At 36.0% G+C, this 240,000-nt stretch overlaps 33 protein-coding genes and 3 long non-coding RNA genes across 64 annotated transcripts; 24 read left to right on the top strand and 12 right to left on the bottom strand.

Annotated features, from left to right (window-relative positions):
- Positions 1-639: 639 nt before the first annotated feature.
- Positions 640-3,014, bottom strand: LOC109191624. The gene is made up of 6 exons (XR_002055961.1): positions 2,758-3,014; positions 2,175-2,289; positions 1,871-2,073; positions 1,106-1,243; positions 836-997; positions 640-664 (listed from the first exon to the last, which is right to left on the bottom strand). It is a non-coding gene; the product is annotated as an uncharacterized LOC109191624 (long non-coding RNA).
- A 10,451-nt stretch (positions 3,015-13,465) lies between these two features.
- On the top strand, positions 13,466-19,766 carry LOC109191668 (protein DGS1, mitochondrial). Of its 2 annotated transcripts, none has more exons than XM_019342301.1 (14): positions 13,466-13,800; positions 14,273-14,387; positions 14,489-14,692; positions 15,321-15,458; positions 15,563-15,730; positions 16,387-16,581; positions 16,862-16,962; positions 17,527-17,616; positions 18,087-18,159; positions 18,273-18,301; positions 18,399-18,522; positions 18,731-18,841; positions 19,162-19,262; positions 19,360-19,766. In XM_019342301.1, exons 1-14 carry the CDS (start codon positions 13,550-13,552, stop codon positions 19,478-19,480), a joined length of 1,821 nt encoding a protein of 606 aa, XP_019197846.1. In that variant the 5' UTR covers positions 13,466-13,549; the 3' UTR covers positions 19,481-19,766. The 2 variants fall into 2 exon arrangements, with proteins under 2 accessions (XP_019197846.1, XP_019197847.1); XM_019342302.1 differs by having other exon boundaries at positions 15,569-15,730.
- Positions 19,767-20,545: 779 nt separating this feature from the next.
- Positions 20,546-22,871, top strand: LOC109191613 (G2/mitotic-specific cyclin S13-7-like). 3 transcript variants are annotated; one of them, XM_019342220.1, is made up of 5 exons: positions 20,546-21,041; positions 21,231-21,376; positions 21,479-21,787; positions 21,893-22,706; positions 22,742-22,871. In XM_019342220.1, exons 1-4 carry the CDS (start codon positions 21,002-21,004, stop codon positions 22,661-22,663), a joined length of 1,266 nt encoding a protein of 421 aa, XP_019197765.1. In that variant the 5' UTR covers positions 20,546-21,001; the 3' UTR covers positions 22,664-22,706; positions 22,742-22,871. The 3 variants fall into 3 exon arrangements, with proteins under 3 accessions (XP_019197765.1, XP_019197764.1, XP_019197766.1); XM_019342219.1 differs by having other exon boundaries at positions 21,893-22,871; XM_019342221.1 differs by having other exon boundaries at positions 21,234-21,376; positions 21,893-22,871.
- Positions 22,872-24,816: 1,945 nt separating this feature from the next.
- Positions 24,817-31,094, bottom strand: LOC109191667 (transcription factor GAMYB-like). 3 transcript variants are annotated; one of them, XM_019342300.1, is made up of 5 exons: positions 30,569-31,094; positions 28,449-28,502; positions 27,650-28,009; positions 25,487-26,477; positions 24,817-25,391 (listed from the first exon to the last, which is right to left on the bottom strand). In XM_019342300.1, the coding sequence occupies exons 3-5, from the start codon at positions 28,004-28,006 to the stop codon at positions 25,252-25,254; spliced, it is 1,488 nt and encodes a 495-aa protein (XP_019197845.1). In that variant the 5' UTR covers positions 28,007-28,009; positions 28,449-28,502; positions 30,569-31,094; the 3' UTR covers positions 24,817-25,251. The 3 variants fall into 3 exon arrangements, with proteins under 3 accessions (XP_019197845.1, XP_019197844.1, XP_019197843.1); XM_019342299.1 differs by lacking the exon at positions 30,569-31,094 and adding an exon at positions 28,604-29,180; XM_019342298.1 differs by lacking the exon at positions 28,449-28,502 and having other exon boundaries at positions 30,569-31,093.
- A 2,821-nt stretch (positions 31,095-33,915) lies between these two features.
- On the top strand, positions 33,916-36,165 carry LOC109191652. 2 transcript variants are annotated; one of them, XM_019342274.1, is made up of 5 exons: positions 33,916-34,271; positions 35,151-35,215; positions 35,297-35,357; positions 35,553-35,699; positions 35,880-36,165. In XM_019342274.1, exons 1-5 carry the CDS (start codon positions 34,037-34,039, stop codon positions 35,984-35,986), a joined length of 615 nt encoding a protein of 204 aa, XP_019197819.1. In that variant the 5' UTR covers positions 33,916-34,036; the 3' UTR covers positions 35,987-36,165. The 2 variants fall into 2 exon arrangements, with proteins under 2 accessions (XP_019197819.1, XP_019197820.1); XM_019342275.1 differs by lacking the exon at positions 35,553-35,699.
- Positions 36,166-37,237: 1,072 nt separating this feature from the next.
- LOC109191650 (F-box/WD-40 repeat-containing protein At5g21040) lies at positions 37,238-39,611 on the top strand. Of its 2 annotated transcripts, none has more exons than XM_019342271.1 (2): positions 37,238-37,362; positions 37,708-39,611. In XM_019342271.1, exon 2 carries the CDS (start codon positions 37,726-37,728, stop codon positions 39,400-39,402), a length of 1,677 nt encoding a protein of 558 aa, XP_019197816.1. In that variant the 5' UTR covers positions 37,238-37,362; positions 37,708-37,725; the 3' UTR covers positions 39,403-39,611. The 2 variants fall into 2 exon arrangements, with proteins under 2 accessions (XP_019197816.1, XP_019197815.1); XM_019342270.1 differs by having other exon boundaries at positions 37,713-39,611.
- A 92-nt stretch (positions 39,612-39,703) lies between these two features.
- Positions 39,704-42,018, bottom strand: LOC109191651 (short-chain dehydrogenase/reductase 2b-like). Of its 2 annotated transcripts, none has more exons than XM_019342273.1 (6): positions 41,870-42,018; positions 41,142-41,213; positions 40,823-41,066; positions 40,669-40,746; positions 40,220-40,405; positions 39,704-40,143 (listed from the first exon to the last, which is right to left on the bottom strand). In XM_019342273.1, exons 1-6 carry the CDS (start codon positions 41,989-41,991, stop codon positions 39,766-39,768), a joined length of 1,080 nt encoding a protein of 359 aa, XP_019197818.1. In that variant the 5' UTR covers positions 41,992-42,018; the 3' UTR covers positions 39,704-39,765. The 2 variants fall into 2 exon arrangements, with proteins under 2 accessions (XP_019197818.1, XP_019197817.1); XM_019342272.1 differs by having other exon boundaries at positions 41,142-41,222; positions 41,870-42,017.
- A 1,646-nt stretch (positions 42,019-43,664) lies between these two features.
- LOC109191633 (protein FAR1-RELATED SEQUENCE 3) lies at positions 43,665-49,422 on the top strand. 3 transcript variants are annotated; one of them, XM_019342246.1, is made up of 6 exons: positions 43,665-43,962; positions 44,936-47,261; positions 47,377-47,466; positions 47,810-47,956; positions 48,793-48,903; positions 49,072-49,422. In XM_019342246.1, the coding sequence occupies exons 2-6, from the start codon at positions 45,048-45,050 to the stop codon at positions 49,114-49,116; spliced, it is 2,607 nt and encodes an 868-aa protein (XP_019197791.1). In that variant the 5' UTR covers positions 43,665-43,962; positions 44,936-45,047; the 3' UTR covers positions 49,117-49,422. The 3 variants fall into 3 exon arrangements, with proteins under 3 accessions (XP_019197791.1, XP_019197789.1, XP_019197790.1); XM_019342244.1 differs by having other exon boundaries at positions 43,671-43,962; positions 48,787-48,903; XM_019342245.1 differs by having other exon boundaries at positions 43,671-43,962; positions 44,928-47,261; positions 48,787-48,903; positions 49,072-49,364.
- Positions 49,423-50,751: 1,329 nt separating this feature from the next.
- LOC109191636 (60S ribosomal protein L30-like) lies at positions 50,752-52,749 on the top strand. Its single transcript, XM_019342249.1, has 5 exons — positions 50,752-50,869; positions 50,963-51,068; positions 52,112-52,213; positions 52,330-52,398; positions 52,493-52,749. The coding sequence occupies exons 1-5, from the start codon at positions 50,849-50,851 to the stop codon at positions 52,531-52,533; spliced, it is 339 nt and encodes a 112-aa protein (XP_019197794.1). The 5' UTR covers positions 50,752-50,848; the 3' UTR covers positions 52,534-52,749.
- Positions 52,750-53,587: 838 nt separating this feature from the next.
- Positions 53,588-56,211, top strand: LOC109191635. The gene is made up of 3 exons (XM_019342248.1): positions 53,588-53,927; positions 55,109-55,436; positions 55,788-56,211. Exons 1-3 carry the CDS (start codon positions 53,771-53,773, stop codon positions 55,996-55,998), a joined length of 696 nt encoding a protein of 231 aa, XP_019197793.1. The 5' UTR covers positions 53,588-53,770; the 3' UTR covers positions 55,999-56,211.
- A 1,511-nt stretch (positions 56,212-57,722) lies between these two features.
- On the top strand, positions 57,723-62,627 carry LOC109191634. The gene is made up of 6 exons (XM_019342247.1): positions 57,723-58,148; positions 59,325-60,401; positions 60,498-60,569; positions 60,679-60,893; positions 61,328-61,551; positions 61,642-62,627. The coding sequence occupies exons 2-6, from the start codon at positions 59,402-59,404 to the stop codon at positions 62,309-62,311; spliced, it is 2,181 nt and encodes a 726-aa protein (XP_019197792.1). The 5' UTR covers positions 57,723-58,148; positions 59,325-59,401; the 3' UTR covers positions 62,312-62,627.
- A 4,617-nt stretch (positions 62,628-67,244) lies between these two features.
- Positions 67,245-70,248, bottom strand: LOC109191629 (ETHYLENE INSENSITIVE 3-like 1 protein). Of its 2 annotated transcripts, none has more exons than XM_019342239.1 (2): positions 70,096-70,248; positions 67,245-69,533 (listed from the first exon to the last, which is right to left on the bottom strand). In XM_019342239.1, exon 2 carries the CDS (start codon positions 69,452-69,454, stop codon positions 67,625-67,627), a length of 1,830 nt encoding a protein of 609 aa, XP_019197784.1. In that variant the 5' UTR covers positions 69,455-69,533; positions 70,096-70,248; the 3' UTR covers positions 67,245-67,624. The 2 variants fall into 2 exon arrangements, with proteins under 2 accessions (XP_019197784.1, XP_019197785.1); XM_019342240.1 differs by lacking the exon at positions 70,096-70,248 and adding an exon at positions 69,621-69,890 and having other exon boundaries at positions 67,306-69,533.
- Positions 70,249-81,834: 11,586 nt separating this feature from the next.
- LOC109191628 (5-methyltetrahydropteroyltriglutamate--homocysteine methyltransferase) lies at positions 81,835-87,525 on the top strand. 3 transcript variants are annotated; one of them, XR_002055963.1, is made up of 13 exons: positions 81,835-81,987; positions 82,536-82,889; positions 83,048-83,135; positions 83,383-83,510; positions 83,600-83,991; positions 84,385-84,548; positions 85,014-85,094; positions 85,180-85,346; positions 85,459-85,564; positions 85,660-85,910; positions 85,998-86,199; positions 86,768-87,202; positions 87,404-87,525. XR_002055963.1 is itself a non-coding variant. In XM_019342238.1 (12 exons), exons 1-12 carry the CDS (start codon positions 81,860-81,862, stop codon positions 87,134-87,136), a joined length of 2,430 nt encoding a protein of 809 aa, XP_019197783.1. In that variant the 5' UTR covers positions 81,835-81,859; the 3' UTR covers positions 87,137-87,386. The 3 variants fall into 3 exon arrangements, 1 of the variants encoding a protein (XP_019197783.1); XR_002055962.1 differs by lacking the exon at positions 87,404-87,525 and adding an exon at positions 87,301-87,386; XM_019342238.1 differs by lacking the exon at positions 87,404-87,525 and having other exon boundaries at positions 86,768-87,386.
- A 1,411-nt stretch (positions 87,526-88,936) lies between these two features.
- Positions 88,937-90,793, bottom strand: LOC109191630 (inactive protein RESTRICTED TEV MOVEMENT 2). The gene is made up of 2 exons (XM_019342241.1): positions 90,487-90,793; positions 88,937-89,702 (listed from the first exon to the last, which is right to left on the bottom strand). The coding sequence occupies exons 1-2, from the start codon at positions 90,599-90,601 to the stop codon at positions 89,065-89,067; spliced, it is 753 nt and encodes a 250-aa protein (XP_019197786.1). The 5' UTR covers positions 90,602-90,793; the 3' UTR covers positions 88,937-89,064.
- A 3,028-nt stretch (positions 90,794-93,821) lies between these two features.
- Positions 93,822-100,293, top strand: LOC109191627 (abscisic-aldehyde oxidase-like). Its single transcript, XM_019342237.1, has 9 exons — positions 93,822-94,056; positions 95,594-97,222; positions 97,300-97,559; positions 97,736-97,945; positions 98,038-98,256; positions 98,352-99,416; positions 99,497-99,595; positions 99,681-99,870; positions 100,080-100,293. Exons 1-9 carry the CDS (start codon positions 93,867-93,869, stop codon positions 100,286-100,288), a joined length of 4,071 nt encoding a protein of 1,356 aa, XP_019197782.1. The 5' UTR covers positions 93,822-93,866; the 3' UTR covers positions 100,289-100,293.
- Positions 100,294-103,431: 3,138 nt separating this feature from the next.
- On the top strand, positions 103,432-118,531 carry LOC109191632. Its single transcript, XR_002055964.1, has 3 exons — positions 103,432-103,523; positions 105,473-105,478; positions 118,522-118,531. It is a non-coding gene; the product is annotated as an uncharacterized LOC109191632 (long non-coding RNA).
- Positions 106,365-113,368, top strand: LOC109191626 (abscisic-aldehyde oxidase-like). The gene is made up of 10 exons (XM_019342236.1): positions 106,365-106,632; positions 107,403-109,067; positions 109,487-109,746; positions 110,239-110,448; positions 110,560-110,778; positions 110,859-111,824; positions 111,908-112,003; positions 112,270-112,368; positions 112,475-112,664; positions 112,940-113,368. The coding sequence occupies exons 1-10, from the start codon at positions 106,461-106,463 to the stop codon at positions 113,152-113,154; spliced, it is 4,092 nt and encodes a 1,363-aa protein (XP_019197781.1). The 5' UTR covers positions 106,365-106,460; the 3' UTR covers positions 113,155-113,368.
- LOC109191631 (reticulon-like protein B11) lies at positions 113,751-116,200 on the bottom strand. Of its 2 annotated transcripts, none has more exons than XM_019342243.1 (6): positions 116,010-116,200; positions 115,566-115,746; positions 115,235-115,376; positions 115,085-115,154; positions 114,814-115,003; positions 113,751-114,129 (listed from the first exon to the last, which is right to left on the bottom strand). In XM_019342243.1, the coding sequence occupies exons 1-5, from the start codon at positions 116,059-116,061 to the stop codon at positions 114,834-114,836; spliced, it is 615 nt and encodes a 204-aa protein (XP_019197788.1). In that variant the 5' UTR covers positions 116,062-116,200; the 3' UTR covers positions 113,751-114,129; positions 114,814-114,833. The 2 variants fall into 2 exon arrangements, with proteins under 2 accessions (XP_019197788.1, XP_019197787.1); XM_019342242.1 differs by having other exon boundaries at positions 113,751-114,118; positions 114,827-115,003; positions 116,010-116,198.
- A 47-nt stretch (positions 118,532-118,578) lies between the features above and the next one.
- LOC109191665 (protein unc-50 homolog) lies at positions 118,579-123,765 on the top strand. 8 transcript variants are annotated; one of them, XM_019342295.1, is made up of 12 exons: positions 118,579-118,809; positions 118,846-118,950; positions 120,315-120,382; positions 120,748-120,773; positions 121,489-121,579; positions 121,926-122,021; positions 122,481-122,549; positions 122,791-122,849; positions 122,938-123,060; positions 123,150-123,221; positions 123,298-123,384; positions 123,481-123,765. In XM_019342295.1, exons 2-11 carry the CDS (start codon positions 118,861-118,863, stop codon positions 123,360-123,362), a joined length of 759 nt encoding a protein of 252 aa, XP_019197840.1. In that variant the 5' UTR covers positions 118,579-118,809; positions 118,846-118,860; the 3' UTR covers positions 123,363-123,384; positions 123,481-123,765. The 8 variants fall into 8 exon arrangements, 7 of the variants coding, with proteins under 7 accessions (XP_019197840.1, XP_019197833.1, XP_019197839.1 ...); XR_002055968.1 differs by having other exon boundaries at positions 118,580-118,809; positions 123,298-123,473; positions 123,540-123,765; XM_019342288.1 differs by having other exon boundaries at positions 118,580-118,809; positions 118,843-118,950; positions 123,298-123,676.
- Positions 123,766-124,659: 894 nt separating this feature from the next.
- On the top strand, positions 124,660-128,730 carry LOC109191669 (beta-glucosidase BoGH3B-like). 2 transcript variants are annotated; one of them, XM_019342303.1, is made up of 10 exons: positions 124,660-124,899; positions 124,999-125,270; positions 125,850-126,054; positions 126,168-126,258; positions 126,329-126,474; positions 126,796-127,039; positions 127,146-127,250; positions 127,334-127,516; positions 127,602-127,806; positions 128,063-128,730. In XM_019342303.1, exons 2-10 carry the CDS (start codon positions 125,042-125,044, stop codon positions 128,539-128,541), a joined length of 1,887 nt encoding a protein of 628 aa, XP_019197848.1. In that variant the 5' UTR covers positions 124,660-124,899; positions 124,999-125,041; the 3' UTR covers positions 128,542-128,730. The 2 variants fall into 2 exon arrangements, with proteins under 2 accessions (XP_019197848.1, XP_019197849.1); XM_019342304.1 differs by having other exon boundaries at positions 125,004-125,270.
- Positions 128,731-131,484: 2,754 nt separating this feature from the next.
- LOC109191663 (beta-glucosidase BoGH3B-like) lies at positions 131,485-136,007 on the top strand. Of its 2 annotated transcripts, none has more exons than XM_019342287.1 (10): positions 131,485-131,591; positions 131,744-132,011; positions 132,657-132,861; positions 132,974-133,064; positions 133,143-133,285; positions 133,677-133,920; positions 134,018-134,122; positions 134,202-134,384; positions 134,636-134,840; positions 135,357-136,007. In XM_019342287.1, the coding sequence occupies exons 2-10, from the start codon at positions 131,771-131,773 to the stop codon at positions 135,833-135,835; spliced, it is 1,896 nt and encodes a 631-aa protein (XP_019197832.1). In that variant the 5' UTR covers positions 131,485-131,591; positions 131,744-131,770; the 3' UTR covers positions 135,836-136,007. The 2 variants fall into 2 exon arrangements, with proteins under 2 accessions (XP_019197832.1, XP_019197831.1); XM_019342286.1 differs by having other exon boundaries at positions 134,636-134,837; positions 135,354-136,007.
- An 877-nt stretch (positions 136,008-136,884) lies between these two features.
- On the top strand, positions 136,885-140,408 carry LOC109191619 (beta-glucosidase BoGH3B-like). The gene is made up of 7 exons (XM_019342230.1): positions 136,885-137,416; positions 138,061-138,151; positions 138,277-138,422; positions 138,525-138,768; positions 139,074-139,361; positions 139,441-139,642; positions 139,875-140,408. Exons 1-7 carry the CDS (start codon positions 136,974-136,976, stop codon positions 140,360-140,362), a joined length of 1,902 nt encoding a protein of 633 aa, XP_019197775.1. The 5' UTR covers positions 136,885-136,973; the 3' UTR covers positions 140,363-140,408.
- A 1,487-nt stretch (positions 140,409-141,895) lies between these two features.
- Positions 141,896-145,394, top strand: LOC109191641 (lysosomal beta glucosidase-like). The gene is made up of 8 exons (XM_019342256.1): positions 141,896-142,383; positions 142,777-142,867; positions 142,971-143,116; positions 143,386-143,629; positions 143,782-143,886; positions 144,053-144,235; positions 144,530-144,734; positions 144,902-145,394. The coding sequence occupies exons 1-8, from the start codon at positions 141,950-141,952 to the stop codon at positions 145,378-145,380; spliced, it is 1,887 nt and encodes a 628-aa protein (XP_019197801.1). The 5' UTR covers positions 141,896-141,949; the 3' UTR covers positions 145,381-145,394.
- Positions 145,395-146,998: 1,604 nt separating this feature from the next.
- Positions 146,999-151,296, top strand: LOC109191638 (beta-glucosidase BoGH3B-like). Its single transcript, XM_019342252.1, has 7 exons — positions 146,999-147,472; positions 148,213-148,303; positions 148,520-148,668; positions 149,072-149,315; positions 149,416-149,520; positions 150,192-150,374; positions 150,470-151,296. The coding sequence occupies exons 1-7, from the start codon at positions 147,012-147,014 to the stop codon at positions 151,148-151,150; spliced, it is 1,914 nt and encodes a 637-aa protein (XP_019197797.1). The 5' UTR covers positions 146,999-147,011; the 3' UTR covers positions 151,151-151,296.
- Positions 151,297-151,345: 49 nt separating this feature from the next.
- On the bottom strand, positions 151,346-165,128 carry LOC109191637 (structural maintenance of chromosomes protein 3). Of its 2 annotated transcripts, none has more exons than XM_019342250.1 (30): positions 164,735-165,128; positions 164,583-164,637; positions 164,338-164,413; positions 163,685-163,723; positions 163,499-163,566; positions 163,327-163,398; positions 162,551-162,630; positions 162,357-162,435; positions 162,165-162,282; positions 161,923-162,098; positions 161,159-161,404; positions 160,964-161,085; positions 159,971-160,115; positions 158,697-158,869; positions 158,508-158,607; positions 157,735-157,871; positions 157,353-157,554; positions 156,275-156,362; positions 156,041-156,190; positions 154,911-155,062; positions 154,598-154,789; positions 154,338-154,521; positions 154,191-154,261; positions 153,955-154,106; positions 153,585-153,753; positions 153,334-153,480; positions 152,607-152,699; positions 152,107-152,281; positions 151,772-151,963; positions 151,346-151,638 (listed from the first exon to the last, which is right to left on the bottom strand). In XM_019342250.1, exons 2-29 carry the CDS (start codon positions 164,595-164,597, stop codon positions 151,773-151,775), a joined length of 3,612 nt encoding a protein of 1,203 aa, XP_019197795.1. In that variant the 5' UTR covers positions 164,598-164,637; positions 164,735-165,128; the 3' UTR covers positions 151,346-151,638; position 151,772. The 2 variants fall into 2 exon arrangements, with proteins under 2 accessions (XP_019197795.1, XP_019197796.1); XM_019342251.1 differs by having other exon boundaries at positions 164,583-164,661.
- A 2,798-nt stretch (positions 165,129-167,926) lies between these two features.
- Positions 167,927-170,724, top strand: LOC109191639 (50S ribosomal protein L15). Its single transcript, XM_019342254.1, has 4 exons — positions 167,927-168,457; positions 169,812-169,895; positions 169,982-170,071; positions 170,289-170,724. The coding sequence occupies exons 1-4, from the start codon at positions 168,023-168,025 to the stop codon at positions 170,550-170,552; spliced, it is 873 nt and encodes a 290-aa protein (XP_019197799.1). The 5' UTR covers positions 167,927-168,022; the 3' UTR covers positions 170,553-170,724.
- A 100-nt stretch (positions 170,725-170,824) lies between these two features.
- Positions 170,825-171,571, top strand: LOC109191640 (inactive protein RESTRICTED TEV MOVEMENT 2-like). Its single transcript, XM_019342255.1, has 2 exons — positions 170,825-171,051; positions 171,154-171,571. The coding sequence occupies exons 1-2, from the start codon at positions 170,874-170,876 to the stop codon at positions 171,507-171,509; spliced, it is 534 nt and encodes a 177-aa protein (XP_019197800.1). The 5' UTR covers positions 170,825-170,873; the 3' UTR covers positions 171,510-171,571.
- A 5,110-nt stretch (positions 171,572-176,681) lies between these two features.
- LOC109191658 lies at positions 176,682-179,654 on the top strand. The gene is made up of 4 exons (XM_019342284.1): positions 176,682-177,041; positions 177,475-177,611; positions 178,616-178,720; positions 178,919-179,654. Exons 1-4 carry the CDS (start codon positions 176,970-176,972, stop codon positions 179,346-179,348), a joined length of 744 nt encoding a protein of 247 aa, XP_019197829.1. The 5' UTR covers positions 176,682-176,969; the 3' UTR covers positions 179,349-179,654.
- Positions 179,655-181,615: 1,961 nt separating this feature from the next.
- Positions 181,616-182,719, bottom strand: LOC109191617 (putative calcium-binding protein CML19). The gene has a single exon (XM_019342224.1). It carries the CDS (start codon positions 182,428-182,430, stop codon positions 181,777-181,779), a length of 654 nt encoding a protein of 217 aa, XP_019197769.1. The 5' UTR covers positions 182,431-182,719; the 3' UTR covers positions 181,616-181,776.
- A 9,083-nt stretch (positions 182,720-191,802) lies between these two features.
- Positions 191,803-192,306, top strand: LOC109191620. The gene has a single exon (XM_019342231.1). The coding sequence runs from the start codon at positions 191,803-191,805 to the stop codon at positions 192,304-192,306; it is 504 nt and encodes a 167-aa protein (XP_019197776.1).
- Positions 192,307-194,860: 2,554 nt separating this feature from the next.
- Positions 194,861-198,849, top strand: LOC109191662. Its single transcript, XR_002055967.1, has 3 exons — positions 194,861-194,871; positions 198,605-198,610; positions 198,768-198,849. It is a non-coding gene; the product is annotated as an uncharacterized LOC109191662 (long non-coding RNA).
- Positions 195,230-199,107, top strand: LOC109191661 (E3 ubiquitin-protein ligase RHF2A-like). The gene is made up of 9 exons (XM_019342285.1): positions 195,230-195,400; positions 196,161-196,292; positions 196,379-196,425; positions 196,602-196,664; positions 196,750-196,858; positions 196,950-197,329; positions 197,468-197,572; positions 197,659-198,016; positions 198,861-199,107. The coding sequence occupies exons 2-8, from the start codon at positions 196,161-196,163 to the stop codon at positions 197,969-197,971; spliced, it is 1,149 nt and encodes a 382-aa protein (XP_019197830.1). The 5' UTR covers positions 195,230-195,400; the 3' UTR covers positions 197,972-198,016; positions 198,861-199,107.
- A 384-nt stretch (positions 199,108-199,491) lies between these two features.
- LOC109191611 (succinate dehydrogenase subunit 6, mitochondrial) lies at positions 199,492-202,380 on the bottom strand. Its single transcript, XM_019342218.1, has 3 exons — positions 202,082-202,380; positions 201,178-201,280; positions 199,492-199,870 (listed from the first exon to the last, which is right to left on the bottom strand). Exons 1-3 carry the CDS (start codon positions 202,205-202,207, stop codon positions 199,728-199,730), a joined length of 372 nt encoding a protein of 123 aa, XP_019197763.1. The 5' UTR covers positions 202,208-202,380; the 3' UTR covers positions 199,492-199,727.
- A 1,439-nt stretch (positions 202,381-203,819) lies between these two features.
- LOC109191653 (replication factor C subunit 1) lies at positions 203,820-212,497 on the bottom strand. 2 transcript variants are annotated; one of them, XM_019342276.1, is made up of 23 exons: positions 212,278-212,497; positions 212,103-212,155; positions 211,763-211,879; positions 210,835-211,437; positions 210,696-210,763; positions 210,497-210,572; positions 210,340-210,401; positions 210,117-210,259; positions 209,576-209,715; positions 209,185-209,376; positions 208,982-209,103; positions 208,693-208,900; positions 208,371-208,424; positions 207,259-207,428; positions 206,914-207,004; positions 206,209-206,387; positions 206,059-206,098; positions 205,540-205,664; positions 205,261-205,333; positions 205,057-205,149; positions 204,735-204,978; positions 204,289-204,348; positions 203,820-204,111 (listed from the first exon to the last, which is right to left on the bottom strand). In XM_019342276.1, exons 2-23 carry the CDS (start codon positions 212,103-212,105, stop codon positions 203,990-203,992), a joined length of 2,985 nt encoding a protein of 994 aa, XP_019197821.1. In that variant the 5' UTR covers positions 212,106-212,155; positions 212,278-212,497; the 3' UTR covers positions 203,820-203,989. The 2 variants fall into 2 exon arrangements, with proteins under 2 accessions (XP_019197821.1, XP_019197822.1); XM_019342277.1 differs by having other exon boundaries at positions 204,289-204,350; positions 204,740-204,978; positions 212,278-212,496.
- A 1,039-nt stretch (positions 212,498-213,536) lies between these two features.
- LOC109191616 (protein STRICTOSIDINE SYNTHASE-LIKE 3-like) lies at positions 213,537-216,160 on the bottom strand. The gene is made up of 4 exons (XM_019342223.1): positions 215,704-216,160; positions 214,940-215,221; positions 214,378-214,545; positions 213,537-214,149 (listed from the first exon to the last, which is right to left on the bottom strand). Exons 1-4 carry the CDS (start codon positions 216,030-216,032, stop codon positions 213,747-213,749), a joined length of 1,182 nt encoding a protein of 393 aa, XP_019197768.1. The 5' UTR covers positions 216,033-216,160; the 3' UTR covers positions 213,537-213,746.
- Positions 216,161-217,018: 858 nt separating this feature from the next.
- Positions 217,019-220,913, bottom strand: LOC109191647 (protein starmaker-like). Of its 4 annotated transcripts, none has more exons than XM_019342266.1 (4): positions 220,458-220,913; positions 218,574-219,998; positions 217,544-218,525; positions 217,019-217,345 (listed from the first exon to the last, which is right to left on the bottom strand). In XM_019342266.1, exons 1-3 carry the CDS (start codon positions 220,817-220,819, stop codon positions 217,589-217,591), a joined length of 2,724 nt encoding a protein of 907 aa, XP_019197811.1. In that variant the 5' UTR covers positions 220,820-220,913; the 3' UTR covers positions 217,019-217,345; positions 217,544-217,588. The 4 variants fall into 4 exon arrangements, with proteins under 4 accessions (XP_019197811.1, XP_019197812.1, XP_019197810.1 ...); XM_019342267.1 differs by having other exon boundaries at positions 217,544-218,484; positions 218,539-219,998; XM_019342265.1 differs by having other exon boundaries at positions 217,019-217,353; positions 217,554-219,998.
- Between the last annotated feature and the right edge of the window lie 19,087 nt (positions 220,914-240,000).

Here is a 240,000-nt window from a genome sequence, read left to right on the forward strand (position 1 = left end):
AATGTCAAGAACTCCCCAATTAACAAAAGCGCTACTGCCGCGGAGAACCCATATGAAGAACAGATAGATGATTGTCCAATCCGATCCAAGTAGTCCACGCACTCCAGTGACAGAGTACCTTGTCCTTGTGCTCTTGTGCTGTCCAATAACCTAGGATACGAACACATTACAAGCCAATAGACAAAACATCAATCCATAAAAAGTTGAAGGAGAATACAAAATTAACCAGCGAGACTAAGAGACTAAAAAGCATTAGATAATTATCATATGAAATCCAAGGACCGAGTACGTGTTCTTCCTGTTAATCTTGGAATTATAAACGCTCTTGTGTGAACATTAGTAGTTCAAGATGCTATAACACAAGTAAACCAAGAAATACAGAATGAGAACACATAAACTCAATAACCAGTTGTTTGCGAGAATGGCCCATACCTACTGGGTAGAACACCACTTAACCCTTGCATAAATTTATTAAGATGCATTAATAGTTTGCAGAAAAGAATATATGGCCACAAAAGTATCCTTCTCTTTACAAAAAATACAAAAAGTAATCTAGATTGAAGATGAATTCCCTATTATAGAGGATAAAGAAGGGATAGAGCTAATCATTGGTGTTTTATTTTTCCATAGAAGGCAAAGAGTTTTCTTTTCTTACAATTTGCTGCTGTACAAACAGATATATCAAAACCTCTTTCAATCATAGGATCCAACTACTATTGCAGCAAGCAAGAATTAAATCAATGGTTTCTTAAATTTCAAAAGACAATCATGGGAAAAAAAATACAAATAAACACATTATAAATCAGCAAGAACGATTCTAGATCAGAACTCTTACTATTGTAGATAAGTATGACTCCAATTTTTGTAGATTTTGGTTAATAAAGTTGATAGCATCTTGAACCTCACTATCTGTCCACCGAGAACCATCCTCATTTACTTCTGGAAGTTTCTCAAACATTAGAGGACCTGAATAGCTTCCCTCTACAGAAGAGTCTTTCTGCAACAGAGTTGTCAAAATAAAAGCAGTAGTGTAATCAGCAAATAAAAATATAACTTTGTAATAATTATATTGAACAATTAAATGCAGAAAAAAAAAACCCCTCACCTGACATGTAGCATGGAAATTTCCAATAGAAGCCTCCAATTGCAGAAACAGATCATTGATCTTCACCAATAATAATGACACTGACTTCTCAGGGTCATTGACTAAATCATATCCAGCTGTGTCCACCACCATGTAGATCTATTGCATTCAACAGAAGTCAGTGATTCATATGCTAACAATATTTGCAGGTTTACAAGTTTAAGTCATCAAAATTCATGGACGGATGGTACCAAGGTGTCTCTTTTCAGCTTTTTATTTATTTATTTTTGGTACAATTGATGGCAATGGAGATTGGACTTGCAAACTCCTACCTAAAGTCTTAGGCTTAATTAGTGAATTAGTCAACATTCAACAGATGAAGAAATATAACATAACAATACTAAATGGCAACCACATCAACACGGATGAGAAGCTGAAGTTATACTGCATGATTAAGAGACCTGCAATCTCCAATTTATTGATTGAGATGTCTTAGTACTTACGATGTGAAGTACTATATCATTAAAATATATGGTGTACCATTAATTGGAGCTTCACAATGATATACTAATCTTGTAATTTTCTTTTGCATTTGGAAATATAGGTCATTTTTTTACCCACCAAACTAAATGACATAACTGATACCTCTAACAAACACCTAAGTCAATAGCAGGAGTCTTAGTAAAGCTAAAAGAGCATATTAATTAAATGTTTGAATTTTAACAAACGGAAACTATGACACTGATACATGTATACATTAAATTATATTCTTAGTAGGAGAAAAACCTGAGCCAGAAATGTAGCCAAACAGTATCTTAAACTGCTCAACACATTTATTCTCTCAGATATATAGAGGATGCCAGACCATACGTGTGCTGTTTCCCAGAACCATCACTAACATAATCACGAATCAGTTGAACTGTGCCATTAAAAAATGCACATGGACCTCTCCCACATATCATGAAGTATGCTTTTCGAGCATTTGATTCCTGAGAGTAGATAGGTAAACAAAAAAATTTCAATGATCAAAATTGCTAGAGAAAATTAAGGCCAAATGGAAGTCTACCATAATGAAATACTGGTCACTAACCTCGGCTTTAGATTGCCAAAATTCTAGGTTCTTCTGGATGTAATGCAAGTTTAAGAAAGTGTGTTCAATAATGTTCTCCAAAACGATAAAAATTCTGGAATTTTCAGATGCAGTCCTGCACATATGAAACCAATAGAACCTTCTTAAAAAAATCACACCAGTCTATATTTCTAACTAAACCCCACAATGCCAAACTTGAAAACACATGAAACAAACTAGTGACGAGAAGAAAGTAGAGTCTGAACTCTCAAGAACCAGATCAGGGGCTAAAGATGCTAGCCATGGGTTAACAATTTATAGTTTTTTTTTTTTTTTTTTTTTTTACTTATCATTAACAATTTATTTCCTTCTTTTAACAATGGAAATTTCCAACGATCATAGCATAACAATACCAGCTTCAATCACAACAAAAAATGAAGCAACAAAATCCCAGCATTTAATTGAAATTAAGCCCTGAAAACAGTCATGATCATCACAAATGAAAGATTTCAAAATTTCTTGGCAATTTCATCAATCAACTGGAGAAGCATTATTATTGGCATACACTAGAACTCGGATATAACAAGAGAGGTAAAAAATTTACATGGAGGAAGAGGAGACCGAGGCTGAGGTAGGCAGAGGGAGGGGGAGGCAGGTCTTTCTGCGTCGGCGCTTAGTGGCGCCGCCTCCTCCGGCGCGCCGCCATAGAGATTTGAGATTCCAGCGAGCAGGCTAGAGCTGTAGGTAGATGAAGTAGCCGGCAAGAAGCTACGAAGTCGGGTCCAGATATAGTTGGAGTATAATGAGACTATCGCTTTTACGTCCTTCGCCGCCGCCGGCGCGACGGAGAATCCATTGCTAACTGAGTGATAGCCTGGTAGGTGATCGCTCGCAAATGATATCGTGCACCCGGTCAATTGGTCAACGTTTCGTTCTCTGCTCATTTGGGTAATTAGATGATAAATAAGAATAATAACTTTTTGATCAAGTAACATAAACAGGTATCACAATTTCTCATCAGATTCCGATTTCCGCTTCCCGCTCCTTGCTTCGGGTGCTTTCTCCAAGGAGAAAAATATTTGGAATCTGGCCCAAATGTCCAATTCCACTGAAATGTAACCTGAAAATGTAATTAGGCAACTGAATGTAACCTAAAAATGCAATTAGGTCACTGAATGAAAAAATGCACAATTAAGTCACTAAACACTCTAAATGTATGCAATTATACAATCCATTTCAAATGTATTATGTATGCAAATGTTTTCATCCATTTCATCATGTTGTCTGCTTACCTCATTGTCTCAATATGACATGTTAAAAAGTGTAATTACACTTTTTTAAAATTTAGGAGCTTAATTGACTTTTCAGGTAATGTTTAGTGACTTATTTGACTATTTTTCTTAATATATATTGTTAATTGAAATTGTAGTAGAATTAAAATAATACGCTGTTATTGCTATAATGAAGCTAGTGTGTGTGAAAAATGAAATTGAAAAAACAATGCAATATTGTCAAATGAAACTAAAGTATAATTAAAATGGTACTCACTTCATGGATCATACTACTACATGCATCATGTTCCACGATAAAATTTGCCATAATAATTACAATGTGCCTAATTGCCTAAATGAACAATCGTTGTATCGTGGACCCTGATCCAATACACAAAATTCATGTTCATAATATGCATACACATAAACACAATATAATGAAAATGACCCGCATGGGCAGTTCAACTGGTCATAGAGGTGAAACTTTAGAAGAATGACCAGGGAGCAACCTCTCAAAGTGAGTGGGGTTCCTTGTGCGGGGTTCAACCTTTTGGATTCTGTGTATTACACAGCTGGGGACACATAAACACTTAACATAATGCACAGAATTCATACTCATAATGTACATAATTCATGATTATTATATTGTGTTTATGTGTATATATGTGCATTATATGAAGTCAAATTCTGTGTATTAGATTAAAATCCTTAGTGTATTGTGGACCCTGGTCCACGATATAATTTACGGCAAATTATGTCCTGGACCCGTGTCCACACTGAATTGTGGACACGGGCCCAAAACGACGTCGTTTTTTAAAAAAAACGCGTCATTTAGTTTAAAAAAAAATCGCGCGTGTTTTGCCGTTAACGGCGTTATTATTATTATTTTTTTGGATTATGAATGTACAGTTATGCCGTTATGAATGTACAGTTATGCCGTTATGAATGTATAATTATACAATTATGAAATTATGAACACAGAGCTCTAACATTATGAACTTACAATTATGAACATATATAGTGATAAAATTATGACCATGGAGCTTTAAAATTGTGAATATAGAGCTTCGAAGATTATGAATGTACAGTTATGGAGTTATGAATGTACATAGAGTTATGAATCTACAGTTATGGAGTTATGAATCTACAGTTATGAGATTATGAATCTACAGTTATGGAATTATGAATGTACAATTATTGATCGAATTCTGAACTTACAATTATGAACATATAGTGATAAAATTATAAATATAGAGCTTTAAAATTGTGAACATAGAGCTTCGAAAATTATGAATGTACAATTATGGAGTTATGAATGTACAATTATGGAGTTATGAATGTACAGTTATGGAGTTATGAATGTACAGTTATAGTGTTATGAACGTACAATTATGGAGTTATGAATGTACAGTTATTAACATATAGTAATAAAATTATGAACATATACTCTTATAACGAAGCGGTCTGAAATATTAAAAAAAAAAAAAAAGAAGATAACAGTGCTTGCTGGACACGGGTCCAACGCATAACGATTGATAATTTACCGTAAATGAACTAGGCTAAGGTATTGGGCCAAGAACACTAGAGCCAAGCTTTGGGCCCTCATTTGCCTTCTCGATTGGGCTCAAGTCCATTGTTGGATGTTTGGACAGATTAGCCAATTATCTCATTAATTTCATATCATTTTTGTTAGGATCTATTTCAAAAAATTTTATATAATCGATGCAAGCAGACTACTTTCACATTTATGACTCAGAAACATCAAGAAGATTGAACAATCCTAGATGGACGGATGTGGTAGCTTCGTGAGAAAGTGCAGACTAATCTCATTTGTCTACCTAAGATGATTATGGATTGAAAATTAAACAAAAATTGTGTTAACATTTTTGTAATTACGAATGTGCATTTGAAAACACTTGATAGTGTATATGCGGATCGAATAACTGCCAGTGCACTTACATGTGTGTAGCATTAATTATCCGTGAATGCATTATCATATATTTTATTTTCAAATGCCGTCGTAATTATAGAAATGTCACCCTCATTTTTTCCAATTTCCCATTATTCATTGGACTATTACATGTTTGCAAGTTAGTCAGATAGTGATTGGAATTAAAATTTATATATAGTCACAATAATAGTATAATACTACTTGTTAATAATTGGGTTTAAAAAACAATTTCATTCACAATAATTTCAATTCATTGCACATTATATGGCAATCTTTGTTAGTATTCTTCTCTCAAAATTAAATGTTGAATCTCCATCTTTAAGCGCCCTCACACCCGGGCTCGATAGAGAATTTTGGAGGATGTAAATCACAATAACTCATCAAAAGCTCAGCAGATAAGGCCAAATACCGGTACACACAAGGGTTCTGTCCATTTTAGACATAATAATTCCCATGCTGTCTCTACCAAGGTTCGAATCTTGATCTCTTCTCCCAAATATTGCCTATTGAACCAGTGAATTAAGTCCGTGCGAGTTCTATGTATTCTTGATTTGGTAGTACGGAGTATTTGGTATGCATGTGAAGTTGTTTAATTTGTACAAGATCCTAAGTCAAGAATGAGTTAGAATATAACAACTAATAATGTACTAAGACTATGTGGTCTAATGGAACCCGGTTAGACTTTCATTTGGAATGTTATACGTTTGAGTCTTAGTGGAGGTATTATTTGTTTTTTGTGTTTCAGTAGATTGAGAAAGTACATTATTATTGGTTCTTTGTGTTTTAGTAGGTTGAGAAAGTATATGAACAAATACTACATTGTAATAGAGCCAGTAAGTGGTAATGTAGCTAGTAGCGAATTGAATATGCAACTTTATTTCTTTATATTTATAATATTCAACATCATGTTTTAATGTGGACATATTAAACTTGACTCTCTCTACGACTCTGCCCAACAATAATTGAGGAATGTGAATACTAAAATGATGAAAAATAGATGAGGACTAGCATATATTATGTACAAGTTGTTTATGTCATGAATTTTTAAATAATATTTTTTACTCTAATTTTGATCTCAAGTTATATATATTTAAACAATAATTTTGATACTTTTATTAAAACTCATTTTGATTACTAAATAATTGAATTGAATCCATTCCCACTCTTTATAACTCTAACAGTACTAAAAGGAAAAAAAAAAAATATTTAGACAGATTTTTTTTACCAATATTTATCTCATGAATGATATGACATGTATTAATTATTGCATTGTTTTATATTTATTAATTGGCATATCTGAAAAATAACTGGTAATTGGCATATCTGAAAAATAACTGGTCTCATTACAATGTAATTGTGAATCAAGATCAGATGACATAAAACTTCAGGTGAGAAGCGTGAGCTAATCTGATCCATCTATTTGGAATCATACTTTATTTACTCAACCATTGTAACCCTTTCGAAATAACTATTTAATATTAAGTTTGGTGCAACATTTTTTTCATAAGTTATTTAGATAGTGATGGGATCAAGATTTATATAGTCATGATAGTACTACTTGTTAATTTTTGTGTTTAAAAAATGAATTCAATCAAGCTCTTAAACTCTGAAATTAAATGGGTTATGGAACTATCAACCTGCAGATTGACTGTTTTAGCATGCTTCATGCAATTTCATAGCGTATATAACAAGTCTTTCCAATGAATTGGGCAATTTATATCCTACACCAGGACGCGCATTGCATTGTGCCTCTGATGCAAAATGACGTCGTTTTAGATTTTTTTTTTTTTTTTTTTTTGAAATTTCACTACCTGTGCTCGCGGTTAATTTTCTGTAAAAAAAAAATCTCATGTTATACTAGAATACACATAATTGTATACATGAATGTACATAATTGTATAACAAAATGCACATACTTTTTTTTTTTTTTTTTTTTTTAAAGATAATACATATAGTCTAACATAATACATAATATACATAAACTTTTAACATAATAAACATCAACTCTTAACATAATACACATAAATTTTCTGTTTCGGATGTACATAATGTATAAAGAGATGTACATGATGTATAAAAATGTACATATTGTAAAACAAATACACATAATTGTATAAATAAATACACATAATTTATAAATAAATACACATAATCGCGTCAACTCGCCACATAATTTACCAAAACGATGTCATTTTGGGAGACACGAAATGCACAATGCTACGCTCGTCGTGTGCAGGGGTATAACGATTGAATTAAGTGTACCCAGGCCAAATGTGAGTGAAAGTAAATATACTATATTTAGATTGGTTGATATATCACGAATTCGTAGATTTTGGATGGATTTTTGTAACTTTAACGACCAATGTTTAGCAATAAATTAAAACAATTGGCAAAATGGATTTCTTTCTCGGGTTGATCAAACATGTGTCTAGCGGATATTTGAAGATGTGTTTGAGCGAAATTCACATGACTCAAGCAAGTAAATGACTGTAAGGAAGTAAATTAATCTAAGTTGTCATAATTTCCACGAAGAGTCAAAATAATTAGAACATTGTGACTACCAAATCAACTGCCTGACTAACTTGTTATTGCCTCCATTATATACCAAATTGTTCGACCAACTTGCTTGCCCCCTTTATATATAAATAATATATATATATATATATATATATATATATATATATATATATATATATATATATATAGAGGCCTGAAGGACCGTCCAGGAGAGAACTGAGAACCATCCAGCGCGCGCCACGTGTCATTTGGTGCATGTAAAATATGTTATATGTGCAAGTAGTTGGTGCACCTTTGCAAGTAAAAAGTACAGGCAATGCACCTACGTACTTTCACCTACAAGTGCATGAATTTTGTTTTTAACATTCATTGGTCTGAGTTCATTCTGTTTGACATCGCTTTTGTTCTTACAGAGGAGTTCAACGGTTAGTTAATACCGGTGAAAACCACCCGCAAACATTCATGCATCTACTTATAACTATAGGTGCACGCACCTAGTTATAAACTATAGGTTCTGGACACGTGGCACGCGCTGGATGGTTCTCAGTTCTCTCCTGGACGGTCCTTCAGGCCTCTATATATATATATATATATATATATATATATATATATATATATATTATATATATATATATATTATTTATATATAAAGGGGCAAGCAAGTTGGTCGAACAATTTGGTATATAATGGAGGCAATAACAAGTTAGTCAGGCAGTTGATTTGGTAGTCACAATGTTCTAATTATTTTGACTCTTCGTGGAAATTATGACAACTTAGATTAATTTACTTCCTTACAGTCATTTACTTGCTTGAGTCATGTGAATTTCGCTCAAAACACATCTTCAAATATCGCTAGACACATGTTTGATCAACCCGAGAAAGAAATCCATTTTGCCAATTGTTTTAATTTATTGCTAAACATTGGTCGTTAAAGTTACAAAAATCCATCCAAATCTACGAATTCGTGATATATCAACCAATCTAAATATAGTATATTTACTTTCACTCACATTTGGCCTGGGTACACTTAATTCAATCGTTATACCCTGCCCACGACGAGCGTAGCATTGTGCATTTCGTGTCTCCCAAAATGACATCTTTTGGTAAATTATGTGGCGAGTTGACGCGATTTATGTGTATTTATTTATAAATTATGTGTATTTATTTATACAATTATGTGTATTGTTTATACAATTATGTACATTTTTTATACAATCATGTACATCTCTTTTATACATTATGTACATCCGAAACAGAAAATTTATGTGTATTATGTTAAGAGTTGATGTTATTATGTTAAAAGTTTATGTATATTATGTATTATGTTAGACTATATGTATTATCTTTAAAAAAAAAAAAAAAAAAAAAAGTATGTGCATTTTGTTATACAATTATGTACATTCATGTATACAATTATGTGTATTCTAGTATAAACATGAGATTTTTTTTTTACAGAAAATTAACCGCGAGCACAGGGTAGTGAAATTTCAAAAAAAAAAAAAAAAAAAAAATCTAAAACGACGTCATTTTTGCATCAGAGGCACAATGCAATGCGCGTCCTGGTGTAGGATATAAATTGCCCAATTCATTGGAAAGACTTGTTATATACGCTATGAAATTGCATGAAGCATGCTAAAACAGTCAATCTGCAGGTTGATAGTTCCATAACCCATTTAATTTCAGAGTTTAAGAGCTTGATTGAATTCATTTTTTAAACACAAAAATTAAACAAGTAGTACTATCATGACTATATAAATCTTGATCCCATCACTATCTAAATAACTTATGAAAAAATGTTGCACCAAACTTAATATTAAATAGTTATTTCGAAAGGGTTACAATGGTTGAGTAAATAAAGTATGATTCCAAATAGATGGATCAGATTAGCTCACGCTTCTCACCTGAAGTTTTATGTCATCTGATCTGATTCACAATTACATTGTAATGAGACCAGTTATTTTTCAGATATGCCAATTACCAGTTATTTTTCAGATATGCCAATTAATAAATATAAAACAATGCAATAATTAATACATGTCATATCATTCATGAGATAAATATTGGTAAAAAAAATCTGTCTAAATATTTTTTTTTTTCCTTTTAGTACTGTTAGAGTTATAAAGAGTGGGAATGGATTCAATTCAATTATTTAGTAATCAAAATGAGTTTTAATAAAAGTATCAAAATTATTGTTTAAATATATATACTTGAGATCAAAATTAGAGTAAAAATATTATTTTAAAAATTCATGACATAAACAACTTGTACATAATATATGCTAGTCCTCATCTATTTTCATCATTTTAGTATTCACATTCCTCAATTATTGTTGGGCAGAGTCGTAGAGAGAGTCAAGTTTAATATGTCACATTAAAACATGATGTTGAATATTATGTAAATATAAAGAAATAAAGTTGCATATTCAATTCGCTACTAGCTACATTACCACTTACTGGCTCTATTACAATGTAGTATTTGTTCATATACTTTCTCAACCTACTAAAACACAAAGAACCAATAATAATGTACTTTCTCAATCTACTGAAACACAAAAAACAAATAATACCTCCACTAAGACTCAAACGTATAACATTCCAAATGAAAGTCTAACCCGGGTTCCATTAGACCACATAGTCTTAGTACATTATTAGTTGTTATATTCTAACTCATTCTTGACTTAGGATCTTGTACAAATTAAACAACTTCACATGCATACCAAATACTCCGTACTACCAAATCAAGAATACATAGAACTCGCACGGACTTAATTCACTGGTTCAATAGGCAATATTTGGGAGAAGAGATCAAGATTCGAACCTTGGTAGAGACAGCATGGGAATTATTATGTCTAAAATGGACAGAACCCTTGTGTGTACCGGTATTTGGCCTTATCTGCTGAGCTTTTGATGAGTTATTGTGATTTACATCCTCCAAAATTCTCTATCGAGCCCGGGTGTGAGGGCGCTTAAAGATGGAGATTCAACATTTAATTTTGAGAGAAGAATACTAACAAAGATTGCCCATATAATGTGCAATGAATTGAAATATTGTGAATGAAATTGTTTTTTAAAACCCAATTATTAACAAGTAGTATTATACTATTATTGTGACTATATATAAATTTTAATTCCAATCACTATCTGACTAACTTGCAAACATGTAATAGTCCAATGAATAATGGGGAAATTGGAAAAAATGAGGGTGACATTTCTATAATTACGACGGCATTTGAAAATAAAATATATGATAATGCATTCAGGATAATTAATGCTACACACATGTAAGTGCACTGGCAGTTATTCGATCCGCATATACACTATCAAGTGTTTTCAAATGCACATTCGTAATTACAAAAATGTTAACACAATTTTTGTTTAATTTTCAATCCATAATCATCTTAGGTAGACAAATGAGATTAGTCTGCACTTTCTCACGAAGCTACCACATCCGTCCATCTAGGATTGTTCAATCTTCTTGATGTTTCTGAGTCATAAATGTGAAAGTAGTCTGCTTGCATCGATTATATAAAATTTTTTTGAAATAGATCCTAACAAAAATGATATGAAATTAATGAGATAATTGGCTAATCTGTCCAAACATCCAACAATGGACTTGAGCCCAATCGAGAAGGCAAATGAGGGCCCAAAGCTTGGCTCTAGTGTTCTTGGCCCAATACCTTAGCCTAGTTCATTTACGGTAAATTATCAATCGTTATGCGTTGGACCCGTGTCCAGCAAGCACTGTTATCTTCTTTTTTTTTTTTTTAATATTTCAGACCGCTTCGTTATAAGAGTATATGTTCATAATTTTATTACTATATGTTAATAACTGTACATTCATAACTCCATAATTGTACGTTCATAACACTATAACTGTACATTCATAACTCCATAACTGTACATTCATAACTCCATAATTGTACATTCATAACTCCATAATTGTACATTCATAATTTTCGAAGCTCTATGTTCACAATTTTAAAGCTCTATATTTATAATTTTATCACTATATGTTCATAATTGTAAGTTCAGAATTCGATCAATAATTGTACATTCATAATTCCATAACTGTAGATTCATAATCTCATAACTGTAGATTCATAACTCCATAACTGTAGATTCATAACTCTATAACTGTACATTCATAACTCCATAACTGTACATTCATAATCTTCGAAGCTCTATATTCACAATTTTAAAGCTCCATGGTCATAATTTTATCACTATATATGTTCATAATTGTAAGTTCATAATGTTAGAGCTCTGTGTTCATAATTTCATAAATTGTATAATTATACATTCATAACGGCATAACTGTACATTCATAACGGCATAACTGTACATTCATAATCCAAAAAAATAATAATAATAACGCCGTTAACGGCAAAACACGCGCGATTTTTTTTTAACTAAATGACGCGTTTTTTTTAAAAAACGACGTCGTTTTGGGCCCGTGTCCACAATTCAGTGTGGACACGGGTCCAGGACATAATTTGCCGTAAATTATATCGTGGACCAGGGTCCACAATACACTAAGGATTTTAATCTAATACACAGAATTTGACTTCATATAATGCACATATATACACATAAACACAATATAATAATCATGAATTATGTACATTATGAGTATGAATTCTGTGCATTATGTTAAGTGTTTATGTGTCCCCAGCTGTGTAATACACAGAATCCAAAAGGTTGAACCCCGCACAAGGAACCCACTCACTTTGAGAGGTTGCTCCCTGGTCATTCTTCTAAAGTTTCACCTCTATGACCAGTTGAACTGCCCATGCGGGTCATTTTCATTATATTGTGTTTATGTGTATGCATATTATGAACATGAATTTTGTGTATTGGATCAGGGTCCACGATACAACGATTGTTCATTTAGGCAATTAGGCACATTGTAATTATTATGGCAAATTTTATCGTGGAACATGATGCATGTAGTAGTATGATCCATGAAGTGAGTACCATTTTAATTATACTTTAGTTTCATTTGACAATATTGCATTGTTTTTCAATTTCATTTTTCACACACACTAGCTTCATTATAGCAATAACAGCGTATTATTTTAATTCTACTACAATTTCAATTAACAATATATATTAAGAAAAATAGTCAAATAAGTCACTAAACATTACCTGAAAAGTCAATTAAGCTCCTAAATTTTAAAAAAGTGTAATTACACTTTTTAACATGTCATATTGAGACAATGAGGTAAGCAGACAACATGATGAAATGGATGAAAACATTTGCATACATAATACATTTGAAATGGATTGTATAATTGCATACATTTAGAGTGTTTAGTGACTTAATTGTGCATTTTTTCATTCAGTGACCTAATTGCATTTTTAGGTTACATTCAGTTGCCTAATTACATTTTCAGGTTACATTTCAGTGGAATTGGACATTTGGGCCAGATTCCAAATATTTTTCTCCTTGGAGAAAGCACCCGAAGCAAGGAGCGGGAAGCGGAAATCGGAATCTGATGAGAAATTGTGATACCTGTTTATGTTACTTGATCAAAAAGTTATTATTCTTATTTATCATCTAATTACCCCAAATGAGCAGAGAACGAAACGTTGACCAATTGACCGGGTGCACGATATCATTTGCGAGCGATCACCTACCAGGCTATCACTCAGTTAGCAATGGATTCTCCGTCGCCGGCGGCGGCGAAGGACGTAAAAGCGATAGTCTCATTATACTCCAACTATATCTGGACCCGACTTCGTAGCTTCTTGCCGGCTACTTCATCTACCTACAGCTCTAGCCTGCTCGCTGGAATCTCAAATCTCTATGGCGGCGGCGCCGGAGGAGGCGGCGCCACTAAGCGCCGACGCAGAAAGACCTGCCTCCCCCTCCCTCTGCCTACCTCAGCCTCGGTCTCCTCTTCCTCCATGTAAATTTTTTACCTCTCTTGTTATATCCGAGTTCTAGTGTATGCCAATAATAATGCTTCTCCAGTTGATTGATGAAATTGCCAAGAAATTTTGAAATCTTTCATTTGTGATGATCATGACTGTTTTCAGGGCTTAATTTCAATTAAATGCTGGGATTTTGTTGCTTCATTTTTTGTTGTGATTGAAGCTGGTATTGTTATGCTATGATCGTTGGAAATTTCCATTGTTAAAAGAAGGAAATAAATTGTTAATGATAAGTAAAAAAAAAAAAAAAAAAAAAAAACACTATAAATTGTTAACCCATGGCTAGCATCTTTAGCCCCTGATCTGGTTCTTGAGAGTTCAGACTCTACTTTCTTTCTCGGTCACTAGTTTGTTTCATGTGTTTCAAGTTTGGCATTGTGGGGTTTAGTTAGAAATATAGACTGGTGTGATTTTTTTAAGAAGGTTCTATTGGTTTCATATGTGCAGGACTGCATCTGAAAATTCCAGAATTTTTATCGTTTTGGAGAACATTATTGAACACACTTTCTTAAACTTGCATTACATCCAGAAGAACCTAGAATTTTGGCAATCTAAAGCCGAGGTTAGTGACCAGTATTTCATTATGGTAGACTTCCATTTGGCCTTAATTTTCTCTAGCAATTTTGATCATTGAAATTTTTTTGTTTACCTATCTACTCTCAGGAATCAAATGCTCGAAAAGCATACTTCATGATATGTGGGAGAGGTCCATGTGCATTTTTTAATGGCACAGTTCAACTGATTCGTGATTATGTTAGTGATGGTTCTGGGAAACAGCACACGTATGGTCTGGCATCCTCTTATATATCTGAGAGAATAAATGTGTTGAGCAGTTTAAGATACTGTTTGGCTACATTTCTGGCTCAGGTTTTTCTCCTACTAAGAATATAATTTAATGTATACATGTATCAGTGTCATAGTTTCCGTTTGTTAAAATTCAAACATTTAATTAATATGCTCTTTTAGCTTTACTAAGACTCCTGCTATTGACTTAGGTGTTTGTTAGAGGTATCAGTTATGTCATTTAGTTTGGTGGGTAAAAAATGACCTATATTTCCAAATGCAAAAGAAAATTACAAGATTAGTATATCATTGTGAAGCTCCAATTAATGGTACACCATATATTTAATGATATAGTACTTCACATCGTAAGTACTAAGACATCTCAATCAATAAATTGGAGATTGCAGGTCTCTTAATCATGCAGTATAACTTCAGCTTCTCATCCCCGTGTTGATGTGGTTGCCATTTAGTATTGTTATGTTATATTTCTTCATCTGTTGAATGTTGACTAATTCACTAATTAAGCCTAAGACTTTAGGTAGGAGTTTGCAAGTCCAATCTCCATTGCCATCAATTGTACCCAAAAATAAATAAATAAAAAGCTGAAAAGAGACACCTTGGTACCATCCGTCCATGAATTTTGATGACTTAAACTTGTAAACCTGCAAATATTGTTAGCATATGAATCACTGACTTCTGTTGAATGCAATAGATCTACATGGTGGTGGACACAGCTGGATATGATTTAGTCAATGACCCTGAGAAGTCAGTGTCATTATTATTGGTGAAGATCAATGATCTGTTTCTGCAATTGGAGGCTTCTATTGGAAATTTCCATGCTACATGTCAGGTGAGGGGTTTTTTTTTCTTGCATTTAATTGTTCAAATATAATTATTACAAAGTTATATTTTTATTTGCTGATTACACCTACTGCTTTTATTTTGACAACTCTGTTGCAGAAAGACTCTTCTGTAGAGGGAAGCTATTCAGGTCCTCTAATGTTTGAGAAACTTCCAGAAGTAAATGAGGATGGTTCTCGGTGGACAGATAGTGAGGTTCAAGATGCTATCAACTTTATTAACCAAAATCTACAAAAATTGGAGTCATACTTATCTACAATAGTAAGAGTTCTGATCTAGAATCGTTCTTGCTGATTTATAATGTGTTTATTTGTATTTTTTTTCCCATGATTGTCTTTTGAAATTTAAGAAACCATTGATTTAATTCTTGCTTGCTGCAATAGTAGTTGGATCCTATGATTGAAAGAGGTTTTGATATATCTGTTTGTACAGCAGCAAATTGTAAGAAAAGAAAACTCTTTGCCTTCTATGGAAAAATAAAACACCAATGATTAGCTCTATCCCTTCTTTATCCTCTATAACGAATTCATCTTCATCTAGAATTACTTTTTTGTTATTTTTTGTAAAGAGAAGGATACTTTGTGGCTCATATATTCTTTCTGCAAACTATTAAGCAATCTTAATAAATTTATGCAAGGGTTAAGTGGTGTTCTTAACCCAGTAGGTATGCCATTCTTCCAAACCAACTGGTTATGAGTTTATGTGTTCCTCATTCTGTATTTCTGTTTACTTTGTTATACTATCTCTGAACTACTAATTTTCACACAAGAGCTTTATAATTTCCAAGATTAACAGAGAAGAAAGTATCTCTTGGATTTCATATATAATTATCTATCACTTTTACTTAGTCTCCTGGTTAATTTTGTTTCTCCTTCAATTTTTAGGATTTTATGTCTTTGCTTGTAATTTTTTCCTAGGTTATGAAGCACAAGAGGCCAAGGAAAGTAACTCTTCACTGGATGCGCTATACGTGTGGGATCGTTGGCATCTCTATCTGTTCTTTATGGGTTCTCCGCCATAGCCGTTTAATGGGGAGTTCTGACATTGACAATTGGATTTGTGAAGCAAAAGAATCAACAATTAGTTTTTGGAATGATCATGTAGAGCAACCGGTGAGCAGCATATCATGACTAATATTGAATCTCAATACTCATTTTTTTTTTTCATGAAATTCCATATCTCAGCGATAAATCTCTTTGACCAAATAATCTCCTCAAACACTCAGAATTTCTTTTAATAATGTTAGTAATGAAATACTGAGAGATTTGTTTCAACTGAGTTCCTATTGTATTTGGCATCTGTGATTGTCTGATTGATGCCTATGCCATTCAGCTTACTGAATTTTTTTCTCATCTATGCTGAATTTGATTTGTCTTTTTATTTTTCCATCAGCTTCTCTCGATAAGAGATGATCTTTTCCATACATTCAGGAAGAGGCAGAAAGGCGCAATGGAACCTGAAGAAGTACAGATAACTGCTAACTCTCTACACAGGTTTGTTAACTACTGCGAATTGAGAGCATTTTTCGAGCTCTGAATTGCTGATTGAATGTTGTTGAAAACATTATATCCAAGTCATGTAATCTAGTTTTGCATATGAGCAAACTGGCTCACAAGTAGCTTGAGCCTTGAATGTCCGACTTGTTGACCGCCAAGCTTGTCTTTTTTTTTTTAATCGTTGAATAGTATATTGCTTTTGGTATGATAATAATGTGACAAAATTAATCTTGTACCATTGTTTCCTATATAAAGTGCTATCAGATCTTCACCCTTTCACACCAAAATGTCCAACCTTAGCCTCACAACTCTCTTTCACCAGTTTCCATCCTTTTCTCACCAGCAGCAGTTATACATTTCTAGTCCTCCCATTTTTCTTTTAGAATCATCCATTGCATGTTTTGCTGTTTCTCTCTTCAACTGATCCGCTACACTGATTGCTGTGCTGTGCGTTCCCTAACCGTAAATAGAATTTTGATGTACGCAAGGAGTTTAATATTGCTGAAGTATTGCTTTCCTTACCTCAACATTATCTATAAAAGATTATGAAATGATTTGCAGAATGTTGCGAGCTTTCACCGAGCAAACAAAAGGCACGATGCTTCCAGAGAATGCCACAGACAATGAAATGCTAGAAGTAGTAATGGAAAGGTGCGAACAACCCCCCCCCCCCCCCCCCCCCCCCCCCCCCCCCCTTCCTTTTTGCCAATGCTTGCAAAAAAAGAAAAATTGAATTAATGTTTCCTTACAGCTTGGCCTCTCTAAAAAATGGCTGCTTTTGTTTGAAAAAGCAACTTCTACCTAAGTTTTCATAAATACCTATATTTTGGTCTGGTATTTTAGTTATTAAAAACCTTAGATATATTAGATCATTATTACTTGAATCCCAAAAGTGAATCTCGTGTGGCATGTAAGACCAAAGTCCTTACACAATGCATCGCAATTTGATAGCTAATTAGCTACCCATGGACTTGTACTGCATCTGTAATCTTGAACTTTTATCTGAAAATATATAGTGCCAAACTTTGGTCAGTTATTTGATCTGTATTTGTGCAAGATGTAAGCATGCATTATTATTGAGGTTCTGCAAATACGCTCTGAAGCGATACTTGTTAGTGTAGATATGAAAAAGAAGTGATGCATCCACTCCAAAATCTTCTCTCCGGGGAGCTTGCCCGTGCTTTACTTATCCAGGTATAACATACCGTACTATCTCACATGCTAGTGTCACAACAGGCATTTTAGTTTTTTAGAGAATGATAATAGTGTCTGGTTTTGGCATATGACATTTTGTTTTATGATTTCAGGTCCAGAAGCTAAAACTCGACATTGAGGAGTGAGTTAAATAGGCTAATGCTGTTATCCCGTTATCATTTCTTCTTAGATGTCAATTTCTATTCATTCTTTTCCCTGATAGAAGCTTTTCAAATCAGGGCAATGCTTGAGCTGGATCAAATTCTTCGAGCAAATGAAATTAACTTTGCTATCCTAGCCGCTTTACCAGCCTTTTTCCTCTCCCTTGTCGTAATCATGTTGGTGCGTGCATGGTTTAAACAGGTACGATTGGCTTTTTATTTCTCTGTAGTCTACTTTAGTTTGGGATAAATATACAAACACTTGTGCACTTGAGCAGATAATGCGGTTTAGTGCTTTCCTTAAACCAAAAGAGAAGAAAATGCAAATTACAAACTGAAAATTGTATGGATGTATGTATCTGACCTGCATCTCTCGCACATTGAAAATAATTTTTTTAATTTTGAATCAGGATACTAGAGCGGAAGGCAGGGGAAGAGTTGCTCGAATTCAAAGAAGACTCCTTATTGTACAAGTTGAGAGAAGGATTATGCAATTAGAAAGCTGCAAGGATCAAGGACTAGTAAGAACACTTACCTTGAACTATACGCTTGATGACTTTATCTATTATTTTTTATTTTTTAAAGATGTTTTGGACAGATGGAAATGTCATAAGCTCGAAAAACTACACTTCCTGTTTTAGTGCGTTAACCTTTCACCTATAATAGCTTTGCAATGAAATGCATGGCGATTGGCGAGCCTTCAAATGCAAAATGCAGTAATAGCTGCAATAGCTATGAAAGCAAAACCTCCAAAATGGATATGACTTGAATGGTGTCAAACTATTATATTCATATTGTTCCCGGGGAATTTCTTCCAAAGTACTTTATGTATGACTTTCAGGAAAAGGATGCTCAATTCATTTTCGGCTTGGTGCTTTATTATCTGGACCGCCTGCACTCTGCAGCAGAGTTGCACGCGAGGGCAACTGGTGAATGGATAAGGTATGTTCGCCTTTTCATTGTTTTCGTTTAAAGCCATTTGAACATATACATACAGAAGTGTATTTATATAACATTCTGGCTGCTCGTATCGTATCAGTTTGAGACAGGATATCATCGATCTAGCAAAACCAGACATCCAGACTGCACATAAACTGAAGATTACTTCACGAATGGAGCGCGTCTATGACTGCTTGCTTCCTCTACCGAAACGCCAGTAGTTCTGCCATATCAGCAGCGCTCTCGAGCCCCCCAGCCTTGGAGTAGATCAAGCAATGCTCTACGAGTCTTGGACTCGCGATTATGTTGCAGCACTTTCTCCATCTCATTTTTGTCATACTTATTCTGGAGCATTTGCTCTTCCAGTTTTCTCTTCTTTCTCTTTTCAGTTTCTGTTATTCTCCTCTGAAACTACCCTTATAATACAATTCACCAAGTAACCTTAGTTACTACGGAGTATTAATGAATTTTCATTGACATGATAAATACAATATAATTTTATATACACATTAATTCATTTTGTGTTGTGTATAGTAGTTACTAATGATCTTTGATTCTAGTACAAGTATCTTAATTCTCAAGTAAGGCCTTGACTCTCAATTGTCAGAAGCTCCAAAAGTAAAATATCAAGTTTGGTCTCAGATACACTGTTGCAAAAAATTGGCCTAAGTGACTGCCTAGGCGCTAGGCTGAGGCCAATTATCCCTAAGCGATCGGCCACCTAGGGGTAAAATCTCGAGTTTGGTCTTTGGTACATTGTTGCAAAAATTGACCTAAGCGGCTCCCTAGGCATTAGGTGCCCTTAGGATAAAACGAATAACCCTCTAGGCGTCCAACTCGGCTGACTAATGCCTAGCGTCTACTACAACTATGCTCTCAGGTAAATAGAATAACATGTGTTGAGAGATTGAATGTTCCATATTTAATAACAACAATACAAATGGCTTGTAATTAAAGTGAAGAAACTTAATTTTTTTTTAATAATATATGTCTAGGCCAATTAATAAGACTGAAATTATTTACTAAATAAATAAAATAGAAAAAAATTAATTTGATTAACGAATAATAGGTAAAATGAAACTGATAAAATAATAATAAATTTATTCCCATAACTTTTAGAATTAGTAAATAGTAAATTTATCCCCGTAGCTTTTTTAGTTTTTAACTATTCATGATTAACCAGACTCAAATTTAAATACTCCGTATTAAAGACAAATTTAGAAAGTGAATTAAACATTGGTAAAAAAAAAAAAAAAATGTTACCGGAGCGTCACCGTATGTAAAAATTTTGACATCAAATGCGCTGAGAATCTTACGGAGTACTACATCAACGGTAACATTCACATTTGGGAGCCTCTAACGGCTAGTAGTTAAAAAGGAAAGTATTCCAATTCCATCACAGCCGTCCGATCAAACCCAATCCAACGACGACCCTTACAGAGAGTGAAAAATATGACCGTTGAAGAAGAGCCGCTTCGCAGCAATTTAAATCCCAAACAGCGAACTCCTCAAACCCTCGCCTCCATAACCAGATTTCACTCCAATCCAATCTGCTCTGCAAATATAAGATTCTAGAGAAGAAAGCGAAGGGGAAGAAGAAGAAGGAATCTTTAGAGAGGATATAAATTGTGGCGACTGAAAACCACGCAGAAGGAGCGACGCACAACAGTCGTCTCCATTCTTTCATTTCGTGGATTTTTGGTCGGAATAGCGCAGAGGAAGAAGAAGAAGAAGCTCCATCCATGGCGTCTAGAGCTGTTCTGCGTGACCAACCACCCAGAGGTAACCCTATATAGATTCAACTTTTTCTCTATGGTGTTTAATTTCTTGAGGAATTTCTGGTTTCTGGGTTCTTCAATAAGATCTGGTGGTGTTTATCTTATCTTCTTGAATACATATGAAATGTTAGGCCAAGAAAAAGTAAAAATTTGTGTGATTGTGTGATATGGGGACTAAATTTTGAGTCTTTAGGGGGGGAAGGATTGAAGCAGAAGAATGTTGCAGCAGATGGGAGAAACAGAAAGGTTCTCAGAGACATTGGGAATCTGAGAAATGCTCCACTTGATCAGATTGGCCGCCCCACCACTAGAGGATTTTGTGCTCAAGACAAAATCAAGGCAAGTTCATTTCTGATCAATTTTCGGTCCAAATTCGTGTCCATAGAGTTTGGCTCTTACTCGGGGGCTCGTGATAATGGAAGTTTAATGTTTGATTTGCAGAAGCCAGTGGTGGCAGCACAGAAGAAAGCAGCTGCTGTGAAACCTTCCCCTGCAAGATCAATCATTGTCATAAGCTCTGATGAAGAAGATGAAGAAGAAGTAGAAATCTTGAGTGGAAATAAGAAGGAGAAGAAGAAAACTGGAAAGACTTTCTCCTCTACTCTCACTGCAAGAAGCAAGGCTGCCTGTGGAATCACCAAGAAGCAACAGAATGAACAAATCCTGGAGATTGATGCAGCAGATTCTGGCAATGAATTGGCTGTGCTTGACTATGTTGAAGATATCTACAAATTCTACAAGCTCTCAGAGGTCCAACAATGGCTTCCAATCTATATAAAATAGTGTATATTTGACGGGCTTTTTATCGAACAGCTTGCGTGCTTACATGGTTTCTGATTTTTCTGTGTGATTTAGGATGAAGGTCGAGTGGGAGATTACATGGCGGCGCAACCGGAGATCAATGCGAAGATGAGAGCTATTCTTGTGGATTGGATGGTGGAAGTTCACCGGAAGTTTGAGCTCATGCCGGAAACTTTCTACCTTACGGTTAACCTAATTGATCGATTTCTTTCGATGAAGACGGTTTCCAGGAAGGAGCTTCAGCTGGTAGGGATAAGCGCGATGCTGATCGCCTGCAAGTATGAGGAAATCTGGGCGCCGGAGGTGAACGATTTCATCATGATTTCCGACAACGCGTATGTTAGGGCTCAGGTTTTGGCCATGGAGAAGACGATTCTCGGGAAGCTGGAATGGTACTTGACGGTTCCGACGCCGTACGTTTTTCTCGTGCGGTACATCAAGGCGGCGGCCGGCGGCGGCGCGGATGATGGAAAGGAGGTGGAGAACATGAGCTTTTTCCTGGCGGAGCTCGGCGTGATGAGCTACTCAGCCGTCAAATACGGGCCGTCGATGCTGGCGGCATCCGCCGTGTACGTTGCGCGGTGCACGCTCAACGCCGCCGCGGCTCCGCGGTGGACTGAGACGCTCCGGCACCACACGGGGTTTTCGGAGGAGGAGATCGCGGATTGCGCGAAGATGCTGGTTGGCTTCCATGCCGGCGCGGCGGAGAATAAGCTGAAGGCCGTTTACAGGAAATTCTCCAGCCCGGATAGAGGCGCCGTCGCCCTCTTCCCCCCGGCGGCAGCGCTTCTACCACCGCCTACCGCCGCCGCCATAACTTGTTGAATTCCTGGTTCAAATACTACGCCCATGGGATCAATGCTTGAATGATCGATCTATGTCATGTTTTTTTTTGAAGCCATCGATCTATGTTATGTTAGAATATTAATTTGAAGGATTTAGTAGTAAAGACATTAGTTATGTTTTTTGTTTGTTAATATGTTTGGTTTGGTTTTCACTTTGCCCATGCTATGTAAGCATATGGATATCTTCATACTTTTAGTAATGCAATATTTCTTTCGACTTAAAAAACAAGTTATATTATAGAAGTTTATAATTCCAATATTAAAAATCATTTAGGATTGGAAAAAGGGTCAAATAGGCCATCGAACTTTAACTTAAAAGTTAATTAGACCCTTAAACTTTTTAAAGGTGCAATTACACCCATCAACAATTCATTTAGGTGCAATGAAGCCCTAAAATAAGTTAATGACCTGCTATCACAGGTCATTAGGGTTCAGGCCACTTTCCGGCGAATTTTTCGGCAAAAAAAGTGACCAGTAACCGACCCAGATTTGCCAAAAATTTCGTCGGTCTCTTTTTTGTCAGAAATTTCGCCAGTCACCTTTTTTTTTTTTTTTGCCGAAAATTTGCCGAAAGGTGGCCTGAACCTAATGACCTGTGATAGCAGGTCATTAATTTATTTTTGGACTTCATTGCACTTAAATGAATTGTTGAGGGGTGTAATTGTACCTTTAAAAAGTTTAGGAGCCTAATTAACTTTTAAGCTAAAGTTTGAGGGCTTATTTGACCCTTTTCCCTTTAGGATTATGTATCACCTTGTAAGGTGGACCCTAATACATGGTATAACCTTTTAGGAGAAGGGCAAATTATTGTGTGGACCATAGTCTGCAGTGCTATGTGGACCATAACAAAATGTACATTTTAAGATACTAAATGTACATTATCTGTGTACTGAATTTACATTATATAATATAATATAATATAATGTACACTCAGTATATAAATAATGTACATTCCCTTAATACAATATACATTTTTAATATACTAAAAGTACATTATTTTTACACTATACAAAATATGAACCATACAACTTTGATTTAAAATATGCTCTAAACTTTAAAATAAGTTAGACCAAATATACTCATTAAATTAATAAACGAATAGCCAGAAATCAACAAATAACTAGAAAGCAACAAGGTTATTATCTATAACGAAAAAATCATATATTATAATCAGTAAATTGTCACTTTTTCTTATTGTAGTTTTGATCACCATGTTTTAGAGTTACTTGATAAGATGTTGACTCTTGACCTATTTCGAGTAATTTTAAATTGAAAAATCATTAAAGATAAATTTATAAAAAGGGATCCTTACTGCATATGTTACCCAATAAGGCCTCCAAAATCATGTTAAGTTAATGGTTGACGATTATTTGACATGCAGATTCCCTCCCGGGGGATATGGCCACAACCACAACCCCCGGCCACCAAAACCAAGGGCACGGTGGGGGTTATGGCAGCGGTCCATATCCACCTCAAGGACGCGGTCATCAGCATGGGCCATCTAGAATGTCTGGCGCTAGCCCCCGAGCAGGCGGGAGGCAGTGGCCATGGGGCTTTGGGGTCTGCACATGGCTGAACCAGCAACAACATAAAGACACAACATGCTTTTGTCTGGTTAGTCCTTGCAAGATAAAAACAGCAATATACTAATGTCCCAAACTCCTTACCTCAAATAGAAGAGAAAAAAGCACATGCAATGTGGAGTACTCTGCTGCTTTCTTTTTTCCACTTTTTACAAAGACCTCTAAATATATAACACTTCCCTACTATTATGCATGAGAATGCTACATGTAGAAGGTTGTTATGGCAACATGTATGTATGTACCCCAATGACCCAATCTGTATATGACCTTTTCTATGAACAAGAATGAAAAAAATCCAAAACGCTAGCGCAGTTGGTTCGACCAATCATTTTAAAGTCTGCTCCAGTGGCAGACGAGCAGTGTAGGAGTTCAAATCTCACTAGAAACCTGTGAGGTCATTGGGAGACCTTGACCAATCAGAGGTGATAAAAGCCCCTTGTGCAGTGTACACCTCACGATTTCCTCATTTCCCTCCTCCAACGACTCTTGAACAGAGGTTTCTGGGAGCTTAAGATTAGTCTGCCGTAAGCTGGAAAACCTAATGTATCAAAACAAACAAAAAAAGAATGAAAAAGAACTTCTGCAAGCTGTCTCTCTGACCTTTATGATCATCATAAATCTTCAGGCACAAGTACTGTTACAGACAAGAATTTATATTGTTTTTCTGGCCCTTTTTTAAGTTTCAGGAGAAGATTTTAAAAGACACAAGTTGCCAGCTAACCTGTTGAATGCAAATACTACATTATCATTGTAGAGTTCAAACACAAGAGGATCTTATTATAGTAACAAAAATAAGGTGTCCCTGAAGGCTTTGAAACTAAAATTTTCTTGGAATTTCAAGAAAATCATCGTGCATGGGCAATCATAGTGCACAACCCATGCACGATGTTTGCACAGTGGCACATGACAAGGAGGGCTCCCTCGCGTGCAGTTCCTGCTAAAGCAAACAGAATGGTCCAAATGCATATTTGGTACAGAACTGCACTTAGTTGAGGTCAGTCTTGAGACCGAAACAGTTTGAGTCGAGCAAGAAGTCTGGTCTGGAGAAAATCTGGTTCAATGCATCGTCCTTGTCATCGCATTGCATTGGGGCCAAGGGAGCATCCTCTTGTGTAAATTTGCATCCTTCAAATTGGCATGGGAATGGAATCACATAATAGTTGGGGTTTAAATGAGAATAATAAACGTTAAAGAGAGGTGAAGAAAGAATATATCCTCACCTGCTAGCATCTCAACTGACTGGTGCTCTTCTAATGAACTTGCACTGATGGGGGTGTACTCGTTGAAAACTGATGCAGCAGAATGACCTAATGGAGAGATTGGGTCACTATATCCTTCCCATTCTGTCTCGTGGAAATCTGGAAATGTATTATCCACGATGTCACTGGGTATGATGGAAGCACCGGAATTCTGCTGAGGTAAAGTGTTCTTGGAATGCTTCAAAGTTTGTGACTCGTAAAGCACTGCTTCCAGAAGGCCACTGTTTCTTGGAGAAACATTACCTGATTCAGAACGCTCAGTGGGAGGCGACTGAATCAAAGTCTCTACAGACTCTAGTGAAGGAAGGGGGGAGGAAGGTGAATCCCAACTAACTATCTGACTTTGGAGTGAAGGGAGCTCCGGCTTCTTTGCCCATGCGGGCTCTAAAGAAGAGGAGTTGCTATTTAAAGAGGCATGGCTGCCAGGAATTACACACGATAACGATGGGTGATCAGGATCCAGATTTTGATAGTATCCAGAAGAAAACCCAGAGGATTGAGAAACCTGCATACAAGTGTCATTCTGATATGGACCAAAGGCTGTGAAAATATCACTGTCGTTGGAACTTAAACCCGTGAACAAGGAATCTGGTCCTCGGAGACGTTTGGAAGGGTTCATAGTTGAGAAGAAAGGTCTTGGACCGTATGAAGAATTTAGACCTTGTGCCAACAAGCTACTTGCGGGGATATCAAGTGGTGATTGCGGATGCAACTGCTGATTTAGTTCCAAATTTTTGAATTCCACAGCGGGGATCTCAAAATAGTTCACTTGCAGAAGATTGGAATGCTGTGTATCCCCAGTCGAGAATGTGCTCATATCCTCATTTTGATTGCTCTCGTGTATGGCTTGCAAATGGACATCCGGAGGGTAGATTGGCAAGCCTGCTCGTTGCCTTCTCTTGATTCTAGTATTCCAATAGTTTTTAATCTCGTTATCAGTACGACCAGGCAACTGAAAGAAAAGAGATGATGCCAAACATAGTGAGTGATAGCAAACCACATGAAAGAAATTATACTTTTTTTTTTAATGTAAACAATTTTGCATGATCTAAGAGCGCGATAACATATTCAAACCAATGAACACATGCAAACAAAGGGCAAATAGAGAATAAATTCATTAAGATTGTTTACAAGCACAAGTACACAACATAGACCCATGGATGCATCATTTATGAGTGATAACAAGCTAGTAGTAGGAGACGAAGTGGCAGATCAAGGGTTCACTGCAGAGTTAAAATTCATAAGACCAAATAGGAAATAAATCTTTAGTTGAATCAAGAAGAGGAAACCATGATCCCAGCCTCTAATGTTTCCTTTGCTGGCATTCATCTGTTGCGGCCCATTTTCTAATTCAGTACATTTAATGCTTTACCACCAAAATCACATTTTGAACCATCGTTGCTCATCAAATTCTCAGAATAATTGCACCTTTAGTTTGAAGAAAAAGGTAGTTTTTCTAAGTAGTTTTATCACTTAAAGATTGACAAAGCTTCAACCATGGGTCACAAATGGATGGAAGCACTATTAGTGGTGTATATATATATATATATATATATATATATATATATATATATATATATAATTAAGTTCAAATGGTTGTGCGGTTAAATCTGAGGCATTGATCTTGCTTAAAACGTGGTGGCAATTTGGAAATTTTTGCATCTAGGTCAAATTTAAGGTGCGTGTGTTGTATGCTTAATGTGAGTAGTTGTTGAAACTTAAGGTGTGTTGGTTTCCTTCTTAAGGTGCGTGGGTTTTGTGTTTAATATGAGTAGTTGTTGAAACTTAAGGTGCTAGGTTTTCCTTCTTAAGGTGCGTGATTTGTATGCTTAAGGTGATTTTAAAACCTTAGGTGCATGGTTTGTGTTCTTAAGGTGCTTTGTTGTATGCTTAAGGTGCATGGTTTGTGTTCTTAAGGTGCTTTGTTTGTGTGCTTAAGGTGCGTGGTTTGTGTTCGTAAGGTGCTTTGTTTGTGTGCTTAAGGTGCGTGGTTTGTGTACTTAAGGTGCGCCATGTTAATGCTTAAGGTGCTTCAACCGCACGGGAAGCCTTCCCCGCACCTGAACCCTTCCCTATATATATATATATATATATATATAAAATAAAAAGATGAGTTATACACACCTCGGCAGCCATTCGTGCCCATTTGTTTCCCATTTTAGCATGGAGCTCAATAATACGGTGTTCTTCTTCTGGAGTGAATGCACCTTTCTTTAAATCCGGTTTTAAGTGATTTGCCCACCTTAAACGACAGCTTTTACCACAACGAGCTAGCCCCGTATGTTTCTGCACAGCATTCCAGTTTCCCTCTCCGTGTCTTGTTACATATTCCATTAAAATTGCATCTTCTGCAGAAGTCCAGGGACCTTTCTTTAGTGGTACACCTCCAGCATTAGCTCCACCAGTAGCTTCTTCAACGGATGGCGAATTTACATTCCCTTTCAAAGTCATACTGTCCTCACTTTCACTCGTAATACTCATATCCTGAAATGTAACATTATAAAGAACGGTCCGCAAAAAAGAAAAATATGTCAGGGGAAGGAAGACAACATCATAGAAAAAGACTGATCTCGTTTCAGATGATCAGCTGGCTTCCAATCAAGATACAGGAAGAAAAGCCAATAACAAGAAACTAGGAATTTTCTGAAGAAACATTCAGATTGATGTTCAGAATACAACAGAAAAGATCTAATGATAGTGAAAAAAAAAAGTTACACGATCAACAATGTCATAATCCTAGAACCAGACGTGGTCCAAGGCCAAACTATTTAGCAATAAATGCACACAGAGTTGAATAAAAGCAATAAACATGGAAATGGCATTACCAGTGTAAGAAATATATTGTGACTAACACCAAACGGGAAACAAGAAAATATAGTTATGTATATTTAATTCAAAGAATACATGTTTCTCTGAGAATTACCGAGTAGTATTTAGGGACAACAGCAACAAAAAGATTGACCAAAAGAAGAGTCGTCTGCAAATATTAGTCTATATTAGTCATCACCCATTGAGCTTAATCACCATACAAAAGCACTTTGATTTGACGGATACAAAAAATGTGCATGAAAAATAAACCTGATATGCCACCTGTCTGCATTACAGATACTCCGTAGTTTATTTGCTCTAGGAAACGTATACTCCACTATTACAGTCATTATAAAAGGAAGAAACTACACTTTTCCACCTTTTCAGCCGAATAAAAGGAAACGTTTAACTGAAAATTTACCAACCAGGATGCTTGAAATTTCCTAGTTTATACCCTCATCAAGCCATGCTGCAACCTCTATTGGTAAATTTAAAAGCATATAATAGACACAAAACACCCCTCCATAGTTTATTTGCTCTAGGAAACGTATACTCTACGGTTACATGCATTATACAAGAACAAAACTACACTTCTCCACCTTGTCAGCCGATAAAAGGAAACGTTTAACTGAAAAATTACCAACCAGGATGCTTGAAATTACCTAGTTTATACCCTCATGGAGCAATGCTTCAACCTCTATTGGGTAAATTTAAAAGCATATAAGAGACACAAAACACCCCTCCGAAGTTGATTTGCCCTAAGAAATGCATACTCCACACTTACATTCATTATAAAAGGACAAAACTACACTTCTCCACCTTTTCAGTCAAAAAAAAAAAAAAAAAAAAAAAAAAAAAAAAGGAAACGTTTAACTGAAAATTTACCAACAAGGATGCTTGAAATTACCCAATTTATACCCTCATGGAACCATGCTTCAACCTCTATTGGTAAATTTAAAAGCATACAATAAACACAAAATACCCCTCCGTAGTTCATTTGCTCTAGGTAACGCATTTGAAAAGCTTTTCCTACACTTCTCCTCAGTTTCAGCCAAAAAAAAAAAAAAAAAAAAAAAAAAGGAAACATTTAACTGAAAAAATACCAACCATGATGCTTGAAATTAACTAAATTATACTCTCATGGAGCCATGCTTCAACCTGTATTGGAATATTTAAAAGCATATAATAAACACAAAACACCCCTCCGTAGTTTATTTGCTCTAGGCAACGCATCTGAAAAGCTACATTGTCATGTTCATTAAAAACGGACAAAACTATAGTTCTCCTTTTTGGCTGAATAAAAGGAAACGTTTAACTGAAAAACTACCAACTAGGATGCTTGAAATTAACCAGTTTATACCCTCATGGAGCCATGCTTCAATCTCTATTGGTAAATTTAAAAGCATATAGTTTACAAAAAAAAACACCCCTTCATAGTTTATTAGCTCTAAGTAAAGCATCTCAATAGTTTGTCCTACACTTCTCCTTTTCGGACAAATAAAAGTAAACATTTAACTGATAAAAATGCCAACTAGGATGCTTGAAAATAACCAGTTTATACCCTCATGGAGCCATGCTTTAACCTCTATTGGTAAATTTAAAAGCATATATAGACATAAAACACCCATCCATAGTTTGGAAAAGCTCCATTGTTATGTTCATTAAAACAGGACAAAACTACAGTTCTCCTTTTCGGCTGAATAAAAGGAAACGTATAACTGAAAAGAATACCAACCAGGATGCTTGAAATTAACCAGTTTATACCATCATGTAGCCATGCTTCAACCTCTATTGGTAAGAAATTCCAGTTTAAAAGCATATAATAGACACAAAACACCCATAAATCTGAGTAAAATTTATCATGAGGACAGCATTCTAATGTAGTAAGCAATTTCAATCAAACCAAATACTAAAATTTAAAAAAAAAAAAAAAAAAAAAAATCAATTGCATATCATAAATTACTCAATTTATGGCATGTAAATAAGTACTCCATAAAAACAAAAAAGTCAAATACATGCCAAAGATTTCATAATTCTAAGGCATTTGCCAAATTGAGTAAAATAAAGCAGACCCAGAATAGTAAAATGATCAACTATTTTAGGGTGATAATATATCAGAAAAATTAGCACAAGATGTGCAATTAATGAACCATAAAATTCCAATCTTTAAAGAAACATAGTTCATTTATGGAATATAACAATTATTTATTATAGCAATCAGATTATGGTTTTTACCGAAGTGAAGAAAGCTGGTGAAGCTGCTCGCAGAAAATGACCACCGAGATCTAAGCCCTCAAATTGCACACCACAAATCCCAAATCAAATTAATTTTTCAAAAGTTTAAAGTTTAAACCCCATAAACAATCATCAAAAATGACGATAATGACGGCCGGGAGGAGATAAACAACTCAAACCCTAAATTCAATTTATGGATTTATATGCAACAAAAGAGCTGCAATCTTGTAAATCCATTGACAATTCACAAAACATCAGCTGAAATCATGGAGAAAACGGAGAAGATGAGTGAAATGTGAAGATTAAAACAAAAATTCTTTAAAAACAATCTAATTTCAGAGAAGAAACTGGAAAACAACAAATTAAAAATAAAAAAAGAAAATGAGAAAAATCTCGCAGTGACTGAAGAAAGGAAAAGTGTTGTTGAGAGATAGAAGTAAAGGTGTCAGCTGAGTGTTTATATATATATATATATATATATTATAAAATAAATTCCTGAAAAAATAAGAAAAAAATACAAAAAAAGAGGACGAAGGTGGGGTGGGTAGGGTGGGGGGGGGGGGGAGAGGGTTACATGGCAGGAGAGAAAAGAGAAAATGGAAAGGAGAGAGATGATACTCATTGATGTTTTGTAGTGTTTTAAACCTTAAAACTTACTAATTAGGCTTTGTTTGGTTCGTCAAAAAGAGATAGGAAGGTTTGAATTTAAATTCCATAAAAAAAAATATTATTTTAAATATTAATTTTATTATTTGGTCAGTAAATATAACTAGTATTAAGATTCAAATATTTTAATGTAATAAAGATATGTGAGAATAATACAAACTTTATATGTTATAACTTTTTTTTTAAATACGAGAAGATAATGATAAATTAATTCTACAAATTTGATGAATTTATTATCTATTTAATAAATTCTCCCTCAACAAAATTAGATAAAATATTTTCTTCTCAAATTTGATAAAAATATTTTCTTATAAAAACAGTTTAATGTGAACCAAACATGACATTAGTGTGGAAATAAATATTCCAAGAGGTGTTATAGTGAATATTATTTCTACAACATTATAATATAATATTTTTATATGACATGGATTGATAATACATATGATTTTTATAATATGGTTGAATAAAAATATGAATTTTAATATTGTTGTATTGTATTACGCATAGGAATTTTAACCTAGAATTGTAGAATTGTAGTACGAATAGGAAAGTATGAAACAATATATTCTATTAGAAATTATATCAATATATTATATTATGAATTATATTACACTATTTTAGAATATTACGTAAATCTTAATAGTATAGGACTGTTTTCGGTGAAAATTTTAAATGGACGATTTTGTTTTTATATAGGACTGTTTTGGGTGAGAAATTAAAATGAAGGCTTTTGTTTTTATATAGGACTGTTTTGGGCGATAAATTAAAATAGAGGATTTTGTATATATATATATATATATATATATATATATATATATATATATATATATTAAATCGGCTGGAATCATAAAATTAACAAAAAAACAATATAAAGATACAAAAATTCCGTTACTAAAAATATAAATGTTATGTCTCAACCCAGCTAAGGCTAGGTTACTAAAAATATAAAGGTTATGCCTCAACCCAGCTAAGACGGGGTTTTGTGTGCTTTTTCACTTATTGGCTTTTGCGTGTGTTTCTTTTTGCTGCTTGCTTGCTTTTTTGTTTTTTTAATGTTTTGCTTATTTGGATCTCTTTTGGAGCCGCCTCAAGAGATGGGATCCGGTATGACAAGCTTGATGCTTTAGTCCAAAATAATTGTATGGGGTCCTTGCAGTTCGTGGTGACTGAGTTTATTATGTTCTCCGAGGTTCCACCCTTCCCTTATCTCTCATAAACAGAAAAAGGCATGAGAATGATTACAAAATTCAAAAAATAATAATTTGAGATGTTAAATGATAAAAACGATAGTCTGTGACTACATTTGAAATTGCCATAAAAAACAATAAACATCCGGTAGAATTAACTCCATAATGATATGTATTGTATTAATGACCATACTAGTTCAAAAATGTATATCATAAGAATATGTATTCCCTTGCGTATCATAAAAAATGCGTATTCCATTAGGTAGATACTAGCTCAAAGATGCGTAATTCAAACTTATACAAACTTTATTGTCACTCATTCTCAGGCTCTCAGCACACATATTTATCTCATGATAAACATGCCCAATACACACCTAATCTTAATTTGAAATTATAACATTGATTAAAAAGGAGATGTAAATCATTACACTTTATTGCTTGGGTTTCCCCCAACTACTCTAATAAATTATTGGCCTACAAATTTATTTGATATATTTATATAAACTTATTATAACTTAATATCTACCACCTACATGTAATTATCACTATTTAATTTGTTATTTTGTGTAATAATTATTTACGACTAATTGAATTGACTTATAGTTGATAATAAAATTAATATTTATTTCCAAATATGTCATACAATGTTGTATACTTATATGTAATATTATCTCCAATGTGTCATGTTAAATAATTTTGAACCATACTTTCTCCAAATAAAAGTTAGACTTTGCTGATATAAAGTGAGCTAAGTTAAAATTAATCTTGCAATGGTCGAGATATCATATTTCGTATTGAAAAAAAAAAGAAGTTTAAAATAGAAAAGTTTACATACTAAATACAAATAGAAACGAATTTAATTCATACATGCATTAAGGTCAGTGAATCAACGTATCATATATATATATATATATATATATATATATATATGCATCGTGTTAAACAACTTTATATCAATTATTCTATCAAGTAAGATTAAACTTTACCAGGGTTAGACTAGCTATTACCAAAACCTCACAATGTAAGTGGTGTAAATGAGCCGAACAGCTCCAACTCAAGCTTGAGCCGGCTCGTTTCGAAATCTAATCGAACTCGAGCTCAAATGTTTTAGACACGTGACTCGTTGAGCTACTCGCGAGCCATATATATATATATATATATATATATATATATATATATATATATATATATATATATATATATATATATAATTATAACCCAATCACTTGATCAACTTCAAACTCGAGCTTCAGTTTTCGAACTAAATCCAGCTCGAGCTCGAACCTACCTATTGTTTCTCAAACTTAAGCCTACTTATTGTTTATCGAGCTCGGCTGGACAATGTTACACAATGTTATTCATACCGGATGTAAAAAAAAAAAAGGGATCGGAAAAAAAAAAAAAACTAATTTCCTTTTGTTCATGAAAGCCCAAGAAGAGAAAGAAATAATAATGATGATAAATTCAAAAGACATATCATATGCTTGTGAAGATATTTGTTATCCAAAGTCTGGGCTCATCATTAAATGTCTGCCACGTCTTCCACCACATTTTTGGTTTCTCTTCTTCATACCACTGACCAAAAAACATCAAGAAATCTCATCAGCCCAGAAACATGGAACTCACCACCACTACCCAGTCTCTTTCCCATTCCAAAATCCCCAAACTTTTCTCCAATGGAGGAGCCACTGTTTTTGCCCAGAACTCTGTCAATTTCTTGGGCTACAATTGCCTGCCAAGAAACCTGCAATGCACTGCCAAACATCTCAGCAGTCTTGGAGCCATTCATGCTTCTGAGGGACAGATTACCTCCACTGCTGTTTCCATTAAATGGCTTCTTGAACCTGTTGGTCAGTCATCTTTTTTTTTTTTTTTTTTTGAAGTTATTATCAGTTTTCTGGGTTGGTTTGGGCATTTTGATTTATTGTTATTGGTTCGATCAAAATGGGTTCTTGTTGATGGGCATTTTAATAATGTTTTTGATTCAATCAAATGGCTTCTTGAAGATGTTTGTCACTTGTCCTTTATCATATTGTTTGTTTGGTTGAGCTGTTTAGGCCCTTTTTGGTAAATGGCAGCTGTTTAGCTGATTGTGTTAGAGGGTTTAACTAGTCGATAATATTAGTTGATTGTAGAAAAGACATTTGGTAAATTAGTTGTTAGCTGATAGCTGTTTGTTATAATTTTTGATCTCAAAAAGTTAATTGAAAAAGTTGCTTTTTACAGGTTTTTTGAATCTTAGCATTTTGGAGTTACAAAAAAAGTGATTAACCAAACACTATATTGATTTTTTAATCAAGTCAAACAAGTTAAAATTAGCTGATAAATTAACTATTTTATCAAACAGGGCCTTAGTGTCACTACTTCATAGGGATGGGGTCGGAGATCCATCCAATAAATTGGTCACACAATTGGCTTAGTAATCACAAATTTCAAGTTTGATTTCTAATGGGAGTTGTATGTTTATTGACATTATTAGCTTGAGCCAGTCCGCTATGGGCAACCTAGGCTGATTTACCCCTATTGTGGTACATTGTAGATTTGTAATACTTTGTCAGTTAGGATCACAAGACAGGTTTCGACCAGAGCACACATTCGGGTAGCGCCCCGTAAATCAAAGGGGTGGGGTAGGGGGAGTTAATTAAACACCCAATTAATCTTAAATACCCTCACCCTCAAACTAGTGAATAACAAACAGTGTTCTTGAATGCTGCATTGATGTTGGGCAGGTGATGGAGATACAAAGCACATAGGTTATCCCACTGCAATGCCAGGTGCATTTGAGATCAGCTCTGTAAGTATTATTCTGATATGATTTTCTGCAATGGTTTGTGCATATTAACTGCAGAATCATATATATATGGTCATCCTATAGGGTGCAATAACAGTCGGGCGCGTTTCTGAGAAGGCAGATATGGTGATTCCAGTTCCCACAGGTAACTATATATCCAGTGCCCAACTTGATTAGAAATGAAATTGAGATATTAGGATTCTAATGACAAAACTGTTGAGACTTTGTCTGTTGGTAGTTTGTATTGGCCTAGTCTTGTGACTTTGCTGTAACTGGTTTCCTCTTAATATGCTCTGTACTCAAACGAGATCTGGTCTTGTTTTGTGCATGGACAAACAAGTATCTGGTGCGCATGCCCGGCTCAGGCACACCGAGGACTGTCTTGTGGTAACGGATTTAGACAGCACGAATGGCACTTTCATTGATGAGAAGCGCCTCAGGCCCGGTGTTGCTGCTGCTGCATTGCCTGGAACTCGTATCACGTTTGGTATGGTTTACTGAACCTTCCTCGTTTGAGTCGTTTCCCTTCTGATTAACTGTTCCCGAAATGATTCGAATGATCTCGTGGGAAAAAAACACGAAAATTACTTGTGAAAACTAGCATATATTCCATTTGATCTGTTCCATTGCTTCTTAATTAGCAAGTTTTTGTTTTTCTGGTTGCCAGGGGATACCCATCTAGCAATATTTCGAGTCTCGAAGCTCGAGAAGGTTGATGATGCTCCTGAAGAACAAGAAGATGATGGTGCAAAGGGGGGTCCAAGCAGCAGCTAGAATGAAGAAGCCTGGAATCCATAACTGCTGCTGTGTGTATTACGTTGCAGACCACAATGAATAATTGCAGATGTAGTGATGTACAATTTTTTGTGTTCCTCATCATCTTCCATGTGCCTTGTGCTCTTCAACTATGCACATTATATATTAGCAGTGCTGAGAGGTTTTTTTTTTTTTTTTTTTTTTTTCATTAACAAGAAATCAGTGTGTGTGTCCATTTCTTTTTTAAAAAGACAGTATAAAAGTACATTATTTGTATGCATAAAGTGTTATGTAAAAATTGTAACTGATCTCCTAAAAAAGTTGAATTTATAATCCTAATTGAGAATGATGGATATATTATGAGCGGAGCAAACCAACCCGGGAAGCGGAGCAAGCCCACGGGGCCTTGGCCAGTTTAGGTCGGGGTCGGGCCAAATGGGCTTGGCCGAATAGTGGTCGGCCGATCAAACGGAAGACCCGGGACTTGGGCCTCGGACGCGGTCAACTCGGATCTAATCGACCCCGTCATTTTAGGGGCGGTTAAGGGGCGTAGCTTATATAAATACCCCTCGTGTTGTCCCAACAAAACACGTTCACTATTTTCTACCTACTATTGTTCTAATCAAGCATTGTAATAGCTTATTAGCAATATTTAATACAACATTTGGTCCTCGCTGTTAGTCAGATTATATTTTTGTCACTTATTATATGTTGGTTTAATAATCTTTAGACTAGACTTAGTCTTATGTGGCTCTCCTATTAGATAGGATTATTTGCGTAGACTTTATTTGACCTTACAACGACATCGTTTGTCTATTTACCTATCTATTTCTTATACACATTCTCTATCGGATTTAGTGATTCGGGTCCACTCCGAATGATTATATCCATTCGAGATGATATAAATTACAGTGACCCAATGGCTTAACAGATAATGCCAAATACCGATGCACATAAGGGGTCTACCTAATTTGAGCATAATCTTTACACTGCCGTCACCGAAGTTCGAATCTTAGTCTCTTCTTTCAAATAATACCTACTAAACTATTAAACTAAATCCGTGCAAACAAAATTGTCAATTAACTCGATATAATCTAGATTGGTCCGGGAAATGGCCACCTTAATGTATAAATATACACCACCACATGCCATGTCAAAGAAAAAAAATAAAAATTTAAAAAGATTTAAAAATCAATTAACGATCAAGATAAGCCGATGATTCATTGTTACATCAGAACCGTTGGTCGCCTATCTACCTCGCCAACACGCTAAACTTACGCCTACAGAGATCTCCAGTCTTTCTCTCTCTACAGAAATACATCCAAATTTGTGTCTCTCTGTCTAAAACTCAAATCCCTAATTCCAAAACCAATTCACCGTTCTTCGTTTTAAAGGTATTTTTCATCGTTTTTTTATTCCTTCTGCAATTTCCTGTTTCGATCTCAACACACGCATACAACTCTGCTTTCGCTGTCTTTCCCCGAAATGTTTTCATGATTTCATCATTCTAGGGTTTGACTTTTAGGTCCTTTAATTTTTGCCTTTTTACTGCGTCATTACTTTGGGATTTCTGTTTCATTTCTGATTATTCCTTCAAGTTTTTAACTCCCAAACAAATTATTTTCACCCCAGTTGATTTTTTTAGGAATTGAATTTCTTGATTAATTTTTTTTTTTAAATAGTCAATTCTGAGAAATTTGTTAGTTTGTTACTGTTTTAAGGATTCATATTTTTTCAAGTTCAGGGAACAAATTTTTATGGCATTTGAATGCCAAAAATCTACTGAGACTGGTTTGTTGAGAAGTGTGGTCAATTGTTTAGAGGACTCTGTTATAGGGAAAGGTGAATCTAATTTAACAGGATCTTTGAGCAATCAGGGTTGCATTATTGACTCTGATATAAGAAACCCCAAAACAAAATTGAATGGTGAACATTGTGTTTTGATTCCAAATGGCAATGAGAAACACCCTGCAGAAGAAATTTTACCTAATTGTAGGTCAATAAATGATCTTCCTCCAGCTTTGATATCTGAGATCCTTAACTGCTTAGACCCGAAGGAGCTCGGTATTGTTTCTTGTGTGAACTCGTCTTTGTATCAGCTTGCATCTGAGCACCAAGTGTGGAAGGATTTTTACTGTGAGAGGTGGGGGAATCCTGCTATTCCGGCACCATTGGGGCCGGGGAATTCGGATGTGAAGACTTGGAAAGATCTTTTTGTGGAGAGGGAGTTCCGTAGCAAGACGTTCCTGGGGCGATACAGTGTTGACACCTTGTATGGTCATACGGAGGCAGTTAGGACGGTGTTTGTTTTAGCTTCAAAGAAGCTTGTGTTTACTTCGGGGTATGATCAGATAGTGCGAATGTGGGACATGGAAGAAGGGTTGTCTATTGCTTCTTCCCGTCCTCTTGGATGCACTGTCCGTGCTGTTGCTGCTGATTCAAAATTCTTGTTAGCTGGCGGTACTGATGGGTTCATACATGGTTGGAGGGCGGAGGATGGAAATCCTCATTTGTTTGACCTTAGAGCTCCTCAGAACCCGAGCAAAGAATTCCGACTTTGGGAACATCAAGGCCCCATAACTTGCCTTGCAGTGGGCTTTAATAAGATTTATAGTGGATCATGGGACATGACTGTACGTGTTTGGGATTGTTCTTCGCTGAAATGTTTGAATGTTTTGATGCACAATGACTGGGTATGGAGCCTAGTTCCTCACGATACTACAGTGGCGAGTACCTCAGGATCAGACGTCTATCTTTGGGACACCAATAGCGGGATGAAACTTGCTGTCGTTAACAATGCTCATGTCGGTAATGCTTACTCTTTGGCAAGAAGCCACACCGGGAAGCTTCTATTCACCGGAGGAGAAGACGGAGCCATACACATGTTTGAGGTTGTAAAAAACGCAAGGTTTCATGTAAAGAAGGTTGCAACATGGATTCCTCACTCGGGCCCTGTTTATTCTCTTGCATTTGAATTCCCCTGGCTTGTTTCCGCTTCAAGCGATGGAAAACTGGCACTTATCGATGTGAGGAAGTTATTGAAGACAAGTAGGTATTCAGCAACAGGAAGCCGTCCTTGTAAGGTTGACAATCTGGACCATACAAGTGTTGAGCCTCCGCAACGAATGCTTCATGGATTTGGGTCCAATTTATTTGCAGTGGATGTTGGTCTGGATCGTATTGTGTGTGGAGGTGAAGAAGGCGCTGTTAGGATCTGGAACTTCTCACAAGCGTTGGAGATAGAGCAGAGGGTCCGTGCTTTACGAGGTTTAAGGTTAGAAAACAGGATGAGGAGGCGTAAGCTTCAGTCCAACATGAATAGCAAAGGCACCCGGAGTGATCAGTGCTCGGTTGCAGCAAAGAAGAACCAAATCAATGGCGATAGGAATAGCTGGCAGAACAAGCGTAGGGTAAGCGGGAAGCTCAAGGCTTAGGATCGGGCGATTCCTGACTATTTCTAAGCAGTAAATTTCATTTGCTCATAGCTAATCATGTAGGTACTACATTCATCACATTGTTAAGATTCTGTCATTGTTTCCCTTTCCCACATTCTGGTTATATGCATGAATGCCTTTTCCCTTATATTCTTCATTTGTCTGTTAATACTGGATTAATATGATTCTAACTGTAATATTTCTGTAAATCTTGCTCTTTGGTCATCAGCTTATAGAATGCAGAGAATGATAGATAAACATAGATCACACAACATTTTATTCAGAACCAGAAGAGACTAAATCATTAAAAGTTGTATCAAATGGCTGATTGTATGCAATGATGAGCTAGAGAATGGAAAGAACTTAAAATTCAGCCATTACAGTTTGGTCAAAATAGTGGCCAGAAGGTCCTCCCTGAGGCAGGAGAGCCAGCATAACAGGACCCTGAGCTCCTTCCTCTGTAGTCAAAGGTCCTGTATGCCAGTTCAGGTCTGTGTTCACGTACCCGGGGTGCACACAGTTGATGCACATACTCAGGTGCTTCTTCGCGAGAAGCCTAGTATAGGCATTCAGCGTCGCCTTTGATATGCTATACGCAGGTAGCATCAGTTGCCAGCCGTTGGCTTCAAGCGCGTTCTCTTTCAGGTCACGCAAAAATTTCTGCAGAGTTTCGTCAATTCTCTCTTCTGTCAGATTCTCAATGTCCCCGAGCAGCTCCCTCGTCTGCTCATTGGGGATTCGCTGCATAGCGCGATAGAAAATAAATTAGTAAAATCGCGTAAAACGTTATGGAAAGCGTCGTATGTATTCTGCTTACCCTTAATTCACTCCTGAGAGAAGAGACATTTACTATCCTGGCCCCTGAAGTGGACAGTTGCAGCAAGGGAATAAGTGCTTCAGTTAGGTTCTTTACACCATAGTAGTTAGTATCCAGGCATTCTTTTGCCTTCTCATAGGTTGTCTTAATTGAACTCTGAATCAAATTGGTAACTTTCCCCGCAAGCTGTGTCGGAAAATACAGAAGAGAGTTAATTCTACTTTTAGTCCTGGAGTATTGTGGCCAACTATTCGAGTGATGAACTTCTATTTGCACATCAAAGAAGATGGAGTCTTATGGTGAATTCACAGGGCGAGGATGACTAAAAATGGAAAACATTGACACAGTAGTCGATGGCTAGAAATGAAATTAACTCGAAGAAGTCCATCAGGCTTTACGGGACCCACAAATAACATAGTATGAAATGTGAATCTGCAATGTTTTCTTACCCAGTCTGCAGGGTCTAAATTCAAGGCCCTTAAGGCATCTTCATCAACAACTACTCCAGAAGCTCCAGCATTGTTTACCTGCAGAAATTTAACCATTGCAGGCCAATCAAATCCAACAAAAAACAACCCAATTCATGTTATAATTTGTTTTTACCAAGATATCAAGCCTTCCATATTGTGTTTTGAGATGCTCAGCCAAGCATTCTATGCTGTGCTTGTCTACAACATCGAGCCGATGAAAAACAACATTCGACAGCCCCTCGTTATGCAGCAACGACACAGCTTCCGTTCCCCTCTTCTCGTTCCTAGCTGTTAACACAACCGTAACGCCTGAGGCTGCCAGCTGCCGGACAGTCTCCAGGCCAATTCCCTTGTTTGCTCCTGTAACTACTGCACACCTGTAAACTCTCCAACAACTTACAAATCCTTTCCCTAACCGAGGACTAGTTTTGTGTATCGAAAGACAAGTTTACCTCTCAGACGCCTGTTTCCCGTTAACCTCCATTGATACAATTCTCTGATGATGAACAAGCTTCTGGTTAAGTGTGTATGATCTGTACATACAAATATAGGCATAAATTCAGCATCCTAGGACAAACAGAAAGTATCCAGGTGAAACTTCACTATCTAATGGCTTAAATTACAAAGCTGTTTTACATTGATAAACAAGAAGCCTCAACCTTGAACTTCACATTCAACTACCTCAATCTATAATATAAGACTTAACGAAAGAAATATGGAGTAATTGATACGAACGAGTTGACATCCAAATGACACAATCTCAAAAATCTTATGATCAAGTTGACACCCAACTTAAGAAATCTTATGATCCAGTTGAGTAGTTGACATTTGATGAAATCTTATGATCCAGTTGAGTAGTTGACATTTGATATCAGAAATCTCAAATTCGAGTCACATCTCATGTTCTATCACGGAATGCAAAACGCTAAAGAAAAAACACATTTGAATTCATTCAAGCATTTGCTTAGTAGGCATCAAACTACACAAATCTTATGTTCGAGCTGAGTATTTAACACTGTACTTAAAAAAATCTTATGATTGAGAAGAAATAAATGGTTTGATCAAGTATAACAGATAAACTGAGATAAAATATATAGAACTATGGAAGTATGAACACCTGAAAACAGAATATAACAGATAAAATGGGACAAAATATACAAGACTATGGAAATAGGAGCACCTGAAAACAGAGATACAAGCTCGATTTGATGGCGGCGGAGCAGTAGATAGGTGGAAGCGGTTTTTGGCGGCGAATTTGATTTGTGAAGGCGAATAGATCGACGGAAGAGTGATTGATGGCATCTTGTCTTCTCCCAGCGCTGTCTCTTTCAACTACAGTAGTGGGTCCGTGTAGCCTCCGTCGCCTAAATATCTCTCCTTTTTTTTTTTTTTTTTTTTTTAATTACTAATCTCAAACATCTATAATCTCTACTTAAGACTCTAAAAAGCATCTTCAATCCACTCAACACCAAAACACCAAATATTTTACACTAAAATAATTTAATTTTTTAATTATTAATTAATTCAAATTTAATTAGTTTAATATAATTTAATTCGAACTTAATTAGTTTAATATAAAATATAACTTGTGATGTAAATAATAATTTGCTTGATCTCGCGAGATGTGCATGTGAAAACTTGCATGATCCCCCGGACTTCCGGTGGTGACTCCACAAATAATATGAGGCCCCTATTGTGTATCAACGCCAACGAGGCCAACTTATCTGTTGCACGATTCTGCTCCTTGTACACATGCTTAATGGTGGGATGGTGTTCAATTTGCCGTTTTGCAGTCTCCTGGGAGATGCTCTAAGAGCAGTTGGACGAGATAAATTAAGAATCTGTCTGCATGAGCATCTCAGTTGCATGACTCCTCCCATATGTTTCACCGAGTCTGATTGAATATTCAATCTTTTGGGAAAATAGTATGTACAATTAATCTTCATTACTTCTTGTCCATAAATGTCTCTCAATATCTTTAATGGTCAGAAATGGTATCTTCACCCCAAAAGAAGCCAAAGCTATTGCTCTCAGGGAGGCACTCACATGGACGAAAAGGCATGGTGTAAGCAGAATCCAAGTGGGATCAGATGCACTTCAGATTATTCAAAGTTTAAAGCATTGTGTTGATGATTCATCCTTTGGTCATGTAGTATTGGATATTAAAGATGTGCTACGTTCACTATCTCACGTAGATATCTTCCATGTTAGCTGTAATGCGAATAGAGTTGCTCATAGCCTTGCTAGGGAAGTCTGTTCTATGTTTGTATGCCAAGAGTGGAATTCTACCCCTACTTTATTTATTATCAACGATCTATATTTTGATTCGAATTGATGAAGTTTGTTTTTCTAAAAAAAAATGCAAAAATTGCAATTCTCATTTGTCAGTCTTGCAACACGTAGGATTTTAAAAAAGAAAAAAAGAAAAAGACATGTTGAATTTGCAAGTGGTGTAAATACATGTATGAAGATAGCCTAATATAATTTCACTTTTATATAATAATTTTATAATAATTTACAAATTACGTAAAGATAAACAAATCACATTAGGAATATTATATGACTCTATAAATGTGTGACGGATTGAGTACGAATTGGGAGTGCTTTAGACAATTTTTAATTTTTATCTAAGCCACCTTATCATGTGGACGAGTACTCGAGTGATATGAGTGATTTTTCAAAATGGTAACGGTAGATCATGATTCATGAGTTCAAGTTCAAATGGGAGATGTATTGACTCTTTGTACTTTAATAGGTTGAAAGCATATTTGATCAGATATTACAATATAACAGAGTCAATAGTACTAAAAAAAAATTAAATAATTAAAAAGAAAGAGACAATTTATTTCAAAATTATATTTAGTTTCCTTTTTAAAAGAAAAAAACGTAAGAAATATTAAAAGGCGTTTGGATATCCATGGAAAGAGCAAGTGAGACGCAACAAAGATGCATTGAAATGGGACCCACACACATAAAGTACAAGTTTTTTGGTTTCCCTCTCGACTCACATGCGCCGTCCGTTCGCGATCCGACGGCCAGGAATCTGCGTCCACTTGGGGTTATTGGGCATCTACGCGACACCCACTCACTTCTCTCTCCCTTTCTCTCTCTTCCCGCTTTCCTTCTCCTTCTCCGCCACACTGCAAAACTTCTCCGGTGCCCTAACACCGCAACCGCCGGGACGACGTCGTCTCGCTGGTTGAAAGCCGAAAGCTTCGAGCTCCAGTCTCCAATACACAATTCTGCTCTCCTCCAATCCATGGCCGATTCCAGGTCTCTCTCTATCTCTCTCTCTCGAATACGTAAACGTACATATACGTATTACTTTTTTGGTGTATATACGTGTACATATATGCGCATGTTTGCGTGTGGCATAGAGCTAAGTGCTTCCGAATTTCCGTTATTGAATTTTGGAAGTAGAAGAGCTTTTGAACTGGGAAACTAGGCTCTGGTATTCCTGAACTTGTTATTTTGTGAATTACGATATTAAAATTCGGTAATCATGATGTTTTTATTTAGATTAACTTTTTGAATTAGAAGAATTAGTGAACCTATGCTGTTTATGTATCTCAGTAAGACACTTGAAAGTGATACATAGCGTAAAATTGGCCAGTTGTGGAGAGAGCATCAATCAATAATGTAGTAGAACTTTGTTCATACTGTTTATTTCATTGCTCTTTGGTCTATATGGAGCATGCATAAAAAAGTCAAATGATTGAGGAAAACAGCAGGTTATATCATATGATGGGCCAAAACTCGGATTGCTGGGCGAGCCCTTCACTCCTAATTGTTTAATGGAAGTGAGGCACATGATGGTTCATGAGTATAACTTTTATTTGAGCTTGCTGCACTAGGGCCGCATGTTGCTATGTGAGCATGGCTTTCCGTATTATTATCGGAGGAATGCACACATACTAGAAATTAAAGGAATGTACTTGATAAAGACTTAAAGAGTGTACCCTTTGTTCAGTTTGTTTGACCAATTTATTTTTTGGCGTGGCTTGAAAAAACTGACCCTTTCCATATATACTTAAAATCTTTAATTTTCTATATTTAGTGTAAATTTAAAAAAAGGCATGACGATTCATTACATATTAATTTATCTCATTAATTTCGAGTTTCAACCAACCAGAAATGCAGAAATGTAAAATTCTCCATCTTTATGCATAATCTGACTAGGTTGCATAAGATGTGATATAGAAGAATGTTAAAGAAACTATTAACTGAAAACTTGATAGTTATGCAGGGTTTGCTTTGGGTATGGATGATCTCCTCTAGGAGGTGCAGCAGAGTCCTACACTCCTACATAGTGTCTATTTCTATGTAATGTTTTCCTAAGGTGGTTATCTTATCCCAATATGGACGTTGAAGTGATTGATGTGGAAGAAGGAAACATGGGCCAGCATGGTGGTGTAACAGATGACGGAGATGATGAACTCAGTGAGAGCTCCACTCAGGATGTGAATAGGGCAGTCGAACCACATCTGGGAATGGAATTCCATTCTGAAGATGCAGCTAAGACTTTCTATGATGAGTACGGTAAGCGAATGGGCTTTAGAACTCGTGTTAGCCATTTTGGTCGATTAAAGGCAGATGTGAGTTCTACTTTCCGGGATTTCTTATGTGCCAGGGATGGTTTGAAAAAAAGAACCGGGGAAACCTGTGGTGCTATGCTTAGAATAGAGCTAAAGGGTAAAAACAAATGGGTTGTGACAAAATTTCTGAGGGATCACAGCCATTCCATTGAGAGTCCCAATAATGTGCATTACCTGAGAGCACACAGGCATACGGCTATGACAACAAAGGTTGCCACTGAAAACAGCCTGGCAGCAGGTCTCGTTCCTAGTGGTGTAATGTATGTTTCAGTGGATGGGAGTCATGCTCCCATAGAGATGAATCATGGAGTGAAGAATTGTCGCACTGCAGATTCAGATAGATTAACTAAAAACAGTACAACTCTAATGTATGCTCCCAAACAGTACAATCAGAGAAGAACACTGGGGAGAGATGCTCATGGCCTTCTTGATTATTTCAAGAAAATGCAGGCTGAGAATCCTGGATTTTACTATGCAATACAACTTGATGAGGATAATCGCATGGCTAATGTATTTTGGGCTGATTCAAGGTCCAGAAATGCATATAGTCATTTTGGTGATGCTGTCACATTGGATACAACATACCGAGTGAAGCATTGTAAAGTGCCATTTGCTCCATTCACAGGAGTGAACCATCATGGTCAATTGATTTTGTTTGGCTGTGCTTTACTTCTAGATGAATCTGAGGCCACATTTGTTTGGCTATTTAAGACATTTCTTGCTGCCATGAACAACCATGCCCCCATCTCATTAACTACCGACCAGGACAGAGCCATACAATCTGCAGTAGCTCAAGTATTTCCTGAAACATGCCATTGTATAAACAAATGGGATGTATTAAGACAAGGACAAGAGAGAATGGCTCCTGTATGCATTATGCACCCTAATTTCCAGGTCGAACTATATAATTGTATAAATATGACTGAGACTGTTGAGGAATTTGAATTATGCTGGGATTCAATCCTTCGAAAATATGACCTTCAGAAGAACGATTGGCTACATTCAATATATAATGTACGCCAACGGTGGGCTCCTGTTTATTTTCGTGCTTCTTTCTTTGCAGCCATTGCTTCCAATCAGGGATCAGAGAGCTCATTCTTTGACGGCTATGTGAACCAACAAACCACCTTGCCTATATTCATTCGGCAGTATGAAGCAGCTTTAGAAAATTCATTTGAAAAGGAAATAGAGTCAGATTTTGAAACAATATGTACCACTCCAGTGCTGAGGACACCATCGCCGATGGAGAAACAGGCAGCTAATTTATATACAAGATGGATTTTCTCAAAATTTCAAGTGGAATTAGTGGAAACATTTGTCTACACTGCAAATATGATTGATGGAGATGGGACTGTTAGCATGTACAGAGTTGCAAAATTTGAAGATGACAGCAAAGCCTACATTGTCTCATTGAATTGCTCTGAAATGAAAGCAAAATGTAGTTGCCAGATGTTTGAATATTCTGGTATCCTTTGTAGGCACATACTGACAGTTTTTACCGTGACAAACGTACTAACATTGCCATCTCATTACATCTTGAAGCGGTGGACAAGAAATGCAAAAAGTGTTGTTGGATCAGATGAATGTGGAGAACGACATAGTAATGAATCAATGTTAGCTCGATACAATAGCCTATGCAGGGAAGCCATAAGGTATGCAGAAGAAGGGGCTTTAGCTCCAGAAACATACAATGTGGCTTTGAGTGCTCTTAAAGAAGCAAAGAAGAAGGTTTCTGCTGCAAAGAAAAATGTTGCTAGAGTCATACCTCCCAACTCACAGGTCAGTGGTGTTTATGATGATCGGAGGTCATCCGGTTCTGCTCCGGATATGAACCCTATACTGTGGCCTTGCCAGGATGAAATGATGAAACACTTTAATCTCAATGTTTGCGTTCCTACTAAACCTGTCACTGATCTCAACATTCCTCGCATGGCCCCTGTTTCCGTTCACCGTGATGATGGTCACACGGATAACATGGTAATCACATTTCTTCTATTGTTTCTGCCTTCTTCTTTTTAACTTTGTTTCATAATAAATACAGTGAAGGAAATTTAAATTCCTCTGTTGGATTCTTTGGTTTTTTTTTTTAAAGGTGAGCCTTCCTTGTCTTAAGTCAATGACTTGGGTGATGGAGAACAAAAGTTCAACACCTGCGAATAGAGTAGCTGTTATCAATCTCAAGGTGTGTGTAATCCATATCTCTGCATAATTTGGCTGTTAGTGATTATTTATGATTGAGCTTGCTTTTAGTTTTTAGTAACCCTCTTATTTTGTGCTGTCCTTAGTATTTTTTTGATATGTGCTGAAATGTTGAAGGGGAATCTATTAGATTTTCACTATTGCTTAAAGCCTTCATAATTATATTCTTTTGACCCTCTTTATGTCCAAGGAGCTTTTGGTGACTGTTTTATTTCAGCTTCAATAACTATCTTGTAATCCTTTGCTGCTATTTTCGTAGTGTACTTTTGGACCTTTTGGTTGCATCCAAAAAGCCTATTGCTGATGTTTATAATTTCTGCTTATAGTTGCAAGATTATAGCAGGTCTACTCCACAAGAATCAGAGGTTAAGTTTCAACTGTCCAAGATCACTCTGGAGCCCATGTTGAAATCTATGGCTTATATCAGTGAGCAGCTCTCTACTGCCAATAGGGTTGCTGTTATCAATTTGAAGGTATACTGAAGAAAAACATGCATTTCCTTTTCAAACTCTCAAATCTGCTACAACATGATGGTGAATTATCGTGAATTTCTTCTTTATATTATATTATGTGCCCATATGCTGAAGTGTTTGGGTACAAGTAGCATTAAAAGTTATAATTCTTGCTAAGTGAACATCGTGGAATTATACTATAGTTGACTATGGAAAACATCTACTGAAGACTTGAAATACAAATGTGGATTGAAAAGTTGTAATATAAACTATAAAGTGTTTATTCATGAAGCTATTGCACCCTTTGATCTTAGAAGGAAACCATTGTTATGCCATGATAACCTTGGTAGTAATGTTATCATATAATATTAACATTCAGTAGTTATATTATATTAAATATTTTTTTATCTGCCTTTTCTTTAGCAGTTTAGGTGCATTATCCAATAAAAGAACTTTAGTACAATGCACCTTAAATTTCATAAGTCCATTTCAAAAATAAATAAATGTTCTCTTTACAGATGCGATCCCTAATTTTTTGTACTTTCCTTTTCTTAGATTTCCCCTTATAAATTTCAAAGTGGAATTATTTGTTTTGGCTCTCAAAAACAGTTAGCCTTCTAAAGATCAACCCTCCAATAATTTGCTGACTTGGTGCTTTCTTTTGAACATGTTGCGACTGTAATTGGAAATGAGAACAAATGCTTGTCTTGCTGAAACAGCTGATACTTTGATGCACTTAATTGCATGTTAATTACTCTGTCCTTAAAAAATTAAAATACACTGGTTATGATGTTTTGGTCATTCATAGACCAAAAAAACTTGTTTTTTTGGCCATAAATTTCTATTTTCAGCTTCAGGATACAGAAACAACTTCAGGAGAATCAGAGGTGAAATTTCAGGTGTCTAGAGATACTTTAGGTGCAATGTTGAGGTCCATGGCTTATATCCGTGAGCAGCTCTCGAATACAGTATGTTTCCTCAACTACGAAAAATGTTTATCTGTGCTGTTCTGTGAAACATGATGGCCTGTTATTTGAAGGCATTTGTTTGCTTTCCTGAATATGGAATCATTCTTTCTTCCCCACTCCATTAGTATTATTGACAACTTGACGAGCCTAATCCACATACTTTTGCAGGTTGAACCCCAAGTCGAGACTCCAAGTAAGAAACAAAGGAAGTAGAGATTGCATCTTCTTATCCACATTCAGGCTCGTGACAACAACCACATCTCGAAGTGGAACAGATGGGTGTTGTCTTCTTGTTAAATACTTGCTCCATATACAGTGAGGTTGAGTAGTGTAAGCTTTCTGTGTAGCTACTGGTAGGTTAGTTCCTCTTTGCTTTTTGTCTCCATTTATATGCTCTCCTCTTCACATTTTTGTACATGTAATTTTTGAAAGCTAGGAATGGAAGATCAGGTCTTTTCTTATGTATGTGGCTGATCATTCTAACACTAAATTACTTAGTGAAATGTGTATCTTTTAGGGTTATTCTTTGTCATATTTCAATTCCATAGAAAAATGTTACTTGTGCCAAATGTTTGTATTAAAACATTGGAAATTCCAATTGCCAATTTGCCATGCGCATCGCTGACATGGACATCAATGGCTTTTTCCCCAAAAAAAATTACGGAGTAGATACAAGTCCCCTTTGAGTTTACCATGCAAGGTGGATTTGAGTTCAAATATTTACAATTTACATACAAATATTCACAATTTATCTTTTAAAAATTCACAATTTGTGTACTACGAACACGCAATGTTAACATATATGTAATTGATTATCTTGTTTTGTATTCACAAGTTCTTTTAAATACTGCAGTCACACAATATTAACATTATATTCACAAATTTTCTTTTAGAGCCGCTATGTGTTTTGATTTAAAAACATAATTTATATTCTATAAATTCACAATCTCAATACTAAAAATACACAATTTAAACGTCATTTAGGACCAAGGTGACCACCTTGCCAATCATTATCCCATGGACCATTGTCTACACATTTATGTGAATCATAAATAAAAAATACATTATTTGTATACATAAAATATATAATCTTTTTTTATATATTATCAAATAATGTACATTTAATACATAAATAATATATGCTTAGTATATTAAAAATGTATTTTGCATTCATAGTTTACATAGCTATATAAATCATGATCCATATAATAATTTGCTACACCTTACAAGGTGAACCCGATTCATGGTATAACAACTCAAAAAAGAATGCACTTGCGGGAGAATGTCCTTTAAACGAGTATTTTGCACTTTTGGTCCCACGACTATAGTGGCACTATCAGAATTGATCCACGACTTTCCGACCTTGCAATTTTAGTTCACGACTATTGTTTTTTTTGGCAAAAATAGTCCTTCCGACCACTTTTCCGTCAAAATTTCACCGGAGTAAAATTTATTCATTTTTAAGAAGGCTAAAGTTGACATGTTTAAGAGGCTTGTATTACTGATTGTTTGCGGTCATATTTTGCAAATAAAGAATTGTTTTTTATCTAGGAAGAATTGTTAAGGGAAATGTCAAATTTAGCCCTCTTAAAAATGAAGAAATTTTACTCCGGTGGAATTTTGACGAAAAAGTGATCGAAAGGACCATTTTTGCCAAAAAAACAATAATTGTGAACTAAAATTACAAGGTCTGAAAGTCGTGGATCAATTCTGATAGTGCCACTATAGTCGTGGGATCAAAAGTGCAAAAAACTATCCTTTAAACGATAAGCCCAACAAGAAACTACAGGCCCACAAGCCACATGCCGTCTTCCTTCACAAAACCCTATAATGGCTTGCTATATAGCCGAAGCCACTCCTCCATTTCAAGGTTCCCTCGCCGCTGCCTTAGACGCTTCCGCTTCGAATCGCATCTGACTCCGGCCCTCCGAGCTAAAGCACAGCCATGGTTGCCGCCAAGAAGACCGTAAGTTTTTCACACTTCAGTGTGTGCTAGCATGTGTATATCAGATTTAAGAAATCGATGATATGATTTCTGGTTTCGTGTGATGATTTGCAGAAGAAGACTCATGAGAGCATTAACAATAGGCTGGCTCTGGTCATGAAGAGTGGGAAGTACACTTTGGGATACAAGACCGTCCTCAAGTCCCTCAGAAGCTCGAAAGGTTTTCATTTTTCTTTTAACATGAATTTAATTTTATTTGGTATTGCTTCGATTTTGGACTTAGTGTTATGTTTTTAAAAAATTAGTCACTTGTACGTACTTGTTGATTGTATGGTTACTCTGGAGCATTGATTATTTTCACTTTCTAAAATGTCAGATTGTTCTAGCATTAGATATTTGGGTTTTGCTGTTTAATTAGTAGTCTGTGGAATTGATTGCTAAAGCTTTGAATTGGAGCACTGAAGTATGTTGAGATCACTAGTTAAGTCTAATTAGTGATGTTAGAGCAAAATTTTCTCCCCTGGGTCAGGTTAAATATATAAAGCCGTAAAATAACTGTGTAGATTGGATGGTGTATGAAAATGTTACGAGTAGATGACACTAAAGATTTTTAATGTGGAAATCCTTAACTATAAGGTGAAAACTTAAGGTGATTTTGGATTAAGCCTAGCCAAACAAGCTTTCCCACGAAGAGCTATGTAGATGTATGTGGTGGTGGATCCTTGTTGTAGGAGTGTATTGATGAGAATGGAAAGAGAGTTTTATGTCATTCTCCTTTGCTATTGAAGTATGGGGTATTAGAGTGGGCAAAATATTGGAATTTGTCTTAGCTTAACCGAAAAATGCCTTTAGGTTTTACCTCTTAGTTCCCACATTAAAAGCCTATGGTATTGTTTGCTTCACACTATCTTGCACTATTTGGTTTACGCACACGGTCAACTTATGACCCTGTAATTTCTATTGTGGCAAAAATAATTTGCTGCAACAATGAAATATGTTGTCACGATAGGTCAATTGATATCTTTTTTTTTTCTTCTTCATTCCATTGCATTGCACTTGAAAAGTTTTCCTATGTTTCTTCTGTATACAAACACGAATGTGTATATATTTCTTCATTATTATTTTGTAGTAGTAAAATCAATGTTTTTGATACGGTGGGGATCCATAGTCATGGCAATTAGTGCAAGTAAACTAGTGAAGTTTCTGAAACATAACTATTAATTAACTCTTCTGTTTTCTGTATCTTATTGTTTTTTTCCTCAGGGAAATTAATTATAATTTCCAACAACTGCCCTCCTCTTAGGAAGTCTGAGATAGAGTACTATGCCATGTTGGCGAAGGTTGGCGTTCACCACTACAACGGAAGTAAGTCTACATTTAGCTTCAAGATCTAATGTATATTGCATATGATGATTAAATATTTTTTTCAATTTGAAAATGGATTATTAACTGTATGCTTGATCAATTTATTGTTGGTTCAGACAATGTTGATTTGGGAACTGCATGCGGTAAATACTTCAGAGTCTGTTGCCTCAGCATTATTGACCCTGGTAGGCCTATGTTTACTAAAATCTGGAATTTGAAACGAGCTGATTACTTAATGTGTATTGCTAACGTATTTGTTTCTATATATGTGCCTTGCAGGGGACTCTGACATTATCAAGAGCTTGCCGAGCGAGCAGTAAGATAGCAGTCAATGGGCGGTTGCCGTTCTCTTAATGTGATATTTCTTAATTTCGCCAGAAACTGAGATTGTCATTCTAATTTTTGTTCTACAATGTTAGTGTGTACTGTGTAGTTTATACAAACCATTTTATGCGAATGCCTAGTAGGTTTTGGATTTGTCTCATCTATGAATTTTGTTTTTGTCTATGATGTAATGAAGTTGGTTTTTCTTGTTTTCACAAGTTTTGCATACTACTCTTGCTATGTTTGAAATCCCTTCTACTGATTTGAAGTTATCCTCGCATCTTTTCATTTTAATTAATTCGAAATCATGTTAATAATGTTATTAATTAATGTGTTTAATAGGGGTGGTTGAGTTGGTGGAGTAGAATGATTTGTGAGGTTATGAGTTTGAGTGGGGGTGGTATTGATTTTTTGTGATTCGACTGAGAAAATAGTTATTCTTATTACATCGTGACAGAGTAGTAGTACTAAAAAAAAAGATTTGTAACTAATGATTTATAATTCGTTAAAAAAAAATTTTATATGTAATTATAATTATCTGATTATCCAATTTGAATATCAATTACGGAGTATAATTTTTTGTACAATTATAATTTAAGTTGATTGTTAAGTACCTTGTGCTCAAATAACAATCGTGGCGATGTTGACTCTTTGTATTTCAATAGGTTGAGAAAATAATAGATGAATAGATACTAGAATGTAATAGAGTCAGTAGCGGGGGAGAATTTCGAGATAACCCGAGTTTGATCGTCACTTAGAATGTAATAGAGTCAGTAGCGGGGGAGAATTTCGAGATAACTCGAGTTTGATCCCCACAAGTGACGATCCCCTTTGGGCCAGCTTCTGTGTCTCTAGAAGCGAACCGGGTGGACCTGGACCGTTAAACGGACAGAGAAAGACTCGACCACCATGTGTGGTTGAAACCAAAAAAAAAAAAAAAAAAAAAAAAAAATAGTCAGTAGTACTAAAAAGAAAACAAAAAAAAAAGGTTGATTCACACATTACATAGTTTATTTTGAACCTTTAGTTAAATCAAAGCAGCCAATATGATACATTTATACTGTGAGGATTAAATACGAGATTTTGGCATGAGAAATGATGTCTTTAATTTCTCACGAATTTAAATTTGCAAATTGGTAATCGAAGGATTTGCCTTCCCAAATTGGTGCAATTTCAATTCCACTTCCTCAATCCTCTTTCCCAGCTCTCAATTTAAGGTATATAGGGACAGAAATGGAGAGCGGAGGGGGTTTCACCGCCGGAGATCTGTCCACCATCGGCGGCATCGCCACCGTGTCGTTGCTGCATTCCTTCATTCCTACCCACTGGCTGCCTTTCTCCATCGTCGGCCGCGCTCAGAAATGGACTCTCTCCCGTACCCTCGTCGTCAGTCAGTATCCACCCCCATACACGTTTTTTTTTTTTTTTTTTCTAATTTTTTATGCATTTTTTGTTTTCATGTAAGTTTACGGTTCAGATCTGCGTGGCTGCGTCAATTTGCTTGCTGAAATGTTTAGTGGAAATTTGTCATATGCGTTTTTATTTTTAATTTTTCCAAAATTTATATTTATATGGTAAATAAATACAGATGAGATTAGATTGCGTAATTTGGAATACAGATCAAATCTAGAGCAAACTAGGCCATTGTTTTTTTGTTATGTTGAAGAACTTCGATTTGGTTTGTGAGCCCTGTTACATGCTCAGGTTTCTGGAAATGCATTTTAGCCTATGTGTGTTGTTAGTCATGAGCAGATTTGAGGTTTTTACTAGAAAAATTTCAAATGCTGAGGGACTATGATTATTTTCGTGTGTGATTTCAGAGGAATTGCTTTAATATTAACATGGTATCCATATTCTGCCTTCTCTTTACATGTAACTTAAAGTTTTAATGTTTCTTTTGCCTGTTGTTATACTATGCAAAAGTTATCCATCAGGGAAGAATTTCATCCTAACATCTTTACGTCAATCTTATTTTATGAGCGTATTTAGGTGTTTGGTGGACCTCAGCAGTGCATAATTGGTTAACTTTCTAGCTTTTAATGGTGGAAGTTTTTGCTATCTTATAGTTACTATCCTTCGTAACCTTAGACTATCTTGATCAGTTGTAGACAACACCAGAGCTAATCTTGCTCTAGCTGATATCTATTTGGTTTTCATCAAAAGGGATGAGTTGTGTATTTCATATTAATAGTCAAATGCCACATTCTGTGTTTAAATCTTTGACAACACAATCCATCATATATGTGCAATCTGTATTTAAATGTTCAGCAACATAATCCACCAATCATCTGCAAATCAAATTTCTTATTTGCTTTGATGGCGACTGAATTTTCAATGTCTTTGAGGAACACGATGCTATGGAGTATGGAATATTCATTCTAGATTTTGAGTTTGTTTTTGTTCTAATGTTCTCTTTATTCATGCCTGATTCTTTGAGCCAAAGACTGGTAGCCTCCAACACATAGAGATCTTAAACCTCAAAAGAGTTTTATAAATGAAGTTCAGTTTCGTTGAATATTTCTTTCTACTTATTAGTTGTAATGATAATGGTGACTCCATCTTTTATTACAGCTGCACTTGGGGCAGTTTTGCACGTATTGTCAACTTCACTTCTTGGCATAACTGCAATCACCATATCAAACACTATTGCTGGGGAGGAAACTGTGCACAAACTTGCTTCTTTGTTGCTCATATTTCTTGGTGGCAGTTATGTCATCTTGTTTCTCACTGGAAAGGGTGGTCATAGCCATTCACACAACCAACCCATGGAAAAAATGGCTGTGGCTGGGCTTGTTCTTGTGCCTGCTTTGTCTCCTTGCGCAACCACTCTGCCTGTATTTCTCGCTGTTGGAAATTCATCTACCATGATGGTGCTTGCCATAATAGTTCTTCTATTCAGGTAGTTCTTCTCGCTGTTGAACCACAAATATCTATTTCTGACAGTCTTTTAGAGTAGTTTTTGACACTGCAAAATGTATCTTATCGTTGAATGACAATCAGGCTCAAGAGACTGTCAGAAATAGATATTTGTGGTTCAAACTCTAATGCAATATTTCAAATATTTTTTATGACTTCACAAATACATGCGCCTTGCAAATTGCGAGAGTATATGTATTCTGAGAACACTATGACTAGATTAGGATTTAGTCTGTTTTTCTTGGCTTCATCATGAAATTTCCTATAGTCCCTCTGTGCACTTGTTTGAGATCTGAAAACTTCTGAAGCTCATGAATGCTATTTGAATGTTCAGCACCATAACGGTAATGACCTCGCTGGTGGCACTCTCATTTTACGGTGCAAGTCAGCTCAAGTTCCATTGGGTGGAGCGCTATGACAAGCTCCTCGTAGGTTCGGTTCTATGCTTGGTTGGAATCTTAACGCTCATATTCCACGATCACCATCATGATGGAGAAGCGGGTTCTGCTGGAGACCATCTACACAGAAAAATAATTGCACTGTGAGGTTTAAGTGTTATCCTCTTCTTGCTGAGTGTTAAAAATTAGTGTACATTTGAACCTTAACTCCTTAAGTAATGGAAAGTTCAATGTAAAATTTTTGTTCATTGTACTATTAATGAACATCCATATCTATTCAACTATGTTGGGTTAGCAGCATGCTACTTGTGTACAATATCAATCTAACACAACCAATCAATTCAGCTATTCAATATTCATGAAGTAATTATCTCGAAAGGAGTGACTGAGTGTGTGAAATATAATTCTCGTACTGAAATATTCACGAGTTTGATTATTGTCAACACCCTCTCGTCGAGTCTGTAACACGAGATCTTTTAGTGCGGTTTGCCTTTTATGTTTTTCTGTAGGTTGTTACACAAGCAAGGTTTACTTGTACATACCTTCGAGTAGTAGTGGTAAGTTTTCATCGTCAATTGTGTTAAAAACTTAAAATGTGTTTAGTAGACTGGATGACAAGAAGAACAATGTAGTTTGATTCTATTCTGATCGAGTGACATAAATTATACATATATCAAGTTAATATGTTTGATTCTGAACTCAGTAAATGAATTTAAAAAAGTATATTTTGGTGATATATTGAAGTTGAAATTGTGATTACAATATATTTTTACATGATTTTATTATGTCAAATGTAACAAATTAAGTTAAATATTTAATAAAATGTAACAAATTAAGTTAAATATTTTTACATAGTCTGATAATGGATTTAGCCAATGAAAAAAGTGAAGATTCCTGAACTAATAATGCTAATACATCCCTGCTTTCAGAAAGCAGAATCATTATCAGCATTTTGTCCATTGTCCAAAAAAGAAAATGCTACCACTCTTTTAGATGGGATAAATTTTGTTTAAATTAGTCTTTTAATCAATAATTATCTAAGTTGGTTAGTCAATTTATTAAACACGTCACCTCAAATGAAATTCATTTTGTTTAGAGAATATAGTAGTATTCTTCTTTTAAAAAATTGCTTTAAAGATGAAAAGAAAATTTCTATTTGGGAGGATTGGGGCGGTGTAAAAAGTCAAATTATACCCTCTATCATGGTTCAACTTGTAAGACGAATTATTGATAAATATTTATTTTTAGTATACTAAACACTTATTTTTAATGTACTAAATATTTATTTTTGACAATAAACCTACCGACTATAATATACTAAAATTAATTTTTTTAACATATAATATACTAAAAAAATAAAATTTCAATATATTACAAGTGTGGTTGTCGGTTTAATGATTGGTGTAATAGTTGAGACAAATATGACATGAGTATTTGTCCGTATTTTCTTTGTTGTATCACATCACATGAAATTGATAATCATGGTACAACACCATGTGCAATTCACCAATTTATTTATTTATTTTTAAACAAGAAAGAGTAAATTATTTTTTACTTTTTTTTGGGAGAATTTTAAAAGTCCTTTAACAATTTTATTTATGAAAATTAAAAAAATTATTTATTTGTACTAAGTAAACGTCACGCATATAATAATTCGTAAACTATACTGATAAAAAAGATAAAATATATCAAAAAACCGTGTGCAACTGAACTAATTGAGAGAGTATTAGTAAGTTATATATTAATTATATAATATTTTAACCTTTTTCTTGGATCTTAAATTAGAGATGTGGTATATGGTATAAAAGCTAACTTTTTGGTGGATTTATGATTCCTAATGCAAAATCTTGAAGAACACAACACCAATTAAATGAAAGTGGAATTGATAGTGAAAGTGAAAAGATGATGGAGATCCATCCATCCAAAGAAGTGAAAGAACGGTTACATTAGAGATGGTTGATTTGGTAAAGTGGAACTTTAGGTGGCTGGAGTGGGGCCCGGGCAGTCCAACACCGACCTTCTTTGTCTTCCTCCTCAGCACAGTATGCTCTGCAACGCCTTTTGCTATATTCTCTTCTGCATGGATGGATGGATTTGGTTCTCCTCTATCTCTCTCTCTTTCTTCACATGTAATGGGGCACACCCAAATCTGTAAAGACTAAAGAATCTCTCTAGAAAGATAAATATTCTTGGCTAGCTAGCTGGGTCTCACTATCTGGGAGGGGGGTGGGGGGGGGGGCTATTCCTCTCTGAATTCCAAGATTTTGCTCCATTTCCACTTTTCTTCAATCCATCAGGTACTGCTTCCACTTGGGTAATCTTTTAATTGGTGCTGATTTGCTTAAAGTTTGTAGCTTTGTGTTGGATTTGAGCTGATCTTGATTTCCTGTTCAAGAATTGCATCTTTTTTAACCTTAAAAAAGTCTGGGTATTGCCCTTCTGTTCTCTGGGTAGTTCCCTCACTTTTGTGATAGGTTTGGAATGAAGCTCAGTTCTTGGTTCTTGGTTAACTGTACTCACATTTTGTATGGTGAAAATGTGATGGGTTTTACTGGGCATTGTGTTTTTTGTGTGGTTGTTTAGGAATTAAGAGCCAGAATTGGATGTGAATCTTCATAGGATTTGAGTTTCTAGGTTTAGTTGTTGTGAAGGATTGCTTGTTTCCCTGCCTTGATGCACTTTGTCTGCTCTGTTGAGCAACCTTTGTTGTCATTTTCTGAGGATTTGTGTTCTGATGAACATCCTATGGACAATACACTTGGAAATTGAATTTCTGGCTTAGGTTGTCTTTGCTGCAGATGAATCAGGTTCAAAGAAAATTGCAAAGCTATTCTAATTACTTTCCATGTTTAGGATGTCCATTTGAGATTCTTCAGGAATCCTCATTAAGTTGTGCACTTTTGTTTTTTTGGGTGACAATGGAAACCCGCAGCCACTGCTCGAGGTGTTGTGCACTGGGTAAACCTCGCTTTGTGACCCTAGCCCGATAGCTGACTGGCTCAAACCAAGAAGGCCAATAGGCCATTCCCGTTGGGTGTTGAACTTGTAACCTCTGGGTAAACCTCGCTTTGTGATCCTAGCCTTATAGGCTTATAGCTGACTGGATCAAACCAAGAAGGCCAATAGGCCATTCCCGTTTGGGAGTTGAACTTGTAACACTGTGGTTACCAAGTTAATAGTCTGACCGATTTGGTTGGGTTACCCTAGTTGTGCAATTTTTTCCTTCACCATATGGAGGCCGGGAATGGAAATTAGCATTGAACAAAGAATCAAACTTCTATTTTCTTATATGATCAAGCTAACTTTAATTGAATAATATGTCCTTTTTCCATTTTATTCTGGCTCTCGTTCCATTTCAGCATATTTCGATTCTAACATGCCAAATGGAGCCTTGTCTTTTCATTATGTGATTTTGCCTGAGATTGTTACTAAATCTTGCTTCCGTTATGTTTATTGCATTGGTTTTTGTTCAGGATCGAATTGGTAATATATTGATGATCTTTGGGTGTTTGAATTGCAACGCGGGAGTGGTTTATTTCGGGGTTGTTTAATGGGGGGTGTGAGTTCTAAAATCGAAGAAGATAAGGCGTTACAGCTCTGTCGTGAGCGGAAAAAGTATGTTCGACAAGCACTCGATGGCAGGTGTTTTTTAGCAGCTACCCATATTGCTTACATAGAGGCGTTGAAAATCGCGGGAACTGATTTAAGAAAGTTCGTTGAACCCGAAGCTTCGATCTATACTTCAACCGATGTTATACCTCAGCCACTTGCATTGCCCGGGGGAAAGTCTCCTTCCCAGTTCTCGTCCCCGTCTATCTCACGAGGCGTGGATGGATCTCGGAATATATTCCCGTCCCCTTCGCCTCCCACCTCTGCAAGATACCACGCAAATCACATGAAGTTTAGAGGTTCGTTTTCGAGGAAAGTCGAAGAAATACCCGTTGTCCCGGTTACTATATCCGTTACTTCCAACGCCCCTCAGAGCCCCGGGAAGCCCGAAACGTCACTATCAGAAGCCCCTCCCGTCTCGTTAGAAGCTCCAGAATGGGACTTTTTCGGTCTCGATCATGGTCATGCATCTAGCAATCGTTTTTCCCCGAAAGAAGCAACGGGAGAGAATGCAACCGAGACTGGATATGACGGGGCTTCTCTATTGGAAGATGAAGAACCGAATTTTTCCTCCCCTAGAAGGGTCGAGTCACACGAGTCGGATGATGAATTTGATGACCCTCCTACAGAAACATTGGTTCGAAGCTTCGAAAATGTTAATAGGACGATGGATAATGCTGCAAATTCTTTGAACGGGGAGAGCAATTCACCTAATCCGTCCCCGTTAAGACGTCCATCTCGAGGACTAGTCGGGAACGGTGTGACAACGACCCCGGGAAGAGAAAACAATCCCGAGAATAAGGTTGCTTCAAAGGACTTCCTTTCCAGCATGAAAGATATCGAGCTCCTCTTCGTTAAAGCGTCGGATTCAGGACGAGAAGTACCCCGGATGCTCGAAGCAAATAAATTCCATTTTCGTCCAATTTTTCCCGGGAGAGAAAGTACTCCATCCCCTCCTTTATCTCTCACATTAATGCACATAAGGAATTAAATTTACCTTTTTCCTAATCTTTTCTTGGCAATTTATTACTTTGCAGGTGGTTTAATATCGAAAACATTGTTAAAATCTTGTTTCTCTTGCAGTGAAGATCCTAGCCAAGTTCCCGAAGGTGGGCCTCCTCGTAATTTACTATTACTTGTAGCATTTCTTCGTGCCTCGAGCTATGAAGTATGTTAACTTTTGATATACTTCACCGAATTCTTTTATTCTCGTTTCAGAACCTCCTCATGCCTCTATTAAGTATCTGACTTGGCACCGGACCGCATCATCACGTTCTTCGTCTTCCAGAAATCCACTCGGTGTGAACTCAGCAGACGATGTTGAAGATGTCTCGAATAACCTTTTCGATAACTTCTGTATGAATTCGGGGAGTCATGCTTCGACCTTAGATCGGCTGTTTGCTTGGGAGAAGAAGCTTTATGACGAAGTTAAGGTATTATGTTGGTTATATATATATATATATATATATATATATATATATATATATATATATATATATATATATATATATATATATATATATATATATATATATATATATATATATATGCTCGAGAATCGAGATGCACTTGTTTACTAGTATATCTACATAAGAGCTTCATTTGTTGTTTCTTGTTGAATTTGGAAGATGGAATGGCCTAGCCGGTAGAGAATAACAACCACCCGCCAGTTAGGCGGAAACAAGAATGAAGAATAGAAAATGTATATAAGACTGAAAGATATAGAAAATATATGATTCTATATTATCTCTGTGCTTCTAATAAAGAAACATAATACATATATATTTACCTATTCAGACACAACCCTATGGATAAACCTAACTCTTTATTTTTCAACATTTCTAAATATAAATTTCTTTGATTTCAGGCTTGTGAGATGGTCAGAAGTATATATGATTCGAGGCGCAAGGTGCTTAGACAGCTAGAATCGAAGGGAGAAAGTTCACGAAAGATTGATAAAGTACGCGCTGTGGTGAAGGATCTGCACTCGAGAATTGGCGTTGCCATCCACCGAATCAACTCCATCTCGAGGAAAATCGAGGAATTGAGAGACAAAGAACTTCAACCTCAGCTCGAGGAGTTGATTGAAGGGTATGCCTCCTCGTAACTCGAGGTTTTCTTGTAAGGTTTTGAAGTCTGATTTAGTTTTTGAACTGTACTTGCCTCCTCGGTTTTATCCAGATTAAGGAGAATGTGGGAAACGATGCTCGATTGCCACAAACTTCAGCTCCACATTGTATCGATAGCCCATTCCCCCGGGAACATCAAGGTCTCTATGAATTCAGATTCACACCGGGAGACTATTATCGACCTTGAAAACGAGCTGATTTCGCTATCCTCGAGCTTTATGAAGTGGATAGGTGCTCAGAAAACGTACGTGGAAGCGATTCATATGTGGCTCTTGAAGTGTGTATTTTTTGAAGACAAATCTTCCAAGAAGAAAAGGAAACAGCTACTACCTGCCCGAAAGGTCGGTCCACCGATATATGCCATATGTAGTGTCTGGATGGACATGTTCGAGTCTTTGCCCACGAAAGACGTGGTCGATGCCACGAAGAGCTTAGCAGCTGAAGTCACTCGTTTCTTGCCCCGCCACGAGAAAAATCAAGCCAAGGGTGCTAATCCTCCCCCACGAGACGATGCCTCGGGGGACTTCATTGCAGGGTATGATCGTTTCCAAACGAGCTTCGCTACTTTCCTTGCTCAGCTAACCAAATTCGCAGAGTCTTCTGTTAAAATGTTCACTCATCTCCAGAAGGCCACTCAAGACGCTAAAAGTGTCTATGCTCGAGTGAAAATCATGAGCCACGAGAACAGCATTCCTTCTCACGAGAAGGATCCGGAACCATGAAATGGCATCGAATGCTTAATAAAACCAGACTGCACAGATACAGGAAACAACGAATCGAACCATCATTATTATGTCGTATGTATAGATCGAGGCGGGAATAAAAAGAGGTAAACTTATTTTGAGCTTTTACATCACTGCTTGACTGAAGATATGAAATAATGGAGCTCAGTATAGTCATTCATATATATTATGTTTTAGGCATAGTTAAACTTGTAAAAGGAGATATAGATAGTGATGAAGAGATTATGGTCTATTGTGGGGAACTGTATTTGTTGTATATATTCATCTTAAATAATCAATCTTTTGGTTCCTTTAACAACTTACCAAATGTTTGGTACATGTTTAGAGTATCTCTAACCCATTTAACACCAAAACACCAAAAATCTCTAACAAATATCACATCAAAGAGAATATTCTCTACACCAAATTGTATTCATCTCCAACTCATTACACCAAAACACCAAATTTTTACATCAAATGTTATTCTACACTAAAATAATATGGTTTCTCTAATTTCAAAATTTTATTAATTCGAATTTAATTAGTGTAATATAAAATATAATAATTTGTGATGTAAAAAAAATAAAAAAAATTAGTAACATTATTTTTATGATGTTATTATGTTTGATTTATTTTAATTTTTAATTAATATATATTCAATATTAGTCTCGTTTTAATCGTCTTGATGATATCTTTCAAATGATATAATTTATTTATAATAATATAATATTTATATTTAAGTATTTAACGAAATATATAAATAGATAAAAACAAAATAAAGAATACAAAAGGAATTAACAAATAAAAGTAAGGGCAAAACAGGAATTAATTTTTTTTTAGGAAAATGCCGTGGATGAACATTGTTGCGCCAAATATGGCGTAGCACTGTTCATCATTTGGCGATTTGCCGTGGGTTGGAGTTCCAAAAAATGAGGGGATGGTGCAATGGCGTTGATATTTTGCGAAATGGGGTCTCCTTAGAGTTGCTCTTAGCAAGTTCAAATGGCCGCATTGGTAGCCATGACCAAGGTTCCAATTCTGGTTCGGTTTGAACCGAACCGAACCGTGGTCATATCTATGCCCTGGTGCCTTTTGCATGTATTGGGTTCACCCATGTATATTATATTAGATATCGTGTAGATAAGTATTGATAAATACCGGTAGTTGTATCTGATACAAAAAACATCCGTGTTTGTAAAAATTGTCACTATATACGAGTATGGTGGTTAACATGTCAAAGGGAGTTTACCCTTCTTTTTTGCCTTAATCTAAATTCAGCCAGGGTCAAACTTTATAACTTATAAAGTTTGACTTTTACTCATGAGAATATTTTGCCTAGTGCTCTTTTTCACAATAGTTGTAACTTCAATTCAAAGTGCACAATTGTTTCTTCTGCTCCAAACAACACGTAATCCATAATTTCTTTTTATCGAATGAATATCAAATTGAAAGATATATTCTATCTCAAGTAAAAGTCTGAATCGATAGTTAAACTGCACATTTATTTTTATATATTATATATGTTCAGTAATATATTTGATTAAACTAACACACCCACTTTCATTGAATTAAACCTCTAATAGTTTCAATAAAAGTAAATAACAATGAAGATCCCCTGTGCATGTGTTTCTCGACATTAATTCCTACTACCAACAACTTACGTATAAAAAGAGGAGAGGTTGATCCGGTGTGTGCCATGTGTGGAGTTGCAAATGAGGATATTATGCATGCATTGGTTTTGTGTGATTATACAAATATCATTTGGGCACTATCTAACCTTCCATCTCCAAATATTGTGACAAATATTTTTTATGAATGATTTAGTGCAATGTTAAATATTCATTCTGATGGTATTGCCTACGCAGCTGCAATTATTTACCATTTATGAAGAGCTCGGAATGGTGCGGTTTGGGAAGCATGTTTGCCCCGACCAAGACGGTTGGTAGCCACGGCCCAGGCCGATTTCGCTGCATGGCGTCATGTACACGGAGAAGTGCCAAGGGCGGAGACAAATCCCGCGCCAACCAGCGCCACTGCAGCGCTGACTGCTGCCCAGGGAGCCGAAGGAGAAAATCACGGTTTGGCCGTGAGCCATGCTGTCCACCATACTATGCTACACCACGCTCCAACACAATTAACGCCCAAATGCTATGTCGATGCCGGATATCATCATGCGGACAATACAGCAACGGTAGGAGCGGTATTAATAGGACCAGGTGGTCAGTTTATCTCGGCGTACAGTGCACCCTTGCCACATTGTTTTTCCCCACTAATGGCCGAGGCGTATGCATTTAAGGAGGCCCTATCTTGGTTACGCGAACGTGGAGAGCAAAATATAGAGCTATTTACTGATTGCCAGACACTTCAAAGTTACTTAACCACACCACAACTGCTGTCACGATCATATATTGGCTATGCTATTGATGGATGCAGGAACTATTTATCTACTTTTAATTATAGTCATGTTAATTTCATTCCTAGATCGCAGAATTATTTAGCACATAGTTTAGCTTCTACAGCTTTTCAGTATGATACAGCTATGTATTGGGATACTATCTCACCTGATGCTATTTCAGCTTATCTATGAATACAACCCATTGGTTGACCTTCAACAAAAAAAAAAAAAAAAAAAAAAAAAATAGAGAATCATTCTTAAATTCAACACATTACAAACTTCTCTTCCAACATAATTAATTAAAGTTCTTGTTCAATATGCATGCGCAATAGATATAGAAATGAATAATTAATTAAGTAAAATACAGAAATGAATAATTAAGTAAAATATATATTCCACTTGGAATAGCTGTATTGGATCTGGTGTACATGTGAAAATTGTCCAGGTGCATGCTATCTCTTAACAGGTGCCACCAACAAAACCCTTCTCACGTGACGACAAAAGTTTTGTCAAGTCGGTAAATCTTAATTTTCAGTACGAGGTTAAAAAAAATTGATTGATTATATTTTTACTGTAGACAATTTCAAATAAGATACAATCTTAATTAATATGTGCCAAAGATATTTATCATCTAACACTCTTTAAGTTGAGTCAATCCTACATAATTTTTATAATGCAGTTATCTCTCATGTGTAATTTACAGGTCATTACACAGAAGCGAAGTTTATCATGTGTATAACATCGAACAGTGACCACAGATTTTTCTAATTATTAAGAAAGTGATATTTTATCATTTGTTATTAATTTTGTAAATACTTTGTAATATCTATAATAATTATTAGTGATTGTTTTATACTAATTAAAATCATTCAAGGTCCTCCTGTTGCATTGAATGTTAGTTTTAGCCAAACTCTAACCAAATATTTAAGATGTTGGTCAGCATTCAACACTCATCACTAATACCTTTTATACTAAATACAATAATGTATGTTATGTCTGGTTACATCGAGTATTATAAAAATAAGTATTTATAATATCTAAAATAAAAAAAGAACCAATACTAAATCACAGTAATTTAATTAGATCGAAACTCCTTAATTATTATTATGAGTGTAATTATGGTTGGTAATAATAAGTTGGGGATGGTATGTAGCATGGCAACATGTAAGGGAGGGGGGGGAGGGGGGTCTAAAAAGATGGCCATTAATGGAGCCCACCAAGAGTCTTCTCCACTATTGACTTGAGAATTAAACAATGAGAAGCACATGGTTGAGGATGTTATAATGATTAAGGATGAGAACAAATGGATAAGTCTTAGTCATCTCTTCAAAGTCACCAATAATTTCTCTCTTTTTCTAAGCTATCCAACTAATGTGTATTGTTCAAGTCAAATAATTTCCTATTCACTTGTCATTTCTGATTGATGGATAGGTGGGGTAATATACCTTAAAAAAACCAAAATTATTTTTCTTTGGTAAAAGGGAGAATTATTAGTGTTGAATTCCTTGGCAAAAATTGTGTATTTTTCAAAGCTTATAACATGTTTATCTCGCAAAAGAAATATACGACGAATGAAATTTAAAATCAGTGAGAAAGGAATAATAACAGATGATTTCATATCCCATTATTTAGTCGGTAAAATTTCACACTGAATTTGTAAAACCTAAGATACTCAAACATGAGAATTTACAGTTATAAAAGATTATGGAGGAAACAATTTTCTTTTTCTACGAACCAAACGACTGTCAAAGAAAAAACTTTTTGATTGATTCAAGAAAACGAAAATAGTGCAAAATACATTTGTTATAGCTGAGTTCAAAACATGCAAATTGTTAAGTAAAAGTAAGATTATAAAGCGTACTTAAAGTTTAAACCTAACACAATATATCTGATCTATTCAATCACATCAAGAACATATAACTTATCATCGTAAGAAATAAATAATTTTTTTTTAAAAAATATCACACCCCCTTTTCTCTTGGCACAAAAAGAGGGTCTTAGGGGTGGGGGGTGGGAGGGGGGAGGTGTTGTGGGGGAAAGAATTTGGACATATAATTGTTAGATGGGGAACACAACAAGAAGAAGTGTGACAATGCAATGTACCATCCTAAAAGAGTGGGACATAGCAAATATAGTACCAAGATTTCTTTCCTTCATAAAGAGACAATCAACTGCCATCCTTTGAGGATGGCTATGTAGTTATCATCAAACTAATGAAAGGGGCATTATCTAATTCAACTTACCTAATTAAGAATATTCCTAGTATGTAAACCATATTATCATTGTAATTAATTTTGAATGACTTCCTTTTTATGTTCTTGTCATGTTTCTCGATCAGTGGTTCGAATTTAATGTCTCTATCATATATACATACACATATGAAACATAGATAGCGTTATTGTAAAAGTTGTAGGTAAATTTAATCCTGATCAAACTCGATTAACCCGCAGTTAATTTCAGATTTTTACCATGAGACAACACTGGGGGGTACCAAGATTTCATGCATGAAAATGAAAAACATAAAACTGAAAGGAAAGATTCAGAAGAACAGATTTTTAACATTCAAACATAACCAACCAACTTATAAAAAGATACAATAGATATAACAAAGGCATATTTTGCACTGCCCTTTGCTTGCTTGACAGATTACACATAACAATAATTATAATAATAAAAGTTCCTATATGGAAGATCAAAAATAGAACTTATTAAAGACCTATAATAAGTTTAGCAAATCTAAGAGAGAATTATATTCTCCATGCAATATAACCCTTTGACTTTCTATAACTATATGGGAAATGGAAATGGAAATGGAAATGGCATAGCTGTAAGGTGTTTTTGGACCTGAAAATGGCAGACCAAATCGAGTTGCGTTCTTGGTCCATAGAGCGGTGAGGCGAGGCGAGGCTGCAGACAACCTAGTACCAGCTGAGGATGTCTTTCTTTGGCAGGGGTGGAACGCCAAGTAAGCCTTCAGAGTAATCGGAGGGTGGGAGGTTGAAGGGAGGGCCAAACATGAAGGGGAGTGTCTCGATGGAGCTGACGTTGAAAGGGGAGTTCAGAGCCTTGGGCTGCTCGAACTGGTCTCCCGATGTGAACATGGGACGAGTCGAGGAAATGTTGCTCTCCTGGAAGATATTCCCCGGGATGATCCCTTGGTTTTGAAGGAAACCGCCCTGATGACACTGAATGTTGGTTTGTTGAAGAGGTTGTTCTTTAGCAGGTCCAGAGTTCCTAGGATTCGAGATTTTGTTCCCCTGGATGTTTGTGTCGTAGAACGACATGAGATCGTTGATCATCCTTTGCCCGTCTTCTGGAACACCGAGTCCCGAGAGATTGAAGGAAGGCGGGCTTGGATTGACGGGTGGAGCAGCAGTAGCAGTAGCAGTAGCAGCAGCAGCAGCTGAAGGCTGCACAAATTGTTGAGTAAACACCACGGGCTTGACTTCATTCATGTGGAAGTTCGAAACCCCGAATTGAGCAGAGTTTCTGTAAGGGCAAGTTAATTGATGATTGTCTCTAGCCAATCTGTCCTCGAACCCGAGCCCGAGCTCTCGGTGAGGGCATTGAGGAAACTCGCAAGTATAGATCCTATGATCCAACAAAATGGGCAGCTCATTCCCGGGCTTCCTCTTGTTGTTGAACATCTCAACACCCATACTCAGCAAATTGATGTTGTTTGGTTTTTGCTCTTGAACATCGAAGTCGGGGTCGTTATCGACCCCTTCAACGTCATACTCACCGCTATCGTTCACAGAAAACATCCCACTCCCACCGGTCGAGGATAGGGGCGGGCACCTCTCGGGGTAAAGCTCCCGAGCCAAGGCTTCCTCTTGGTTAACGATGGCAAGCCAAGTAGCACTCTCCTTGGCGGTCATCTTGTCTTGCAAGCACTTGGACTGCCTTACGAGCTTGCGAATCTTGGAGATATCGGGGGACATATGCTTGATGACAGCGGTGAGAACACCGACCTTCCACGCCTTTTTGAGGTCGTGTGGCTTCTTGTAAGGCGGGGGAAAGGCTTGGTCCTTGTGCAAACCCAATTGAGGCCACCACGCCTCGCTCCCGGTAGGCCACCAGGGCGGTGGAACGCCTTTCTCCAAAGGGAACCGTCTCTGAGGGGGGTCACAATGCTGCATCAAAGCCGAGAGCAACGAGCCAAGCGTGGTGTCCTGAAGCTCCTGCAAGGTGTGGGGAATAGGCCCAACCGGGCTCGAGTTCTCGTTCCTCCCCGGGATAGCATTATCCACTTGGTACTTGGCTATTGCAGCCGGGCCATTCCGATCAAACCTCACCTTATCCTTCCACCACTCCCTCAAATTATCAGACGCCCCGCTCACCGGCTTCCCTTTCTCCGGGATGATCCCGTAAACGAACCCCTGAGCCTTGCACACCTCCATCATCTTCAACATGTACTTCAAGATCCCGTCCTGAGCCCTCGACATCTTCTTCCTCCTCGCCTGCTCCTGAGACTTGTTCGTCTCCCGTTTAGCCCCATCCTCGCCCTCGCCCTCCTTACTCTTGCTCATCTCCTTCAAACGTTTCAGCTTCATCTTGTCCCTCCACATCCTCCTCTCCAGCTCCTCCATATCCATTTCATCGTCGCTATAGTCATCCTCCACCTCCACCACCACCGCCGCCTCGGGCTCAGCCCCGGGCGGTGGAGCAACCATATCAGCTGGCTCTTTCAGAGGAGCCAGGAAGGAATCAAGATCATTACAGAACCCCATATCATCAAACATCATCATCTTCAATCCCAGCAGCCTCTAAATCCAAGAACACAATTGGGAATTTGGGATTCAACAACCAAACCTGCAAATTCAGTGCCTAAAAAAAAAACAAAATTCAGTTTATCAAACAGAAAAGGATACATAAACCATAGTTGAATTGAAAAGAAAACAATGAAGATCACACCAGATACTATAATTCAACCAAAATCAGACAGAGAAAAAGGTAGCTTTACTGCTTTATACAATCATAAAATCTGTGATTGAACCCCACCCATCAAAAGAACTCCAAACTTCCCAGAATTCATAGAAAAAAGAGAAAAAAACTTGAACCCAGAAGCAGCCATTAAAAACATATAGATGAATCAGAACAGAACAAAACCACAAGTTTCTTCTGGTGTTTGAATTAAACAAAGCCAAAACAATAAATTCAATGAAGCAAAAAGGTGAAATCTTGACATTAAAAACAACACAGATATGCCCGCCCCACAAATCTTAAAGATTAATAATTCAAACACTCTGGGTTTGATGAGAAACTCCCCCCACCCCCCTCCCACCCCAACCCGCCAAGAACAAACTGAAAGACATAAACAATAACACAAAAAGATCCCAGCTTTGATCATGGAAAAAGGAAAAGACAAATACAAGAAAATCTTATGTACCTCAGAGGTTTCTGGGTTTTTTCTCTCTTCCAACAGTCTGTTCAACTCTTCTCTCCTTGAGAATAATTGACTCTCTAGACTTCAGAGGATAGAGAGAGAAAAGTACACACACGAAAGAAGGTTCAGAGAAATGGAAGTTACACTCGCACTGATGATGATGCTTTGTTTATTATCTCAGACTCTCATAAATAGCAAAACAAAATGTAAGAAAATGGTAATAAACTAAGTGTGCAAAAATTTATGGTCTGTATCCTCGAAATATCTAATCCTAATTATTACTACCGTTTAAAATTTTTGGAATAATATTATCAACGGTCAAAATTTGTTAAATAAGTAATATTATATTTTTAATAGAGTCAGTAGTACTAAAAATGAAAAAGTAATATTATATCTGTCACAATCATATATAGTTAATATTTTATTAATAAAATTACCGTTGAACAAAGTGAAATTTAAAATATTTTTTTTTTTTTTGGTTAAATGCAATTACATATAATATTTCATGTGTATTTGAGTAATTACAAATCAAGTTGGAAGAAGATGGAGAAAAGGGATGTGTAATGTGACATCCTAATTGAAAATGTAATTAAAAAAAATTATAGCATAATTTACATTATATATTATAATATGTCTTCTAAAAAATATATATATTATAATATGTATGTAAGTGATTATAATGTTTGATGACATTATGATTTCTTTGAAATTCATAAAGATTTTGTATTACTTGTTAGCGTAAGTTTTAACAATTACAAACGCTCGAATACATATTTTTAATTAGTACATACAATTACAAAATGCTTTTGTGAATAGTGGCACATCATATATATATATATATATATATATATATATATATATATATATATATATATATATATATATTTGTGTAATTATTATTATTAGAGAAAATTATAATTTATGCTACTCACAAATATTTCAATTATTAATGTCACTTTAAAATTATTATTGGTGTAAATTTTATCCCTCAATTTTCAAAACGTGACATATATTGCCCTTTCCCTAAATTATTTGTGGTGTAAATGTGATTATCCGTTGTTTTTCTTGTTCAAAGACAACATTTTTTTTTTTTTTTCATTTTTCTTTCTTCGTTTGTTCTCCTTCCGCTGACAATAATGTTTCTCCTTCTTCTTATTAGGGGAGGGGTGATATATGTCACGTTTTGAAAATTGAGGGACAACATTTACACCACTAATAATTCAGGGATGACATTGATAATTGACATATTTGTGAGGGACATAAACTACAATTTTCCATTATTATTATTATTATTATTATTATTATTATTATTATTATCGGTGAAGCACTTAGTTTTAATTTTATGAAGTGTGCGATAATAGTATGCATGATATTATATGAATGTTCTATAATTATGATATAAGACGTTACGGCTTAATGAACGACAATTGCTGAAGAAAAATAAACCTAGTAAAAAAATAATAGAAAAAGAAAAAGGAAGAAAGAATATGGAAAATTATTTTAATTTTCATACCAAACACATATATATTCTTACTTAATAAGTGATTTTAAAAGGGTGCTGTTATTTGCACCACTCTTTGACCAAAAGTGGGTATAAAGTATTTTGAAATTATAAAAAGTGAAAACTTTTAATAATTAGTAGGTAGTGTAAATAGCCAAATGGGGTACATTTTGCTATTTGCATCACCTGGTCAAACTTGCAATTAATAATTTGTTAATTCAAAATTTAATTAATTAAAACATTAAAAAAAAAAAAACGAAACATCACCTTCTCCGGTGAGAAGGCAGCCCAGTGGGTCGCTTTCTCATCGGAGAAGGTGACGTTTCGTTTTTTTTTTTTTTTTTTTTAAATTAATATTTTGATTGTTAAAATAAATGGATAATAAATATTACTCTTTGACCACATTTAATGATGGTGGTGCAAATAGTACTTTTCTATTTGCACAACCAATAAAGTTATTATACCTATTAAATAAGGGGTGTAAATAGCAAAATAGGTGGTGTGAATAGAATTTCTCATTTTAAAATCTATTATTTTCTTTAATTGCTCAAAATATCTTTTCTATTTTCCCAAAAAGATAAATCTATTTTGCTCAAAATATCTTTTCCAAATTGGGAAATTTGTCCAAATAATAATTTTATAATCTAATGTTTGGCTTCTAATCTGTCCAATTGGATTCTTATTAAAAAGACTTAATTGTTTTCTAATAATATCTTCTAAAATAGTCATTAATATACTCATCTTAGTTACAGCTTAACAAATGAGTAATATATATCGCGATTAGGGAAAATTATATACGTGATCTTAAGTTGGATAGTCATTTTTGGATGAATTAATTTCATTTTTGGTCCTACAATTTTTTAGGTTCTATCACTTTTGGTGTACAATTTTAAAATTTTTTTAATTTTGGTGTTTAACTTTGTTATTTTATAAGTTTTGGTCATTTTGATCAAATTGACAACGAAATGCTGCCAGATTTTATATTTTTAAGGGTAAGATCGTCATCCCATGAAAACATCTTCAATATCTGCACAAAATCACTGTAAAATAATATCTATAGGTGTTTAATCGATGAGAATAATAGGGAAGACGTGCAGAAACTAGACACAGGTCTATGAGATTTATAACGTCGACGATTGGCAAATCCTTTTTTTTTTTCTCTTATAATACTCCGTATGATTTTTCTTTTGTTTAATTTAGATATTGAAGATCTTTCATTGGGATGACGATTTTGCCCCTAAAAATAAAAAATCCAGCAACATTTCACCGTCAATTTGGCCGGAATGACCAAAACTGATAAATATAACAAAAAAGGCACCAAAATTGAAAAAATTTAATATTGTGCATCAAAAGAGATAAGATCTAAAAAGTTGTGGGACCAAAAGTGAAATTAATTTTTGTTCGTTTCTATACATATAGTTCTCGTGACAAACCATTACAATTTTTTTTTTTTTTTTTTTTTTTTTTTTTGTGATAAGAGAAATCTATAATTACTGTCAAATATTATACACGAGATAAACATCACTTGTGTAATAACTCGTAAACTACAGGCTAAATTATCTTTGAATATTGTTTTGATCAATTGGAAGGGTTCAACACAAGCCTCTGCCTAACCGCAACCAAAATATCTTTAAATTTAAATTTAAACACTTGATAACCAAGTTTGGCTAAGGGTCACGACAAAATCACCTTAATTATTTGTTATAAAATGCCAATCTTATATGGATCGTCAAATTAATGTACCTATAATACGACATCATTAAAAGCTGGTAAATATATTCAATGTTAGACAACATTTTACTTATTAAGGTAATCCTACCAAAAAAGTACGCATGTACTTATGGGGCTAAACGATAATGATGGAATATGAGCAAAATTATATTTTCTAAAGAAAGAAAGTTTGGTAGGGATAATTAAGCAATGAATTAGAGGTGGTCACGAGGCGGGAAATATGTGGCGGTACATTTTTTGTCGCCAACCTTGATTCCAATCTCATTGATAACATTTTACAAATTAAGATAATCCTATCAAAAAGTACGCATGTAACTAGGCGGCTAAATAATAATGACGGAATATGGGGATAATTAAACATAGCTAAGTTGGTTAGACTGTTTAATTATTAACCACAAAGTTACAAATCCGACTCCTAACGAAAACATTTTATTGATCTTGATGGATATATTACGAATAGACTCGGTGCGGATCAACTCGGGAGGAAATTGAAATCAAGTAACGAAGAGCCCCAGAACTGGACCCTGATGATTTGGGCATGGCTAAGCCTGGTTGGCCCAGGCGTGGCCAAGCCCAGCCAGCTCTGCAATTGCTAACCAGGTTGGGCACATCGCTCGACCACCATGTTGGGCCCAAGGATGGTCACAAGTCGGAAAACCATTCATATTATGTATCGCAAACTTGATTAGAATTATCGCAACGAAAATCACAATAGAACTTTACAAAAAAAAAAAAAAAGTGAAAATTTGAATATGTTCATTAGAGCAAACCGTACAAAAGTAGAATCGATCTATCTATCTATCATATTAACAAACTCAATTTTTTTTGTGGAACATATCTCAAATACACAATATTTTTAATGGATATATGTAATATTTTTATATGAGTTATCAAGCATTACATTTTACTGAAAAAGTATTACTTGTTTCTTGAGAAGCGTTAGTGACAATGCAATGTATACTTTTAGTATAAATTTAATGTATGTTAACCTATAGAAAAATGTTACATTTTTATTATAAAAAAATATATCAAATAAGATAATACGAGCTCACGCAATATCTAACCGTTAAATGAATACAAACTAATTGTATTGTCATAGAAAGTGACTAGAATATCACTTCATTAAAATTGTTTTCAATGATGTGTTGGATTCTTGAAATTTTGATGAAAGAAGGATTTTTTTTTTTTTAACTTTAATTTTACTTTATGCCCTAATATTGAGACTGGTTGATGGTGCAACTTGGTGATTGTGACTAGAAATGAACTTGGAGGGCACAGCGTGGCAATGAATATGAAATTAATTAATTAATAATGTCTTATTGTTTAGGAGGGTGTGGGATTGGGGGATGGGGTGAGTTGTTCAAATACATTTTGTGCTATTGTCCTATTATATGATAATGATAGTTTTATTTATTTATTTATTTATTTTTAATTTTTAGAGGAATTGCTTTTAGAGTTATAATATAATTAAAATATTTTAAACGTATTAGTTTGAGTTGCGCGATTGATAAATGAAGTGTTAATCCATTTGTTCGCAGTTAGGGTTTTCTGACTGGGTCCGAGTCGAAGCTTTAGGTTTTAGTGGGGGTATCTGGGTCTTTTGAAAAGACCCGGTACAAATTAACGTGTTTTTTACTCATCCGCAATTCTCTTGCAGGTTACTAAAGGGGGGCTTCCACCGTGGTTTTTTGCTCCGGTTTATGGGAGTCCGGCCCACCATCTCCGACGTCGTCTTTGGCGCGACCTCAGACAATCAAATAGGTCTATTGCGGGACCTTGGCTGGTGGCGGGGGACTTTAATGCCGTTACACAACGGGAGGATACTATGAATTATGCCTCATTTTCTTCCCAGCGCAGCTCAGATTTCGTTTGCTGGATTCAGGAGGAGGGACTTATAGATTTGGGTTTCTCTGGACCGAAGCTGACTTGGGTCAAAGATGGGACAAGTGACCGTATCAAGGGCGCCCGCCTGGACAGGGCCATGTGTAACACGGATTGGAGGATTACCTTCCCAGAAGCATATGTCACTCACCTTCCTCGTGTTGCGTCGGACCATGCCCCAATTTTGATTAAAATTGAAGGGGATAGGCAAAGAACCACGCCGCCTCGGTTCATGTTCCAAGCAGCCTGGCTCACACACCCAGATATGCGAAAGGTAGTGGACCAGACTTGGAATAACGCCAGTGAATTTCCAAGCAATACTTTGTCCCTAGCGAATAAGCTAGCGGAATGGAACAAATCCGATTTTGGGAATATTTTCAAATGGAAAAGGATTCTTCTTGCCAGGCTGGGGGGTATTCAGAGCAAGCTAGAGGGGGGCTATCACAAAGGTCTGATTAAGCTGGAAGTGAAGCTCCGGGAAGAACTAGAAGACACCTTGTACCAGGAGGAATTGCTTTGGTTTCAGAGGTCTCGCGAGGATTGGATAGTGTCGGGAGACAGAAACACCGCTTTCTACCATGCGGCCGCAACTATTCGTAAGTCCAAGAACAAAATTTTGGGGCTTTTAGATGACTAAGGGACATGGATTACGGAGGAACATGAGATCAAAAATCTCGTTCAGAAATTTTATGCCAATCTTTTCGCCAGAGATGATGACGATCTTTTGAGGGGCGACCTTGGGGCGGCGTTCCCCCAGCTACCTGATATTGACTGGCGCATGTTCAATAGACAAGTCACGAAAGAAGAGGTCCACAAAGCTCTCTCAGACATGAAGCCTTACAAGGCCCCGGGGCCTGATGGTTTCCCGGCAGCTTTCTATCAACAAATGTGGGAGGCCACGGGCGATGCAATTTTTGAGATGGTCCACAAGGCTATTTCTACAGGATATATTCCGGAAGGCACGAATGATACTCTCATTGTCCTGATTCCAAAAGTGACAGCCCCTGAAAAAATCAGGCAATTCAGGCCAATCAGTCTCTGTAATGTGAGCTACAAAATTATAACTAAGACTATTACTAACAGGCTTAAGGCGGTCCTGCCAAAGCTTGTGGGGCCTTACCAAAGCTCTTTCGTACCAGACAGGGAAATCACAGACAATATTATTATATATCAGGAGGAAATGCACACCATGCGTATCAAAAAAGGAAATACTGGACTCATGGCCATAAAGCTGGACCTGGAAAAGGCTTATGATCGTCTTTCTTGGGATTTCATCCAAGAAACCCTCGAGAAAGCGGGTTTTAGGGAAGATTGGACTAGGGCTATCATGACTTGTATCCGCACGGCCAAGCTATCCATTGCTTGGAACGGTGAGCGGCTTAATCCTTTCAGTCCTGGACGGGGTATTCGCCAGGGAGACGCAATGTCCCCCGCCATTTTCGTCCTCTGCATGGAGCGTCTCAGTCAACTCATTGCCTCGGAAGTCGGTAAGGAAAATTGGAAAGGTGTTAAGTTTAATACTAACGGTCCTATCCTGTCTCACCTTTGTTTTGCAGACGACATGGTCCTTTTTGCGGAGGCCACTTTTGCGCAGGTGGAGGTCATTCAAGCGTGCCTGGAGCAATTCTGCAAGGCTTCGGGGCAGAAAATCAGCCTGAGTAAATCTCATGTTTTCTTCTCGCGCAATACTGATCCGGCCCGAGCAGAAGCCTTAGCTAGCAAACTTGGCATCGACGCGACTGAAGACTTAGGGAGATATCTCGGTGTCCCGTCTCTTCATGGCCGCGCCACGTGCAGCACATTCTCCGGACTTCTGGAGAGAATTTCAGCGCGTCTAGAAGGCTGGAAGGCGAAGACGCTTACCACAGCGGGAAGGCTTGTGCTCGCTAAATCAGTTTTGAATGCAATACCTGCCTATACTATGCAAACGACATACCTCCCTAAAAGCGTATGCATGGAATTGGAGAAAAGAACCCGGAAGTTCATCTGGGGGTCCAATAGTGAGGGAAACAATAAAATGAGCCTCATTAACTGGGACATGGTGACCTCCGAGAAAAAAGTCGTGGGACTAGGACTTAGGCGCCTGCATGATCTTAATAAGGCCTATATGATTAAACTAGGATGGAGACTCAGATCTGAGCCATCCAGCTTATGGGCTAGATTTTTTGAAGCAAAGTACGCAAGGAACGGGGACTTTAGCACAACGGACGTGGAAAGGAAGAAGACTTCTAATGTTTGGAAAGGGGTAACTGCTACATGGGGACTTATGGAAAATGGACTGATCCGTTTGGTACGCAACGGGAAATCCACCAGGTTCTGGATGGACAGCTGGCTAACTCCGGCACCATTATATGATCAGATGCTTCGTCCTATCGGCCTTCCGGACCTGTACGCTTATGTGGCGGACTATTGGGATAGCAGTCATGGGTGGAAGTGGGACAAACTGGAACATGTTCTACCACGAGAGACTATGGAACGGTTGGCGAGCGTCCTGTTGGCGGGGGACAGCGTGCCTGACAGGCCAGGCTGGGGTTTGACGGAAAGTGGCAAGTTTTCGATCAAATCGGCATACGAACTGGTTAAGCAAAACAGGACGACACCTTCTGACCCGGACTGGAAAATCATTTGGAAGCTCCGTACGCCGGGGAAAATTAACTTTTTCTTGTGGCTGGTTAAACATGGGCGAATCCTAACTAACACTGAACGAGTCAGAAGATATATAGCAACTGATATAAATTGTTTCCGTTGTGCAGGTATGCCGGAGGATCTGCACCATCTCTTCCACCGATGCCCGATAGCGAGGGCGACCTGGGAATCCGCACTCCCAAGGCGTACAGTGGAGCGGCTCAGTGGACTAAGCTGGCACGATTGGTTTGCTGCGAACCTGAGGGCTGAGGCTAGCATGGGGTTTGATGAGGGATGGCCTGAACGTTTTGCCATCCGACTTTGGTGGCTGTGGAGGTGGCGCAACGATGAAGTCTTCCGGCAAGTTACGACTACTCCAACACAACGGAGAGCCTGGATTACGAACTACGATACGGAGGTCAGTGCGGCTTTTGCGAAAGGCAGGCCATCGGGTAGGCACTCTAACCACCTTCATGAGTCCGCCGTGGCTTGGGAGCCTCCTTCGCAGGGCTGGTGGAAGATAAACGTCGACGGATGCAGGAAGAACAGTGGAGAAGCCGGGTGTGGAGGTATCTTGCGCGATCATACAGGGGTCTGGCGCGGAGGCTTTATGTGCAACATCGGGAGGGGGAAGATTGAAGAGGCAGAATCTTGGGCTATCCTACAAGGCATCAGGCTTGCAAAGAGTCTGGGGGTGGATAAGCTCATCGTCGAAGGTGATGCAATCGCCATAGTGAAGAGCATAAAAATGGGTGACGTGACTCGAAATAACATTATTGGACATTGCTTGAGTGAAGCTGTGGACCTGGCGCAGGTGGAATATAAGCATGCGTACAGAGAGCAAAACAAGGTGGCGGATGCCCTTGCCACGATGGCCATTTCCAACCAGATTGGCCTATGTGTTTTGAGAGACGAGCCTATGGATCTTCGGGATGCCATTCAAAAGGATCGTGTCGGCGCTAAGTACCCTCGCAAGGCTCATCGAGGGAGAGATAATATGAACGTCGCTTCTTAGGCTTCGTTGGGTTACACCCTCTTCTTGATAAAAAAAATAAAAAAATAAATGAAGTGTTAATATAACAACAAATAAGAGTAGGTCATCTTAAAGAGTTTTGGTCAGATCTTTCTCGAAATTTAATAAAAGATAAAAATAAAAAAATAAATACAAAGTAACATTTAATATTTTTTAAAAATACAAAAACGATGAGAATTACATTTTTACAATTTTTTTAAAGGCCATTGTGAACATATTTTAATTAAATAACAACTCGACAACAATCAACATATTTTGACTTCATAATTAAAAATGAGATATTTATAAAAAAAATGTTTTAGTTACTGTTTAATTAAAGGTTGACTTAAGAGTTTCTGGCTCCACTTGGTTCCACCAAGTCCCACTTAGACCTGAGTTCCTAAGTTTACTGGGTTCCACCTCATTCCACCTAGACCTTGGTTCTTGGCTCCAACTTTAGTCCTTGTTTCGGGCTCCACTTGGTTCTCCCAAGTCCCATCCTCCACTTGGTTCCACCTCCTCTGCCTAGGCCATGGTTCCTGGCTCCACCTGGTCTCTGGTCCTAGCTCCAGTTGGTTCCACTTTGTTCTACACTTCTATCTAGACCCTGATTTCTGGTAGTAGTATCTTAAAATTAAAATTAATAAAATAAAGTAAATTACACTTTTTTTTTAATACTATGGACTCTATTACAAGGTAGTATCTGTTCTATACTTTCTCTAACAACTAGAACTCAAAGAGTCAATACCCCACCACCCGTGTAAAATAAAGTAAATTACACTTAACTAGCATGTTTGTGAACATTCGTAAACGAACATGTTCCTGAACATTATTAAATGAATACTAAACCAGATTGTTCATGGGCATTATTAAACAAACACTAACGAATATGTTCACGGACTCTTTAACAAACGTGTATGCATCAATGCATGCAAATGTTCATACTTTGTTCGTTTATTAAACGAACTCTAAAATTTGTTCAGTTATGTTCGTTTACCTTAATAAATGAATATAATAGAACACTTACCAAACACGAATATAAGTAATTTATCAAAAATTATGTTTACTAACACCCCTAATTGTACTTGATTGTATTGGATATTACTAGTATCGGTACTAATTAATACTCCATTAAAATTTTAAATCTTAAACATTTACAAGTTAAATATTATTCTCTGTGTCTATAATTGGTCGTTGGCTTTAATATAAATACAAATTTTAAGATAAAAACAAAAATTAGATGGAGTATACATTTACTATTTTATCTATGAAAAAGTTCATATTTTCAATAATATGTGTTAAAAGGGAATAATAATAATAATAATAATAATAATAATAATAATAATAATAATAATAATAATAATAATAATAATAATAATAATAATTTGTAGTATTTATTTTTCGAATGTTGACACAAGAATGACAAGATATGCAAAATTAATATGGTCAACCTTTTCTAAAATAGACATATTTATTTCAAGAATTATTATTCAACATTTATTTAAAAAGTATATTTTTTAAATACTAGTCAAAATTATATTTTATTAGTTATCGTAAAACCAAACTGGATAATCTAAAATACTACTATCGTCCCGTAGAATGGGACCACAAATGGTCAAATACAAAAAAAAAAAAAAAAAATAAAAAAAAAAAATAATAATAATAATAATTAAAACAATTAAAACGTGTGGGGAAATTCCAAAATGGGTCAAACACCCAACTTTTTTGGGCCAAAGTAGGCCTATGGGCTTATTTATTATTTTTTTTTTTTGGGAAATATATGAATTTGGGCAATCGTTATATCCTACACCACGGCGCACATAGCACTGTGCGCCACGCGCCTCTCAAAACGACGTCGTTTTGGGGTAGTGTTGGGAGGCGCGGTAAGAAGTTGCTGAGATTATGTGTATTTGTTCACAACGTTATGTGTATTTGTTCACAATGTTATGTGTATTGGTTCATACAGTTATGTGTATTTTTTTATACAATTATGTACATTCTTTTTATATAATTATGTACATCCGAATCAGAAAATTTGTGTGTATTATGTTAAGAGTTGATGTGTATTATGTTAAAAGTTTATGTTTATTATGTATTATGTTAGATTATGTGTATTATCTTTTAAAAAGAGTATGTATATTTTGTTATATAATTATGTACATTCATGTATAACATTATGTACATTCTTGAACAGCGTTTTTTTTTTTTAAAGAAAAAACTACTTCCATTCACTGGGGCGGGAAATTTCAAAAAAAAAAAAAAATTAAAACGATGTCGTTTTGCATCTGGACGCATAGTGCAACGCGCGCCGTGGTGTAGGATATAAATTGCCGAATTTGGGACATTTTGGACCTTATCTTCCCATGGTTGATAGATAAGAGCCCAAAAGGAAATAAATACGAGGGCATTTTGGATAACTGAAAGAAATTTGGATGGATTGATGATTAAAAGAGTAAGAATTTGTTTGGTAACATAGTTAATGAAAAATTATTTTGTAGATTTGAGTCTATCTTATAAGGTGAATTCAGGTTTAAAAATATATAATTTACATATTGAATATTCACAATTTAAATTATGAACATTTAATATGTAAATTGTGTATTTTAAACTCGGATTCATGGTATAATTATTGATAGTTAATCTATTAGTCAATTTTGACTTATTTGATTACTATTAACTGTTTGATTTGATTTTCAAAAAATTAACTGTTTGACTTGGTTAAACATCAATATGAGTGTTTGATTAATTAATTTTTTTGTAATAACTTATTGCTCTAAAGTGCTAAAATTAAAAAAGATGCTCAAAACAGTTTTTTTTCAATCAACTTTTTGAGGAAGTCATTTTGCATGTAATAAGTTATCCGCTAACCGCTAATTTAGCAAAAATGAAAAGGTGAGGGGTTAGTGTTGAATGTTCAAAATTGAAGGGGGCAAAATGCTGTTTTCGTACAAAATAAATAAATAAATAAGAGAACAGAGCACAATGCCGCCATGGCAGTGACTGAAGATTCCACGTGAATGAGAAAATTCGCAGTTATGTTCTCTGCACTCTCCTCTCTTTCTCTTTCTATCTATTCTCCTCTATCGTTTCGCCACTCATCTAACGCGCGCCCCGCCACCTTCTTGCGCTTCAACTTCTGCTTCAGGTTAACTTCATTTTCAGTTGATTTTTGGAATTGTTGTTTGTTAATGAAATTTTGTTTAGGTTTCCATTGATTCTTTGATTGTCCATTTCCACCAACCTGTTTAACAATGTTTAAGTTTTATTCGTAGATAGGAACATCCGAACATGAGTACATGACATAGTTGGAATATATCCTTTGAAATGATAGAAGGGTAAGTAATGATTAGGAACATGGTTTTAGGCTTTTAATGACACAAGTGGCTAATGACAAGAAAATGATTGTTTGGTAGTTTATGCTTTCATCAAAAGCTGTTATTGAATAGGTATGCTTCTCTTAACTTTGTATACCCAACAGGGAGGTAAAGACTAATGTGATGGAAGATGTTTGAGAAATGAGTGCTCATTGCTTAATGGTAAATAGGATTCATGTAAATTGAGTGTTCATTTGTCCATTTGTAAAACCGGTAGGACAAGCAATTTTTTGGTAGGCTAATAATCATTTTTTCAAGAAGGGCTACATGCTTGTGTGAATTGATGTTAAAATTTGAAATTTCCTTTCCGGTTAATCAGGGCAATGGCGTCTCATGTGGTTGGATATCCTCGTATGGGGCCAAAAAGAGAGCTTAAGTTTGCTTTGGAATCTTTTTGGGATGGGAAGAGTGGTTCTGAGGACTTGGAGAAGGTTGCAGCTGATCTCAGGGCATCCATTTGGAAGCAGATGGTTGATGCTGGTATAAAATACATTCCAAGCAATACATTCTCATACTATGACCAAGTGTTGGATGCAACAACTATGTTAGGTGCAGTTCCCCCAAGATATGGTTGGAAAGGCGGTGAGATTGGGTTTGATGTCTACTTTTCAATGGCCAGGGGTAATTCTGCTGTGCCTGCCATGGAAATGACCAAGTGGTTTGACACCAATTAGTGAGTAATAGCACTTTATCTATGATTTTATTAGTTGGTAAATCATGATATCTGCTAGTGTGGATGTTGAATGGACTATTCATTTATGTAGACCTGATAAATCGTGCTTGTTGGTGTTTGGTGGATTATTGAAATAATTTTTGCTTTGGAGTGTGTAGCCACTACATTGTTCCTGAGTTGGGACCAGATGTTAAGTTCTCTTATGCATCTCACAAGGCTGTAAATGAATACAAGGAGGCTAAATCTGTAAGTCTATTTTTCACAATTTGATATGAGTTTAAAATGATTTTTTTTTTTTTTTTCCTGTTTGAAGTTAATTTATGCTGAAGGTTGGAGATTTTAAACAATGCTCTCTAACAGTTGAAGATGCTCTAATTGTGTTATCCCTAGCATTATCTGCATTCTGCAACCTCTGGACAAGATTCAGATTTTTTAAAATTTTATTTTAATGCGCAATGAATCTTAGAAAGGTTTTGTTACTTTATTGATGCAGCTTGGAGTTGATACAATCCCAGTCCTCATAGGTCCAGTTTCCTACCTGTTGTTGTCTAAACCAGCAAAGGGTGTTGAAAAGACGTTTTCTCTTCTAAACCTGATTGACAGTGTACTTCCTGTCTACAAGTAAGAGCATCCGATATTTTCCATTGTATTATAAATATTCACCATATCAAGTAGAATGTGCTAAATTGTGGTTTAATGTACTCATGCAGGGAAGTTGTTGCTGAATTGAAGGCGGCTGGTGCCTCTTGGATTCAGTTTGATGAGCCTAGCCTTGTCCTGGATCTTAGTTCTGACCAATTACAAGCGTTTTCTCATGCCTACTCACAACTAGAGTCATCTGTAACTGGTTTAAATGTTCTCATTGAGACATACTTTGCTGATGTTCCTGCCGAAGCTTTCAAAATGATGACTACTCTGAAGGGTGTTACTGCATTTGGGTTTGATCTAGTGCGTGGATCAAAAACCGTTGATTTAATCAAGGACAGGTTTCCTTCGGGAAAATATCTTTTTGCTGGGGTTGTTGATGGAAGGAATATTTGGGCTAATGACCTTGCTACATCTCTCAGTATCTTGCAAGGTCTTGAAAACATAGTGGGAAAAGGTAGTTTCTTCTAACTTTAGTTTTAAGTATTTATATTCAATAGATAACAAGACAACATTTCCTTAAAGGATGAGAGAAACACACATGTAAATACATAGAAAGTCCTGAATGTTGTGCTCTGCTACTTGTCTTCTGGTTAATACTCGAATCCTGGGCAGTAGGATCAGTTATCAACAAAAAGGAATAATTAAGAAGAGAAAAGAAAAGAGGACACTGGAATGCCGGATCAAGTAACTACATGCTTGCATGTTTCCAAAAATGGAAAAGGAACGAGTCAAGTAAAACTTTTTCACTATAATGACCCCATCACCCGCTGAGCCTGCAGATAGTATATCATTTTTTATCTTTTACTTTGTAATAGTAGTTGACTGGCACAATTTTGTTTGGTGCTAGACAAGCTCGTTGTCTCTACCTCCTGCTCGCTGCTCCACACTGCAGTTGATTTAGTGAACGAAACTAGTATGGATGAAGAAATTAAGTCATGGCTTGCATTTGCTGCCCAGAAATTGATTGAAGTCAATGCCTTGGCAAAGGCTTTGAAAGGCCAGAAAGACGAGGTACTTCATTGTAACATTATGCATTCGATTCAAATGAGAAACTGTTTTTTGAACTCTTCAACAGGGCTGTTAATGAGGTGTTTAGGTTCAATTTTAGATATCTATTTGTATATTATTTTATTTTATTTTATTTTATTTTTAACAATCACCTGAGAGGAAGTCATTCACAGGGAGGATTTATTCAGAGACTTTTCAAAGCCACACAAATAGACCCAACATTTTTGTCCTCCCCCTACCCCTCCACCCTTTTTTTTTTCTTTTCTCTTTTGCAATCACTTCAAAGGTTTTTGCTGCTGGGAGATGTACTGCTCCATTGCTAAAGTTCACCTTGGTGTTTAAAACTGTAAAGATAAATTTGAGCAACCCCTACCAGGTGTTTATTGATACATGAGGGAGTTTATTGTGCATTCTATATGCTATGGCCAGATGATTATTGCCTCTAACTTCTGCGTACTCAATCTTCAGGCATTCTTCTCTGCTAATGCTGCAGCCCATGCTTCAAGAAAATCCTCTCCCAGAGTGATTAATGAGGATGTCCAGAAGGCCGTATGTGCATTTTATATCTGTCCTTCCTACTATCGTGTCTGTGCCAATTACTGAATCATAAAATTAACTAGTCTCCTCATCCTAGGCCGCTGCTTTGAGGGGCACTGACCACCGAAGAGCTACAGGTGCGAGCGCAAGGTTGGAATCTCAAAAAAGAAAGCTGAATCTTCCTCTTCTTCCAACCACTACCCTTGGATCTTTCCCCCAAACATTGGAGATCAGAAAAATCCGCAGAGAATACAAGGCTAACAAGTTAGTTGTCTTATGAAAATTTTATTCCCTTCGGATCTGTAATGATTTAAATGAGTGGAAGTTTTTTTTGAAAGGAGTGGAAGTTGAAATGTCTCAAATGTCATAATTACAGAATCTCTGAGGAAGAATATGTCAAGGCCATTACAGAGGAAATCAACAAAGTAGTGAAACTTCAGGAAGAGCTAGACATTGATGTTTTGGTGCATGGAGAGCCAGAGGTGATGAATTTCTTTGATTGTGTAATTTTATTTCTGTCAAAGGGCACACCAGAGATGCAGAACGCTTGACGCTTGGAAATTTTCTTGTAATGCAGCGAAACGATATGGTTGAATACTTTGGTGAGCAGTTGTCCGGCTTTGCTTTTACTGCAAATGGATGGGTTCAATCTTATGGATCCCGCTGTGTTAAGCCACCTATCATCTATGGTGATGTCAGTCGCCCTAAACCCATGACTGTCTTCTGGTCATCAGTGGCTCAGAGCATGACTAAGCGCCCAATGAAGGGAATGCTTACTGGCCCTGTTACCATTTTGAATTGGTCCTTCGTCAGAGATGACCAACCTAGGTGTGACCTTTATGATGTGTCCTTTGCTCATTCCTCTACGCATTTGACAACACATTTTAACGAGGTTTTCTGGTTCTCTTTGTTTAGGTTTGAAACTTGTTATCAGATTGCATTGGCTATCAAGGATGAGGTTGAAGATCTGGAGAAGGCTGGCATTGGTGCTATCCAAATCGATGAGGCTGCTTTGAGAGAGGGTTTGCCGCTCAGAAAGTCTGAGCAAGCTTTCTACTTGGACTGGGCTGTGCATTCGTTCAGGATAACCAACTGTGGCGTCCAAGACACTACCCAGGTCAGTCGTTACTCTAATCCTCTTTGAAGTAGTTTGCATTGGACAATAACTTTTCACATTCTTATTTACTCATATATAAAAGGTATAATATTAATATATAGAAAACTTATCATCGAAGTAAACGAAGAACAAACATGGTTCTTCCAAATTAAGTTAGAGATTTTGACAACAAAATGTCATCGGATAACATACATGCAACCCCCGAGAAATCTAGCAACGAATTTGGGTGCATCTAAAGCCTAACAATAGCGTCACGGTCTTATGAATATGCAACCCTTATGGTCTTTCCTCCAACAATTCAAGAACGCTCTCTGGATGGTTCTCTAGGAGTGTTAGGGAGAATCCCGACTATTTTTTGCCAAAAGACTATTGTATCTTTAATCTTTTTCCCTCGTGATAGGTATGCTGTAACTCCATTTCCCAGCCTTTTTTCGTAATAATCGCTTACAATCCAGGAAGAGAATTCTTCGGTCCATATCCTTTTGAAAAGACAAAAGGCATATTGCATAAAGGTGATAACAGTCTGTTGGTTTACATTCTAAGTGCTATAATTGCTTTATTGTCGCAGATTCACACACACATGTGCTACTCAAACTTCAATGACATCATCCATTCAATCATAGATATGGATGCTGATGTGATCAGCATCGAGAACTCCAGGTCCGATCAGAAGCTTCTTTCAGTTTTCCAAGAGGGCGTGAGATACGGTGCATGTATCGGCCCCGGTGTGTATGACATCCATTCACCCAGAATCCCATCAACAGATGAAATTGCTGAGAAGATCAATAAGATGCTCACGGTCTTTGCTACCAATATCCTTTGGGTCAACCCCGACTGTGGCCTCAAGACACGCAAGTACACCGAAGTCAAACCTGCACTTAGCAATATGGTTGCAGCGGCTAAGCTCCTTCGCGCACAGCTCACGAGCTACAAGTGAGTGAACAAGTCAGTCACGTTAGAAGCTTAATACATGAAACTGATCAAGCTAGGCTGCGCCCTCCAAGTGAGTTCATTTTTCTTATACGTGAGAATAGCTTAGAAGTTAGAATGCTTTCTCGATAACGAATTATACTTAATATACCTCTGAAAATTTTTGTTCAGTTCAATTGTGATCCTGTTATGATGGCACTGATGGGCTGTTGTAATCTTCCTTTTCATAATAAATGCCTTGTAATTTTACTATGCTCTGATTTTGATTTTTCAGACTACATATCATTTAGAACATGATGTGCTGCAAATGATTTGGCATGGCTAGAAAACTCGAGATTTCCAATTACCGAAAGTGGTTGGAAATTTAGGATTTCTGAATGGATATGGCCTTTTCTATTACATTGGAGATTCCAAAATTTTTTTTGTAGTTGTTACCCATCGCTTGTCGAAAGTGGTCAGTAACACCGAACACCAATATGTAATATTTTCTCTCTTAACTCCATTGATTCATTGTACTTGAATTCTGTATAGAATGAGAATGAAAATGCATGAAAACTGAGAATCATTTAGGGCATTGACAATGAAGTAATGTATTTAATTCTATTCTTTATGCCCAGGTTTACAGTAGTTGGGATTTTAAGTTTATTGTTGTTCTTTTAAATTTTGATTTGGGAAAAAAGGAATATCTTTTTCGTAAAATTTAATGTAGTGTTTCTAAATTGGGAATAAAAGATAATTTGGTAATCAAGAAACAAATGTTCAAGGTATATTCCTTTCATGCTGTAGACTAGGTTTGAATGCTCTCTCCTTTTGAAATTTTGTTTTGTTTTTAACATAACTTCTCATGGAGTAACGCTCTCAACCTATTCTCAAGCATTAAAAAGTAGGACGGCGCAATTGCTTTGTTGAGATGTGTCACAAAATTAACAGTTCCAAGTACGTCATTTTTGATATGTAAATCTTGACAGTGCGGGATGAAATAGCATCTTATGAAAAAGTTGTCTCTAAATAGGCTGAATTAGTTTATCTCACGATATATGAGTATTACTTCGTATTTTATTCCCAAATCTCAAATTTAATGCATTGCTTAAATAAAACCAAGTTCGGTTTAACTGAATTTAGAAAAATGACACTTTTAGTCCCTTAATTATATAAAGAAATAGCTTAATCAATCCTCCAATTATGGGGCCTTCACATTTAGTCTTTCAATTATCATCTCAATGGCACTTATAAAATCGGGTTGCTCTTCAAAATCCTAAATTTATAGGGTTACTTATGTAAATGATTTTATCATCGAGACTATATCTATTACCAGACTGATAATTAAATGAATAAATGTGGATATCTAATAATTGGGCCATCCTATAACTGGGAACTAAGTCATTACTAATCAATCATTATTGTGTGGACCATGGTCCACACAAGTTGTATGAACCATATTTTGTCTACTGTAAAATAATGTACATTCAGTACAAAAATAATGTATATTCAGTACAAAAATAATGTACATTGTATTCAGGGGATGTACATTATTTTTGTTCTGAGTATACATTATATTATATGATGTACATTCAGTACAAAAATAATGTACATTTAATATATTAAAATGTACTTTTTGTTATGGTCCACGTAACATTGTGTGGACCATGGTCCACATAATAATTTGCCATTACCTAATGCGGTGGGCTCTTTGGGCAACTGAGTTACTGTAATTTACCCTTCTATTATCTTGTAGGAGCCTTGAAGGGCGAGAAAATTTCGCTTTTGTAGACAAGAAACACATGTAAAAAACATTTGAACTGTCTAATGTTGTTCTTGAATGATGTGAACCCAAATTTTCTTTTATTCCATTTCAGAAACATAAAATGAATCACACTGGTAAGCCGTGTTATTCACAATCAACCACTTCATGAGATAATAACAGTGGTTTCATGATCACTCTTCAGCTCCACTGAAAGATCTAATCATGTTGTTAACATACAGGCAGATGCTAATCACCACCAGAATCACCAGAGCCACATTCAAGATTCTCCTAGGTTGTCTCAGCATTGTTGCCAGGTTATTTCCAGAACTCCCAATCATGGCTGCATTTCTGGCATCAGATAACCCCTTCTTGCTGCTGCTTTTCGTCTCGTCTTCTTCAACGAAGCCCTCGCTTTTCTTCGCCTCTGAATCGCGTTTTCTCTGCTCTTCTGCTTTCTTGCTTGGCTCTTCCCCGGTTTTCTGTTCACCGGGAGCTGGTGTTCGGGGCTGAGTTGAAGGTTCAGTTACCCCGGCTTTCGCCTGTTCTTCGGCTTTCTTGGCTGGCTCTTCCCCCGCCTTTCGCTGTTCATCTGCAGATGGTTTTGGAGGCTCTGCAGGGAATTGTTTCTCTGCAATGATCATTTTTGGCTGCCTCACAAACAGGATCCCACGTTCAAACTTTGCAGTGATCTTGTTTTGGGTGCAGTTTGGTGAAATGGGGAATTCTTTGTGGAATCTGAGCCATTTATCACCCCATGTAGGCCTTTGTCCACTGATCTTCAGGATTCCTGATCTGGTTACTTGAACCCTCAGCTGTTCCTTCTTGAAATCTGCAGATCATTCAATCTATTATCAACATTGGTTGATTTTCACCGGTGCTATACCATGTTTTGTTATACCAGTATTACCAGCACCAGTCTTTGCACTTGTTAAAAATACTGGTACAACTAGAGCTGTCAATACAGGCGGGGTGGGTCAAAAAATTCTTTCATTGGCGGCCCCCCGCCCATGGCTTGCAGGCGAGGCGGGCCCCGCCACACCACCCCTCCTTTTTTTTTGGTTACGCCACAGCAATAATACTAATTGAAATATGTGCTCCATCTCAACTAAAAGCCTAAGCTGATAGTTGGATTGCACATTAATGGCTATATGCTCAACATGCCCCCACACGTGTGCGGTGGGTTCCAAGCAACACGTGGACCGTAGTCGCTTATGGGTGGCGCTGACCTTTGGTTTGACTCTGATACCAAATTGAAGCATGTGCTTCATCTCAACTAAAAGCTTAAGCTGATAGTTGAATTGCACATTAATGGGTATACGCTCAACAATACTAATAGTACAATATGGTGTTACTGACGCCGGTGTTGAAAGTACTGGGTACAACCATATGTACTAATATTTTTAAAAAATGATATCAGGTATGATCAGCACCAGGTATAATCATATTTTAAGTTTTGTCGTACCGGATATTATCAATACTGGTCTCTGCACCTGTACTAAAAAGTACTAGGTATAATTTTATATATACCGTTTTTCGTTACCCAAATATTATTGTAGAGTATTATCAACACCGGTATTGATCGACATCGATTGGTAATAGAAACAGGACATTACCTGGCAAATGAACCTGAAGGATGTCAGCATCTGCTTCAGTCACAAACTCAGATCTTGGCACAAAATCCTCAAAAACCTGATTTGGTGCAGGAGCAGCTCCCATTCTTGTATCCATTTCAACTCTCTTTTTTTTTTTCTTGTTAATTCTGTTCTAAAGATTTTCTTGAAAAATGTTTTATGATATGAAATGAATGTGGGCATTGCAGGGTTTATATACAGAAAGGGGAGAAGAAGAACACAACAATAATCTGCAGATGAGATGAGAGAGTTTCTTGGGAAACAGATATTCTTTGATTAATGTCCATGCTATCTAGCTAATTCCTTCTGGGCATGGGGGCTTTTTGTGGTGCTTAATTGACTTGAAAGTTTCTTCTTCAATTCCAAGAAAAAAGTTATGGTTATATTCCTCAGAATTTTGCAGGAATCTATTCTGTCATACCAAGGGAAGAAAGAATAACTGCAAAGATAGATTCTGTCTCCTTTCACTTTGCTTTTTTGATGAGTTTAATGTAGTGCTGCAAATCTTAATTATTATATGCATCCGGCATCGTTACCACCATGAGAATAATCTGAATTCAGCTTAGGTTGTATTTATAAAGTTTGACTCTTACTTGAAAAAATTTTTTTAGGCCAAAACTCTTTAACATAACATATTATTATTATTATTATTAGGTAAATATTTTTTTTCTCATGAATTTTCCCTCCCGACTTTCTATTCATTGGGTGTCTATGAATTAGTTGAACTACCACTAATTAACTCAAAAAAAAAAAAAAAAAAAAGAAATTAGTTGTCCATGGCATGTTAGGAGGAAAAGGTTAGAGAAATATAGAAAGGTGTGTAGCGTTACTCTATTTATTATTATCTCTATCCCATTTTATCTATCATACTTACTATTCATTCAGTCAAACTAACTTTTTTTTTGTTTGCTTGTTTATTTTCTTTAGTTTTTTTTTTTTACCTATTTTTAAATTTTAGTGTAGTTTCTAAATATATAAATTTTGTATACAAATACTAAACTTAATATTATGAAAAATTAGATTAAAAATAACTTCAGTCAAACCACGTTAACCGAACCAAGACACATAAAATGAGCCGGAGGTAGTATGAATTTCATAATGCTCACGATGTCTGCAAATAATAATGAATTTACCCCCTAATTAAATTTATTTCCTATTTCACCACCACCGCTACCACTGCCACAACCACCATTGCCGCCACCATCGCCACCACCACCCCAGCACCACCACGCCACCACCGCTACCACCACCATCGCCACCACTGCCACTGCCGCCGCCACCACCACAACCACGTACCACCACCATCACATATTTTTATAAGGGTATTTATGTCTTTTAAAATATATTTCATTTCTATTCATTAAATCAACCAAATACTATAATATAATTCCTAAAGTCTATTCATTTCGCGAACCAAACAATAGAATACAATTCATATTTTGTTCTTTAATTTGCCTATTCCATTCATTATGGAATAACATTACTATTACCTTAAAATTCATTCCGTAAACCAAACGCGTTGTTAGTTTAGCCCGTCCTGCCTTTTTAAAAAGGCGAGACGAACTTTGAATTTTATGACCCATATTTTAGCAAATTATTTTGCCCTCTCCTGCCGAATAGCAGGCTTTGGTGGGATGAGCTTGGCGGGGCTATTATAGTTGTCAAGAATATAATTAAAATAGACCTATTCAATAATAAAAAATTTAAAATTACCAGAATAAAGATTATAAATTATTGAAAATTTCAAATTTAAAGATTTAGTCAAGAAGCCATGCAATCGACAACATCATGTTACAATCACCGCCTACGCGTGCCAAAGTTTTTGATTTTTTTTTTTTTAATTTTTAAATTTAATTACTAATTAAATTCCTTATATCTTGTGATGAATCCGAATAGTCAATAAAATTTAGGTTAGATAATATTAATATTTAAAATATTTTAGATATATTTATTTGAGTGAAATTAATATATACGGAGTATAATTTTTATGTTGAAATCTAATATATGTAAAAAATCAATCCAATGATACTACAATGTAATAGAGTAAGTAGTTTTCAAAAAAAAAAAATTAATGTGAGTAAAAAAGATTAAAAAAAATGGTGATTAATAAAACGAAGATGATAATGAAGATAATCATAGTAATGAATAAATATGTAAGTAAATAATGATAAAAATGTGATTGTAGTGATATATAACCAAGTAGATATGATGATAGATATTTTACTTTTTCATTTTGAAAACAGTTTTTAAAAAGTTCTCTAATTTTTATAAAATTTAAAAACAATTCTAAACATATTTTTTGTTTTCTATACTCCAATTCTCTAGTTTTAATTTCTAAAAAACCGAATAAATTTTTGAGTTAATGAACAGACACCCAACTTTTTAAATAGGATATCTCACATTCTCACCTCTATCATCTCGGAAATTATCATAAGTATTATTATATTGACCCTGTTTGGTATAGGTCCGTTAGCTGATAGCTGATTGAGTTAATTAGAGTGTATAACGAGTTGATAACATTAGTTGATAGCTGCTTGGTATAATTTCTTTTCTCAAAAAGCTAATTGAAAAAGTTGTTTTGAGCAGCTTTTTGAGTTTTAGCATTTTAGAGTTACAAAAAATTAATTAACCAAGTCAAATAATTAATAATAATCAGTCAAATTAAAATTAACGGATAGACTAACTATTTTACCAAACATGATCAATATATATGTAATTAAAAGCATACGAAAAGATCATATCACAGCACGTTTTCAAACCAATAACCTTACTAGAATTGAAGTTAAGAAAACGAAGCATGCTAACAATGTCAGAGATCCCAACTACTACTTGAAATTATCAATGATCTTTAGGATGTTTGGTAAATAACGATTAATTGATTGGATTAATGATTTAGCTAGTTGATAACATTAACTGATTGTAGAAAAATGTTTGGTAAATTAACTGTTAACTTATAAATGATTACATACAAAATAACTTTTCTAAAAAACTGATGGAAAAAATTACTTTAAACAGTTTTTTGAATTAACTGATAAGTTAACTATTTTACCAAACAGGCCGGACTCTTGTGATGAGATGAAACTGGATTAAACTCACCCACGTAGAATCAAACACACCCGCACAGATGAGTGACAGAAACCATTAAAATATTTCCATAAGTCATAAAACAGTCCCTTTCGAGTTTGAAATTAAAGCATGCTACTTACCTTTTTGCATGCTTTTTCAATGGAGAAGATTCATATACATTCTAGTGCTTGTTGAACATGTCTTTTCCCTAGCTTATAGTGCTTATATAAATCTCCTCTCACACCACCCAGGCCAGATGTAAGCTTGTGGATCAGAGCAAAAAGAATTGAAAATTAATGGAGGAGCAGAAAGATGGAGGTTTTGCAGGTGTTATTAGTAGTGAAAATGGGAAGAAGAAGAAGAAGTTGGTGTTTGCTGTGAATGGAGAGAGGTTTGAGCTCCCAAATGCTCATCCTTCCACCACTTTGCTCAGCTTCTTGCGCTCTCACACCCTTTACAAGAGCCCCAAACTTGGCTGTGGTGAAGGTATATATAGTATATATATACTATATATTTATCATTTTCTCCGGTGTTGATAGTACTAGGTATAACTAAATACGATTTTTTCTTTTATATATACATATACTTTATATATGATAGGGTTATAGGATAACCCACTTGTCCTCCGGAGCTTACTAGTATATTTACTTTAAAATGAGAGAGAGAGTATGCATACTCTCCGGTCTCATTATTAGTAGATTTTTCCGGCCTCATTATCATTAAACCTTTATGGTCTCCAAGCGTCCATCCACCTGTCAAACTTCTAAAGACACTTGACAAGCATATATAGCTTCAGCCTTGGACCTCTTTAGGACACGTGAAGGACATGTCGAACACCGGACATGTGTCCCTCTCCCATCCCTATATAAAAGACATTTATTTCACATTGAGGGGGACTTTTTGAGTTCCCAACCTACATCACTCCACTCCTACTAACGACCTAGTATGGTCGGATTCCGGCTTATAGCTTAGAGGCTTTCTTTCCAAACCCCATCAACCAAATTGCTTGACATACATATATGCATATATAGCCTGATGTGCTTTTCCGGCCATCAATATCAATCAACTTCATCTGCATAATCATCTAATTTTGTCAAGCATCTTGTGCTCATGACACCTATGTGGCTCTCCTTGAGAGAAGGTCATAGGATCGAACCCTGAAGGTGGGGTATTGACTCTTTGAACTGCTATACTTAAAAAAGAAAGTATAGAACAAATACTATATTATAATTAGAGTCAATAGTACTAAAAAAAAAACAAAATATAGTTTTCTGGCCATATTATTTCACCTATAATAGAGTTTTCAGTCACATTTACCCGACCCGATTGAATTTACTCTATGTATGTATGTATGTATGTATGCATGCATGTATATATAGTTTTATCTTGTATTGTATTTTTAGTTCCTCAATTATTCTTTGGTAGTTGTTTTAATTCATAACTTTTTAATGTTGCAATATACAATCCCAACTCTTTACAAAAAGCTATACTTTTAGCCCATGCAACAACAAAACTATTAAACTCTATTAGTAAATGGATATTTTAAAATTTTATTATCTTTATTCATTGTAACTTTTTAGAGAATTGACAACCTTCTTCCTTAAATTTTTTTTCCTCTTCAATTGTGGTACATCATCCATATTTTTCCTACACGAACCTATTAAAATCACGTTTCTTCTAAAATAAATTACAAATGAAATATCAAATATGGAGACTAAAGATATTATAATTAAAGAAGAAATATTAAAAAGTTTTAAAATATCTATGTATGTACTGAGTAAAATTTAATAGTTTTATGGTCCGGGAGTTAAAACTGTAACTTTAGAGTGTGTATATTGCAATAGTATAAAATTTAAGAATTAAAACAACTAGCCAGGAACAATTGAGTCTGTATCTAATTACACTGGATAGTATCAACACCATACAAAATCCTATAATATTTATATTCTGAAAACTATTGCAGTCCAAAATAACACTCATTCTTGAATCATTAATAAACAAATTAAAGTTATAACCATTGCAGGTGGGTGTGGAGCATGTGTAGTCCTTCTATCAAAGTATGATCCTGTGAGTGAACAGGTTGAAGATTATACAGTGAGTGCTTGTCTCACACTTCTCTGCAGTGTAAATGGCTGTTCAGTCACAACCAGTGAAGGGTTAGGAAACAGCAGAGATGGTTTCCACCCAATTCATCAAAGGTTTGCAGGTTTCCATGCTTCTCAGTGTGGCTTCTGCACTCCTGGGATGTGTGTTTCTTTGTTTTCTGCTCTTATCAATGCTGACAAGAATCTTCATAGCCCAGAACCCCCTCAGGGATTCTCCAAGCTCACTGTCTCTGAAGCCGAAAGGGCCGTGGCGGGGAACCTCTGTCGTTGCACTGGATATCGGCCTATAGCTGATGCCTGCAAAAGTTTTGCAGGTGATGTTGATATCGAGGATCTGGGGCTTAATTCTTTCTGGAAAAATGAGGATAGCAGGGAGGTGAAAGTTGGTAAATTGCCATTTTATGATCCAAGGAACAGGATTTGTACCTATCCCGAGTTCTTGAAAAGTGGACAGAAACAGAAACAAAAACAAAAACAGAAATCTGGCATAGTTTTGGACTCTGAAAGATATCAATGGTACTGTCCTGTTAGCCTGGAGGAGCTTGGCTGTGATTTGGGTGAAAATGGCGAGCGGGTTAAGCTTGTTGTGGGGAATACAGGGATGGGGTATTATAAGGATTTTGAAGAATATGATAGATACATTGATCTTAGGTATATCTCTGAACTTTCAGTGATTAAAAGGGACTCCACAGGGATTGAAGTTGGAGCCACAGTTACTATCTCTAAACTTATTTTGAACTTAAGGGAGGAAAGTGAAGTTGATTTGGGCTCATCTGGGAATCTTATCTTGGGGAAAATTGCAGACCATATGGAGAAAATTGGGGCAGGGTTCATTAGGAACACAGCTAGTGTTGGGGGGAACTTGGTTATGGCACAGAAGAGTCGGTTTCCTTCGGATATAGCTACTTTGCTTCTTGCTTTGGGCTCGAGTGTCGTGATAATGGCAGGTCACAATCGGGAGAAAATCGGGTTGGAGGAGTTCTTCGAAAGGCCAGGATTAGACTCGAGAGCTGTGGTGCTGAGTGTTTGGATCCCATTTCAGGCAACAATGGAAACCGGTGGCTCGAGGTTGCTGTTCGAGGCTTATCGAGCTGCACCGAGGCCTCTTGGCAATGCGTTACCATATGTGAATGCTGCGTTCTTGGCTGATGTTTGTGGCACCAGAAACGGGTATCTGATCAATCGTGTCAGGTTGGCTTTCGGGGCTTTTGGAACCAAACATGCAATTCGGGCAACAAAGGTTGAGGATTATCTAACTGGGAAAACATTAAGTGTCAATGTTTTGTATGAAGCACTTAAGCTAGTAAAGGCAACTGTGGTGCCTGAACCTGGCACATCTCATCCCGAGTATCGGTCTAGTGTGATTGCCAGTTTCCTTTTCAAGTTCCTTCAAGGCTTCATCGCTTTTGATCCCACTGGCAATTTACCCAAATCAAGCGAAAAACGGGGATTGCTATCTTCTGGAAAGCAGTGTGTGGATTCGAGTAAAGAGTACTATCCGGTGGGCAAACCGATAGCAAAATCTGGAGCTGCCATCCAAGCTTCTGGTTTGTTTCTGCAGATGAATTTGGTTCAGAAACATCATATGTGACAGTAAATTAAACATTTTGTGTCTGTTTTGTAGGTGAAGCTGTTTATGTAGATGACATTCCCTCACCATCCAACTGTCTATACGGGGCGTTTATTTATAGTACACAGCCTTTAGCCTGGGTGAAGGGGATTAAATTTAAATCCGATTCAGTACCCGATGGAGTGGCTGCTGTCATCACTTTCAAAGATATCCCATCTGGAGGGGAGAACATAGGGTCTATAACCATGTGTGGGTCTGAACCTCTATTTGCTGATCATCTTACCAGATGTGCAGGCGACCGTATTGCTCTCGTGGTATGTAATCCATATTTTAGTTCTGTTATAAACTAAGATTGAGCTAGGGTCACTCAATTGGGCTATAATGCACACTAAAATATTGAATCCAACCAATTAGCTGGTCTAACTCATGGCCTTATAAACCATATGTTCTCTCTTATTTTATCAATTCTTTCTGCATGGTTCATGTTCAGGTTGCAGACAGCCAGAGACAGGCAGATGCAGCAGCAAGAATGGCCATAGTGGAATATGATACAGAAAATTTGGATCCACCCATCTTAACTGTTGAGGATGCTGTCAAGAAATCGAGTTTTTTTGAAGTCCCTCCTATGTTAATCCCAGAAAAAGTTGGAGATTTCTCCAAAGGAATGGCTGAAGCAGACCACAAGATTCTCTCTACAAAGGTAGAATCATGATTCTTTGTAGCTTTTAAGGTTACCATACATAGTATTGACACATTACAGATTCATTTTTTTTTTCTGATTGCTGTCTCCAGATTAGCCTTGGGTCACAGTATTTCTTCTATATGGAGACACAAACTTCTCTAGCGATTCCCGATGAAGACAACTGCATGCTCGTATATAGCTCGAGCCAGTGCCCCGAGTCTGCACATAGCGTAATTGCCAGATGTTTGGGCGTCCCGGAGCATAATATTCGCGTGGTTACAAGACGGGTTGGAGGAGGTTTCGGTGGCAAGGCAGTGAGAGCAATGCCTGTCAGTAGGAACATCCTTAACTGCTGCATTCTGTGTGTGTTTGAGGTTGCTCTTTAGTCTTTGATTTGTGTGTTTTTTTATGTCTGGTGTCATAGATTTCTACAGCGTGTGCGTTGGCTGCTTACAAGCTGAACCGCCCCGTGAGGATTTACCTGGACAGAAAGACTGATATGATCATGGCGGGTGGAAGGCATCCGATGGAAGTAACTTACAGTGTTGGATTCAAGTCGAGTGGGAAGATCACGGCTTTGCACCTCGAGATACTGATAAATGCAGGTGCAGAAGTAGACTTAAGCCCGGTTTTACCAATGAATATAATCGGGGGAGTTAGTAAGTATGATTGGGGCGCCTTGTCGTTTGAGGTAAAGGTCTGCAAGACGAACGAGTTTGCCAAGTCGTTTATGCGGGCTCCTGGTGAGCTACAAGGATCCTTCATTGCTGAAGCTGTGATGGAACATGTGGCGTCTGTTGTGTCGGTGGATGTGGATTGTGTCAGAGGCGAAAACCTCCACACGTTCGAGAGCCTTAAAGCGTTCTACAGAGACAACGCGGGGGAGCTAGTGGATTACACTTTGCCTGCTGTTATGGAGAGCCTGGGTAGATCTTCCGGGTTCTTGGAAAGAACTGAGATGGTTTGGAAGTTTAATCAGCAAAACCGGTGGAAGAAAAGGGGGATTTCGAGAGTCCCCGTTGTGGCTGAGGTTTTGGTTAGCCCAACTCCAGCAAAAGTTAGCATTTTATCAGATGGCTCCATAGTTGTAGAGCTTGGAGGGGTTGAATTGGGGCAAGGGCTCTGGACAAAGGTGAAACAGATGGCTGCATTTGCTCTCAGTTTAGCCCTCGGGTGTGATCAGCTCGAAGAGCTCGTGGGGAGAGTTCGGGTCGTGCAATCTGACACGTTAAGCATAGTGCAAGGCGGGTACACTTCTGGAAGCACAACTTCTGAATCGAGCTGTGAGGCTGTCAGGCTTTGCTGCAATGTTCTCGTCGAGAGATTGTCCCCCGTGAAGACGAAATTGCAGGATCAAACAGGTTCTGTGGATTGGAACACACTCGTTCTGCAGGCATATAATGCACAAGTGAACTTAGCCGCGAATTCCTACTACGTTCCCGACACCAGTTCCATAAGATATCTGAACTACGGGGCGGCTGTTAGCGAGGTAACTAGCTGTCTTGCTCGTTGAAGCGCCAAGGAAACGAAAACCGAGCTAACAGGCTGTTTGGTTGCTCATTTCTGCAGGTGGAAGTGGATGTTCTGACAGGGGAATCGAGGATTTTGCGGGCCGATATTACATATGATTGTGGACAGAGCTTGAACCCTGCTGTTGATATGGGGCAGGTAGTTACAGACACTTGAATCTTTGCATTTTAATGTTAGTTCAGATTCATATGATTATGTCTGGTTGTTTGAATGTTTGTTGCAGATTGAAGGGGCTTTTGTTCAGGGAGTTGGGTTCTTTATGCTTGAAGAGTACCTTACAAATGCAGATGGATTGGTGGTTTCTGACAGCACTTGGACATATAAGATCCCGACAATTGATACGATCCCACAACGGCTCAATATTGATGTACTCAACACTGGACATCACAAAAACCGCATTCTCTCGTCTAAAGGTATGTTCCTTGTTGAACATATAATCATTAATGTGCAATGAGCACATGCTTCAATTTGGTATCAAAGCCATGCTAAAGGTCATGGATTCGAATCTCTTAAAAAACGACTACGGTCCACGTGTTGCTTCAGCCATTAAGTAATCGGCATGGGTCAATCTTAGTCCAAAAATATATATTCCTTGACAGATTTGTTGATCTTGATTGTGCAGCTTCCGGTGAGCCACCACTTCTTCTGGCAGCTTCAGTCCACTGTGCAACAAGGGCAGCCATCAAAGAAGCCAGAAAACAGCGACTCGGCCGCCATTTTTCCAACTTCTTTCTAGAAGTTCCGGCCACAATGCCTGTTGTGAAGAAGCATTGTGGGCTGGATTATGCTGAAGAATTCCTGGAATTTTTGCTTAGCCATCAACATAACTAAGCTACCTCTAGCTAGCTTCATCATGCACAAATTAAAGATGCTGTAAAATATAATGAAGATTTATATATGTTGTTAGTATATATGCGTGATTAATATAATGATTGTCCGTCATTCAATCTATACATTAATTTACTTCTCTATGGTATTGAGTTAGCAGAACTGATCATTTATTAATGAAAACCAACTTGCTTTAAATAAAGTACAATAGAGAGAAGATAGAAGGGAGTTGTGACTAAGCTAAACTATAGGAGATCAACTAGAACAAATAAATATGAAAAGAATATGTCAACCGCTGCACATGCACTCTTAACACGCCATCTTGAAGATTCATCGGAAACTCCAATCTTGGACCAGAAAAGGAGAAATAAAGAACGTCCCAACGGCTTCGTAAGGAAATTAGCTAGTTAGGCCGCAGACGGAATGTGGCGCACTTAGCTTCCAGTAATCCATTAGAAATCAAATCACGAACAAAGAAATAGTCGATCAAGGGCCAGATGCTTCATACGTGAATGGAAGACCTCATTCTTACACACATAGGTAGTGCTACAGTTGTTACAAAGCACAACCGGAGGTTTTACCAACTGTAACCAGAGCTCGTGCAACAACTAGAACAAATGGGTATGAAAAAGAATATGTCAACCACATACATTCTTAATATATGGTTAAGACTATATATGGATATGAGGGGACTTCAAATTTTCTATGCTAATTTGATTTGAGAAATTATATAGTGAAAATTTGTTGTTTTGGCATAATTTGTGTATATATAGTTCTTGGAATTTTTGTAATATTGAAAATAATTTTATTATTTAATATTTAAATCAATTTTTTTATTAAGTTTTAACATATAATAAGCAATTGTAATTAATATAAATTTACAATATGATCGTTAATTCATTATATAATTTTGTAATTAAGCATTTGCTATGCTAATCTGATTTGACCTAACCCTGTTGTGGCTAAATATAAATTTACTAAGTATATGATCGTTAATTCGTTTTATATGTATATTTATTATTTATTTATTTATTTATTTATTTAGATCTTCTTAAAAAAAAAAATCTTTCACTATTACGTGTAAGCATGTCAAAACCTAACAATATATCAACTGATACAATAATAGTATGAAACGTGTTGAATTATCTTGAGCAAATGATGTTTTACACCGACAATAATAATTGAATACAACTCTTTTTAGAGCCACACAAAAAATAAACATATAAATAGAAAGAAGAAAATTAAAAAGTAAAAACTAAGTGGAAAGAGATAAGGATGACAATTAATTACCTTCATGGTCCCTTTAATTTGTAATTAATTTATGAAAATCGAGAATTTGAATCTCTAATATTGACAAAATATTTAGGAGGATGTAAATTTTACATGACTAAATATTAGTGTATATAAAGAGTATGTTTATTTTAGACATAATTTTTATATCATTGTTGTTAATACTCGAACGTTGATTTTTTTTTTTAAATATTATCTACTGAATTAATAAGTTAAGTCATAGGAATTGAGGTAAAACTTTTTATGTTATGGTGAGTGGTAGATTGAATACCAAAGACAAAGTGATAGATGTAAGGACCATCTATCCAAAGACAAAGTCAAATTCTATTTCCAATCAATAGAATCCAAAGTCGAACCCTAAATACAAATCTTCCACATTTCCCATCAATTCCAACTTCCAAGGGGGCCAATTGATAAGACACAAAATCATTAATTTTTTTTTTTTTAGGGGACACAAAATCATTAATTAATTAATATAATAAATATATAATGTAGATTGGTATCCCCATTGATGTTTCTTGTATTAAGTATAATTCAAAATTCATTCACTTTTGAATTGTATCGAATGCAGATAATATCATTATCGATTAACAACTTAGAATTTTTAATAAACTTGATATTTTATCTTAATTTGATTAGGGTAGATAATAAAAAATAAAAAAGTGTATCTCATTTATTTAATTAATCAAAGTATACCATTGTACGTTAATATTAAAAAATATGAAATAAGAAGTGAAATTTGGTGTAATAATATTACATGTACGATCTCCCTCCCCTGTTGTTGTACACTTTTGCACACAAAAAGTCTTTACCACCACTAATTAGTCAAAAGTTTTCGATGGGATTTGAAGTTTGAACTTTTAAATAGAAATAAGATACGGAGTACAAGTATTGTGGATATAGCTTTCAATTATTTATTACTAGACAATGTCATGATCATACACTTCTAGACTTCAGACTATATCTTTCACTGAAGGAGGTAAATTTTGAGTTGTCCAAATAATTTTAGGTTTCCTGCTGTTAGTACATTATTTCTGTGCGCACAAGAGGTTTTCACCACTACAACCCAGGGCCGGCCCTGGGGCATGGGCAGGCTGGGCCCCTGCCCAGGGCCCATCCCTAGAGGGGGCCCATAGATTAAGATATAATAATACATTGTATATTATATATACTTAGTATATACTAGAAAAAATTATTTAATTATTTTTGACTTAATGACTTCTTATGGAAGTTAAATAGACGGAAGATTCAGGAAGAACCGGAGAAAAGAGGCATTGGCGCATCGCAAGTCGCAACCATTCAATACTTCTTCGCCACAGCAATCGTTCAATTCCTCTCAAGGAGTTATTAAAAGTCCAGAAGCTAAATAAGAATGGGCAATCGAGTGAATCGAAAATCTACTTTCATAATCCACAAATAACAAATCTTTTCTGCGGTCAGCCGATCCTGACTCTGTTCGTCGCGCCTTCACCACTCTGGTCTACAATTGTAATTTGCAAAGGTATTTTAATTTTTATGATTTGAGATTTTTTTTTTTGAAAGATATGATTTGGGAACTAGACGATATTATTAACTGTATTGTTGAAAAGTCTATGATTTGGCCATTTGAGAATTAGGATTTGCATAATTGTAGAATGCACTACATTTGGAATTTGTAGAATTCTGATTTCTGAAAGCTCTATAATTTATTTAAGAATGATCATTTTTAATTGGGATTCGCAGAATTGAAAACTACAAGTCATGGCTTAGTTTGTTGCTTAAATAATTATCCATTTATCCAGAATTCTTAATTCCTAATTGTTAATTGAAATATTGAATAAGCTCTATTGTTAATTGAATAAGTTGTATTGTTGTATCTATTCCTTCTCAAAGTAAAATGGCATCTGTCAAATGGCAAAGTAATTTTTTGGTTTAATTTACTAATTACTTTGATGTAGTGATTCATATTGTCTCTTTTTAATCTTTGTGAATTGCTCATGTTGAATGTTGATGTCCAAATATTAATGGGGATTTATTCGGAATTAATTGGCCTATATGTTATAATTTCATTTATTTATGCAGAATATTAATCTTTATTTTTGCAAGGATTGAATGACATGAATATTTAATTTGTATTTAAAAAAATTGTTAAAAATTTTCTAATCTTATTTCATGTTATTTGACATCATGATTTTATTAGTATTATTTAATTTTAATTTTAATCTTTTATATAGGGGCCCTTTTTTAAATTTCGCCCCGGGCCTATAAAATGTTTGAACCGGCCCTGTACAACCCTACCACTTGAAACAAAACTAAACACTGATTAATTGACAACGTAACTAAGCTACCTCGGTAAGACATTTGTTGTGAAGAATATATAGGGTATTAAATACCTATAACTTTCTGATCGTGCCGCCCACTACACATTGTTGTTATGGACGCTATTTATGTGTCAGGTTGTGAGGTTGGTGAGATACTCTGTCTTATTTTTTTATTGGCTGTTTTTTCTCTAATATAATGCATTAAATTTTCACCTTTTTCAAATACATATAACTTTTGTTAATTAACTTGTAAATACAAATAAATATAAAATGTAATAATTTATTTAAAAACATTAACAAGTGACCTAATAAGTACTTTAAAAATAGGATAATACTATATAAACTAAATTTGTTGTCACCCTTTTTGTACCATCTGACTTTGACATTATTTAATTAACTTATAACATTGATTTTTTTCCATAAAAATAATAGAGTAGAAGACAAGCATTATGAATCTAGATTTCAATTATTTATCACCAGACAGTGTCATGATCATACATTTCTAAGAGGAAAAAAAATAATCTTAGGAAACACTTCATAGTTTTCCCCTAAACATTCCCAAGTTCACCAAAAGATTTTGACAAAGAATTAACAATATTAAATTCTTTTTTTAATAAAAAAAAATGAGTGAGAATTAGGGATGGTAATGGAGTGAGCGCTTATTTAATTATTAAGTTTCAAATTTTAATTTGATTATTTATATTATTACTCTTATCTATCTGAATTTGATTAAACTTAATTGCCCATATTCGTATATTTAAGAGAGAAAAAAATAAGATTATCACTTGAAAAAAGTTTAAATATACAATTGAGTTTAGGTTTTTGGTCTTAAAAAAAATATTATTTAAAATTAATATTATACTTCTGCCTCATATTTGTAAGACACGATATCATATACACTTGAAAATTCAATCTTGCAAATGATACTACATGTATCCGTTTTTCAAACTTTGTTTTCTTGAATTAATGACAATATTAGGTATTTGGAGCTATCGTTGAATTAAGACAACTACACAACTTTCATAAATCATTCATTTAGGACTTATTCTTCTCAACTTGAATATTTATCACATTCCTATGAAAGATACCTTAGATTGTCAATTTTATCTCTATACATCTAATAAAATTATATCATATTAAATAGTATAAAAATAAAAGTATTACAATTTAATCTGATATAAAAATATTTATGAAAAAGTATTATATTTATGGTATAATAATTTTTTTTCCTAATTATCCTTTAAACTTCATAAGTTTGTCTAGTGTCACTAATTAATCCATCAAAAAGGTATCTCAATATAGCCTAAATACCTAATAATATAATGCTCTTGGATAGCCAATAACAATGTATAAATGTATTAGATCATTGTCAAATGTATTCGGAGTCTCCCTCGGGTTTCCCCCGTCCTTTTTGATCAAAAAAAAAAAAACTAATAGAAAATTATTATTTTTATTGAACCAATTATATAATTAGATAAAATTAACTAAGAAATTTGTGAGGTGGGGGTAGGTTTAATTTGTGAAAAGAAAATGCTTATTCCCTATCTCTTTATTCCTCTTTGGACATATGCATTTAGCCCTCAATGTGTGGCTTTAGTGTTTTGTCTCTTTTAATTGATCTCTTTAATTGCACTTGGGATTTTTGGTTGAAAACAATTAATTAAGATTGTAAGAAATAGATTTATTTCTTCCACTCTTCAATTAGATGTCACCAATTTCTCTTTGCTTCTTTCTTTCTATATGCTTCTTTAATTTGGGTGACTGTAAAAAAAATGTCTCTGTGGCACATTTCTAAGTGCTCAGAAACATAAATTTGCCAGATGTTGCAAGCTCCAAGTTCATGGTCCAAATCCTTGGACCACATGATGATAAGTCCATTAAATGTTTACTGGCAAATTATTCTGTGGACTCGGGTCCACTTTGTAAGTAGACCCGTTGACCTGAATTTAAATGTTTACAATTTATCTATTAAATATTCACAATTTAAATTTTAAAAAATTTATAATTTGTATACTACAAACACACCATATTTTTTTTGAAAGACAAACACACAATGTTATGCCTTCTAATATTGTAATCACTAACATATTAAGATTTAATACGTGAATTGTGAATATTTAGATTCGAGTCGACGAGTTATGCCTTTTTATACCAAAATGTTAATTTTTTCCAATAAAATAATAAAAATATAATTTTGCGTGGTTAACTCAGTTAATTAGATGATCACTCTAAAGTTTTGTTTTTAAATTTCGATAGAACGACTCTAAAGTCTTGTTTTTAAATTTCGATAGAACGACTCACACTAGCAATTTATCTCTTAAGTAGAGATTTTAGAGATTTAAGATCAATATGGCGAATACATATTGTATAAAATATAATAAAAGAAAATATATGAGAATCTTGAAGAGTGGCAACTGGCAAGCTGACTGTCACGGTCACTCTTACGCCGAAAAGTAAGAGGGAATTGAAGGGTATTATTACACTGTTACATATCAAAAGTTATCAAAGTTTTGTTTTTGCTATAAACACTTGATCCGGTTCACCACCCAGACCCAGAAGTGAGCTTTGTGGAGGAAAAAGAGCAAATGGATAAGCTGAAAGATGCAGAAACTACTGTTAGTAAAGTAAGTGGGAATTTGGTGTTTGCAGTGAATGGTGAGAGGTTTGAGCTCCCAAATGCTGACCCTTCCACCACTTTGCTCCACTTCTTGCGCTCCCACACCCGTTTCAAGAGTCCCAAACTTGGCTGTGGTGAAGGTACATATATATATATATATATATATATATATATATATATATATATATATATATATATATATATATATATATATATATATATATATATATATATATATATATATATATATATATATATATATATATATATATAAATAATTTATGTATATATGTAACTCATAATCTATTAGTTCCTGCATTTATGAATCAAGAATGATATGATTCATGGTTTTCTTGATATGGGTATGCGTTTTATTTGTTAATGGATGATGGGTCTGTGGCTTTTCCTGTTTTGGTTGCCTTTTTTTGGTTTGTCTTTCCTAATTTATCTGTTGTATTAAAGAAAGGAAGAAACTTTTTTTTTGTTGTTTATTTACTTAGCTTGGAATATCATCTTCTGATACTGGTTGGTTTTGAATATCTATTTCTGGGTTTAATTTGTTTTGTTCTTGAACTGTTTGCTGCCATGGAATTTTGCCATTCTCATTAATTGGGTTTTGTTGGAATAGTTTGCAGTGATTACTAATGTCTGGTTGGGAATATAATCCAATTCATAGTTAAGGTTTATGGTAAAAACAAGATTGCCCTTTATGTGGTTCAATCTGAGCTAAACTAGATCTTTTCCCTACTCTAGGGGAGTGTAAAAAAGAGAAATTTTAAAATAGATAGTTATTTTCTTCGATTTTGACAGCAAAAGGCTTCAGAGGGCTCTTGAATTTGAGGTTTTCTTGATTTAATTCTATGCTTTAGTCAATGAATGTTATTTGAGAGTGAAAATTTGATTATTGCAGGTGGTTGTGGTGCGTGTGTTGTCCTTCTGTCAAAGTATGATCCTCCGAGTGAACGAGTCGAAAGTTATACGGTTAGTTCTTGTCTTACACTTCTTTGCAGTATAAATGGCTGTTCGGTTATAACAAGCGAGGGCTTTGGAAACAACAAGGATGGTTTCCACCCGATTCATCAAAGGTTTGCGGGTTTCCATGCTTCTCAATGTGGCTACTGCACTCCCGGGATGTGTGTTTCTTTGTTCTCGGCTCTTGTCAATGCTGACAACCTTAATCGCCCAGAACCCCCACCGGGATTCTCCAAGCTGACTGCCTCGGAAGCTGAAAGGGCAATAGCGGGGAATCTCTGTCGTTGTACTGGATATCGACCTATAGCTGATGCCTGCAAAAGTTTTGCAGCTGATATTGATATCGAGGATTTGGGGTTTAATTCCTTTTGGAGAAAGGGGGATAACCGGGAGGTGAAAGTAAGAAAATTGCCTTTTTATGATCCAAGTAGCGATATTTGTACCTATCCCGAGTTTTTAAAAACGGAACGCAAGTCTAGAGTTCATCTGGATTCCGAAAGATACCCTTGGAACACTCCCGTTAGTTTGGAGGAGCTTCGAGGCTTGTTGGGCTCTTATATGGCGGAAAATGGTACAAGTGTTAAGATCGTTGTAGGTAATACGGGGATGGGTTATTATAAAGAACTCGAAGGATATGACAAATACATTGACCTTAGGTATATCCCCGAACTATCGTTAACTAAAAGAGACCACGCGGGAATTGAAGTTGGAGCTGCAGTTACTATCTCGAAACTTATCTCGAACCTGAAGGAGGGAAATAAAATCGATTCGGGCTCGTCTGGTGAGCTTGTCTTCGAAAAAATTGCGGACCATTTGGAGAAAATTGCCTCGGGGTTCGTTAGGAACTCGGCTAGCGTCGGGGGAAACTTGGTCATGGCACAGAAGAATCGGTTTCCTTCGGATATAGCTACTTTGCTTCTTGCCGTGGGCTCGAGTGTTACTATAATGACGGGTCAGAGATGCGAGAAACTCACATTGGAGGAGTTCCTCGAAAGGCCAGCGTTAGACTCGAGAAGTGTGCTACTGAGCGTGTGGGTCCCGTTTTGGACAGCGAAATCCAAGTTGCTGTTTGAAACTTATCGAGCTGCACCCAGACCCCTCGGGAATGCATTGCCATATGTGAATGCTGCCTTCTTGGCCGATGTTTCTCCCACCAAAAATGGATATCTGGTCAATTATGTCAAGTTGGCTTTCGGGGCTTTTGGAACCAAACACGCAATACGGGCAACAAAGGTCGAGGATTATCTAACCGGGAATATATTAAGTGGCAATGTTTTGTATGAAGCACTTAAACTAGTAAAGGCAACTGTGGTGCCTGAAAATGGCACATCTCATCCCGAGTACCGGTCAAGCTTAGCTGCCAGTTTCGTTTTCAAATTCTTTCATGGCTATATTGGCGTTGATCCTACAATTTCTCGTGGTTTACTTGGTAATATCACTACTTTTATAGAGGAGAACTCCAAAGTAAGTAACGATAATTACTTTTGCCCGAGTGAAAAGCGGGGATTGCTATCCTCTGCAAAGCAGGTTGTGGAGTTCAATAAAGAGTACTATCCCGTGGGTGAACCAATAATAAAAGCTGGATCTGCCATACAAGCTTCTGGTTTGTACTTTGTAACGCCCTTATTGTTCAGTTTGTTGAGCATATAATATATAAACATAAATGTGCAGTCCAATTATCATGTTAGGTTTTTAGTTGAGATGGAGCACATGCTTCAAATTGGTATCAGAGCCAACCCCAGTCCAACTATGGTCCACGTGTTGCTTGGAGCCCGTCAAAAAGTAACAGACTCACACACGTGAGGGGGCGTAGTTTTCTTAATGCTGATAAACGTGACATTTATTGCGTCTTTTGGATCTTGAGAGTTTAAAGACCGACATAATTTAAGAAATAAGATTGTAACATATCTATATAGTATGCTGTATTTTTTTTTCTTCTTCTACAGATGTATTCGGTTCAGCAACATTAAGACAATAACGTTTGTTCTTTGGTTCTCTTTTCTTTCCTTTTCTTCTTTTCAGGTGAAGCTGTTTATGTAGACGACCTTCCATCTCCACCAAACTGCTTATATGGGGCGTTTATTTATAGTACACAACCTTTAGCACGGGTAAAGGGAATTAAATTTGAGTCTAATTCACTGCCAAATGGAGTCGTTGATCTTATCACTTTCAAAGATATTCCAACTGGAGGGAAAAATGTTGGGTCTAAAACCATGTTTGGCACCGAACCTCTATTTGCTGATGATCTTACCAGATGTGCGGGTGACCGAATTGCTTTTGTGGTGAGCCAAATTTTCTTTTTTTAAAATTTATCAGCAAAGCTTGGATTTATGCAATATTTACTTCTCAAACACTCCGTGAACTATATATATATATATAGAAGTGTATTCAAATGATGACAGATGTAGTCGTGTGCCATTAGTCTGTATGTCATGTGCATTGCCGGATGTAGTCGTGTGCCATAATTTGTATGTCGTAGGCATAGATTTGTTAATTAATAGAGCCTGGGTTCGAAACCTAATGTTTACATGTATGCTAGTGTGTCATTGTGTGCATGATACTAATTTGTCGTGTGCCCATTATATGTCTGCAGTCCTATATATAGTTGTCCTCATGTGAACGCAACCCTATATATATATATATATATATATATATATATATATATATATATATATATATATATATATAGGCCACTGTTCAAGTGAGTCCGCCCCTTCCTATGAGTTCGTGTGGACAGATCTGATCCATTATCAACTGAACTTACGTGTGTCCAGGTTGCAGACAGCCAGAGACACGCAAATGCAGCAGCAAGCATTGCTATAGTTGAATATGATACAGAAAATTTAGATCCTCCCATCTTAACCGTTGAGGATGCGGTTAAGAAATCGAGTTTTTTTGAAGTCCCGCCATTTCTATCCCCAAAAAATGTTGGTGATTTCTCGAAAGGAATGGCTGAAGCAGACCACAAGATTCTCTCAGCAAAGGTAGTATTGATAAAGTTCCCTCACTACACTGATTCGTTCTCAAAGTAAACGATTTATCTGAAATGGAACGAATTCTTATAATATATTTGCGTTCTTGATTGTCATTTCCAGATTAGTCTTGGGTCACAGTACTACTTCTATATGGAGACACAGACTTCTCTATCGGTTCCCGATGAAGACAACTGCATGCTTGTATATAGTTCGAGTCAGTGCCCCGAGTCTGCTCAGAGCGTGATTGCCAGTTGTCTCGGTGTTCCCGAGCATAATATTCGGGTGATTACAAGAAGGGTTGGAGGAGGGTTCGGTGGCAAGGCAATCCGAGCAATGCCTGTAAGCAATTCCTTTCGAATTTGGAATTTGAAAACGGAAATATATAGTTGCGTTTAAGACTGATTGATTTGTGCATTTAGGTCTCGACAGCGTGTGCTCTTGCTGCTCACAAATTGCAGCGCCCTGTGAGGATATACCTCGACCGAAAGACCGACATGATAATGGCGGGTGGGAGGCATCCTATAAACGTAACTTATAGTGTAGGGTTCATGTCGAGTGGAAAGATAACAGCTTTACACCTCGATATACTTATAAATGCCGGGATAGTTGTAGATATAAGCCCGATTATACCAAGTAACTTGATTGGGGCGCTTAAAAAATACGATTTTGGCGCCTTATCTTTCGATGTGAAGGTGTGCAAGACGAACCATTTTAGCAAGTCAGCAATGCGGGGACCGGGTGAGGTACAAGGATCGTTTATTGCCGAAGCGGTAATGGAACACGTGGCGTCTGTTCTCTCGATGGAAGTGGATTTTGTCCGAAGCAAAAACCAACACACTTTCGAGAGTCTTGGTGTATTCTATGGAGATAGTGCGGGTGAATTGGTAGATTATACTTTGCCCGCTATTATGGACAAGCTCGTTGTATCTTCAAACTTCTTGGAAAGAACTAAGATGATCGAGGAGTTCAACCGGAAAAACGTGTGGAAGAAACGGGGTATTTCTAGGGTTCCGGTTGTGGTTCACCTTATACATAGACCAACTCCCGCAAAAGTAAGCATTTTGTGGGATGGGTCCGTCGTGGTAGAGGTCGGGGGGATTGAAATGGGACAAGGGCTCTACACGAAGGTGAAACAGATGGCTGCCTATGGTCTCGGTTTGGTTCAATGTGATCGAACTCGAGACCTCGTGGACAAAGTGCGGGTCATACAATCGGACACCTTGGGCTTAGTTCAAGGCGGGTATACCGCTGGAAGTACTACTTCAGAATCGAGCTGTGAAGCCGTAAGGCTTTGCTGCAATGTCCTGGTCGAAAGACTGACCCCACTGAAGACGAAGTTGCAGGAACAAACGGGTTCGGTCGATTGGAATACACTGATTCTCCAGGTTGCTTTTCTCACTAGCATTTCATATTACGTTTAACCTTTGGGAAACTATTGAGACTTGTCGATGTTTTCTGCCCGTTACAGGCACATGATACAGCTGTAAACTTAGCCGTAAATTCCTACTACGTTCCGGGGCTCAGTTCCATGAGTTATTTGAATTACGGGGCTGCTGTTAGCGAGGTAACCTTACTAGTCTTTACCTGTATTGAGGTGTAGAGTAATGTTAATTATCATTCTCGTTATCAATTTAAACTTTTAGTTAAGACAGAACATATGATATTAGAGCTAAACAAAAGAGAAACTTTTAGTTAAAACAGAACACAAGATATTAGAGTTAAACGAAAGATATAAACTTTTAGTTAAGACAGAACACGTGATATAAGAGCTAAACGAAAGATATAAAGAGACTATGTTAATGCTAACTAAACAATCTGTTGGCGTTGCAGGTGGAAATAGATATTCTGACTGGAGAATCGAGAATTTTGCAAACGGATATTATATATGATTGTGGACAGAGCTTGAACCCCGCTGTTGATATGGGACAGGTCACGCTCCACATATTGGATCTGTGCATTTCGATGTTAATTTGTATGGATTTGTTGTTATGCCTAGCTTCTAATTTGTACGGTAGTAAAACGTTGTGTGTTGCAGATTGAAGGGGCTTTTGTTCAGGGAATCGGGTTTTTTATGCTCGAAGAGTATCTTACGAATGAGGATGGACTGGTGGTTTCTGATGGCACTTGGACATATAAGATCCCGACAATTGACACTATCCCGGAACAGTTCAATGTCGATGTACTCAACAGTGGGCATCACCAAAATCGCATTCTCTCCTCTAAAGGTGTGTTCCCATCTAATATTGGTAAATGGCTGTTAACTGTTAACTGTTAGTTGATTGGGTTAGTGGGTTTGACTAGTTGATAGCATTAACTGATTGTAGAAAAATGTTTGGTAAATTAGTTATTAGTTGTTAACTGATTACATACAAAATGACTTTCTCAAAAAGTTAATCGTATACGCTCTCTCTTGTGATAAAGTATCTGCATTTACACTCACCATATATGCCCACACCTGTTCAACGAGCATTTGGTTGACAGATTCCCTGATCTTTTGCAGCTTCTGGGGAGCCACCGCTTCTTCTGGCAGCTTCAGTCCATTGTGCAACGAGGGCAGCCATCAAGGAAGCTCGAAAACAGCTCAAAGGTTGGGGCAAGCTAGACGGGCTCGATTCAGACTTTCATCTGGAGGTCCCTGCCGTGTTGCCTGTTGTGAAGACACATTGTGGCTTGGATTATGCTGAGAAATTCCTGGAATTTTTGCTAGGCCATTAATCTATACCTCAAAACTTTACCTATCATAGATCATATAGATATAGATAGATGCCTGGAAGATTTAATAAAGTGTAAGCTGTAATATACTGATTACAACAACAATAATATCAATAATTTCATTAATTTGTAATATAGTTACAATAGTGGCTTTGATTGTTTGTAAATGGACAGATAGGAATAAATTTGTGCAGATAAATTTATGAAATTTTCAATATGTCCATACTCCTTAATTGGATTAGTTACTTTTTTTTATAGATTCATTACTTTTGTCCTCATTTATTAGATATAACTTTGATGTAAAAAGTGAGGATTGATCTGATTCATCAATTTCATCAATTTTGGTAGATTAACAGTTGAAGATTGCTGAAAAATAAGAAGAAAAAATACATGTTCTATTTTATAAATATTGTAAACTTAAGTTCTCACATTTTATAAGATTATGTTCTCATTTGAACACTCTTATATATATATATATATATATATATATATATATATATATATATAGACACACAAACAAACAATATGGGTACCCCAAAAATATGGGTGCAAATTGCACTCTTAGTCTTAGACTCCCAAAATTTACAAAGGCATGAAACTGAAGAAGAGTCTTCTGAGGTCTGCCACCCACAAAGGGTAGAGCTTAAAGAGTTGCAGTGGAAAACATTACTTAGAACAGAAATCTGAAAATAACCTTTGTGAACAAACAACCTTTCCAGCATGGTTGTAAACATGCCTTGTTCAAATACCAAACTCAAGTTGCCACAAAGAGGTACTTAGTACCAGATGAAGAAGTAATGCATTATCCACAATTAGTTACATCAACTGTCAAGGGCCGTGAAAACACCAATTACAAAAACAGGGCATTTGCATGTATCAGCACTTCCTAAACTATTCAGGTGAATGGGCAGTCGATTGCACTCAACTTCTTGTTCACGACACCCGCGGTATGTAGAAGCTAAATTCCCTGAACCAAAAAAGGCGTGAAACAATACAATATGTAAGTTTAAAAGCATTAACAGGAGTGACAGGACCCCCAGTCCCTACAAAAAAAACTAATCCCAAAAGCTTGTTAACACAACCACCTGGGGATCACCACAAAAAAAAAAAAAAAAAAAAAAAAAAGTGAGCAGAAAACACCCTCTACAGAATAATATATATTTCCTGGATTACAATACAATTATCTTTCACTGTTTCAGCATGTGAAATCTCCATGTGAGACTCCATTCAGATTTTAGGATTTTATAGTTGCATTACAAACTTTTTAAAGCCTTTAACACTTATAGTGATGCTTATACTGTAACTGAATGTGATGTTTCAACTTAGCTGACCTAAAAGACATCTCACACACTTTTAAATATTTTTGTGAGCACAAACAATTTAAATATTTGGTTTCAAGTTAACATCGTGAAGAATTACATCTCAACAAGAAGAAGAGAATAGTATTCACATCTATGCAATACCAATATAGTGCAGCTTTTGCCAATGACCTTGTGGTTGAGTGGCATGGGTCTATGACTTTAAGGTAGAAGGTTACAATTTTAATCTCTTTCCCCCTCATACATAAAAATAAGAATAAATAATAAATAATAATAGTGCAGCTTTTATCAACTTCCGTCAAGAAATGTGTGGTACCTAAGACCATAGGCTTACATGAGAAAGGGAGAAGGAGTACCTTACAACTACTGAATCTTCTTTTCTTTGTTTAGATTCCCAGGGATCTTTTTCAAAATTGCATCATCAATTTTCTTATACTGTGATAGGATGATGTTATGTGCCAAAATCAGCTTATCATCAATTTGGTCTTGGTATTTCTCATATAATGGAGGTATTGCTAGACTGAAAAGAACCCCTGAAACAGAACAATTTTCTTATAAATGCAGGGGAAAGCCTTCAACAGAATGTCGGAAAACAAAGCAACTGAGTAGCTCACCCAAGTAGACCAGAGTCAGAAAGTTGAAGAAGCTTCCAACATACGATATCACCCACAAACCAAAAGCAACCTGCCAAACCAGTACTAAATTAAACAAGCAGATTCTTGAATGGGGAACTTGGCAAACAAAACTATGAGATCTAAAAGCACCTGAACAAAGAGCCTAATGTTCCCTCCAATAGCAATGTCATGTGCAATCGTGAGTACATGGTTAACCCAAACACGCATCACTTCGCCAGCATTTGCAATGAATTCCTCCGAAACCTCCATATCAGGAAGGGGAGGTAGAGGTCTAAAATTAAAATTAGGAAGTATGCATCAATCACATGATTAAGAACTCCAAATAACTAAGACCCCATAATGAATGCAGACTCTACTTCCTGACTATCAGTAGATTAAATTCAATCATCAAACAGCACATATTGAAATCCACACTAATTCTAATACAGTACACATCAGAGAAAATAAGATTGACTGTCACCTGTTGAGAAGTGATGCAGATTTAGCCCAGAAAAAGAGAATTAAAACTAGAAGCAATAGCACATTGGCGATGAACGACAGTAGATTATAGCCGGCTCGTTCAAATAGGAACCAAAGGAAAGTGGAACCTACAAGCACGGTGACGCTCCCATACCATCTTTTCCACAGCAACACATCCGCAACTGCCACAGAAACGGATCGCACAATATCCACTTAGTATACTCTACCAAACACACAGATTCACAGAATATTCATTTCGTTCAACACGACAGTAAATACACGAATTTGCTATTTTCTCTGAAACATATACATATCTAATTGATTAAAAAGAATCAGTGATGTGATGAACTTGGCATTTCAAACCGAATTCAAGCTATAGTACTGCGCTTATCGTATATAACTATATATATGCGAAGTTAGAAACGGAAGTAGTGGAGATGAGGACCTGCGCCACCGCCGAGAGCGTGATGGACGAATGACTGACGAGATTCTACCATGGCGATTAGGGTTTCTGATCGGATGAATCGAAGATGCAGAGAGAGAGAGAGAGAGAGAGAGAGAGAATCGGTTGGAGAATCTTCAAGGAACGAGAATGGTTGAAGTGGCAGTTGGTAAATAAGTTTCAAAGGTGGCTGAGAATTCAGAGCAGACTTTTTGTTTTATTATTTTTTTTTTTTTTTTACAACAATTTAACAATTTGGAACGGTTGGTATAATTGAACAAATGGATTAATTGTATATTTTTTGACTTCAATATTTAGAGTTAATTAACGAAATGGTTCATTCACTATAACGAAATTATTGATTTGATTCTTGATTATTTTTTTGATCAATTAAGTCACTTAATTTTAAAAATCTTAATAAATTTAATCCTCCGTTTGTTTTTCTGTTAGACATTCGTTAATTCGGGACCAAATTAGTAATTTTGTTATAGTCAGTGGATCAAAATTACCAATTCAGTCCCGAGTTAACGGATGTTTAACCACAAAATAAACGGAGAACCAGATTGGTTAAGATTTTTAAAGTTGAGGGACTTAATTGGTCAAAATAATCATGTATCAAATTGATAATTTTGTTATAGTCAATTGACCATTTTGATAATTAACTCTATTATTTATAATAGTCCGCATGTACAGCTTAACTAGTCACAGGGGTGAAGTTTGGAAAGAATGACAAGGGATTGAGTCTCACCCGTGGCAGTGAGGGAGGCTCGGGCTCCTTTCCTCTATGGGTTTGGTTGCATTAATTGTTTAGACATATTTATAGAAAAAGCTAATACATGTGCCGATTGGATGACTATTTTATATTTGGTTTATGAGTTTACAACCACCTTCTAAAGGGTTTGAACTCGATGTTTTTGTTGATATTATCGGTGTCGTTCAGCCAAAATTTATGTAACTCTTAATTTTATTTTAGGATCAGATTGGAAAGTAGGAAAATTACTTTTGAAAAATAAGTCATTTTTCAAAAATTTTTCTTTATAGTGTTTGATTGTATTCTGAAAAACTATCTTGGCCTGTTTAGTTAGTTTTTTTTCTTTTTTTTTAATGATAAATGAGTAGAATTGTATAATTAAATATTTTAATTATTTTATTATAATATAAAAATATAAAAATATCTATAATAATATTAAATATAGTTTATTTATTAATATATATATATATATATATATATATATATATATATACACACACACACACACACACTAGTAATTCACCCGCGCGATGCACGGGAAAAAAATATGTTATTATAAATATAAATAAAAAATATAAAAACTAAAATATTTTAAATTATTTAATATAATAATATTTTTGAGCTTCCATTGGTCAAGTATTTATTATTTTTATAGAATACAAAATTACAATTAAAATTAAAATTAAAATTATAATTTTGTATGGTTAATATAATCTCTAATTATGTGCATATTCAAATAAACTTATAGAGAGAATTTATATAATTACATTGATTTATTCTTAATTGTATTTCATCTATATTATAATTTTCACAATACGAATAATAACTAAGATAATTACATTTGGAAAGCAAATTTAAATTTCTGTATGTGTAAATTTAAACTCTAATTGAACACATTATATATAATATATAGATATTTTATTTTTCAAAAGTATATTTTTTATATGATTATAAAATATATAGCTATTTTATTTTTTAAATGTTGTATTTTTTTTTTTCACAATACGAATAATAACTAAGATAATTACATTTGGAAAGCAAATTTCAAATTTTGTATGTGTAAATTTAAACTCTAATTGAACACATTTTTTATATGATTATATAATATATAGCTATTTTATTTTTCAAAAGTATATTTTTTATATGATCATATAATATATAGCTATTTTATTTTTTAAATGTTGTGTTTTTTTTTTTTTTTATATTTTTATAATAAAGAATGTTGTGGCATTTATTGTAACATTAATTATTTCCCAAACCATATAGCTTTATTATATAAAAGAAGATATATAAAGGTCATTGATTTTGGCGGAGGATGGCATAAATCAATCTTCCAAAAGGAAGAACCCCCAATCTTAAAGGCCCTTCACACCCCGGCCTGACAGAGCACATCTGAACACGAACCATAGAGGCTAGACCTATCTTTGCTCACTGCGCACAAGGTACCGACCCGACAGAGCACATCTGAACATGAACCAACATGAACCGCCTATCTTTGCTCACTGCGCACAAGGTACCCTCCTCACTTTGAGAAGTTGTTTTCAGACTGCCGGTGGTGAGACTTGATCCCTGGTCATTCTTCCAAAGTTTCACCTCTATGACCAATTGAGCTATCCATGCGAGCAGATGACATAAATCATGTTTTGATTGTTGGACTTCCATCAAATTTTGACGGAAATTATTTTTTGTCAAAATTTCTGTATTTTTTGTTGACTGAATTTTTCTATTGTTCCAACCACTGAAAACTCAAAAAATATTTTTTAGAAGTTATTTTTCGGTTTCCAAACGGATTAATTTTATTACTACTTCTCTAGCATATTCACCAAGGCTTTGAGTAGAATTCACTAAAGCGCTGCGCCATATTCATCGACGACGCTTTAGCATCCCTTGGGCCGTAAGCATTTTCACATTGGGCTGGGCCCACATTTGCTAGCCTATCAAACAAACAGTCCATCGCAGACTCTCACCGGTCGAGAGAGAGAGAGAAACAGAATAGAGGTTGCAGAAACTGATTAGTTCTCCGATCAACGACCGCCGGAGAAGAAGAAGAAGGAGAAGAAGAAGAAGGAGAAGAAGAAGGAGAAGGAGAAGGAGAAGGAGAAGATGCTTCCCACCAATTCATCGAAAGGGCGAACGAGCTCTTATGCTCGACAGAATCCCGTTTTCCCTCAATACATCCGCAGAATAGTCAAGGTTCAATTCTCAATCGCTCTCGTCTTCCCGTTTCTGTTAATGTTACATGTTTGTGAGCACTGTATCTGTGTCTGCGGATGTGTACGTACATGTATGTATGCTGCTTTACTTTGCGCGTCGATCAGATCTCCGATCCTAGCTCCCCTGTGCATCGGCAATTCGCATTTGTGCTTCCTGCCGCTACTATCTCGAAGTTCTCCTTACATTGCTTTTGCGGAATCTAATATAAATGTACAGATATATTAAGATTATGAAATCTATACTAGACTGTAATTCTGATTCTGAATTTCAGTTACTGCTTTATTAGGCCATCTTGTTTGGTAAAGGATTATGATTATCTAATCTATAATATCGAAAATATAATTAAATAAGCTTTACCATAGTAGTTCGCATGCAAGGAGGATTTAATTAAAGTGATTGAAGTTTGGATGGTCAATTTTGTTTTCTTCTGCAATTATAATGTTTTGCCAAAGAAATGAAGGTCATGGATTGTGCTCTAACTGAATTATAACAGCAGGTTAAGGCTTCAGTGGGATGTTCAGTGTAGTGAGAATGAGTGGTTGAACAGTAGTTTTGTTCAGCTCTTTCCTTCTTGACAAAAGAAGTTTGTTTTTTTTAAAAAAAAGTTATTTAAAGCATAAAACTGGAGCTTATTAAAAAGGAGGTTTCTTTCTCTTCAGTTCCCTTCAAAGCTTTCTCACATTTTTAACATTTGGCACAACTTCTATATTTAGAGTAGATGAAGTCCAAAATAAGCTAGTTTGAACAAGTCATTAGGTTGTTAGAGCTGAAAACTAAAGTTACTTACTTCACAAGCGGTTTATTTTGACGCACATCAAAAGAAAAATATTACACTATTTTTTGTGAGTTGATATGGTGCTGCACAATGAGTATGAATCTCCCATGCATCCATCATCTACATTGTACTACCTTCATGCTAAGGGCATTTGGCTGGAATTCTCCTTGCAAATAAGGAAATGAGATAAAGTTGAACAGAGTGAAGAGATATCATTATTTCTTTTTCCATTTATCATGAAATCGGTGTGCATTATGTGTTTAAGTGTTTATGGGCTTGCTTTATGCTTTCAACTTAGTTTTGGTTTCCTAAACAATTTCATTTCTTGTTGACTGCAATCCACTCAGACCATCTAACATAGCTTTGAAATTTTCGACTTCTGATAATTAAACTATATTTTAGAAGCATATTATTCAAGTGCTCGACATGTAAAAGTTAGAAACCCACCTAGAGCTCTCAATATTGCTAATTTATGCATTCAAACCAACCATCAGCCTTCAGAAAATGGTGTAATTTGTAATTCTTACTATTCTTTTCTCTCAATTTAACATTTATGTTACTCTCTCAGTGGCAACAAATGGACATTGAATATACTTTCTGGCAAATGCTTAACCTATGCACCTCTCCAAAAGTGGTGTAAGTATTTATCTGTTTCCTATATTTTTGTTTTTGTTGCTTGTCTTCTGGATCTATATGCTGCACTTTCATTCTTAATCTTTTTGCATGTGTACTTAAACTATTAATTAAGCAGGTAACATCACTTCTTTCACAGTATATGATTAATGTTCACTACATAAGTAGGCATATGGGTACATGGAAACTTTTGATTAAATTGTGCTTTTTGGAATATATGCTGTTTGATCATGGAGAAATGAGAATAGGGGTTTCCAAGAATTGACAGCATTTTGAATATCTAATTCATATCATATCTTTATTGTCTTAAAAAAACTTATTTACTCTGGTTTTGGTTCTGCATTTTGCATGTGCAACTACTGATGCAGATATCAGCACACTAAATACCACAAACGTAAGTCTTATTGATTTATATTCTATTATGGGCATTCATGCACTTGCTTTTTTGGTTCTTTTTTATTTATTTTTATTTTTTATTTATTCTATTTCCCTGCATTAATGCACTTGCTTTTCTGATACTTTTGAACTGGAAAATAATCTACTGTGATATTTCCCTTATTCCTGACCGTTTAGCTGCGTGCTTTAGAGGAGTATTATTTGAAGCACATATTACTGGTTGAACTAGCTAGAATTGGTAGCTTTTTTGCTGGGTGGAGCTGATAAGCTCAAGCATTTTTTTTTTCTTGAAAGCTCATCCTGCCGTGTGCATTTGCCTGCTTGCCAGACTAAGCTCAAGAACATAAATGTGCTATTCTTAAAGTAACAATTGTTAAAATTCATACCAGGATATATCAAACTTTGATCAGTCTTTTTCTTTGATAATAAGCAAGCTGAGTTTGAACTCAATGACTGCTGCTGAGCTTTGAAATGAATTGTCTGATCCATTACTTTTTTCTATTACACACAGCTTCCTTGATAGTTTGTCACAATTCATTTACTTAGGAATGAGTTTCCTATAGCAAATTAGGAATGTGGTAATTTTGGTGGCTACCAAATTTACTAGTGAAATGTTGTCAATTATCTGTAATAACAAGCAACAATTATCAAATTGCATGGATTTGACTGGTTTCCTAACTTATATGTGGTTAAACATTATATTTTGACTGCAGAAACAAAGAACCAATGGGCACGTGATGATCCTGCATTTATTGTAATATGCAGTCTTCTTTTGATAGTTGCTACTTTAGCTTACTGTGCTGCGTAAGTATCCATTACTAAAGACAAGAACACTGAACACCTTTTAACTTCACTAAGTTTTGTCACTTATGGAACTCTAAATTTGTACTTTTGAAATTGTATCAACAGAAATAACAGAACTTCATTGGTGTTAAAGGATGGGGGACAAAAGGCAAATTAGCACTTTAGTGAAATTAACCCTTAATTTTATCATAGCATTCCAAAATTTAATTCCATGCTAATATCTTCCATTTACTGCCATTTCATGGGTTGTGCTTTCTTATATAAAAAAAAACTCAAAATTTTCCTTCATATATGCTCCATAGAGCTGATGCTTACTGCATTTGCTTGTCTTTCATTTTTGTTTCAGGTATGACCATAGTGCAGGGCATGCTGTTTTTGTAATTATCTCAGTGTTGCTTTTTCATTTTTTAGTAACCGGAGCTGTATTGGCTACATGTTGTTGGTAAGAGCCAATAGTTAATCTAGTCATATGCAATCATTCTCTAATCTCTTTTTTTACATTTTTGTGAAAATGAATCTCCTTTTTTTTGTTCTGACATCAACAGCTGCAGAGAATTCTTCCTCACTTTTTCATTCTGACTCTTGGTCTTTGGTTGGACCATGTATTATTGTCTCTTCTACTTTCTTTCCCATCTGTGTTCCCTAAGAAGCTTGCCGGGCCAAACTAAATGCTGTCTGTATTATGTTGTTAGAGAGAAGTTCTCTAAATGTTTTCGTTCCATTCTAATGATATATGTGTATATTCAGTACGCTCTGTATTTGGACTTCTTTATTTTTTTCACAAAAAAAGACCAGCATTATACTATGGAGTAGTTATTTAAAACCTCAATGATGTAATTTCCAGAGTGAATAAGGTGGTTCATGGTAAATCTAATATTCTAATGTGACAATGTCCATACAGGTTCTTGACAAACAATTATCTACGAGAGGAAGCTCCAAGCAGTCACGTGGTGGAACAACGGGTCGAATGGCAAGTTTAGATCTCTCCATGTCCCGAGTTTGTCTATTCCTTTCTTTCTCTGTATTGCTTTGACATCATTTGTTCAAATCACTGTTACTACAGTTGATGCGGATAATTTAATGGTTGATTTTCAAATGAAGAATGGAAAGTTTATGGCACTATTCTTCCTATCTTTTCAATGCACTTGAGTAAATTAATTTGAATTTGGATTTATTCATTAATTTTTCTTCACCCTTTTTTCCTTGTGAAGGTTGTATGCATTTGATGTCCACTGCAACTCTTTCTTCCCAATGTTCATCATGCTTTATGGTAAAAGCAAATTTGGAATATTTATGGTTTAACTCAACATGTTGAAAGTTGAAACGCTACTAATCTTTTTATTTGTTTTTTGTAACAGTCGTACATTATTTTCTTTCCCCTATCTTGGTTACTCATGGTTTCATTCCCCTTCTACTATCAAATTTGCTCTTCATGATTGCTGCATCCTACTATCATTACCTCAATTTTTTAGGTTACGATGGTAAGATAATTCTACTTTGATGATTTTACTCTAAAGAACTTGTTGACTCCCAAATATGTCTAATAATCATAAATTTACCTACCCTGCAGTATTGCCCTTTTTGGAAAGGACCACGTTCTTCCTTTACCCAATCGGCATTGTCATCGTCCTTTCACCTATTTGTAAGTAAATAAGCCTCTTCCTTTTCTCGCTTAACTTGCATTCATTTACCACTCTGATAACTTATCTTCCTTGTAGTTATTTTGACGGGCTTCAATCCATCAAGGTATTTCATGAACATTTACTTCAGCAGAGCGTTGTGATCGCAGCTTAGACTTGTTATAGGTACATATTACTACCTTAGATACCCCTTCAGATGCCACGAGCTGTAGGACAACCGAGATGCAATCAATCATTTACCGGTTTCATTATATGTTATAGGTACATATATTACTACATTAGATACCCCTTCAGATGCCATGAGCTGTAGGACAACCGAGATGCAATCAATCGTTTACCGGTTTCATTATATCTTCAATGGAACAACGGCCGTGTTTATGGCATAGTTCTCTGGTATGGCCTTTTACAGTTAGGAATGATAATTGTAATTGAGGGGAGGTGTTAGTGTATTTGTATGGTGAAGCTATTGAGTGTAAAGATTTTGTTTTCTTGATTGTGCACTAATTGTCAATGATGAAACCACAGCTTCTTGCTTGCACTTTGCCTGAGAACAGTGTTGTCTTGGCTTAACATTCTTATTGTCGAGCAGTGTAGAATTTACCCTAATTTATACAACCAAGTCAAATGTTAAAAATGCTTTGCTTATTAAGTTATTTCAATATTTGGCTCCCAAGTAATATTTTTGACATATTAGGTGTATGGCTTTTAATTTTTTACTATAATTAGTCATTCTGACCAAATCTTTAATAAGAAAACAGTTGGAATGTTCAATTCAAAATCATACTTGTTTTGACACCTTGTTACTTTTTAAAGTGAAAATATACAGTTAAAATAGAAAATAGTTTTGAGAGAACAACAATATGTATATGTGAATAAGACAAAAGGTAATGACTCATTTAGTAACAATCTTTACTAACAGGATGTTTTTCAAGCGAAATAGGTTTCGCTTTTCCGATCTCACGTGCCAACTCGACCCACCTATGTTGACCAATAGTTATTGCATGAATCATGGTCCACACGGCTGTGTGGACCCAACCGTATGGACTACGGTCTAAAAAAAAAGTTAGAATGTGTTATGTTTTCAATTTAAAATCATACTTGTTTTGACACCTCGTTACTTATGAAAACATATCGTTGTTTTGACACTTTATTACTTGTAAAAACATACTGTTCAAATAAAGAATAGTTTTGAGAGAACAACTGTGTAAATGTGAATCAGACAAAAAGGTAATGACTCATTTAATAACACTCACACTCTTTACTAACGCGATATTTTTTAAGCGAAGTGGCTCCACTTTTTCGATCTGAAGTCGGCATTCTCAGCATAACTTTCGAATTTCATGGGCCTAAAATCTTTACACCGAATCTAACAGGGAAAATTACATAATAATTGCGATTCTAAAAGTGGGAATATATCCTTCCTATACTCACTAAGTGGAAAACAGGAAAAGTGGTCATCCTTAAAAATCTGGAAATAGCATCTGAAATTTAGATGCTCAAAAATAAAAATTCAGGCATCCATCGCTGCACCGCCAAGCACAGCTTTTCAAGTACCAGTATTCTCTCAAAGAAAAATAAAGAAGAAAATCTATAGTACTTATCTGCTATCTTAGATTCTCACTAGTGTGGTGATTAAGCTGCATAACTTAGCTTATTAATTCTTAATCAATCTGCTATCTGGTTAGTACTGTGGTCATTCATTATTGTACTATTTCCTTGGCCCTCTGTCCCTACATTGTCACCCCAGTTCATCCCTCTTTCATTTCCACTTGTTTTTAGCCCAGATTTTCTTGGCAGAAGGGCAAATAGGGGCGGTGGCAAAATGAGGAGATTTGCAGAACCAGCTGTGGGCATCCTGCTGTTCTGGCTATGCTTCTTCGGCGGTGTCACGGCAGCGGCGGAGTACGTGAAATACAAGGACCCAAAACAGCCGGTTGGGGTTAGAATCAGGGACTTGATGAAAAGAATGAGCCTTGCTGAGAAGATAGGGCAGATGACCCAGATTGAGAGGCATGTTGCTTCCCCTGATGTGATCAACAAGTATTTCATTGGTATGTATGTAGATTTAAACAAAAATCAAATCTTTACTTAAACCCACTATTCAGAACTGTTAAAGTGAGTGTCTTTGTAATCTATTGCATAGTTGGTGTTAGAAGAATGAATCTTTTTTAGATGACGAGGGAAATCCATAGCCACTATTCGAGAGTGTGTATTGCGTAAACTATGTGGACGGGCCTCCATTACTTGAAGATGTGCACTGGGTAAATCTCGTCTTGTGACGGTTAAACCAGTCTAGGTTGTTGATAGCTTAAATCTCGTGTCTTGTGACGGTTAAACCAGTCTAGGTTGTTGATAACTTAAATCTCGTCTTGCGATGGTTAAACCAGTCTAGGTTGTCTATAGTTTAAATCTCGTCTTGTGACAGTTAAACCAGTCTAGGTTGTCCATAGCTGACCTTCTCAAAGCAAGAAGGCCTATAGGCTGCTCCCGAAGGAAGTTGAACTTGTAATTTTGTTGTTACCAATCAACAACTTGACCAATTTGGTTGGGTTCTCCCAAGGATGAATCTTTTTTGTATTATTATGCTATGCCGCTATGGGTTGTTTTTGAAAGGATTTGGTTTGTGGCAGGGAGTGTGTTGAGTGGTGGAGGGAGTACACCTGTGCCTAAGGCCCCTGTTGAGGCTTGGGTCAATATGGTAAATGAGATGCAGAAAGGTGCTCTTTCTACCCGCCTCGGGATTCCTATGCTTTATGGAATCGATGCTGTTCATGGCCACAACAATGTCTATGGGGCTACGGTTTTCCCCCATAATGTCGGGCTTGGAGTCACAAGGTGAGTATATGAGTTACGAGTATGACTCCAAGAAAGCGTTTTTACTTATATTTTGGGTTTACATGATAGTGACTAGGCCTTTGCTTCAACTATTTGTGTTAAACTTATGATAGAGATCCCGAACTTGTAAAGCGGATTGGAGCTGCGACTGCACTCGAAGTCAGAGCCACGGGACTCCCTTACGTTTTTGCTCCCTGCATAGCAGTAAGTAACAACGAGAGAGCGTTTTGTCTCTTCCGATTATTTGTATCTGTCTGATTTTATGATTTCGTAGGTCTGTAGAGATCCTAGATGGGGACGATGTTATGAAAGCTATAGTGAAGATCACAAGATTGTACAAATGATGACCGAGATCATACCTGGCTTACAAGGAGACCTCCCAGCAAACTCCCGTAAGGGCATTCCCTTTGTTTCTGGAAGGTAAAAAACCCCGAGTTCTTATCTTTCCATCTTGGCTATCTAGTTCGGGTTTGTTTCTTGTTTAAACATTATTCATTTGGCTATGGAACCGATCTCTTTTGTGTGTGCATGTTGTTGTGGAATATATATTTGATATATGGAATCTCTATAGATTAAGCAGTCTTAGAGATTTAGGTAGGTAAGACATATGGAAACTTGTTTCATATTCGTAGTCTTCTAGCACTTATTTATAGGGATTTGTATTCTCTTTTCTATATGACAGTTTGAGACAATATACGACATCACATTAAGAAATATTCTCTCTTTACTTTCATAACACAGGACAAAAGTTGCGGCCTGTGCTAAGCACTTTGTGGGAGACGGTGGCACGTTCAAGGGCATTGACGAGAATAATACCGTTATTAGCCTAAATGGGCTGTTCGATATCCACATGCCTGCATATATTGATTCGATCAGAAAGGGCGTTTCAACCGTAATGGTATCTTACTCTAGCTGGAATGGCATGAAGATGCATGCTAACCGTGCCCTAATCACGGGTTTCCTCAAAAACAAACTCAAGTTCCGAGTAAGGGAGAACTATCTTCAAAAAAAACAAAAAAAAGAATTTAACGAGCTGAGCTATTGTTTTTGTAATTGTAAAGTATAAGCTTTTCTGTTTGCCCGTATTTCAGGGATTTGTCATTTCGGATTGGGAGGGAGTTGACAAGATCACCGATCCACCCCGGGCTAATTACACTTATTCAGTTCAATCTGCAGTTCTTGCGGGAATCGATATGGTCTGTCTAAGTTTTATTAGTTCTAAGGTCTTCTCGTTTTGGTCATTTTGCTAAATTGGTCTTCGACTCTTCGTATAACTCAGGTTATGGGTCAGGAGAGGCTGGCGGAGTTTTTAGATATCCTCACTTCCCTAGTGAGGAAAAATGTAATCCCGATGAGCAGAATAGATGATGCCGTGAAGAGGATATTGCGGGTTAAGTTTGTGATGGGTCTGTTCGATAACCCGATTGCTGATCTCAGCTTGAAGAACCATCTCGGGAGCCGGGTTCGTAACACTTTTTGAATTCCCAACATTTTTTTTTTGTTATTCTTTCGAATTCCCCGCTTTAATCCATTACATTTGTTAATAGGAGCACAGAGAACTGGCAAGGGAAGCTGTTAGAAAGTCACTTGTGCTCTTGAAGAATGGAAAAACCGCAAATCGTCCTTTACTTCCCCTTCCAAAGAAAGCAACAAAGATTCTCGTGGCTGGAATCCACGCGGATAACATAGGATACCAATGCGGGGGCTGGACTATAACCTGGCAGGGTCTCGGAGGCAACGACGTTACAATTGGTACGCATTTTCTACATTTTGAATGCGAAGTCATAGTGGTTATATTTTGTTAAGAGTCTCACATTGATAAAATAAGAGAGAATATATGGGTTTATAAGGTCATTAGTCAGACCAGCTAATTTGTTAGATTCAATCTTTTAGTGTGATTTGGCCTGCATGATGATAGCCCAATTGAGTGACTCTAGCCCAATCTTAGTTTATAACATATTTCAAAGTTGACTGCTGATAAACTATCAATGTGCTGATATGTACTTAGGGACTACGATATTATCTGCTGTGAAAAGAACGGTTGATCGTTCTACACAAGTCGTCTACCAAGAAAATCCCGACGCAAAGTTTGTGAGTGGCAACCACTTCGATTACGCCATTGTTGTTGTCGGGGAGCTTCCCTATGCGGAGATGTTCGGTGACAGCTCGAATCTTACGATAGCTGAACCCGGTACCAACATTATCAACAATGTGTGTGGTGCTGTCCGGTGCGTGGTGGTCGTCATCTCGGGCCGCCCGGTTGTGATGGAGCCCTATGTTAACAAGGTAGATGCAATTGTCGCGGCTTGGCTTCCGGGAACCGAAGGCCAGGGCGTTGCTGATGTCTTGTTTGGTGACTACGGGTTCACGGGTAAGCTTGCTCGCACTTGGTTCAAGTCGGTCGACCAGCTCCCGATGAACGTTGGCGATCCCCACTACGATCCCTTGTTCCCTTTCGGGTTTGGTCTCACGACAAAACCTGTATAAGCCGAGGCGAAAACCGTGGTTTTTAAGGATAGTTTTATGCTATCTACTTGCCATTTCAATCTTCAAGCAGACATCTATCATGTTATCTTAGCTTCATTTGGATAGTCCAGCTGATGTTGAAAGAACATTATCAGTGTAACATGGAACGGTTTCAGATAATCTTAATGAAGCTCATGCATTTTATATATACATGAATTGATATCTCCATGAATGCCCACCTACTTATGGTTGATATGTGTCACTAGCTAATTAACACATGAATTGATATCTCTATGAATATGACAAATCAAATGGGTTGGCCTGTTTAGCCTGTCAGCCCGTCCAACACAGGATGGGTTGGGAAAATTCCAACTCGTATAAAAATGGCCCAACATAGCTTGTTTCTAGATGAATTTAAGACGGGCCAGTCTATATGGGTCGAGCTGACCCGTTATGATAGCTCTAAGCTCCAATTCCTATGGCAATTTATATCGTGGATCCTGGTTCAATACAAATAATTTGACTTCATAATGTATAGAGTTCATGTTTATAATGTACAAAATTTATGTTCATAATATAATAATACATATACACATAAACATCAATAGAGTCAATAGTACTTAAAAAAAAAAAACTACTATACTATATTTCTCATTAATCATTCATTTAATCATAAATGCGTGACATTTTATTAGTTAGTCAATAAATAACATAAAAAGTGAATAAGAAACATCACGGGGTGTATTTTACATGACTAAATTTTCAATCTCCGCGTAAGGCTTGACATGATTTAGGAATATTTTTTTGACAACTTTTTGTGGGCATGCATTTTACTTTTAGAATTTGCAATGAGAACGTGTTGTCATTTATTGTTTGTAGCTTTCTAGAAAGTTATTCCACATATCATGTTATAAGAAACGAGTTTAGCTCATTGGTTCAGTAGATAATATTTGAAAAAAGAGATTAATGTTCGAATATCAACAACAGTAAAATAGGGATTATGCTCAAAGTTTGAGCAAAGAGATCAATGTTCGAATATCAACACCAACAATATAGAGATTATCTTCAAAGTGGACATATCCCTTGTACGGACCGAAATTTACATCCTAATAATCTACATACACACATTTTTACTCTGTGTTTATGGGTATCTTTTGATTCATCTCAAAAAAAGTGTCTATTCTTTTTATTACTCTATTTCTCATTTATCAATAGAATCAAGATATGTGACGAGAGTTCACTAGAAACATGATTTTTGTATTAGAACATTATTTTTGTTCTCAATTGAACTCGTCACATAAAATTGCACATGATCGTTATTATTTAATTATTATTTGTGAGACACTTCACGTTCAAATTGTCATCTTCCAAAACATTGATCGTAGAGTGCTGGCCTGGAGTTGGACATGCTTTGGGGAAGCATGGAGAAGTGACTATGATAGTTCATACATAGCACATTGGGTTAATGATGTTTCATTGGATATTTGGATGGAATATAATATATGTTATACATTAAATATTTAGTCCTTGATATTTGGATTGAGGATAATATATGTGATGAATATATTAAATACAATCTAAATTTTTAAGTCTAAAAAAAGTGGCATAAACTCAAGCATATAGATTCAGGCTAACCTTGGGGTCGGTTGCATTGGAAGGTCGCAAACTAAACATGAGCTTGGAAGATGTACTTGAGAGATTAAGGATATGATCAACCGATGACGGATTAACCTCTTAAGGAAGTGGAGGTTGCTCGTATGGATTCTTGTTCGTAGGATCAACATGCATGGAACAAGGTGGCCATGGGATCACGAGGTTGACTTCCACGGTCGGTTTCTGAAGTCAGCCGGCATGATTGTTGGACAAAGACCAAATCTCGCAAAGGCACCCTATTTATGTGGAAGTTGTTGGAAAACTAGAATAAATAGTCGCATAATCTATTGGATAGATGCATGCAATTGATGCAATTATCTTGGAAATAGATGACCTTCCTTGAAACAGTGCATACTAATCCTCAAAATAATCTTTCTTATAAAGGTATTATTATTGATGATTGTAAACATTTTATTAGCTCCTTTGGGATTTGTTTTCATTAGTTACATTCGTAGATCAACGAATCAGGTTGCTCATGCTTTAGCTTGAGCGGTCCGAAGAGTTCGTGATGAAGCTGTAATTGATTAAAAACTTCTTGCATTAATCAAATTTTGATAAACAATCTATCATTGACCAAAAAAAAAATAAAAAAATTCATAGATTTTTTTCAATGTTCAAAAATAGCTATAGTGACCCCCCCCCCCCCCTCCCCCTAATGTTTCAAACATATCAAAAATGGTGGGGAAGGAATATGATGGAATGAGCAGAAGGTTGAATCCAGCGCAACTATTGGAATTGACATCTTCATAAGATTTGAACCCCACCCTTCTCTACACGCCACATCTAGATGAAAAAAAAATTTGGTCCGATTTATAAGTCAAAAAAAAAAAAAAAGTCATTGTCACTTTTTATTTCTTTATATATTAATTGACCTGAAAAGGATTCCATATAGTTTCGAACATATTCTTGAGAATAATGTTCTCCGCGTCCACACTAAAAAAAATACCCATTATGAGAACTTAATTTGTTGGGTATTCTCTCCGATCAGTCCAAAAAATATTTATCTTTTGATTTACATAAAAAATTGTAACGGTTATTAAAAGATTCCGTCTAATAACTTTAGCTGACAAAGAATCATAAGAAAATAAATCTAACATAAATTACTCATATCTAATTGCCTAAAAATTTATTAAATTGATTTTCTACCCACCATCTCTAATGTCAGAAAATTCATTGGGAAACGTTCCCAACGGATGGATGGGTGGAAATAATGCATACTAACGGACAGATTCCTCTCATTCAAATTATATTTCTTTAATCTCATTTGTTTAAGTAGCAAACGGTACTAACCCCACTCAATATCCAATATAAATATGTATGTATAGGCAGAGTAAACATCACTCAATTTGTTTGGTGTATCATTGCCATTGACAGATATCCCCTCCAAGATTTGAGCTTCCTCTATAGTCTACAGGCAGGTAAAAAAACAGTTCAAGAATTCATCTTTCCCTTCATTTCTGGGTTCAACCAAGATTACATTTTTATTCTTTGCTATATATGTATGTATGTATATGAGTATATGAGTATATGTATGCATAATGACAACTGGTTCATCTGTAATGGTGTGTAGTTGGGGGAGAAGGAGAGCAGAAGTTGAATGGGGGTGGCTAAAATGGGGAGATCTGCAAGACCCTTGGTGGGTTTTGGGCTGCTGGTTTTGTGCTTAATGGCAGCCATGGCAGAAGGTGAGTACTTGAAGTACAAGGATCCCAAGCAGCCACTGGGAGCTAGAATCAAGGATTTAATGAAGAGGATGAGTCTTGAGGAGAAGATTGGGCAGATGACTCAGATTGAGAGGAAAGTTGCCAGTGCTGATGTTATGAAGCAGTACTTCATAGGTATGCATTTTCACCAATGTGATGTTGTGTTGATGTTTAGATTTACATGTTTATTACTTGCAAATGTTTTGGTTTTGAATGTCAAGAACATAGGGTTTGTGTTCTTGTAGTGTTTCCTAGGTAAACATGGAACCTTGCTAGAAATCTAGGTATGAACATGGAAAATAAGAAAGTGAAAGAGAAGGGCAAACCTAGGCACCTAGCCAAGTTGGTAGGACTCCCAAGCCGTCTATTGACCTTCTTGGTTTGAGTTGGTCAGGTAAACCAGAAATCAGGTCTGGTTTACCCACATTGTGGTCTTTTACCAGCTAGGGTCACAAGGCGAGTTTACCCCGTGCCTGCCCTCGTGTATTGGTTGCGGGTTTCCTCATCATCCAAAACGAAGAAAATGAAAGAGAAGAATGTACTATTGTTGTTGCTTTACTTGATGATATGAACCCAAACTTAGTTCCACCGCCAAAGCTAGCTCGTAAGTGTAGGTTTGCCTCATCAGTCATCCCCAACCCACGAGGCCCTAACTACTTTACAAAGCTAGTTTACAAGTGTAGGATTGACCCGAGCCTTATATATTGACCCCGAATGCCCTTGGATGCCTCAATTGTTGTTGAGTTGGTAGTGAGTTGAATTGTGCTTTGATTGTGACAGGGAGTGTATTGAGTGGTGGAGGAAGTGTGCCTGCACCTAAGGCCTCTGTTCAAGATTGGGTTAATATGGTGAACGAGATTCAGAAGGGGGCACTTTCAACCCGCCTAGGGATTCCTATGATCTATGGCATTGATGCAGTTCATGGCCACAACAACGTCTACAAGGCCACCATTTTTCCTCACAATATCGGGCTAGGCGTCACCAGGCAAGTACATTACAAGCGTGTTTACTTTCTTTCTCGTTCTTGTTTGTATTAGATCAACATAGTTCTGCTTCATTGGTGGCTTGTTCTTAGCGGTTTTTTGACATTATGCCAGGGATCCAGAACTTGTGAAGAGGATTGGAGCTGCAACTGCACTTGAAATCAGAGCCACTGGCATCCCTTACGCTTTTGCTCCTTGCATTGCAGTAAGTCGATGAAACATCATGTTCCCCACACATTCCCGCTTTAAGGTTGTTTGGTATCTGATTATTGTTTCGATCTAGGTTTGTCGAGACCCGAGATGGGGGCGTTGCTACGAAAGCTACAGCGAAGACCACAAGATTGTGCAGATGATGACAGAAATCATTCCTGGTTTACAAGGCGACCTCCCACCCAAATCCCGCTCTGTTCCCTTCGTTGCTGGAAAGTATGCTCCTCTAATCTTCTCTCCCATTTACGCCTATTAAACGTTTCGTTTGTTGTGTATCCACACACTTCATTCTCGCAAGAAATGCATATAATTGTCAATAGTTCACTACATATACTTGACATTTTTTTTTGAATACTACTGACTCTGTTACAATGTAATATCTGTTCATAACTACTTTCTCAACCTACTGAAGCACAAAGAGTCAATATCGTCTCCACTGAGGCTCAAACCCACAACCTCCCATATGGGAGAGCGTGCCACTCGACCACAAGATCATTGGCACATATACTTGACATTTGCTTCTTCCAAGTTTGTGTGATTTGGCCTTAAATTTGGGAACCACCACCCGGGTTGATCTTGTTTCTTGTATATATCTTTGTATGTAAAGGACGAAAGTTGCTGCCTGCGCGAAGCATTTCGTGGGGGATGGTGGGACGGTTAAGGGCGTTGATGAGAGCAACACGGTGATCGACATAAAGGACCTGTTCAGCATTCATATGCCTGCATACTATGATTCAATCAAGAAGGGCGTCGCCACTGTTATGGTATCTTACTCAAGTGTGAATGGCGAAAAGATGCATGCTAATGGCAACCTCGTAACTGGCTTCCTCAAGAACAAGCTCAAGTTCAGGGTAAGGGCGATAATTCGATAAACGACTCCATTACCTAAAAACTATATCCGTTATATCAGAAAGTCTGAAACTGCTGCAATTCTTGTGGATTTTGCAGGGGTTTGTCATCTCGGATTGGCAGGGGATTGACAGGATTACTAACCCGCCTCACGCTAACTACACTTATTCAGTCCAGGCAGGAATTCTCGCGGGGATTGATATGGTAAGCCAAGGAGGGGTTAACATAACTTATATAAGACGTTTTGCATAACAACATTCTGAAAAATGTGTTCTTTTGACAGATCATGGTCCCAGAGAACTATGCAGAATATCTTAGCAGTTTGACAGAGCTAGTGAAGAAGAACGTTATCCCTATGAGCAGGATCAACGACGCTGTGAAGAGGATACTGAGGGTTAAATTCGTGATGGGACTTTTCGAGAACCCATTGGCAGATCTCAGCTTGGCAAATCAACTGGGAAGCCAGGTAAATAATGCCAATTGGCCTATTGGCATTCAAACAATGAGTTTTGTGGCCTATTGGCCTTAGTTTGAGCAAGTCAGTTATGAGAAACTTAAGTTGGTTTACCTTCTTTTCTGATCCTTTACCGGTTAGGGTCACATGGCGGGGTTTACCCAGTGCACACACTCGAGCAGTGGTTTTGCGGGTTTCCTTTGTGATTCAAGAAACAATGAGTTGTGTATTTAAGTGTTTATTGGGTGCATTGTTTCTTGCAGGAACATAGAGAGTTGGCTAGAGAAGCTGTGAGGAAATCTCTTGTGCTTCTGAAGAATGGGAAGAATGCCCATTATCCATTGCTGCCACTCCCTAAAAAAACAGCAAAGATTCTTGTGGCTGGAACTCATGCAGACAACTTGGGGTTCCAATGTGGTGGCTGGACTATTGAATGGCAAGGTGTTGCAGGCAATGATCTCACTGTGGGTATGTTCCAACTGAATTCCTTCCACCTAATTTTCGATTCCTGGTATCTTATCTTAAAGGGTAAAATTGTCATTTTTATTACTTCTATTCTCCTCCTAGCAGCACTGTTGCAAAAATCGGCCTAACCGCCCCTAGGCCGTGGTGATTTTCCCCTAGGCAGCCTAGGTGCCTAACTCAACCGAATTGCCTAGGTGCCTAACTCGACCGAATTCAAGCCGAGTTAAATCGTCCAATTCGATCGAGTTAGCAGAGTTAACTTAGCCGACTCGTATATAAATATAATATGACATATAGTTAGCCGTCTAAGTGTTAGGTTATTCTACCGCCAAATTAGGACCTAGCCCCTACTGCAACCCTACTTTGAAGTAATCAAAAATGTTAATTTTGTTTTTCAACATAAATTACTTGTCTGAAATTTGGTCCCAAGAGCATCTATGCACTTTTTGATCCCAATTTTGAATATTTTTGTTTATTTTCATTAAAATGTGTTTTGAAACTAAAGATGAATATTGACAGGAACCACCATTTTAACTGCTGTGAAGAAAACCGTTGATCCTTCAACACAAGTGGTGTTCCAGGAGAATCCCGACGCGGAATTCGTGAAATCCGGCGGTTTCTCCTACGCCATAGTTGTCGTCGGCGAGGTGACGTACGCGGAGATGTTCGGCGACAGCGGCAACCTCACCATAGCCGGAACCGGCGGCAGCGCGATAAACAGCGTCTGCGGGGCGGTGAAATGCGTGGTGGTGGTGGTTTCCGGCCGCCCAGTCGTGATAGAGCCCTACGTGGCCAAAATGGACGCCCTTGTGGCCGCTTGGCTGCCGGGAACGGAAGGGCAGGGCGTCGCCGACGTGCTGTTCGGCGACTACGGCTTCACCGGCAAGCTGGCTCGCACTTGGTTCCGGTCGGTGGATCAGCTCCCCATGAACGTCGGAGATAGCCATTACGATCCCTTGTTCCCCTTCGGATTTGGACTCACAACTAAGCCTCTGTGAATTGAAGCCATGAAAATTTAAGGTTGTTATCAGGATTCACTGATATGATGCCATTGTTGAACAGAACAGACAAGACAATTTGAATGTTCCAGACAAGATCCCACGATTTATGCATGTTGTCTGAAAGTTCAATCAATTTTACTCCGTATTAAATTTGTTTTGTTTGTGTTTTTTGACTTTTTAATTATGTTATCTAATTATTCCAGATGTTTATAATTACTAATAATATAATTCAATCCACCGGAGTATAATCGTATAAAAATGTGATCTTTGGATACTTCAATAATCCTTGTCTTTGTGTTGTATGACATAAAATCCATATTTAATGTCAATCTTTTGTGTTTCATATGTAATTTGGTAATTGATAATTTCGTTATTTAGTTACATCCAATAAAAAGGACTAACATACATAATTTGATATTGTACGATACAATTTGTTTATAAGTAGTTCACGTTATTTAATTTTTTGTATCAAGATTCTTGTTGCATTATTTGATGGTAAAGATGTGACCATTAATATTCATTGCATTTTTTAAACAACTACAAACAAGCTGGTAATATGTTTCAAATTCAGCTCATTGTGTATATTGACTTTCTTAATTTCAGCTGATCAGTTATATATGGACAATCTAAGATAGTTTACCTTGATCTTGTAGTCCTCTACTAGATAGGATCAGAAGTCGAATTCCATCCAAAACACACTTTTAATAATTGTAGATTTAATTTTTTTCGTAAATCAAAGAATCAGTAACTATTATATTATTAATTATTTAGTATAAATACAAGCTAGAATGAAATTTTGTATTTTTCTTTCAATAAATAAATATAAAAATGTCAAGATCTCAAGATCAACAACCTTGCCAAATAGACAAAGCTAAGGTTTTGTCCGATTAGTGATCCTAAACTTAGGGAAGAGAAGTTAGTTTGAGCAAAGAATTTGTCTTTGTCCTTAACCTATAAAAGGGTATTGTCGATCTCTCTAAACACTTACCCTTCATTCTTAATTTGCTTCTTCAATTCGAATAATTAAAAAGAACTTATTGTTTATTCTCCAAAAAAAAAAAAAAAAAAAAAGAACTTGTTGTACCCTTATGCAGTGTGTGTAGTACCTGAGGGAAGTGAATTTACCATCTTACCCATGAAGGTTTCAAGAACCACTACTGCAGTCCCCTTGGTGGGACTGTTATTGGTGGTGTTTGCGTGCATGGCGGCGAGGGCAGAATCGGAATACATGGTTTACAAGGATCCAAACCGGAGCATGACAAGTCGGATCAGGGACCTGATGGGGCGGATGACGTTGGCGGAGAAGATCGGACAGATGACGCAGATTGACCAGGAGAATCTGACGGCGGTGATCGTCCTAGATTACGGTCTCGGCAGCGTATTGAGCGGCGGCGGCGGGTGGCCTCGGCCGGAAGCGACGCCGTACGACTGGGTGAACATGGTAAACCGGTTTCAAAGTGGGGCTGTTAATAGTAGGCTTGGGATTCCCATCATTTATGGCATTGATGCAGTTCATGGCAATAACAATGTCTTCAAGGCCACCATTTTTCCTCACAACATTGGCCTTGGAGCTACAAGGTATGCTAATTAAGCCAACCCACATTTCCCACAATTGTTACACCATAAATCGGGTTCATATTGCTTTGTGAATTTGATACAAAATTTTTACACTTTCAGTAAACACATTTTGTATCTACAGTTAATATATATGTAAATAAATAACTTGATAATTGCTAACACATAATATGATAGCTACAAGTACAAAAACTATCAACTGCAGATACAGAATGTGTATATAGAATTTAAAAGTTACATAATATGATAGCTATAGGTATAGAAACTATCAACGACATGCACAAAATGTGTCACTGTAAATACAGAATCTGAATGTTATTTTTTAATTAGGGTCTACAATGTAAGGTAGATCCTGGTCCATGGTATAATTTGCTCATTTCCACAAATTATTCTGTGGACTTGAGTTCACCTTGCAAGGTGGACCTGAATCCAAAAAATACACAATTTACTTTTTAAAAATTTACAATTTGCGATGATCCTGTATTATATTTACAAATCCTCAAAACTTAAAAACACAATTTATATACTAAATATGTTCACAATATATTTGAAAGAGGTGGGCCCGTGGGTGTAATATATGATTTTTGTGCATTATCTTCAACAATCCGAAAGTTTTAAAGCTAACCATATATCTTAACACATTGCAGAGATCCAAAGCTAGTGAAGAGGATTGGTGCAGCAACTGCTCTTGAAACTAGAGCTACAGGCGTCAATTACGCTTTTGCTCCATGTCTTGCGGTATACTATATATATTATATTATGTTGTCTACTTGTCTTTTTCGATTTTTCCTATGTTTCATGGGACAACTTAATTGATGAAATTACATGTTTGAGGAACAACAAAAATATATACATATATGCAGGTTTGCAGAGATCCAAGATGGGGAAGGTGCTACGAGAGCTACAGTGAAGATGTAGAAATTGTGAAATCCATGACAGAGATTATACCTGGTTTACAAGGCGACGTCCCCAACAATTTTTCTAGGGGTGTTCCTTATGTCGGTGGCAAGTAAGTCCAAAAATATTTTATGAACCTTAAGTTGAAATCTCAAATTTCAATTCATCCACATTTTGTTTAAGGATTAATTATTTGCAATAATATAATACCTAGGACAAAGGTTGCAGCTTGTGCAAAGCACTACGTAGCAGACGGCGGAACAACAAAGGGTATGGACGAAAACAACACCGTGACGGATTGGCATGGGCTGATGAGCATTCACATGCCACCATACCCACCTTCCATCATCAAGGGCGTCTCCACCGTCATGGCTTCTTACTCCAGCGTTAACGGCGTCAAGATGCACGCCAACCGCCATCTCCTCACCGACTTCCTCAAAGGCCATCTCCGTTTCCGGGTAAACCCCAAACATACTTCAATTTGGTATCAGAATCTGACCCTAATCTTACCTTAGATTCTCCATTTTCCTTGGTTTCTATATGTAAATCTTGTTTCTGTGTAATATATAAGCGGTATTTGGTAAATGACTGTTAGCTGATTGAGTTAGTGAGTTTGACTAGTTAATAGCATTAGCTGATTGTAGAAAAGTGTTTGATAAATTAGCTGTTATTGTTAGCTGATTACAACTAATAGTGGTCAAATAAGTTGATAGATTAACTATTTTAAGGAACAGGTGATAATTGTTTTGGTGTTTTTGTGTAGGGGTTTGTGATTTCGGATTGGTTGGGTATAGATAGAATCACGGTGAAAGAAGATTCCAACTACACTTACTCGGTGTTAGAAAGCATTAACGCTGGGATTGACATGGTTATGGTGCCTAACAACTACAGTAGGTTTATTAGCACTGCATTGTCATTGGTGAAGAACAGGTTCATCCCAATGAGCCGGATTGATGACGCTGTCACTAGAATCTTGAGAGTCAAGTTCACTATGGGCCTCTTCGAGAACCCTTTCGCTGATTATTCTCTAGCCCACTATCTTGGATGCCAGGTATATATATTGATATTCTCTGTGTTATAAACAAAGATTAGGCTAGGGTCGCTCAATTGGGCTTATCAATCTTGCATAGGCTCATAGAGATTTGGCAAGGGAAGCAGTGAGGAAATCACTTGTTTTGTTGAAAAATGGGAAAGATGAAAAGCAACCTTTGCTCCCTCTCCCCAAGAATGCATCAAGAATCTTGGTCGCTGGAACCCATGCCAACAACCTTGGTTATCAGTGTGGTGGTTGGACAATAACTTGGAAAGGTCTCAGTGGCTACATAACTGCTGGTAAACATCAAAACCTTAACATTTTTTGAATTGAAGCATGTGCTCCATCTCAACTAAAAGACTAAGTTGATAGTCGGATTGCACATTAATAGCTCACGCACCCTCACGTGGTGGGTTCCAAGCAAATTGAAGCATGTGCTCCATCTCAACTAAAAGCCTAAGCTGATAGTTGGATTGCACATTAATTATTATGAATTGTTGATTTAGTTTTTGTTTCTTTTTGTTCTTGAAGGAACTACGATCTTGAGTGGAATTGCGAACGCGGTTGATCCAGCAACACAAATAGTGTACAACGAGAGCGCCAACAAGGAGTTCATGAAATCCAACGACTTCGCCTACGCCATTGTCGTTGTCGGAGAGAAGCCCTACAGCGAATACTTCGGCGACGACCTGAACTTGACCATCCCGGCGGCCGGCCTCGACACAATCAAGAACGTCTGCGCCGCCGGCGTCAAGTGCGTCGTCGTGCTCGTCTCCGGCCGACCACTCGTCTTGGAACCCCATCTCCCGTCCATGGACGCCCTGGTGGCGGCGTGGCTCCCCGGCAGCGAAGGCCAAGGCGTGGCGGATGTCCTGTTCGGCGACTACCCGTTCACCGGAAAGTTGTCGCGGACGTGGTTCAAGACCGTCGATCAGCTTCCGATGAACGTCGGAGATCGTCACTATGACCCACTCTTCCCCTTTGGGTTTGGGCTCACCACCAAGGGTAGTAGACATTAGGGGAATTGAAATTGCATTTTCCTTTTATTTAATTGTTACAATTTACCTAAGGGTAATATCGTAATTTCCAAGTTTATGGATTTTTTTGTCCTTATTGAAATATATTTTTCCCATAATCTTCTATCAAGTAGAAACTATGAACTAGCTTTATATATATATATATATATATATGTATTTTTTTAATCCGGTGAAAACTAACATTAATTTGCAAATTGCGAACTAAAAAAAAAAATAACTTACAAAGAAGAAATATTATAACAAGGTTCCAACATATGACCAAGGTTCTAGTGTTTTTGTAAATTATGCAATATTTAAAGAGTAATAATGCTACATTCTCTTAATATTTATCTCATTATGTTTCAATGTTTGATTGATTCTATTTGTATTATGAATAATAAAAAGATTCATTTTTAACGTATGACTGGTGGGGTCAGTTCATTCTTAAGAACTAATGAATAAGAAAAGTTGCTAATTCACACTAACCAATGAATTCTTCGTTTGGATTGATGATTGCTTGAGAATATTAAAACTTTAGTTGTTACGTTGTTGATTTTGTCAATACGAATTTTGCTTTTGTTAAGCGATCTACGAATCATGTCTTCCCCTAGAGAAGCAATTTTAATTTAATATGTAATTATAGGGAGTGGCATGACACTCTTTTGGCTTTCTTTATGTTGTCTTATGATGTTTCTCAATAATAATATTGCTTTAAAAAGAAAAAGAATTTATTATTGTCACGGCAGTAAGTCAACACTACTAGGTAAAATCAAAGACAAGAAAAACACCCCTCAAAACAAAACAAGAAAAACAATATTATTCATAATTAAATATACAAAAAATAATTAACTTAAAAAAAAATACAAAACAATATGCATGATAGTATGATACTCCGTACAATAATAACTCGTAGGAAAGGGACATTATTACGGAGTATATTTATGACTCCTATAAATATGGAAATTCTTTCTAATTTGGCGAAATTTTATACTCTTTAATTATTGTGTCCTTATCCAACTACCATGTAGTTCATTTGTTTGAGCCCGAAACTCAATAATCAGGGTCAAATGTTGGTGCGAACAAGGGATCTATTCACTTTGGATAAAATCTTACACTATCACGCGCTGTCAAAATTATTCAAATCTCCATCTCTCCTTTTAAATACGGATAAGGGATCTATCCATTTTGGATATAATCTTACCCTATCACGCACTGCCAAAATTCAAACATTCGTCGTCTTTTCTTTCAAATACTGCCAAATAAATTAGTCAGCTAAACTCGTGCAAGTAAGATTAGGTTAGTTTGGTAATATGATTGGACATGCGTTGGCATGGCATGAAAAGATAATAATCCAGCTGTTTCAGGTAACGGATCAAATTAATTAAAGTAGATTATGATCGCCTAAAATAGTAATTATTTATAATTACTAAATTTATACTTTTTCCAACGTACCAAATATTACAATATATATATCACAATATTATTTCCTAGGTTCTCTTGTGCAGCCTTCCTTTTCTTCTTCTCCCTCTCTTCTTTTCTGCAAATTTTCTAACTCAAAACTCCACTGGACCGAAACTACCCTCGAGAACCATGAAAATTCCAAGGCTTTCAGTCCCATTACTGGGGCTATTAATGTTGTGTGCATGCATGGCCGTGGGGGCAGAATCGGAATACATGACTTACAAGGACCCCTCGAGGAAGATAAGTAGTCGGATTAGGGACCTGATGGGGCGAATGACTCTGGAGGAAAAGATCGGGCAGATGGCGCAGCTGGAGCGCCAGAATTTGACGGCGGCGGTTCTCAGAGATTACTCCATCGGCAGCGTGTTGAGCGGCGGCGGAAGCGTGCCGCGGCCGAACGCCACGGCGGCGGACTGGGTGGAGATGGTGAATGGGTTTCAGAATGCGTCGTTGTCTAGTAGGCTTGGGATTCCGATGATCTATGGGATTGATGCAGTTCATGGCCACAACACTGTCTACAAGGCCACCATTTTTCCCCATAATGTTGGACTTGGAGCTACAAGGTATAAATTTTCATAATATTTATATTGTAGTTATCGGGTTATTGGCTTGGTAATCATACTTTAATTTTTTCAGTGACATATTCATCTTTTTGGACAACATAGGATAGTTTATTTCCTTGTGTTCCTTTGCAAACTGGGATTTACCAGTACATAATTGTGTGGTTTTCCCTGGTCATCACAAAAAAAAAAATATGTATCATCCTTATAAATAGTGAAATAAGCTAGGTAGATATTTATGGCATAAATGTTTTAAATTAATAAATATTTAAGATCGAGCACCAATGATGTTGTGGTCTAGTGATATGAAGTGATTTTGTAATACTAAAAAAATAAAAATAAAAAAAATTAGGGCTAGGAATGATAGCACTAACCCCATACCCTAATATATTGCAGAGATGCAGATCTAGTGAAGAGAATTGGGGCAGCTACAGCTCTTGAGGCTAGAGCTACAGGCATTCCTTATGTTTTTGCTCCCTGCATTGCTGTAAGAATATAATTCCTTCTTTTTTCTATGATTTATTCTGCCAATTAAAATGGTTGAAAAAAATATGAATAATATTAATGTTAAATGTATGTTAATATATCAGGTTTGCAGAGATCCAAGGTGGGGAAGGTGTTATGAAAGTTATAGTGAAGATGTAGAGATTGTGAAGAGTATGACTGAGATCATACCTGGTTTGCAGGGAGACATCCCTGCTAATCACCCCAAAGGCATTCCTTATGTTGGTGGCAAGTAAGTTCTTCAAAACCACTCAATTTTACCTCTCATATATCAATGGTGAAATATTTAGAATATAGGAAAAAAATGGTCTGAAACTAGAACAGACCACAATAAAATTCAAAAAGCTGCTCAAAACAGTTTTTTCGATTAGTAATCATCTATTAGCTAATTTATTAAATATCTTTCTACAATCAGCTAATGCTGTCAACTTGTCAATCCTACTAACACAGTTAGCTAACAGCTATTTAGTATTTACCAAACATCCAATAATGTTTTTGTAGGACAAAAGTAGCAGCTTGTGCAAAGCACTTTGTAGGAGATGGGGGAACAACAAAAGGAATCGACCAAAACAACACCGTTATCAACTGGCCTGACCTCACGCATATTCACATGCCCGGATACCTCCCATCCATCGTCAAGGGTGTCTCCACCGTCATGGTCTCATACTCCAGCTTTAACGGCGTCAAGATGCATGCCAATCGTTATCTCATCACTGAATTCCTCAAAGGCCTTCTTAAGTTTAGGGTATGCCCATTCTCATTATTTTATTTTTATTTACTTGCACACTTTCACAAAAGAAATGAGGGCTTCCATTCCGAAAACACCTTCAAATAACAACTGTGAATTTTTTTCGCAAATTAAATAAATGAATACTTATGTTATAATTTTTTTTTCAGGGTTTTGTAATTTCAGATTATATGGGTATAGATAAAATCACGTACCCAGAACACTCAAACTACACCTACTCGGTTTTGAAAAGCATAGAAGCTGGCATTGACATGGTTTGTAGCTACCTTGCTTTATATTCTTTGTGTGTATATTCAATTTTTGGTTTTACGACTAACAAGTATGTAGTTGACGGTATAATTATGATGCAACTAATACAGTTGAGTCATGATGAAATTAAAAATGTTTTTTTTTTAGAATAACTTTTGTTCATATATGCAGGTGATGGTGCCATATAACCACACTGAATTCATAAGCACTTTAACCTACTTGGTGAAAAACAACTTCATTCCCACAAGTCGGATAGACGACGCCGTTAAGAGAATATTGAGAGTCAAATTTACTATGGGTCTCTTTGAAAATCCTTTGGCTGATAATACCCTTGCACATCATCTAGGAAGCCAGGTCAGCAATTCACATATACCATATATATATAAATATAATCATAATCAGGTGAAAATCAACCTTAATCTGGAAACCTACCTAAAAGATTGCACCACAACTACTATATGATTGTACTGCTACAACTCCCAGACATACCTTATGCATCCGGGTGCGATCCTTTATAAGTTTACAAGCTTGCATATTAAGGTTAGTTCGCACCTGATTATGGACTTATTATATTCCATAGATTTTGATAATGTTAGTTATCGAGCTGAGTTTAATGTTATGTGATGGTAATCTGATTGTGATTATTAGGCCCATAAAGAGTTGGCAAGAGAAGCAGTGAGGAAATCACTTGTTTTGTTGAAAAATGGCCAAAACTCCAATGACCCTTTACTTCCTCTACCCAAAAAGGCAGCAAAAATATTGGTTGCCGGAACTCATGCTCACAATAGTGGCAATCAATGTGGTGGCTGGACAATCACTTGGCAAGGCTATCCTGGCAACAACATTACTACCGGTATGTCTGTGCTGTTTGGTAAATAGTTGTTAGCTGATTGGGTTAGTAAGTTTGACTGGTTGATAGATTGTAAAAGAATGTTTGGTAAATTAACTATTAGTTGATAGCTGATTACATACAAAATGAATTTATCAAAAAGCTGATTGATAATGTTATCGAGTTTACAGGGACCACCATTCTAACGGGCATAAGTCAAGCAGTTGATCCGAAGACAACGGAAGTGGTGTACGAGGAAAACCCCGACGTGGAGTTCGTGAAATCCAACAATTTTTCCTACGCCGTCGTGGTGGTCGGAGAGAGTCCCTACGCCGAGTTCTTCGGCGACAACCTCAACCTCACCATACCCGACCCGGGCCTCAACATCATCTCTAACGTTTGCCAAACCGTCAAGTGTGTCGTCGTGCTCATCTCCGGCCGGCCGCTGGTGATCGAGCCGTATCTGGCGTCGATTGATGCTCTGGTGGCCGCGTGGCTCCCCGGCTCCGAAGGACAGGGCGTCGCCGATGTCCTGTTCGGGGATTTTCCGTTCACCGGAAAGCTGCCGAGAACTTGGTTCAAGAACGTCGACCAGCTGCCGATGAACGTCGGCGATCCCAACTATGATCCTCTCTTTCCGTTTGGGTTTGGACTCACCACTAAAGTATAGGCTATACTAAGGGTTTAGAGTTTTATCATGTTTTATGCAATTATATTACATGCATTGACCCAAATTATGCTATTTTTAATTGGGTTCTAAACAATACCCTAAACGAGATACATACAAATTTTCATTATTGTTGGATCGGTGTCCTTTAGATCCTTATTAATTGAGATTGAAGATGTTTGTATAATCATATCCATAAGAAAGTCAAGACATGTGTGATACGCTTAAAAGGAAAGAATTAATATAATGAGAGCTAATTAAGGAGACGTTACAGTTATTATTAGCCTTTTGGCAAATAGTGACGGAGAGAGCTAATCAGGGAGACGTTATCAGTTATTATTAGCCTTTTGGCAAATAGTGACGGAGAGAGCTAATCAGGGAGACGTTACCGTTATTATTAGCCTTTTGGCAAATAGTGACGGAGAGAGCTAATTAAAAAGACGTTACAAAAATCAACATCTATCTTAATCGTAATTTATGTGACTACAATGATTTTAGATAATTCAATTCCTTTAGGTTTTTACCATGGGGAAACAATGTGGGATGTATTATATATGACGTTCAAATCTATTGTTGCCACTAAATGTGGGATCCAAGGGGCTTTCATATATACATCCCAAAATTTCAACTTTCATACTGTTACTTCATAGTGCTAATTACTTTTTCTGTCAAAAGTGGTCTTCTATCAAATCAAACCATTAATTCTTCCCACCACTTCATGCATTTTTGTTCTTGTGGTATACATAACTCCATAGTACATATGTCCAATCCAGGCACACTACCAAAAAAGAAAAAAAAATCTACATATTTAAGTGTGAATTAAATAATTACAACTTAAATACGTAAGAATTTTAATATTTACCTACGAAAATTCCTTGATAAATTAAATAAATATAAATTTTAGTAATTTACCTATGAATTTTTTTGTGAGTAGTAAATTTGAATTTTCAAATAGTAGCAGCTTCCATGGCACAAAAATAGAGTTAATTTCATTTTTGTTCTAGATTTATAATTGACAATCCACTTTTAGTCCTTTTTCTTCAAAATATTTACTTTTAATCATAATATTATTGTGGCATGATCATTTTTTGTCTTCTATCAACAAACCAGTTTAAATTTCATCAAATACAAGAGCATTTCAGTTTTCAATTTTGATTTTTTAAAAAAAAAATAAAATAAACATAAAAAATATAGCCGGTCAATCTACTAATGTGTATTAAAAAATTAAAATATCTTTGTATTTAACAGTATTTCAATGATTTTCTTGATGAATAACCAAAAATGATCATACAACAATAATATTAAGATTAAAAAAATTAAAATGTCTTTGTATTTAACGGTATTTCCCAAATGCTCTGTCGGGCCGGGGTGTGGGAGACCCTTAAGGTTGGGGTTCAACCTTTGGAAAAAGATTTTAAAAAAAAAAACTAAAAGTGGACTTGTCACCTATAAATCTATGACAATGGAAATTAAGTCTACCAAAATATCAATGTCAACCCATGCTTACAGTGAAGCCAACTTTTCCCTTAGTCAACAAAGCCTTCAAACCAATTCAAGCCATTAATGTTCCCCACAATTATATTATAGTATATATATAACATATATGCCCCAATTAACAACTAACATTGTAAAAAATGAAAATTGCAAGAAACGTAGTTCCATTATTGGGAGTTTTAGTTTTAGTGATGATATGCAGTGCATGCATGGCGGCCGCCATGGACGCCGAAGAAGAAGAAGAAGAATACAAGGTTTACAAGGACCCAAGCAGGAAGATGGGAGCAAGGATTAGAGACCTGTTGGGGCGAATGACGTTGGAGGAAAAGATCGGGCAAATGACGCAGGTTGATCGGGAGAATTTGACGGCGGCGGTGGTGAGAGATCGGTGCTTGGGCAGCGTGCTGAGCGGCGCCGGCAGCGCACCGCGGCGGAACGCGACGGCGGAGGAGTGGATTGAGATGATAAATGGGTTTCAGAAGGGGGCAGTGTCTTCTAGGCTTGGGATTCCCATGATTTATGGGAGTGATGCTGTTCATGGGAATAATAATGTGTATAAGGCCACCATTTTTCCTCACAATATTGGACTTGGAGCAACAAGGTAATAATTTTAGACATGCGTTTTACAACTTCTCTAATTTTTCTATAGGGACTATTTGGTAAATGGCGGTTAGCTGTTAGCTGATCGTGTTAATTAGAGGGTATAACTAGTTAATAACATTAGTAGAAAAGTGTTTGGTAAATTAGCTGTTAGCTGATAGTTGTTTGGTATAAATTTCTTTTCTGAAAAAACTAATTGAAAAAGTTGGTTAGAGTGGCATTTTGAATTTTAGCATTTTCGAGTTGCAAAAAGCTTATTAACCAAACATTTATATTGATATTTTAAGTAAATCAAACAATTAATAGTGGTCAAATAAGTCAAAATTGACCTATAGGCCAATTTTTTACCAAACAGTGCCATAGTCTAAAATGTTGTCCTACCTAAGTGGCCGCCTACACCCCAACCTAACAGAATAATTGGGCACAAGAGATCTGTTTACTTTGAGCATAATTTTCACACTGAGCTAAACTCGTGCGGGCAAGAGATTTGCTCATTTTGGATTCAATTGAATATTTTTATAAATTTACGAGATTTGAATGAAGCTTAGAGCTAGATCCAATTGCACTATCCAGTTATCTGGAGCGAATTTGACCTTTTTTTCATTTTATAATTATACATCAATAGTGGATGACACCAAACCTATAGGACCAAAAGGGACAATAATTTTTGTACAATATAAAATGGGAATTCAAAATATTGACCATTATATATATTATTCCTTTTAAATTTTTGTTTTGCAGAGATGCAGAGCTAGTAAGGAGGATAGGTGCAGCAACTGCACTTGAGGCTAGAGCTACCGGCATTCCATATGTTTTTGGTCCCTGCGTCTCGGTATATGTCTTGTGTGAAATTGTCTCTCATCTGACATATATTTTAATAAATTCATAAAAAATCATATATTTTAACTAAAAAGTATTACATAATTCGCTTAAGACGATTTTGCATAGAACTTATTCTATACGTACATGTTTGCTTTTGTATGTAAACCTTAATTATATATTCATGAATTCTTATAAATTATTATATTTACATTTTGGTGGAAGGTAGGTATGCAGAGATCCAAGATGGGGAAGGTGTTATGAGACGTTTAGTGAAGAAGTGGAAATTGTGAGGGAAATGACAAGTGAGATTGTTGGTGGGTTACAAGGTGATATTCCTCCCTTTTACCGCAAGGGTGTACCCTTTGTTGCTGGCAAGTAAGTTGTATTCTAATAATCATGATAGAAAAAATTTAATACGAGAAGTGGTTAAAATTTAGAATTTATGATTGAAGACTGCTTAAAAAAGTCAAAAAAATTAGACGTATAAGTTAACTTTGACAACGAGTAGCTGTTATAGTTTTCAACAATCGGATGTAAATTAGGTTTTATAACAACGTAATGAAGTTGTTCAACTACTCATACCAACCACCTTTGATGGATGGTCAGAAAAGTTTTTAAAAAATCAGAAATTGCCATTATATTTACTTTTTGGGTGGTCAAAAGTATAGATTTTTTCTCTTTGATTTGATTTACGGACTAGTACATATAAGCAAATTTGTCTCACACATACCATCAGGTAATGACGGTAGATTTCCCTTACTATAATCTTATTTGTCAGGACCAAAGTAGCAGCATGTGCAAGGAACTTTGTTGGAGATGGTGGCACAACAAAGGGAAAAGATGAAAACGACACCGTTATAGGTTGGCATGAACTCCTAAGCATCCACATGCCTGGATTCTACAACTCCATCATCAATGGCATTTCCACCATTGCTCTCTCCTACAATAGCTTCAACGGTCAAAAGCTGCACGCCGACCGTTATCTCATCACCGACTTTCTTAAAGGCACTCTTAAATTCAGGGTACACTAAATTTACAATTAAGTATCAGTTTAATCTAATTCAAATGCAAGTACTTAAGAGTGAAGTATTAAATTTTCTTCTTTTTTTTTTTTTTTTATAGGGATTTGTCATCTCAAATTGGTTGGGTATAGACAAAATCACAGATCCAGAACATGCAAACTACACTTACTCAGTTTTAAAAGGCATCCAAGCTGGCATTGACATGGTTTGCATCTCAGAATTACATTCTTTCTAACTTCATATATTTATGTACAAAGATTTCTATCATATCCATCAGTATCACTACTTTTCATGTTGGGTACGACCATGTATGCTTTTTGAGTTGTACTATGTACGGTGTACTATAAACACTTGTCCGTCTTCATTCAGTACAACTAAGCATCTACCAGAGTTACTTGTACCTAATATAAAAGTACTCTAAAAGCATCCAGGTTTTTTTTTTTTTTTTTTTTTTTTTTTGTGTTTTTGGAAAGTTTTTGCAAGTGTGATTAGGAAAGCGAATATGGAAGGGAAGAGAAAAAAAGAAAATAAATAAAACAAAGCTGATTTCAACCAAAAAAAAAAAAAAAAATAATCTAAACAACGCCAGTAACGTGCCCGCCCGCTGGGCATAGTTGTGACAGCCACGCGTAAGCTGCGCGGATGGCACATTTCTGTAGTGGGTCCCACATTTTTGCGAAAAACCGCCTCCTTGCAGGAGGAACTTCTTCCCTCTCTATCCATGTTGGCCATTTTACTCTCAAAAATCATAAAAGATCTACTGATATAGTTGCTCTAAGGTCAAATCTCCAATCCCGTATAACCAAGCTTAATATTGTTATTATTTATAATCGATACAAAAGACACCAAGGTTAATTATATTCTCGTTACATGCAGGTGATGGTGCCATATAACTACACAGAGTTCATGGATACCTTAGGTTATTTGGTGAAGAACAACTTCATTCCAATGAGTCGAATTGATGACGCCGTGAAGAGGATCTTGAGAGTCAAGTTTACAATGGGGCTCTTTGAAGACCCTTTGGCCGATCACAGTTTAGTTCATCACGTTGGCAGCCAAGTGAGTTCAACACTGACTTACCATACGTTTATGTACAAGTAAACGCATTCTTTTTTTTTCTTCTCCGATTAGTAAATGAGCCTTGTGTTGATTAGGCTCATAGAGAGTTAGGAAGAGAAGCAGTGAGGAAATCACTTGTTTTGTTGAAGAATGGGCAGAATGGCGATGACCCTTTACTTCCTCTCCCCAAAAAGGCAGCAAAAGTATTGGTTGCCGGAACTCATGCTCATAATATTGGAAATCAATGTGGTGGCTGGACAATCACTTGGGAAGGCTATAGTGGCAACAATATGACTACCGGTACAACTATTTTAACTGGCATAACGCGGGTGGTTGATCCAGAGACTAAAGTAGTGTACAACGAGAACCCTGAGATCGAATTCATGAAATCCAACAACTTTTCCTACGCGGTAGTTGTTGTGGGGGAGTTTCCCTACGTCGAATACTATGGGGACAGCCTCAACTTGACCATCCCTGAACCAGGCCTCACCATAGTCTCCAACGTTTGTCAAATCATGAAGTGTGTTGTCGTACTGGTCTCTGGTAGGCCACTGGTGATCGAACCATATCTGCCGTTCATTGATGCTTTGGTGGCTGCATGGCTCCCGGGCACTGAAGGCGGCGGCGTTGCTGATGTCTTGTTTGGAGACTACCCTTTCACCGGAAAGTTACCTCGGACTTGGTTCAAGAATGTAGAGCAACTGCCCATGAACGTTGGTGACCCACATTATGATCCCCTCTTCCCCTTTGGCTTTGGGCTCACAACCAAAGTTTAGCTTTGCTGGTTATAATCTTAGCAAAAACTACCAGCAAAGAACATTGTGAAATGTTTGGAATAAGATCCAACGGGTCTGATTGTCTGAACTCCGAATCACTCAAAAGGTGTTCAAGAACCATCGCTAATAAATGTTCATTTTTAGTGCTATGAAAAATCATTTTCAAAATACTATCTAAAAGTAAACCATCATACATTAAAAATGAAGCAATCTATACTATAATGTAAACCATGATCCACAGTATAATTTGCTTGACTCGATATACTACCACTTATTAGATTAGACTTGTCTTGAAGCATATGTAATGAATAGGGGCAACTACATCAAATGTCACCTACATGTTAACAGAGTATTATACCATTATACCATACATCTACACATTAATAGTATTATTACGCTACTATACCAAGGCCTTAACACAAGAAACACAGGAGGATGGAAACCTATTCGAACCGCAATAAAAACCTTAGCCTAGCATCATGAACTCCCTGCATATGCATTTTATAGAGATCACGTATAAGCTCAACTTGACCTTGAGAACGAGTATAATGTTGTACTGTTTCAGGCAACTATGCTGAGAAAATTAACATAATTCAAAAGTATTCATAAAAGCCAGCTAACCTCATTCAGCATTGTGGGATTGGTCGTGCTCAATGAAAGCTAAAGCTTCTTCTTTTGTGACAATGTTAACTCGGCTGACTCTGTTTTTGTGTGTCACTCCGTATATCTTGTCAGCAACTTTAACAAGCTCTTGCCGAAATGTGGTCGTTATAAATTGTGTGCTTGTCATATCTGCCAAACGACGGACCATACCTAGAGATCCATGGTTAAGGAAAAAAAAAAACTACTCCAGAAAATGTTTCAGAACTGAGAAGCAAAAAATAATATACAGTAAGTGGAGAACTTTCTTTATTGGTATATCTGAAAGGGGGTAGAATGAATATAAAGAAGGATACTTCCAACAGCAGTTCTGTATTGAGGATCCAGTGCCGCGTCAATTTCATCGAAAAGATAGAACGGGGCAGGATCACAACGCTGGATGGCAAAGATCAGAGCTAGTGCTACAACTGTTTTTTGACCTCCAGATAACTGCTTCATTGACTGTGTTTCTCCTTGTCCAGTAAATGAAACCTGTTACCGAAAATGACTAAATGAGTCAGGAAAACATTTGACCCAGAGCAAGCATAAAACTAGACAGCATAGATCATTGTATTATCAGTAGTATGCTAGTAACGTTTTATCTTTGATTATATTGAACTGTATAACAGTATAAGGCTACCACCATTGCTTGAAACTATCAACAAAAGACAAAAGAAGATAAAACAAAAAGACAAAGCTAACGAACTTTTCCAGAGATAGCAAGCTCACGGGAATAAAACCACAAAATACAAAAAACGTAAATAAAACTAAAAACTTTCTTAATGTGGAAAAGAAACTTCAGAGGAAAAATGCATGCCTTCACTTTAACACCAATATATTTCTCAACCCTTCCCTCCACCTCAGCTGCACGTGGCACATCATCATCATCGTCGTCATCTTCCTCGCCATCCTGCGAACATATACAATTTAGGTGCAAGTTTAGACTAAAAATAGATCCAACGGGATCTCAAAATCTGTAGTATAGTAGAATTATATAGATCAGCAAATTAACTCTTTCTTACTACAGTAAATTCATATGTAATTGAATAAAATCCAACAAAAAGGTTAGCAAACAACAAATCAAGTTGGAGAAAGCTTTCCATTAAGCACCATTTTCTCTTTCCTCAAAAACCCAAGAACAAAAGACTTTCATGGTGTGCACTAAGAGGCAAGGAAATTCTAACCACAACTTTCTAGCTTTGATGTCAAGAAAGCTAGAAACAGGAGAAAAAAAAACTAGTACACTACACAGAATAATATTCACTTAGGTAAAGTAAAATAGAAAGGAGAGGTAACATCAAGAATGTATGCCCAAATTTGCTAATTTGCTTTAGTAAAAGAGAAGTAAAAACAAAAATCTTTTTTATATGCGTGTACAAGAGTAACCCCCCTCTTAAGATTAAGGTGTTGAATTTAAAAAGTAATAGCCCCTTATAAAACCAGTAAAAATGTTTTAAAAATAAAGAATCAAAGTATCTAATGCTGGCATGACATTTCAAATAGCATAGCTGCATAAAAATGAAGATCCACAGATTGAGACAAACCTTTTTCTTCATCATAACTAAAAACCCATGGCCACCTTGCACAAGTTCAGAAAAGACTTCACGAAAATGCTTCGCCACACCCTTGAAAGTACGTTCAATTGACTCATCCTTCCTCATATCGAGAACTGATATAAGTTCTTTAATTTTCTGTCCAATTAAAAATAGTAATAATAATAAAATTAAAATAAAAGTTGAATTCAACAGAACATCCAAGAATAAACAACTCAGCAGAATGTGTATGTCCTGTGTACCTCATCACCAGCATCTAGTTCAGCTTGCCTTCTCTGGAGTTCTTCTCGTTGTTCAGTGAAATTTACATATTGATCAAGTGCTTTCTTGTTCACATGGCTGAACTGTTGCAGCTGCTCACTACACTTGTGCAACAATTTGTACAACTCTTTTACACTCTTTCGTTTATACCTATAATTTTTATATGAAAAATTAATAAACCAATATGCACCGCAAAGAAAAAAAAAAAAAAAACAGATGATAATGGACCCAATTTAGCAAATTTCTAGAGAATATATTCAGAACCCAATTTGTACAACTTATGCATATCAGATGTGAAATTGCAATTTAGCAAATTTCTACAGAAAATATTCCAAAATCAAAGAAGAGTACGTTTCAAAGGCATCGGATGATAATGGACCCAATTCTCGAATCTTCTTCGAATACTCATCTTGTTTTGCAAGATAGGTGTTCCTTTTATTTAAGAGTTGCTCCAATTCTCTCTTCTCATCCTGAAGGGTACCCTGGTAATTGTCTTCCATAGCCTACATTCATAGTAATTTTGTAGACCAATGACAAAACAGTCAAAAACTTAGAAACCTCAATTTCATAAGATACACCACACCTACCTTCAAGTTGTCTTTTTCTTCTTTGATCTGCTTGAGCTTCTTGCTTCTATCATTTATGCTTTCAGAAACTCCTAAAAGGATTTTTTTTTTTTTAATGAGATGGCATGAAAAATTATATAACATTGAAAAATAAGCAAAATAACTCACTTGTAAGCTGTTGGGTCAAGTTTTCAACTAATATATGGGCCTCCACTACTTCCTGCCCCTTTAATTCAGCTTCAGAACTTAACACATCAGTATCTACAGACACTTTTATTGCCTCTAGCTCTTGCTTCCGTCTTACAAGATTTGTAGATAAGTTCATCTCTAGCTCTGCTTTTCTAGTTTCAATCTACACAAATAATAATCAGATGCACCCAATAAATGGATTTTTTTGTAACTATGACAAATTCAATCTATAAGCAAACCTCTATGCGATTTGCCTTGTATGCTATTAGCCTCTCTTTCAGATTTGTTATTTCAGGGTTCAGACGCGACAAAGAATCTCTCTCTTCTGGTGTCAGGTGATCAACAAGGTCTGTCCCCATCTCTTCATGTTTCATGGCTATACTAGATCTAACCTGATCAATTTGTGTCAAAACATTGGCCAGCAATTTCTCCTGCAGATGTTTCAATCAGTTTTCACAGGAGCTGTTATAATTGCAGTTGCAGATGCACAGTGGTTCTTTCATCAGCTTAAAGATGAAACAAACATAAAGTAAAAGTAATTGTGCGAGATACCTTTTTCTCAAGAGCTTTAGAAATGGAAAGTTTCTGTCTCTCAGCATTTGCAATATCCTGCCTAAACTGTTCTAGCTCAGATTTGTCATGAGCCAACTTAGCATCATTTTTCTGTTGTTCAGCAACAAGTTCATTAATTTTCTGGTCTATCTGTGAGAAAAGCTTAGCGAAAACATAAGGCAAAACCAATTCAATTAATTTTTCACATGACAGAAAAAGCATGAAGTACAAACATGGGAAAATATTAATGAGTCTGCAATTTCATTCTAACTCCTTCTACAATCAGAATACAGAAACAGGACAGTTAAGGAAACTTTGCTCCCAGAAGCCAGTCAACTCCACCTGTGTGAGTTAACTAACCAAGAGTTGAAAAGAATGCAGTAGGGTAACTTCAGATAAAACTAGTGAACATAAACCCAATGATCTTAAGGTTGTGGCAACTGTCATAATGATTTTTTCAAAGTGGACAAAGTAACCTAGAGATCTCATTACAGCATGAACTGATACCAGAGTTCTACCATGCTAGAAGTTATATGTCAATACAAGATTTCATTTGACTCCTTTCATCAGTCTTTAAAGCAGAGATGATAGGAGTACAAGTTCCAACTAGAATAGCAACACAGCGTGTAGAAGATACTTAAATATTGCACATATAAAAGCTTATTCATCTTGCAGTCATCTAAGGTATTTTTAGCAATTTCTTGTGAGACTTAAACACACACGCACATACAAAGTCAGTATGAACTTCTATCTTATCCATCCTAAACAAACACAGATAAAGCAAATTGACATGAACTTTAAAAACTTTTCTTTTCAAAAATGTTAGAACCAAATGCATAAGGCACCCACATCAAGCAGGGTCTAGAGCAGAAAGGCTTACAAAATTTTACTTTTAGTTTGAGAGATATAATTTTGGGCTCAACAGGTAATCATTTACCCACTTCCCTTTTTCCATTTTGATGTTCAGAAGTCACAGCTAGATACCTAGATATGTAGAATTCAGGACTACATAAGCAAAGAACCAAGACAATGGAGAATTAAGAACTAAGAAGGTCAACAAAAAGAGAGAATAAAAATGCTATATAAACTAAAATGTAAAATAAATTAGAAGGAAAACTGTAAAAGGATATCTTGAAGCATTTGTCTAACTTGCTCCAATTCATTTTGCTTTTCGCTGATAGAAATTGTGTTAAGCCTAACAGTGCTCATAAACCTCAGTTTTGAGCGTCTATAATCATAAAACCCACCAGTCATGCCACCTTTTTTGCTCACTTGGTCACCTGCAAGTAGGATATTTGTCAGTTTTTTAGTGTAATAAGCAAACACTAAAATAGTCAAATCATGAAGAATCAAGTTTTCTGAACCTTCCAAAGTAATGCAGTCAAGACCATCTGTGCGGGCAACTCTTGTTGCAACATCCAAATCCCGGCAAATTACAGTTCTAGCAAACACCTAGGTCACAACATAAATTCACCAAATTTTAGCGAAAGAATATGATAAGAATGCCCTTCAGAGACACTCTTTGTTATTCATGATTCTAAAGAGGACAATTCAATTCAGAAGTTCATAAAATGTGATATAATATTGTGTTTTTGTGTATTCAGTTAGAACGCAATCTTAGAACTCAGCCTTAAAATTTTATGGGATAGAATGACTTTTCATCTATTGGGAAGGAATGACTTTTAATGCATCCTTATGGGCAAAAGGAACTGAATATGTTAGATGCAGCTATCTTCTCAGATTGAAAAAGGGTTTCACAGCATCAAAATGTCTTTATAGCACAATTTACCATAGGATTTCCTGTTCTCACAAACTTGTTAATCATTTTCTTTTCTTTTTGTATTTTTGTTTTATTTACTTATTTATTTTTGATAAGGTATTTACTCTCAGAAAGATAAACCAATATAATGCTTACAATATTCTTGGAAATCATAATTGGTCCAAACAACTCCATATCTTGATTCATGCTGGTAAGGGGAAAAAAAAATTCCAAACAAAAAATGACACACTAAGGGGAAAGGGGAGATCAGAAGAGTGTGGCGGTGCAAGTTGTGTGTCTATTTATCTATAAACTTACAGTTTGTCATACATAAGATAGAATTATTGATATGCTCTCAGTTTGGTAATAACATTGAAACATTACAAAATACAAACCATATTAATTACTACAGAGTATAACATTCCTTGTGCAACAAGCATAAATGATCATTACACATGAAACTAATTAATTCATTTATGAAATTAGTGTTCAATGGAAAAACAAATGGAGTTTTTTAATTAATTTGATTGATTCTTAAATGAAATTGTAAGCCAATTCCAATTTCATGGATCTTATTTAAATCAAGTTGAAGATAGGCTAAAATTACAATAATCTTTTCATGTCTTCACCATCTATACTCAATCAATATAATAATTAAAAAGAAACCAAATTAGTTTAGCAACCTGTTCAAATGCTTTGGAAAATCTGTTGGAGAACTTCAATTTCTTTAAAAGCGGAACCACGTCATTATTCTGTGGATACGAAATTTGTGGAGCCTTCACCCTGTTCAGTGGAATAAATGTGACTCGGCCACCTTTCTGTGCATTTAGATGTCTAATAATTTGAGTTGATATATCATCATTCTCAACCACAACATGAAATAAGCTGCAAAGAGTAAAGAAAACATTTACTGAACAAAAGATACAAGCAAGCTTAGCTCAGTACATTAAAGCAAAGCTTTGCAAGTAAAGCAGTAAACTCTGCAGGCCTGTTTAGTGCATTTTTCTGTTTTCTTTTTCCACAGTTTTCTCATTTTTCTTTTTCCAATTACTAATTGCACCCTACCTGTTTCCAGCAGTAACTTCAACAGCAGTGAAGAACCTATCTTCACACTCAAGCAACTCAAATATCGGACCAAATACCCCTGGAATTTGATGCTCATTGCATATCCTCTTAACTGAGCTCAATCCCCTTCTAATATCCTATAACCAACAAAAATAAATAACAAGATTAGGTACTTGTACTTCTTTTTTTTCTTTTTTTTTGAAAGGACAAGATTAGGTACTTGTACTTCAATTACAAGTTTATTTAAAATGGCACAAATTATCAAAACAATGTATTGAGCATATGGCAAAATTAGAGAGCTGCAGAAGATGAAGCGGCAGCGGTAAACATGACCCATTAAGATCTATGTCTAGAAGCAGGTGCTCATGAAAGAAACTCACTGTTACACACATACAGTAGTATGCAGCTGTAGTGTCATCAGAGAAAGGAAACTACAAGATAACTTCAAAGTTTAAAGTAATGTAAGCATTTTGCCAAACAAGACACCAGGTGGATTACTTCCCTTCAAAAGGATTTAATGTCACTTACATGATGGTTATAATGCCATTTCACTGTTAGCCGGCAAAATACAAAACATAAGGGAAGATCAAATGACTAATGAGCAAGGTACCTTAGGTATCAAAAACTAATAATCAAGTATGCTCCAACATGTTATATAAGGAAGCACTTTCTCATTATTGAATAAATATATTATGGAGATTCAAAAGCACCAAACTCAATAAAGATATTGTCATTTTTCAAATGATTTCATAATTCTGTGTAAAAGTACTAACTCCAGGAGTTGCCTGATCCAGACTTTTCTCTGCTTTCCCAACTTCTTGTCTGAGTCGTGCAATTTCAGCACTAAGCTCACTCTCTCTTGCCCACAAAGACCTACAAGTTATTCGCAGACACAAATATTCATGTCATATCACAGACAAAAGATTCCTAAAGAAAATTTATAGATACAGAAGTGCTCATACTTCCGTTCATCATGCATCTCATCTCTCTGTCGTTTATAATCATTGTAACCTCGTCGATAACCAGATATGAGATTTTCCCTTTCTGCTGCTTCATTTTTGCGATGCCTGATAATATCATCCTGAATCTCCAGATCTTTCTTTAGCTGATTAATTTCATCCCTTAGTTTACTCTCCTGGAAAAGTGAACTCAACCAAGATATGGTCCGAATGAGAAATACATTATACATGCATTATGAAAGAAGCACTTTTCCCTTCTTGTAGACGGGGCTAGAAGTGGTCACAGCAGACAAAATTGAAACAGGTTCTTAATATAGAAAAGAAAAAAAGGTTTTTTTCATTCCTAAGAGCAATATGACAATTACATTATAGACAAGAAGAATCAATTACCATTTGGGGTCCTCCGAGCATAGTGGTTTTGCCACATTTAGTCTTAAACTTTCAAATTGACCACCCATGATCCTTCAACTTTCAAATTGTTACCATCCATGGTCCTTCAACTATCAAATTGTAACCAGACGTGGTCTTTCTAGGAAGAACAGGGCTAGTTAAATTTTGAAAGTTGAAGGACCATGGATGGTTACTTGGATGACAGATGGAAACAATTTGAAAGTTTAGGACTAAACGTGGCAAAACCACTATACTCGGAGGACCCCATATGGCATTAACTCTAAAATATAAATACAACCATGAATAATCAAAATCAGGGAACACCATGCAAGACTAAGTTACTTCCATGGACTAGTAGAAACAGTATGTTACAACAATGACCCCATATTAATGATTTATGAAAATAATTTATTTAGGGGATAACTAGCATAAGGTCCAATGAAACGGGGTGCAAATCAAGGGCCAAAGCTTAACAAGAAACTTAAATCTCCAAATTTGATTTGAATCCCAACTAGATGCAGATTTTCAATTAACACATCCAAATAAAAAGAATTCACTACAACCCACACCCAAAAAAAAAAAAAAAAAAAAAAAACACTACATTGTTCAGTACTACAGAACAATCAAGAAGCCCATAACTTGCATTACTTCGTGTTCTATTTTATAAACTAATAAACCACATCTTATTACTTCAAATAGACATCAAATTGATACTGAGGAACTAAATTGAAGACAGAAAAGTCATATATACCAAGAAAATGAGAAAACAGTGAGGGTTGTAAACACCAAGCAACTATATAAACAAAACACCATTGCACAAGTCTTGTGCTAAAACGGCTGCAAAGTTGAACTTTTATGACCACATAGTATTGAAGAAGAAAATTAACCTGCATTTGATTTGAAGACAAAATTCGTTCATACTCATCAATTTCCTTCCGAAGCCATTTGTCACGAGCAGCTTTATTAGCAAATTGTGTAGCACGACCTTGTTTTTGATAAAGAATGCTAAGCTGCTTTTCACGTTCCATGATGCTGTAATAAAATAAAACCATTGGAAATCATACCAAAGGAGCATGAATAAAGTAGCAATATGAAATGAATAAAATTTCACAATTTGCATAAAGGAGATGGAAAGCAAGTTTTCCCAAAGATAATAAGGAGAAATTAAAAGGTTGATATCAGAGACAAACAACATAAGAAACTAGGGAAATAACAATCTTTTGTTTACTTCTCTTCAAGCAACTTTCTGAAAGATATCCTAGTATTTCCTTTTGTGAACTAGGATTAGGTAATTGCCCTCTACATCTGAAAGAAAAGTTCAAATCACTAGCATATATAAATAGAAGTTACGTAAACCATTGGCTTAAACTTTTGGGTCAAGATGTGCTCCTACATGTATGCTTGAGATGGCTCACACACTGGGACAGACCAGGCTGATGCACTCCCCCAGCACTATTGTTAAATTGTATGGAGAATGAAGAATTATAAATTTATAATATTGAGAGGTATTTATACTAAGTTCGATGGCACATGATACTATGAAAGGGACACTAGAACTCATTCTCTGTAATCGAGTATATTCCTAATTCTCAATACTTCCAAGATCCTAACTTGACCTTAGAGAAATAGACAACCATCCTAATCTCAAATTAGGAAAACTCAAAACTGTAGACAATAAATTATTCTAACAACTATGAAACAGGATAAGGAGATAAGCATCATTACAACATGTTAGTATGTTACCTCTATTGTAATTCATTATCAAATATAAGCAGAAGGGATTTTTTTTGGGCATTTTGTGGTGAACTTGAAAAAGACAACTCTTACGATTAAATCATTATAACCATAGTGCTATGTTGTTACACCAAATAAATTCATACCTCTTTGTTATCTCATCCTCCTTTTGGACTTTTTCCTCATACAAAGGCTTAATATTATTCAGTTCATCCGTTGACTCCTGAATCTCCCTCTCTAAAAGGTGAAGTTGTTTCATTGCTTCCTCCTGGACAATGAAAGGTGCAAGAATAAAAACAAGTTCACCATTTTATAGCTTATAATAGCAGTGCACAGAATACCTTGGCTTTGGAATTCGCATTGATCTTCTCACGAAGGTCTTTCTCGTCTAGCTCTAGCTTGGTATGCTTCTTGATAGCTTCCGTCCGCTGTTTCTCTATAGCCTCTTTTTCCCTGCTTAAAATTTGAATTTCCTTTGTCAGATCTTTGGACAACTTCTCAAATTCCTTAGACCTTTCATGTGCTGCCAATACTTGTTCATATGCCTTTGTAGAGGTTTCAGAAATTTGATTTCGAGCCTCATCAACCTGCATCAATCAAAAAAGAAATCTATATATGTATATGCACTACACCATTATGGTTACAAGGGTACAGATAATTTTCTTAATAAGTAACAATTTCTTTTGGATAGACTTATCTGTTATATATAGAACTTCATAGAAGCAACCAAGAGGGTGCTTGCAGAAATTGTTAAACTAGCTTTACAAAAGGTCAGTTTTAGAATGAGACTATAAAGTCCATGAATCAAGATAACCCATTCTTGTATTCTCCTAAAGGCCCATGCTTACAAATATGTTTCTCAATCTAGAAAACTATAATTTGTACTATAAAATGGACGTTTAGCTCAAAAGAAATACACAGCATCCAACTGATAAGTTGTGGTTCAATGCATACAAAGCACATAAACCACACATCTTCAAAACCATGGCAGAACTATAAGAAAATCACTGATAAAAATAAATGGAGTAACAATTAGAAAGTAAAAAAGAAAGTTAACAGAACCACACTTCCCTACATTTTACAAGCAGCAAATTGCCTAGCTTACCTCAGCTAATTTCTGCCTTGCATCATTAAGTTCTTTGTCAAAGATACTGTACTCCAGAGATTTCCTCTGTTTGTCAAGCTGCTGATATTTTTTAAGTTCCTCTTTTTCTTCATCCAGCTCTCTTAACCTTTCATCCAAGTATTGCACAACTTGAATTATTTGCTTTCTCTTATTACCTGAAGACTATAGCTGTTAGCAATAACTTATTAGTGTGCTAGGCTGAACAAACTGCAATGACTTACCAGTTTCTTGCATAATCTTCAGACTTTCACGGCGTCTCTCTTCATAAACTCGTGTACCACCAATTTCTTTCAGCAGATCAAGTCGCTCTGAATCTTTCATCAATGTCAGAGATGCTATCTGCAAATTAAGAGAAGAATGAGCAGAGCATAGTCAAAAGCATAATCTAAAGAAAAAGTGCAATAGCGCCAAACCTTCCCCTGCTGCACAACATAGTACGGATTAGAACGAGAGAATCCAGCACTTTCCAGTAAATTCATGACCTCAGTCTTCCTGCAAGTCACGTTTAATTTTTCCATTAACCGTCATCAAAGAGCTTCAAATAGAACGTGAAAGAGTAACCGGAAGCAGTAAACAAAGTCACTTTGATGGATTATCAGATACCCACGTGATATGTTTTCCATCTAAGAAATACTCATCTTTCTTAAGACCAACTGTTCTTCTCAAACGCACTTCTTCCTTATCAACCTGTCAATAAGAAAGGGCATCAAAATCTATGGATATAAATAATTTGACGAGAAATGAGCATGTTTCTTGTCCATAACAGAAGGGAAGATATAACAGTATAGATATTGGAAACAACTACACAAGTATCATGTGTGGCATAGCAGTAAGTAAAAGAGAATTAATATTCTCATTGAATAACTACCGGAAGTGTATATGACACGGGTTGGCAACAGAAAGTGTATATGACACGGGTTGGCAACAGAAAGTGTTTATGCAGAGTTATGGAGGGACATATTCCCTCCCACCCAAACTCAAAGTCTGTGGTTTCAACTTTTTTTGGTCAGCCCATCAAGCAATTCCCACACAAATTGGAATCATAAAAAGAAGATTGATAGGGGGGAGCACCAATTTGTCAATGAACTTTAAAGTTCAAAGGAAAAACTGTAATAAAGGTACAAAGCATTATTTGTCAATGGCAATCAAACTTCAAATTCGAAACAATTGAAGCAGGGTAAACAACAGACTAAGATACATAGACAAGATCCCCACTGCACCTAAATATTTAAACCATTTATGACTGATTAATTCAAAGCCAAAACTAGACTGAAAGATGCCTCTTGTGTTGGATAGCCAAGCTACAGAAATAACAAAATAATGGTTCTCACCTGAATTGAAATATTTAAATAAGCAGATAAAGATTATTTATCAAGAAAATACCGGGATTCGGTTGTCTGAATTGTCAAATACAATCTCCACAAAAGCAGATAATACTTGGTGGCCTGCACCTTCCTGAACAACAAAAAGCACATTATCAATTATCTTATAGATGTATTTCACAATGATAACGAAAAAGTAATGACAAAAAGAAACTACTTTCTACAGAACATACATGAAGCAAAGCATGTCTTTCTTCACTGCGCAAGTTATGAAAGAGGTCACTTATGACAAAACGTATAGCTGAAAGAAAGCGCAAGAATAATAAAAAACAAAAAAGACCACTGCATATTAGATTCTTTTAAATAAAAAATTTTAAAAAATGAAGAATACAAGGCACAACAATTTCATGGTTACCTACCATGGAAAAAGTTAGATTTGCCAGATCCATTAGCACCAACTGCAGGTAATGAAAAGGGCAAGCCATCACACAGGCATCTTTTGAAGAATGAACAATACAATACTTATCGAGAATTAAAACAACAACAATAATAATAATAATACAAAGAAAGAACCAGAAAAATAAAAGGTATCATACTGAAGAATGCAATTGCGGATAGAAACATAAAAAAGATGGCTACTCTAGCATCACAGTTAATGAAAAGTAAGAGTAATATAAATCCTAATCATGCCACCCCTTTACATTATTCCTCAATAAGAACAATAATATAGCTCAAGCACTCACAGCAAATTTGCACCTTCATGGAATTGAATAAACAACCAGAAACCATGTAGCTGACTCTAAAAGGCTTATTTGGGATGACTTTAGTAATATGGATCTTTACTTACCAGGTTTACAGTGCTGTGTCTGTGATGTAAAAGAGATGAATGGACACAGGTTAAATTTTCAATTGCCTGATTAGAATTATAATTATAACCAAATAAAGGCAAAACAGACATGAAACACAAGCATGCCCTAAAATTTTAGGGTAATTCTGTTTCTTTTTTCACAAGTTTTATAAAAACACATGATGAAGAAGTTGAGACTGTAAAAGCTGATAACAGCATCATTACCAACGCAGTTAACTTGTGGACTGAATGGTTCAGTAGCTACTTGTTCCCGGTAGCTCTTAAACCCTTCAATAATAATCTGAACACAAATAAAACCCACAGAAAAATTATAACTTCATATATGCATATACTCAAATGTATATATAAAACACAAATATGCATCCATAAACAACAGAAATGCCGAACTAAATTATTTGAAAATGCACGTGCATACAAACTAAAATTGGCACTTCTCAGTTCTCAATTACCTGCTTTATGTACATGATTATGATTCCCAGCCAACTGACCAAATAACTGTATCTCCTGCAGTAAAAGTTCACAGTTCGCCTTTACTACCAAACGAAAGAGAAATTTTCCAGGGAGCCAGAATCCAAAACAGAAATATTAAAATTAAACACACCTGATTTAGGGTTTCGAGGTAGCAGTTACTGCATTGATCAGCACATGGAACTCAAACGGAACAGAAGACGCGGAACAGCGAGAATCACTTCGGTGTGAGGCAAAATCCCTGCTGTGTACTGTTTTTTGCCGGTGCTGTACGTGTGAGTGTGTGGATTTTGCAGTGGAAATTTTCGCGCGCGGTTGAGCAGGGAGAGCGGGGAACTGGCGACTTGGAACGGGGGAGTGAAGGTAGAGGTTCAGTGGAGAAGATGAATTTGCGGAGGAAGAGATGGTGTCGGGTGGAGAAGCTGCCGGAGATTGACGGTGGTGGGGATGAAAGAGAGAGAGTGTAAGGGCGGGAGGAGTTGAGGAGTGAGAGCGGGCGAGGGAAATGTGAAATGTGTTTGACATGTTTTTACTTTGCTTGGAATTTTGATATTTCCTTTTTTTTTTTTTTCCTGTGGGCCCTATATACATTTTTAATAAATATTTACAAAACTTAGGGTGTGTTTGGAAACCCGGAAAATGATTTCTGGAAATCATTTTCCGGGTTTTTGGTGTTTGGCTAAGCAAAGGAAAAGAGAAGTCAAAGGAAAATGCCATGTAGTCAATGGAAAATAAGTCCTCTTTTCTGGAAAATGACTTTCCCTTTTTTTGGGGGGAAGTCATTTTCCGTGGTTCTCTCCTCCTAGAAGCTCTGCGGCTCTGCCTGTATCGACACTCCACCTAGTCACCAACACCAGCTGCGCTAACAATCCCACAAAATTGCTTACTCCTGCTCCCCTTGTGGCTCCTATCTATGTCAACATCTGAGAATCCATTGCAGCTTCTCTTCCAAACATTTGAGAAGATATCAAATAGCATCCAAACCCATCTCTCCCAATTCTTAAAATTTCCGAACAACTCACACGCCAAGCCGCTCTTTGCTATCTCTGCAGCTCCAAAACCAAACCACTTGGCTCCAAGACATGCCGTCCCTGCTCTTCTCCAGCCCACTGGCTTTCCGAACAATCCACACGCCAAGCCCCTCTTGGTTTATAAGAATTTGCTAAACGTACAATTAATGCTCGTTAGCTGTTTGATAAAAGTTCCAGTCAAGATTAGTTTTTTTTTCTTGGCCTCACTGGAACTTTTTTCTTGGCCTCTCTTAGCATTTACTTTTTGTTGTTTTTTTTTTTATACATAAAAGAGTATGTTGCAATCAGTTGAAGGTTGCTATTCTTATTGTCATACCATTGAATCCATTCAGGAAAAGTCTACATAAAACAATAAAATTATATTTTTAGGCATATAACAATTAAAATGTTGAAGTATACAATTTTGTTCATTTTCTGGAAAATGAACCAAACACACAAAGACAGTTTTCCATTGTGCAGCCAAACACCGGAAAGGAAAATGTTTTCAGGAAAACAACTCATTTTCCAGAAGTCATTTTCCTGCTTTCCAAACGGACCCTTAGTTATATTGTGTTTGATGACAAGTTTTGTAAATATTTTGTCACAATATTTACAAAACTTATATTGTGTGTGTTTTTTTTTTTGGTAATATTATATTACATCAAAAATGATATATGACAGTAATATTTTAAGGTAATCTGTTACCTTTTCATTTCAATAATTTAAACTTATCCTTCAGTATTTTAAATTTATATTTGAGTAAATTTCAATTTTGGTCTACTAACTATTGCATTTATGTTAATTGAAACACTTGATTATTAAAAATGTTAATTTAGTATCTTGACTATGTAAATTTTATCAATTTTGATTACACCGGTCAAATGTGACCGAAAAATATTAAATCAACAATTAATCTTAAATGGAATGGACAAAATTATCATTTCATGTCCAAATTGGGTTAACCAACGTCAATGACGACATGATTCCGACAACCTAGTGTACGCCACCATGGACATTGACACAATTGGTTGCTTTGAACCTTATTGGTGACAAGCATGATTCCGGCAACCTAGTGTACGCCACCATGGACGTCAACACAATTGGTTGCTTTGAACCTTATCGGTGACAAGCATGATTCCGGCAACCTAGTGTACGCCACCATGGACGTCGACACAATTGGTTGCTTTGAACCTTATTGGTGAGAAGCATTCTTAAATCTTTGAACCTTATCGGTGACAAGCGTACACCGACTCTTCAACCTATTAAAGCATAAATAGTCCTATTAAAGCATAAAGAGTCCATCAACACCGCATCCACTGAGACTTAATCTCATGACTTCCCATATGGGAGAGTCACTACATGCCATATGACCACAATGTGCTTGACATATGAATTGAAATATAAATATCATGATGTTGTAGTGATATACATATAAATACTTGTAATTATTTATTTTTGACGTGTTAATATAATATATTGGTGGTAAAAATAATTAATTTTAAATATGTGGCTGAGGGAAATTTTATGATATATGTGGATGCAACCGTTTTTAATGATACTGATCAAGCTTTTGTATGGAATTGTGATCAATGATGAGCATGGTAACTTTGTGGCGGCGAAGAATGAATCCCCATTTGGCTGAGGCACTTGCGGTTAACGAGGCTTTATCTTGGAGTAAGGACCGAGGTTTATTGAGGATCTTGATTTTTTTTCAGATTGTTTGACGGGTTGTACTATGATAAAAGGCACAGTATTGAATCATTCTTATGCAGGTTGTGTGATTAATGAGTGCCGAGATTTCAAACGAAACTTTGAAGAGGTGTCTTGTCAGTTTGTTTATCGATCAGCGAATAAATTTGCACACGCTTTAGCAAGGGCAACTCGTTCTCAAGCTGGTTATACTGTTTGGTTATCTTATATTCTTGGTTGTATTGTGCATCTTTATTAATAAAAGTTGTTTTTTCCTTTCAATATATATATATATATATATATATATATATATATATATATATATATATATCATGATGTTGTAGTGATGGTCTCAACGCCACATAAATTAAGTTAATTGTAATATTAACACCGTTAACTATTGTCATTAATTACAAAATTGTTTAAAGTACAAGAACTAAATTGAACAAAATACTATAATACATGAAGCTCATATGTATTTTGACCATCTCATATAATTTAGAGGTTACTAAACATAAATAATATTGGGGTAATGATTATGAGTTTTCTGGTCAAAGAAAAGATGGGAGAATGATAATAATTGCACTTAGACCCATGAACTATTAAAAATCACATTTGAATCTTCTGCAAATTGCAATGCCGGGACAGTCACAGTGGAAAGTTTGCCAAAACCCTTAAAAACCCTAGTAGCAGTGAGAGTGACAGGATTCAGGAACACAGAAATGTTGAGAAGAAGACTATTATCTTCACTGATATCGTCAACGTCAATCTACAATGCAGCCATAATCCACACGAATCGGAGCTTCAGCTCGGCGATTATCCGGCCTCCGGCCAAGCATTTCCTGTCCCTGCAATTCCCACGCCATCCCATCTCAGGTGATTTAAACGGGTTATCGGGGCCGACCCGTTTCGATCAGGCTCAGAGGGCGTACAGCCTCCTGAGCCTGAATGATCTGCAGGATAACAAGGGTGCTCGCAAGCAGAAGACCAGGAAAGGCCGCGGTATCGGGTCGGGTAAGGGGAAGACTGCGGGTCGGGGCCACAAGGGCCAGAGGGCACGCGGCACTATGAAGTTCGGCTTCGAAGGTGGTCAGACCCCCCTTCGCCGCCGCCTCCCTAAACGCGGCTTCAAAAACCCCTTCTCTCTCACTTTTCAGGTCAGTATAAGCTTAACTCTCCAGGCTTAGTGAAGCGTAAATAGTCAATATTTCCATAATTCCATTTATTCATTTTATTCTTTTAATAATGGTTGAAATTTAATATCTTTAATAGTTGTTTTTAAGATGTGAAATGCATTGTCGTTATAGAGCTAGAATTTATGTTTCTGAAGGGGTTGAAATGAAACCAATAATGGATAAAGGAATTTGCTTAGATGACTGGATGATCTATTAGCTATTGGTAGAACAAACAGAGAGTTCAATAGTTTAGATCATTAGACCTGTTTAGCCAGTTGGTGTTAGCTATCTTAAGGAAGTGATTGCGTGTGCACATAGAAACACAATTGTATGAATCATCTATCGAGCATTCGAGCTCCTTTAATAATCAGTATGTGGTAAGATTTTTTATTTTTTTATTTTTTTCCTTCTGGTTAAGAGATTCAAACGAAGTGCATATCCTGTTAGATGGCGATTTCATAATTTGATGCTTAAATTCTTGACTGTAAATGCATTTTGTATAAGGAAATTATATTTGAGCTTTTAATTCATTAATAGACGCAGTTATGCAAAATTTGTTCTTCCCATCGGTTTTACTTTCAAAGTTTTTTCATTTGTTAAATGCAATTGAGCTTCTGATTAATGTGTTAATGCAACTGACTGAAAGAAGCCCGTTTACAAACATTCTGGCATATTAGTTACATGTACCTTAAGATTTGTCAATGGAAGCAAAAACATTATTAATTAATTTTTTGTATAAGAGGAAAACTGTATGTAATTCTTCATTTTCAAGATTCTCATATACCTTAATTATTTTTGTTTTACTAGATAGAAATTGACTATTGAAAGATAAAATATATTTTATAGAAGCTGCTGGGCAAAGTTTTACTTGTCTGGTTGTGTAAATTCTTTGAAGTTTCAGTGTAAGATAAGTTTTGGACATCAACTTTCCTTCTAATCAATGCTAGCTCAAGTGTAACTATACGTATGAGGTGTAAGAAATTAATATCCAGAAAAAGGGCAGTTTATTATGAAAATATGTGAAACTTATAGTTGAACTTCTGTTCAATGCCAAATACCCTCCTTTTACTCTTGCTAATTTTATACTTTGAGGAGTTTTCTACTGTTCTCTGAGACCTAAGCTGCATAGTTCTTTACATTATGTATCAACATGCTATACAAGCCATCTATTTGCATTTCGGACATAGTTAGCTGTTATACCATTTATGTCGCCCTCAAAACTTGGAAAAGAAAAACAAAGAGAGAAAGCTAATAGAAAAAAGTAGGTTGGAGAGTGATTAAAAGGGTATTTGTATGACTCTCTAATTTCTATTAATGAAAGTTGCTCCTGTCACAGCCAGTTGGCTTAGGGAAGATTGCAAAGCTGATAAATGCAGGGAAGATTGACTCTTCAGAGTTGATAACTATGAAAATTCTTAAGGTACAAACTGGTTCTAGATAAATTTTATATCTTCTCTCCTACTCTTATGCTATTCTGCTTGATCCATATTCTTTGTCTGGCGATAGGATTCTGGAGCAGTGGGGAAACAAATTGGAGATGGAGTCAGATTGATGGGACGTGGAGCAGAAAATATTGAATGGCCTATCCATCTTGAGGTATAGAACTAAACTGAAACTCTTGACATTCTGTTGGGACACTGTAGTTCTATTTTTCTGTCTCACAAAATCTTCCATACCCCCCCCCCCCCCCCCCCCCCCAAACAAAATCCAAATGAAAAAAAGCAAACGATTAACCTAAAAGAAGTTGAAATTTCATACTCTGCCTGTCAATTTTTATTTTTTTTTGAAAAGTGACCGAGTCTGCATCTAATAGGTTTCCAGGGTGACAGTTAGAGCCAAAGCAGCAGTTGAAGCTAAAGGCGGTTCTGTAAGGAGAGTGCACTACAACAAGCTTGGTCTACGGGCGCTACTCAAGCCCGTGTGGTTTGAGAAGAAGGGCAGATTACTCCCCAGACCTGCAAGGCCTCCTCCCAAGCTCAAGGACAAAGTCGATAGCATAGGACGCCTACCTGCCCCAACCAAGCCAATCCCTTTTACCCCAGACGAGAAAGATGAGGCGTCTGCATCCCCTGCCTGACAGTTTCACCACACTTTTTTCTTTCCCTTTCTTCTCTCGGAAACCATTTTGTAGATCATATTTTAAGATACTAGACCACAAGAACACTTGCAATTATTGTTGTAAGCTGTGTTGCTTCATGTACTCGGCCCCTTGTTCTTTCATTAGTACAATAATACAAGATAGTTTGATAGATTGTTGAGATTGAAAGTCTTCTCTTAATTCTTCCCTTCCTTGGCATGGTAAAGAATAGATTCCTGCAAATTTGTGAAGCAAATGATCTGATCTGCTTAGACAACAGAATGACTTAAAACTCTGATCTTATTAGAAGAAGAGACCTCCATGTTAATCACCTCAAAAGCTCTATGTTCATCAATGGTGATCTTGAAAAGAGTGGTGAAATTCATCTCATGTGGATGCTCTCGAGCTCGGACACCATCTCCGGTCTGTAAGGATTTCGTGCCAAGATCTGAGCTTTACCAAGATGCAGATGCTGACGTCCTTCGCCTTTATTTACCAGGTAAAGAGTGTTCAACCCACAATCTCAACAATCAATCAACTCCAGAACAAATGTGGTAGAAATTATAGCGATTTCGACGCAATCTTCTGCCTATATCTGCAGATTTCAATGAGGAACAGGTCAAGGTTGAAGTGACCAGACCAGAAACCCTGAGTGTGAGTGGACTAAGGCCTACAAAGGGTGATAGATGGGTGAGGTTTCACCGAGAGTTCCCAGTCTCAGCAAACTGCAACCAAAGTGAAATTAGTCACGAGTTTAAAGGTGGTATTCTCTGTGTTAGACAGCCAAAATTGACAGAAAAACAATACAATTTGACACAACCTGAACCTTCACAGCCTCAAAAACTAGCAGCTCCCAAGGTTAAGGGTTTTGGTCGGCCAAGGAAGTTCTTTAATGTGGCTCTGTTCTCTTTGCTGTTGGTTGGGGTTGTCCTATGTGTTGACAATATACTTTATTAGCATTGAATAATATAATATTTCTAGATTGTGTATGCAAAGATCATTCTTTTAATTCAGTCGAGCTTCGATTAAGCCTGTTACTGTATACATGTATTCAGCCTGTTACTGTATACATGTATTCAATTTTGTATTTGGTTTGATGGAGGGAACATTCTAAAAAAATCTCAAACTAATTGTCAATACCTAGAAATCTAGAATACATCTCGGTCATGGAAAATTCAATCTGTCATCAATTAAAGTCCTAAAAGAGAAGATAGAAGTGTCACCAAATGCCTCAAACGTCGTTCATGACCTAATAAGACATTTGCCATTTTATTTACTCCTTCCTATATAAGATATATCACGTAAACTGTCAACCTCATATTTAAACGACTCAAACTCTTTTTTCTTAAACTAACTATTTTTAATCATTTCAATTTTATTATTCACGTGTTAATATAAAAAATAAACAATATATATATGACACGAAATGATGCATGAGTTTTTTTATTATTATGTGACATGATATTATATTTAAAAAATAATATGTGTGAATTACTCTCCTAATTTGATAGAAGAATTAATAATTTACTCTTATTTAATATAGAGTAAAATTTACACATTTTTATTTCATTATTTTAAAATTTGGTAGTACCACATTATTGAATTTTTCATATAAGGAATTTTCAAGACAATTCTCATCTCTTCTATGTTATCCTTCTTACGTGGCAAGCCTTGAGTTTTCTCAACTGCCTCCACCAGATGACACGTGGCAGCCACCAATCTCTGCTCTTGTCTCCCTCTGCCACCAATGACACAGACCTCCAGCTTCCTTGGGGGTAGAATGCTAGATGAACCACCCATTCATGCATTTTCGTGGGCAAGATTTTTAACATTTTTTTAATAATTCCACCCAAATTGATCTAAATGTGTCATAATTTAGTTCCAAATTCTAAACAAAATGTCTTGAGTTAACTATATATAACAATTCATGTGAATCTATTCAAGAGGTCTCACGGATATCGATTCGAAAATAAGTATCTTAATAATATTATAAAAATATGATATTTTATTAATTATAATATTATAAGTTTAAACTTCAAATTTAAAAGTCTATTACTGTTCTTGTCATATAAACATGTTGAAATAGTAAATCACTAGATGTGTTTTAACTAGCTTACATGCCACAAAATGTTTGTATATTATTACCCACAACAAGACAATATTCATACTTTGTTTTTTCTTTTTTGTGGTCTTTGGTATGATTCGTATCTTGCACAATACGACTACTAAGTGTGAGTGTCTAACGGGTAGTGATTGGTATATGGGTGGCTTAAATCACATTAGGCCTGGCGATATGAAAAATTGAGTTTTTTATTTGAATCATTAAATTGTGTTAGGAATATAGCGGAATAATGCGGAAGTGAAGAATCAAAAATTGAGAATTATAGAAGTTAAATAATAGGGAAAATATATAAATGACAAAGAATATAATAAAATGGGAAAATATATAATATATATTATAACTCAAAGAGGAATTGAGAAGAAGAATATAATATATATATCTACGTGAAGACAAAGAAAAATGAATTACAATTGATGTATTCAAATTGATGTAAGAAAAATGAGTGCATTTACAAAGCAAATAAAGAATGCTATTTATACAATAAGAAATGAACTAAAGATGCGGCAATTGCAAGAAGGAGAGCAAGTTACGGAAGACATGCAAGATGGACATGGAGCATGCAATGCCAACAAAAGAGGGAAAATGTCTTCATGGATATGAGCCACTAATTATTTTCTTAACAATCTCCACCTTGGGTCAAATCCATTGTGAAAAATTAATAATTGGAACAGCCGACCAAACTCAAGCACTGGTTGAACTTAGCAACAGGAAGAGCCTCATAATAGCAGGATGGATCACCATCAACTTCCTGTGTGACTGAAAGTGCATAAGCAACCATATTGGTTTCATCGTCACTAGCGTACCTAGCAGATTTTTTAATTGTCCTCCTAGAACGATCCATAGCAATGGAATACTCTCGTTGTGGCTCGACGAGAGGTGCGGTGCTAGTAGATGCATCATCCTTAGTATTACCATCAGCAGTAGTAACACTATCAATAGGCCTGAACTCAAACTCCACCTTCTCACCAGTACTTTGCGTCTCACCTGTACTGGGAACTTTTCCAGAAGAAAGTAGTGCATTTTCATCAAAAGTGATATCTCGACTCAGAATGATTTTCCGAGAATCAGGAGACCATAGACGATACCCTTTTGACTCAGAAGCATAACCAAGGAAAATGCATTTGACAGCTCTCGGGTTTAATTTACCCGTACTGGAATGAGCATAAGCAGGACATCCAAAAACTCTTAAGATAGAGTAGTCAACAGGATTACCTGACCAAACTTCCTCTGGAATTTTGAAATCAAGGGATGAATGTGGAGATCTATTTACCAAATAGTAAGCAGTAGAAACGGCCTCGGCCCAAAAATCACGCCGTTTCCATAACCCAGCATTAGAGAGCATACAACGAGCTCTTTCCAATAGAGTCCTGTTCAAACGTTCGGCAACACCATTCTGCTGGGGTTTACCAGGCAAGGTCTTGTGCCTGGCAATTCCATTTGCCGCACAAAAGTCATTGAAATCTGACTCACAGAACTCCAAGCCATTGTCTGTCCTGAGCTTCTTGACTTTTTTACCTGTCTGAGTCTCAACAAGTATTTTCCACGTCTTGAAAATAGAAAACGCTTGATTTTTATGTTTCAGGAAATAGACCCAGACTTTACGAGAATAGTCATCAATAATAGACATAAAATATCTACAGCCTCCCATAGACTGGAATTTAGTTGGTCCCCATAAATCAGAATGTATGTATTCCAATACATCTTTGGTACGGTGTGTAGCAGTAGAGAAACTAACCCTCTTTTGTTTCCCAAAAATACAATGCTCACAAAATTGTAATTTACCCGTACCTGAACCACCAAGGAGACCTTTCTTGCTCAGGAGATGCATGCCTTTCTCACTCATATGCCCCAGACGCATATGCCATAATTGAGTGAGATTCGCATCAGACATCGATGAGGATACCGCTACTGAACCTGTCACAGTACTGCCATGCAAGACATACAAGCTTCCAGAACGAGAAGCTTTCATGAGAACAGAAGAGCCTTTGATGACCTTTAGAACTCCACCTTCAGCTATGTACTTGCACCCCAGAGATTCCAAGGTGCCCAATGATATCAGATTGCGTTTCAAATCAGGAATATACCGAACATTGGTAAGAGTCCTGACAACGTTATCATGAGTTTTAATCTGAACACTTCCAATTCCACTAACCTTGCATTGGGTATCATTACCCAGCAAGACAACTCCACCATCAACCGGTTCCAGAGAGATGAACCAATCTTTGTGGGGACACATGTGGAATGTACAACCAGAGTCCAAAATCCACTCAGTTTCACTCCGTTTCTCACCGGAGCTAACAGATAACAACACATCACCATCTGAATCACTTTCAACAACACTAGCTTCAGCGGACTTCTTTTCTCTCTCTTGCTTGTTTTTCAACTTGAAGCATTCATTCACATCATGACCATGCTTCTTGCAGTACTTGCAGGATTTGTTGGACTTACGTCCTTTGGACTTGGATCTAGAATTTTTATTGCTACTCCCTGATTCAAGTGAACGACCCCTTACGGTCAAGCCTTCACCTTTGTCCTCAGACTTAATTTCAAAGTCAAACTTTTCTTTGGACAATAGGTTCGACTTAACATTGTCGAAAGTAAGGGTATCACTACTATTACCATACAGCATAATTTCTTTGAAATGCGTGTATGATCTAGGGAGAGAGACAAGCAATAAAACAGCGCGATCCTCATCTTCAATTATAACATCAATATTTTCCAAGTCCAATAAAATAGAATTGAATTCATCCAAGTGAGATTTAATAGAAGTACCTTCCGTCATACGGATTGTGTACAGACGCTCCTTCAGGCGTAGCGTGTTCGCCAGAGTTTTGGCCATGTAAAGCGTATCCAGCTTGGACCATAAATCTGACGCAGTCGTCTCACTTAACACCTCACGTAGAACCTCTTTAGACAGGCACAAAAGAATGGTTGAACGTGCCTTGTCATCCAGATCTTCCCAATCTACATCTGTCATTGTAGCCGGTTTCTTCTTCTTCCCAGCTAGCGCTTTCTTCAAACCGTTCTGGGTTAGAACGGCTTCCATCTGAACCTTCCAGATAGAAAAGCTAATTTTCCCGTCGAACTTCTCGATATCGAACTTAGTAACAGTCGACATCTTTGAAAATAATTCTCAAATAAACCGCTCTGATACCACTTGTTAGGAATATAGCGGAATAATGCGGAAGTGAAGAATCAAAAATTGAGAATTATAGAAGTTAAATAATAGGGAAAATATATAAATGACAAAGAATATAATAAAATGGGAAAATATATAATATATATTATAACTCAAAGAGGAATTGAGAAGAAGAATATAATATATATATCTACGTGAAGACAAAGAAAAATGAATTACAATTGATGTATTCAAATTGATGTAAGAAAAATGAGTGCATTTACAAAGCAAATAAAGAATGCTATTTATACAATAAGAAATGAACTAAAGATGCGGCAATTGCAAGAAGGAGAGCAAGTTACGGAAGACATGCAAGATGGACATGGAGCATGCAATGCCAACAAAAGAGGGAAAATGTCTTCATGGATATGAGCCACTAATTATTTTCTTAACAAATTGATTGAACTATTCTATAATCCTGTTAATTATATTTTTCTTATAATTAGATTATTGTCAACACACCACCGATTGAATATACCACACAAATCTTCTTAGTATGATTTATCTTTCCTATATAAATTACAAACAATTACGTAAAAGTGAATTTTACTAAACATACCATTAATTAATGACTTGTTTCTTTTAAGGATGGACATTTCAGTTCGGTTCAGTTAAAAAGCGAATAATATATACATATATATACCCAATTTTGTTTACATTTATAAATTTACTCAAATATATAAATAAATCTCCATTTCTTAACCTAAATGTTCACAATTATTTTTTATCTCATTTTGTCTCTGCGAGTTTATGACGTTGTTGTCAACTACCCGAACCAAAATGTCCAGCCTCTTGAATATTTGCACATGGTAATTTACTTAAGAGTCGGTCAAGGCCAAAACTTTGGAATTTGAAGCGAGGGATCTTGAAATTGATCCGCATCAATCCACCTTCTCTCTCTTAGGGCAAACTACAAATCGCCGAATTACCCGAATCCGAATAATTCTTCAGCATATTTCCCCGCCACTCGGCCCTCGCTTCAACCTACCCCACACCAACTACGTTTCTTCCCCCCTCTGTATATACATACAACCCTATAAGTCGGTGTTATACAATACTTATATATATCTATTCATCTCCTCCTAATCCTGTTCTTTCGCCTTGATTACTAGAGGTTATGGCCACAGCTGCGGAGATCGGTGTTCCACAACTCGTCAACCAAATCCAAGATCTCTCAATCCCGGATCAGGTTTTCCGATTTATTTTCCCTAATTGAACCCTAATTTCTGGGTGATTTTTTTTTTTTTTTTTTTTTTTTTCAGAATTTGTGTTCCGTATTAGGTTTCTGATTACTTGGGCCTTGAGAATCTCTGAAAAATTTGAGATCTGGTGCTTTGATCTGTTGTCAAAGCGTATGCGCCGTGTTTTTTAGTTCATTTCTGCAATGATCCCGTCTCGTTAGCTGTAAAGTTTCGATTTTTCTGCTTTTTTCATGGTTAAATGTTGGAAATTTCGTGTTAGTATAAGATTCGTTGACCAGCCCAGCTCCTCCTGGTTTCATTTTCTCTAATTTGATAGGGAATTGGATAAACTTTCCTGCTTTAAATAAATTTCTGTTTTGCTATTGGTTTAGTTGGGAGCGATGAGGTTGAGAGTGTATTGATGTGGGTTTGAATTTTCAGAGTAAAATGAAGAGCACTGCTGAGGAGGTTCTCCGTGTTGGGTGTGAGAATGATCATCATGGGTTGTGTGCGATTTGCTTGAATAAGATAGTGCTGCAAGAAACTGCTCTTGTAAAAGGTTGCGAGCATGCCTACTGGTTTGTCACTCTCCTATCTGTCTACTACCAAATTGGTCAGCACAAGAGATTGGATCCTTGTCAATTGTTATGTAGTTGTTGATTCAAAGCTTTTATTTTTATGGCAGAAAATACTATTAGTTCGTCATATAATGGTATAGACTAAAATTAACAACAGAAATTGGAGACTAGCTATGTGTAATGGATATTGATCCTCATTATACACATGAGAGATAGATAAGAGTATAAAGACTTGTAGTTTTTTCTCTGGTTTCAATCATTTTGTGACATTATTTGGTTCTGAAAACTGGCTTCACTGATCTGCTATAGGAGATGGATACATAAGGATATCATGAAAAGAATGTTATGAAATCCAAATGGAGTGGAATTGACAAATGGTGGTGTACAAGATATCAATAACAACATTGTTATGAAATCCAAATGGAGTGGAATTGACAAATGGTGGTGTACAAGATATCAATAACAACATTCTATAGATATTGATTTTTGCTTATGGGGGCAGATCATAAATATAAATGACTTTCTTGTGAATGGTCACAAATTTTGTCTCATAATAGTAAATGTAGCAGGCAAAAGATATCTTTGTTTAAATTCTCTTTAGTCTATTTCCCATCCAATCCAATCTCTCTCTCTTTCTCATAAACAGGTGCTGACCAATTTGGTTGTTTTGGATTTAAGATAGGATGACAGCATGATTGTTAGTCAAGTTCCTGTCATTGTAATAACTTTCTTTAGCTGTTTTAACTGTATAAGCTACACTGCCTTGTACTTCTCGTTGCACTGCTCTGTCATTTGTATGCTTACAGTATTTATTGTAATACATGCAAAATTGATATGTAACTAAAGTCGCATACCTAGGTAGTTTTTCTTGTCCCATCTCACATAGACCTCGTGGGTTGAATGATTCATCTGGGTGTTGTGTTTGCTTGTGTCAAAGCTTAAGTTTTTAAAGATATAGTGAAAACTACTAACATCAATAATTCACTATTGACTTTGGTGTTCAGTGTGACTTGCATCCTACGTTGGGCGACCTACAAGAAGGAACCTACCTGCCCTCAGTGCAAGCATCCATTTGAGTTTCTAAACATCCACCGTGCTCTTGATGGAAGGTAAGCCAACCCATTTTGCACTTAAAGGAGAAACAAAAGTAATGTTCCTTAGAATGTCGGTCTATATATGGTTTAGTAGTCTGGAGCAATGCTAACGCATCGTCTTTGTTGGTTGATTATGTAAGATTTGGTTACTGTTTTTAGTTCTTATATTTGATAATTGATTTATCGCTAAGAACAGATGTTTTGCTTGAACAGCATCTATGATTACATGTTTGAGGAGAGTGTTTGCCTTCTTTTGAGAGCATCGTGGTTTCAGCCTTTAGTAGTAGTGGAGGAACAACCAGAGGTTGATGATTATGTGGACGACTTCTACCTATATGATGGATTTGAAGATGAAGAAGATGATCTCGATGAAGCTTATTTTGACAGTTCATCTAGCATTCGCTTAGGCAACAGGAGATGGGGAGATAATGGATATGTTAGGGCAGGTAGGCAAGAAGCTAGACCTGTCAACCGACCAAATTTCGAGGACTCGGATGCTGGCCCATCACGCCAGCCCAAGAAAAAGGAGCCCTCCAAGGAGATCATGGGTAGGCGGGCAAAAAGGGCCATGAAGCGGGAAGCTGCCAACAACGCAGCTGCTGCAAAGCATCAGCAACACTTGGCGAGGTTGGGCCGCAAATGAGGCCACCCACTCCAATGGAGTGCCAAGGGGGGGGCATTTCCACCTAGATGCTGAATTCATGACCTTCATCCCTGTACAGAATTATCACAACTTTCAGTTTGTGAAATAATGACAGCATAGATGTTTAGTGATGAACAAACAGGATGACACAGATCATCCCATGCTGTACAATTTAATCTTTGACTATGATGTTGCCTTAGTATTACTGTACATTTGTAGGAAAAATTATATTTTAGTTCTTCCATCATCCATCCATTTCAAGTGGGTGAGTTGCACAAAAAATCAAGCGATTTGCCTTTTAATGTGTTTATCATCTTTATTCTTTAATTCCCTGAAGCTCATTGTGGGTTACATTAGTATTAGTACGTAACTTCATTAGGACAGCAGTAGATATGTGGCCGAGATACATTGCTATACACCTTGTTGTACACCATAAACCTTATTATGTACGAAATAAATATTCGCTTAGTGCTCTTTTCGTCCCATTTTAGGCTTAGGGCAACCACAATAATGATTTTTGAATAGATTTTTAAGGTTGTTAATCCTAGGTGGAAGAGAGAGCTAGGAAGAGGAGAGAAGAAAAAAGAGTTGCTATTGGTTTTTTATCTCCTATTGTGGGCCTCACCCCAAAAAAAAAAAAAAAAAAACTATGAATGGTGCGCTCCAATAGAGCGTGTAGCGTGTTGAGTGACGACTGCCCTCATTTAATTATTTCTCTTCTCAAAAATCTGTGCAAAAATCAGACTAATAGAAAATGTTCTTAGTGCTCTTTCATTTTTCTTATGGTTGAGTGAATAGGAGGTTGCTTAGTATAATCTCATTTTTCTTATGGTTTAGTGAACGCTGTTGCTGTATGGTGGATTTGGAAATGGCGTAACGAAGCTATTTTCAATGGTTCCATTAAAGCTTTGAATATGAAGGTATTTGTTATCAGATCTCAAGTGGGGGAAATAAACAGAAAATATGGCTTGGAAGCAACTCTGCTGGAAAAAGCCGAGTGAGGATACTGTGAACTTAATGTGGATGGATCCGTCACCTCGACTTCACAGGTAGCCGGGTGTGGTGGAATCATTAGAGATCATACGGGTGAGTGGAAGAAAGGCTTTATTGTGTCTTTTGCTTCTTGTACTCCATTCGAAGCGGAAGCATGGGCACTACTCAGCGGTATCCAATTAGTTGCATCTATGGGCTTTAGTCGAGTTACCATTGAGAGCGATTCTGCAGAAGCAGTCGCCTATGTTAACAGCTCCAGACTTCCCACCATTGCTGGCCATAGTATACTCGAAGCTTGTAAGCGTGAGATTCGCTCGTTTGCCCACTGCTAGGTCAAATTCATCCCCCGAGAGATCAATTGTGTTGCGGATAGGCTCACACGTATGGCCAGATTGCATGGGAATGGCTTACAATTGTTTACTGATCCCCCAGCCAAAGTGGCTGGTTTGCTGGATAGTGATGCTGCTAGGTTTCCTGTTTGGCGAAATGTTTGCTATTCTTACTAGTTTGTTTTAGATTCTTTGCGGTTTCCCCCTTCCATTTTATACAAAAAAAAAAATAATAAATTAAATTAAGAAATCATTCTCTTGTATAGTTCGTGAGCTTTTACGTATGAATGAGATATTTTCGATATGTATCACTACGTTAATACTTTTTTGGTTGAACTTGTTACATAGAGTTTTTGATCTAAGTATGATATAAGTGTTATGTAGTTTGGAAGTTATTACATAATTAGATTGAGGTACTTAATGCATATCTTTATGGTTGAAGGTTTTCATAATATACACCTTGGATAGTGAGTTTCTCTAATTTTCCTAATGCACATACATAATCAAGAGTGAGGTACTTAATGTGGTTGAAGGTTTCTCTAATATACACCTTGAATAGTGATTTTTTATTATCACCTTATAAAAAAAAAATACAATTACAAAACTCAGTATTTGAAAGAAGAGACTAAGGTTCAAACCCCGACAACAACAGTGTGAAGATTATGTTGAAAGTAGATAGATCTTTTGTGCACACTCACATTTGGCCCTGTTCGCTGAGTCATCGAGTCACGGTTATTTACATCCCTTCTTCCTAAATGCTTTGTCGAGTCGGAATGTAGATAGAGAGCTCTTGGAGTTGGGAATTCAAAGGAAAAGTAGAATATTAAAGAGTTCTAAATTAATCTTTTTTAAAGTAAGAGAAACTCTATAAACACAATCTAAACAGAATCTGGATTAGTCATGCCATATGAAAACAAAATAGAATAGGCTATATGGAGAATATAATGAACCAAACAAATTGTTCAACAAATTAAAGAATAAACCAACAATATAGTGAAGGCCAATGAGCCTAAGTTTAATTTATTGGTGTACATATATATGTACAAGAACAAACATGCATCATGTATGTGTAATGGAATCAACGAACTTCAATTCACTGCTCTAAGCTAAGCTTGCTGCATCATCATAACCTTAAACTCCTCGAAGCTGAGCACTCCATCGCCATTAATGTCGAATCTCGTGATCATGGCTTTACAGCTTTCTGTGGTGGCCGACTCCCCAAGCCTCCCCAACATCCTCTTCAAGCTCTTGGGAGTGATCTCCCCTGTGCCCTCCATTTCATACATCTTGAAAGCTTCCATTAATTCTCCCTCTTTCCTCTCCTCCTCCACCCCCTTCCCCTCCATTAACTTGGCGAAATCCTCCAGCCCCAACAGCCCATCCCCGTCGGAATCCGACAGCCGCACCGCCATCTCCGCCTCCTCCGCCGTCAGCTCCCCGCCCACCGCCCTCACCCCCCTCTGCAGCTCCGCCGGCGACACCCTCCCGTCTCCATCCTCGTCAAAGTACGTGAAAACTCTCTCCAAACACTCATCACTTTTCTTCCCTTTTCTTGATGATGATGATGATGCTTGAGCTTCATCTGAAGAAGATGAAGAAGAAGAAGAAGCATTCTTGATCACCCTTTCCTCCTCCTCCTCTTTCTTGCCCTTCTTCACTGATAACTTACTACAAAACCTTGAAAACGCAGACTTCTTTGGCGAAGAAGAAGAAGAAGAAGAAGAAGGTGACTTTTTTAGGGTGTTTGTGTTTATCTCCATGGCTATAACTCTTTTGAAAGACAAAAACCTTTGACACCTACCCGAAGTTAAAGTTTGAAACTTTTTTACTTCTGCAATAGTTTGACCGATCTGATCACCTTAAAGTCTTGCTTCAGCTACAGTGTAGAAATTTGAATCTCACAAAAAATTTGTAACTGAGATTATATATAGAGAAGCTTTGATCAATCAAAGGTGATGGAAATCTTTTATGACGTAGAAAGTTTAATGTATGAAAGAGAAAAAGAAAGATCTTATATGTTGATGAAAGGAAATAGGGACAAGATGAGATGATGATAGAAAGGTGGAGAAATCTCTGGGTATATATACAGATGTGTTTATTAGATTGTGCAGTTGTGGCGGTTAAGGGGTAGAAAGCGCGTACGGAAGCTTCGTGGGAGCCTGGAAAGTGGGTGGCGCCGACGGCCGTACGTGGCGGAGATATTAAATTGTTTCCTGGGGGCTTTGAAGAGGCAATTATTATATAATTATTTATGAAGGATTGAAGGTGGGGTTGGGTTTTTGTAGTAGAAGTCGTGTGGACAACACGTTAAGGTTAAGGTTAAGGTCATTATTATGTGTGCACGCATGTCATGTGGTCGTGCCATTTGCCAAGTGGAAGGGTCAACTATGTATTTTCTTTTGATTTCTAGGTGGTCAAAGGACTCCATACAAGGGGTTAAAGACCGTAATAGGAACAAAACAAAAAAGTTAGACAAAAATATGACACTTTTGAAAACTAAACAAAAATAAGAAAAGATCGTTTTTAAAATGCTTTTGTTGTCAATAATTTTGTTTTGTTTTTATTTTTTTTTTGTGGTCAAACAGACACGCAAGTCCCTATACAAAATATATTGATTAATCTAAAAGTTGGTTTGTACTTGGTGAAAATATTATTCCTTCTATACAAGTGGGAAAAAGGCAATATAATACCAATATAGTATAAGATGCTGATTCAACCACTTATAACACTTAATAAAAAATGAAATTAAAGTTCATACTTTTGTTCAAAACTATGTTATGTTTTATTTTCCTTTTTTCTTCCTATAAAGTTTCATTTGAGAATTTCTCTAGATGCATTCTAAATTTTATATGAGTTCACATTTCTCTTATTAATTTGACAAAAGTTAAAAAAGTAGGCTGAATCATCTCACTATTTATTTTATCGTCGCAGAAATGGTGAAAGGCTTTATGGTCTAAATTCAATAAAATAAAATTTTTATAAAGTAATTAGGTACACAAATGACATCAATTGTCAACATAATAATTTGATTAACTCTTCAAAATGGGATTGAATACAATGAATTATGAATGGGAATTTGAAGGAGACAAGCTAAGAAAGTAAAGGTAACAATAAAAGTTTATGTAAAGCACCTACAAGTTGATAACAATAAGAGTTAAAATTTGTATGGATTACCACAATTCAATATAAAGTTTAAATAGCTTATCCTCTTATGGCATTTTAAAAATATGAATATAAACTATGTTAATCAAACATGATGTCATTTTAGAGTTATCACAACATTTGGGTTACTTGGCAGCCATACTTGACACACTAATTGATCATTTTAATGCACTTATATACATATCAATTTCTTTAAACAAAGTAACAAATCATGTTTAGAAAACAAAAAATAATTATAGATAGTGGAACATTAGTCGTTCCTTCATTCACAAAGAGACAATAAAAGTATTGATTGTTACGTAATGTATCAAAATAACACGTGAAGGTAGCTTGTTGTTGAAGAAATTCTAACAAAAATTTTTGTAACTTTTTTAAATTGGTATGTAACCTTTAGAGTTAGTTTTAGGAATGGTTCTTTAACTTGGCTATAAACATTTATCAATTTTTATCATTAACTTTCAATTAGATCATAAATGATTCTTTGACTATTACAGAGTAATATTTACTAATTTTCATCATCGACTTTCAATTTAACCATAAATGATTCATTAACTATTAATTTTGCTTCTATTTTGGTTATCCAGTTAAATATCCATTTAGTAAATATGAAGTATTAAATTTAAGGGTAATAATGTAAAAATTTATTTGTTATTGATCTTGACCAATTGAATTCATCATTAGTGGGAATGTGAAGAATCAAAATTTTACATTATTATCATTAAATTTAGTATTTACTAAATTGATATTTAAGTGGATGACCAAATTTGCAACAAAATCACCAGTCAATAGATCATTTATGGTCAAATTGAAAGTCATAAATAAAAAATTGTTAAACTTAAATGTCAATAGTTAATGGATCATTCATGGAATTAACTCGTAACATTTATTATTATATTATTATTGGCTCTATCATACATGGTTTGTAACTTATATATACAAGAAGCTAAGATATCTTATAGTTCACAAATTATATATAGTATAGGTAAACCACACTAAAAATATCTTGTTTGACGGACTTGACCACGAAAATGTTCGTATGAATCAAATTCGTGATCTCACGTACAAGAATCGTACTTTACCCACTTGGTCATCTCTTATTAGTTATAGGGCATAGTTTCTTCTTATTCTTCTTCTTGTTATAAGGGCATGAAAATCGAGACCTTGCCAAACTAAATCTTAAAAATGAATGTTAAAGCGAATTGATAATATAAATGTAACGCAAAAAATGCATTTATTGCAAAGCGTTGAGTGCATCATTATTGGATTAATTAGCTGTTCACAATAGTGAAAACATTGTATGGCATATTCTTAAACATATATGTTAAGCATCTTTTTAGGTGGTAAGAAAAACTCCAACCATTATCTAAATGTGTACAGAGAATTATGATCTACCCATTTAACCACTCATTTCGAATTACGGACAGATAATCCTTCTTGTCGGTGCAAGTGGGTACCTCATCAATGCCAATTTGATAGGAGATTTTTTTTTTTAATCTTTTAATTTTTGGCTTCAAAATCTTGTGAAGTTGACAAAAAATGTTGTGTGTGACATTATTGGCGGTCTTCATAGGATATCCCAAACGACAATAACCCACCGTCCTTGCTTGCTAAGTGCCACCGTACATTTTATGAGCATCACAGCTTTGGTCAATGGGTCGGCTACAAATCATTGGAAATAAATCTTGCAAAGTCGACTACTATATACACTCATCTTTTTATGCACATCATGCGTACAATACTACATTACTACATACACAATATTCATAAATTTTAACATTCTTCCAAAATATTGAATCTCCAACTCCAATGGTCCCTCACCCCCGACCCGCTAAAGTATTTGAACAGAGACTAGACATTTGCTTACTACGCACAATGAGCCCTCTCACTTTGAGAACGAGGTTGTTTCAACACTGCCGCTGGTGAGACTCAATCCGTGATTATTTTTTACCAAACTTCACCCATGTGACAAACTGAGTTGTCTATGGCTCTATGCGGACTATATTTTAACATGTATGAATAAAGAACCGTTATAGATTCTTTGAGACATCTTGCATTGTATAAAACATGACTGTTTCGTAACCTCATACTATTGTGGGGAGTTAGTGTTTGTTAGAGTTATTATGCGTTTGAAATATGAAAATCTACGTATTATGTCTTCTATAAGTAAAATTTTACATTTACCACGAAATTAAATAAGGATACGTTTCTAAATATGTCACCCCTAAATCGCTATAATTGGATAATATTCAAATTATCTAAATGAAAGTTCATAGTATTATTATTATTAGTAGTATTATTATCATAAATTTTGTTCTATGCATTCATCACAATATTTGTTAAGTATTTTTTTACAAGAAGTTGATAGTATTGTTAGTACTATTTTTTTTTTTTACTATAAATTCTTTTATTTTCTCTTGTTTTCTTTACTTTTTATAAAATATTTTTTATTGTTTCATATAAATAGTTTTGTTTGTAGGTACTATTTAATACCATTTAGGTGATTAATATATAATGTCCAACTCTAGTATTGATAGTGATGATCACCTTGAGATGGTTAATGTGTAGGAATAACAAGTAGATGAAGCATTTGAAGAAGTAGAGTTTTATGAATTCACTCAACATTTATCGAAAACAATTGCGTTGGTATACACGTACTGAAAGAGATTATTATTGATAGTAGTGGTGAATGAATTGAACATTCACTAGCTCGGCGACCAATAATTACTTCACGTGGATACAATTACATACAAAACGTATTGACTGAAGATTCAAATAACTTTTGACAAGTATATATAATGTATCCAACATGTGCTTTTAAAGTTATGCCATATTATAAGAGAGAAAACACTTCTAAAAGAAACAAGCTAAGATACTTTTTTTTTTTTTTTTTTTAATAAACTCCAGATTTTCAGGCTTATGATAATCTTTCTTTTTATAGCCTTGGTATGGTCATGGAATTGCACAATTTGTTTTGCTCAATTTGAAACTAAAAGATATATATCAATTTCTTTTCTTTTACCGTTATCAAATTTGCAAAAATAAGGAAAAGTTTGTTTAATTATTTATAAAATTAAATGCCATACTAGAAGTAGTCCTAAATGGGTTCTTCCTATTAGGACTCTATGTATATGAGTCTGTTTAGAACTTCTTATTCTTGTCACACTGTGACTCTCTACTTCTTATCATTGTCACACTGTGACTCTCTATTCTATATATTCACATCATCTGATCTCATTGTAATGAAGTTCAGAAAATATAATACAATCAGTTCTCATCTGGTATCAGTTAGCTAGGGTTTCGTGATTCATAAAATTAAGAAGATGCAGCGCTGCGATGGCAACCTTAATTACCGTGGAGGTCAGCAACGTGGCTTCGATGATCCGTGTCAAATCTGTAAAGGTTTCGGCCACACAGGAGTCAATTGTTTTTGGCGCTATGATGATCCGTGTCAAATTTGTAAACGTTTTGGTCACACGGGAGCCAATTGTTTTTGGCGCTATGATGATCCGTGTCTAATTTGTAAACGTTTTGGTCACACAGGAGCCAATTGTTTTTGGCGCTATAATGATCCGTGTCAAATTTGCAAAAGTTTCGGTCACACGGGAGTCAACTGTTTTCGGCGATATTCAGGGGCTCCGGGTTCTCAGGCTAATTTGGTGTTTCAGAATGGTTTAGTTGCTAAAACCTCGTCAAATTCTCATACTTGGGTTCCGGACACTGGAGCCACAAATCATGCAACTCCGAACGTCGCTGCCCTTTCTACATCGGAGAAGTACACTGGTAATGACACTTTACGTGTCGGTGACGGTATGGGTTTATCTATTAGTCATGTTGGCCATGCCTCTTTTAATACCCCTTCTAGATCATTTACATTGTCTGATATACTTCACGTTCCGCGTTTGTCTAATTCTTTATTATCTGTTCAGAAGTTTGCATCCGATAATAAAGTCTTTTTTGAGTTTCACCCCTCCTTTTTTTGTTGTAAAAGATATCAATACCAAGGAAATACTTCTTCGGGGCAATAGTTCGGGGGGACTATACACACTTTCATTACCTAGTTCGTCTCCGTCAGCGTTTATTTCCGCTCGTGCCTCGGCTTCCACTTGGCACAATCGTCTAGGTCATCCTCATAACCGTGTTCTTAGCCATATACTTCGTTCTTGTTTGGTTAGTGGGTCTCGTGATAATATTCGTTGTCATAATTCTTTATGCAATGCGTGTCAATTAGGCAAATCTGCCCGTTTTCCCCTCCCCCGTGTTGCTTCCTCTAGTTCTCAAGTCCTAGATCTTATTTACACAGACATTTGGGGTCCTGCGCCCACTTTATCTACTTCTGGCTTCCGTTGTTTTGTGATCTTTTTGGATGAATATTCCCGTTATACATGGTTCTTTCCTATGAAATTAAAGTCTGATCTTTATGTCATCTTTGATAAATTTCGTACTCTTGTTGAACGGTCCTTTAATTGCAAAATAAAGGCCATTCAGTCTGATTTAGGTGCTGAGTACAAAAAGTTGCATTCTTTGTTTGTTCAATTAGGAATTCAACATAGACAATCTTGTGCCTATACACATGAACAGAATGGTCGTGTTGAACGAAAACATCGTCACATTGTTGAAACTGGTCTGGCTCTTCTAGCTCATGCCTCTGTTCCTTTGAAATTTTGGGATTTTGCCTTTGAGACTGCTGTCTATTTAATTAACAGAATGCCATCTTCTGTACTAAATAACTCCAGTCCTCATCTCCTGTTACATAAATCCCCTCCTTCCTATCTTTTTCTTCGTGTCTTTGGGTGTTTATGCTACCCTCATCTTCGACCATATAATCGTCATAAGATGTCATACAGGTCTTCTCCATGTGTCTTCCTAGGTTATCCTGAGTCCTTTAGGGGGTACAGATGCATGGACTTACATACTAATAAGATTTACACATGCAGGCATGTTAGATTTGATGAAGAAGTTTTCCCCTTTGCTACTAAAACTTCTTTGCAGGATCAATCTACTCCGTCACAGCACACTTATTCCTGCCGTGTCCAATGATGAGCTGCCAGAACCGCCGCTACCTGCTTCATTCGAACCAGCCGTGGTTCCTGGACAGGCTGCCTCGTCGGGTGATCCTGTGGAGCCTGTTGCTCGCCGGCGAGGCCGTCCACGTGGGCGGTCCATCAGGCCCAATGTCCGTACTCACTCTATGGCCACTCGCAGCAACGCAGATGCTCCTCTTTTTGCTCTAGCAGCTCAAGTGCATCCCACGGAACCCACATGTTACTCTCATGCTGTCAAATATCTTGAGTGGCGTGAAGCCATGGACCAAGAATTCAATGCTCTCCTGCATAACCACACATGGTCTCTAGTTCCACCCACTGCAGGTATGAATATTATTGGCTGTAAATGGGTGTTTCGTACGAAGAGAAAGGCTGATGGTGCTATTGAAAGGCATAAAGCCAGGCTGGTTGCGAAAGGTTTTAATCAGGTTCCAGGTCAGGACTTCTTCGACACTTTTAGTCCAGTGGTAAAGCCTACGACTGTAAGACTCCTTCTATCTCTAGCTTTATCATCTGGGTGGTCTATCAAATAGCTAGATGTTCATAATGCTTTTCTGAATGGTAATCTGGCTGAAACAGTTTATATGAAGCAACCCCCTGGTTATATTGATGCTAACTTCCCAAATCATGTTTGTTTGTTAAAAAGATCTCTGTATGGGTTAAAACAAGCTCCCAGAGCTTGGTTTAATCGACTACATACGTTCTTACTATCGGTTGGCTTTCAAGCATCCAAGACAGATGTCTCTCTGTTCTATTACTCTAAAGACTCTGCTTTGGTTTATCTATTGGTGTACGTGGATGACATTCTTGTAATGGGAAGTGATCAAGGTATTATGTCTCAGCTCTTGTCCAAACTGTCTGCTACATTCAAAATCAGAGATCTTGGTGAACCAAATTTTTTTCTGGGTATTGAAACAGTTAAGAGTGACAATGGGATTATTTTATCTCAACAACGGTATATGAATGATATTTTAAAACGGGCTGGAATGTATGAATGCAAACCCCTTTCTACACCTATCTCTGTCTCGAAAACTGTCCCCTTCAATTCAGATCTATATGATGATCCCACACAGTACAGGAGTCTAGCTGGAGCACTGCAATATCTCACTGTCACACGACCTGACCTATCCTTTGCAGTTAATCAGTTATGCCAGCATATGCATGCCCCCACCATATCACACTGGGAGCAGCTCAAACGGGTACTCAGGTATGTTAAGGGAACAGTTGATCATGGTTTACGCATACGACGGTGCTCATCTAGAGACATTCATGCTTTCTCTGATTCTGATTGGGCTGGTTGTCCTGACGATCGAAAATCCACGAGTGGTTTTGCTGTTTTCTTGGGGAGTAATCTTATATCATGGGTTTGCAAGAAACAGAGAACTGTTGCCAGGTCATCCACTGAGGCTGAATACAAAGCTCTTGCAGATGTTTGTGCTGAGGTTCTATGGATTATGTCATTATTGCGTGAGATACAGATTCCGGGTATTTCCATTCCAAAATTATGGTGTGATAATCTAGGAGCTACATATATGAGTGCCAATCCAATCTTTCATGCGCGCACCAAGCATGTGGAGATTGATTATCATTTTGTTCGTGATCGAGTAGCTTCGGGCGATATCCAAGTCAACTTCATCTCCACAAAGGATCAACTTGCTGATATCTTCACCAGAGCTCTGCCTGGACCTAGATTTTCTTCCTTAAGGGACAAGCTACAGGTTACTAGTATACACTGTGCTTGAGGGGGAGTATTAGGACTCTATGTATATGAGTCTGTTTAGAACTTCTTATCCTTGTCACACTGTGACTCTCTACTTCTTATCATTGTCACACTGTGACTCTCTATTCTATATATTCACATCATCTGATCTCATTGTAATGAAGTTCAGAAAATATAATACAATCAGTTCTCATCCTTCCAAAACTCAACCCAGCAAAATCCGATCCCTTGTTGGCGGTGGGCTCTTTCGTCCCAGTTCAGAATCTATAAATGTTATTTTTAAAAAAGTTTATAAATGTTATTTGTCTTTTGAATTTTTATAAATTCGTACAAAGTTGATAAAAATTTTAAAAATTATACAAAAATCATTTAAAATCTTAAACGTATACACTTTCTATTTTTACAAAACACGATTATAACTTAAAATAAATTATAAATTTTATCAATCGTAACCATTAAATATATTTCTCTTATAGACTTCTAGTACATAACTATAAATGTGTCTCTAGTCCCACGACTATAGTGACACTGACAGAATTGATCCACGATTTTTGAACCTTGCAATTTTAGTCCACGACTATTGATTTTTTTGTAAAAATGGTCCTTCCGGCCACTTTTCCGTCAAAATTTCACGCCCAGTAATATTGTATGTAGTCAAATATCAATTTTTTTCTTTTAATTTTTTGAGATAAGTAAAATGTCAATTTTAACCCGGCTAAAAATAGAGAATTTTTTTTCCCGGTGAAATTTTGACGGAAAAGTGGCCGGAAGGACCATTTTTACAAAAAAATCAATAGTCATGGACTAACATTGCAAGGTTCAAAAGTCGTGGATCAATTCTGTCAGTGCCACTATAGTCGTGGGACTAAAAGTGCAAAAAACTCTTACTTCCATAGGGTTTAAATGCAATTTCTAAAATCTAATGGTCCAAAGTGAACTTATCCATTTATCCACACGTTCCATTTAGTAAATCCGAAATTTGTGGAAAATTTTCAAAAACAAAAGAAAAAAAAAAAAGAGAAAAATTATGCTTTCGGTTTTTACCCCTTTCCGCATTCAAATATTCTCGTCACTCCGCCATCCATTATCTTATAGGGTTTGTTTCAGATTCTGCGAATTTTGATTTTTGTTTTTTTTTTTTTTGGTGTTCAAGCTTTGATCGTTGCGATTTAGGAACGACGAGTATTTGATTCGGGAATGGTGGTTTCATGGGAGAGCAGGGCACGATTAAGCCGTCGGCGGTGAACCGGAGGTCGCCGCAGGCGACGGAGAATAAAGGCGAGAGCCGCGACGATGTCAGCGGAGGGGGTAGGGTGCACCGCCCGGTCGGGGAGTTCGCCGGGGGAACAGCGGCGGAGTGCGCGATGGTGTGCTGCTGCTGCCCCTGCGCGGTGCTGGACTTCCTGGTGCTCGCATTTTACCGGGTCCCGGTGGGGCTGTGCCGGAAGGCGTGGCGGAGGAGAAAGCAGAAGCTGCTGGTTATGAAGAGGAGGAAGATGGAGGAGGGCGCGACCACAGTTCCGGCGAGGACGGGGTCTCCGGCGAAGTCGGTTGCGCCGATCGGAGATGCCGAGGCGGTGTCTCGCAGACCTAGAGCCGCGAGCTCCCTTGATTTCGAACGAGAAATGTGGGGGCAGTTCTACGGCGCCGGGTTCTGGCGGAGCACGTCGGAGAGAGATTCATTGCCCTCCCACTCTTTTAGTAGGTTCTGAATGTATATATATATGTGGCGCACGCAAGGGTATTTTCGGCAATCATGCTCATTGATTAATTATAAGTTCATGGTGAAAATACATAAATACTTGTCATTTCATATTCTCAACCGTTTTCAAAAATAAAATAAATGAAAAAGGACAGGATTTGCAATTTGTCATAGGGATGAGAACTGAGAAAGTGAGAAGTTGATGCATAGACCGAACAAACATTTTGATTATACGGGTGTGTTTGGAAAGAAAATCATTTTTTGAGTTTTCAATGTTTAGCTAAAGAGGAGAAATGGAAGTTAATGGAAAATAGATTACTAAGACCACGCCTCTCTCAAGGGATATGCTCTGCTTCAACGACTTTTCTCTTTCAAAGCTTTCCAGAGCAGACTAGTTTCTGCATTTGTCGATTGGTTTCTGAAGCAAAACTAGTCGGTCATTAGTCCGATGCGGAAACCACTTGGCCAGATTGGTTGTGGAAATCAGAAGCTTGTGATTTTTTTTGTCGACCAATTTGGTGTGATTTTGCTGTAATTTTTTTGAATGAGATGATTATCGGTTATTTTGGTGTGATTTTGCTATAATTAAAATGTTTAACGTATAATTATATAATTTTGCTCATTTTTTGAAAAATGAATCAAACACACCAAGACAGTTTTTTGAGTGCAACCAAACACTCTTTGAATTTGCCCAAGATCTTCGAAATTCATTTATTTCTCTCAGTGTTGGCTTGCTTTGGTTTTGGTGCATTTCATGTAACGAGCTTGTATGGTCCCAGAATCTAGGTGCCCGATTATGGACTAACGGGAAAAGTACAACATGTAAACCCAGCGTGGGGCGTGGAAGGCTGGGCATATTAGCGGGTGGACTGCATATGGGCATATTAGTGGGTGGACTGCATATGGGAAATATTGAGATTGTACTTTCCAGTAGTATCGCTGCTGCAGGACTGCGTATGGGAAATATTGAAATTGTATTTTCCAATTGTATCGTTGTTGTCTTTTTTGCAGCTTTTGTTGTTGCCGGAACTATGTGGTGTCTTTTTTGCAGCTTTTGTTGTTGCCGGAACTATGTGGTATGGTTCGGCATTGTAAATGAAAATGTGACTCATTTTCTAGAAGAGAGGAGTCAATAGATCTAAAAATTAACAACATATCAATAGATAATCAACATATTGATTTCGCACTTTTGAATCTCTTGAAGGAATAATGCATGCTGTTTTCACAATTGTTGTAATTTTTATTTTATTTTATTTTATTTTGCTGTATTTAGAAAATGAACAATCAATTTACATGGAGTAAAGTAGAGTAATTACAAATTAATTAATTGTGCTTTATTAATACATTTAAAAAAAAAAATGAAATTACCATGGCAATCCTTAACCATACCATATTACCAGCAGTGGACGAAGACACATATGAGATTGCATCCAAATCATAAATAAACAAATGAGTTTGAGCTCAAATTAATAATAAAAATAAATTGATACTCAAAATGATCCTCGACTATAGTGATTTTTCCAATTTCATTCTAAACGATTTTGGTGACCTAATGTAGTCCCAGACTGTTTTTGCTCAATTTAGTCTCCATTTGTTATTCTGTCAAATTGGTGTTAAATCAATGGACAATTCAATAATTGGTATCTCTTTACTATCAGTCATGTGAAGTGCGAAATTCATTTTCTTATATGAATTACTCCCAGACCTGCGAATCAAATTTTAGGAGTAATTTGTAAAAGAAAGATGTATTTCGCACTTCGCATGTCTATGAATAAAGAGATGGTAATATTCAAATTACTAAATTGTCCCTCTATTGAATACCAAGTGGACGGAATAACAGACAGAAGATTAAATTGAGCAAAAATACAAAAATATGGGACTACATTAGGTCACCAAAATCGTTTATGACGAAATTGAAAAACATCATTATAATCGAGGATCATTTTGGATATTAATTCATAAAAAATTGACCTGATGACTATAATCTAATACTAACATGCTATAGGAGGTAATATGAGTTCAATTGCATTATTTTCTATAAGTTTCATGGTTAAATTAAGGTTAATTGCATTATCCGAAATAGTTACAAGATGTATTTGACATTTCTTAAATTTGTAATAAAATACTAAATTTAGTTTTGTGGCCTAGCACTTTATGCTCAAATGACACTTTTGTGGCTCTCATTAATGAGAGATTACATGATTGAACCCCGGGTGGTAGGGTGTTGACTCGTTAGTCTGCAATAGATTAAAAAAGAAGAATGATAACCCATCAACTTTGAATAGTAGTTAATAAGCGAAATCTGAATGCAATAGTAACATGGAAGAGTACGAGCTGAATTTGAATTTGTCTCTACCATGTTAAGTTGAGAAATCAAATGAGCTAGAGTTAGGGGGCGGTTGGGGTTGGACTCTTTGTGCAGATGTGTATAGTCGAATGTCAATATTGGGCAACCTCAGCTTAATTATTTTTTTTTTCTCTCAAAAGTTTGAATCCTCAACCCAAAGGGTTCTGGCACATCGGCCCGATAGAGATTTGAGAGGATGTAAATCACGGTAACTCACTAGTACAGTAAGTATGACTAAGTACCGTGCGCATAAAAATCTATCCGCTTTGAACATAATCTTCACACTATCATTATCGAGATTCAAATCTTTTATCTCAAATATTACATACTGAACCAATGAGTTAAGCACGAACCACCCTTAATTTACCTCCTTGTGCACGCGGAGTGGAGTGCATAGTGCGTTATTAACGGAAGAGAAGACGTGACGTAGCTATGTATGGTTCGATGGTTTCTCCGTCGTGCAAACCTTTTTCTGCGTGGGCTTAGACTCTTCACCACCGCAATTTTATTTTCTCAATTATATAAATATAAATAATAATAATATTATAATAATAATAATAATAATAATAATAATAATAATAATAATAATAATAAACCACAGAACCAAAAGCCCAAACCCTCTTATTCTCTCCTATTCCCTCTTCTCGTCGCCCTCTTTCAGCCCACCCACTGTTCCTGTTCCTATCCCAAACCCTAAACTTCTTCTGATCAATCACTCTGCTCGCGACTACTCCTTGATCCGTTCGATCACTTTGAGGTCAGTGTCCGACTCTTTTTTTCGCTAGCTTTTACTATCTAAGTATTCTGGATTTGTGTATTTTTGTGTCAATTTCGGTACTGGATTTCTCTCTTTTGACTTGTTTCCTAGTTTCTCACTATTTGTGTTTGAATTTTAATTCCTGTGCTTATTGTTCTTTGTTATGCTGTGATTATCGCGCTATGCTGTGCTGGATTTGTGAAAGGTCGTTGCTTAGGGGTTTAACTAGTGTTATGTCCCGGGTTCCTTCTTGTTTGGTTTTGATTGTAGTGATGTAAATACTAAATAATGGTGAAGATGAAATTATATTTATGGAATTTAAGAGAGTTCTAATGGCATGATCATGGAATTGTTGCATAGTGTATAAAAGTCAAACGTGTGTTATTTTAATTTTTAACCCTAGTGTAAACCCTTCTAGTGGAATCTATTAGAGTTAAATGAACAATTAGTTTATTGCAGCAATTAATCGTGCTGTGTTTTGCTTTTTGTTGTGATGTTTGAATAAGGGTTGTATAGGACTTTGTGACTCTTTGTACTGTAGAAATTAGAATGTTTGCTAATTTTAGTCCAAGTTCATGGTTTGCTTAAGCTTTTCCTTTATTTGTTTTAGTTGAATCAGAATTGCGGGCTTTGGTACCCCAATACTTTCAAGCATTATCTGTTATTTTAGATAATATTATTTAGCGTTAACTATGGCTTTGAAGGTAGGTTACATTATGCACTTAAAAGTTTGATGTTAAAGGTTTATACTTTTTTACAGATGGAGGATGGAAAGGTCTCGGACAAACATCTGTCTTCAGCTGCAGCATTCGTGGAAGGTGGAATTCAGGATTCCTGCGATGATTCTTGCAGCATATGCCTTGAAGCATTTTGTGACAGCGATCCTTCAACGGTATGCATTGGCTTTCACATTTTTGGATATTGTGGTTTGATATTGCATTCCTCTTAGTAATAGACTAAGTGTCATTCTCCGTGCAGATTACTGTTTGCAAGCATGAATTTCACCTGCAGTGTATCCTTGAATGGTATATTATTTCTTATTATAATGTAAATAAGATATCCAAAAACTGTTTGTTCTGTTATTATGGTGGCTGGAATAGCATTTGGATGAAGTTTTATTACTTATCAAAAGTATTTATTGCTCCATTCGGGAATTCGAAGGTAATAGAGTCCTGAATGGTTTTGCATTTTCGTTTTACAGGGGCCAGAGAAGCTCACAGTGTCCCATGTGCTGGCAGCCTCTTAGCTTGAAAGACCCCAACTGGTATATGTTTTTTATACAAACCGTTGACACTGGTATTCCTAAGTATTCGTTTGAGTGGTTTGCTGACTTGTGCTCATGCTTGCAGCCAGGAATTGTTTGATGCAGTAGAACATGAGAGGAATATCAGGATGAATCCTCCGAGAAACACTACAATTTTTCATCATCCCACTTTAGGGGATTTTGAGTTGCAGCATGTTTGTATTATTATTTTTGCATTCAAAGCTTTTTCGAGTTGTATGATATTTACTATAATAGGTGATATCATTATATGGCATGTTGTTGCAGTTACCTGTTAGTGCTACTGATTCTGAGCTCGAAGAGCGTATTATTCAGCACTTAGCTGCTGCTGCTGCTATGGGAAGGGCACGTAACCTTGCCAGGAGGGAAGGTCAAAGGGGTAGAACATCTTCCCAAGGTCATCCCCATTTTCTGGTGTTTTCAACTAATCCAAATACAGCCCCGGCTTCTACTCCTTCTGCCCAGAGGGCTGGAGGTGAACCCGCTTCTGTATTCATTGGTGCTCACCAAACATCTCCAAGTATTGCAGTTGGAGAGGGTTCGGCCCAATTGACTGCATCACCATCCCCTGCCCAAAATAATCAGATTCCCGCCTCTGGATCAGGTGGTGGCGGTGTTAGTCAAATTGGAACTTCTCCAAATAATAGGTAGGTATCATTCTTAAGATTGTGTTGGAAAATTTAACCTCATTTTATTTTTTGCTATTGTGTGGTTGGTGGTTGACCTTATGGGTATTCAATTTATTCCGTCATTTGTTCATATTATTGTGATGCTTTCTTTTATAGGAGATCTCCCCATTCTTCTCCTAACAACCAAGATAGAGTTGGACCATCCGATTTTCAGTCTTTCTCAGAATCTATAAAATCTCGACTTAGTGCCTTTTCAATGAGGTATCAAGCTAAATATATGTTTCTTTTCCACTTCTGGCTTTCTACTGAAATGTGCTCATTATTATCTTTTCTATTATCTTTTGTAGATATAAAGAATCTATCACAAAGAGTACAAGAGGATTGAAGGAGAAGTTTTTCCCTCGGAATAATTCAACAGTGAGTCATGGCTCTGAAAGTAGGAATGAGGCGGCTGCAGATATTGCCACTGTGTCACGCATGATGGATCATCTTGAAACTAGAGAAGCTAGTAGGACTATGCCTTCTCCTATATCAAATAGAATGGACGAGAATATAACAGTGGATCACGCGGAACAACATATCTCAGCAATTGATGGCAATCACTCATTGCCTGATGGTAGTAGGCAAATGCCATGCACTACAGGCTCTTCTTCAGACTGATTTTTTGTTGTGACGTGGTGCATGTTGCAGTCTCTTCTCTAAAAGGTAACTGCACTATTTGGAAATTTATGTCTCAATTGCATGTCTGCTCGGTACTTCACTACCCTCATTGCACAGGTCTTGATTGTGCATGATATAACATCAAAATGACATGGCATGATACCCATGTGTTGATGCTTTGTTCTTAAGCCACATATCTTTTCAAAGACAGTAGATATAGATATACATATCATCAATGCCCCCGCCATATCACATTTGTTTGTGTAGTTAGTTGGGGAATGTTTCTAAGAGTAGGAAGGGAAAATTATATTATTGTAATTTTAAATTGTATGGTGGATTGGGTCTGAGATGTATAAAATGTAGTAAGCTATACCCTTTCTAGGCAATACACTTGTACACCTATGGTTTCAAATCCCATCCTCCCATTAGATGTCTCAAACAAAGAATGGACATATGCTTCACCTGGAATCCTAAAAGATGATAAAATTGAGTTTTGCCTATGTATAATACAGGTCCTATTAGGAATGGGAGATGTGTCTTTGAATGTGTTCTCACTTTATTATTCGTCAATTTTGTGCCTGGCTTGATTAATGAGGCTTAACTAAAGTTATTTACATGAATTGTAATATTTAGTATAGTGTTAGTATATAAAATTTATATACCTACATAGAAGGCTACAATTAAACACAAAAAAAAAACGATTTAAAAAATTGTAAGAAAGAACAGGTTAAAGATTATAACCAAAGAAAGGAGAGATTGACTGACTAATATATAGTATGAGCAAACGTGTAAAAAGGGACGACATGAGTTTTTTCTTTTCAATTATTTTATTCATTCGGTTGAAGTTTTATTTCACTGCCCTCAACGATTTCTAATGTTGGTGTTACAGGAATGCTGTTTTGCCTGTTTATACCTGAATGTTGGCAATGTGATAGACTGCTGCAATAAGAAAATACGACTGCTTTATATGTGGCTTGGAACCAGTATATATATATATATAGCAATATAGTTGATGTAAATGCTTTATGACTATCTCAGTCTCTTTTATGTGGATCAAACTCTAAATTCATTTGAACGTGAATGAATGTTCATCTTTTAACGAGTTAAAAGCTCAAATGTGGAGCCGTTATGACTTATGAGTGTGTTTCAAGTACTCGCGCATTATAGTTACTATAAGGAACATTATTAGTCAGTCCAATTGACGAATATTTGCTTCAAGAGCAGTGAGCATAACAATTTTATCATTCCAAAAGCAATTCAAGCTGTAGTATGTATATATGAAGTCGTAGGAATGATCATCATTACAAATGGGTTATGCATGAAGTCAAGAATTTGAACTCCTGAATACGCAATGGCATGCTACAAAAATAAGGCTCGGTTAGATTAAATATAAAATTTTATATATACTTAACATAAGTTAGGAGTTTAAACTCGTATGCAACAAAAATAAAATTATTAAATCTCTATTGGCTAACATGAAGTGAGAAGTTCTAACTCATGCATATGTAACAAAATCATACTAGGACGAAGTTCGGCTAGATTAAGTATAAGAATTTGGATATATTAACCTTGGAAAATGGAAGCTGAAAACCTTCATTAGGCAACAGAAAATAAAGACATTAGCATTCCAAACGAAATCCGAAATTCATGCCAATTCTGTGGCCACAGAATTTCTAAAACCAAACAACCTTTAGTGATTCTTATTATTGAGCATACAAAAGTGCGTTCCACTAGTAGTTGACAGCAAACTGACTTCTTAAGACTTGTTTTGCCACCACTCCAAGAATTTAGCCTGTGCAGTCACAGTGTTGTACCTGTAAAGCTGCAACGAATGGTTTCCAATTTCATGTCCAAATGTCCAACCGCAGATGGCACCAAATCCGAGAGACAGTACAGTTCCTGCATCACCCAAACTATAATCAGAGCACATTTCAATTCACATTCTTACGAATGTCGTCAAGTGAAATATACTGAATATATTGAACTCTCTCTATGCCACCCCTCAGCCAGTCATGCATTACCCAATGTTGATAACCACAAATGGAATTCAACCATCAGCCTCCAATTACATCAATTTACTCTTGTGCATTCTACTTAAGCTAAACAGGAATTTAGATTCACCCACCAAACGTGGTGTATGTACAGACAACTTAACTATTTTTACAGCGTCCAGAAATCAAAAGAAATGAAACTCAGTAATACACTGCCAGAAATTATGTAAGCTAGAAACATGAGAACCTATAGTTATTTAATAGGTTGAAGTAGTGTTTGCATAATGAAATGCAATGGAAGAAGTGTTTTCCTTCTAGTGAAACCTATAACCAGACATATTATAATTTGTGCAATTCAAACTTATAGCTCAGATCTATTAGTTGGGGTTATTAGCATCATAAATCCCTTTTCCACATCATACTCCATAACTCCATTTAGGAATATATGTATATCATCACAACCATAATGTGTTCTTACTCTATTGTTATCTGTAGTAATGAATTCTAACTATCAATTACTTGCACATCATATGATATTCAAGTAGTCTTCATATAGAACTAAAATTTTAAAAAAGTTTTTTTTTTTCATCCTTAACATTCATATCAAATTTTGAGTAATAAGAGAATAAATATGAGTAAATAGAATTCCTTAATAATCTTAGACCCAAAAGGTTTGAACAATAAGAAAGTAAAAGATTGAGACCTTATATCAAAAAGACAAACTCAAAGAAATCATCTTCATAGTTTCTAGGACCCAGAGTTATACTTCAAACCAACAAACCAACTACCAAGTGATTATTCTCATGACCACAGTTTCTATAATTTTCTTCATTTCTAAAAACTTTAACTTAGCGACATCCTGTATTTGTCTTATAACAACATTCACATTGATCATATATTAACAGGATAATTTCTATCGACACTGCAAAGGGGCTTTTAAAGCAATAGACATGCAGCTAGAATTATATCAGCAGGCAACTTGGTTCATGGAAGTGTTTTGCCTAAAGGAGGTCAGAACTCAAAGGTGAAGTTGGGCGGGAAGGCAAAGATAAAGCCACTGATCTCTTTATTATGACTAACAAGATGTTTGTTCTTTCCTAGTTTGCTTGATCTTTTTCTTCCTATCAAAGTGTAGCAATTTTTATGGTGAACACTTCTAAAAAAAATACAAAAAATCTGTAATGTATAAGCACTTCTCCAGAGGATAAAATTTACCATGTGGACTCTTAGAATACTTCCAAGCCCAACCAGCAGTTGTAATACCTCCAACAATGCTTCCAACAACACCAAATTGTGCTACTTCTCGTGCAGTCTTCAGCTGGAAAATGGGCATATTATGAGCTCAATATTATTTCAATTTTTGTAGGGACTCAATTAGAGAGATTACAGGTTTCTCAGAAACCAACAAAAATACCAATTATACCAACAAATGAGGGAATGACACACATAGGATGATTCATCACTTTAAATCGTAAAAATTTGACTGTGGACAAAGATATACATCAGAGTCTGAGCCAAATAAAGACAAAAGACCAAAGTTGTTATACTAAAATCTTGACTCGCATATATTCACTAAGATCAATTGTGAAACACTTTGTCATAAATAACCCAAAAAAAAAAAAAAAAAACACACTGAACAATAACATATCAAAGTGCTCAATATTCAAATTTAGATAGACCTGGCTTAGATAGATGTTTTCAAGCACTTGAACTCAACGAAGCCCTAATTCCAAACCAATAGAAGATGGCCACCGGAAATTAAATCTCCATCCAGTTTTCCGACATATCAAATTATTAAATCCAGATTCGAGGCAAGCAATCAATCCAGAAATGTTTGCTTTGCTGAAAACACACAGGCAAGCATTTTCCGGAAAACCGACTCCCCCAAATAAGCTTAATAATTACAATAAAGCGTTTTTACAGCTCTAAGAGCACATCCATACCAAAATCTTCGTAGATACGCATACATAATTACATACGCAACACAACACACACCCGGTGAAATGGGAGCATATCACAGAAACCGAGATAGATTTAAAAAAAAAAAAAAAAGAAGCATAAATGAACATAACCGCGTAGAAATGAAGTGAAATCTGAGAAAAAGGAAAACGGAAGTTACCGCGGGGCCATGAACAGGATCGGAGGAAATGAACTCCTTGACGTCGGCGTCGGTCCAGGAAGGAAGCGGCTTATCGCGCTTTAGGAACCTGTTGTAGCTGTCTAGGAAGGAAAACGGCTCCGCCATAGATCAATGATTGATTGAATGACTTATCGATCGATCTGCTATGCTAATCTAACCTTCAATGATCGAGATGATGAAAGAGAGCTTAACTTCAGCTACGATTGTGTCTACGTCGCTCCTGGAGTTCTGGATTTGAGGCTAGGTTGAGCTAAAACTAAAACTTCTACCGCGACGACGGCGAATTATTCTCCTTGACTTGGGAGCACGTGCCGCTGAGCTGACTAATAGCATCGCGCCACGTCTCAAATTATTCTAGTAAAATCACATTTTAACCCCTTATTAAAAATTAAAAATTTTAAATTAAAAATTTAGCCTTCCAATTATTAACTTTGTACATTTATTTCATTAAAATCTTGTACATTTATTCCGTAAATTTTAATGAAGGGTTGAATTTGACCTTGGATTAGTGGAAGTTATGCGTTTTAAAAAGTTTTGACATGAATAACATCTCGCAATTGAGTAATTAAAACTAAAATATAGATTATTATAAATGAGAGCTCAACAGCTTTGACTCCAATCATTATGCTACACGCAAATGTGAGAGCCATACTATCAAATAATGTATATGTATTTTTAGTATATTAAAAATATATATTATATTTAGAAAAACATATTATTTGAATACTAAAAATATATTATTTGTGTACTATATGTAAGCAATAGTCCTCCGACTATATTGATTTTTCAAAATTAGTCATCGACTTTTAATTTAGACACTTTATGTCCCTTGACTTTCAATTTCTTTTCAATTGATGTCCTTTTGTCAGATTACGATAAATTAAACTTTAAATGAAAGGATAAGGTAGTCATTTCATCTGTATAATTCTTCATATTTCTTCCTTGCGACTTCAGACATCAGATTCACTTAATTGCTTAATCCCTAATGGAATTTTGTTCGGACATCAGATTCACTTAATTGCTTAATCCCTTATGTAATTTTGTTCTTCGAGTGGATTTAGGGATTAAGCAATTAAGTGAATCTGATGTCCTAAGTCGCGCATACAAAGGAGAAAGTCCAATTTACATTTAATAACTACTTTACCCTTACATTTAAAGTCCAATTTACCGTAAATTGACGAAAGGACCTCAATTGGAAAGAAATTAAAAGTCAAGGGACGTAAAATGTCCAAATTAAAAGTCGAGGACTAATGTTAAAAAATCAATATAGTCAGAGGACCATTGCTGGAATTAACTCTTCAGTATATTAATAATGTACTTTCAGAATATATATATTTTTTGTTATGATCAGCATACACAGTGCTGTGTAGACTATGATACACAGTAGGTGAAATCTGAGTTGCTATATGAAAATATATTATGAGTAAAGTACGATCCCAATCAATAAAGGATCACAAGAAGAAAATCAATCTAACTTATTAATTTGACTAAAATTATCCCAATTGTATTGAGCTACAGGCTCTCAATCTAACCCAGGATTATGAAATTCGTCTCCACCTCCCAGTATCTGTGACTTCTTTGTTCCAAGTTAATGTTATTGGTTGTTTGGTTTTCAAAGATGAAGGGATAGATTTCTGCAAATATGAATTATAATATGCAAGAAAAATAAAGTTGATGTATTGGATGAAGTTCATTTTAACCTGGTGAAAACCAACCATACCAAAACATCAAACAATGACATAAATAAACTGATTAAAAACCAGAAATCCACCTTGATCAACAATGTCCCAAAAAAGCCACATTCCAAACTGCTCTGTCAAGAAACCAAGAGGGTCAAAGAGGTAAATATCACTAATTACATTGTTTTCAAAAGCAAGTTTAGTGTATTCATCTCTTCCTCTTGGAACCACTGCTCTTTTCTGCAGCTTTAGAAGTTGCTTTTCCTCTTCCTCTTCCTGCTGGCGCCTTTTTGCCACTTGAACCAGAACCTTTCATATCAACTTGGATACCTATGGTTAAAAGCGGGGCAAATGTACAAATTTTCCATCACAAGCAATAAACAAATACCGAGCAGCATCAAATTGTATGTAGTATTGATGCATTATTATTGAATCTAAATTGAAGTGATATGTATACCAAAAGAAAGAGCAAAATGAAGTCTTTTTGTAAAGCATAAGATCACATACCCTTTGAATTAAGATTTTGGAGATTTAACTGCACCTTTTTCTCGGGATCGAGTAAATCATCTGACAAAAAGAGCAATGAAAATTAAAAAGCCTTGTTCACCAGAATCAGTCAATAATGGTAGTATTACACCAGAACTAAGGCCAGTATTATGATATAGCAGAGTTCTATATGGAGTCACTTATGCAAAATAAGCATTGAACATGGACAATAAGACCATTTTAGAAATTAGAACCTACAAAACTATCATAAGGCAATGCATTTAGGTAATCTTGTCCACCACAGAATTTGATCCTTTTTATTGAACATCTTATCTAACATGATTTTATCAATGGGCCTCCTGAGTTTATGATGCCTTTTTTAAATTTTTTTAACCCTGTTTTTTAACACTAATATCATATTTCCTTCATTTGTTTTGCAATTCTTTTCCTCTTAACATTAAGTATACCTTCCTCCTCTGCGTCTGAGTTCCCTTCTTCATCTTCTTGTAGGGTGTCACCATTTTCCTCTGCTAGGTTTTCATCAATGGGCTCCAGCATTGCAGCAACCCGCTTCTTAGGGGCCTTCTTTAATCCAGGAAGGGTGATTAAATCAGCAGTGCGAATCACACGAGAACTGCTTCCTTTATTATATGCTTTTGTCAGTGCAGCTTTAACTGCAGGCTGTATTCCATCCATTGGATTTGAGTGCCCCTGCAGAAAGAAAATCCCAGTGAGATAGCAGATATTCTTCACAGCTGGAAACAATCAGAAAGTTGACAAACAACAAACCTGGAATTTTGATATCTCCATAATGCTATCAAAGTCATCCTGGGTTATGGAGTATGAATCCATGAAATCCACAACCGTTTCGACAGCTTCATCCTGGAAATTGTTTAAACAAACTACTTAATATGTTCACAGGAATTTAAAGAGAGAGAGAGAGAGAGAGAGAGAGAGAGAGAGAGAGTCCTTAAGGAAGAAGTAATGTTTAACCTTTGCCAGTGTTCTTAGTGGATCAGTCAACTTTTTACGAAGAAGAGTCATGTAGTCAAGTCTCAAAGATCTCCTGAAAGTTTAACAAAGGAGAATGATGAATCAGCACAAACTGAGAAATACTCCGTATATACCTTAGTAAAATGTGAAGAATAGTATCTCATAGAAATTATGAAATGGTGGAGAAGGATATCTGAAGTCTAAGCTACTAGGAGAAGATAATTAGAATAGGTGGCGTACATTTACAAGTAATACCATAACAAAATATAGAGCATATACCTCTCCAAGATAGATTCAGAGGATGCCAGGAGATGAAAACGCAAATCCTCTAGAAGTCTGTAGTTTTTTCCCATTGTAGAGTTCTTTCCCAACCAACCACCAAACCTATTGTAGTTGCGTTCACCCTGTAGTACAGTCGTACAGAACAAAACAACGTAAACAGCCGAACAAATGCAGATTGGATACATCAAAATTTTGAGAATGAAATGCAGTGAGCTAATTAAAGAGAAAAAATAGATGGCAAGATACAAAAAACATCATGTTGCAATCCAAATCAATGAACAAATCCAGTTAAACCTGAAAAGTGGACAGTAATATCTGGTCAAAACCATGGTTCAATTAAACTAATAGAACGCTGCATGAGCCTCACAAGGAGCTCACAAGACTTATTTACAATAGATATGTGGCTTGTACACAGGGCATTCCAGAAAACAAAGCATATGCTGAGACTGAGAATGTAGAAGGTTCTTACTCTCCTGAAATTGAGAATGATAATAATAACAAGAATTGTAACCATACCTGCTCAAGTGTCTCTCTTTGCCCATGCAATAAAGCAGAACTGTCTTGCAACAAACATAAAGAAAATTTATATAGCGCCATGGCAAGTACTAGAAAATGAAAAACTAATATGGTTATTAAGTCTTATGGAATAAAGTTGTGATAGTATACGGTATTATTGAAGATGCCAAGGAGCCCATTTGTGAGAGCTGCCACTGTTGATATCTTCGGATCTGTACATTAACTATATCGCCATCAGCGATAGACTCAGCAGCACGAGCAACCAAGTTCATCCTTTGTAATCCATTAGCATCTTTTACACCACTTGGCCGATAATTGATATAATTCTCCTGAACATTTGTAAGAAAATGACATCAACAATTTTAGGCACCAGATAGAATTTGGGAAGAGAGGGGGGGGGAGTGTTTCAGTCAAAGGGCAACATTCCTTAAGACTCCATAAAAAATATATTTGTAACATAGAAGCCGTTAAAAGGATTCTTCTATGCACATTCAAGAACTGAATCTTTCCATCAACTATAAAGCCCATAGAGTTAGCTAATAATAATAATGGATGAAGAAAAGAAAACTTATATTGATGAAAACATGGATCATAACCTACAAGGTAACTATCTGTTTCTTATTTCCTTCCTTTCTGTCATGGGCATGTCAAGAGTAAAAATAAATCTAGTTTCTCTCGAGTTGACAAAACAAAAAGGTTAGATCTAAATAGGCAAAAAAAAAGATCAACACAAAAGTTCACATCTTTATGATAGATATTACAATACATTATTCTCAAGTGTAAGTCAATAGGTTTTCAATTCAAGAACCCTAGGCCAATATAATATGTATGCATGTGCGGGTGTGCTGACCATACCTGAATAATGAGAGGTACAAGATCAGGATCGCTCATGCACAAGCCAACGCGCTCATCTATCTTCAACTTTCCCGCATTAAAACCAAACAACCTGCATAATGGAATATCAGTGAAGGAATCAGATTTAAAGAATTTACTAGGAATTGTAAAGTACCATACACAGTAAATTTTATTAAAAAATATAAAATTATGAACACCATATTGAACATCAGTATGAATACACAAAGTTATAAATAAATAAATAAATTCTTGCTAAGAAGTGCAGAAACATGATAAATACTGCCACTATATACAGTAAAGTTAATGAATGTTTTGGCTAGGACATTCATAATGAAGAATCCATACTTATCAACAGCTGTAAAGGGTGACATGTCTTCATCCTTTGAACTGGCTTGGAGACGCTGTCGTATATCGTCATAGTTAATTACAGACTTAGAAAGCGACAAGTACTGCAACTGGTTCAGTGCCATGCGCATATCACCATTGACTCGTTCTGCCAATTCCTCAAGTGCGATCTAATAATAACAAATACCAAGGATTTTAAAAATATATATATATAAATCGGACTTGAAAATGAACAAGCAGAGAAAAAAGTACTTGAAATTCATCCATTGAATTCCATTCCATTAGTATATATGTGTAGCTAGAAAAACAGAATATATGCAAGGATCAAAAGCATTTTGCTCCTGTTTTCTTTGGTATGAGAAGATCATCATTCTTCTTTAGACAAATTCAAAGACCTCTTCCTTCAAATTCTCTTGTTTTACTCAAGGAAAGGCTCCTTTTAATGCTCTTCATTGAAGAATTGTTTGGATAAGTTAAGCTTTGTAAAGTACTTTGGTGATTGTTCTTGGCTGTACAATCTTTGTGATGTGAGTACCCTTTGAATTCTTTATCATAACAAGTTATATAAGAGGAATTTACAGGATACGTGCCAATTAAAACAAATTTGAATGAAATTAAATAAAGAAGAATCTAAACAGAAGATTACATCATAAATGAAAAGAAATCTTCAAAAATACAAGGGAATGGAACATTTTAAAGGAGCAAAAGAACCAGTCTCTCTTCCAGAGCTTTAATTTCAGATAGAGCACGATTCAATAAATGACTTCAATAGGATTTGACATTTTTCCTTTGTTTTCCGTTTTCCGCCATTAGTTTGTGGTGTTTTGGAACAGTGGGAATTGGATTAACTATTAGATATAACATTCCACTAGATGTCACCTGAGAAATTTAGGTGGCATACAGCTCTTGTGGGAAAATAAAAATAAACATTCTTCTAATCTTGCTTTGAAAACCTATGCTATAGATTAAATACTAAATGCATGGATCACAATCATGCTATGTTGATAAAAAAAAAAATGCTTCAACTTAGTTTTAGCTCTAAAGGAAAAATCAACAAATCTAAATATATTTAAAAATAATACAGCCAATAAATCCAGATAAAATAAGAATACCTGATTGACTTGAAGGCCTTCTGCATTTGCAATCTGCAATAACCTCTTTGCCATCTGCCATTTCATAGCCACCCATTAATAATTTGAAATGCAATGTGCAATTAAATTCTCAAAACTCAAGTAGTCATATGTTTCATGTACAAAACACATAAAATCTAGTGATACTAACAGTGTTATGCTACATTTCAAAGATGGGTTTGGGCAGGCATCAAATTGAAACCAATTAAAAAAAATTGAATGAATAAGATACAGTAAGCATTGCCATGCAGGCATCTTGAGAGGGTGGGGAAGAAAAATTCAAGTAAAAAAATTATAAGGAAACCTGTTGCTTTGTGGGTTTCCTGAAGCTAAGTAGTAAACAATAGTTGACAAGACTCTTTAGCTTCTGACTGTAGCGGTCATTACAAATGCAGATTATAGGTATCTTAGAGGCCTTGATGCTAGCAATAAGATCGGCCACACCACCTCTATCTCCACCAGACATTCCATCAACCTCATCCATTATCAAAACAATCTTTGAATGTGGAGAGCTGCAACATAAAACCAATCACAAAATAAGATAACTAAATGTTTAACATGTCAGACAAAATAACAAGAGGGAAAGGACTAACCGGTCTGCTTTAGCATGAAGAGATTCATTACTGACAAGTTCTTTTATAGAATTAGATGTACGTCCACCAATACCCTTCACAATTTTAGCGTCAGCCTTCCCACGGCTGTCACTAGCATTAACCTAAGCAAAAGTAAGGATAAAATTAAACAAAACAAAGATGATAACAAGAATAAATACAAACTTCAACCCATGTAGTCTCACCTCCACAGCCTGGAAACCCAGCTTCTGACTGATCAACTTTGCAGATGTAGTCTTCCCTATACCAGGTGTTCCACTTAATAGAACTGCTTTTTTAGCACTAGCATCATTCTGTTTCTTTGCCTTCCCTTTCACCTTGCTAGCATTCAGGAACAGCTCATCCCAATGTACTAGCCATTCCTCAAGCTGTTTCACCTGTATTAGCAACAAAATTCTGCAAGAAGTCAAAATTACTTAAAGATGGATATCTAAGTATCCAAAACAAAAACATAAAGCAGAAAATAAAGGGTTTATTTTTTAAAAAACAACAGATTACTTTAGTGTTTCTTTTACTCAAAATAGTTAAATGTTAGGGGTGAAGTTAAAAGATGACTCAAAAGGATAAGAATTATACCAATGCCTGGTTCCCTACTAATTCATCGGGAATCTTTGGCCTGTATTTTTCTGGCCATGGCAAACAGGTATCCTTTGAAGATTGGACTTTTCTTTTAGCAGAAGAGGTGTCCCTGGTAAGTTCTTTGGTAGCCACACTAACTGCATAAGGTTTGCAATCTTGTCATCAGTAACTTCTGATATAATAATCAGTAAAAACCACAAGAACTTATGAACACTGAGGTTACTTAAAATTATCTGAAAGAATAAAATAGTATTTTCAAAAATATAGTAGAATTTTCTTTCTGAACAAAATATAGAATAGATGATAGAGGTTTCGCATAGGTAATGTTGCTTCAAGAACCTCTACCAACAGAATTTATTGGTAAGAATAAAAAAGGTGCTATTTCAGCTACTCCAAGGCTTTTGAGCTGCTGTTAAACAAGGATCAAAACCCACAAGTTTATGAGAGAATTATGATATCCTGTCTTGTAGTGAAAGTAAGAATCTGGGATAGTTAAAAGATTGAATATGGATGAATCGAACAGGTGCTTGAAGCATACTCTTCGCTTCTGGCTTTTGCAGACTTTCTTTCTTTGGAGAAGGACGAATTTCATCTTTAGGTTTCTTTGGTTCTTGTGTTGTCTTTGATTTTTTTGATGCCCGGATCATGTCAAACAATCCATCCTCCGTAAGAAATACAGTGCTATTTGGAGAAAAGTTAAATCAGAAAAAAGCCATAATGTAGCATGGAAACTGAAATGACATTTCAATGAGAATACAAACCCAAGCTCCTTGGCCTTTTCAGATTTCCGCCCCCCAATATCTTCATCACAGAGAAGATAATTCTGCAAACATACATGATATCTATTATGTCCAAATATGACTAAATTGACTTCATAGAAAAGTGAAAACAAATATGAGACCAGAAACAAATGATAACCGTTTTTTTGCTAACAGATCCAGTAACACGACCACCATGCCGCTTTATCAAATCCTCAGCTTCTTCTCTTTCCAAACTGGCATCACATCAAAACAGCATCAAGAACACAGCAAATTATAAACCAGAGAAAAACAACCTTCCCAGTTGGATTAAGGATATCCATTTTTCAAATAGAATCTCAACAACCACAGTATCATACCTGTCTAGTGTCCCAGAAATAACAAAAGTAAAACCAGCTAAACAGTCTGGAGCACCTTCAGGGACTTCCTGATACACAGATAAAATTTTTGTTAATGACTATGACACATGGGAAGAATATCAGCCTCTCTAGAGAGTACCTTTTCTCCTTTGTGCGGAGGATCTTTCCTTTCACCAAAATTCATGAATCCACCCCGTCCTCCACCACCTCTGCCTCTTCCACTAGCTGGTGTTGCTGCTGCTCCTCTACCACGACCTCGTCCACCAGGCTTAGGAGTTTTAATATCCTTTTCATCAGAGCCATCATCATCACTTTCATCAACATCCATTTTCCTCCCACTTGTACGAGCTGCTGAAGGACTTTTTCCACCACGCCTACTTGCAGAAGATTTAAGATTAGATTTAGTATCCCCATCGCAGCTGCCACCATCATCAGCATCATTGTCATTATCTATAGATTTCTGAGGAACACCCTTGCCAGAACTGCTTTTTAATTTTTTGCTAGGTGTGATGTTAGCAGGATCCTTCCCCGGAGTAGGTAAGACAAAATCATCATCATCATCATCGCCCACAGCCTTGTGGGCTTTCTTACCAGGGGGGGGCTTACCATGGCCAGATAATTCTTCACTGTCTCTTTGAGCCTTTCTCTTGGAAGATAATTCCTCTACCTCCTTTTCTTCCTTTGCCTTACCTGTAGCAAAATACTTGCTAGTTTTCCTTCTACCTGAACTTTCTTGTCCATCCTGCAGTTTGTCCACCACCAAAGCAAATATAAAATTAGAAGGCAAAAACTGAACTCTTAGAAATTTAATCATTTTTTATTAAGAACAATCATGCACCCAACAAAATTATCTTCCCCTGCTTTCATTCCTATATGTAACAATTAACTCTGTCTAAGGTATACATATGCACGTTTATGTCATTCAATTGTCTATTACTGCATACAATATAACAATTAACTCTATCAAGGTAGGATTAACCACAAACAAATTTGGAGACTGTTCCCCACAAATCATTGTTACTTGATCACCCCAAAAAAAAAGTAGCTTTTACAGAGTAATAACTAACCAATTTCTCTGGTTTTGAAGAAGGTTTATCCGATGCACTGGGCTTCGCAGAGTTTGAAGCATTACCATTGCCAGTACTTGTGTCATGTTTCTTCATGAACCACTTTCTGATATCCGACTGTTATTAAAGGAAAAGTGTTAGGAAAAAAAAAAAACAGTTCTATTAACCTATGGTCCTAAAACAAGTAAAAAAACAATCATAACAATTAAACAAAAACCCTAAAATCAAATGGAATTCAATGTAAACCTCCCAATGAAAATAAAACAAGTCCATTGAAACAAACCAACCAAAAAAAAAAAAAAAAAACATAATTAATTCAGTGCATGGAAGAAACACTCACCATATCTGAAAGGAGTCACCGGGTTCAATTGTCGATCTTTGTACAAAATGTTACTGCAGAGAGGAGATGTAACGTATTTCAAGAACCACAAATCGTAAAAACATTAACTAAGGCACACTGTCAGTGCTATAAACCCTAAGAAATTGGGAAATTTAAAAAAAAAAAAAAAAATTACCTCGTCCAAGTAGTATACTAGTGCGATTCTACTACTGTGTAGCTATGAATTTTACCGCGGACGTTTCTCTGTGTCGCAGCTGAAGCGGAGAAAGGGTTTTAATATCGGTTATTGGTTTAATGCGAAAGCGTATTCAAGCTACTAGGGGAAGAAGCGCCATTTTCCATCAATGGCGAAATCAAGGGCTCAGGTTTTCGAAATGATTATAGCCGTCGGATGATGGTGTTGAGGTAATTTACTGTAAATAATCTGTGGGTTAGAGATTCATCTTTGTTTATTACGTGTGGGGAATATCCTTTTTGGCGTTTTTGCCATTAATTTAATATATAGTATCTCAATATTTTTACTATTATGAAACTAATCCAGGAAACATATTCGATTCATTCAATTTGAAAATTTCTTCTAGAGTTGACAATTATATTGAGTATTTATTTGTTAATAATATTGAGGTAGTAAATACAATAACTCCTACATATAAGTAAAGTATGATGGTTGGACCGTATAAAAATTATGTTCAAGTCCGCTTGTTGGTTTATGTAGGGTGACTCGAGTTACTCAATAGTGGATCGAAGGGTCCCGAGCTCAAGATATGAATGGAGATGCCAAAAGACTACTCTTATCACATTTAATGCGGTATATATAGGAGATGCAAGTGAGTACATGCTGGTCCCCGACATGTATGGCACGTGGAACTCATGCACATAGCAAGGTCGGAGGCTATGCAGATCCCTCCATGTGTTTTGAGATGCATGACTCCCTTAGATCACGTTATTATGGCCTAAGTGCAGGTCGAATAGTCAGTCCCGTCCTAATATGGTCAGGTATTGCCGCTGAGTGGAAACTTGCTCGATAATACAAATGGTACATGTCGACTAGTTTTGAGGTTGGTCATGCTCGAGAATGACATTATCAAGTAGGGAGACCGGGACCGGACATGTATGCAACAAAATATGGACGGGAATACTTATCAAATATCTTCTTTTTTTTTTTGTGAATTTCCTATTTCTCAAACATGTAAAATATAAAAATTTAGAAAATCAAAAGGTAAACTAAGTGTGTAAATTAAGTACTTGTCTCATGTGGACAATCACTTTGATAACCACTAAATTTTAAATTTTTGTCAATAGGTGCGATCATTGATTTTCTTAATATGAATCAATAAGCTATCCGCAACCTAGATTGTTCATCCAAAAAAAAGCATTTTGTCTCGTAAAAAAATGAGCATTTTCCTTTGGAAGGAAGATAACACAATTGGCAAATGGCTACACACAACCATCAAGAAATACGTTTGAAGATAAATACTCCATAATATATACATCATCATTGTTTCATATAAAACCATAAATATAGAAATGAAGGAATGGAGCATACACCTAAACCCAAAAAATTGGATAGGGAGGCCTAATCCCTAAGGTACAATCCATCTTCCATTAGAAGGTGCCATTAATGGAGAGCTTCAATAGTTCAATCTAGTCTAGTTGATAAACAGCAATAAAAGGCATCAAAACACTTCCAATCCAAAGCTTCCCATCCCTCTCTTCTACCTCGCTTACCGCCTTGACAACTTTCCCTTGGCTGTCTTCCAGTACTTGCAGAACCTTGCCTTCCGGGCTATACTTCACGATCGTCCCATGGAGCCGCCCCCCTATGTAGAGGAGGTAATGGATCTTCAATGGGATTGGAAGCTTCAGCAAGAACTTACGCAGGTTGGGATACAAACCGGATATGTAACTGTAAACGGATCTACGACAGTGGATTGCTACCCAGAATTCGCCTCTTTCATTTGCTCTAATGTTGTCAGCGTATCCTGGCACGACAGCCATTAATTCCGAGGTCCCTGCTTTCTCGCCTTTCAGCCAATACTTCTTCAACCTACAAAGAATATATGGTACATTGACAATTACCTCAATAGTCTACCATACCACACGATAAGCATAAACAACAATTGACTAGTCATTCAGAACACGAGCATTGAAAGTTCAGACACTAGATTGTCTCAAATGTTCCACAATATTGTACACACACACACACGATATGTATATACTATATGAATTTATTCTATTATTGCCCCCACACATAGAAAAAGGTGAGGAAACGCACCTTTCCATTAAACCTTCGCAATATACAAAGAAGGACCCGTCCTTACTTAGAGACAGACCATTCGGGAATTGGATATTGCGGAGGAGAACAGTGGTTTCTTTTGTTCTTTGATTATATTTGAGAACTCTCCCAGTATCTTCTGCTGAGAAAGACAGGTGAAAAAAATTCCTGAAAACAAGAAAGGAGAAACTTAGGAATTGTCATCATATAATTTGATTTATATAAGACACACGAATATAAGACATCAAAACAGAAGTTTAAGTAGTTAACGAGGGAGTATGGTCATTCAAAAGGCTGTTCCAAGACAATTTAAACCCATCAGAAGAGGAATCCCGATTCTCCATGTGCACACATTAAGCTACTAACTTAGTTTGGGAACATTACCAAACAGAGCTTATAGCTCATTAGTAGCTTAAAATAAGCTATAAGCTCCTAAATAAGCTCTGTTTGCTACTATAGTTTGGAAACATTACCAAACAGAGCTTATAGCTCATTAGTAGCTTAAAATAAGCTATAAGCTCCTAAATAAGCTCTGACAAACAGAGCCATTACATTAAGTTACCTCCTGGGATAATTGATGCTGCTATCTGTAAAATAAACGTTCCCTTCGTCATCAACATCCAGATCATTTGTGAATCGAAAAGGAACTCCTTCAGCCTCTGTTGTTAGGGACATTGCCTGACCACCTTCAGGCCCAACCTTCATCAACCCAAAGTAGGCATCTGCAATATACAAGTCACCCGTTCTTTTGTCAAACCGTAACCCCAGAGGTCTGCCACAGACGTGCTCATTCTTAACGTAGCTGAAAGGCGTTGGGTTTGGCTTCGGATCACATATACTAGACCTGAAAACATATACCGAAACAGAATAAAAATCTCTAAACAGGCATCTCTTCATCTATTGTATAACATTGAACCTCAACATTCCCCATAGTTGAGGTCCCTTGGGACATATCATTAGGGAACAAATAACCGCTATGACAACTAAGACAATGTCGGCTAGTTTCACGTCTAGGAGTAGTCTTAATGAACCATATATACTCTTTATAGTCTTATGCAAATGCTCCAGTAACCATTTCTCTTTCAAATTTAAAAGACTTGTCCATGAAGTATTAGCATGATTATTGATCCAATTCAGCATTAGAGCAGCCACCTCAATCCAAAGAACAGATTTTTGACAACTTTAAATAGATATCAGATTCCTAAGTAAAACAATGAAACCTTAAAACTAGCAAAGGGCAAAATCCAGTTTTTCCATATGTTTCTCCCCATTGCAGTACTGAAAATGGGTTGAAAAGCTAATCTCGAAGATAACGAGTTGACTCACCTATTGGGGGAGGTATAAGCAAAGTCAATCCACTTGTCCCCATTCCAGAACAGAACCCTCCCGTCGGCGACGCCAGTGTAGGGCCCGCGGCCATGGGGGTCGAAGGCGATGCTCTCCGGGCCTTGAATTTGGTTCAAGAACTTGAGCTCCGACTTCTGAAGCAGATTCTGAGTGTCCTTTTCCACCGGAAGCTCGGACCACGGCGGCAGGTCTACTTTGTAGGCGTGGAAGTCCGGGAGGCCCGACAATGGGCTGTGGTTGAATGGGTCTACGGCACAGTACACCGCCACCAGGAGGAATATCGCGGCGACCACTCCCGCTGTCGCCATCACCGGAGATTTCTTTTAAGGATGATTGGAAGATGACGCCTTGTAGTTGTTGCAGGCACACGAATATAGAAGAGGTGATAAAACTTAAAAGACTCCGTACTTTACTAGAAAACACTCACGTGCTACAATCATTTTTTTTTTCCATCAATAAAAATTGAAAACTCGCAACCATGAACCACTTGATGATGTATACGGGGATGGACTCTACTTGTATATAATCACATAAATTACACTAAAAAATCTTATACTATGAAGAGTGAGTATTGACATTTTTTTATACAATAATGCATAAATAAAGAAAATAGATACGGAGTAAAAGTTTTAAGAGGTTAAATGATAATTTTATGAAAAAACATGATCTATATTTTCAATCTCTACTTTTTAACTTTTACTAATTTTTAAACTCAAGTGATGACATACTTTGATTTACAAAAAAAGGCTATAACTATTATTTGGATATATATAGTTTAGGTGAAACCCATATTGTGACCGTCAAATGACCACAAAAAGATAAACTAACTTAGAACTAGCACAAATCAAGAAAGTTAATATACCACTACTCACAACTCAAGTGATGTAAAGTACTCCTGACTCCTTATTGCTCGTATTGTCGTACTTGCAAGACTAAAAATTAATTGGACTGATAAATAGTAAGACAACTACAATGAAACAAAGGAGTAATATATTTTATTTTAATTTGTAATCATTAATTGAAGTCGGGGATCAAATGCGGAATAAATTCAGTTTAATTAGGTAAAATAACTCATAGCAGATTTTGCAGCTATAGATGTCAAAATGAAAAATTAATGAATATGCTAACAAGTTCTATTAAAGAATCAATATTAATCAACCACATCACTGGTGTAAAGTGTAAAGATCCCTAATGTCAAACAGGACTTTAGTAATAAGTTGGAAAGTTGAAATGTATAATTATAAAGAGTTATGAAGATCCATGAGAGACTATCAGCAAATCAGCACTCATTTGGTTAAGTTCAAGGTGAAATGGGAATGGGATGTAGGACTCCAGCTTAAACCAGCAAGTAGCAAGAAATGGCAAATCAAAAAAAGGGGATTCCTACCCACAATTCATACTTATGTAAAGCATACAATTCATACATAGTGAAGAGTGAAAACAGGTGGATTTGTGCAAACACAACCAAGATCCGTCAAAAATTAGTGTTGGAACGACATATAATATTGAACAAAAAGCAGATAAAAAAAAAAAAGAGATAATTTGTAACAGCAACTCCCTAACCCAAGCATCGGGTAATGTAGTACAGCAATTTGGCCAGGTGCCACTTGACAGAGAACCACAGGGAACCTATAAAAGAATAAGTAAACATTGTGAGCAATCCAAGACCATCCTAGAACCACAGGGTTATATTTGAAACTCAGAAAGTATGATAATAATAAGTAAAGAATAATGCGGGCACACAACATAATGATACAAATTTTGACAAAGGAAGATTTCAAGTATAATGTATTTTAGCAATCCCCAATATACAGGCAAGAGTAGCTCACCTCTAGACATTTCTGGGATCAGATACAGTGCATCATCAACGCCTTGATCTCCGGTCATCATACCTCTCATCATCGTGTCTTCTTCTTCCAGTAGAGCGTGAATCCTCATATCTTGCTCTCTTGGAAGAATCATATTCTCTATCTCTCTCACGCCGTCTACTGCCACTCTCCTCTTCACGCTCTCTTCCATGTTTTTCATGTTCATCATCATCTCTTTTGTGTTTCCTCCCCTGTCTGTCATCATCATTCCTGCTTTCTCTTCTATCCTCTCCATACCTAGAAAAATCCCCATCGCCTCCCCGACTTTCACGCTGAGACTCATTCCTACGAGTTGTGACATCTTGATCACCATTACCTCCCCTGTGACCTCCATCATATCTTGCTGATCGTGAATCTTTGCTGTAATAATCCCGGTCTGTATGTTTTTCAGATTCAACCTTTGCATTGTAGGACTCTTCTTCTTTAGTAGATTCCCTTTTTCTTGACTTAGCTTTTAGTTGCTCATCGAATTGGTTGGCATCAAGCTTCCTCTTGCCTCTAGAAAGCTCTTGATCACCACTCCCTGACCCATCTGTGATATCTGCTCTCAATTGGCGCAACTGTTCTAACTTCTTGAATGTGTCCAATCCAGAATCCACTTCTTTTTTCTTATCATCCTCTAGTGCATGACCTCTACCCCTCCTGGGTTCTCCTCTGCCACCAGAATCACTAACATGACCACTTCCACTCTTCTCCTTGGACTTAATCCTCCTATCAGTCTGCCCGTGTTTACGATAATTACTCTTGTTATCTGAATCACTTTCACTGTTGCTCCTGATAAGATGATCACTGCTAGCATCACTATCATCATCACTAGAGTCATGACGCTTACTTTTTTGGATCTTCTTTTCCTTCACATCACTACCACTGTCAGATCCATCCTCAGAATCATGTCTTTCAACCCTCTCAGTTTTGTGATATTTCCTATCATGGCCATCAAATTCATGTCTTTCAACCCTCTGAGTTTTGTGATATTTCCTATCATGGTTATCAGAATCATGCCTTTCAACCCTCTGAGCTTTGTGGTATTTCCTATCATGATCATCATCACTAGAGTCGTGCCTTCTACTACTTTGGACTTTCTTCACCTTCACATCACTGTCACTGTCAGATTTATCCTCAGAATCATGTCTTTCAGCCCTCCGAGTTTTGTGGTATTTCCTATCATGTTCATCATCACTAGAGTCATGCCTTCTACTTCTTTGGAATTTCTTCTCCTTCACATCATCATCACTATCATCTTCATGCCTTCTACTTCTATGGAATTTCTTCTCCTCCACATCACGGTCACCATCATATTCATGCCTTCTACTTCTTTGGAATTTCTTCTCCTCCACATCACGGTCACCATCATATTCATGCCTTCTACTTCTTTGGAATTTCTTCTCCTCCACATCACAGTCACCATCATATTCATGTCTTCTACTTCTTTGGAATTTCCTCTCCTCTACAACATGGTCACTATCATATTCATCCTCAGAGTCATGTTTTTTAACTTTCTGAGTTCTCTGGTGTTTTCTTTCATGGCCATCATCATATCTATTCTCATCACTATCATTTCTGTTACTTCCCATCTTTTCATTTTTCTTTCTTGCTTCTCTCTCATAACCAGAGTCACTTTCTGATTCATACTTTCTCCGACTCCGATTCTGTTTCTCTTTGGCACTTCTCTTGGTGTCATCAGCAATAGAGCCATCTTTATCTACCAAGTACCCTTTGCTTTGTTCCGAGGAATTTATTTTCCTTGCCAATTGATACTTTTTGCTATCCCGATCACTATCAGTTTCAGATTCAGGCAGTTTCCCCTTTTGAACTTTGTATTTTTGCCTTTTATCAGATGCATCATCAGAACTATGATTTTTATCAGATTTTTGGCGTTTCATCTGTGCATCGTCATCAGAGTCATGTCTTTTTTTAGATTTTGAACGTTTATCCTCATAATCAGACTCGGAGGAAGAACCAGAACTAGATCCAGATTCAGAATCAGAATAGCTATCGTATCTTCTACTCTTACTGTGCTTCCTTGTAGCTTTTTTTGACCTCTTCTTAACATCAATTTCGGAATCAGACTCTCTATGACCTTTCTTGCTCTTCTTTTTCTTCATCCTTTCAATGCTCTCCTTACCACTATCACTATCAGAGGAATCCTCATGGTCTCCCTTCTTTTCTTTCTTTTTGTGATGCTTAGGCTCATCTTTCCCTCTTCTTGTATCCTTCCCCCCATCATTTTTATGATTTTTTGCCCTATCATCTTCATCATCACTCAACACAGAATCCAGAGCTAGAGTAGGATCAGGCTGTTTCTTTTGATTCTCGTTTTCAGCTCCTATCCGAAGTGCTGCTTTCAATTTCTCCATCTGTTTTACCTTCAAGGCAGCAATTTGGTGGGTTTGTGTTTCAGAGACCCTAAAACATCTTGAAATATGTTAGTTCTTATGCCAACTTTAAACAACCATATGAGGAATAAAAATGCTGGCCCGATGAACATGTAAAAAGTGACAAGGTTTCTCAGCAAGTTAAATTTTCACAATAGCCACTTCGATTATTAACTATTCTTAAGAAGATTCCAAGCAGTTACTATCAAAGGGGAGAAAAAGCATTAACTCTCCTCTTCATTCTCTTTCGATTATTACCATGTAAATAAATTTATCATCAATAGGGAGAAAACGCACCAACTTTCCTCTCATTTCTTTCTATTAGTCCCACATAAATCCTTCACGTTTCAAGTGCAATATTCAAATCTGTGTCAACAACACTATTCAAAACAATGAAGCTACTGATATATGCGGCGTAATACATTTTCAACCTAAATAGTCTAAACAAAATACTAGGAAGGAGAAGTAAGACCGGTATCGGTATCGTTACCTTTCAGATGATGAAGCAGAATGAGCGGTTGGCCCACCGGCAGCTTCAGACGCGGCGGCAGCCTCTAAGGTTTTCCGAGTCTCTTCTAACTTCTCAGCGATCTCCGCATCGGTGTATCCCTGCTCGGAGAGCTTCTCCTCGAGGACGAGCAGCTTGAGCTGGATCTGGCGTTTACGGTCGTGCTCCAGAATCTCCTTGTTAGGCTTCCGCGTCATGCCGGCGGTTCCCTGATCCGCCCCAAAACCCCTCGCGCCATCCACTAGCACCTTGTTGGTCTTCGACCTCACAAAAAATTTGTTTGTCTGCACATAACCGTTCGTCCCGGAGCCCCGGGCCGTCGGTAAACCGATTCCGTTATACATCTATGCCGCGACTCGCCGGAAATTATGTCTCTCAGATCAAAGTTGGATGTCTGATTTGTGTGGAGAGTAGAAAGGACCTTTTGAATCAGTAGGGATTTTAATCCACGACCCGACATTAAATGGTAAGAGTCCGAACTCCGAGTTCTACACGGATTGGGTCGGCTTAGCTGTCTCTCAAATCTATATTCTCAACTACGGCCCAAAATAATAAAAGAATGAGCTGATGGGCCAGATGGAGTATTTAATAAGTGGGCCTGCCCAATTCCCCTTTCACCTAGTGATGGTGCGGGATTTTCTTGGGTTTGACCCAAGAAAGGTATTGGGCTGAAGCAACCATTTGATGGGTAAATGAGTGAAACTAGGCCTCGAATACGATATGGGCTAGCCCAAGATATATAGAGACCTTGTTCCTCCAAGATCATGTACTACAAGTCTACAATACTACATATGACTCCCTTTCGTTACCTGTTTATAGATTAATTGACCCCACTTTTTCTTATTGTTGCAAAAAATACAAATCGACCTAGGTGGCAAGGAAAGGCTGGATCCATGCCCAAGATCCATCTCTAGAGGGGGCTATAGGCCATAAGATATATAATATATATATATATATATATATATATATATATATATATATATATATATTACTTAGTACCGAGTATATATTAAAAAATATTGGTTAATTGCTTTTTGAATTTGATCGAAGTCGAGAAGATGGAAGAATCGAAGAAGAGACGTCGCACACCTACGCCGCCCAGGAGGGTAAGAGTCGCCGCCTCATCGATCGTGCCTACGCCACAACAACCATTCAAATCTTCTCAACGGTAATAATGAATTCATTAAAAGCTCAGAAGCCAAATAACAATGGGCAATCGACAATCGTCAAGTAACAAATCTTCTTTACAAATCTACCTATTCACCCATACCATCAACAATCGCCGGTCACTCCGGTTAGTCGGTGCTTCGCGGCGCCTTCGCCACTCTCTAGTTCACCGGCTTGCTAGTCGCCACGCCTTCGCCTAATCATCTCCGGACTCTTCGCAGTGCATTCATGGTTTCACCTAATGCCCTAATCGCTTGCCTAATCTGCAATTGCAATTTGTAAAGGTATTTTATGATTTGAGATTTTATTATTATTATTATTATTATTATTATTTTTTTTTTTTTTTTGAAAACTATGATTTGGTTGAATTTAGTTTGCAGAATTGTTTAATGCATATTAGGCCGTATTGTTGTATTGTTGTTTTTGGAATCCTAAATTCCTAATTGTCACTTTGCTATTTAAATAATTAAATAAATTAGGAATTTAGTTTGCAGATTAGCGAAATATAATTGGCGAATTGCAGAATTGTAGATTAGGAATTGTCATTTTGGAATTAGAAATTTAGTTTGCAGAATTGCAGATTAGGCTATAAGTTATGGCTGGACAATGAGAATTGAGAAATTAAATCAGAAGCTTAATTAACAAGTTCAATAAACAGGACCATATAAAACTTAAATCATTCAAAACTTAATTTTTTAATCTTATTTTATGTTATTTGATATTATCATTTTTTTTAGTATTATTAAATTTTAATTTTAATTCTTCATATAGGGGGCGTTTTAAAAAATTTTATCCCAAATTTATAAAATGTTTGGACCGACCATGCATATATATAGCATCATATGTAAGGAACACGATGTGTAACTTCATTCTCGCATAGCTAATAATTTTAAAATCGTGGCATATATACTATGAATATTATTACTATAAACAATTTTTAAAAGGATGGTTTTGCACAAGCATTCCATATTTAGAACAAAAAGACAATGGAATATAACATGTTTGACATCATTATGAAGAAAATTAAACAAAACATATATACTTGGAAATAGTAGAAGAATATTTTGCTTGAATTGTCCACTCAAGAATCCATTATCCTAGCTAGCTAGCTTGGTACTAATATATAACAAAAATATTTTAAATACTTGGATAAAAAAACCACTAAAGGAATCTAAACACAAATTACAGAATCTATATATATATATATATATATATATATATATATATATATATATATATATATGCACATCAAATAATACTATTTGGGCTTCAAATATCAGCCATGAAAACCCTAAAAACAAATTAAAATAATTAAAAAAAAAATTATAGAATAAAATGAATCGTCCTAATTCACCCTTATCCTCTTTTCGATTTGAGTCCCATCATGGGAAAAAGACATCCCACAATCAAAATAAAATTAATTAAAATAAGTGGTCATGTGATCTGTCAATATTATTGTTCGTCAAAATTTTAATATTGACATTTTTCTTGGAATCGACAAGATGAAGATAACTTATAATCTTTTGCCACATAAGAGAATCAAAGTGAGATAGTTGAGATTGAGAGTCCATGTAGTAAAACTCCTTGAGTACGTATGACTTGAATAATTGGGCTACTTTTTCCTTTCTCCCTTGGCTGGCAAGGGCTAGGTTTAATTAGGTTAGCGCTGCATACTATATTTTGGTGACGAGAAAAGCTCGCAGTCACTACACGAGGGTGGAATGCATGTGCATAGGGTAAATTCGTTTGTGTGTAATAGCCTGCAAATCACACAGAGGTAAACCGTAGTAGAAAGACCTTATTATGTGATAAATTTGACCAAAAGAGTGTTGGCAATAATATCTTTTAAGTACGCGAATTATACTTTACATGACTATTCTTTTCAAGGCCCTGCATACTATGAATATGATTTTTTTTAATGATACTAATTGATATCAATACTAATAATATCATATTACAACCATATATGATATACATAATTATAGTAAGTCACTATTAACAAGGTGCCCTCCATGCATGGTGACAATACCCACCAGTGCACCAAATTACACAGTATTACATTGTTGTATCCAATTTTGTTAGCACCATATACAAAATTCCATAAATTATATTCCATCTTTATGCTTTTTCATTGGTACACAAACGTTGTTCCACAAACACAACATGAATTTGCACATCAAATTGAAAAGGTTATTTAACTGTCACTATTGGAATCCTTTGAGGATAAAACATCAGACAAGAAAGGTGGAACCTTTCCTGGGTTGCAAAATATATTCACATAGCAGTTGGTAGCTGCCAAGACAAGCCCGAGTAACAGTACAAATAGCTAGTAAAAATCATATCCATGTAAAGTATTCATCAAAACTTCTATTTATTCTAGAACTTTTAATTTAAAAATTTTAAGAGTCACCAAACATAATCATGAAATTAATAGCAATAAGATAATGTTCTATTGTGCTGTGACAACAATTTAACTATGAGTGCAATTTAACTATGGATCGATATGCTAGGCTTTTGGGTTTTGGACCAAATATGCCTAATTTATTGGGTTAGGCTTGATGGGTTAAGGTGCAATAGTTATGTCAAATTATACGGTAGATCATGGTCTATATTGTAAGGTGAAACGCTTATACAAATTTATTTTAATATACTATAATTTTATTTTCAGTGTATTACAGGTTAAACTTGCAGTATGTTAAAAATAAACTTGTATGTTGTCTGGCCTACATTTAGAGCTATCGAAATAGGTCGGCGAGACGGGGGCCGCCAAAGCTCACCATTTGCCGGGACGGGCTAAAAAGCCCGTCAAAATACGGGCCTAAGGGAGGTCGTCCCACCCCGCTGTAGGCCCGCGGGTCTTGGCGGGACCCGTCAAATTTAAAAAATTTTAAATTTAAATAAAAATTAATATGAAAAAGTTAATAATAAGTGTATACTAAAATAACAAGTTAATAATTACAGTTTCACTTTTTGTGATCTTTTGACAATTAGAATTAGAGTTAATATTCGAGTTGGTCCATCGACTATTAAGATTTCACTACTTTGATCATCAACTTTCAAACTTGTTCAATTTTATCCCCAACTATGCAATTTTTACCTAAAATACTAAAATAGTCATTTGTCTAAACTTATAAAATATTCCTGATTATGACCATTTTGGTTAACAATTGTATAATTGTGAATGAAATTGAGCAAGTTTAGAAGTCGAGGGCTAAAGTGGTGAAATGCTAATAGTCGGGGGACCAAATCGGGTATTAACTCATTAGAATGAATTATATAAGACGAGTTTTGCCTAAAACACATGTTTAAGTAGCAATTGAAATTTTTTCTCATGAACTCAAAGTAACACTCAACCAATCCTCTTACAGAATCTTTCGAAGTTGAAGTGGGGATATTTTGATCACATATATGCACACAACACACTACGATTATGCAAGAATGTAGTACTGTACCATATTTCAGGACATGCATGATATGAATTAAATAAGGAACGTCCATTAATGTTCAATGAATTGAATTTTCCATGCATACCTTGGAGTTATCAAATCATGTCACTAACTTTAATTATATTTAATTTAATTGTGTGTATAGAAGGTGTAGAAAGAAAGTGGGAAAAAGAGCATGAAAAGTAGAGGAAGTGCAACTGTTTAAAGCATGACACGTACCAATTCAGAAGGATGGGTTAGGAATATACGAAGATTATGGGCAGACCATGTAAGTAGTAGTCGTGAAAACTTGTAGAGTAATCCCATTCATTCATATAGAATGATCAAAGATTAAAAATTAAAGAAAATACAGTAATATTTATGTAACTATTATAATGTATGTATTTAGAAATGTTTGACAATACATCTGTAGATAAGTAGATAGTTAATATTATACTCATGATCTATAATATAATAGTGCTTACATGTTGTGAACGTACTATTAGTTATTAGATGCACTATCAAGAGTTTCTAAATACACCGTCATAATTACATAAATATCACCACATTTTTAAATTTTTCATAAATTTCTAATTCTTGATCATTTTAAATTGACAAATAAGATTAGTTCGTATACTCTCAGGGAGCTACTAGTTCTTATTTCAACTTGATTATATATATATATATATATATATATATATATATATATATATATATACACACTAATATTCAAGTGTATCTACCTATTCATGTGAGACCCTTCGTAAATACACACAAGCTACTACAGAATACACATATGATTGTGTGCATTAATGTTGGGCGAATTGCTTAAAATCTAGTCTTTGTGCATTCATATAGTAACTTCTGTATATTTGTGAAGGATCTCACGAGACTCACGGAAAAAAATTGTCTCATTTAATTATTTCTCTCTCTCCACACACACACACACACACACACACACACACACACACACACACACACATATATATATATATATATATATATATATATATATATATATATATATATATATATATATATATATATATATATATATTCCTTTACAAGCTAGCAAGGCCATAGCTAGCAAATTAGGGCAAAATGCAAACCATAGGTCCATGCTCCCTCCTAGCTTGGCTCACCATCTTTGGAGCTAGCTAGGGTGGGTTGAGTGTAGATCAAGATTTCAATGAATCTAATTATCTTTAAATTTTAAAAAAAAAATTGCGTAAGGCAAAAATTGATAATCATGATTCATGAATATAAGAAGGTTATTTCAAATAAAAATAAGTTTAAAAAATATAATAGTACGAGTTTGCTTATAAGGCATTATAGAAAATTTATACTACATATATGATTTTATTGAAGGGAGAAAAATAAATGAATAAAAGTGTGACTCATTTCTGTTTTGAATTAATTACGGCATGTTGTGTTAGTAATGCATGTAGGCATGTTGTTTTAGTAATGTAGAGAGTACAAATGAGATAAAAAGTAAATGTACATGTAATATTATTTATTAAAATAAGAAGGATGTGCTAAAAATAAACCACAGATAGACTAATAATCATTATTAATAAATTTTAATTGTCCGATAAATACATATGAGATTGACAATCATTAACCAAGTGATAAAGTCTCAACAAAATAAAATTCTTATCTAAAAAGGATGGAGGTTAAGATTGTCGATGATCATAAATATCTAATTAGCATATTATTGTCAATTATTTTGTAGTTAAGTATTTAACTTGTAACTTTAGAATAGGAGATCACATATTCAATTTTCATCCTCTTATATGTTCTTAAAAACAAGTGTTGAATAAAGTCTTGAACAATGCATGATGCACAAGGTGAGACAAGTTTTAACTGACCAACAAATAAGGCGGCAGCCCCCAACTAGAAATCAAACTTATGACCATGAAATCACAAACTTATTGTCAAACTAACTTAACTAGAGTCGAAGTCTCAAGAGTCTATTTTTTAACTTTATTTTTAGGGTATGATAGGTGTTGAAAATCTTCTTAATTAACTCCACAAAGTTTTCATCTTTATAAGTAAAAGAAAATGAAAATATTGGGATAAAAGATAGGCAAGAAAGGCATAAAAAAACATGACCTCAAACATTTTAGGCATGCATGTGTCAAAACACAATTGGGAGCCTCCTAAACCAATGTGGTTAAAGGAAATAAAGCTAAGGGGATGAAAAGTGTGTGTGGGGGGAATGGAATTCTTCCCCACATATTCTCTCTCACTTTCTCTGATAATATTGCTTTCATTCTTTTCTTTAATTTCTTTGCCAGCAGACCATCCAATCAATCTAATAATTGTAGGGGATATGATGATAGATAGAGGAGAAGATCTCATATATGGTGATGAGAATACAAAAAATTAGGGCTAACATGAACTAGTTGAATTAGTAGTTATAAAATTTTAAAATTGATTCTGGTGAGAGTTTCTTATTGACATTCTTGGTTTGAACTGTATTGGTGAATTATAAGCAATCTAGACTGATTTACCTTTAAACTTCACACAAAAATATACATTTAGATAATAATTGTGGACTTTTCTGTAAATAAAAAAGAATAACAAATTAAGATGGGATGTTAAAGCCTTCTCTAAAAGCTTCATAAAGCAAATCCCTTGTTGGAGGAGAATATGGATCTCCCCCTTTGCCCTTTCTTTTCAATTTTCTCCTATCCAACTTTTTTGTTTTCTAGATATGAATCCACATGCCCAATATTGTAAATTATGGCAGACATAATATGTGTTTATAGTACACCAATAGTTACAATTTGATTAGTACAATAGACACAATTTAGTACACTAATAGACAATAATTGCAATTTGATTATTAGTACAACATCGAGCTAATAGTGCTATTGATCTTAAATCTCATTGAAAATTATATTACTGGTCATGAGTCATGACTCATTTTGATTTGTGCCGCTTCAAAAATATAAATCACGATATATACTAAAAAGTCGATCATCTTATTATAAAATTTAGTTTTGAACTAAATGTTTATTATACGATCTTACAATTAATGTAAAAATAGTTACAATTTAAGTATAGCTAGGACTAAAGATACAATAAAGTACTAGAATAATTATATAATAAATCACGTTCTAACATTTGATCATCACAAATTTAATCACGAGTCATGATGACTCATGTTATTTAATGCTACTCCAAAAGTATTAACCATTGAAAATTTGTCCCAACTATCAATTCGTACACACATATATAAACATCATGATAACATTTAAAAAAAAAAAAAAAACTATCTCTCATTTGCCCTAACACAATCAATCAAAAGACAAATTTCCATCTTTCTTAATGAAGAAGTGTTCTTTGTGATTTGCAATTTTCATGGGGTGACGTTGCTTGATTCACTACCCCACATTGGAGATAAATATACATGAATTTCATGCAAAAAAAAAAAAAAAAAAAATCCTCTTTTTTAAGTGACGAAAGAAATTAAACCTACAAAAGATCATGAGGTAAAATTGATTGGTTCAAATAAATAAACCCTACAGGCTGTTCCTTTAAGAGTCGAACTTGAAACATAACTTTAATTTGTAGTTATTAAGTCAATAATTTAATCAATTTGATTGAATTGCCTCTCATTATTAGACCGGTGTTTTTTGTTTTTAAGAATAATATGGGCTTTGGGGGTGGATAGGTAAGTGGGTGGGGGCTCTTATGCTTACACATGCATGCTACACTTTATAAAGTGGCCATGCACCCCAAAGAGGATGGGGGACATTGTAACACCAATTCAACAATTCGTTTGACCAATGGCCCATTTTTCTGTTGTTGCAATTCACACACATATATAGTTCAATGTAATCTAAATATTTTATATTACAATTGGTTTTTCCTTTTCTTTCTTTCTTTTTAATTGGTAGGACCAAAAAGATTACTTGATAGTTGAGATGTTTTTGGTTGCACAAGCCAAGTGTTATGGTATGGATTGCCAGTCAAACCAACAATAATTATTGGATATATTTTTTTTAATTAGGTTAATTGAAAACTTTATATATTATAATTAAACTTGCTTTTATATATATATATATATATATATATATATATATATATATATATATATATATATAGAAGTTCTAAGATGTTAATCATTGCATCATGCAACGAGCACAACTGAAAGAACTGCATGCATGATTATCATATTAGACTCCTAAATGCTCTGTCGGGTCGGAGTGTGGGGGCCCTTAATTAGGGTTGGGGTTCAACCTTTTGGAAGAATGATTATCATATTAGAAAGTCACGAGTTCGATTCTTGCCAATACCATCTTAGTCGAGATGGTCGTACATGATCTTCCTAGTGCAGTTTTTCTCTCCTCTATGTGGTTTTTAAGCTATTACACAAGAAAAATATTTACCCAATGCATATATAGTTATATACCACCAGGAAGTGGCTACAGTTTTATTACCATCAGGAAGTGGCTACAGTTTCCTAGTCACTCAAAAATAAGTTTTGAGTTTGGACTGGATACTATGAAAACATTCCAAGTTTGTGAATAAGATAACGACGAACATCGAAAAAGTTCCTCCGGATACACAACATATAAATATGTTTTTCTTTAAAAAAAAATAATTTATCACTTCAATAAAAAAAAAAATAAAACTATAAGAATAGATTCGTGCATTATACTTAACCAGATAGATATTGTGTTTATTGTTTGTTGAAGTTGTAGTGAATTCCATTATTTCCATTGACAACACAAACACAAAGGATATATATTTATTTAATGTTATATCTAAAAATAGGCAAATGGATATATGATGCATGCATATATATCCAATTATTTGTGTCATCTATTCTAGGGACTTGCAATTCAGATATTTTTTTTCTAAGATGCAATGAAACCGCGTTACAACTTACAAATGTATGATGAATGTAGTTGCACTCATCAACCTGGTCCAATACCAAGAATATTTCCTAAAATCCAAAGCATATATATATATATATATATATATATATATATATATATATATATATATATATTCATATTGCATGTCACTAATTTGTTGCCCTACGCTGTAAGCTAAATTTAATTTATTATGTCCCGAGAGATGGCTGAGATGTCAGTTTATCACTATTGTGTGATTTGCTAACTATTACACAGTAGTAAAGTTTGTTCAATGTGTGCCTTCAGCTCGTAACTGTGTGTGTGTGTTTTTTTTTTTTTGTCACCCAAAAGAAAATTTAATTTATTAAGAAAACATATGGAATTATATAATATATGCAAGTATAGTGTATTTGGCTTGTTTTTACTAGTGTGTATAGTTGTGAATTTAAATTTATTTATTTATTTTTAATATTGTATATCCGAAATAAAAGTGATTTTCCTAGCCAATCTATAGGAAGTAGGGTTTACCAGAGGAGTAGGGTTTTAATATTGATAGTTGTGAATTTAAAGTTAATTTTTTAATGTTGTATACATGAAATAAAAGTTGTACGTTTTCAATTCTTAGCCAATCAACTAAGAGCATATAACGTGACTAATTTTTTTTGGTACTAAGTAAGATTTCAAATACGAAGTACTACAAAACACTTTGTCATAAATTTTAAGTTAGTTGCATTTTCAAATTTTAAATTTCGAGATTTTTAGTTAAATTGAAATATACACATATTTTGTTATACCTAAGAGTGAATCGGCACACATATAAAACTAATTAAATCATGCCAAATTGATTTCAGCAAGAGAATATATATGTGTGTGCATGCGTGTATATATATATATATATATATATATATATATATATATATATATATATATATATATATATATATATATATATATTTCCTTTGGTGTCCTTTTACTCTTAGAAAGTAAACTGCGTCACACTACAGCTTTGTGCCAAATGATCGATCCTATCCCTCAAACAGTCCCCCCCCCCCCCCCCCCCTCCCTTTTTTTTTTTTTTTTGGCTGAGTAAAAATATGCATTAAACAAAAACCAAGTAGGATTAAGTCATCAAATTAAACCAAGAAACATATTGTACATACATATATATATCATGGTGGTCCATATAATCTCTCAAAAGAAAAGGGCTTTTGCTGACGATATATAGTTTAAAGTTATGAGAGCAAATGAGATTGAGATTCCATGCATGCAAATTTCCATGAAAGAAAAAGAACTAAAAAAAAAAGGAAAAAAAGAAGAAGAGAAAAGTCTTGTAATTAATTGGTACCAACAATAGTGTGATTCAACTAATCAAGTTTTCTATAGATCCATAATTCAAATATAGTCATATAGATATATTAGGTTTCAGTCACACTGTATAATAACGACTATCAACAAAAATTGTTAAAAATTTTAAACGATTAAACTGGCCGGCAGCAGTGTAGTGGTTCAACGTACTGGTTGAAAATTTTTGCCTGCCTCCTTAAGCTAACACACAAAAAAGTGATTGAAAATAAATATTTTTGTAGTTGTGATTATTACCGATTTGAAACATTATGAGATATATAAATAACAAAAAAATGGTAGTAATTGTGAATGAATTGAACTGGGTCTACATGGCAAAAAGACAAATAGAGGTAGGGTACGTTGCCATCCATGTCCCAAAGGTGTCGTTTTCCCACAGAACAAAGTGAACATGTAATGGACACACCATTGGTGAGCTTGTTGGTGAAGTTGCTTTTTAAGTTTTCTTTATAATAAAAGCGATTGGGCTGCGTGGTAAATAGCTGTTAGCTGGGAACATTATGCCGTGCATGGTGTACACGGTTGTAAAACGACATTGTTTTGATGTCTGTCTTTAAAAAAAAAAATTAATTTCGATTGTCGTTAACGGCGTTATGTTGTGCATAATTTGAACTATATAGTTCATTCATTCTAGATATATAATTTATTCATTCTGGATATATATTTCATTCATTCTGGATATATAGTTTATTCATTCTGGATATATAGTTCATTCATTCTGGGTATATATAGTTCATTCATTCTGGATATATAGTTCATTCATTCTGGGTATATATAGTTCATTCATTCTGGATATATAGTTCATTCATTCTGGGTATATATAGTTCATTCATTTTGGATATATAGTTCATTCACTCTGGATATATAGTTCAAATTATGCACAACATAACGCCGTTAATGGATGACAATCAAAACTGATTTTTTTTTTTTTTTAAAAAGTAGGACGAACGTTTTTAATCAAAAAGACGTCGTTTTTGCAACTGTATGGTGCACACGGTTACACGACATAATATAGCTTATTGAGTTAGTGAATTTGATGACTAATTGATAGCATGAGTTGATTGTAGAAAAATGTTTGATAATTTAGCTGTTAGCTGATTAAATACAAAATAATTTTCTTAAAAAACTAATTGAAAAATCTACTTTGAGTAGCTTTTTGAATTTTAACATTTTGAAACAATAAGTTGTCACAAAAAGCTATTTAATCAAACACTCATATTGATTGTTTAAACAAGTCAAACACTTAATAGTGATTAAATAAGTCAAAATTGACTAATAAACGGTCATTGTCTAATTTTATTTGCATAGTTAATACAGTATATATACACACACAAATAATATATTTTTATTATGGTCTAAATATTATCTTTTTTCGTTTGACTTATTGTGATATGACTTGTTTTCCGCAACAATTATAGGTGCATACCTACACATTTTAATTTCCCTCAGTTATTTCCGAAGTGGCTATTTTTTTTAAAAAAAAAAAAAAACAAAATCCGTTAACTATTTACAGTCGACATTTAAAATCATATAAAGAGAGAGACTATTTAAAAATATTAGCTAAATCTTTCAGACTCATCATTTGTTTAACTTGGTCTATTTTTTACGCTTGGGTTAAAAGAGCAATTACATTGGAAAATTTAACTTGTATTTCAAAAAAAAAAATAAAAAAATCCCTCATTGTTTTAAAGATTTGGGATATGAATAGTTAATTGAATTGGGTAAAATAACCACTGTGAATAATTGAGAGAAAAAGTGAATATATCTATAATAGAAAGTGAAATAATTAAGCTATATATCATTATAACTCAGAAAAAAAGAGTGTCATTTTCCGTTATAAGTATTTATACCAAGCCAGCCAGGTCACTCTCTTACTCATTTCGAATAATAAAACTTGTACCAAACGTTGGAATAGGTCTTTTTAGTGAAATATTTTTTGTCACATAAGCTAATTAAACAAATTATATATTAAATAGAACAATTAAACTAATAAAAGAGGTTTAATTTGGATCATTTAAATTAAACATAAAATTTAGATTGGATATAATTATCTGAATGGACCTTCCTGAAACTCAACGAGATTAATCTTATCCTGTAAGATTTAGATACCGCCATACCGGACACAAGATGACGTAAGTTTGTGTTTCATTACCTTACCCGAATATATTTAGGGTGTGTTTGGTTCGCACATAAGAATTGGAATCGGAATGGGTATCAAATACTTGGTAATGGTAATGGGTTTTGGTGAAAGTATTTAACATGTTTGGTAGTAGGGTGGAATGGGAATGGTTACTAATAGTAGTGGTTAAGAATGAATAAGGGAATGAAACCCTTATTGTATTTGGGTATGAGTTTTTCAATTAATGGGGTATTCGAGACCCATAGTAGTGTTCTAAAAACCTATTAACCAAACAACAACAATCACTTTCATACCCATTCCTATGGGCAAAACCCACCAACCAAACACACCCATAATGTTGTTAACATGCATGCATACAAGGCAGGTGGGAAGTGTGTTTTGGCCTGGCTGCTAGCTAGCTAGAACATGCACACAACATTGGAGATGATGTTTATCTAAAACTAGGATAACATTCCTGCAATATAATGAAACACTACATTCTTCTTGTAATGGATAGCACCTATTGTCCATTTGCAAGTCTGAATGCAAGTTGGGAACATGCAATAATATATGGCAGGCCAACAGGCTGTGTTGGATGGATGGATGTGCTTTAAAAGCTGGTACACTGGACACAACCACTTATATTCTTTGCTTCCATAATAGCTGGTCTCATTTTTTCACTACATTTTTTTTTAATTGGAGGTTATAAGAGCAAAACTCTGCTTTCTTTAATCTACAAAAAAGTTTAAATTGAAGTGGTTACTCGAAGGTGTATATTGGGTGAATCTCACCTTGTGACCTTAGTTGATAAAGGATTATAATGCATGAGATAAATTAATCTAGGTTGTTTGTATATAGTTAATTGACTGACTCAAATGAAGAACCAACTCTATGTTGCATTTTTCTATCCTCAAAGGTATAGGTCAAGTAGTTAAGGTCTTATGATCAAATGGCGCATGCAAGGTTGCAACATGTGATACTAGATTATGAATAGTTCAAGACGTTTGATCGATTAGCATCAATCAATATGTGATATTAAATTAGATGTTAAACCAGATTGGTTGGCGTGAGTGGTTGTGCACTCTCATCCTTTAATAGGACTTGAAATACTATTTTAGACAAGCTAAGGGTATTTTCATCTCTTTATTTTTTAAATTTTTTTCTAATGAGTTAATTTCATCAACGGAGGCCGAAGGTCCCTTGTCATTGGCGGAAATTTTAAATTTAGTCTCACATAATCGTTTTTTGTCATTTAACACCCCAAACTATTATATTTTGGACTGTTTTTTATCCTTTTGATGATTTTTTTTTTTTTGGAGGAGCAATGTAGTGGAGCCTGGAGGCGTGGTGGGCAGGTGCTGTCAGGCGTGGAGGCGAGAGCGTGGTGGGCTGATGAGCAGAGCATTGTCGGACTAGTCACTGCCCTCATTGTCGCTGGCGCTGGAGCCTGGCCCGCAACCCGCGAATTTTCCTATGGCCCTAACCCGTCCCATTTCGGGGCGGGTGCAGGCCAACCCGCAGATTTAGGCCCACTTTGACACCCCTAGTATGGGTTGTTAAAGAGCAAAAAGGATTAAATTTGGAATTGTTATCAAAGACAAGAGATCTCTGCTGGAATTAACTCATTGAAAAATTTTTAAAAAATTGAATAAACAAAAATACCCTTACATAAATAGGATTTCACCGGATAAGTCATCGGAAGGACCAAAAGTGTACAAAATATAATAATATAGGACGTTAAATGAAAAAAAACAATAATATGAGACTAAATCTGAAATTATCAGTATAGGTAAAAGATCTCTGCTGGAATTAACTCAATTATAAAGTATGTTTTTACACTCACCAACATAGTTATATGTCATCATCATATATAATGCACCATTTTCTAGAATGCATGCACTTTCATCCTTGTGCTTAAACATCACAATACTATTTGCTACATTTTAGCCCATAAAACCATTTTAAGGATTTGAAGATCATTCAGTGCACATCAACTATGACCCAATTAAGTGCATGTGTGTTGACCAGATGGATATAGAATCGATCCTGACTTTATGTTAGCAAATTATCAAACTCTATTAATTTGATATTTCCGATAAAGTCTTTCATGTATTGGCTATATAACTCGATTTTGATTGGTTTGATTTATATATTGTTCGTTGACTTTTGTACCACATAGTATAATGAATGAACATGGGAGATCAGAGCAGAAGACTATTATATATGTCAAAGGCACTAATCAGATGCTGTAGTTTAATAATTACCTAATCCAATCACTTTAACATATAAAGAATGACAATGATCCATGGTGATGATGTATGTTTATATAATATCACATTTTAATTATTAATGGATCATATAGTTTATATTGTAAGTTGAGTCAACAAAGAATCAATCCAACCATTTGTCACCCACAAAAATATTTATTTTTTCTTGAGTATAAAGTATATATCTTAATTGTAATTTGATGAAATTAATAATTTCATGATCAATTTAATATAGGGAATTCACCAATGGTCTTGTAAGTTGACCTAAGTAGACAAAGGGTACAATCTAGCTAGCTTTTTAATATAGGGGAGACTTAGGCAAGCTTCTTTGTAAGACTTTTGAAAAGTTTAAGGTAGATATATAATGTTCTTGAAACTCCACCACACATTATTCATAATGTATGTTGTGCATGCATGTATATTTAAAGCCAAAGAATTCTTGATTTGAATGAGAATACTATATATGTGTGTGTGTATATATGTAGTAGTACTAGTGTGTTACAACTAACAATTAGCTAGATTATATTCTAATTGTTCTCATTTGCTACAAAACCATCACTTCTTTTGTTTACCTAAGCTAAAGTGTGTGTCTATATATATATATATATATATATATATATATATATATATATATATATATATATATATATATAATTTCAGACCAGTGAAAACATGCTCTCAGGTAAAAAGTGCGGACTAATCCGATTCATCTATTTTTGGGTAAATTAACAGTTAAGAGTTGTTAAAAAATAAGGGAAAAAGAGGTGGAGCCAGATTTATAAATAGTATCAATTTGAATGTTTACAAAAATTATAAAACTAATCCTGTGTTTTTTTCTTTGTTTAATAAAACCTTCCACCATTGATAAATTTTGATGGGCGATTGTAATCAGTCATCATTTTTTATAGGAGGACCATGTCTTCATTTGAACCCTCGCATATATATATATATATATATATATATATATATCACTGTTGCAAAAATCGGTCTAGGCGCCCGCCTAGGCACCCCTAGACCGTGGCGGTTTCCCCCCTAGGCGCCCGCCTAGGTGACTGGCCTCCTAGGGTCCGCCTAGTGCCTAACTCGGCCGCCTAGCGTCTAACTTAGCCGAGTTAACTCGTTCATTTCGATCGAGTTAACTCGATCAGCTCGGCCTTGCTAATTTTTTTTCATTATATATATATATATATATATATATATATATATATATATATATATATATATATATATATATATATATATATATATATATATATTTATGTTTATATTTATATTTATATTTATATATGTGTGTGTGTGTGTGTATACATATATACATACATATATATAATATGACATATATACACCTGCAGACTAGTTTGATACTTTGAATCTTTGGATGATTGAAGTATTTGAGTATTTTATATTTGAGTATTTTTAATTTTTAATATTGTTTTGATGTTATGACTTATGAATTATCATTATTTTATTTATTTGGATGTGTTATTTGATTGAATGTTGAAAACAGCCTCATTACAATTGTCAAACTGCCGCCTAGGCGCTGTTCGGGCGCTACTCTTATTTATATATATATATATATATATATATATATATATATATATATATATATATGTGTGTGTGTGTGTGTGTGTGTGTGTGTGTGTGTGTGTGTGTGTGTGTGTGTGGTTGAGTTCACATGAGGACAGTGATATATAGAGGACTGTGCGGACAAATAATGGGCACATTTACAAATTAGTATCATGCACACAATTTAATACATAATGACACACTAGCATACATGTAAACATCAAGTTTCGAACCCAGACTCTATTAATTAATACACTTATGCACACGACATACAAACTATGACACACGATTACATTAGGCCCTGCAGACGACATACAAACTAATGACACACAAAAGAAAATTAGCATCCACAAAATTAGAATGATATGAGAAAATTAGCATGAACTTAGCAAGTGTAATTACCATATATCATATAAAGTTTTTTTCTTCAACTTTATGATCGAATAAAAATAACCTAAAAATATTGTTTTTATATGACTTAGATTTTGAATACACTTTCGTCAAGTATGTCTATTTTGGACAAGCCGCCATCAACAATAACACATGTTATGTATTTAATATATAATTAGTGAAAGTGTAATTAAAATAGAGTTATTCTATCAATTGATCTGACAAAGATAAAATTGTAAAATTTGATCGATAAGATATAGATGTTCCTAGCTAAGCTAAGCTAGCAATTGATACCATCAAAATACAAATCACTTTAACGCAAATAAATAGTTCAAGATTGGACATTAGATTCTTTAGTACATTGTTTAGAGAAATTAAAACAACATAAAATGTCTTGAATTCCAATATAGAACTATGGTAGACTAGTAGTGGTGCATGCTTTTGCAATTGGGAATATGTGATGAGGAACAAAACAACTTTAAATAGAAAGCTAAATAGGTTATAGATAATGGTAGAGGCGTAGAGGTGGGGGGTGGTTGAGTGATATTGCTTTATGGAGCTATAAGGCAGACAATGCGCATCGGTGTTTCCTTTTGCCTCTTCCTCGGTTAGCGGCAAAGCCGTGATCAAAACATATATACACAGCGTCTGAAAATAATTATATTGTTTCAAATTCCAACTCCACTAAAGTGCCAAAAGAACAACTTGTGGAATGCAAACACGTACACATTTCCACTTTCATCTCATCAATATATATAATATGTATGTATAGTATTTACAAAAACCCATACTATACACACTTACATATAGTATGCAATGTGTGTGTGCATGCATATACCTAAACATATACAAATTCCAAGTATCTACAAAAGGAGGTAGGGTTGGAAAAGAAGGGTAGGTTGAGTAGGTAAAATATGTTATCAAAAGATTATAAGTTTAATGTTTACTAACATTCTCTGATTTTAACCTTGTTACGTTGTGGCATGGGCACCAGTAAAAGAATATGTGGTTTTAGTAAAAAAAAAAAAAAAAACACTGGTATATACATACATATATATATATATATATGTGTGTGTGTGTGTGTGTGTGTGTGTGTGTAGACTTCTGCTCAAATGCGGCCGCGCCTTCCGTGCGGTCGGTGCGACCACTTGAAAAAAGCACCAATAGTGTTAACAAAAGGCACCAATAGTGTTAGAAAAATGCACACCACAATGAAATGCATAAATACACCAAAAAACGCACAATGCACCCAAAAAATACACGATAACTCCTCGCACCTAATTATGTATTTTCGAACAATGCGTGGTGCTTTTATGCATATCTAATGGTGCGTTTTTTGGTGATGCGTACCTAATGGTGCATATTTATATTGTGCATTTTTAACATTATTGGTGCATATTTGCATAACTATCGGTGCGGCCACACCTGAACTATATATATATATATATGGTGAGATCTCAGCCTTTGATCTATCCATATCAACGCCTCTAATCAACCCTTGATATGGTGCACAACAAGTTCGAAGTTAATGTGCACAAATTTATACTACAAAGTGCATAAGTTTATATACTACTAGTTAATAAATTTATGTACATGTAGTATAAAACTTATTCACCTGTAGTATAAAACTTGTGCACTCTGAAGTATAAATTTGTGCAATCTATAATTAAATATATTTATAAAAATATCACAACATTTTTGCTAAATTGATTTTGAAAGTGTACAAGCATATACTATAAAATGAACAGATCTATACTATCAAGTGTATAAGTATACACTATCAAGTGCATATTATAGGCTTATACTACAAAGTTTAATTATTATTATTTTTTTATAGTTCTTGATCTAGACAGATCAACGGCTCAATTCTCACACCATTTTTTACTTGGTGTCTCTTAATTCTAAAAGGGAAAATTCAAAGAAAATTAATTGTGCAGTTTTAGAAAGGAAAACATGCACTTGAATGCTACAAAACGTCCACTTGAAGGTCAAATTTTTGCACTCAGAGGCACAAAGATGTGCACTCAAAGGAGAAACTATGTACTGAAGCAAATTAAAAATAATGCATTCGAAGAAGAGAAATATAAACTTTAAGAAGGAAACATGTGCACTCGAAGAAGAAGGAAACATGTGCACTCGAAAAAGAAAAAAAAAATGTGCACTCGAATACAAAGACAATCTGACTTACTTACTCAAAAGTACAATAATATCACCGCGCGTTTTTTAATTAATCTTCAATCTAAGCTGTTGATTTGGACTAGATCTAAGGTTGAAAGTTAACCATATTTTATACCTAAAGTATTCCTTCACATTTCATATATATATATGAAACCCCTGAAATTCTTGGTACAATGTTTGCCA

This window comes from Ipomoea nil, unplaced genomic scaffold, assembly GCF_001879475.1.
Source record: "Ipomoea nil cultivar Tokyo-kokei standard unplaced genomic scaffold, Asagao_1.1 scaffold1708, whole genome shotgun sequence".
NCBI lineage: Eukaryota > Viridiplantae > Streptophyta > Magnoliopsida > Solanales > Convolvulaceae > Ipomoea > Ipomoea nil.

What these genes read in the sequence shown, in the direction of transcription:
- LOC109191665 (XM_019342295.1), top strand. Translation starts at nt 118,861, where the DNA reads ATGCTTCCCACCAATTCATCGAAAGGGCGAACGAGCTCTTATGCTCGA. An exon ending in GTGGAACAACGGGTCGAATG is followed by an intron (nt 122,550 to 122,790) that starts GCAAGTTTAGAT and finishes TTCCTTGTGAAG; the next exon opens with GTTGTATGCATTTGATGTCC. An exon ending in CAATTTTTTAGGTTACGATG is followed by an intron (nt 123,061 to 123,149) that starts GTAAGATAATTC and finishes CCTACCCTGCAG; the next exon opens with TATTGCCCTTTTTGGAAAGG.
- LOC109191634 (XM_019342247.1), top strand. Translation starts at nt 59,402, where the DNA reads ATGGGGGGTGTGAGTTCTAAAATCGAAGAAGATAAGGCGTTACAGCTC. An exon ending in AATTTTTCCCGGGAGAGAAA is followed by an intron (nt 60,402 to 60,497) that starts GTACTCCATCCC and finishes ATTACTTTGCAG; the next exon opens with GTGGTTTAATATCGAAAACA. An exon ending in TCCTAGCCAAGTTCCCGAAG is followed by an intron (nt 60,570 to 60,678) that starts GTGGGCCTCCTC and finishes TTCTCGTTTCAG; the next exon opens with AACCTCCTCATGCCTCTATT.
- LOC109191619 (XM_019342230.1), top strand. Translation starts at nt 136,974, where the DNA reads ATGAAGGTTTCAAGAACCACTACTGCAGTCCCCTTGGTGGGACTGTTA. An exon ending in ATTGGCCTTGGAGCTACAAG is followed by an intron (nt 137,417 to 138,060) that starts GTATGCTAATTA and finishes AACACATTGCAG; the next exon opens with AGATCCAAAGCTAGTGAAGA. An exon ending in CCCACTATCTTGGATGCCAG is followed by an intron (nt 139,362 to 139,440) that starts GTATATATATTG and finishes AATCTTGCATAG; the next exon opens with GCTCATAGAGATTTGGCAAG.
- LOC109191668 (XM_019342301.1), top strand. Translation starts at nt 13,550, where the DNA reads ATGGATTCTCCGTCGCCGGCGGCGGCGAAGGACGTAAAAGCGATAGTC. An exon ending in TGGCTACATTTCTGGCTCAG is followed by an intron (nt 14,693 to 15,320) that starts GTTTTTCTCCTA and finishes TGAATGCAATAG; the next exon opens with ATCTACATGGTGGTGGACAC. An exon ending in ATGATCATGTAGAGCAACCG is followed by an intron (nt 16,582 to 16,861) that starts GTGAGCAGCATA and finishes TTTTTCCATCAG; the next exon opens with CTTCTCTCGATAAGAGATGA.
- LOC109191663 (XM_019342287.1), top strand. Translation starts at nt 131,771, where the DNA reads ATGGGGGTGGCTAAAATGGGGAGATCTGCAAGACCCTTGGTGGGTTTT. An exon ending in AGAACAAGCTCAAGTTCAGG is followed by an intron (nt 133,921 to 134,017) that starts GTAAGGGCGATA and finishes TGGATTTTGCAG; the next exon opens with GGGTTTGTCATCTCGGATTG. An exon ending in AGGCAATGATCTCACTGTGG is followed by an intron (nt 134,841 to 135,356) that starts GTATGTTCCAAC and finishes GAATATTGACAG; the next exon opens with GAACCACCATTTTAACTGCT.
- LOC109191613 (XM_019342219.1), top strand. Translation starts at nt 21,002, where the DNA reads ATGGCGTCTAGAGCTGTTCTGCGTGACCAACCACCCAGAG. An exon ending in GCGTGACCAACCACCCAGAG is followed by an intron (nt 21,042 to 21,230) that starts GTAACCCTATAT and finishes TTGAGTCTTTAG; the next exon opens with GGGGGGAAGGATTGAAGCAG. An exon ending in AATTCTACAAGCTCTCAGAG is followed by an intron (nt 21,788 to 21,892) that starts GTCCAACAATGG and finishes TGTGTGATTTAG; the next exon opens with GATGAAGGTCGAGTGGGAGA.
- LOC109191616 (XM_019342223.1), bottom strand. Translation starts at nt 216,032, where the DNA reads ATGGCGACAGCGGGAGTGGTCGCCGCGATATTCCTCCTGGTGGCGGTG. An exon ending in GCTTATACCTCCCCCAATAG is followed by an intron (nt 215,222 to 215,703) that starts GTGAGTCAACTC and finishes ATATGTTTTCAG; the next exon opens with GTCTAGTATATGTGATCCGA. An exon ending in AGCATCAATTATCCCAGGAG is followed by an intron (nt 214,546 to 214,939) that starts GTAACTTAATGT and finishes TCTTGTTTTCAG; the next exon opens with GAATTTTTTTCACCTGTCTT.
- LOC109191636 (XM_019342249.1), top strand. Translation starts at nt 50,849, where the DNA reads ATGGTTGCCGCCAAGAAGACC. An exon ending in TGGTTGCCGCCAAGAAGACC is followed by an intron (nt 50,870 to 50,962) that starts GTAAGTTTTTCA and finishes GATGATTTGCAG; the next exon opens with AAGAAGACTCATGAGAGCAT. An exon ending in CGTTCACCACTACAACGGAA is followed by an intron (nt 52,214 to 52,329) that starts GTAAGTCTACAT and finishes TTGTTGGTTCAG; the next exon opens with ACAATGTTGATTTGGGAACT.
- LOC109191631 (XM_019342243.1), bottom strand. Translation starts at nt 116,061, where the DNA reads ATGGTAGAATCTCGTCAGTCATTCGTCCATCACGCTCTCGGCGGTGGC. An exon ending in ACATTAGGCTCTTTGTTCAG is followed by an intron (nt 115,155 to 115,234) that starts GTGCTTTTAGAT and finishes CTGGTTTGGCAG; the next exon opens with GTTGCTTTTGGTTTGTGGGT. An exon ending in TCTGACTCTGGTCTACTTGG is followed by an intron (nt 115,004 to 115,084) that starts GTGAGCTACTCA and finishes GTTCTGTTTCAG; the next exon opens with GGGTTCTTTTCAGTCTAGCA.
- LOC109191627 (XM_019342237.1), top strand. Translation starts at nt 93,867, where the DNA reads ATGGAGGAGCAGAAAGATGGAGGTTTTGCAGGTGTTATTAGTAGTGAA. An exon ending in CAAACTTGGCTGTGGTGAAG is followed by an intron (nt 94,057 to 95,593) that starts GTATATATAGTA and finishes TAACCATTGCAG; the next exon opens with GTGGGTGTGGAGCATGTGTA. An exon ending in CTGCTGTTGATATGGGGCAG is followed by an intron (nt 99,596 to 99,680) that starts GTAGTTACAGAC and finishes TGTTTGTTGCAG; the next exon opens with ATTGAAGGGGCTTTTGTTCA.
- LOC109191629 (XM_019342239.1), bottom strand. Translation starts at nt 69,454, where the DNA reads ATGATGATGTTTGATGATATGGGGTTCTGTAATGATCTTGATTCCTTC.
- LOC109191628 (XM_019342238.1), top strand. Translation starts at nt 81,860, where the DNA reads ATGAGAAAATTCGCAGTTATGTTCTCTGCACTCTCCTCTCTTTCTCTT. An exon ending in CGCTTCAACTTCTGCTTCAG is followed by an intron (nt 81,988 to 82,535) that starts GTTAACTTCATT and finishes CCGGTTAATCAG; the next exon opens with GGCAATGGCGTCTCATGTGG. An exon ending in TGAAAACATAGTGGGAAAAG is followed by an intron (nt 83,992 to 84,384) that starts GTAGTTTCTTCT and finishes GTTTGGTGCTAG; the next exon opens with ACAAGCTCGTTGTCTCTACC.
- LOC109191617 (XM_019342224.1), bottom strand. Translation starts at nt 182,430, where the DNA reads ATGGAGATAAACACAAACACCCTAAAAAAGTCACCTTCTTCTTCTTCT.
- LOC109191667 (XM_019342300.1), bottom strand. Translation starts at nt 28,006, where the DNA reads ATGAGTATTACGAGTGAAAGTGAGGACAGTATGACTTTGAAAGGGAAT. An exon ending in GGGCACGAATGGCTGCCGAG is followed by an intron (nt 26,478 to 27,649) that starts GTGTGTATAACT and finishes CTTTTCTTTCAG; the next exon opens with TTGCCTGGTCGTACTGATAA. An exon ending in GTCAGTTGAGATGCTAGCAG is followed by an intron (nt 25,392 to 25,486) that starts GTGAGGATATAT and finishes GCCAATTTGAAG; the next exon opens with GATGCAAATTTACACAAGAG.
- LOC109191611 (XM_019342218.1), bottom strand. Translation starts at nt 202,207, where the DNA reads ATGGCGGAGCCGTTTTCCTTCCTAGACAGCTACAACAGGTTCCTAAAG. An exon ending in ATCCTGTTCATGGCCCCGCG is followed by an intron (nt 201,281 to 202,081) that starts GTAACTTCCGTT and finishes CCCATTTTCCAG; the next exon opens with CTGAAGACTGCACGAGAAGT. An exon ending in GTATTCTAAGAGTCCACATG is followed by an intron (nt 199,871 to 201,177) that starts GTAAATTTTATC and finishes TGGGTGATGCAG; the next exon opens with GAACTGTACTGTCTCTCGGA.
- LOC109191650 (XM_019342271.1), top strand. Translation starts at nt 37,726, where the DNA reads ATGGCATTTGAATGCCAAAAATCTACTGAGACTGGTTTGTTGAGAAGT.
- LOC109191635 (XM_019342248.1), top strand. Translation starts at nt 53,771, where the DNA reads ATGGAGAGCGGAGGGGGTTTCACCGCCGGAGATCTGTCCACCATCGGC. An exon ending in CTCCCGTACCCTCGTCGTCA is followed by an intron (nt 53,928 to 55,108) that starts GTCAGTATCCAC and finishes CTTTTATTACAG; the next exon opens with CTGCACTTGGGGCAGTTTTG. An exon ending in ATAATAGTTCTTCTATTCAG is followed by an intron (nt 55,437 to 55,787) that starts GTAGTTCTTCTC and finishes TTGAATGTTCAG; the next exon opens with CACCATAACGGTAATGACCT.
- LOC109191653 (XM_019342276.1), bottom strand. An exon ending in CTTCAAAACCAGAGAAATTG is followed by an intron (nt 211,438 to 211,762) that starts GTTAGTTATTAC and finishes GACAAACTGCAG; the next exon opens with GATGGACAAGAAAGTTCAGG. An exon ending in AAGGCCTTCAAGTCAATCAG is followed by an intron (nt 207,429 to 208,370) that starts GTATTCTTATTT and finishes TGTTATTATTAG; the next exon opens with ATCGCACTTGAGGAATTGGC.
- LOC109191658 (XM_019342284.1), top strand. Translation starts at nt 176,970, where the DNA reads ATGGCCACAGCTGCGGAGATCGGTGTTCCACAACTCGTCAACCAAATC. An exon ending in GGTTGCGAGCATGCCTACTG is followed by an intron (nt 177,612 to 178,615) that starts GTTTGTCACTCT and finishes TTTGGTGTTCAG; the next exon opens with TGTGACTTGCATCCTACGTT. An exon ending in CACCGTGCTCTTGATGGAAG is followed by an intron (nt 178,721 to 178,918) that starts GTAAGCCAACCC and finishes TTGCTTGAACAG; the next exon opens with CATCTATGATTACATGTTTG.
- LOC109191641 (XM_019342256.1), top strand. Translation starts at nt 141,950, where the DNA reads ATGAAAATTCCAAGGCTTTCAGTCCCATTACTGGGGCTATTAATGTTG. An exon ending in AAGGCCTTCTTAAGTTTAGG is followed by an intron (nt 143,630 to 143,781) that starts GTATGCCCATTC and finishes TTTTTTTTTCAG; the next exon opens with GGTTTTGTAATTTCAGATTA. An exon ending in CACATCATCTAGGAAGCCAG is followed by an intron (nt 144,236 to 144,529) that starts GTCAGCAATTCA and finishes TGTGATTATTAG; the next exon opens with GCCCATAAAGAGTTGGCAAG.
- LOC109191637 (XM_019342250.1), bottom strand. An exon ending in GAAGATTATGCAAGAAACTG is followed by an intron (nt 162,099 to 162,164) that starts GTAAGTCATTGC and finishes TATAGTCTTCAG; the next exon opens with GTAATAAGAGAAAGCAAATA. An exon ending in CTTGACCCAACAGCTTACAA is followed by an intron (nt 154,262 to 154,337) that starts GTGAGTTATTTT and finishes AAATCCTTTTAG; the next exon opens with GAGTTTCTGAAAGCATAAAT.
- LOC109191640 (XM_019342255.1), top strand. Translation starts at nt 170,874, where the DNA reads ATGTTAATCACCTCAAAAGCTCTATGTTCATCAATGGTGATCTTGAAA. An exon ending in CCTTCGCCTTTATTTACCAG is followed by an intron (nt 171,052 to 171,153) that starts GTAAAGAGTGTT and finishes CTATATCTGCAG; the next exon opens with ATTTCAATGAGGAACAGGTC.
- LOC109191639 (XM_019342254.1), top strand. Translation starts at nt 168,023, where the DNA reads ATGTTGAGAAGAAGACTATTATCTTCACTGATATCGTCAACGTCAATC. An exon ending in TAACTATGAAAATTCTTAAG is followed by an intron (nt 169,896 to 169,981) that starts GTACAAACTGGT and finishes GTCTGGCGATAG; the next exon opens with GATTCTGGAGCAGTGGGGAA. An exon ending in AATGGCCTATCCATCTTGAG is followed by an intron (nt 170,072 to 170,288) that starts GTATAGAACTAA and finishes TGCATCTAATAG; the next exon opens with GTTTCCAGGGTGACAGTTAG.
- LOC109191638 (XM_019342252.1), top strand. Translation starts at nt 147,012, where the DNA reads ATGAAAATTGCAAGAAACGTAGTTCCATTATTGGGAGTTTTAGTTTTA. An exon ending in GTACCCTTTGTTGCTGGCAA is followed by an intron (nt 148,669 to 149,071) that starts GTAAGTTGTATT and finishes CTTATTTGTCAG; the next exon opens with GACCAAAGTAGCAGCATGTG. An exon ending in TTCATCACGTTGGCAGCCAA is followed by an intron (nt 150,375 to 150,469) that starts GTGAGTTCAACA and finishes TGTGTTGATTAG; the next exon opens with GCTCATAGAGAGTTAGGAAG.
- LOC109191626 (XM_019342236.1), top strand. Translation starts at nt 106,461, where the DNA reads ATGGATAAGCTGAAAGATGCAGAAACTACTGTTAGTAAAGTAAGTGGG. An exon ending in GTGACCGAATTGCTTTTGTG is followed by an intron (nt 109,747 to 110,238) that starts GTGAGCCAAATT and finishes ACGTGTGTCCAG; the next exon opens with GTTGCAGACAGCCAGAGACA. An exon ending in GGAATACACTGATTCTCCAG is followed by an intron (nt 111,825 to 111,907) that starts GTTGCTTTTCTC and finishes TGCCCGTTACAG; the next exon opens with GCACATGATACAGCTGTAAA.
- LOC109191620 (XM_019342231.1), top strand. Translation starts at nt 191,803, where the DNA reads ATGGGAGAGCAGGGCACGATTAAGCCGTCGGCGGTGAACCGGAGGTCG.
- LOC109191669 (XM_019342303.1), top strand. Translation starts at nt 125,042, where the DNA reads ATGAGGAGATTTGCAGAACCAGCTGTGGGCATCCTGCTGTTCTGGCTA. An exon ending in AAAACAAACTCAAGTTCCGA is followed by an intron (nt 127,040 to 127,145) that starts GTAAGGGAGAAC and finishes CCCGTATTTCAG; the next exon opens with GGATTTGTCATTTCGGATTG. An exon ending in TTCTTGCGGGAATCGATATG is followed by an intron (nt 127,251 to 127,333) that starts GTCTGTCTAAGT and finishes CGTATAACTCAG; the next exon opens with GTTATGGGTCAGGAGAGGCT.
- LOC109191633 (XM_019342244.1), top strand. Translation starts at nt 45,048, where the DNA reads ATGGACGTTGAAGTGATTGATGTGGAAGAAGGAAACATGGGCCAGCAT. An exon ending in ATGGTCACACGGATAACATG is followed by an intron (nt 47,262 to 47,376) that starts GTAATCACATTT and finishes TTTTTTTTAAAG; the next exon opens with GTGAGCCTTCCTTGTCTTAA. An exon ending in TTGCTGTTATCAATTTGAAG is followed by an intron (nt 47,957 to 48,786) that starts GTATACTGAAGA and finishes TTCTATTTTCAG; the next exon opens with CTTCAGGATACAGAAACAAC.
- LOC109191630 (XM_019342241.1), bottom strand. Translation starts at nt 90,601, where the DNA reads ATGGATACAAGAATGGGAGCTGCTCCTGCACCAAATCAGGTTTTTGAG. An exon ending in CCTTCAGGTTCATTTGCCAG is followed by an intron (nt 89,703 to 90,486) that starts GTAATGTCCTGT and finishes AATGATCTGCAG; the next exon opens with ATTTCAAGAAGGAACAGCTG.
- LOC109191647 (XM_019342265.1), bottom strand. Translation starts at nt 220,819, where the DNA reads ATGTATAACGGAATCGGTTTACCGACGGCCCGGGGCTCCGGGACGAAC. An exon ending in TCTGCTTCATCATCTGAAAG is followed by an intron (nt 219,999 to 220,457) that starts GTAACGATACCG and finishes AAGATGTTTTAG; the next exon opens with GGTCTCTGAAACACAAACCC.
- LOC109191661 (XM_019342285.1), top strand. Translation starts at nt 196,161, where the DNA reads ATGGAGGATGGAAAGGTCTCGGACAAACATCTGTCTTCAGCTGCAGCA. An exon ending in GTGACAGCGATCCTTCAACG is followed by an intron (nt 196,293 to 196,378) that starts GTATGCATTGGC and finishes TTCTCCGTGCAG; the next exon opens with ATTACTGTTTGCAAGCATGA. An exon ending in AGCTTGAAAGACCCCAACTG is followed by an intron (nt 196,665 to 196,749) that starts GTATATGTTTTT and finishes TCATGCTTGCAG; the next exon opens with CCAGGAATTGTTTGATGCAG.
- LOC109191651 (XM_019342272.1), bottom strand. Translation starts at nt 41,991, where the DNA reads ATGCCATCAATCACTCTTCCGTCGATCTATTCGCCTTCACAAATCAAA. An exon ending in GGGAAACAGGCGTCTGAGAG is followed by an intron (nt 41,067 to 41,141) that starts GTAAACTTGTCT and finishes GAGAGTTTACAG; the next exon opens with GTGTGCAGTAGTTACAGGAG. An exon ending in ATTTAGACCCTGCAGACTGG is followed by an intron (nt 40,406 to 40,668) that starts GTAAGAAAACAT and finishes TTTCCGACACAG; the next exon opens with CTTGCGGGGAAAGTTACCAA.
- LOC109191652 (XM_019342274.1), top strand. Translation starts at nt 34,037, where the DNA reads ATGGAACTCACCACCACTACCCAGTCTCTTTCCCATTCCAAAATCCCC. An exon ending in ATGGCTTCTTGAACCTGTTG is followed by an intron (nt 34,272 to 35,150) that starts GTCAGTCATCTT and finishes GATGTTGGGCAG; the next exon opens with GTGATGGAGATACAAAGCAC. An exon ending in GGTGATTCCAGTTCCCACAG is followed by an intron (nt 35,358 to 35,552) that starts GTAACTATATAT and finishes TGGACAAACAAG; the next exon opens with TATCTGGTGCGCATGCCCGG.